The sequence below is a fragment of the Phocoena phocoena genome, chromosome 1 (genome assembly GCF_963924675.1).
Source record: "Phocoena phocoena chromosome 1, mPhoPho1.1, whole genome shotgun sequence".
NCBI lineage: Eukaryota > Metazoa > Chordata > Mammalia > Artiodactyla > Phocoenidae > Phocoena > Phocoena phocoena.
In genome coordinates, this window is record NC_089219.1 from 103863489 (window position 1) to 104151846 (window position 288358).

Here is a 288358-nt window from a genome sequence, read left to right on the forward strand (position 1 = left end):
TAAATAAATAAAAACTGGCAAAGCCAATTTATGAGGCTAGGTATCAATATACTGGTTATCTTTAGGGAGGAGTTAGTGATTGGGGAAGTGTGTGAGGTGGGCCCTTGAGATGCTGATGAATGCTTCATTCGTAGACCCAGATGATTCGTGAATGAGTTTACTTGGTGATAATTCATCAAGCTGTACACTTAGGGATTGTGTAGGGATTGTGAATTTTTCTGCATGTATCTTAGGCTTCAATAAAAAGTTAATTAAAAAAAACAGTGATAGGAATAATGAACTCAAGGGACTTCCTGGTGGTCCAGTTGTTAAGACTCTGTCTTTCCAATGCAGGGGGCATGGGTTTGATCCCTGGTCAGGGAACCAATATCCCATGTGCTGTGCGGTGTGGCCAAAAATATTTTTTAAATTAAAAAAATTTTTTAAAAGAATAATGAACTCGAGTTCATAGTGATGTTATCAATTATATTTAAATCAATTAAAAATAGTAATACAGGGCTTCCCTGGTGGCGCAGTGGTTGAGAGTCCGCTTGCCGATGCAGGGGACGCGGGTTCGTGACCCGGTCCGGGAAGATCCCACATGCCGCGGAGCGGCTGGGCCCGTGAGCCATGGCCACTGAGCCTGCGTGTCTGCCCCAATGGGAGAGGCCACAACAGTGAGAGGCCTGCGTACCGCAAAAAAAAAAAAAAAAAAAAAAAAAAAAAAAAAAAAAAAAAAATAGTAATACAGGATTGGAGCTAGCCTGAGGTGGTAGATAGTGAATTCAGTTTGGATATATTGAAACTGAAGTGATGGGGGGATGTGTAGTTGAAAATGGTCAGCAAATAGTTTTATATATGGGTCCAGGGCTCAAGGGAGAGAGCTGGGCCAGAGAGTGATATTTGGGAGTCATAAGCATATTGATAGTAATTGAAACCATGAGAGTGGATGGGATTATTCACAGACAAGCACAAAGCAACGTGATGAGAGAACGTTGGAAGATTACGAAGACTTAGAGAAAGAAAGCTCATGATGGAGGTGAAGACATCCAGAGAGAGAGAGAAGATTTAAGCAAGAGCAGTGGTAGGCAAACCAGGGGAGGAAGAAACTTTTCAGAGGAGAGAATGGCCAACAGGATCAAATGCCAGAGACAGAAAAGGGTAGATAGGGACCAAGAGGTCTCCATCGGGTGTAATAACTTGGTCAAAAATGACTTTGGTGAGAGTAGAATCAGTGGCATCCCCAGATCTGAGATGGGCTGTCTACAAGGTTTATCATCTAGGAAGATGGCAGAGTTTGGAGAAGAGAGGAAAAAATTAAATTAAGCTGGATGTCAAAGTATTCAGTGAAGGAAACATTCTATGAAGTGGTTGAGAGAGTCCTTTTATCATGAAGGTAGTTCTGCTTGAAACTGAAGAACAGACAACAGCTCTCTCCACTTGGCTGCCTAAGCTTTACCTCTTGCAGTCTGAATGGTTGTCTTTGTACTCAATTATCCCTGTGTCCTCGGGCAGTAGAGTACTCTCATCTCCTACTCTGTCTGACAACTTTCCCTGCCCCTTGTTTTGTCCAATAACTCTACATTCTGGCTATTCACAAGCTTTTTCTAAAATAAACATTTTCCTCCTCCAGCCCCAAACTTCGGATTCCTCTTGGACTTTCTGTTATATTCTAAAGCCAAATCCAGTTTCTCTCTCCTGGGGGAGATTAAGGTATTTTTTTTAAGGTATGTTTTATTGACTTATGAACATATCAACTACACAGCAGAAGTCTGAAGAGAGAGAAGCTGTCCCAGACTCATGGGAAAGTTGGGATTCTTGGTTGGTCATTGAGGTTCTGACTCCAGACGTGCACTGTGTGCCCATAACCACCGTGCTCAGAGGCTCCCGTGTTCATGGGATTTATCCTGTCACGTGAATAGAACGTGAATGGGTGGGTGCACAGAAGGAATGGGGATCAATGTTTTAGTCCTTTCCCCTAAGGCTCTGATTTTATCCTCCACTTTCTGAGCAAAAGAAGAACAATCCACAAAACCACTTCTCACTTCCTCTTTTACTTGGTTACTGCGTTCTCTTTCCATTCCTCCTTTTGGGGTTCACTCCAGTAGGTGGTACAAACTAGAATGAGAATTCAGTGAATCAGAGTGTGGGAAAAGCCTAGGACAATGTCTAACATGCCCCACGTGTTGGTTTCCTTTCCCCTGAAGTGGAAAATCTGGCCTTAGCTTCTGTCCAATCAGTTCCCATGGGCATATCTTTCTAACTTTGGGGCTCATTCCAATAAATGTTTGACTTAATTAAAGAAGCATTTATAACCTGTCTATGAAACAGAAACAGAATCATGGACATGGACAATAGACTGGTGGTTGACAAGGGGGAGGGAGGTGGGAGAGGGATGGAGTGGGAGTTTGGGGTTAGCAGATGCCAACGATTATATACAGAATAGATAAAACAACAAGGTCCTACTGTAGAGCATGGGGAACTATATTAATATCCTGTGATAAACCATAATGGAAAAGAAGATGAAAAAGAACATAGATAGGTATAACTGAGTCACTTTGCTATACAGCAGTAATTAACACATTGTAAATTTTTTTAAAAAGCAGCATTTATAAAGCACCTATTGTGTATACACGGCAACATGGGAAATATACAGAAGCAAGTATACTAGGCTGAATAATGTCCCCCAAAGATAACAGGAACCGCTAATATTACCTTATTTGGAAAAAGGGTCTTGGCAGATGTGGTTAAATTAAGGATCTTGAGAGGAGGAAATTATCTGCATTATCCGGGTGGATCCTAAATGCAATTACCTTTATCTTTATATTAATACCTGTACATGCTTACACAGGGAGGATGAGGAAGGTTAGACACATACACACAGAGGATAAGGCAATGTGAAGATGTAGCAGAGAGATGTGAAGATACTGGTCTTGAAAACTGGGTGATGCAACCGCAAGCCAAGGAACGCTGCCAACCACTGGAAGCTGGAAGAGGCAAGGAACAGATTCTTCCTGAGAGCCTGTGGAGGAAACACGGCCCTGCAAACACCTTGATTTTGGTCCAGTGCTACTTATTTCAGACTTCTGGCTCCAGAACTGTGAGAGAATAAATTTCTATTGCTTTAAGTCACCAAGTGTGTAATACTGTGTTACAGCAGCCACAGGAACTAATACATCTAATAACAGATTGGTAACAGCCGAACGATCTGGAACAGAGACAAGAATGGGGTGTGCTGATTTAAACACACACACAAATAAAACCAACAATACAGGGTGACAGGGTGAAATCTAATGTTGAAATGCATTAGTATCTTATGGTGTCGATGGCTTAGTTCCCGTGGAATCGCTGGTGGTTTTTCAATGCTTCTAACTCAGCGCTAAAAGCTTACCTCACACATGACATCACTTGTAGTGACAAGAGCCAGCACAGGGCCAAGCAGAACTTCAAGCTTAACAAAGACAAGAGCTGTGTTGGGGCTCTGGGAAGGAAACCATTCTCAGAAATATTGCTGGGACTGGAACCCTTGTCAGGAGTGAACAGAAAAGGAGTAAAACTGACTTTTTGTTTGAAGTGCCCAGCTGGATAATGTGCAGGTCCAATGGTCTAGGGTAGAGCTGGAGGTTACCCAGCAGCAGAGAGGCAAGTGGGCTCCGGTGGGGGTGACCTGGAGACTGAGGAATCCCACTGAATGCTGGCAGGTCGTAGCTCTCTAGTTAGCATCAGAGCCCTGAGGATAGTGATAATTTATTGCATCTTTAAAAGGTAAATATTATTTAATTGTAGAAAGGAAAGACTTGATTGAATTTCATTGGCACTATCAATAAGAACATGAGAAATGTTACCCTAGGTGATGAGAATTAATAAATCCTCTCAGCATCACCGACCAAGATGACCAACAGAGGTACCCATGGAGGTTTGTGGTGGACACTCTCAAAAGGTCGGGGATACGTACTTCTCCCCCCTGACGCCTCTACCTCCCCTAAAGTATGATCCATTGTTAATACCATTAGCATCCATTCATCTTGTGATCCTTTGATTTGCGGATTTAGGACAAGGACTCTGGCTATTGAATTTTCCGCTTAGATGTTGGAAAAGGCAAGGCTTCCATTCAGAACTCAGGAATGGTCCGTGGTACCTTCATAACGTACTTCAAGCAGTCCCAGATTGAGGTCCCTCTCAGCACAAGCCTTGTCTCCATGACAGCTTATTTCCTGTTGCCCTCTGCTATTGAGAGCAATGTGAGCTGTTCCAGTGACCAGTATATTATACCACCTCTGCTTGTGATTGCGTAGCCTGAATTAACCTTCCCGTGATTTAGAACCTGATGGGTCTGAATTTCATTATAGATATGACTTCCGCGCTCTTCTTCTCTGCTTCACAGGCATTCACTTGGAGGGATGCTGTAATTACTATGTAGATTGCTTTCCTATCATTTGATTGAAACTTCAGGAAGAAGGAAGGTCATTATTGTAACTTCTTCAATTTCTCATTTTAGGAAATCTGGAAGCAGAGCCAGGTATAATTCAGAATAATTCAGCCCACTGAGCCACTCTCCTTGGAAAGCATAAATAGAGCACAGAAGTTAGTTCTGAAATGGATTGTAACCACGAGTCCGAGAAATTCTCAAAAGACCCATTTCTTGGAAATAAATTTGCCAAATAGAGCAGGATCCACAGCTGCTCTTTAAGGTCTGTATTCCCCAGGGACTGTGCTCACAACCCCACCTGCTTTGTCATCCAGCCAGGGGTGGCAAGTAGAGGGAGGCCTTTCTCCATCTCATGGCTGGTGTGAGGGTGGGCACTGCGGAGGCGAGTTCATGGGTCACCCTGTGGTTCTCTTTAGAAAGACAGCTGCAGTTTGTGTCAGACCCACGAGGAGGAAGACATGCATTTCCAATGCACTGCCCATGTCCTTCTGTCCCCAAAGCCCACTCAGCGTCAGCCACTAACAGTAAGTCAAGTCTGTAGAAGGCAAGAGATTTGTCAGGCCAAATTCTCCACTGCAGCTTTTGGTCACAATACACTGAAGTGGGCATGGCACTGTGATTTCACTTCATTCTCCTCACCCAAGCAATATACCAAGGATGATATTAAGGACATTTACTGAAATATCAAGATAGAAAGAGATCAGAAGGAATCTAAATATCCAATAACAAAAACTGGTTAAATAGAGTGCATCTACGTAATGGGATACCATATAGCCAGTAAAAAAGAAAGAATCTGTTTAACATACACTGATATTAAGTTACTTCAAAATACATTAAGTGGGGTTTCCCTGGTGGCGCAGTGGTTGAGAGTCCGCCTGCCAATGCAGGGGACACGGGTTCGTGCCCCGGTCCGGGAGGATCCCACGTGCCGCGGAGCGGCTGGGTCCGTGAGCCGTGGCCGCTGAGCTGTCGCGTCCGGAGCCTGTGCTCCGCAACGGGAGAGGCCACAGCAGTGAGAGGCCCGCGTACCGCAAAAAAAAAAAAAAAAACAAAAACATTAAGTGAAAAAAGCAGGGTGCAGAAAGTATGTATAACAGGAATATTTTATGTAAATACTATACATCCGAGTACATTCATACAATTTTTTCTAGAATGTTCAAGAAAGTGTCAACACTGGTTTCTTTTGGTGAGATAAAGATTTTTACTTTTCTTTCTTTCTTTCTTTCTTTTTGCGGTACGCGGGCCTCTCACTGTTGCGGCCTCTCCCGTTGCGGAGCACAGGCTCCGGACGCGCAGGCTCAGCGGCCATGGCTCACGGGCCCAGCTGCTCCGCGGCATGTGGGATCTTCCCGGACCGGGGCACGAACCCGTGTCCCCTGCATCGGCAGGTGGACTCTCAACCACTGCGCCACCAGGGAAGCCCTCTTTATATTTTTTTAATACTAAGTGTATATTGCTCTTAACTTTGTAACATTTTCCCCAAGTTTTCTTGGCCATCCTTCAGGGGATCTTCCCAGACTCTTCCTCTTGACTCCAGGGTGATCTTCTAGGGTTGTACACAAGCACCCAGCCCAGGGGACAAGTAGGGGCTGAAATTCAGCCTGAGGCGTCCTTGCCTGGCTGTGAATCCCGGCACCAGGTTGCGTACACACAGAGGCCCATCCTTTCCTAAGTCCCAACATGCTACCATACGGGCTGGTGGCAGCTCTGCACAGCTCTTCATTTTACCTTTCGCTGCCGGCAACTCTTTATTTGTAACAGAGTTTGACTTGGTTACTGCTCCTAACCTGTCCCCCTCAACTTCAGACCCTCCTTCACATCCTAGTCTCCTACCCCCTAGTCTAGGGCTCAGTCCAACTCCAGGCCCACCCACTGCTATGCCCAGCCCTGAACTCAAGCAGCATTCAGGGCTATAAAACTAGCTACGTACACAGAACTTTCTAGGGAGAAAGTTACCTCAAGCACGGGTGTGCCCAGGCACAGTGAGAATTGGGGGTCTGGAGCTCAGGTGGGACCGTGTGTGGCAGGCAGGTGTATGCATGTGAGGACAGCAGAAGAGCTTGGGAGTGACAGAAACATGGCTGGGGCCATCTGCGGGCTTCGAGCCGCTTGGCTGGGTGGCCTCTTGACTCACCTGAAATAAAGTCAGGCGAACATATTCATGTTGCCCCAGCTTCTGCGTGTGAATGTGCCAACATTTATCACTCACAAAGAGTCAGCTCTTATCCACACCAATGGCAGTGAGCATTGGCACTTACCATCCCAAATAGCAGATGATCACAAAATTAGGGCTTTGGAGAGCTCTCCTTGGAATGTAATTGGTGATTCTTTTTAATGTAGATTTTTTTCCAGCATAGATTTGCTTGAATTACAATTAACTTGTGTTCTCTGTTTCATATCTACTGAATATAGTAGGACTGAAGGAAGATAGAGCAAAACTACCAGAGATTAAATAAATTAACCAGAGATTAAAGATTTGTTTTGGATGATCGGCGTGGAAGGGCTGAGTTCACTCTATTTAAAAACATAGTTAGGTTTCTCTCTCTGTTATAACATAGCAGCCTCTCTGCAAAACTAAGTATTCAACCCAAGGCCAAAGAAGCATTTCTTCAAAATGTTTTCTTATCTTTTCTTTTTTTTTTTTTGCCGGTACGCGGGCCTCTCACTGTTGTGGCCTCTCCCTTTGCGGAGCACAGGCTCCGGACGCGCAGGCTCTGGATGCGCAGGCTCAGTGGCCATGGCTCACGGGCCCAGCCGCTCCGTGGCGTGTGGGATCTTCCCGGACCGGGGCACGAACCCGTGTCCCCTGCATCGGCAGGCGGACTCTCAACCACTGCGCCACCAGGGAAGCCCTGTTTTCTTATCTTTAATAAAATTCTTTTGTGTGTGTGGTATTAGCAAATTTGATTTAGAAAGCATCCAAAACCTTCTCTTATTTTAGTAGTAGTCACTTGAATCTCTAATAAGTCAGCTTCAATCCACTTTCTCTGGTCTAATCTTCAGAGGGAAGCATCGCTAGCTTATGAACTTTTAGGATGTTGGCACTAGATACCACTAAGTAAGGCTTGCTGCATTGTCATAACTACAAACATAAACGGAACTTCACATTTTGCCTGTAGATTTTCAGGCTTAAGGTATCAGGAGAATGGGGTTTTCCAATACATTGATTACGTGCTGTGTGTGTGTGTACTCATCTTTTGTGATAGTTATACCTGATAGAGAATATGGGCACATTTTATCAGGTAACATATCCACAGACCAATACTGTTCCTCACATGACAGAATTAAATTCACATATTAATGAATGGGACTATCAATATGACCCGTCCTCTAAAAAGTATAAAATAGATCATTGCTTTCTACAACTATCAGAGTATTGAGAAGCAGTAAGTTTTCCTTCTTTCTCTTTCATATTTTCATGGGGTCTCTACTGCCCCACACCCAGCAGTCTATTTACTACAAGTGACCCTAGAGTTTATAACTCGGGAAGGGGTAAACAGTGTCAGTCTAGCCCATATACAGGCTCGTGACTCAAATACAAGCAGCTTGGGGCTCACCAGATGAGTTTGTCAGGAGAGAAATGTCAATTTGAGCAGATGTGTTTTCTGTTTTTATAATACAGCTTAGAGAAATGGAATGGTTGTCATAGTGTAGGAGTTTTAGCGAGAGAGTTTTAAATTCAATAGAGAAGGAACCAAGAGGCACATAAACAAGAAAGGAATGAGAAAGGCATTGCAGAATTTAGCAAGAAACTGATGCTTCCCCCTCATCCTTTACTGAAAAGATTTTTAAGAAGCAGTGATAATAGCTCCAATTGCTACCAGCAAATGCCATGCAGAGGCAACCAGAGTTGTTTCTTTGATTAGAGGAGCCTGGCTTGTAACCAGCTTACTGTTTCATGCTTGAGAGTAAGAATGGCCAAGTCATGTTTGTCTGGGTTTACAGGCAGAATTGGCCACTTACTGGCTAGGTGACCTGGGACAAGAGGTCCATTTCCTTACCTATAAAACGGGGTTAATAATAGCACCTATCTAATAAGGTGTCTAAGAGGATTATGGCTAATAATACATGTAAAGGGTTTTGCATAGCACCTAAACACATAGAAAGTGCTCAACAGAAATTTACTCGTCAATATTCGTAAGTATTTGAAGACAGTATGTTCTCTTACGTAGGCTAATCCACCCTGAATCTTTTTCAGCAAATGCTCTCTTCGTAGGATATATACAAGTAAATGTCAATCAAGCCCAGGTGAAATGATCATAAATTCCAAATTAGTGGTGGCTTACATAAATGTGGTGTCGCTGTTTTCTATTATCTGTGTTAATACTTCCCTCCATTTGTATAGCTAACTGAGAGCTGAATGTAGTCTCCATAAAATGTTAGCGCTGTAATGCCCAAGTGGAACTTATTTAAGGAACAATTATGGCTAGAAAATGGTCTGTAAAAATAGCTCCCGTCCTTGCATCACATTGCTTGTTCCCAGCGGTGCCTTCAAGCCTTTCTGACAAACAGGCCTGCCCTCCTGCAGACCCAGGAGTTTATTCTGCTTCACACGCCCCAACAAAACTGTCAGCTGAGGTCTAATTGCAGAACCTTCATTACCAGGGATGATTGATACTATAAAAAGAACCCAGCTGAATTTTTCACATCCTGCTGGGTGAGCACAAGGGCGGCTCTCCTGTTCCTGTGCCCCGCCCCCCCACCCGACCACCACCAGCAGTTATCCTTGGTACCTGTGTGGTCTGGTCTCTGCAGGAAGCTCCTAGCAGTTGACAGATGTTACCTCCCTTCTGCTCCGATCCTCCCTCCGCAGTAGGCGGGCTGATGACCATGATAGATAGAGCTGGCCTTCCTTCACAGCTGCAGACAGGATCTTCATTTCTTAACCTCCCCACTTAAGTATCTTGCTTAAGGTCACCCGGAAGTGTGAGACCAGAGGAAGATGAGACATTTCTCCTGTCCCCGTAGGCCTTTGTGACAATGTATGGGTGACTCTATCTGTAAATCAGCCTTTTCCAGTTACATTCTTTCTGTTAGTCCATCAACAAGCATGTGTAAACCTCCTACTCAGTGTTCAGTACTGAGTTAATGACAGTGAAGGGAGATATTCAGAAGCAAGAGGACACTAAGGAATTTTAAACCTAGTTGGAAGGCAGAATCAGGCAGGACTGCCCCTGCTTCTATAGCTAATAACTTTAAGAAGAGAGTGATTTATGCAAATTTTATATGAAGCTTACGAAAAACCATTTTTCCATCTGTGTGTGTGTTTGTGTGTGTGTGTCTGAGAGAGAGAGAGTGGGAGGGAGAGAGAGGACAGAGCACATCTATCTGTATATCTCGAAACAGAAAGACAGAAAAAGAAACGTCTGGAAAGATGTTCACCAAATAAGTTAGGTTGCATCTCTAAGACCTGCGTAGCAAAATGCCTGAGAGCGTAGTCTCTGAAGACACAAGGTACATTTATATCCCAATTCTGCCACTGTGTTACCTTGTCCGTGTTATATTTAGTCACTCTGAGTTTCAGTTTTCTTAAAGCGGGATAGTAATTGTTGTATCTCATAGGGTTCTCATCAGGATTAACTAGAGCATTGTGTAGTGCCTGGCACCTGGCATTTAAATATAAGTGCTCAATAAATGTAACTGTTTACAGTGATAAGCTATTGAAAGAGAAGAGGATGGCAGGGGAAGCCTTAGAAAAGGCAAGACTTGAACGGGTCTCTGGAGAACAATAAAGATTTGGCTAGCTAGAAGGGAAGGCTGGCAGTGGGGAGGCGGGTGTTTTCAGGGTTAGGGAAACATTCTGAGCAAAGGCAGAGGCAGGAAGGAGCCTTATTTGTTCTCCAAGAAAGAGAAGGCTTGTGGGAAGTGAGAAACAAGGTTGCATAAGAAGGGGACCCGAGATAGTAGAGGGCCTCGGGGATTTTGGGTGTTGTCCAATAGGGAAAATAAAGCTCTTGAATGTATTCGAGCCACAAAGAATCTCATCAGTTTAGTGTCAGAAAATCACCCTGTCATTGAGATGAAAAAGTGAAGTTAGAAGAGGAATAGAGGCAAGATGGTGTGATTTTTAATTTTCCTTACTCCCCCCAACCAAAATAGGGATGACCCCTAAGATAGCAAAACAGACAAGAAGCAAGCTACCAGACTGGAAGGCAGCAGAGGGAAGACAGTTCTAAGAGCCAGAAAGCCTAGAGATTACTATTAAGTACTCGCCTTCACAAGGAGGGGATTTCATAAAGGTGTAAGTTTGACAGACCCAGCTGAGATTGTAAGGGGGGCTTTCAGTCTCCAAACGGTGGTATAGTTGGCATGTGGCCAACACCCCTTGAGAGGAAGAGTCAAAGTGAAGAATACTTTTCTACAAGATTTCAAAAGAGAAGTGCTCTGAATGGATCATTGCCCGCCCCAACATTACTGAGAGACAGGAAAATAAAATGTCAGGCCAGCAGAGGGTTGGTGCATTAATGTTATATGAGTCTAGAAGCCTCGTGTGAGAAGGAGGGAATGGATGGCCATGGGAGCAAAGGTTAGACCAAGGTGTCCCTTCCTCCTGCCTTCCTGTCAAGTAAGTAAAACTCTTGATAAAAACAAAGAAACAAAGAAACAGTGCCAAGGACAGAAGTATGGGGACTCAGACTATGCGGACAAGATCGTCTTATGAGGAGGCAGCAATGGGAGATGGTCAAACCCAGACTCCGATCTATTGATTCTCTTCCCTGGGGGGCCATTTCTGTCCTCCTTTAAATCAGCAGGAATGACACAAATAAGAGGCGGAGTTGAGGTTTCTCTCCACTAAGGGCACATAAACAGCCAAATAGCTGACACCTAGAAGGCAAAATGAAATTGCAGAGAAAAGTACCCTGATAGCTGAGGAATGCAGCCATTAATAAAAGAAAGATAATAAACTGAATTATTCCTACTAGATGATAGGCAGATTTTAAAAATTGAAATAGGTATAATATATACAATCAAAGAGGGACAAATAGTATATTAACATGAATATAACAATTTTTTAAAAGATCAAGTAAAAATACTAGGTAGGAAAAATATAACAGTTTAATTAAGGAATTCAAAGAGACAAAAAACAGAATGGATACAAACAAATTTGAACCAGTGAACAAAAGATCAGGTTGAGGAACTATCTCACAAGGCATCAAGAAGAACTAAAGTGAGGAAAAATAAACTAGAAAAGGTAAGAATAATGAAAGCAAAAAGTAGGGATTTTAACAGGAGTTCCAGAAGGAAAGAAAAAAGTAAACAGAGGGAGATGTGGTAGACTGTAGCACTACGCGTTCCCCAATGAACCATACCTCTCACAATGTAGAGTTAGGCCCCCCTCTCACACTGATGCTGAACTTGATCATGGGCTTTACTTTGACCAATGGGATATCAATAAAGCAAGTAGAGATGTAAGTACCTATGCTGGGTGTGATCACGTGAATTACCCTGATTACTCTGACAAATGTAACATCAGTAAACTTGAAGCAAGCAGAGACTTAAGAAGCAGTTGTGTACACTGTCCTGACCATGTGAGGCAGCCTAGTCTAGCCTCCTTGAGGATGAAAGACCCCATGATGAGAGAGGCCTAGTCATCCCAGCTGTCCAGAGCAGCCTAGTTCCCTGGATTCCCTTCAGCTGAAAGCAGACACAGGAGTTCGCCCCGTGAAACCAATAGAACCTCCCAGACAACTCAGAACCTTAAGAAATCATTGTTGTTCTTTTAAGCCACTACGTTTTGGGGTAATTTATTATGCATGCAGCAATAGATAATTCATACAGGAGGCATAGATAAATAATGACCAAAAATTCCCAGGGTAAAAGATTTTAGACTGAAATAAAAAATGTTTGAGACTGAAAGGCTGATACAGTGCAAAAAGATAAGAAAAAAAATTACCTAATATTTATAGTGGAATGTAATAACTTCACATTCCAAAAGGCAATTCTAAGAGCATGTAGAAAGAGAATATATATCTTACAAAACAACATGAATTCACTTGACATTAGATATCTAAATTGTGACCCTGAAATCAAGAAGTCAATGGAGTATTCTTTCCAAGGAGAAAAAAAGGACTTCTAATATAGAATTAAACTATCCCATTTAAACATGAGGATTCAATAAAGATATTCTTAGGTAAACAAGGCTCCAGGAACTTTAACACACAAGACACACTCCTAAAAATATTCCTGGACCAAAAACTAATGAATTAAGTTAACAACTCAAAAAGTTAAATATAATAAATAAAAACAAATATATTTAAACAAATATATATAATATATAAATATATATAATGAAGAAAAAAATCTTTTATTTGAAAAGATTTATAAGGTAGACAAACTTCTGGCAAGAGTAATGAGAAAAAAAAGTGAGATGATAAAATAAATAAAACAGAATAATAAGGAAAAAATACCTAAAGACACATCAAGGATCTTAAACATAATCAGAGTGTCATGAAGATCTATATGCTAATAAATTTGACAACATAGATGAAATGGCAGTTGGGGGACGCCTCAGGCAAAATTACTGAGGCAAGAAGAAATAGAAAATTGGGGGCAGCGGCGGAATAGGCCGGGGCAAGTCGCACTCGCTGCCTTCTACCCTGAAGAGAGATGCGGGGGGAGGCGGGTGTGGAGAGCGGCTCTGCGCTCTCCCCATCGCTCCACTCGCGCCCCAGTGTAATGAGGGTCACCTCCTCCCCCCAGCCGGCCCGGGATGGGGCGCGGGGCACGGCTGATGCTGGCCCAGGATGGATCAGACCTGTGAACTACCTAGAAGAAATTGTCTGCTGGGCTTTTCCAATCCAGTGAATTTAGATGCCCCTGAAGACAAGGACAGCCCTTTCGGTAATGGTGAATCCAATTATTCTGAGCCACTTAATAGGCGTACTATGCAGTTACGTACTGCCAGTGAAAAATCCCCAAATGCTTATGGACAAGATTCTCCATCTTGTTACATTCCACTGCGGAGACTACAGGATTTGGCCTCCGTGATCAATGCAGAGTATTTAAATGGGTCTGCTGATGGATCAGAATCCTTTCAGACCCTGAAAAAAGTGATTCAAGAGCTCAGTCGCCAATTGTTTGCACTTCTCTGAGTCCTGGTGGTCCAACAGCACTTGCTATGAAACAGGAACCCTCTTGTAATAACTCCCCTGAACTCCAGGTAAAAGTAACAAAGACTATCAAGAATGGCTTTCTGCGCTTTGAGAAGTTTACTTGTCTGCATGATGCACATGTAGATTCTGAAATGGACCCAGAACAGCCAGGCACAGAGGATGAGAGTATAGAGGAGATCTTTGAGGAAACTCAGACCAATGCCACCTGCAATTATGAGCCTAAATCAGAGAATGGTGTAGACGTGGCCAGGGGAAATGAACAAGACAGCACACCAGACAGTAGACACAGTGCAGTCAAATCACCATTCAGCTCCTCAAACTGAAACACAGAAAAGTAAGCAAAGAAATGAAGTGGACGGCAGCAATGAAAAAGCAGCTCTTCTCCCAGCACCCCTTTCACTAGGAGATACAACCATAGAAGATGGTTGAGATACCATAGAGATACCATAGAAGAGCAATTAAACTCAATAAATTTATCTTTTCAGGATGATCCAGACTCCAGTACCAGTACATTAGAAAACATGCTAGAATTACTTGGAACTTCATCATCATCTACTTCACAAGAATTGCCATTTGTAAGCAGTTTTTGGTACAACTTAAATATATACATAAATGTATATACACAGGCAACTTAAAGGGAAACTATAAAAACCAATTATAACTAATTGGTTTTTGCTTGTTTATCAGTTCACAGATGAAAGCCTACTGCTAATGATAAGCTCTTTGGGGAAATTTTACTTTGATTTAAAAACTTTTCCTCTATTGTATGAGTTTGGTTCTTTTTTGATTCTTCCCAGTTAACTCTCCATTGAGGACTGGCTAAGAGTTAAACTTTTAAGGGCATTTGATTGAGTTCAGATTTAAATGTTCAAGATGGAGGTATACATTTGTTTAGCTTTTTCTTTTTTAAGTGGGCTCGGCTTTGGTTTGCCGGTATTACGGGTACAGGTGAACCAGTTAATTACCTGGAGTCCTGTTTCTGCATAAGGCATGGCTTATATTTTTAGTTGATGGGGTGACTTTTTTTTTTTTTTTTAACATCTTTATTGGGGTATAATTGCTTTACAATGGTGTGTTAGTTTCTGATTGATGGGGTGACTTTTTGCTGCAGGTTGAAATGCATTTTGGGTAAACATTCAGAGTAGCTAAGATGAGAAGGCCTTCTTGGACATCAGTCAGAATTTAAATTAGGCTAATTTTCCTGAACTACCTATTGTACAGAATCCTATGCTTCAGGTAACTGCCACCATCAGAGTAGGCTCTTGAACCTTTCCTAGTTTTAAATTTTGAAGTGTATATAAATGTGTGGTATGGGTGTATGTGTATAGAAATGGAAAAATGTAATTTGAGTTACTCAATAGTGCTACATACTACTGTTAGATTGTGGTAAATGATAAAGTTTTTTAAAAGTTTGATCTTATGCAGAATTTTTTGACTATTCCTAGTTGGCTAAATGATCAGTTAACTTTTCTTAGCCTCAGGTAAATCACCTTTAAAACCTGATTGTTTTAACTTGATTGTTACAAGATTCCTTTCAGCTTTAAATATTTGATTCTGATTTTGTTTCTGTCCAGACACATTGTCATGGTCACCTGTAATGTCACCAAAGAGGATACCATTTCCTCCCAACATACCTCTGAAATATTATGTAAAGATTTAATCAGAGAAAATTTTATGGTGTGTGTTGATAGTTTTGAGTGCATTAAACATTCATTTTACTGTAAAAAAGGAAAAGAAGAAATAGAAAATTGGAATCAAACACTATAAATTAAAATAGTCATCAAAAGCTCTCTACCTAAACACACACATACACACACACACACACACACACACACACAAGGAAATTTTACCAAACTTTCAAGGAATGAATAGTCACTATCATCAAAGATATTCCAGAAAAATTTTAAAGGTTAAAAACTCCCTAACTCATTTTATGAAGCATATAGGAACCAGGTTCCAAAACTGGATAAGAAGTACAACAAAGCATCTTCTATACCAGTAAGATCCAGCTGAAAAAATAATATAAGATACTATTCACAATAGCCAAAAAGCAATAAGGGAATCTAAGAATTAACCTAAGAACTTCACCAAGAAAAAATTTAAACTCTATTAAATAACAAGTGAATTTACATAAATGAAAAGATATGCCATGTTCATGGATGGGAAAATGCAAAATTATAAAGAAGTAATTCTCCCCCAAAACTATGTATCTAATATAATCTCAGTAGTACTTTCAAAATATTTTAAGATACTAAATGTTATATAGAATAAAGGTCTATAAGTAGTAAAGCAATTTTGAAAATAATGAATAAATGGCAAGAGGAAAGCATGAGAGGAGAGAAGTAGGAGAGGCCTCACTATATCAGATATTAAGTTTATAATATAAAGCTGTAACAACACTATCAACAGATGAATGGATAAAGATGATGTTGTATATATACATACAATGGAATATTAGCCATAAAAAAGAATGAAATAATGCCATTTGCAGCAACATGGATGGCCCTAGAGATTATCACACTAAGTGAAGTCAGACAAAGACAAATATCATATGATATCGCTTATATGTGGAATCTAAAAAAATGATACAAATGAACTTATTTACACAACAGAAGCAGACTCACAGAGTTAGAAAACAAACTTATGGTTACCAAAGAGGGAAGCAGGGGAGGGATAAATTGGGAGTTTGGGATTAACAGATACACTCTACTATATATAAAATAGATAAGAAACAAGGACCTGCTGTATGGCACAGGGAACTATATTCAATATATTGTAACAATATGGACACCTTATCTTTGATAAAGGAGGCAGGAATGTACAGTGGAGAAAGGACAGCCTCTTCAATAAATGGTGCTGGGAAAACTGGACAGGTACATGTAAAAGTATGAGATTAGATCACTCCCTAACACCATACAAAAAATAAGCTCAAAATGGATTAAAGACCTAAATGTAAGGCCAGAAACTATCAAACTCTTAGAGGAAAACATAGGAAGAACATTCTATGACATAAATCACAGCAAGATCCTTTCTGACCCACCTCCTAGAGTAATGGAAATAAAAACAAAAATAAACAAATGGGACCTAATGAAACTTCAAAGCTTTTGTACAGCAAAGGAAACCATAAACAAGACCAAAAGACAACCCTCAGAATGGGAGAAAACATTTGCAAATGAAGCAACTGACAAAGGATTCATCTCCAAAATTTACAAGCAGCTCATGCAGCTCAATAACAAAAAAACAAACAACCCCATCCAAAAATGGGCAGAAGACCTAAATAGACATTTCTCCAAAGAAGATATACAGAATGCCAACAAACACATGAAAGAATGCTCAACATCATTAATCATTAGAGAAATGCAAATCAAAACTACAATGAGATATCATCTCACACCAGTCAGAATGGCCATCATCAAAAAATCTAGAAACAATAAATGCTGGAGAGGGTGTGGAGAAAAGGGGACACTCTTGCACTGCTGGTGGGAATGTGAATTGGTTCAGCCACTATGGAGAACAGTATGGAGGTTCCTTAAAAAACTACAAATAGAATTACCGTATGACCCAGCAATCCCACTACTGGGCATATACCCTGAGAAAACCAAAATTCAAAAAGAGTCATGTACCAAAATGTTCATTGCAGCTCTATTTACAATAGCCCGGAGATGGAAAGAACCTAAGCGCCCATCATCAGATGAATGGATAAAGAAGATGTGGCACATATACACAATGGAATATTACTCAGCCTTAAAAAGAAATGAAATTGAGCTATTTGTAATGAGATGGATAGACCTAGAGTCTGTCATACAGAGTGAAGTAAGTCAGAAAGAAAAAGACAAATACCATATGCTAACACATATATATGGAATTTAAGGAAAAGAAAATGTCATGAAGAACCTAGGGGTAAGACAGGAATAAAGACGCAGACCTACTGGAGAACGGACTTGAGGATATGGGGAGGGGGAAGGGTGAGTTTTGACAGGGCGAGAGAGAGTCATGGACATATACACACTAACAAATGTAGTAAGGTAGATAGCTGGGGGGAAGCAGCCGCAAGGCTCAGGGATATTAGCTCGGTGCTTTGTGACAGCCTGGAGGGGTGGGATGGGGAGAGTGGGAGGGAGGGAGACGCAAGAGGGAAGACATATGGGAACATATGTATATGTATAGCTGATTCACTTTGTTATAAAGCAGAAACTAACACACCATTGTAAAGCAATTATACCCCAATAAAGATGTTTAAAAAAAAAAGATATATTGTAACAACCCATAATGGAAAAGGATCTGAAAAAGAATAGATATATATGTGTGTGTGTGTGTGTGTGTGTGTGTGTGTGTGTGTGTGTATATATATATATTTAGTTATATATATAACTGAATCACTTTGCTGTATACCTGAAACTACCACAACATTGTAAATCAACTATACAACAATAAAAATAATAAAAAATAAAGCTGTAACAATAAATATATTGATACCCTGAAAAACGAAACTCAGTGAAGGTAGACTGGAAACAGTGGGATCAGTTGCAATCTTGGATGATTGCAAAAGTGCAGGCAAAGAATGATGAGGCTTGGCATTATCCTGGTGGAAGAGCAGTGGGAACAGCACAGCAGGGGTGGCTATGAGGTATGTGTCATAAAAATGTCAGGAGGGATTTCTGACTGGATGGATATGGGGGTTAAGGAAAAGAGAAGATCGGGTTGTGTGACAGGAGTTGCGCTTGGCTAGATAGACCAGGGATAGACTGTGTAGATCCTTTATAGGAAGTTAATCTCAGAAAGGTTAAGTTTAGGGGCAGCAGAGAGAATGATGAACCAGAATAGAGGGAGAACAGTTAGGCTAACTGGAGAAACACCCATTAAACTGTTTCAATAGTCAGGTTGAAGGACTGAACTGAGACAGTGGGAATTGGGAGGGGAAGGGGGAATTCGAGACAGGAGATATTTAAAATGTTGAATCTGAGTGACTTGGTAGATTAGCTGAAAGTGGATGGTGAGGGAAGGGGGTGGTTCAAGGAAACTGAGTTGTCTAGCTTTGTTAGGAGGTAAGTGGCAGCAGCATTAACCAAGATAGGAAATTCGAGGCACACTGTTTTTGCTAGAAATTAATCTAATTTTGAACATGTAAGTATGGATGCTTCCAATTACACAGGTCCAGTGGGTAATTAGAAATGTAGGTTAGGGCTAAGGACATAGAATTGAGAACCACCAGAGTTTGGGAATGTAACTGAAGCCATGGATATGCCTAAGATTTCACAGAAAATCAATATAGAAGGTAAATGTCAGGTGGTCGAGTTCTCCAGGAGTCTGTGGTCTAAAGGCAGAAATTAGTTCTGCCTTTCAGAGGTGCAGGGAATGCTGGGAAAAGTGAGAGTCACATTTGGCGACTGTCAGATCACATCTGCTCTCTGTGGTGTGTTTTCCTCACTGACTGACAATCAGACACAAAAAATGTATGCAACACATCAAACAGACAAATCCACTCTGCATGGATCTGCCTAAATATTTAGACACAGCCAGGAAGTGACAGAAATTATTAAGAAATTGAAATTCCAATCACTAAAGGTGATCAGTGAAAGAGAAAACATCTCTCATTCCATCTCGACTGATGATCTCATTCATCATCGGACCAGTGGTTGATTTGTCACATCGAGAATGGGGAAAGGACAGTTCAACAAATGTGGAAGGTTCTCTATTTAACTGATTGTTTATACCTCATCCCTTAATTCTCCTTTGGTGAATTTTCTTCTTATGACGTCCCAACACGAAAGGGTAGACTGAGGAAGTGAGCAAAGGGCAGGGCATAGGTAGGGTTAAAAGGATACTAAATTTGGCATCAGAAGATTGAGCTCAAGTTCCAGCTCCGCTGGTTCCTACGTGTGAGACCCAGGCTCCCCGAACCTGTTCTTATCTACAACGTAAGAATATTAATTCCTGACATACCTACCTCACAGGGCACATGAGAGTCAAGAGCTAATGGATGCCAATTTTCGAATTGCATTCTTCTGGGTTCCAGGCTTCCTCAGTGGTCCCTCAGAAGCCACAACTCCAGGGCGGAGGGAGGGGAGGAATTATCCACATGGGCAGGGCTCTGATGTCTTCTGGTCTGGCTACACCACAGCAGCTCAACTTTTATCTGCTTTATATCATGAGGTGCCAAAGGAGATTTTGTTTGAGACTATGTATCTACTGCTAAAAACATCCTTGAAACTCACTCATACATATGAAAGGTCCACACATAAACACGAACTATTATCATTAGAGTGGAAATTCACTGCCCTGGATAAATGTTGGATGAAAAAGAACATGTATCTGAAATTAGCTTTTTGGATTATCTGTGCTCTGCAATTCTGGTATCCTCTCTTGAACTTCATTATCAGATAATTAAGAGTTCCCTGTGTGTGAATTTTTATTATAATAATTATAACTTGGCTCCTAGTACTACCCTGAATTACATCTCCTATAACAACCCTGACTTATTTATCTTGATTACATCTGTGGATGGGGTGCTGAGCAGCTGGGCGAGGACTGTTACCATCTTCCATTTTCCTGGTTTAATCACGATTCCCCTTCCTGCAGCCCAGGAACTGTTAGGAAGAGGCAGGGTCCCAACCTTTCCCCACTGCAGAGACACCATTCATGAGAGCAAACTGCCCCCCACCGCCCAGAGTTGCTGCGAGAGAACTCAATTTCCCTCCAGGTTTCGGCACATTATTGCACACCATTATACAAGGCGCTATCACAAGGGAGGGTACCAAGGTTGAGAAGCAGAGCTTAGGTTTTCTGCAGGCAGATCATTAATGACTTCCCTCTGGTGTGTCTTAATAGGATTCCCAGGAGCTCAGGCTCTGAATGGTCTGTAGTGCTGATCTGCTGAGGAAAGGGAAATGGGTTAACAAAGGAAAAATTTCAGAGCTGCTCTAGTTTTCAAAAGAGCGGCATAAATCCTGATCAGGTTAGTGACCATGGAAGCCGGAGGTAGTTAATTATTATTCATGGGTAAGAATATCAAGTTACCCATAAGTCCCTCCTTTTCAGCAATAACATCCAAGAAACGCCAGTCAGAAATAAAGGGAACATTTAATTTAAGAAAGCTCTTAAATTCTTAATTATCTTAGCCTCTGAAGACGGCAGGCCTTTCAATCAACATCTCTCGAGGCAGTAGCTTTTGTAGTCAACTTTTTCAAAAATCTGCTTCCACCTCCTCAGGGATGTGTCACACAGCAGCTTGTTCTCTTCAAGTGTTGCTTTCTCTAATGCCACCCGGACATCCAGCCAGGACACCAGGAGGAAGCATTGCAGGTTTTTTTCCATTTCTTCTCAACCAGAGAAAAGGGAGGACTGGAATAGTGTTTCCTAAAGTCATATTCAAGGCCTAGGTGGCCTCTGTCACAGTAGGAAAATGACAAAAGTTTTGGGTCTCTAAATGGGAAGCAAGGAGATCTTATGGAGGCTGAAGGGAAATTCCAGAATCCTTCACTGGCCCCAAGCTGGAGTAGGAAAGAGACACAGAGCCCTGTTGGCCCCTAGAAGAGCCATAGGATCCCAGCTCCCATCAGCTTGTTTCATAGAGGTGAGAACAATGATAACTAAAGGGTAGGGAGCAAAGAATATGGTCTACATGTCGGAATTCATTTGGGAACTTCCAGAACCTTATCAGGAACCGCTGATTTCTTCCTCAGATAACAGAAGAACACAGGAATTGCCATATGAGCCCCAAACGTGATCCACCCAGCCTAGAAGTTGCTTTATCATGAAAACTCCAGAGGTATATTAGGGGAAGACATGCTGGCCCCAAAGCCTCAAATCCCAAATGTTTTCAGTGTCCAGCATGAGCATCTCTAAGAGCAAAGTCTCCATAATTCAGAAGAGCTCTTCTGCAGTGTGGGCCGAGGAGAAGAAAAGGAAGTGGGGAAGAAAACCAGTCTTTGGGGAAAATCTATTTTGTACAAGGCTCTCTGATAGGTGTCTTTACACTGAGCACCTTTAAGGCTCCCAATAACCTTATGAATTAGGTATTACTAATCCCAATGTTTTAAATGAGGGAACTGAGAATTGGGAAGGTCAGGCACTGTGTCCAAGGTCCCATCAGTAATACAGGGTAGAATGGAGTTTCTCTCTCTCATCCATTTCATTCAGTTAACTGACTGCTAAATCCTATTGGTTCTGCTACTTAACTGAGTCTCAGGTCAGTCTCTGGTCTGACTGACCGGTCTTATTACTATGAGTCTAGTTCAGTCTGGACCATTGCAATGACCACTTAACTGGTCTCCCTACTTGTCTCAATACCCCTGTCCCCACCTCTGCCTGTCCCCCTGTCCCCACCTCTAGGCTCCCACGTCACCCTCCACTAGCCATACTTTCCCTTCTAAAATACAGAGCTGATCCTATTACTCTATGCTTAGAAATCTTCCGTGACTCTGACATCTACATGATAAAGACCAAACACCTTTGTGTGACTTACGAGGCCCTCCATGGCCCAATCCTGCAAGCTCCTCCAGTCTCTTCTCTGGCCACACCTATTCTAACCTTAGACTCCACATATGTTAAATTCTCTTGCAATTCTCCAACATGCTGTTTCATGTCATGGTACGTGTCCCTGAACTAGGATACCCTTACCACCTACCCTAGACTATCTTGGTAAAGTCCATTTTCTCCTTTAAGTGCCAATTCGGAACATCACCTCCTTTGTGAAGCCCTGATACTCACAGGCTTAGATGCTCTTCCTCCAGGGCAGTAACTTATAAACAGGTCCTTTATGGCAGTGATGACATTATATCATAATTGGCTTTTTAAGTATATGTCTGTATCCTCACAAGACTGAGCTTTTTGTGGACAGGGATTGTGTCTCTTCATCCATTTACCTCTTGTATTTAACAGTGTCTTGCCCCGAGTAGGCACTAAATAAGAACTTGTCAAATAAAATGAATTGATTGATTAATGAGGGGAATTTTTAAAAACTCAGAGTGAAAAAAATGAATAGATGAAATTTAAAAAAAACAGGTTATCTGACTCAAAGCTGCACTATAAAGGGATTTTGAATCATTACTAAAATGTTAGATTTCTTTTGTAAACACAGAAGGAACAAGAAAAATAACTATAGAATAAACTTGATATGTAAAATTTGAATTTAAAATAGACAAGGTAATATTATTATTCATTTCAATTTGCAAAGAGTATACACAGAACTGTGATAAATTATATCATGTAATATTTCATAGTTTTCAAAGGATACTTATATAGTCTGCTTCATTTGAACTTAATGGCAACCCATGGGGTAAAACAGAGGAGGTATTTACTATGACCATTTTTCATGTGAGGAAACTAAGGATCAAAGAAGAACTAAGGACACACCCAAAGTCATACAGAGGCAGAGAGAGAACAGAACCCAAGAATTCTGATTGCAAGTTTAGAATTCCTCCCTCCCTACGGGTGACCTCTGATAGCAGGCTTTGATCATTTGACTGACAGTGAAAATGTACTATGATTTTCTAGTTTCCTGTTCTGACAGACTTCTTTAATCCCTTTCAGACAATAGGCAATTGGGTCCCATGCCCCTCAAGACCCAAGGCAGGTAAATTCCTTCAGGGTCAAGATTCTACTCCCTTAATCTTCCTAGCAAACAATTGGCACTGTGACTGATTCGGTGATCTCATTGTCTCAAGCTTTAGAGTCACCTTTCTGAAGACTGTGGCCAGAGAGGGTATAGGCAGGGCAAGGACAGAGCAAGGGTGAGAACAGAGAGCAGAGATGTAGTGAAGGGATATAGAAGGAGGCAGACAGACCTAGGGTGTACAAATTCTGCCTCTACCTACTCACTTTTCCATATAGATGTCCAGTTATTCCAGCATCATCCAGTGAGGACACTTTTCTTTCCTCATTGGACTATTAATAGTGCCTTTGACTGTGTAAATGGTCTATTCTTGGGTGCTCTAGTTGGTTCTATTGATTTATTTTCCTTTCCTAATAGTACTCTGTCTTGATAGTGTAACTTTACTGTAAGTATTGAAGCCAGTGTAAGTCCTTAAATGTTGTTCTTTTTTTTTCCCCACAATTCTTTGGGCAATCTTTGTATATAGATGTGAGAGTCTGAGAATTTTTACAAAATATCTTGGTGGTATTATGATTGGAATTGCTCTGAATTGATAGATCAATATGGGGAGAATTGACACCTTAACAATATTGAGTCTTCCAATCCTTAAACATGGTACCGCTATCGATTTTTTTAGGTCCTTTAAAATTTCTCTTTTGTAGTTTCCAGTGCAGAAATCTGACACATCTTTTGTGAAATTTACTCCTAAGTATTATATGTTTTTGCTCTTATCGAAAATGGAGTTAGAGGTTTTTAATTTTTTTCATTTTTCAGTGCTACCTACTGAGAGCAAATGTGAATTTACCTTGGGCTTAATAAAGCTTAAGCCTCAGAGTTCTCCCTTGCGAAGATCCTTTGCAAGATCTTTGGAAGTACCCTAGCAGTTTCATAATCATAATTTTGTATTGGTTTTCTTAAATTGGGCCCTTTATTAAATTGTAAAAAATTCAGACCACACAAACTTAGATTCGTCCCTTGTATGATGGTAATGTCATTGACTTCTCTTAGAGCCTCAGTCCTCTTATCTGTAACGTTGGGATAATGATACTTAACTCCTAGGATTATATTTCTTTATTGTGGTAAACGACATATAACACAATTTACAATTTAAACCATTTTAAAGTGTACAGTCCAGTGGCATTTAAGTACACAATGTTGTACAACCATTACCACTATCTGTTTCCAAGAATTTTTCATTACCCCAAAAGGAAACTCTGTATCCATTAAGCAATCACTCCCCATTCTTCCCTCCTCCTAGCCTCTGGCAACCACCAATCAGTTTTCTGTCTCTGTGGGTTTGCCTGGCTTCTTTCACTTAACATAATGTTTTCAAGGTTTCTCCATGTTGTAGCACGTATCAGTATTTTGTTCCTTTTTATGGCTGAGTGATATTCCATTGCAACATACCACATTTTGTTTCACTGTCCATCTGTTTATATACATTTGGGTTGTTTCCGCCTTTTGGCTACTATGAATAGTGTTGCTATGAACATTGGTGTATAAATTTTTGTTTAAGTACCTGTTCCCAATTTTGGGGGGTATATACCCAGGAGTGGAATTGCTGGGTCATATGGTAATTCCGAGTTTAACTTGTTGAGGAAACACCAAACTGCTTTCCCTTGTAGGGTTGTTTTCAGGATCAAATTAACCAACACATTTGTACAGCTTTTAGTATAGTGCCTGGCACATAGGGCTCAATAAATCACTGCTGAAAGATAAAATTCAAATTGTTCACAAGTTATCGACAATAGAGTACATCTGCTGTAAAATATGTTATGTGTTGGAGGGAACAATTAGTCGCTGCTCTTCATCTTTTTGTGTGGAGGGGCTGCCATTAGAATAACATTCCAAGTCTTTGTTCCATCCCTTTTCTTACCCCTTCCAGGAAAAGAGGAGTGACTCTCTATCTGGCAGACCAAACAGGGCGTGCTAATGTCAGCCCATTTCACTCTTCCCTAAGGATCTACATGCTTGTAGGGAGCAGGTACTCAGTCTCCCGTACTCTGCCATAAGTTTTAAGGGGCAGGCCCCTGTAACAGACCTCTGAGGCTGTTCAATTCTAAGGCTGCCATAGCAGGGTGGTGGGTAAACTTAATCTGGGTCATAGTACCAGCAAGCACACTTGCTAACAGACCTAAGCACCTTCTCCAAACACCTTCCTCATGAGTAATAAAGATTTTATTGTTGATTACTCAATCATAAAAAAGAATGAAATAATGCCATTTGCAGCAACAGGATGAACCTAGAGATTATCACACTAAGTGAAGTAAGTCAGACAGAGAAGGACAACTACCATATGATATCAATTATATGTGGAATCTAAAATATGACACAAATGAACTTAATTACAAAGCAGAAACAGACTCACAGACATAGAAAACAAACTTATGGTTACCAAAGGGGGAAGGGGGGGGAGGAAGGATAAATTAGGAGTTTGGGATTAGCAGATACAAACTATGATCTATAAAATAGATAAACAACAAGGGCCTACTATATAGCAGAGGTAACTACATTCAATATCCTGTAATAAACCATAATGGAAAAGAATATGAAAAAGAATGTATAAGTATAGCTGAATTACTTTGCTGTGCACCAGAAACCAAGACAACATTGTGAATCAACTATACTTCAATGAAATAAAGAAAGATTTAATTTTTGATTTACATTTGCCTGACCCTCGTGTGTCTCACACAATTGGTTCTGACAGTGGAAAGGATAAGGATATTACATACTGCTCCCCCCGCCAAAAAAAACCTGAACATATCCAGAAAAATTAACAAGCCTATTTCTAATTCCCATGTTCTTCTACCTCAAATATAAGTAGGTTAAAAGACAAACTTTAAATTGAGATCAAATATAATGAGTGATTATTTGTGTTTTCTAGAGAGTTTTTTATTCTTTGATCTTGGAAAATTTGGAATTAAAATAGAAAGGCTTTGGACTATTGTGTGGTATTGTTATAGTAAACCTTGAGATAGAAAATGCTTTGCTTGCAATTCTTCATTGTGGAGAGACTTCATTTCAGAATCCCCATATTCTTAAATTAACAACCTTGAGATGATATTTGTTTTCATTTTTGCACTTAATAGGACATAACATCACATTCATTCTTTTTTCTCCTGGGGTGAGTGTAGAATTGATAAGCAGTGAATGTTTTCTTTTAAATTCAATTCAATAAACATTTATTGAGCACCTGCTATGTGCCAGACACTGTGCCAGGCATTCTGAGGGAGGCCAAGATGAGTAACCTTCAGTTTCATATGCAAGGAGCTTTTAGTCTGGTGGCAGATGAAGGAAGATACTTACATAATCAAATACATGGTAAAATTTAGCTGATCTGGCTTTAATTGGGTTTCAGCCATTTGGTTTAGATGATTAAAATCAAATATGTGTCACCAAAGGAAATTGGATTCAGAATTCTTATTTTATTACCTATTCCCATGTTGGTTATCCTCCCTTCTGTCAGGCTAAATTCCTCTCTCCCTTTGGAAAATGACGTGTTTCCTATAGCTGCAAACATATCATGAACTATTCAACAAACAGTTTATTTTATCATTATGAACCATCCTTCAAGTAGCTTAATTGTTTAGTTTTTGCTGCTGTTTCTCAAGTAGGTAGCAGGAAACATCAGGCTGATGAAGGAACAAACTAATGAATAAATAGAATCCTGAACTAAGGCTCAAAAACCATGAATTTTAATTTCATCTCAGCTGTATCCCATACAAAATTCCTTTCTCCAAAGCCACTTCCCAGCTCACACTGTCTAAGTTCACACGACACGTAGATTTAAAGGAGTAGAAAACAAAGTTATCCAGGGCGTCTATATCTAGGCAAACCTAGGTATGAACATATCCTGAAGGACAAATATAGGTACAGTCAAGGCACAAATGAGAAGCAGCTGTAGCTAAATGATTTAGGATGGGGCTTTGAAGGCAGACTGCTCGGGCTTGAATCTTGGCTCTTTCACCTATTAGCTGTGTGATCTTGGGAAGGTAAGGTGACTTGATTTTTTCATCTGTAAAATAAGGGTAATCACAGTGGCTGCTTAATAGATTTGCTGTGGGGAATAAAATGCGTTAATATTTGTATGCATGTGGACTGGGCCCTGGCACATGCTAAGGACCCAGGCACATCAGCTGAAACACAGTCATGTGTGGAGGGATGAAAACACAGTCACAGAAGGAGGGATGAAAACAGAGCCCCCAAAGGACATGAAGAGGGCAGAATGAAGTGGAATGAAGTGAAACAAAAGAATGGGCAGAATGAAGGGAAAGTTAAAAGATGGAAAATAATATGAGTCAAATGCACAGCTCAGAGTGAGGTGATGATCCCATTGCAGAGTGGAGAAAGAAAGGAATGATGCCCTCCTGCTTCCTGTTCTACGTGATCTTGTGCAACTCACCTGACTTCCCTGCACCTCACACTTTTTCTCTGCGAAACAGATGGGAGGAAGTAGAGTACAGTGGTTAAATACCAGCATCACCACTGACCAGCTGTGTGACCTTGGGCAAGCCACTTAACCTCTCTGGGCCTTAGTTTCAACTGTTCCATGGGGATACTAATAGTTCTTACCTTGTAGGTACTATGGGATCGGGAAGTGTGTATTTAACTTGAGGTCTCAGGATATGTTTGTATATAAAGGCATTTTATAAACTTTGAAGGAACCCACCCCAATAAATACTAGGAATTATTATGGCCTTCAAATTTATTTACCATTTTTCATTTTGAGAGCACTATGGCCTAAATATTTTCTTTCTCTCATTATCCAACTGATTTCTGAAACTAATTGAGAATCTCAGTCAGTTAGAGAGATTTCATAGCTTCTATCTCTCCTGTCTGTGGACTGATTTCCTAGCTAATTCTCTCCCTCTGGATAGCTGTAAAAGCAAGAAGTACTGCCAGGACAGCTCTTATCAAAATATTTTAGCACTTCTGCATCTGGTCCTGGCCATAAAATAGAAGTGAAGAAACACTTATGTAAAGCTTTCAGAGCTGTGAAGGAAAAAGAGAGCTCTTATTTTATTGGCTCTGGTTTGTATATCTCCAGGACAGGAAGGAAAAAAATAACTTAAAGATTTAAAGCAAAAAGGCATTCAGTGAAAGAAACTTAAAGATATGACATGAGCACCAGCAACTAAGATAAACAAGAGAGGAAAAAAGAGTGAATGTTGTTGAGTGAATTATCTTTCCCCTGGGCTCTGTCCAGCTTTGTGTACCAAGTAAACTAATGAGCTGGGCCTGTGGGAGAACTCAACGATCCATATGCTAACAAATCAGCTTTCCACACAATCCTTCCCACCCTTGCCCAACTGCTGCGCTGGAGGCTCACATCCATACCAGCCAGTCTCCTGGGTCCCAAACCTCTTCCTCCTATTTTCTTTTGCAGCTCAATTCTTTCTCTCCTAGCCCTTCTCATGATCAAATAGGAAATGGGTAAGACAGCATTCATTTAATATTTTTGGAGCATCTACCATGTTCCAGACACTGAGCCAGGATCCGGGGTATGAAGATGAATAAGACAAAGCCCTGCACTCAAAGAGTTCCGTGAGTGATGGGAGAGACAAGTGCAACGCCCGTTGCAAGAACTAGCCCGGGGAGGGGGGGGGGATGTCCTGGGGGCACAGTTGGGGTGTTATCACTCTCTCTGAAGGCCTTGGAAAGACAAAAGCTTTCACTTGACATTTCTCATAACAATTGTCTTAGATAGTCCTCATATCCATTATGGGGAGGTACTGTTTTTATCACTTTATACATTAGAGAACCAAGGCTCAATGTAATTAAGTAACTTGCTCAAGGTCACAAGTGACTGAATCTAAACATGACAGCAAGGCCTCTGTTCTTTCCAGTAACCTTATGTTGTTGGCATCAGACAGGATGATAATGCTGGTGAGACTCAGAGGAAAGGAGAACGGAAGGAAATCCTAGGTGAAATTGTGGGTAACACGTGGCAGAGAGGGAAGGCAATTGCACAAAACAGGGAAGAGTGAACAGGAGATTATATGAAGAAAGAGAGAGAAAAATGATGGTGTGCTGAAGCCTGCTCTTACCGACTCTCACATTCAGAAATTTTTCTAGCTGGGTTGCCATACCTTTGGTAGTTTAATCTCCCGTAGTGGGAGGATCTGTAGAACAGAAATTGCCAAGTGTTACAAATCAGCTCTTTTTTTTCCCCAGAGAAAAAAAAGCACACCATTAGGAGGAAGCCATGAGAGAAAGAGTGAATGGTCATTGGAGAATTTACATGTACATGTCTTTGGCGGGGAAACTGAAGTCTCAAGTGATACACATCCCAACTGTTCACATACCTCTGTTTCTAGTGATAAAGAAGAGAAAGCATGGAGAGTGTGTGTAAATGTTAACAGACTTTGCTTTCCCCTCTTTAACACACTGCAACAGTCAGAATTATTTGGATTGTGACGGAAACCAAATTCAAACTACCTTGAGCAAAAAAGGGACATTTATTTGATGAGGCCCTCCAACCAGGAAGTCCAGGAAGGAGATGGCCTCTGGGATCCCTGAGAGTTAGGAAGTGTGTCAGTGGCCAGCTCTAGATCTTTTTCTCCCCCACCATTTTCAGCTTTGTTCTGCATGTTCACCTAATTCTTTCCAATTACAGAGGAGGGTTCTATGCTGAGGAGGTGAGAGTAGGAGAAATCTAGAGTGGAAGAAGGAGGGAGTGGTCACAGATATTGTCAAGCTGGCATCATCCCCGCTTGGTGACCCCAGAGGATGGAGACAGTTTTTCCCATCTAGCATCCGACTCTGTTGGGAACTACTGTGATAGTCCTGGCTTAAGTCAGATACCCATGTCTGGGCCAGTCACTGTGGCCAGAGGAACGGGAGTCTGATTGGCTAGACCTAGGTAATGTGTGCATACCTGAGGCCAGAGAGAGTAAGGTTCTGTTTAGTAGACATACCTGGTTTGGGGTAGGTCATGTGGCTGCAGTTACCAGAAGAGATGGGAAAGGTTAGTTAAGTGGACCAAATAAAAATATGTCCCCTCTACCTGCTAATCTTATTTTCATAAACATTAGCATTTTGGATCTTTAGAGTACTTAAATGAGGCCCTTATGCCACTTGGGGCAAGGACACAATCATTTGACTTCAGGATTATTTCTCTATCAAAGTTGATTTCCAGCTACACTTAGAACAAAACTCAAAATCTTGTATAAAATCTGGCGACCTGCCTACATCTGCATCTCTAACCTTCTTAACCATCACCCCAGAGCCACCCCGATCTCTTCTTCATTTACGTCCCTCCAGTTACACGGGCTTTCTTCTGTTTCTAGAGAAAGTCAAGTTCATTCCCATCTCCCAGATTTCTAAGTGTTGTTCTTTCTGCCAAAAATGCTCATCCCCTATGGCTGGCCCTTTCTCAGACCTCATCTCAAATAGCACCTTTCAGAAGGCTTAACTATCATAGGTAAACTAGCTTTCCCCCCAACTCTAAACAATTTCTGCCTCTATTCTGTCTTATTTCACTTGCATCTATCACCACATCACAATTTCTTTTTCATTGATGATTTGTTTCCTTGTTAAGTGACTGTCTCTCTCTACTAGAACGTAAGCTTAATCAGAGCAAGAACCATGTCTGTCTTATTCACTGTTATGTCCCCCTGCCCTGGCACAGTTCTTCATACAGAATAGTGCTAAATAAATACCTGTGGAATGAGAAAATGAATGAAGTTGCATGTATTATGCTACTCTAACCAGCAGAATGAACTTAGGGCAAGAAAAGAGGTTCAGGCTTTGTGTGGTGTTAACTCAGTTTCCTTGATATAATCCCCTCCCATCCCCTGTCTTTTATCCTTATTTCTGCTCCACTTAAACTGCTCAACAGTAAAAGATGCTCACTTTCTGACCAAATCTAATGATGTCTCTTTGACTCATTTCATCTTGATCTTTCTGCTGCCTTTGGCACCATTGCCCAACGACTTACTTGATTTTTCTCTTTCTAATTTCAAGTTCCACAACTTGATGCTACTTTTCCTTCTACTCCTACATCTTGTGCCCTTCCTCGTCCCTCCTTTGCTGGATCCAAGTCTTCCCATTAATCCTGGACAGCCATCAAATCTCAGTCTGTTTTATTTGCATATTTATCATGTGAACACAGTTCGGTCCAAAAGAAACTTCCAGAAGCCAAAAGATTTACAGGAACCAAAGCTCAGTCATCCAAGTAAGAGCAGGAACCAGAATTCACCAGTGTTGTCGACATGAGCCTATAACAATTCTTCCAGGAACTTTAGTGTCAAAATCGTTTATATACTGACTAGAATAGATTTAGGAACATTACCAGGAGAATATCAATCTAGTCACACCGTCTGATGTCAGAAGACATGACCTTAACACAAAGAAAAAAAAATCAGAGATGAGGACAAATATTTATGCCTAAAGTTCTACATCACAGTCTTATTGATAATAAGAAAACACCTGTAAGAAAAGCCAGTATTCAAAAAAAGAGGGAAAAAATAAAGATGTCTTTAAAATCAGATTTTTCAAAACATTTAATACATGGGAAAATAATCATGTTATATTACTGAGTGAAAATGGAGGACACAAAAAATTTAAATATGCATATACACATATATTTGGTATATGTATGTATACATTTATAGCTATAGATATAGATAGAGAAAACAAAGAAGGGTAGATTTATTTATGGGTGATTTTCAATTATGTTATTATATGTTTTTATACTTTTAAAATATTTTCTAAACTGTCTACAATAAGCAAGTATGATTTTATGATGCCATTAATTTTTAAAAGAACAAATGACTACTTTTCTGTAAATACCTTTATATATTTTTTGCATATATGATATATTTCACAATGTAATTTTTAAAAACTTGACTTTGGATCATTTGTGAGAACTGTTTCTTTCCTTTTTTTAGTTGTTTTTTTTTTTGCGGTACGCGGGCCTCTCACTGTTGTGGTCTCTCCCATTGCGGAGCACAGGCTCCGGACACTCAGGCTCAGCGGCCGTGGCTCACGGGCCCAGCCGCTCCGCGGCACGTGGGATCCTCCCGGACCGGGGCACGAACCCATGTCCCCTGCATCAGCAGGGGGACTCTCAACCACTGTGCCACCAGGGAAGCCCCCTTTTTTTAAAAAAATGAAATATACATAAAGTTCTGCAGGACTATGCCCAACACACAAGTCAAGGGGTTGTCAGTCCTCATATAAACAGGGCAGAGTAGCTATAACTACACTAAGGCACATGCATCAAATGTCCAGGGTGTAAGGAGGAAGTGGCAGGAGAAAATACAGAATGAACTTTTTAAGTTTCTGTCAGTGAAGCTTGGTCTTGTTTAACTAATGAAGGAACTTGTTTGACAATAGTGGTTTCCTGAGTTTTGTAGGCAAGCTTCATGATGAGAAAACAACTGAAATTACAGATGATGGGATGGATATTTAAAAGACGAAGAGAGCTGATACGTAGAAAACGAGACGCTGATTCATAAGTTGAAATGCATAATTTAATTATTAGAGATAATCAGTAAATCTATATCCATTAATGGAATAAAATACAAATTACATAGTCAGCACAATTCAGTGCCTACAAGCTATGAGGATAATTCAAAACAATAAAGAACAGCTGCTTAGTTAATTGACCATTTCCATTTTTATTAATTGAAGAACTCTATGGAGATCATTTAAATTGAAAAGAACTGTATTTGGTGGATAATACATTTCACCATTCCAGATACTTCCTTCAGTGAAATAGTTATTTTCATTCTGTTATCAGATTATTTTTATTGTTGGGACTTTTCATGTTAAAAGCCCGAGCAGTACACAACACCTCTGGGCCTCATTTTCTCATCAGAAAAATAAGGGTGTTGTAACGCTGGTTCTGATACTTCATTCCATGGCAGTGGGACTACAGGACTTCACAAAGGCTTTACCCCGTTTCATGGAAGTGGCTGCTACGTAAAAGTGTGATTATCATCTGTATCTTTGGAGTTCCAATTTTTCTTAATCAAGCAGCCTTAGTGATCTTATTGATAAGCAAATATTGTACACTTGAACTTATGAAATAAATTTACTCGGATGTTCTAAAATTGTTTTATTTATTGGGTAGAGTTCCACATAAGATTTTGTTGGGGAACAACATGGCTTTACTGTTTTAACAACAACAAAAATTTGAAAACTTATGAGCTAGAGGAGCTCAGAGCTATGCTCAGCTTAGACTCTGAGATTATATACAAGCAGCATCCCAACCTTCTGATCTCAAAAAGTATTAGATCTAGGCCTTGCCCTAACCTGGCTCATCACCTTGAACTAATACCCTTGCAGGACCAGGGTCCATTCCCTACACTACTTTTCACTTTAGAAAAATCACTCAAACAATCTAATGGTCTCTTTGCACTTTTAAAACTGTCACACAAGGGAAGAAGTTCATGTTATATCATTAGATAAAAAAAGCAGGCTACAAAGAAATATTAATACTTCCTTCCCACTTAATATAAATATGTAGCTGAATCTAGGTAGATAAATGCTAGATAAATATAGGTAATATTATTTTTTACAGATCTTGCAATGCAACATCACTATTCAAAGCACTTTGTGTATATTAACTCATGTTTTGCCCTCACTCTGAGGTGAATCATATTACTAACTACCTTCATTTTATGGATGAGGAAACTGACATACAGCAACTAATTACATTACCTACCCAAGGTTATACAAACGCATAGAAAGAAATTTCTGAAAGTATTTGTTCTAAAAATTGTAAGACTGTGGGTAATGTTTGCACTTTTGCCTGTGTATAATTTCTAAAAAAGAATTTGTATTACTAATGTAACCAAAGGAGAGGATGTCAGAGTTCCCATGCCCATTTTTCCTGGAGAAGCTCTCATGTGGAGTCTGAGTGATGGAAGAGGAACCCCTGGGATCACAGACCCTGCTCTATTTGGGAATGGGGCAATGATCCATTAGGATCTGCAGACAGCCCTTTGTTCTGCGTAATACAGGATGGTAGCAATTTTTATTTAGTTGGCAGGAAGTGGTTACGATAAAACGTCCTTGGAGAGAAAACTTGCTCGTACAGGATGGCTCCCTTTTACTAAGAGTGAGTCTTCAGCCTGCCCTACCAGGCTGTCAGCGTCAGCCCCAGATAAGCCAGGCTTGCAGAAATTATGTCTTCATCTACTTGGCTGCACGAGAATCGGGGATCTGGCGCCAGCTTGCGCCAGAATTGTGTTGAACTGCTTATTTTTAAATTGTACTTATCTGCTTTAAGTCTCTGTGTTTAATTTCTCCAATGAGACCATGAACTCTTGGACGCCAGTGATGCTCTGGGACCTTATTTTTCCCAGAATGCATTGAGCAAAGAAGGTGTTTGATGAATGTTAGTTGAATGAAACAGAAGCATATATATATATTTACATGTGTATGTAGATTTTGGCAATTTGGAATATTTATTTTCTGTGTTAAACTAATGGGCAGCACATTGGTAAGTAAATTCATCACTTCAAGGTAATACCCTTTTAAAAAAAGACCACTTGGAAATGAGTTCTCTGACTGGGTTATGCCAGGTCACACTGTGGTGCTGTCAGCTACCTTAGAGGACCCAACTGCAAAGGTGGACCCCTCTGATGCATGGTCAATCACCAAAAAACAGAAGGGTCTTCTCCTCTTCCCGCCCTCTTCTTCCCTTCCCCTTTCTGAGTAATTCAGTCCTAAAGCCATCATACAGGGCAAAGCAATGTAGACATCAGATGGGTGGCCTACTGCTGGGTGTCAGAACTCAAGTAGGGTGAGAAGGTAGCTATTCAGGGAAAGGAGCAGCCAGCATACTGGGGAGTTGATCAAATAAATAAATAGATTAAAATTAATGAGGGCCAAGTTTCTCACTGTCATATAAGAGACTTAAAAATAAAGTAAAGGAGAAAGAGAATAAACACAGGCATCAGTGTAAGCTCATAGATTTCAGTAAATATATATAGATATGGAAATCAATTCAAATGTGTATATTCATATACATATATGTGTGTGTATATACTTATATACATACCTATTCCTTACCTAAATATTTCTCTGACTTTTTTATATTTTCAATTCCACATTTGCTTTGTCTGGGATTTATTTTTGAGTACAGTGTGAGATGGAGTGCCACATTTTTTTGACCACATAACCAGCCAATTTCATCAACACTATTTATTGAATAATTCATCTTTCCTCATTGATCTGAGACACTTCCATTTCTATATTTTATGTTGACTGTAACCATCTTAGAAAAGCAACACTGATCGTCTCATTAATGACGGAGGAATGCTGATACAGCCCTACTACTGACATCTTCTTGGGTATCAGTGGCCTATTTCCAACTGAGTGTCTAGAAGACATCCTTAAATTCAACACTTCCCAGACTAAACTGACCCTGTTTGTCCTCTTGTATTCCTGACATTACCTAACTGCCTGGCAGACTCTCAACTATCTCTGACCGTGCACTCCCCTCTCACTTTTTGTCTCTTCCTCCTTTTCCTTTCCTCAGCAACTCTCAGGTTTAGATCATCAGCACTTCTCTCCTGAGCTATTACAACAGTTTCTAAATGTTTACCGCTTCTAAGTCATCCTTTGCACTGATTTCTGAATAATGAATACAGATAATGAATAAGTAAAACACAATATTAATAATAATCTGATCCTGTCCCTATAACATGGCAACTCAAAAACCTGCAGTTTTGTGCATGTCTTAATTAAACACCACAGTGGAACAATCAAGGCCGCTGTGATCGATGTACCAGACACTCTTTCTTCTACCTGACTCGCACTCTCATTACTCATACTAAACTCTGGTCCTGGAACATGCCAAACACTTATCCCATTTTGTGTTGTTTCTTCTTCTCCCCCAGCCTGGAAAATCAAATATCTTTAAAAACAAATCTATTCTCTTTTCAGGTCCCGCTTAAACACAGCCCTCTTCCATGAAGTATTTCCCTAATCCTCCAGTTGAAATTCACTACTTCCCACTTGCCTCCAAAGCACTTTGTTTATGCTTATGTGATACTGTGCATTTCTTTATGCCTCATAGATAAGTACTATACACCTTAGTTTTCAGATACAGATTGTAACCCCTGAAGGCAGGACCACATTTTTGTTACCTCTGACCTCTGCTTATAGCTAACAGTTTTAGCCCACTTCCTTTGGCAACTTGCTAATGGCACTACCTCCCTTCCTTCCTCCCTCCCTCCCTTCCTTCCTCCGTTCCTTCCCTCCTTCCTTCAATACTGATTTAATAAGTGTTAACTGCACACAAAGCACTGTTCTAGCACTGGGGATACTGTGATTAACAAGACAAAGTTCTTGTCCTCATGGAACTTGCATTACACAAGGATTTGTATTTTATCCAACCATGACCCTATAACATAGGGGCTATTATTCTCCCCCTTTAAATTATTCCTCAAGAATGTCCACGTACTTGGCAAGTGGCAGAACTGAAATTCAAACGCAGGTCTGTGTGGTACCACTTGCCACTAGCACCATAACTTGAAATATTTGGGGAACAAAAAAGGTACCTCAAGAGGATTAAATAAGATACCTCTTTAGGCACTGACCAGAGAGGAAAACAATTATGTGTCACTGTTGAAAAAGCCATGACCCCCTTTGCCATCTCTACATGCTCAGGAAGTAAAGAGAAACTGAATTTTACACCCAAATTGGATCCTTGTTCTGAGGGCCCACATCGCTTTACTGCAGAAAATTGAACAGAAAGAAATTCCCATTTATCTAAATACATACTTGACACTTAAAATCTTCATAAGAATGCTTCAAGGTAGATAGTGTTGTCTTAATTTTTATAGGTGAGGAAATAGACCAAGGAGGGAGCATTTAAACAACAGTCCACAGTCACATAACTGTTTCTGGCGTTATATTTTAAATAGAACTTTTATAAGTAAGTATATATATAGAGCGTGTATAAATTGAATCATATTTAAAATGTACATGGAAAAGTTTGCGATTTTAAGGACTTCTTTAAAAGGAACATTATTCAATAAATGGTAACTGGATTTACTGATTTGCCAAAATAAGTTCCAGATGGATCAAAGATATACATGTAAAACACGAAATCACAGACATCCTATAAGAACACATGGATGCATATTTTTGTGCTTCTAGAATGGGCAAGACTTTAGAAAATATAACACAAAACCCAGAAGTTGTAAAGGAAAGACTGATAAATTTGATTACATAAAAATTAGAGTTTTATATAGCAAACTTCATTCCCTTAAAAAGAAGGCAAAACGTAGACCTCATCAAAGAACTACATAGGGGTTTGGAGCCCAAACCCGCTACTAATACAGGACCGCATGGCCTGGCATGTCTTCTGTACATCAATCTTGCTTGACAACCTCAAGTGATAGTAGACAGACAATAAAACAGGACTAGAGTCAGTATTCTACATCCGGAACTATTTGTTTCCTCCCAGTCGCAAGTTGTAACTAACTCACAATTTACTACTTGGGGGACGTTAATGTAGGAAAGTATATGATGTGCTGTCTGAGGCTTTGAAAATGGAAAGAATAAATGTGAAAGTGAAACATGTGGCCTGTTTGACAGTCAAGGCTGATTTGATGGATCTGAGTGACCAGATCCCTAGAGCTCCTTGTCACTCCTTCCTGAAGGTGGGTCTCGGTCATAGAAGAGGGAAGAAAAGCAAGAATGAAAAAGCAGGTGAAGTCTATTTGATTCCTGGTGGAACTGGATTTTCTGCACAAGGTACTACTTTGATATTGTTTAAAATGGAAGTATAGTTGATTTACAAAGTTGTATTAGTTTTAGGTGGTTCAGTTATGTATATGTACATATATGTATATATTCTTTTTCAGGTGGTTCAGTTATATATATGTATATGTACATATATATGTATATATTCTTTTTCAGATTCTTTTCCATTAAAGGTTATTACAAGATATCGAGTGTAGTTCCCTGTGCTATACTGTAGGTCCTTGTGGGTTATCTATTCTATATATAGTAGTGTGTATATGTTAATCCCAAACTCCCAATTTATCCCTCCGCCTGCTTCCCCTTTGGTAACCGTAAGTTTGTTTTCTGTGTCTGTGAGTCTATTTCTGTTTATAAGTTCATCTGTACCATTTTTTTAGATTCCACATAAGTGATAACATATGATATTTTTAAAAGATATCTTGTTGAAGGGAAGCTGTAACTGAATTTGTGACTTTCCTTAGGAAAATTATGGAATTTATTAATTTAGAAAACTTTAGGAACTCAGAGGTTTATAGGGGAGTTTCTGTGTGTTTGTGTCCATTTGTATCGGCAAAATGCATATCCTCTATTAAGCTGTTTCTTCAGCGTGACAAACCTGAGCTTACTGGGGATGAGCAGTAGACTTTTTTGGTATAGCTATGCTTTTATTCTTCATCATCATTGAAGTTATTTTCTAATGAGACTTTTAGAATCATGCTGACGCTTTATGATAGGAAGATAGCTGTTTAGGGAGGCCATTGACCCATCCCAGTCTAGTCACTTTTGCTTTGTGACAAAACCTCGGTGTTTGTGGTGTGTGTGTGTGTGTGTGTGTGTGTGTGTAAGAGAGTTTGAAGAGCAGCACGATCAAAGAGCACAATAACACTTTGGGGCTCAGGCAGCTTTGTGATGGTATATCCTTCGCTGGGTGTTACCCTGGGAAGCTGGCTGAGGGAATCTTCTCCTTCCCACTTCAGAAAAGATTACTGAGCTGTCACAGAACCCTGAGAATGAGACACAAGACGAGGAGGAGACCAGAGTAAGGTGGATCATCACACCTGGAACCTTGAATAAGAAGGCGAGGGAGAGAGATTCTCTCTCTCCAAGCACGCATTATCAAGGTGGGCAGAGTCTGAGCACCAGCTTCATTAGTAAGCCAGAGAGCATGTGTACAAACACTCACAGGAATTAATGGAAACTGCTAAAGAATGAAACCCAGGGAAGACTGGACTTAGGGCAAATCAGCTAGGAGAGGGGCTGAGGGCAGGAAGAGTGTGCTCTGAGTCACTGCAGTTTGGGTATAAATGTCCATGAAGCCTCACAGGTTGACAAAGTCTGCATATTGTTACATTTTAGGGTTCCTTCCAGGGTTTTATGAATCCTAATGCTGTACACGCATATAACAAGGACTAATTGTTCCTTCTAAGACCTAGAGTGAATTGGGATTTGGAAATGGCAGCTATACAGCAGGAGGCCTAAATAGGTGTGTGTCTCTGTTTGTGAGTGCCAGTGAGTAGTGAGGAAGTTGAAATTACAAACACCTGACAGTCTTCTTGAAAGACCCTGGAAAGGCATAAAGTGCTTGGCAAGTTTTTCGGAAAGGAAGAGAAAGAAAATGCAGCCTTGCTAGAGCTTAATTATTTTGCGTCCCTGGGAGAGATAAGTATTAGAAAGTAGTCTTTTAGCCCTGTCCTCTCTACCTTGAATACTGAGTTTCTGTAGAGACTGAATTTCTTCCTGGATCAAGACAGGCAGTAAATGTCAGATATGACCAGAGTCCTCGGATAAAAGATCACCCAATGGATTTAAAACCTAAGCAGGTTACCTGCTGCCATACGTACATATAAGCTCATGTTCTGGGACAGACAGGGGTAGAATCCGTGGGAGGTGGGGGTGGGTGGAGGCAAAATGATGTGGTGTGTTCCTCAAGAGTATTACTATGGCATTGGGGGAAAAAAACATTACACTGCGGCTAGGGAAAACCACTTAGACACTGCAAAAATGGCAGGTGTCAGAAGCGAAATAGTAACAGCACCAAACACAGCTATGACAATAGCTCACATCTACTGCTTACTTACTAAGTGTCAGGCATTGTGCGAAGCACTTTACAAGCATTACCTCATTTAGGAAATTGAGGAACGTTAATGGAGAGCGTTAGAAGCTTGACATTTGAGGTTATAGATATCCTAAGTCATGTGCTATTTCAGTAAGACTACCTGATGTTTGAGAAGTCTTGAGCAGGTATTTGGAAGTGTTATCAACTGTAGAGTTACACAGGCAAAATTGCCAAATCATCAGTGAGCCAGAAAAGACCAAAAAAGCTTACTTATTAAAATTGGAGACCCTATGATGGTAATGAAGAAGGTATAGATCAAGCTCTGTGTGAACAAGTAATTATTGGGGCTGCCTTGAGCAGAATATGTCAATCAAAACTCTGACTGGCAGTCTAAGAACAGGTTCCTAATTCCCTCCAGCTGCCAAGACTAAGGACAGGAAGCAAGGGGTCACCCAAACCAACTGGGACAGCCACTGAACTACCAGGAAGGTGAAGTCCTGACTAGATCTAGGGCTTCTGAGAAGACCTATAGGAGGCCTCTTGCCAGTCACAAGGCTCAGTCTTCCAAGAAATAGCGTGGGGAGCAGTGCTCAGAAAACTGCAAAACAAAAGTGCCCTTTAGGGCGTCCCTGGTGGTGCAGTGGTTGAGAATCTGCCTGCCAATGCAGGGGACACGGGTTCGAGCCCTGGTCTGGGAAGATCCCACATGTCGCGGAGCAACTAAGCCCGTGCACCACAGCAACTGAGCCTGTGTGCCTGGAGCCTGTGCTCCGCAACAAGAGAAGGCCGCGACAGTGAGAGGCCCGTGCACTGCGATGAAGAGTGGCCCCCACTCGCCGCAACTAGATAAAGCCCTCGCACAGAAACGAAGACCCAACACAGCCAAAAATAAATAAATAAATAAACAAATTAATTTAAAAAAATCATTAAAAAAAAAGTGCCCTTTAATGGGTTATTGGTGTAGGGAACGACGCTACACGCAAGAACACTGACCAGGTAGAAAACCCATCTTTAGTATTCACAAGGTAAAAGCATCACAGAGAGTCAGACCCAGCAAAGTGGCTAAGATATGAATTGGTCCTACCCCTCACAATAGCAGTCACTAGGCGTGCAGAGATTCAAGGGTATCAGAGTGGATGCAAAAGGAACAAGGGGGATTTGATGTCAAGTGGCGTGGAGCAGCGGATCACAAGCAGTTATGACCTCTCAATCACTCCACGACCTATACCCGACTCGCCTCCTTTTACGAGAATTGGGTGGATTAGGATTATGTGGTTTTAGCATAAAGGTTTGACTTTACCCTCTTTGGAACTGTGAGTGCAAGGCTTGAATTTTTCTGAAGGAAAGGAAGAGGTAGGTGTGGGTGGCAGTGTGTGCCTAAAAGAAGGTGGGACGAGGAACATCCGCATGGACTCAAACCTGCTCCGGTTTGTTCAGAGGGCTTGCTCCACACTGGGCAGCAGGCTGGAACAGGGATCCAGAAGTTATCCCCAACCCCTGCAGACTGAAGCCTACCGAGACAGACTCAGGAGGAGCGAAAGGCCTCCGCTCTTGGGGATGTTTCAACTGGTTCCCCAAGAATAAATTGAGAAATCTTAGAGAGTTTCGCTGCTGGGTGAAAAGAGAGGTTGAGGAGAATGTTACCCCGTAAGAACAAAATTTTTCTTTCTATAAATGGGACTGAGTGGTCTTCAGGGAAAACAGCATAAAAGAGAGCAGCGTGAACCTTTTCCCTTTAGAGAAAAGTTTGCCAAGATTGCATTACTTGGGATTAGTGAGATCATCTTGAAGAATTCTAAAGAAATGTCAAAGTCTTGAAGTCCTATGGCCTATATTCTTCCTCATGGCAGAAGAGGGAAGATGGGGTTTAAAAAAAAACCTATAGATTGTAGCAGACCACTGTCCAGAATACTTGCCCTAGACTGCCTACTGGAACATCAGTGATTTTCAGTGTCTATTTGAAGAGAAGCTTGTCAAAACCCTATGACTGAAGGGACCTAAAAGAGACCATGACATAATCGGTGTATAATTTCAATTGGAGAAATTCGGAAGTAGAATGACTTGCATCTAGACCTGGATGTTATTAACAAGGATGCTTTGAAAACTAACATATAATACCATAAAGCAATAAGAAAATAACAAATGTTTATGGAGTGATTCTAGGCTATTATCTCCCGAACTTTAGCCATTCCCACGCTACCACCCTCAACATTTTTTGCCATCTCTTTGTGCTCAACTTCACTTAATGTGTTTCTTTAAAGCAATATGCACTTTAAACTTACATATACTCTTTTAAAGAAGAGACTTTATAACATGACTGTAAAAAAAAAAAAAGAAAACACTTGCCGTAAATAGGAGGTAAAAATAAAAACAAGTACTTATGTAATAGAAACCAAAACAATGCAAACGAAATACCTCCAGCTAGATACTACTGCATGCCAGAGGCTCTCAGCCTGAGGCCTGCTCTCTCTTTCTAAAGGGTAAAATAAATAAATAAATAAATACACAGAGGAATAAATAAATAAATAAATAAATTCTATCTTTAAAAAAAAAGGGAGATTAGGAAGTGATAGCTGTACAAGGACCAAATGGAAACTTTTCCCTTGAAGTAATCAGCAGGACTGAGAGAGCATTGGAAAGGGAATAACTTTCTCATTGTGTGATTCAATGTCATTTAATGTCAGCGTCTGGGTACTACTGATAATCCTCTCCCGTGCCACTTAAGCCCAAATCACAGTTTGTGTAATGTGTACTTTGGGAAACACAGTTCTTGACCCTCCCAAGATGATGTAAACCTCATCCACCTTGAATGGAGTGGAAATACAGTGGGGAATCAGAGAAAGAAGGTATAAAAAAGTCTAGAAAACAGCTTAGGAAAATTATGAAGCAGAAACAAAGCAGGAGCAAAAAATGAACAAGCATAAGGCAGAATGTAAAAGAAGTTGAGGGGATAAACTTATTTGAATGTAAACAAAGACGACTAACAAAAGGAAGAAACACAGCTCTTTTAAGACTGCAAGTGGCTACCAAGTGACATCACATCCAACCAACATCCAACCAAGATAAGCATGAGCAGAAATTATCCAAATAAGCATGTGGACTAACTCTGTAGGCCATATTAACTGTCATTCATTGCCCTCTTTTCTTGAGGGGGAGTCGAGATGCTGTGGGCGAGATGGGCTACAGACCCCTCTGACTGCCCACTGGTTTTTTGTTTTTTGGCCACGCTGCATGGCTTGTGGGAACTTAGTTCCCCGACCAGGGATTGAACCTGGGCCCCAGGGGTAAAAGCACTAGCCTAGCCACTGGACCACCAGGGAATTCCCTGCCCACTGTTACATCACCACAGGGGGGAACTAGCTGGCTCAAGTAACAGGATGGACTGGCAAGTCAGGTTATTTCAGCTACTTCAAAACAAACACATTCTTCATCCCTCTTCCTCTCTTTCCCCCTCCCCCTGGGAAAAAACGGGGATTTGCCCAGCCGAATCTTACTTCTCAGATAGCTGTTTTGCATGTGGAATGTGAGTTGCTCATCACTTAATTTGTTTTTCTAGAAGGTAATAAAATATAATTTATAACTGGTAGGCTCAGTGGCCAGAGAGAGTAATAAAACTCCAAACCCAATGCATTGGTATTCAATACCCTTAGCCATTCCACTATATAATCTAGTTTACGGCACAGCAAAGATGCGTCACCTGGGGCTCCTATAGTTGACATTTATGCCTCGGAAAATAATTTCTAATGATTGGCGCAGGGTAAATAAATAGAAGACCAATAAACCTCAAGGTAAAAGATATTTTTGTATCATATCAGAAGCTACATGTATGCTAACATAAAATTGTGTTTTGTTGCTTTAAAAATTCCACCATCTGGGTTATAACAGTGATTCAACATAATAACCATAAATATGTAATAATATACTTAATATATACATAATATAAGAAGATGTAAATATATATACGTATTTTTTGAAAGCTTCAAAATGGTGTTTCTCAAATACCGTTCCAAATGTGATTTTCTGAATTTTCAAAGTTCCTTCCAATTTTGGTTCGTCCTCGCATTGACAGAATGAAGCAGAATGATAAGACTTCCTAGATTTTAATGTAAAATTAAAAAAATAATAGTTTACACCTGTGTAGTGCACTGCAGTCTATAGAGTGTTTTCCCTACTGATCTTCACCATGATCCTGTGAGGTAGGTAGACTATACAGGGGAGTTGACTGGTCCAGCAGGGTTGAGTGACTTAAGCCCACACAGCCAGTAAATGAAGCTGACGTTCAAAATGAGCATGGGTTGGGGCAGGTGCATTGCCAGGGGAGGAGAAGCTGTCTGTCTCCACAGAGACCTCACGGGTGTCCTTACTCCACTGAGTCAGCAAGTTGCAAGATCTGTCCCTAGCTTGTCAATGTCCCAGAATTTTGCTCTCAAAGTCAACTGAAGCACCTGGACCAAACCCAGAAGGGACCAAAGTCTACACCAAAAGGCTGGTCTATTTATTGTGAGAAATGTTACTACCATGTGAACCAAATAGCATGCAGGTGCTGGCACACTGCAGTACCCTCTGCCTGTGGCAAATCATGTGGGATGACAAACTGCAATCCTGGGGTTCAGTGATGGGTGTGAAGGGAGGGGAGGATGTTGAGAAACAGGCAAGGAGAAACATGTACTCACACAATGTGCCCATCCTGATTTCTAATTCCATTATTACCAGTATTTATTATCATCAACTGTCCCATTCTAGAAGGGAGGAAATTTAGACACAAAAACTTTAATTAACTTCCCCAAAGTCACACAACTAGTATGAGAGACAGGATTCAAACCCAGGTCTATCTGCTTTCAAGACTCTTGAGCCTTCTAGAAGGGAATGTGGTAGTGATGATAAGGATGGTGGTTATGGTGGCAGAGCAGACGAGAAAGGAGAGGAGGTGAGGGAAGAATGAGAAAGGAGGAGAGGGGGAGGAAAACAGGGAGATGGGGGAGAGGCAGTAGGGAGAGGAGGAAGAGCGAGCGAGTGAGCGAGAGAATCAAGAAAAAAAGGAAGAGGGCTTCCCTGGTGGCGCAGTGGTTGGGAGTCCACCTGCCGACGCAGGGGACGCGGGTTCGTGCCCTGGTCCGGGAAGATACCACATGCCGCGGAGCAGCTAGGCCTGTGAGCCATGGCCGCTGGGCCTGCGCGTCCGGAGCCTGTGCTCCGCAACGGGAGAGGCCACAACAGTGAGAGGCCCGCGTACCACAAAAAAAAAAAAAAAGGAAGAGGAAGAAAAAGAGGCAGAGGGGAGAGTGAGGGAGGGCCAGGATATAGCCTCTAATTGAAGTAAATCTCAACATTTTCAGGGACACCTTACCGTAACCCAAGTGTGAGCAATCAGCAGGACAGGATCTAGAGAGTACAGCTCTGCTCCATTTGGGGAGTAGGGCTGTTCTTCCGGGGGCAGAGGTAGGTGAGGGACTCAGGGGGAGAGCCAGGCAAGCATTGCAGCATGCAGTGCCAGGGTGTACTTCCTCCCATTTGGAGAGGAGACTGGACTAATCAGCCATTTGGGGATTTGTAGAACGACCGATTACAAGAAGCAAATTGTAGCCCATATCCCGTAGAAGTAATTTCACTGTATCACTAGACCGCTAATTTGGGATCCTGGCCTCACTGTTTATCTCCTACATTAAATATCTTAACCACTTAAACTCTCTGAGCCTCAGTTTTCCCATCTGTAAAATGGAGCTAAAACTACTTGCCCGACTTTCCTTATTGTACCTAGCATTTCAGAAGCAATTACCAAGTGCGAGCACCGTGCTCAGTGTTCTCTCGACAGGCACCACTGTTTTTAGTACTTAGAACAAGCTTGTGATTCATAAAATAAATTACGATTTACTTGTTTTATAAATGATAAAGGCTTAGCGAGGCTAAGTATCTTGACTGAGGTAGGATTACTGTAGCTTTGTTATAAAAATCTCAAAGATTTAGCCTAAAAGTTCTTTGATTCAAAGAGTAACTTAAAAAAAATTCTAGTCCATGAGACCACTGGAACCTCATGAGGAGTAAAGCATTTGTTTGATTTCACTTCTAGGTACTGCCTCTCCAGATGGTGTTCTCACACTGGAGCCGAAGCACCTGCTCTGAATTACGGCAGATAAAAGTGGGAAAAGAATTTCTCCTAGAGCAGGTTGAGGCCTACAAGCTTGCAGGGAGTAGGTCTCTCTATGAGTAAAACCCCCGTGTTAAGGGTCAGGTTGATTTCCTTTAAGTCTAGGCTCCTCGAATGGTAGCATCAGTGAATTTTTTAGTAGGACTCTTCATACAAAGTGGAAGACATTTAAATGATACCCTTCAAGTTGTAGCCCTCTCTAGAGGTGCCCTTTGATAGTGGAGAATGTCTGCCAGACAAGAAGTGGCTCAGGATTTGGCTTTAAAGAGTTCAAAAAAAACTTCTTGAAATTACTTTTTAAAGAATGACATCAATACCCTATTACAACATATAATTTGATGGCCAGTAATAGGGAACACATCCCTTCTCCTTTTGTAATTTTATAGGTTCCACATTATTTTTTAGAGGTTTAAATATATCATCTCTTCAGGACCCTGTAGATTTTAATTATCAAAGCAGCTACATCCGTTTTTATACCAAAAGCAGAGTGACCTTATTTTATAATGGAAACAAAGCCCAAAGCTTGGTCCCAGCAGCAGGCAGTTAATAGGTCATTCCATAAAGATTTATATATACTTGGTGGACAGAGAAGAATTTCAAGTAGGGTAAGCCAAACTTACAGACTCACTTATCTTTAATCACTTTAGGCAAGTTAAGATTTACTTCAAGTAGAGGCTTACAGCCTGGCTAAATGAGGTTTGTTTTTATGAAGATGCCCCAAAACACTGCCATTAAACAATTTAGAGAAGAGTAAATTCAGCAACTAATTTTAGTATACCTGCAGGGGAAACAAAAACAACAACCACATTTTCTTTCATTTTAGGATGGAGGTAGCTTCACTGTGGGTTAGAGAAACAGGCAGTATTTCATAATTGCATTTAGATTCCTGCCATAAGAAAATACTCCTCCAAAGTGAAAGCAAAAACTTGGACAGAAATAGTTGGAGGGAGGTATGTGTGTAGGAGAGGATGAGGGCACTCTTTTATTATCTTTTGGATTCAGCAATAGTAATATCATCTATCTTTCTCACTTTAATGCTGTGAAATTCTGGAGAAAAAAAAATCTGCATTTCAAATCCTCAGTCTCCGCATCCCTATTCCCACACCTGCTATCCTCTTCCCTCAACAAAAAAAATCTGTCACCAGTGCCTTTGCTATGATCCTTTCTTGTGTGGATTCTCTCTGGAATAACAGCTAAATCAGGAAAGACCTTGGCCACAGCTCACTGCATTGGTGACCACCTTGAGGCCAGCTAGGGATAGACAGTCTCAGACTCTGGCCAGTTGCCACAGATGCAATTGCTTTGAAAAGCAGGTTCTCGTCACCACTAACCTCATGCAGAAAAATGAAAATGGGAAACGCGGTGATATTCTATTCAGTTTCCTCCTGCTCATTCTAGGAAATAGAACCAAGGCAACGTAGGATTGGACTGAAACGAGGTTTTTCTTAGGAAAGAAACATTCCACATGCAGAATCAGTACAAAATGTGGTTTAGAGAGTATTCTCAAAACTATTAAAGGACCATTCTTCATCTTCCTATCAGTGAGGGTGGGGGTAAGCTGTGGTGGGAGGTGGGGTGGGTCATAAATGGTTGACACAGAGACTAAGCCACATTATTCTTGTCTGTGAAAAGAGCATTCAAATGCATATAAGCTTTACAAATTATAATGTGGTCATAACAGACAGAAGTATCCTTTAAACATGTTTTGGATGAGATATGAGGAAACGAGGTTGTTATGATGTTTTGAGATCTCTTAATTAAGACTATTAGAATTTTCTGCAAAATAGGGTATCATTCATCTGCCGTGTGAAGCCCAGAGCACCTATGCTCTGGGGGAGGGAGATCAGGAGTGGCTGGGCCTCAAAGTGAGAAAGACACTCAGTACAAGTGGAATGGGAGTGACAGCTTGCTACCAACTACAGTCCACATCATGTCCCTGACTCAGTGAATACATGTCCCTAATAACCTGCCTTATTCCTGGCTCTCTTTCTCCCTCAAAGCTCATGCTGTTGGTTAATCGTCTCTGTCATCTGCCTGAGTGGCTGTGTCCCCTCGGTGGGGGGAGGACTGCACGCCTAAATAAATAGGCAGAGAGAGGAGTTACACCAGTGGAATCCTGCCATGAAATCACAGCATTCCCTTCACCATGGGAAGGGCAAGGGCCAGCCTCCCTACAGTTCAGATGTTATGCGAACTAGCAGTAAATATCACCCAGAATCGTCAGACTGAGAGAGATGCTGCTAAGCTCAGGGACCGGAAGAGCTCAGCCTCAGGAAACTGGACACCAGAATGAAATGGGAAACCAGGATGGGGACCAGACCTGCCCACCCAGTGGGGGAGAAGGTTAGCATCTGTTTTGTTTTGTTTTTTGACCTTGCTACGTGGCGTGCAGGATCTTGGTTCTCTGACCAGGGGTCAAACCCATGCCCCCTGCAGTGGAAGTGTGGAGTCTCAACTACTGGGACCGCCAGGGAAATCCCAAGGCTAGCGTCTGACAAGGCGGTTCAGTGCAGTGGTTATGAGTCCAGGCTGTGGGGTCTGATAGTCTGGTTCCTACTAACCAACTGATCTTGGGCACATTTCTAAACCTTTACAGTTTCAACAGCAACCTTGAGTTCCTTAACTCTAACGAGGAAATAACTACGTTCCGAGAATTACAAGAGATGTACGCATTGTCTGTAGTAAGCACTCGTTAAATGCTAGATATCATTATCATCAAAGGCAAAACAGATTTGCAATGCATGTAAGTCAAACCTTTATACCATACACCTTAAACTTCTACCGTGTTGCATGTCAATTATATCTCAATAAAAATGGGGAAAAACTGAATAAATAAATAATACATTATTAAAAAAAAAAACAGACATGGATTTTTTCAAATGGTATCTGATGTGTGATTGGTGGTTCTTTTGTCCCTGACCCTGGATTCTTGAATGGGGAAAAGGGGCACATTTGGCTGGGCTTTAAGTTATGTCTTTTACTTCAGTTCTGAAAATGTTGACTTTGCGTTGGATTAATTTCTGTGCAGAGGAGCTGGTATGAAAGTAGGCCAAGCTCTCAGTTAGCCATTTTTCCTGTATGTGCTACCTGGTCTCTACAAGTTGTCTAATCAATATTAATGAGTCAGAATTCATAAATGTCTACCTGAGAGAATGGCAGAGCAGTAACCTCTGACCTTTCATCCTGTCTCCCCTGTTTTCTGGGGTTTTGATAGTGACAATTATGGTCGTAACATCCATTTTTATTAAATAAGGAAAGACAAAATCAGGAAAATGAGTCTTGGGTGCACTTGGCGGTGCTGCTTTTCTAAACGTGTATTAACTATTAATATTAACTTTGTTCTGGGCACTGTGCCAGCTGTTTTCCTAATGCTTTATCCTTTAGTCATTGCAAGAACCTACGAGGAAGTAATCTTTACAACTTTCCTGAGGATCAGAGAAGTCAAGTAGCCTGCTCCAAGTTTCACAGTTGCAGGTGGCAGAGTCCTAATCCATCAATAGCTAGATCTAACTATCTATTCGCTCCTCAGATATTTAGGAGTGCTTGCTGTATAAATTCTGGAAGATAAGCCATGAGTCCATTCTCCAGCAGTATATAGAATAAAACCATTGGAAGGCAACCTTGTGGATAAATCTACCACCCCCCTACCACCCCCCCACCCCCCACCAGTGCTTTTGACTCATTTCCCCCTACACCTGCACCAAACAATAGGGTGTCTGTAACGCTTGTACCTTCAGAGAAGCGATAACTGCCTGAACCCTGGCTCTCCGGAAGTGGAGTGGCTGCCTGCAGGCGTGTATGTTTTTCACCCAGGCTGGAATCCTGGCTCCTCCTCAGGGAGCTCCAGAAATCCTCAGCCTAAGGTCGATGGCAGTGACGACGTGGAAGCTTTCTGTTCTGGAGAAGCGTCTTAAGGTTCATTACATCACCACATCCTGCCCCAGGAGATTCTCACTTAGTGGCTCAGGGAAGGGACAAGGCCTTGCAAATTAAAAAAAAGAACCCCAAAACATAAAAACAACAACAACAAAAACACCTCCATAGGTGATTATGATCTACAGCTAGAAGTGAGAACCCCTGGAATTGGTTAATCAGATGGGAGTCATTAATCTCTCTGGTTAACAGAAAAAGGTAAAGAACGCCTGACACCAGTGATGGTGGGGGTGATGATAATAATAATAAATAAATTAGTTGAATGGATGAATAAATGAATGCTTCAGTGTAATCTTGGGATTTAAATGCTCCCAGACTATTTGGTATTTCTTTAGAAATAAACATTTCCCTGCCTTTGCTGTGCCACAGTCATGTCAAGAGGCCCAGCTCTTTTGTGGAAAGTTACAACTTGGGTCCTCTGTGTCCCTTACCCATCATTGACTTGCAGCTCTGTGCCCCTTGGTCCATCTTCCCTCCAGGTTTTATTCATATTGCTTCTCGGTGTTCTTTTTTCTATATTTATGCAGTGCTTCATTTGATTGCTTACTTTGGGGTTAGTGGTTGCTCCCCAGCTCTGCTTTTATCTGTATAAGGAATTTCTGCTTCTTCTGTTACATCAGCCTAAATGAACCTGATACCCAGAAGAGGCTGTGACTATCATTTTCCCCACTGCCTATAGGAATCCCTGGTAGAGAAGTTAAGTCAGGAGAGAAGTTCAGTTTAGATGCAGAGAACAACTTTGTAAGAAAGAGCAAGACAGCCCGTTTGAGGGGTCTTCATTTTCCCCCAGTTCATAAAAATAAGGGGACACTGTGGATATTTTGCTTAAAAACAAGAGAAAGCACTAAAGACCTTTCCAACTTTCTTGTTATTATTGATATATTAACATAATGATTAACATTGCTACTGTGAAAATGATAAAATTAGTTTTTTTTTTTCTGCTGGGTGCTAATCCCATCTTCAAATCTTGATGTAGCTGCAGAGGTAGTAGTAATTTCTGTGTAGTGTGTGTAAATCTTCAGCATCATTCACATCTACTGGTGCATCAATTCCTTCCTTCCTTCCTTCCTTGCATATATATTTCCAGGAAGCACAAAGATTTGAAGAAAAAAAACTACCACCAACACAAAAACAAAAATGAAAACCCCCTTCAACTTTAATACATATCTGGCTCAACTAGAAATATAAAGAACTATAATTTTATTGATGTTGCCCCAGTTTTTTCATGCTGTTTAAAACTAACATGTTACTATAATTTTGAAAAACATCAGAAAAGCGTAATGCATCCGTTCTTTCAACTTCTGTTATAGGGAAGAACCCTACAACATCTTGATAGTGGAATCTCTGAGTTTAGCATTTCTGCACCAAGACAGAGATGTCTATATAGCATGATGGTAACCAAATCAGGTTTTAGGTAGGGTGATACAGCAACTGGCCCTAAAGGAGAAGAGCCCTCTTCACTATTTTGCTTGCACTGCCCTTGAATACAGAGGACTGCAATTGAAGGAGCAATATTGTCTGAAGTGAACTTGAACATAATGGCTCATAATAAACAGCAGACTCCATGTATGAAATTTAGTGCAATATTAGCCCTCAAATAAGTGTTAACTTTAAAAATCAGGCACAAAAAGAGTTTTGTCTTTTCAAAACACATCCTGGCCATCACTTGAGAGGCAGTGCTAGAGCCACACATCTCACTGTGGCTCCATTCCTACCAGAAACCTTTTAGTCTGCAGACTCCCAAACAGATTTCCCTTTAAGGCTCTAAAGGGTTTCTTGGCTGTTCAAGTAGTCCTGTTTCTGTATTATAGGCTCAAACTTCACTCCACGCATTAGAATATTAAATTGAAATTGCATAGCATGTTTGGAACTTTGAACCTCATTTGCATTTTGGAATGGCTGTAAAATAAATACAAAGCTTAAAATTATAATTGGAAATCTGTAAGTTCTTTAAACTGTTTTCATGCTTGAAGCTACTGAATAAAATGTCTTTGGAAAACTAGCTCCTAATTTCCAGCATTTGTAAGTAACCTCAGTTTGGTTGTATAATTGGACACCCCTCCCAACTTCGGTCAATGCAGAGTCATTGTTCTCTGAAAGATAAACACACATTGTAAACTTGGAATTAGTTTAAGGTAATTAATAACAACCAGGAAAAGAAAGGGAGTTATGTGCCATGAAATCTATGACTCTGAAAATTCACAGGTCAACAGATTGGATTTCCTTGTTCTTAAGACCAGCTGTGCACTAAGGAAAGTCATGACTACTTTATTACTGTAGTAGTTAGGCAAATAGTTATGTCTGAAAATCCATTATGTACAGAAAAGTATGAAAATCTACAATAAAAATAATCATAAAGGACTATTATTATTATATGGAAAATGATTATTTAGAATATACACACATTTTTCTGATATTGTTAAAGGGTAATTTTCCCCCAGATGATTGAAACATTCCGTAAGCACCAATAGTTTAAAACAGAATACTTTTTGGTAGACGTCTTTTTGGCTCTGGACGCGCAGGTTCAGCGGCCACGGCTCACAGGCCCAGCCGCTCTGCGGCATGTGGGATCCTCCCGGACCAGGGCACGAACCCGCGTCCCCTGCATCGGCAGGCGGACTCCCAACCACTGCGCCACCAGGGAAACCCTGGTAAACATCTTTTAAAATTGATTTACATATTCCTTGTACATTGAATATAATTTAACTTTTTAATGAACCAGTTTGAATGTCAAAATTGAGGGGTTGAGAGTTAAGTGGTATCACCAGAAACAAGGAAACAATATCTCTACCTTTCCCTATCTCCACCCACACCCTGCTCCCCCCAACCTCCAGCAAAACCCTGCTCTTCCTCCTCATTGCTATGCATCAAGTCTTGTAGGGCACAGATACGGAGGCTATCTTTGATTCCCTCCCCTGCCATTCGATCAACAAGCTATCTGAATGTCCCTTGAAATGCCCACTCTTTTCCTTCACCAATGACCCTACTATAGTTCAGGCCATTAATATCTCTTAGCTAGAGGGAAGGAAGAGTTTTCTAAATGGTCTTCTTGTCTTTATGTGGTCTGACCACTCTGAAGTCCATTCTCCATTTTCTAGCCAGAGTGATCCTTATAAAAAAGGACATCTGATCTAATCATTACTTTGTTTAGAACCCTTTAATGGCTTCCTATTACTCTCAGAATAAAACCCAACTCCTTAACGTGGCCTTCTTAGAGGCCCTTCATGGTTCAGTCCCTATTACCTCTGTTTTTTTTTTGTTGTTGTTCTTCTTGATCTAGTCATGTCTGATAGATTGTTAAAATCTCTCACTCAGAGAATGAGTTTGTCAGTTTCTCTTTGTAATTTTTCTTTCTGTAATTGAAAGCTATGTTATTAGGTACATTTGACTTTTGGTACTGACCCTCTTTATTTTTATTAATACATTTGGTTTAAAAGAATTTTTTTTGTCTGATATTAATAATGCTTCATTGACTTTCTTTTTGACAGCGTTTTGATAATTTCTTTTTTATCCCCTTATATCCAATATTTCTGTGGTTTAGTTTTGTTTTTTGCTAGCATTACATAACTGAATATTATTTTAAACCAGTCTGATAATCTGTCTTTTAGTAACTAATTTAAATCTGTTTAGTTATTGTGCTTGCTGATATTAGAATTTAATTCTACTATTCTATTTAATTTGTGTGTTTTGTTTGACGCGTCTTTTTCTTTTCTTTTCTTCTTTCCTGCCTTCTATTGAAGGATCAGTTTTCCATATCAAATATCCTCATCCCTTGCTACTCTTTTCTCTCTGAATGTTTAGAAGCTCTAGATCAGTTTTTTATTAATATAAAATATCTTATAGACAAAGTATTCAGACACAGTTATTATTTATATTCCTCTTCCAAACATGACAAAGACTTTAGCATGTTTTAACTACCCACTGTAACCATTTCTTTCCTTTTCTTTTAAACACTAAAGTAGCTATTATTATTTTTTATTGAAATATAGTTGATTTACAATATTGTGTTAGTTTCAGGCATACAGCAAAGTGATTCAGTTATATATATATGTATTTTTTCAGATTATTTTCCATTATAGGTTGTTATAAGATATTGAACATGGTTCCCTGTGTTATATAGTAAATCCTTGTTGCTTATCTATTTTATGTATGGTAGCTTGTATCTGTTAATCCCATACTCCTTAAGTAGCTATTTTTAATTCTACCATCACATTTTGTTAATTTCTTCCCTCACTAGTATCTTTTGTATCTTATGCTTTCCCTCTGGGCTTAATTTTCTCATTGGGGGAACTACATTCTTTAATAGTTCTTCTGGTGTAGGTCTGTGGGTGGAAAACTCCCTTGCCTTTAATGATTGAAAATGTCTTTGTTTTGCCCTTTCCCTGAAATGGCAGTTTATCTGGAAATCAAATTCTTGGTTGATAGTGTTCCATTCAATACTTGGAGAAAACTCAATTGTTTTCTTGTTTCTGTGGTGGCTTTTGAGAACTCTAGTTATAGTTCCTTTGTAAATAATCAGTGGTTTCCCTTTGGTGACTTGAGATTTTATCTTTATCCGTATTACTCTGTTGTTTCACTATAGTGAGAAAAGTGTTCCTTTACTCTTATTTACCTTGCTCAGTACATATGGTGTTCTGATGTTTTGATTAGAAAATCTTCAGTCATTTCTTTCTTCTTTTTTAAAGTATAGCTTATCCACTCTTCCCTTCAGTTTTTCCTTCTGGAACTCCTATGAGACATATGTTGAAGCCACTCAATATAACCCCATGAATCTGAATTATTTTTCACATCTTGAAATCTCTTTATTTTTCTATATTATGTTCTGGGTGAATTCTTCTGAGTGAATTCTTCTATACTATGTTCTGGGCGAATTACTTTTTCTCTTCAACTTTGGCCAGCTCAAGGGTTAACCCCATGTATTGACTTTTTAAAAAATTTCAATGACCAGATTTTTATTTTCAAGATTTCTATCAGTTTTTTGCCATATTTACCTTATTTACCTGTTCTTTATTCAGCTTATCTGTTTTCTAATTTCTTTTCTTTTTAAAATGAGTGCTATGCCTTCATTTATCACTTTGAGAATGCAAAAATATTAATTAAAAAAATCTTTGTTACACAGTACGATAGAGTTAATTTTATCTGGAGTAAGTTCATATTCTGAGTGTTCATTTTCTTGGCAATCTTTCTTAGTATGAGACATCTGAATGTCTTTGGAATTTGCTGGTCAGGATCATTTTGAGTGGAAAGGTTCTATTTGTTTTTTTCTGTCTTATTTTAATTTAGTGTGCTTTTTTTTTTCCCCCTCTCACCCTCTTTGTGCTCACCCCTCCAGGCTCAGTGATTTTTTTTTTTTTTTTTTTTTTTTTTTGTGGTACGCGGGCCTCTCACTGTTGTGGCCTCTCCCGTTGCGGAGCACAGGCTCCGGACGCACAGGCTCAGTGGCCATGGTTCACGGGCCCAGCCGCTCCGCGGCATGTGGTATCTTCCCGGACCGGGGCACGAACCTGCATCCCCTGCATCGGCAGGCGGACTCTCAACCACTGCGCCACCAGGGAAGCCTATATTCAATCCTTTCAATTTTAGGTCTTCTCCCCACTCTTGTCCCTGGCCCAAGCCTGTTGGTGGCCTGAAAGAGTGGGCTCCTTCTGGTTCCCGATCCTTTACACTTGTGAAACTACTGGTGCTTCACATACTACAGGCAGCCACAGCACCTCCATGCAAAGACACGCTGAGTATTAGTCAAGACTTTACATTGCAAGCCACAGAAACTGATTCTGACTGCAAAAGAAATTTATAGGCTTGTGTAACTGAGAGGTTCAAAGGATGAACTAGCCTTAGATATGGCTGGGTTCAGAGCAGAAGCAGATTTACTATGAGCCCAGGGAAGCTGAAGCTTCTGGCTTCCTCATTGCTTGGCCCTGTCTTAGGCACTGGGAGAGAGTAATGTGTTTCCATAGTCATATGTTTTTCTGAAATTTAAAAATTTCACTTTCCCCCTTCAAGAGTATTGGGGGTTTAGGGCCAGGCAAGCGATGTATTGGAAGAGTAAAGGAGGGAAGTTTCTGGATAAGTGGCAAGAACATACAGCTGTGGATGCCTGCGCATGTTCTGCTCCCTATGTTGGAACACCACCCTTCTTCCCTGCTGGTTAATGAAAGGCTCAGCTCAGGTGGGACTTGATCTAGGAACCTTCCTTGACACATGCCCAATCTCCCTCCCCTCACTCCGGTGCCCTTTCAGTGAACACATGAGCCCCTGGGGCTTTAGTCTAACAGCACTCTTCCCTGTCAGGTAATTGTCAGTGCTCATTTACCACCAGACACAAGACTTTGAGTTCACTAAGATAGGGATTCTGACTTCTCCAAACTTCTAGCACCTAGTAGAGGCTGTATCACACAGTACCCTTCAACAAATGTGTCTTCTATAAGCAAATGAGCCTTAAATACTTTGGCTCAGAGAGACAGGTGAGGATTTTTGGCTCTCGTGACTTACCATGGAGCTAAAGTGAGAGTTTCATAACATTGAACTTAGGTTATCCCTGACCTGTAGGAAAAAAGCTTTATGGAAGAATGCAAGAGTGGAAAGAGCAGGGCCAAAGCTTGGTTATTTTTCTACACATTTAGTGGTCATGTCTTTGCGATATTTGGGAACCAGTTGAAACTAAGAAGGAACAAGTCATGTAAGTAAATCAAAAGCCTCTTTTTGCATACCAGCTGTATTTTTTTTTCTCTAGCATATGACTTCAGTTTCACTTAAAACAGAGCTAGATGGTGTGTGTGTGTGTGTGTGTGTGTGTGTGTGTGTGTGTGTAATAGGTGTTAAATTGTTTCGATAATAGAAAAGTTAACGTATGATTGAACAAATACAAATAACTTTTGCATTGTAATACATAAGTGTATCCCAGTAATGGTCCTATAAATCTGAAATATGTCCGGGTAGATTTTGTTTTGTTAGGAATTGAACAATTCCTATTTCCTAAAATATTAATTAATTTACATGGATTTATAAAAGGGAAATTACCACTTTATCTGCCACTTTGGAATCTTGCCTATACCATTGATCAAAGCACAGCTACTCCTTGAAAATGAAATATTCTCTTTGTACTGTCTAGAATGAGATACGTCCCTATTACACGTATATACGAAAAAAATATGTATATTTCATGTACTTTCTGATTTCTGTTGATTGTCCTCAGACGTGTTCATCTTGATACAACTGAGTCCACCTATTTGAAATCTGACCTTAACTTTCTCAAGTATCACTTTATTTAAAAATTATTTAATTATAAAAGTAACACAAACAGAACACATGGGGAAAAACTATATATAATACCAACATCTTAACACAACAGCTATAATCTTTTTCAAATTTCAACTTGCTTTTAAAAACCAACAAAACAATACTCTTTTTTTTTTTTTTTTTTTTTGCGGTACGCGGGCCTCTTACTGTTGTGGCCTCTCCCGTTGTGGAGCACAGGCTCCTGACTCGCAGGCTCAGTGGCCATTGCTCACGGGCCCAGCCACTCCACGACATGTGGGATCTTCCCGGACCAGGCCACAAACCCGTGTCCCCTGCATCGGCAGGCGGACTCTCAACCACTGCGCCACCAGGGAAGCCCCTAATACTAATTCTTTTAAAACTCATTTGAGAGGGCCCTAGTCTCTAGAAGAGAATACACACACACACACACTTTTTGATGCTTGTGTAGGATTATAATAACTGATAGCATCATCAAGGGCCTTAGAATTGCAGACTGCATTTGGACATCTGCAATAACCTCTAATTTAAATAATATTTTTACTCTCCTGAAGGAAAAATGAATTTTGCAAAACAGGCAAGGGCAAGAAAGAGGAAAGGACACAGAAAAGTCTTCTCCACTGGTTATGAGGTTGAGCCTGCTTAAGTCATGCTTGTCAACTAGGTTAAGGCAGGTTTCATGATCGATATTTCTGTGGTTAACAATTTGGTGTCAACCTAGATAACATTTACCTTTCAAGGCTTATGTAATTGCTATTTCATTCAGATGTCAATATTTATTTCCCCTGATCTTTCCATGGAAATTAATGACCTCAGTAGTTGGAAACCCAAGTGTTTCTCTTCCTTTGGCTTACAGAGAGGCTCAGCATTAGAAACTTATTCACAAAATTGGCACACTTTATAAAGACACATTGGGAAGGCAGGGAATTTCTTATACCTACTTTTCACAAGTGTCCAACAAAAATTTCATTTTGGACTGGGCTGCCAGCCTGACTGGGTGAGAGGTGGCACCTAACATTTTTATCTCTTTATTTGGTGAATCAATGACAATGACTTCTTTGGCATATGGTAGTGAGATATGCAGAGCTTCTGGAAATACTGCAGACCGGAATTGTACTTCGAATTGTGCCAGTGAAGATGAGGATTTTTGCTTGATTTTTAACTAAGGCTGACCTTTTGTCCCTGCCGCTGAAGGGACTGCTCTCCAACTCCCAGTCATCACTAAGGATAGGTAGAGGCACTGACATCTTAGTACCAAACAAGTGAGACTATTTGTGTATTACATAGAAATTTTTTGGACTTAATCACAACATGGTTCTTAAGATTATGGATAACAGAATCAATTCAGGGTGCTTTTAAGCCTGAATTTAAACAACATTGCTGTCTTTTTGGATTTTAGCACCTTCTCGTTCATACTTATTATCTCTTTTATGGGAGGAGTGGTGGTGAGGAGTGTGATGATGGGAGAACGTCTTCCAGAAACTGAACCACGAGAAAGCTGTTGTCCTGTAGGGTCATATGGGCTGCTGTCAGAGACACCTCAGCCAGGAAACCTAACCTGAAGGTTGCCATTTTATTCTTAACACAGAGCCTGGCACACGGTTGCTGCTCAGTAGAGATGACTTGAGCTTCGGGTGCCCAACGACGTGCACATGGGCTGTAAGGAAGAAGTTGGAGACTCAGTCGTTGAGCCCTAGGGACCAATGGTCCATAATTGAAGACACGATCTCCACAAAGCAATATTAAACGTTAACCTTGGCCGTCAGATCCCTTTAGTTCTAGCAACCCTTGGATTGCAGCGAAGCCTCCGGGACCTGAGCCTCCCCGCCCTCCCCGCCCCCAACCTCCCAAACGCCGGGTCAGTCCCACAAACTGGCAATGCCGAAGCCTGGCACCGGTGAAGTTATCAGTGAAGCGCGAACGGTCGACCTTCTCCCATCACGTGCCCAGACGCCCGCTGCAGGACGCTTCCGGGGGTCGCGCAGCCGACGGGCGGGAGGGCGGGCGCTGGAGCCCGCAGCAGCAGCGCGAGGCCGGAGCGCGGGCCGGGCCGGGTGGGGCGGGGAAGGGGCGGGGGCGGCGGCGGCGGCGGCGGCGGCGGCGAGGCTGGGAGCGTGCGCGCGCACCTCACACTCCGCCGCTCGGGGACGCCCACTCGCGAGTTGGGGCCGGAGGCAGGCCCGAGCCATCCGCCCCACCCCCGCACGCCGGCTCCCCTCAGGAGTGTGCCCAACGGGTGTCGGTAGTCGGCTGCTCCGCGCCCTCCCGGCCTAGGGAGCCACGGGACGAGGACCGGGCCGCAGCCCCGCACCGCGTGGACGCGCTGCCTCTCCCGCAGCCGTCGCCGCCACCACCAGAGCGAGCGGCTGCGAGCGACCGGAGGTTGCGCTGCGGAGGCCCCCACGGCGGCCAGGCAGTCCCCCACGGCGGCCAGGGAGGAAGGAGACGCAGCTGACCTCTGCCCGCCCAAGGCGCGACTGCTCTCGCGAGCTCGGGGCCGCCGCCGCCCCCGGGCTGAGCGAGGAATGAGCAGGCGCCTGCCCCGGGTTCTCGGACAGGGGGGCCGCGGCTTTGCTTCTTCCCACGCCGCGGGGTCTCGGAGGCTCAGTCGCCGCGGCCGGGCACGGCGGGGTCAGAAGCGGCCTCGCTCTGGGAGCCGGCGCCTGGGTTAACTTAACCCGCTGCCGAGAGGAGGAGGAGGAGCCGAGCGGGGGCGGCCGCAAGCGCCTCCCCTCCCCCCGCTCACGCCGGGGCTTCTCAGTGGCCGCGGAGGAGGAAGTTCCGCTCCCTGACAGACCCGAGCGGTAGCGACAGCGGCCGCGGCGGCCGCGGCTGGGAGGGCGCAGGTATTTTGGACGCGGATGCCCTTCGCGCCAGCCGTCGAGGGAGCAGCGTCGGAGCCCGGGGACAGCGTCGGGAGGCGCGGGCGTCCGAGCCCTCCTTCCTGCTTTTCGCCCAGCGCCGCTGCTTCGGTTTCCCGGCGAGGCGGGTGACCCTCCTCCCGGTTGACTGACTTCCGAGAAGCCCCTTGTTTTTCCACCACTGAGGTTCAGAGATTCTGCAATCGAAGCATCCGAGGAGCTCAAGTGAACCTTATACAGCTCCTTGGATCACGTCAGGCTCCCTTTTGGGGCGGGAAACCACGTTGGAGCATCTCCCGGAGGTTCAGGAATGGAAGAACCCACCTTGCATCCTCAGTGCGGTGTTGCTTGTCTGATCTACCCTTAGGAATGAAGAGGAGACTTGTAATCACCCGGTGAGGTACTGAGAGCCAGATGGCAAAGAAAGTATCACAGGACTTAAACTAATGATCGTTTGGGGGCCACACTCATTTCTGCATGTAATTGGTTGAGCGTGAAAGAGGTACCCTATTGAAACGCACAGCAGTCCTTTGAGAGGAGGAAAATTGAGTTTCCCCATTTTTGCCAGGATTCTGAAGACTGTTCAATGTATCCTACATTTGATGTAAGATGAGAACTTTATAAAATATTCTGCCCAAGAGCGTAAACGATGACTACCCCAGCGCTGCTACCCCTCTCTGGACGGAGGATACCACCTCTGAACCTGGGGCCGCCTTCCTTCCCGCATCACAGGGCTACCTTGAGACTTTCTGAGAAGTTTATCCTCCTCCTTATTCTAAGTGCCTTCATCACCCTGTGTTTTGGGGCATTCTTCTTCCTTCCAGACTCTTCAAAACACAAACGTTTTGATCTGGGTTTGGAAGATGTGTTAATTCCTCATGTAGATGCCGGCAAAGGGGCTAAAAACCCTGGAGTCTTCCTGATCCATGGACCAGATGAACATAGACACAGGTTTGTTTATTTCAGAAGTTCTGGTATTAACATTTGGCAGAGCAAGGTATGGTTTATTGCATCAAATCTGTCATTTTTTTGGCAGTAAAATGTAACTTTCCCTGAGTCGTGAGAGTTGTATTTTTACACAACTAGTTAAATAGAATCATAAACTGGAAGGACACCTTAGAGCCCCATCCAAAGTCCAGCTCCTTCCTTTTATGTAGGAGGAGTGTTTGTGCTCAGGGTTGTTGTGTCTGATGTGAACAATTGGGAATGGAGGTATGAAGACTTAACCTGAAGAAATAGTGACATATGCTGCGCCTTCATTTATTAAGAATGTGTTGCATTCAATCATTGTGCCACCCTGTGAAATAGATTCATGGAATCCTGACATCTTCTCTGGGTTTGTTCTCTCCCAAAGGGCTCTCATCTCTGGCTGGTAGTTAAAGCTTAGTAGTGAATCTTAGCTTTTTAGAAAGATAAACACAGGCACAATAGATGTGTTTTGGTGCTCTGTGTGGAATCAGTTAAGTTAAAGAGATCACTGAATCTTAAGTCACTCACTTTGTGACTCTTGTAGACAAGGTTTGGTTATGTTTTAAAATTTAATTTTGCTGTTTTTTTTTTTTCCCTAAATGTGAAAGATGGAGTGTATTGAATAACTCTTAGAATTTGCTTGATTAAAGGGTTCACATTCTTTAAAGTCAGTAAATCCGAAGTGAGCTCTTGGGAGAATATGGGCAAATGAGTATAAAATGGGAGCTCTAGTTACAGTCTCTTTAAATCATTTATGTAATTTGTAGCAAAAGAATCTGGGAAAGTAGTTTGCTTTCTTCAAACCTGAAGTATATATATTTTTTAACCTGTGAAACCTTTCTCCTTTTTTCTCTATTTCTTAAAATAATTTTTGAGCATGTAAAAAAATCATGTTTTAGTTCTGTTCTCAACTGATGCTGTAAGTTTTCATCATGCACGAGGTTTTTGAAAAAGCTTGTGTTCAAATGTTATCCTAAGTTAAATACTTTAGAAAAATGCACTGTTGTAATGAGAGCTGGTTTTTCCTTTTTCTCAGTCTAGTTAATTTGTTCTTTGCTTGCTGTTTCTTTGACTTTGGGCTGAACCTTATGGAGTAATTACTTCTAAAATTGTTTCATATCATTCGTCTGTAACCAAATTAATTTGAAATTTTTGCCATCATTTTCAACTTCTGTACTCTTTTTATTTGTTTCTTTTATTTTGGCCTTTGCTCTTTGTGACGTCAAGAAAAATCTGATATAATCTGTGAAATAACGTTGCTGAAAAATTAACACTGAAAGTACTGTTTTCCTTGAAAACCTTATTTCCCATGTTATTTATAATGATAAGTATTTTTTTTATAAAAAGATGTTAAGACTGACTTCAGAGCTCTTTGAAGTCATGAATTAACTTTATTTAACTCTTAGAAGTTGTCTGTCATATACTTAACAATTTACTTTATATTTTGTGTGGTCTAAAGGTTAAAAAATATGGCACTTTCTAGTTTAAAAACATTCACATAGAAAAATTCTTCGTTAAGTGGAATTTAAATTTCAAATTTGAATGAAAATACAGATATGTCCATTTTTTTCACATTAAAAAAATCTGCTTAAATCTCTTAAAACAAGAATTCTAAAATTTATATAGCCCTTGAATACATATGCTTCTGTTTCGCTGTACAAGACTGTTGGATACTGTTGGATCCCGGAGTTTGGAGTGAGAGATTGGTTATTGAGTTTTCTTAACAAGGGATGGTGAGTGAGCCAGATTCTGGGTTTTGGGTAGTAAGAGTCTGGATACATGTGAGAACTTACTCAAATCTATTTGGTTCCTGAGTTTTGGAAGGCAAGAATTCAGATAGAGTTCAGGTATTGAGGGATCCCTGTATTAACTTTGTGTATATTTTATGTGGTTATGTCAGTTTATTTTTTTTAAACATCTTCATTGGAGTATAATTGTTTTACAATGGTGTGTTAGTTTCTGCTGTATAAAAAAGTGAATCAGCTATACATATACGTAGAGCCCCATATCTCCTCCCTCTTGCGTCTCCCTCCCTCCCTGCCTATCCCACTCCTCTAGGTGGACATGAAGCACCAAGCTGATCTCCCTGTGCTATGTGGCTGCTTCCCACTAGCTATCTATTTTACATTTGATAGTGTATATATGTCCATGCCGATCTCTCACTTCGTCCCAGCTTACCTTTTTCCCTCCCGTGTCCTCTAGTCCATTCTCTTATGTCTGCGTCTTTATTCCTGTCCTGCTCCTAGGTTCTTCCGAACCATTTTTTTTTTTAGATGCCATATATATGTGTTAGCATACAGTATTTGTTTTTCTTTTTCTGATTCACTTCACTCTGTACGACAGTCTCTAGGTCCATCCATCTCACTACAAATAACTCAGCTTCGTTTCTTTTTATGGCTGAGTAATATTCCATTGTACGTATGTGCCACATCTTCTTTATCCATTCATCTGTTGATGGACACTTAGGTTGCTTCCATGTCCTGGCTATTGTAAATAGAGCTGCAGTGAACACTGTGGTACATGACTCTTTGAATTATGGTTTTCTCAGGGTATATGCCCAGTAGTGGGATTGCTGGGTTGTATGGTAGTTCTATTTTTAGTTTTTTAAGGAACCTCCGTACTGTTTTCCATAGTGGCTGTATCAATTTACATTCCCACCAACAGTGCAAGAGGGTTCTCTTTTCTCCACACCATCTCCAGCATTTACTGTTTGTAGATTTTTTTGATGATGGCCATTCTGACCGGTGTGAGGTGATACCTTACTGTAGTTTTGATTTGCATTTCTCTAATGATTAGTGATGTTAAACATCCTTTCATGTGTTTGTTGGCAATCTGTATATCTTCTTTGGAGAAATGTCTGTTTAGGTCTTCTGTCACTTTTGGATTGGGTTGTTTGTTTTTTTGATATTGAGCTGCATGAACTGCTTGCATATTTTGGAGATGAATCCTTTGTCAGTTGCTTCGTTTGCAAATATTTCCTCCCATTCTGAGGGTTGTCTTTTGGTCTTGTTTATGGTTTCCTTTGCTGTGCAAAAGCTTTGAAGTTTCATTAGGTCCTATTTGTTTATTTTTGTTTTTATTTCCGTTTCTCCAGGAGGTGGGTCAAAAAGGATCTTGCTGTGATTTATGTCAAAGAGTGTTCTTTCTATGTTTTCCTTTAAGGGTTTTATAGTGTATGGCCTTACATTTAGATCATTAATCCATTTTGAGTTTATTTTTATGTATGGTGTTCAGGAGTGTTCTAACTTCATTCTTTTACATGTAGCTGTCCAGTTTTCCCAGCACCACTTATTGAAGAGGCCGTCTTTTCTCCATTGTATATTCTTGCCTCCTTTATCTAAGATAAGGTGACCACAGGTGCGTGGGTTTATCTCTGGGCTTTCTATCCTGTTCCATTGATCTATATTTCTGTTTTTGTGCCAGGACCATACTGTCTTGATTACTGTAGCTTTGTAGTACAGTTTGAAGTTGGGGAGCCTGATAACACCAGCTCCGTTTTACTTTCTCAAGATTGCTTTGGCTATTCGGGGTCTTTTGTGTTTCTATACAAATTGTGAAATTTTTTTGTTCTACTTCTGTGAAAAATGCCATTGGTAGTTTGATAGGAATTGCATTGAATGTGTAGATTGCTTTGGGTAGTATAGTCATTTTCGCAATGTTGAGTCTTCCAATACAAGAACATGGTATATCTCTCCATCTGTTGGTATCATCTTTAATTTCTTTTATCAGTGTCTTATAGTTTTCTGCATACAGGTCTTTTGTCTTCTTAGGTAGGTTTATTCCTAGGTATTTTATTCTTTTTATTGCAATGGTAAATGGGAGTATTTTCCTAATTTCTCTTTCAGATTTTTCATCATTAGTGTATAGGAATGCAAGAAATTTCTGTGCATTAATTTTGTATCCTGCTACATTACCAAATTTATTGATTAGCTCTAGTAGTTTTCTGGTAGCATCTTTAGGATTCTCTGTGTATAGTATCATGTCATCTGCAAACTGTGACAGTTTTACTTCTTTTCCAAATTGGATTCCTTTTATATGTTTTTCTTCTCTGATTGCTTTGGCTAAAACTTCCAAGACTGTGTTGAATAATAGTGGTGAGCATGGGCAACCTTGTCTTGTTCCTGATCTTATTGGAAATGGTTTCAGTTTTTCACCATTGAGAATGATGTTGGCTGTGGGTTTGTCGTATATGGCCTTTATTATGTTGAGGTAAGTTCCCTCTATGCCTACTTTCTGGAGGGTTTTTATCATAAGTGGGTGTTGAATTTTGTCAGAAGATTTTTCTGCATTTATTGAGATGGTCATATGGTTTTTCTTCTTCAGTTTGTTAATATGGTTTATCACATTGATTGATTTGCATATATTGAAGAATCCTTGCATTCCTGGAATAAACCCCACTTGATCATGGTGTATGATCCTTTTAATGTGCTGTTGGATTCTGTTTGCTAGTATTTTGTTGAGGATTTTTGCATCTATGTTCATCAGTGATGTTGGCCTGTAGTTTTTTCTTTTTTTCTGACATCTTTGTCTGGTTTTGATATCAGGGTGATGGTGGCCTCGTAGAATGAGTTTGGGAGTGTTCCTCCCTCTGCTGTATTTTGGAAGAGTTTGAGAAGGATGAATGTTAGCTCTTCTCTAAATGTTTGATAAAGTTTGCCTGTGAATCCATCTGGTCCTGGGCTTTTGTTCGTTGGAAGAGTTTTAATCACAGTTTCAATTGCAGTGCTTGTGATTGGTCTGTTTATATTTTCTGTTTCTTCCTGGTTCAGTTGCAGAAGGTTGTGCTTTTCTAAGAATTTGTCCATTTCTTCCAGGTTGTCCATTTTATTCACATATAATTGCTTGCACTAATCTCTCATGATCCTTTATATTTCTGTGGTGTCAGTTGTTACTTCTCCTTTTTCATTTCTAATTCTATTGATTTGAGTCTTCTCATTTTTTTTCTTGATGATTCTGGCTAATGGTTTATCAATTTTGTTTATCTTCTCAAAGAACCAGCTTTTAGTTTTATTCATCTTTGCTGTCATTTCCTTCATTTCTTTTTCATTTATTTCTGATCTTATCTTTATGATTTCTTTCCTTCTGCTAACTTTGAGGTTTTTTTTTTTTTTTTTTGCTGTATGCGGGCCTCTCACTTTTGTGGCCTCTCCCGTTGCGGAGTACAGGCTCCAGACACGCAGGCTCAGCGGCCATGGCTCATGGGCCCAGCCACTCCGCGGCATGTGGGATCTTCCCGGACTGGGGCACGAACCCGCGTCCCCTGCATCGGCAGGCTGACTCTCAACCACTGCGCCACCAGGGAAGCCCCTTTGAGGTTTTTTTGTTTTTCTTTCTCTAATTGCTTTAGGTGTAAGGTTAGGTTATTTGAGATGTTTCTTGTTTCTTCAGGTAGGATTGTATTGCTATAAACTTCCTTCTTAGAACTGCTTTTGCTGCATCCCATAGGTTTTGGGTCGTCATGTTTTCATTGTCATTTGTTTCTAGGTATTTTTTTATTTCCTCTTAGATTTCTTTGGTGATCTCATGGTTATTTAGTAGTGTATTGTTTAACCTCCCTGTGTTTGTATTTTTTACAGATTTTTTCTTGTAATTGATATCTAGTGTCATAGGACTGTGGTTGGAAAAGATACTTGATACAATTTCAATTTTCTTAAATTTACCAAGGCTTGATTTGTGTCCCGAGGTATGATCTATCCTGGGGAATGTTCCATGAGCATTGGAGAAAAATGTGTGTTCTGTTGTTTTTGGCTGGAATGTCCTATAAATATCAACTAAGTCCATTTTGTTTATTGTATCATTTAAAGCTTGTGTTTCCTTATTTATTTTCATTTTGGCTGATCTGCCCATTGGTGAAAGTGGGGTGTTAAAGTCCCCTACTATGATTGTGTTACTGTCGATTTCCCCTTTTATGGCTGTTAGCATTTGCCTTATGTATTGAGGTGCTCCTATGTTGGGCGCATAAATATTTACAATTGTTGTATCTTCTTCTTGGATTGATCCCTTGATCATTATGTAGTGTCTTTTTTTGTCTCTTGTAATTGTTTTTATTTTAAAGTCTATTTTGTCAGATATGAGAATTGCTACGCCAGCTTTCTTTTGGTTTCCATTTGCATGGAATATCTTTTTCCATCCCCTCACATCAGTCTGCATGTGTCCCTAGGTCTGAAGTGGCTCTCTTGTAGACAGCATATATATGGGTCTTGTTTTTGTATGCATTCAGCCAGTCTGTGTATTTTGGTGGGAGCATTTAATCCATTTACATTTAAGGTAGTTATCAATATGTATGTTCCTATTACCATTTTCTTAATTGGTTTGGGTTTGTTATTGCAGGTCTTTTCCTCCTCTTGTGTTTCCTGCCTAGAGAAGTTCCTTTAGCATTTGTTGTAAAGCTGGTTTGGTAGTGCTGAATTCTCTTAGCTTTTGCTTGTCTGTAAAGGTTTTAGTTTCTCCATCAAATCTGAATGGGATCCTTGCTGGGTAGAGTAATCTTGGTTGTAGGTTTTTCCCTTTCATCCCTTTAAATATATCCTGCCACTCCCTTCTGGCTTGCGGAGTTTCTCCTGAAAGATCAGCTGTTAACCTTATGGGGATTCCCTTGTATGTTATTTGTTGCTTTTCCCTTGCTGCTTTTTAATATTTTTTCTTTGAATTTAGTTTTTGATAGTTTGATTAATATGTTTCTTGACGTGTTTCTCCTTGGATTTATCCTGTATGGGACTCTCTGCGCTTCCTGGACTTGATTGACTATTTACCTTCCCATTTTAGGGATGTTTTCAACTACAAACTCTTCAAATATTTTCTCAGTTCTTTTCTTTTTCTCTTCTTTTTCTGAGACCCTATAATTCATATGTTGGTGCCTGTAATGTTGTCCCAGAGGTCTCTGAGACTGTCCTTAGTTCTTTTCATTCTGCTCTGTGGTAGTTATTTCCACTATTTTACCTTCCAGATCACTTATCCTTTCTTCTGCCTCAGTTATTCTCGATTGATTTCTATTTTTTATTTATTTATTTGCTGTACGCGGGCCTCTCACTGTTGCGGCCTCTCCTGTTGTGGAGCACAGGCTCCGGACGCGCATGCTCAGCGGCCATGGCTCACGGGCCCAGCCGCTCCATGGCATGTGGGATCTTCCCGGACTGGGACATGAACCCGTGTCCCCTGCATTGGCAGGTGGACTCTCAACCTGTTCGCCACCAGGGAAGCCCTCGATTGATTTCTTCTAGAGAATTTTTAGTTTCATTTATTGTGCTGTTCATCATTGTTTGTGTGCTCTTTAGTTCTAGGTCCTTGTTAAACGTTTCTTGTATTTTCTCCATTCTATTTCCAAGATTTTGGATCATCCCTACTATCATTACTCTGAATTCTTTTTCAGGTAGACTGCCTGTTTCTTCTTCATTTGTTTGGTCTGTTGGGTTTTTACCTTGCTCTTTTCATCCGCTACATATTTCTGTGTCTTTTCCTTTTGCTTAACTTACTGTGTTTGGGGTGTCCTTTTTTCAGGCAACAGGTTCGTAGTTCCCGTTTTTTTTGCTGTCTGCCCCCAGTGGGTAAGGTTGGTTCAGTGGGTTGTGTAGGCTTCCTGGTGGAGGGGACTGGTGCCTGTGTTCTGGTGGATGAGGCTGGATCTTGTCTTTGTGGTGGGCAGGACCACGTCCAGTGGTGTGTTTTGGGGTGTCTGTGAACTTATTACGATTTTAGGCAGCGTCTGTGCTAATGGGTGGGATTGTGTTCCTGTCTTGCTAATCGTTTGGCATAGGGGGTCCAGCATTGTAGCTTGCTGCTCGTTGAGTAGAGCTGTGTCAGCATTGAGATAGAGATCTCTGGTAGAGCTTTCGCCATTTGATACTCTGTGGGGCTGGGAGGTCTCTGGTGGACCAGTGTCCTGAACTTGGGTCTCCCACCTCAGAGGCTCAGGCCTGACACCTGGCTGGAGCACCAAGACCCTGTCAGCCACACAGCTCAGAAGAAAGGGGAGGGAAAAAATTAAATTAAAAAAATTAATAAAATAAAGTTATTAAAATAAAAAATATTATTTAAAATAAAACAGTAATAAAGAAAAGAAGAGAGCAACCAAAGCAAAAAATAAAACCACCGTTAGCAAGCACTAAAAACTGTACTAAAAAAAAGAAAAAAAAATAAAGGAGAGAATCCTAGAACACATGGTAAAAGCAAAGCTATACAGACAAAATCACACGAAGAAGCATACACATACACATTCACGAAAAGAGATAAAGGATAAAAATATATATAAAAAAGAAAAAGAGAGCAACGAAATCAATAAACAAATCTACCAATGATAATAAGCTCTAAATACTAAAGTAAGATAAACATAAAGCCAGAAACAAATTAGTTGCCAAAAGCAAACCCGAAGTCTACAGTTGCTCCGAAAGTCCACCTTCTCAATTTGGGGTGATTCGTTGTCTATTCAGGTATTCCACAGATGCAGGGTATATCAAGTTGATTGTGGAGATTTAATCTGCTGCTCCTGAGGCTGCTGGGAGAAATTTCCATTTCTCTTCTTTGTTCGCACGGCTCCTGGGGTTCAGCTTTGGATTTGGCCCCACCTCTGCATGTAGTTCGCCTGAGGGCGTCTGTTCCCACCCAGACAGGATGGGGTTAAAGTAGCAGCTGATTAGGGGGCTCTGGCTCAGTTAGGCGTGGGGTGGGTTGGGGGAGGGGTACAGGCTGGGGTGACCTTGCAACAGCCTGAGGCGTGCCGTGTGTTCTCCCGGGGAAGTTGTCCCTGCATCACGGGACCCTGGCAGTGGCGGGCTGCACAGGCTCCCCGGAGGGGATGTGTGGATAGTGACCTGTGCCTGTACACGGGCTTCTTGGTGGCTGCAGCAGCAGCGTTAGTGTTTCATGCCTGTCTCTGGAGTCCGCGCTGATAGTTGTGGCTCGCGCCTGTCTCTGGAACTCGTTTAGGCGGTGCTCTGAATCCCCTCTCCTCGCGCATCCCAAAATGATGGTTTCTTGCTTCTTAGGCAGGTCCAGACTTTTTCCCGGACTCTGTCCAGGCTAGCTGTGGTGCAGTAGCCCCCTTCAGGCTGTGTTCACGCCGCCAACCCCAGTCCTCTCCGTGGGATCTGATCTCCGAATCCCGAGCCTCAGCTCCCAGCCCTCACCCGCCCCAGCGGGTGAGCAGACAAGCCTCTCAGTGGTGAGCCCTGGTTGGCACTGATCCTGTGTGTGGGAGTCTCTCCGCTTTGCTCTCTGTACCCCTGTTGCTGCACTCTTCTCCGTGGTTCTGAAGGCCCCCCCGCCCCACGCCCACCTCCCGTCTTTGCTAGTGAAGGGGCTTCCTAGTGTGTGGAAACTTTTTCTCCTTCACAGCTGCCTCCCAGAGGTGCAGGTCCCTATTCTTTTGCCTCTGTTTTTCCTTTTTTCTTTTGCCCTATCCAGGTACGTGGGGAGTTTCTTGCCTTTTGGGAGTTCTGAGGTCTTTTTCCAGCACTCAGTAGGTGTTCTATGGGAGTTGTTCCACATGTAGATGTATTTTTGATATATTTGTGGGGAGGAAGGTGATCTTCAAGTCTTACTTCTCCACCATCTTGAAGGTCCCCCCCCAATTTATTTTTATATCGATTGTCACTGTATCTGAAAACACAGTCTGTAGTCATAAGAACTCTTCTAATTTGATCAATGAAATACATTTCAAATTAGAGATCATTCCAATAATAAGACTGCAATGTAAAACATTAATATATAAACATTAACATATTTAAAAATAATTCGGAAAGATAGCATTTTAACAGATATAGTTGGTACTAAGATCATGCTTATTTTGGATGTGGGTCAAAGAACCATCTTTCTTAATTTGGAAAATAAAACTTGATGATTTAATTTTATATGTGTGGAGAGGAGTGCAGGTTAGAGGGATGAGGAACCTTACTTTAACGGAGAAGTAATGAAAAATAAATCATGGCCATTATTTCTTACTTACAGTATTTAACAGATACTTGTTGAATTGGCTTTTCTTAATTAGTGTAGTTAGGTGCTTAAGCTCTGGAGTCAGACTGCGTGGATTCGTACCCTAGTTTGTCACTGATTAGATGTGTGATTTTGAGCACATTTTTAAACTCTATGCATAAGTTGCTTCCTTTGGATGATAGTGGCATCACTTTATAGATTGTTACATTGAATGAGATAGTACACGTGAAGTGCTCAACATAGCTCTTAGCATTTAGTAAATGCTCAATAAATATTAGTTATTATTATCATTAATTATAGTTTTAATTGAATATTTTAATTCTGAGTCTACTTACCTTAAAATATTGTACATGTTCCTGAAAAGTTGGGTAGAGATTAATTAATATTTTAAAAGTACACCAGACCCTTATTGTCTAAAGGAATATTTTATAACCAAACTATTTAGCAACAAATGTGTATTGCATGTCTGCTGTGTATCAGGCCCGACTTTTATGGAGCTTCGCATCTTGGGGGAGGGGTGAGAGGGGATGACAGGCATTAAATAAACAAATTTATTTTTTAGGTGTGATGAGTGTTATGAAGGTGTACCCAGTGTTATCAGAGCACATAATGTGTTTTAGCCTGTGGAGTGGGGGTCGCGGGAACAGGCAGTGGGAGTAGGGAAGGCTTCTTGAGGAAACAACTGCTGAGAAGCTTACAAGTAGGAGATTGCTAGGTCAGGTAGAGTTGTGGGAAAAAAAAGTGGTCAAAGCAGAGGACACAACATGTGTGAGAGCCCTAAGTAGTACTGTTGTTGAACCCAAGTTATGTGCCTGAGGCGCAGTGAGGCCAAACAAACCAAAACGTCAGTTTGGAGTGGAGAAAGGTTTATTGCAAGGGCCAATCAAGGAGAATCGTGACTCATGCTTAAAAGACCCGAGCTCCCCAAAGATTTTGGGGGAAGAGTTTTTATAGGCAAAATTTCAGGGGAGAGCTGCAGGGTGTGTGACCTACTTCTGACTGGTTGGTGGTGAGGTAACAGCGTGGTATTCTAGGAATTTCAGTCATCAGCCTTCTGGTTCCAACTAGTCAGAGGTCCACATGCTTGTGCTCAGCCTGAAAATACCACCCTCCACCTGGATGGGAGCCCTAGTTTCTGTAGAAGAACTCAGAGATAGGTATGAGATTGTTACGCACAGGCCTGAGGAAGAACTAGGCCCCTGCCCGGTCACTGCACTTTTGTTTCTTTCTGCTGTTCCCTCATTCCCCTAATTAGTAACTGAATCTGCCCTGTGGAACTTAGGAAAGGTCTTGGAGGTGGAAAGCCTTTTTCCTACAAACAAGAAACCAGAAGCAGAAAGGGTTTTGTGCCCTGGAGGCCCCCACGGGGTCCTGCTCGGTTTCAGTATCATTGAGGATCTGAGAAATATTCAGATTCAGTATGGCTGGTGTAGAGATTAGTGGTGTGTGGTTAGGTGAAGAGACTAGATGACAGGTCAGATTTGGCCTCCTTATTGATTGGAAAGTTTGGATGAGTTGCCAGCATTGACATATCAGGAAAATTTCACACAAAAGTCTGGATTTCTGGCTTCTCTTGAAAAATGAGAGGATATAACAACATCCAAGTCTGTATTTTCAGATGGCAATGCTCAGCTGGATCCAGGCAGCTGCTACTCCCTCTAGTGGGGCATGGACTCTTCATTTTATGCCACTCAATTAAGTTGCCCGATAAGTAAATTTAATGAATCAATGTTTAACCTGGTTGTTGTTGAGTTTGGAATCCCTAGGCAGGATCCTGGAGAGTTTTTAGTCAAGTATTTTGATCTTTATGTTAAGTACTATGGGAAGGCATTGAAGAGTTTTCATTAAAGCAAGGGAATGTCATAATCATTTAATATTTTTAAAAAATTTAAATAATTACTTTGGTTGCAGTGTAAACAGTGGATTGGAGAGGAACAGGAGGAAATGTAGTGAAATCAGTTAGGAGAGCCTAGGTCACAGAGGATACTGGCTTAGACCAGAGTGATGAAAGTGGAGAAGGAGAGAAATTAGTGGAGAAAAGTAGTTGATTCAAGAGATGTTAAACTATTAAGTTTCACAGAAGTTGGTGGTTGATTGAATATGGGGGCTGAGGTAGGAGGAGGAGATAGTCCCAGTTTCTGGCTGACATGATTATGGATTACTAAGAAATATACACTGTTTTTTTAAAAAAATATTTATTTATTTACCTTATTTTTTTTGGCTGCGTTGGGTCTTAGTTGCAGCACACGGGATCTTTTTGTTGAGGCACGTGGGATCTTTTCGTTATGCCTCGCGGTCTGCTCGGGTTTCTCTCTAGTTGTGACATGTGGGTTTTCTCTCTCTAGTTGCGACGTGCAGGCTCCAGAGTGTGGGCTCTGTAGTTTGCGGCATGTGGGCTGTTTCGTTGAGGCGCGCGAGCCAACAGTTGTAGCACACAGGCTTAGTTGCCCCATGGCATGTGGGATCTTAGTTCCCGAACCAGGGCTCGAACCCATGTCCCCTGCATTGGCAGGCGGATTCTTTACCACTGGACCATCAGGAAAGTCCCAGAAATATCCGCTATATTTAACTAATGCTTTAATTTATGTAATTGTTACTACATGAATTTAAGATAAAGTATTTTCATGAGAAAACCTGTATGTTTCCTTCTGTTAAGTGGTTCATAAATAATCCAGAGTTTTCAAACAATATATATCTTCCAGATGATGACATAAAATGTATAGTTTGATGTTCATGACAGTCATGTTTATTAGCATCTGTGATTTTGAAGTAACCAAAACAGGTATTGGTTATAGTATACATGAATATTGTTATAAATATACAATGATACACATAAAGTATCATGTTCATAATTTGTGTACATAATAGACTTATCTAATAAGAATTTTATTTTTTTCTTCCTGAAACAGGCCTGATAGTAACCCTTTATTCACAATAGTTTTATACATATATATATAAAATACATGCGTACAATATATTGTCAGCGTGTTATTTACGTTTTTCTATTTCTGTGCCTACATTTAGTTTTCATTTATTACATTCATTTTATTTAAACCTTTCTAATTTGTAAAATGTAACTATTATACAAAAATACATAAAAGAATAATCCACACTATAATAGATAGTATTTATATATAAATACTCATGCAACCACCTCCCAGATTGAGAAAACAAACATTGTCAGCACCCCAAAAGCCTCCAGATCATCACTTCCCAAACCAACCCTCCTCAGTATTTCCTGGCCCCATTCGTGTGTTTGACTTTTATGGTAATTACAACCGTGTGTTTCCCTACGGTTTTACCACTAGGTAAACATCACTAAACAATATAGTTAAGATTTTCCTGTTTTAACTTTTACGTAAGTATATAAATGATGTATGTACTGTGTCTTGCCTTTTTTTGTGTGAAGGGGCTCAATATTATCTTGCTAAGATTCCATCATGTTGAAGTTTGTGGTGGTAGTTTATTTTCATCACTATGTAGCATTCTATTATATGAAAATATTACAGTTTACTTAATTCAGTCTCTTATTAATGGCCATTTGTGTTATTTTAAGTTGAGAATAATATAAACAATGTTTGTTTTATAATAAGAATTTCATTAATTTTCACTTTGAAATTGACATTTGTTTTATATATTGGCATTATATAAATGGGCTTTGTGGTTTTGTTTTGTTTTTAAAATATTTAGTTGAACTGCCAGTAAGTTTCATCCTCCAGTCAGGATTTTGCAAGTATGAATTGAATACTTGCGGGTTGGGTGTATGTCAACTTCTGATATTTTCCTCAGACGTAAAGAGCATAGGCTTTGGAGTTAGACTTAAAGTTGCATCTTGGTTCTACTAACTAGCTGTGTGACATTTTACTAGACATAATCACTCTAAACCTGTGCTGGATATATGGTAGTCACTAATGTCATGTGGCTTTTGAACTTGACACCAGATTGTAGCATGCTTTGGTGAGTTTCTCAAGTTTTTCATGTCATGATTTGTATTTTTTGCTTGATTCATGTTTGCTTTCTGTTGCAAGAGTAGAGATTTTATATCTCACTATTGTGATTTTAGCTTTCTTATCATCTTTCCTCATTTCATCTCTCTTCCATGCCTCCCCCACCCCCACCCCCACCCTCATCCTGTTCTTTACTTAGGGCTTACTGCTCCTGTTTTAGGGAGGTCACACATTTTATCCTCTAAGTCTGTGGGGCTTTCCTTTGTTCTACTTGCGTATTGATCTACTTGCATATTGAGTGAATACCCTTTTCAATTCCATAGTTGGAGTACAAATTGATTTGTATAGCTCTCAGTCTGTTTTCCTCTGTTCTAATATCTTTAAGTCGTTTCAACTGTGGCGCTAGAATAGATTTCACAATTCCGAGTACATTTGGCATCATGGACAACTGCTGAGATTCTTCTTGTTCTGCTTCATACCACTTAGAATACAGTTTTTCATTCTACTTCCCCCATCCTCCAGGAGTTGTTCTCTGACATAGCCTAGCTAATTAAATAATAAGGAAACAATTGGGAAGAGACTGTGGGGAAAGGAAAGTTGACCAGTGCTCTGACTATATAAAGGTTTCTGTCCGATTTTTTCATTGGGTCTCTGAGATAAGTTACAGTTGGGGTTGTGTAGTAGTTTGGATATTTTTTGTTTCATGAGTTAAATATGGTTATAAGTTACTGAAGAATTCTTCCAGATTCTGACATGATGGCTCTTATTTCTTTGATAGTCTGAGTTTTTATTATTTTCTGCATCTTTCATAAGTATTAATAGTAATTTGGTAGAAGCTGTGTTTTGGGTCTGCTCATCAGATGAAATTTTGTATACCCTTATTTAAAGTCTAATTTTGATCCTAAGCAAAGTGATAGTGACTTTGCTTTTATTAGTTCAGCATTATAAAATCACTGTTATAAAATCAGTATGTTTTTCATTCTTCTCAGAAATGAATAAAGTATTAGTATGGTGTGGTTAAATTGCAGAATGCCAAGGTATGTCCTGATTTTCATGTTGGTCAGGAAGTGTTGGAAATTGCAGGAGATGACATACTGTTCAGTGCCCCAGAAGTTGAATGCTAATAGGTAAACATTATTTATTGGATGAAGTTAAATGTTTTAAGGAAATAAAATTTGTTCAAACATATTGATAGTTTATTTGCTTTAAAGCTATAATAGCCTTTTCAAAATTTCTCTTGGGTTTCATAGCAAGTGTTCTAGGGCTGTGAAATGTTTATTTTTATTTATTAATATTTCTTTTGATTTTTCTTCTTATTAAAGTATCAAACATACAATCTCAGAATATTCCTTCTATATTACTAACGTAGACTTATGTAGATTATGAAGCCTCTGTAATATGTAGTCTAAGATTAGGTTTCATTTTTTATCATCATTTAGTATTATAAATCTGTGCTTGAATTACCTTGACTTGCTTTTAATCTTATTTAATAATAGTGTTCTTTGATCTACAGCAGTCTTGTTAATATTAATTTACCCATTAACAGCTGAGATTGCCCACATCCACAGATAGATTTATTCCCTTACTTTCCCTGCCTTTACGTAATCTTTTTCCCATGTACTTTTATCTTTCTCATGTATTGTCTGTGACTGCATATTTATAATCATCTGCTTACTTATCTGTTGTTCCCAGTAGAACATGGGCTCTTTGAGGACAAATGACTGTTCTTTTAATTATTTTTGTATTTCCAATGCTTGAGGTACATTTGACCCTTAATGAAAGTATATATTTTTTTATTTTAAATTGAAGTATAGTTGATTTATAGTGTTGTGTTAGTTTCTGGTATACAGCAAAGTGATTCAGTTATATATACATATGTTCTTCATCTAATTTTCTGTTGTGGTTTATTGCAGGATATCGAATATAGGTCCCTGTGTTATACAGTAGGACTGTGTTGCTTATCTATTTTACATATAGTAGTTTGTATCTGCTAATCCCAAACTCCTTATTTATCCCTCCCTCACCCCCTTTCCACTTTGATAACCATGTTTATTTTCTATGTCTGTGAATTTGTTTCCGTTTCGTAAATAAGCTCATTTGTGTTGTATTTTAGGTTCCACATATAAGTGGTATCATACGATATTTGTCTTTCTCTTTCTGACTTTATTTGGTATGATAATCTCTAGGTTCATCCATGTTGCTGCAAATGGCATTATTTCACTATTTTTATGGTTGAGTAAATACTCCATTGTGTAAATATACCACACCTTTATCCATTCATCTTTTGATGGACATTTAGGTTATTTCCATGTCTTGGCTATTGTAAATAGTGCTGCCATGAGTATGGGGGTGCATGTATCTTTTCAAATTAGAGTTTTGTCCGGTTCTGTTGCCAGGAGTGGGATTGCTGAATCATATGGCAGCTCTGTTTTTAAGCTCTATTTTTTAAGGAACCTCCATACTGTTTTTCATAGTGGCTGCACCAATTTATATTCCCACCAGCAGGGTAGGAAGGTTCCCTTTTCTCGACACCCTCTCCAGCCTTTGTTATTTGTAGACCTTTTAATGATGGCCATTCTGACCAGTATGAGGTGGTACCTCATTGTAGTTTTGATTTACATTTCTCTAATAATTAAGGATATTGAGCATTTTTTCATATGCCTGTTGCCCATTTGTATGTCTTCTTTGGAGAAATGTCTGTTTAGGTAATCTACCCATTTGTTGATTGGGTTCTTTGTTTTTTTGTTACTGAGTTGTATGAGTTGTTTGTATATTTTGGAAATTAAGCCTTTGTCAGTCGCATCATATGCAGATATTTTCTCCTAGTCCGTAGGTTGTCTTTTGTTTTGTTGGAGGTTTCCTTAGTTGTGCAAAAGCTTATAAGTTTGATTGGGTCCCATTTGTTTATTTTTGCTTTTATTTCTGTTCCTTGGGAGACTGCCTTAAGAAAACATTGGTACGATTTATGTCAGAGAATGTTTTGCCTGTGTTCTCTTGTAGGAGTTTTATGGAGTCATGTTTTATATTTGTCTTTAAGCCATTTTGAGTTTATTTTTGTGTATGGTGTGAGGGTGTGTTCTAACATTGATTGGCATGCGGCTGTCCAGCTTTCCCAACACTACTTGCTGAAGAGGCTGTCTTCTCCATTGTATATTCTTGCCTCCTTTGTTGCAAATTAATTGACCGTAGGTGTGTGGGTTTATTTCTGGGCTTTCTATTCTGTACGATTGATCCATATGTCTGTTTTTGTGCCAATACCATGTTGTTTTGTCTTTCCTTTTTGACCATGCTGCATGGCTTGTGTATTTCCCCAACCAGGGATTGAACCTGGGCCCTGGCAGTGAAAGCACCAAGTCCTAACCACTGGACCACCAGGGAATTCCCAATACCATGCTGTTTTGATTGCTGTAGCTTTGTAGTATTGTCTGAAGTTTGGGAGGGTTATGCCTCGAGCTTTGTTATTTTTCCTGCAGGATTGCTTTGGCAATTCTGGGTCTTTTATGGTTCCATATAGATTTTAGAATTATTTGTTCTAGTTCTGTGAAAAATATCATGGGTAATTTGACAGGGATCATAGTAACTCTGTAGATTGCTTTAGGTAGTATGGCCATTTTAACAGTATTAATTCTTCTAATCCAAAAGCATGGGGTATTTTTCCATTTCTTTGAATCATCTTCAGTTTCCTTTATCAATGTTTTATAGTTCTCAGCATATAAGTCTCTTATCTCCTTGGTCAGGTTTATTCCTAAGTATTTTTTTTTTTTTGATGCGATTTTAAAAGGGATTGGATTTTTAACTTTCCCTTTATGGTATTTCATTGTGAGCATAAATGCAACCGATTTCTTTATGTTAATCTTGTATCCTCCTCCCTTGCTGAATTTGTTTATCAGTTCTAGTAGATTTTTGTGGAGTCTTTAGGATTTTCTATATATAGTAGCATGTCATCTGCATATAATGTCAATTTTACCTCTTCTCTTCCAATTTGGATACCTTTATTTCTTTTTACTGTCTGATTGCTGTGGCTAGGATTTCTAATACTATGTTGAATATAAGTGGTGAACACAGGCATTCTTGTCTTATTCTGGATTTTAGCAGGAAGACTTTCAGCTTTTCACCATTGAGTATTATGTTAACTGTAGGTTTGTCATAAATAGCTTTTATTATGTTGAGATATGTTCCCTCTCTACTCACTTTGGTAAGAGCTTTTATCATGATGGGATGTTGAATTTTATTAAATGCTTTTTCTGTGTGTATTGAGATGATCATGTGATTTTTGTCTTTTCTTTTGTTGATGTGGTGTATCACATTGATTGATTTGCATATGTTGAACCATCCGTGTGAGTCTGGGATGAATCCAACTTGATTGTGGTGTATGATCTTTCTTATGTCTAGTTGGATTTGGTTTGCTAATATTTTGTGGAAAATTTTTGCATCTCTATTCATCAGAGATATTGGCCTTTAGTTTTCTTTTTTGGTATTGTCTTTGTCTGGTTTAGGTATCAGGGTGATGGTGGCTTCATAGAATGACTTTGGGAGTGTTCCCTCCTCTTCAGTCTTTTGGAAGAGTTTAAGAAGGATCAGTATAAGTTCTTCTTTGTATGTTTGGTAGAATTCCCCATTGAAGCCATCTGGAAAAGTATATATCTTGAATAAATGATGTCCATGGCAAGGTGACAAATTCCACAAGAGAAGATATAAACAAAATGCTAGGAGGTATTGAGAGATAAGATGCAAAAGTAGGACGAATGATGTCTTAAAGTGAGAAGGATACAGTCTTTAATAAAGGCTCTTTATTAAAAATAATTTTAAAAACTCAGGAATTATTCATATTTGCCCTTTCTAGAAAAAACTTTTTCATACACATGTATCTAAGGTATTTTGCATGTCCTCACATTGAATTTTTCCTTCTTTAGGAAAAAAAAATAACAGTAGAGAGTATGTGATGAGTGTTTTCTCATGTTTAACCTTTAGTCTTTACATCAGACCTGTAAGTTAGGTATTACTAATCTTATTTTTACAAATATGAACACTTTAAAATCTAGATCATGCTATAGTTGGAAAGTTGGCACCACAGAAGCTAAGGATCTACTTAAAATCTGTAGTATGTGGTAAACATTAATTTAATTGATTAACTGGGCAAATGTTATGTTTACTATTGTTTGAAGGTTATAAAAATATTTAACTTATGGTTTAGGCTGACTACACATTCTTGGCTAGGAAAATGTTTGCTACTTTCTTTTTCCATAATTATGCAAATTCTGTCAGAAAACTTTGTTTTGATTGTCATTAAATTTTTGCTGGATTTTTTTCCCTTTTAGAACATGGTTGTAATGAAGCATGGATGGAGATTTATTTACAGATTGGCTTTTAGGATTTATTATAAAGCAACATCCACTTTAAAAGGCATTGATTCCAATGATTTATCTTGGAATTTTATGTAGTCCAGGAGGAAGGCATCATTGTATATTTAAAAGGGCATTGGGCTCAGTGTTAAGAGATAGGGGCTCTAGTTTCAGTGTTGTCCTTACTTGCTGGATGCATTTCATCAAGCTATTCAACTTCCTTTGTGCCTTATTTATGAAATGAAGGAATTGAATGAACCTTTAAAGATTCCTTCCAGCTCATGCATATGAAATACCAGTAATTTTATGAAGTGGGGACTGAAGAATGTGTAGTAATTTAGTTCAAGGCATTACAGATACTTTGAAAATAAAGTGCATACTAAATAGGAATTAGTGTCATTTCTATATATAAAAATTAAGATTAAAAAATCATTTTATAAATGACTAATTCATTTATATCATATTATGATTATTTATATAATGAAATGTGTACCAATTTAAAGAGTGTAAATGACTGAAATGCTGTTTTTATACATTCTTATTTCTCATAAGTTTAAAAGTATAACTTACTGGACATATTTTATACCAGCCTGAAAGGAATAGGTATATTTACAAAAGTATTTCCAGGTGTCATTTTTGAGCTCAGTTAACAGTTACATCTCTCATATAAAACTTTAGGATAGATTCTATGGAAAAACGAGAGTGCTTGAGTAATTCAGGCCTCAGACCCTGTGAAGGCTCTTATTACCCCGATGCCAAATTTTCTTTAAGATTATAATTTCCTAACCTCAGTATTGAAAGATGCCATGTTCTTTTGTTCTCCATATCTTAATAAGAGCTTTAGAGATAAGTTATATAAATAGTTTTAAAAAAAAGGATGTGAAATAATCTGGAGACTACAAAAAACAATGTGTGTATTGTTTTTCCTTTTACATTTTTGACATTTACATATTTATAATATCAGCCTCTGTTACTTGTGTAGATCTCTTGGTCTCTCCTTAGTGATATCCCATTCACTTATTAAGAAAGTGTGTTTGAGTATGATATACCAAGCATTATACTAAGTATTGGGGTTACTGGAGAATATTACAGAGGATTAATTTTCAGTTGGACACTACTGAGAAAGTTAAACCTTAGATTCAGATCTTAACATTGTCTTAAAGCATATAGTATTATCTTTGGAGTCAGATTCTGAGGGTCTTAGAGATGTCTTTTCACCTAGGTGAGGCTCAAGTATATACATTTAGTCCTTTGGTACTTTTTGAGAGTTCAGATAAGTTGTTACCTTACCTTTCTTCCTTTCTTTTTTTCCTAATATGCATTTATGTCATTAATTTATGCATTTCTGACGTATGGACAGGGTTATCAGGAAGTGAGATGCAATGTTCTGAAGCTTTCTTTAATAAGGAGCCAGACCCTGGCATCTAAAAGATGATGTCAATCATTGTGCTAAATTGAGATTTGGTACAATTATATGTATTTGTGTATCTAAAACTATTTATGTTTAGCTCTATAGGGTTATATTGTAAGTTTATTTATAAAATTACATGTGTGTACATGACTTCTTTAATTACTTTGCAGTAAGGTGGCATCTGATATAAAGTTTATATCTTTTTGGTGTGTATAATAAATGTGAATTATTTTTTCTGTTAATTTGTGAACATTTACCTTTTCATGACCTAGATTTTTTCCCTCTACTTCAAAAGATTGGTTATATCTAGGGTACAGTGAACATTGATTGGATGGCTCCTCTTGCACTTATACTGTTGGTGTAAGTGTAAATTAATAGAATTTTTGTGATGAACAATTTAGTAATCAACTATTTTAGTAAATATCAACTACTTTAAAGTACATATTCTTTAATTTAGAAATTCTTCTAAGAACTTATTCTTGGAAAATCTTTACATCATTGCACAAAGAGATGTTTAAGAATGTCCCCCGAAGCTATAACATGATACATTGTGAATGATCAGAGAATTGGTTAAATAAAAGATAATATATCCCAGATTATAGAGAGTTCTTTTTTTCTTTAAACCCCCTATGGATCCTTCCAATTACTCCCTAAAATAACACACTATTTTAATAGTTTTATAATAGTGCACAATAGTATGTTTTGATAGCTGGTATAAGTCCTCTTTATCATTATTTTTTTTAAAGTTATAAGCATACATAAAAGTCTTAACAGCTGATATTGTCACTGTATCCACTATTTTAAATCTTAACATTTTTCTATTTTCGCTGAAGATTACCCTTCTCGAGGTAAACCTCTAGCCTGAGTTTGACATTGTCTTTCTCAGTCCATGGTTTTGTACTTCTACTACATATATATCAATATAAATTATATATACCAATAAATATAAAAATATATAATTATATAATTGTATTGTTCTGCACGTTCTTAAACATTGTATATCTCATTCAGCAAGTTTTTTTTTTAATTCGACATTTTAAAAATGATTTATGTATATTAACATATCAGGCTCTGGCTTAGTTATTTTATTCATTTACATATTCTATTGTATGATTAAACTTCAAATTATTTATATATGCCCCTGTTGATAGATTTTTTTTTTAGGTTAATTCCATATTTTTTGCTGCAAAAACATTCTTGTACATGTGTTCTTGGGCACATGTGTTTTTTCTTCAAGGTAAAAGCTTAGCAATAGAATTATTGAGTTGTAAAGTCTATGCATCATTGTCTCCATAGTCTGTTGCTAAGTTAGTCTCTAAAGGGCTACCAGTTTACACTCCCGTTTGCATCTTTGCAAACCATGGCATTGTTAAATTTTAAAAATCTTTAGCAATCTGATGCCAATTTTAGTTTTTAGTTCTCTGATTACTAGTGAGGTGGAATATTTTTTATTTATTGGTTGTTTGGATTTCCTCATCTTTGAGTTGCTTGTTCATTTTTTTGCCAATTTTTTTTGAGATTGTTTTTCTTATTCATTTGTAGGAATTATCTATACATCCTAGATGAATTCTTCATTAGTTATATGCATTACACATATCTTCTTGCAATGGTCTCTTTAGTTTTATAGAGGTTTAAGTGTGATTGAAGTTCATTATATTTTCCTCTATGGTATTTTGGTTTTTGGATTTTTACATAGGGAATGCTTTTATACCCTGAAGTTACAGTCTTAGATATTTTCAATTTTGGTGGTTTTAAAGTTTTGTTTTTCACATCTAGGGATTTAATCTACTTGGTTTTGATTTTTGTGTATGATGAGGTAGGGACTGAATTTATATTTATCCATATGGGTGTCCACTTTGTCCCTGTGCTACTTATTGAAGAGTCTTTCCTTCCTATGGGTGTGTAATGCCATTTCTACCATATAACAGTTTTTCATATTTCCATAGGTTTGTTTCTGGATTCTCTATGTTCTTTTGTATATTTGTTGAACTAGCATAACATACTGTTTTAATAATGGTAAGCATAGGGGCTTCCCTGGTGGCGCAGTGGTTAAGAATCCGCCTGCCAGTGCAGGGGACATGGCTTCGAGCCCTGGTCCGGGAAGATCCCACATGCTGTGGAGCAACTAAGCCCGTGTGCCACAACTACTGAGCCTGCGCTCTAGAGCCCGTGAGGCACCACTACTGAGGCCCGCAATCCAAAACTACTGAAGCCTGCGCGCCTAGAGCCCGTGCTCCGCAACAAGAGAAGCCATTGCAATGAGGAGCCTGCGCATTGCAGGAAAGAGTAGCCCCTGCTTGCCGCAACTAGAGAAAGCCCACGCACAACAACGAAGACCTAACACAGGCAATAAATACATAAATAAATAAGTAGAATAAATCTTAAAAAAAAATAAGTGTAGCTTTAGAAAGTCTTGATATTAGGAATTGCTTTGGACTGAATGTCTGTGTCCTCCCCAAATTCTTTTGTTGAAATCCTGGTCTCCAATATGATGGTATTAGGAGATGGGGCCTTTGGGAAGTAATTAGGTCATGAGGATTAAACCCTCATGAATGGGATTAATGCCCTTATAAAAAGACACGAGAGAGCTTGCTTTCTCTTTCTCTGCTCTTACTACCATTTGAGAAGTTGGCAGTCTGCAGCCTGGAAGAGGATTCTCACCAGAACCTGACCATGTTGGCACACTGATCTTGGACTTCCAGCCTTCAGGAACTGTGAGAAATAAATTGTTGTGGTTTATAAGCCACTCAGTCTATAGTACTTTGTTATAGCAGCACAAACTGACTAAGACAGGTAGGGGGGGTTCTACCTCATTCTCTAAAATTGTGTTTGCCTTCTTGATTCTAAGCTGTTCCACAAGTATTTAGTTTTTTAATTGAGGTAAATTTTGCAAAACATAAAATTAACCATTTTAAAGTGAACAATTTAGTGGCATTTAATACATTTCACAGTGTTGTGCAGCCACCACCTCTGTCTAGTTCCAGAACATTTTCATATCCCAAAAGGTTACTCTAAACCCATTAAGGAGTTACTCCCCATTCCTTCCTCTCCACCATTCCCTGGCAAACCACCAATCTGCTTTCTGTTTCTAAGGATTTACTTATTCTGGTAAGTATTATTACCTATGTGGTAAGTATTTCACATAAATGGAATCATGCTATGTAAGACCCTTTGTATCTAGCTTTTGCTTTTTTCACTTAGCATGATGTTTTTGAGACTCAGCCACACTGTAGCATGTATCAGTTCTTCATTCCTTATCTGTTATAGGTCTCTGCAGATATTCTGTTTCTTCTTGAGTCAGTTTTGGTAATTTGTGCCATTCTAGGATTCTATCTGGTTTATCCAGGTTATCTAATTTGTTGGTGTACAGTTGTTAATAGTATTCTCTTTTATTTATTTATTTTTATTTTTTTAAAGATTTAAGTTTTAAAAATATATTTTTGGCTGCATTGGGTCTTCGTTGCTAAGCGCGGGCTTTCTCTAGTTGTGGCAAGTGGGGGCTACTCTTAGTTGCAGTGCACGGACTTCTCCTTGTGGTGGCTTCTCTTGTTGCAGAGCAAGGGCTCTAGGCACAAGGGCTTCAGTAGTTGTGGCTCATGGGCTCTAGAGCGCAGGTTCAGTAGTTGTGGTGCACGGGCTTAGTTGCTCCGCGGCATGTGGGATCCTCCCAGACCAGGGATTGATCCTGTGTCCCCTGAACTGGCAGGCGGACTCCTAATCACTGCGCCACCTATAGTACTCTGTTTTAATCTTTTTTATTTTCATAAAGTTGGTAGTGAGGTCCCCATTTTTATTTCTGATTTTATTTGCTTCCCTTTTTTTGCTTTGTCATTTAGATAAGGTTTGTCAAATTTGTTGATCTTTTCAAAGAACCATCATCTGTCTCTTTTTAAAATTATTCTCTATTTTGTTTATCTCTATTCTGATCTTTATTGTTTTTTCCTTTTGCTAGCTTTGGGTTTAGTTTGCTCTTGTTCTTTTAGCTACTTAGATGTAAAGTTACATTATTAATTTGATACCTTCTTTTTAAACAGAGGTATTTACTGCTATGAATTTCCCTCTGAGCACTGCTTTTGTTGCATTCCATAATTCTTGGTATGTTGTGATTTTCATTCTTCTTGTATTTCCTAATTTGCCACGTGATTTCTTTTTTGACCCATTGTTTGTTTAAGAGTGTGTTGTTTAATTTCTACATATTTTGAATTTTTATTTTTTTCTGATATTGATTTCTATTTTCATTTTATTGTAATCAGTGATACTTTGTATGATTTAATCTCATTACATTTATTGATAATTAATTTGTGCCCTAATATATGGGCTATCTTAGAGAACATTCCATGTGCATTTGAGAAGAATGTGGATTCTACTGTTGTTGGGTAGAGTGTTCTATATATGCTTTTTAGGTCTAGTGGGTTTTTATATTGTTCAAGTCTTCTCTTTCCATATTACTCTTCTGTCTATTTAAAGTGGGGTTATTGAAAGTGGGGTATTGAAATCTCCAACTATTATTGTGGAATTGTCTGTTTTATTCTTACATTCCTATCAGCGCTTGCTTCATATGTTTTTGAGTTCTGTTGTTTAGTGTATATATTAAAAAAAATTTTTTTTTATTGGGGTATAGTTGCTTTACAATATTGTGTTAATTTCTGCTGTACAGCAAAGTGAATCAGCGATACATATACATATATCCCCTCTTTTTTGGATTTCCTTCCAATTTAAGTCACCACAGAGCACTGAGTAGAGTTCCCTGAGCTATACAGCAGATTCTCATTAGTTATCTGTTTTATACATAGTAGTGTATATATGTCAATCCCAATCTCCCAGTTCGCCCCACCCCCCTCCCCCCTTGGTGTCCATACATTTGTTCTCTACGTCTGTGTGTTTATTTCTGCTTTGCAAATAGGTTCATCTGTGCCATTTTTCTAGATTCCACATATATGCATTAATACATGATATTTGTTTTTCTCTTTCTTACTTCACTCCGTATGACAGTCTCTAGGTCTGTCCATGTCTCTGCAGATGGCACAATTTTGTTCCTTCTTATGGCTGAGTAATATTCTATTGTATATATGTACCACATCTTTATCCATTCCTTTGTTAATGGACGTTTTGGTTGCTACCATGTCCTGGCTATTGTAAATAGTGCTGTAATGAACATTGGGGTGCATATATCTTTTGGAATTATGGTTTTCTCTGGGTATATACCCAGGAGTGGGATTGCTGGGTCATATGATAATTCTATTTTTAGTTTTTTAAGGAACCTCCATACTGTTCTCCATAGCGGTTATATCAATTTACATTCCCACCAACAGTGCAAGAGGGTTCCCTTTTCTCCACACCCTCTCTAGCATTTACTATTTGTAGATTTTTTGATGGCCATTCTGATCAGTGTAGTTTTGATTTGTATTTCTCTAATAATTAGTGATGTTGAGAATCTCTTCATGTGCCTGTTGGTCATCTGTATGTCTTCTTTGGAGAAATGTCTATTTAAGTCTTCTGACTATTTTTTGATTGTGTTGTTTGTATTTTTGGTATTGAGCTGCATGAGCTGTTTGTATATTTTGGAGCTTAATCCCTTGTCAGTTGGTTCATTTGCAAGTATTTTCTCCCATTATGAGGGCTGTCTTTTCGTCTTGTTTATGGTTTCCTTTGCTGCGCAGAAGCTTTTAAGTTTCATTAGGTCTTATTTATTTATTTTTGTTTTTACTTTCATTACTCTAGGAGGTGGGTCAAAAAACATCTTGCTGTGGTTTATGTCAAAGAGTGCTCTACCTGTGTTTTCCTCTTAAGAGTTTTATAGTGTCCAGCTTTACATTTAGGTCTTTAATCCACTTCAAGTTTATTTTTGTGTATGGTGTTAGGGAGTGTTCTAATTTCATACTTTTACATGTAGCTGTCCAGTTTTCCTAGCACCACTTATTGAAGAGGCTGTCTTTTCTCCATTGTATATTCTTGCCTCGTTTGTCATAGATTAGGTGACCATAGGTGTGTGGGTGTATCTCTGGGCTTTTTATCCTGTTCCACTGATCTATATTTCTGGTTTTGTGCCAGTACCATACTGTCTTGATTACTGTAGCTTTGTAATATAGTCTGATGTCAAGGAGCAGGATTCTTCCAGCTCCATTTTTCTTATTCAAGATTGCTCTGGCTATTCAGGGTCTTTAGTGTTTCCATACAGATTGTAAAATTTTTCTTCTAATTCTGTGAAGAATGCCATTGGTCATTTGATAAGGATTGCACTGAATCTGTAGACTGCTTTGGGTAGTATAGTCATTTTCACAGTATTGGTTCTTCCACTCCAAGAAAATGGTATATCTCTCCACCTGTTTGTGTCATCTTTGATTTCTTTCATTGGAATCATATAGTTTTCTGAGTACAGATCTTTTACCTCCTTAGGTAGGTTTATTCCTAGGTATTTTATTCTTTTTGTTGCAGTGGTAAATGGGATTGTTTCCTTAATTTCTTTTTCTGATCTTTTTTTGTTAGTGTATAGGAATGCAAGAGATTTCTGTGCATTAATTTTGTATCCTGCAGCTTTACCAAATTCATTGATTAGCTCTAGTAGTTTTCTGGTGGCATCTTTAGGATTTTCTACATATAGTATCATGTCATCTGCAAACAGTGACAGTTTTACTTCTTCTTCTCCAATTTGTATTCCTTTTATTTCTTTTTCTTCTCTGATTGCCGTGGATAGGACTTCCAAAACTCTGTTGAATAAGAGTGGCAAGAGTGTACATCCTTGTCTTGTTCCTGATCTTAGAGGAAATGCTTTCAGTTTTTCACCATTGAGAATGATGTTTGCTGTGGGTTTGTCATATATGGCCTTTATTATGTTGAGGTATGTTCCCTCTATGCCCACTTTCTGGAGAGTTTTTATCATAAATGTGTGTTGAATTTTTGTCAAAAGCTTTTTCTGCATCTATTGAGATGATCATATGGTTTTTATTCTTCAGTTTGTTAATATGGTGTCTCACATCGACTGATTTGTGTATATTGAAGAATCCTTGCATCCTTTGGATAAATCCCACTTGATCATAGTATGTGATCCTTTTAATGTGTTGTTGGATTCTGTTTGCTAGTATTGCATTGAGGATTTTTGCGTCTGTGTTCATCAGTGATATTGCTCTGTAATTTTCCTTTTTATGTGATATCTTTGTTTGATTTTGGTATCAAGGTGATGGTGGCCTCGTAGAAGGAGCTTGAGAGTGCTCATCCTTCTAATTTTTTGCAAGAGTTTGAGGAAGTATCGTGTTACCTCTTCTCTAAATGATAGAATTCGCCTTTGAAGCCATCTGGTCCTGGACTTTGGTTTTTTGGAAGGTTTTTAATCACAGTGTCAATTTCACTACTTGTGATTGGTCTGTTTATATTTTTTTTTTTTTTTTTTTTTTCTTGTGGCTCCGGACGCGCAGGCTCAGCGTCCATGGCTCACGGGCCCAGCCGCTCCGCGGCATGTGGGATTTTCCCGGACCGGGGCACGAACCCGTGTCCCCTGCATCAGCAGGCGGACTCTCAACCACTGCGCCACCAGGGAAGCCCCTGTTTATATTTTTTATTTCTTCCTGGTTCAGTCTTGGAAGGTTGTACCTTTCTAAGAATTTGTCCATTTTTTCCAGGTTGTCCATTTTATTGGCATATAGCTTCTTGTAGTAACATCTTATGATCCTTTGTATTTCTGCAGTTTCAGTTGTAATCTCTCCTTCTTCATTTCTAATTTTATTGATTTGAGTCCTCTCCCTTTTTTATGAGTCTGGCTAAAGGTTTATCGATTTTGTTTATCTTTTCAAAGAACCAGCTTTTAGTTTCATTGATCTTTGCTATTGTTTTCTTCATTTCTATTTCATTATTTCTGCACTGATTTTTGTGATTTCTTTTCTTCTACTAACATTGGATTTTGTGTGTTTTTCTTTTTCCAGTTGCTTTAGGTGTAAGGTTAGGTTGTTTATTTGAGATTTTTCTTGTTCCTTGAGGTATGATTGTATTGCTATAAACTTCCCTCTTAGAACTGCTTTTGCTGCATCCCATAGGTTTTGGGTCATCGTGTTTTCATTGTCATTTGTTTTTTGGTACTTTTTGATTTTCTCTGATTTCTTCACTGATCTCTTGGTTATTTAGTAGCATATTGTTTAGCCTCCATGTGTTTGTGTTTTTTTACTGTTTTTTTTTTTTTTTCCTGTAATCGATTTCTAATCTCAGCATTGTGGTCAGAAAAGATGCTTGATACCATTTCAGTTTTTTTACATTTACCAAGGCTTGATTTGTGACCCAAGATGTGATCTCTCCTGGAGAATGTTTTGTGTGCACTTGAGAAGAAAGTGTATTTGACTGCTTTTGGATGGAATGTCCTATGAATATCAATTAAGTCTGTCTGGTCTAATGTGTCATTTAAAGCTTGTGTTTCCTTATTAATTTTCTGTCTGGATTATCTGTCCTTTGGTGTAAGTAGGGTGTTAAAGTCCCCCACTATTATTGTGTTACTGTCAATTTCCCCTTTTATGGTTGTTAGCCATTGCCTTAGGTATTGAGTTGCTCCTGTGTTGGGTGCATAAATATTTACAGTTGTTACATCTTCTTGGATTGATCCCTCAGTCAGTATGTAGTGTCCTTTCTTTTCTCTTATAATAGTCTTTATTTTAAAGTTTATTTTGTTTGATATGATTGTTGCTACTCCAGCTTTCTTTTACTTCCATTTGCATGGAATATGTTTTTCCACCCTGTCACTTTCAGTCTGTATGTGTCCTCATGTTTGAAGTAGGTCTCTTGTAGACAACATATATATCAGTCTTGTGTTCGTATCCATTCAGCCAGTCTATGTCTTTTGGCTGAAGCACTTCATCCATTTACATTTAAGGTAATTATTGATATGTATGTTCCTATTACCATTTTTAAAAATTGTTTTGGATTTGTTTTTTTTGTGTTTCCCCCCTAGAAAAGTTCCTTTAGCATTTGTTCTAAAGCTGGTTTGGTGGTGCTGAATACTTTTAACTTTTGCTTGTCTGTAAAGCTTTTGATTTTGCCATCAAATCTGAATGCTGTCTTTTCTGGGTGGATTAATCTTGGTTGTAGGTTTTTCCCTTTCACCACTTTAAATATATCCTGCTACTCCCTTCTGGCCTGCAGACATTTTGCTGAAAAATCAGCAGATAACCTTATGGGGATTCCCTTGTGCTTTTCCTTTGCTTCTTTTAATAGTTTTTCTTTGAATTTAATTTTTGTTAGTTTGATTAATATGTGTCTTGTCGTGTTTTTCCTTGGGTTTATCCTGTATGGGCCTCTGCATTTCTTGGACTTGGGTGGCTATTTCCTTTACCATGTTAGGGAAATTTTTGACTATAACCTCTTCAAATATTTTCTCAGACCTTACCTCTTTCTCTTCTTCTTCAGGGCCCCCTATAATTTGAATGTTGGTGCCTTTAATGTTGTCCCAGAGGTCTCTGAGACTGTCCTCGTTTCTTTTCATTCATTTTTCTTTATTCTGTTCCTCAGCAGTTATTTCAGCCATTCTATCTTCCAGCTCACTTATTCGTTCTTCTGGCTCATTTATTCTGCTATTGATTCCTTCTAGTGTATTTCTCATTTCATTTATTGTGTTGTTCATCACTGTTTGCTTGTTCTTCAGTTCTTCTATGTCCTGTAAAACATTTCTTGTATTTTCTCGATTCTTGCTTCCATTGTATTTCCAAGATTTTGTATTTACTATCATTACTCTGATTTCTTTTTCAGGTAAATTGCCCAGTCCCTCTTCATTTATTTGGCCTTGTAGGTTTTTACCTTGCTCCTTCATCTGTTTCATGTTTCTCTGTTGTCTTATTCTTGTTGATGGGTGGGGCTGTGTTCCTTTCTTGCTGATTGTTTGGCCTGAGGCGTCTAGCACTGGAGCTTGTGGGCAGTTGAGTGGAGCTGGGTCTTGGTGCTGAGATGAGGACCCCTGGGAGAGCTCACAGCAATTAATATTCCCTTGGGCCTGAAGTGTTCTGGTAGTCCAGTGGCTCGGATTTGGGGCTCCCACCACACAGGGGCTCAGGCCCGACCTCTGGCCTGGGTACGAAGACCCTGCAAGCCGCAAGAAAAAAAACAGACAAAGCCCAAGGCAAATAATAAAAACAAAACCGAGCAAACAAAAAGAAAAACAAGCACACACACACAAAAGAAAACAAACAGACAAATAAAACCCAAGATAAGTAACAAAAACAAATCCAAACAAACAAAAAACGAATCAACAAGCAAACAACAACATCAAAAGAGACAACATGGAAAGCAGAAAACAGGAAGACACCCAAACAAACAAGAGAGCCCCAAAATGAATACCAATAATAAAAATTAAAACTAACTTAAACAGAAGACAAAAAACAAAACAAGATAAAAAAAAAAACAGAATAAAAGAAAAGCTGCTGTTTCATTGCACTGTTGCTTCCGGCACATGGTTGGCAAATGCTGCGTTCAGTCAGGTTATAGGCTGGCAGAACAGAGTCTTTTGCACAGCAGGCAACCTTTCAATTACTGTTTCCTGATATTATATTCTTCTTGTGTGCCATCACTTGCTCATGTCTGTTTTGCCAATGCTTGAAAAATAGCTGATGCTTCTTAAATGTCTTGGAAAGGATGTCATAGAGACTTGAGGTGTAGGTCTGCCTCCTCAGTTCATGGCTGGCCAGTTAGCTGTGCCTTCCCTATTCTCAGTTTGTCAAGTCAGAGAGTCTGGATAAGATAGTAAATGCACAAAATAATCCATCTTTCTCTCAGTGTGTATATTTCTATACTGTTGTGTCTTCTTGATGACTGGCCTCCATAAGTATCTTAGAATTAGGTATCAAGATTTGATCCTTCTACTTTCCAGTCTCCCTTTGGTATTGCCTGTTGGTTGAACCTAATAGGAAACCAGCTGACAAAAGGGAGAGGGGTAGTTTACAAAGTCTAAGACCCAGCATCAAGAAGGAGAGCACAGAAGAGTGAATTTGGAATTAAGGATTTGGGTTTACTTACTGATGCTACCTGGCTTCCTTGTTTTTAGTGTGTGGACTTTATTTAGGTCTAGATGAACAGTCAGTGAAGCAGTCTATGAAGGGCCGCTTTATAGAATTGGAGTTGAATAGCTAGCACCTCACCTCAGGCAAAATTTTTTTTTCCTCCTCCCTCCCCAGCCTCAGGCAAAATTTAATGCCTGTTGGGATCGGCCTTTTCTCTGGAGAGCCTTGCAGTTTCCTTCAGGTGGTGGTTTTGAACTGGGTAGATGATCAAAAGGACCTCTCCCCAGGAGCAACTGAGGTAGGTTCTCTCAGCTTGTGCTAGAAGTTATGGAAGTTACAGCAGTTCTCAACTCAGGTGAATAGCCTTGCAGGAGAGCAGGCTGTATAGGTTAGACCCTTGCTAGGTCCCAGGTCTCTTCCCAGATTCCTGAAAAATACCTTCTATATGAGTGAGTAGTAGTAAATAATAATTATGGGCTGGTTGACTACCTTCTTGCATTTTATCTCGTTCTCATTTATGCCATTTTCAAAATAACTTGGAGTTTTAAACATGTAGGTGAGACTTCTCTATTTTTCAGTGGTATTGATGGGTCAGAATTTTCCATTGTACATTGGTTTAATTGCCTTAGCAAGAATTGAGAAGGAATGAGTCAAAGCTATGTGCTTAACTCATAGTCCCAGAATACCTCTTCCATTTACATTAAAAAGAATTATAGGAGAGGAATCTTGGATACAAATAGTAGAAACCAACTGTAACGCATGCAGAAAAAGGTATTTATTGGAAGGATATTGGCTTTCAGAATTGACCTAAAGTCTGGAGAACTAAGTTGAGTGTAGTCAAGCATTAAAGGAAGTCACATATGCAGAACTGTAATGAAGGTTAAGGAACAGTTAGTGTACCACTGTCACTACTGCTGGTCTCTGAACACTAGTTATGGCTTTGCTGCCTCTGCATGGAATTCCTTTCCTGAGTGATTTGTAAAATTGAGTTCTCGTTTCTTTATATCACTTACCCTGGATCTGTAGTCCCGGCCAGAGCATATGATTGCCTAAGTGTAGTCATAGACGCTTGCATTGCTGTTAGGTGATAGAAAGATAGGAAGATCTTGAATCTTCTGGCTTCTGTAGGAAGGGAAGGAATTTTGCTACCAATATACTGGTGAATTCCTGAATTTAAGTAGGGAATTACATGTAAACAGCTTAAGAAACATAAAGTAAACTGAAAAGAACCCTAAGTTTTATTACAGTGCCTTGTTTTATAGTTAGGGATGAATTTCTTATCTGTGTTGTGCTATTTAGAGATGTAGATATAAATAGTCTTTCTGGACTCCACCTTTTCAGACCTTCTGTGCAGGGGTTTAAAACAGGAGCCGGTAATTCTCCCCTTCAAGGATTCTTGGAAACATGGGGGCATTTTTTGGTTGTCACGAGGGGAAAGGTGGCACTATCGGTATTTAGTGTATGGGGGCCAAGAATGCTAACCATTCCATAGTGTCCTGGTGGTTGCACACAAAAAAGGTTTGAATTGTCTTGCCCCAAATGTCCATATTGCCTTTGAGAAACACTAGGTTATATGGATTATTTTAATGAAGGGCTAAAAATTATTAGTGGCTTCCTTTGCTGCATTGTCTTATACTGTAACTTGAGCATTATTTCTTGCTTCCTTGCTTTGCTTCTTGGTCCATTTCCTTACTTCAGGGGGCTTAATTCCTTAAAAACGTTTTTTAAATCTGGCTGTAACACTGTATAAAAAATTAACTCAAAGTGGGTCAGAGACCTAATGTAAGAGCTAAAACTATAAAACCCTTAAAAGTTAGGGGAAACGCTTCATGACATTGGATTTGGCAGTGATTACTTGGATATGACATCAACAGTACAGGTAACAAAAGGAAAAAATACGTAAGTTGGACTTTATTAAAATTAAAAATTGTTGTGCCACTGTTAGTTTGTGGACCACAGGGCTTGAGCTGAGTGTCAGGGGCTGTCTTAGTCTGCTCAGACTGCCATAACAGAATACCATAGACAGGATGACTTAAATAACAACTTTCTACAGTTTTGGAGCCTGGAAAGTCCAAAATCAAGGCCCAGCAAGATTTGGTTTCTGGTGAATACTCTCTTCCTGGCTTGCCGGTGGCTGCCTTCTTGCTGTGCCCTCAAATTGCTTTTTCTTTGTGCTTGTGGTGGCGTGGGAGGGCGGCAGAGAAAGATCTATTTCTATCTTCCTCTTTTTATAAAGCCACTACCCATCATGAGGGTCTCACCCTTATGACCTAATCTAATCCTAATCACTTCCTAAAGGCCCATCTCCAAATACTATGTTGGGGGTTAGAGTTTCAACATATGAATTTCTAGGGACACAAACATTTTGTTAGTATGAATTTTGAAGGACATGTTTAGTTTAAGAGATAGTGTCTTAGGGAGAAAACAAATAAACCTAGGTAGACCACAGAAACAAAATGTTAGTTTGAAGGGGGTCAGTTTGTCAGAGAAGGAGGGTGCGAGCCAATAAGACGAAAATTAGAGAAAGAAGAAGAAAATAAAGGTTCAAAACCAGAAAATGGGAAGACAGAGCTTAGAGAAATCCCTGGAACAAGGAGAGGTGGCTTCAGCATTTGTTGTTGAGTCTCACTGCCTTAGGTGTAGGCAGAGGGTACTTGGTAAGGATACTTAAATTGAAATAGCTGCTTTGGGCCAGGAGCTGCACTGAAGCCTGAGTGGATAATACTTTATTCCATAAGGAAATAATGAATAACTTAACAAAACCATTTTATAAAGAATATTTTAAATAAACTCTTTTTGTGTCTTGACAGATGACCTGTAGTGATGTTTTATTTTGTACTGATGATTTTTTATAATCAGTAGTCTAATGCATTAGTGTTCTCTTTGGCATCTCTGCATTTAATGGTAACTTTTTGATGATCATAAATGATTTGGGGGGAGAGGATCTTGATTATAATCAGAAAACCATTCAACTTTCATCCTTTATACTTTTTTAGTCAATCAGAGGGACTACTTAAAATACCAAATCACCTTCTAAGACCAAAAAACAGTGAAAGTCTTATAAAATATTGAAGCTGAAAGGAAGAAGGTGGGGAGGAGTTAGTATGCATGATAATTTCCTTTTCCTTTGAACTTTATACCCATTTTCAGTCCTGATTCATTGCAGAAAGGCCAGGCTTTGTTTTATATAGAACGTGCATACGGGGGTAGTGATTTTACTGTTTTTTTTTTTTTTTAATGTATTTTTAAACTCCAGCAAAACAATTTGAAGGTCTTATAAAGTTTATGATGAGTTTTTACATATATTGTTTAGTTATCTGTGTGTCTGCATTTACCTATGCTAAGATTTTTTTAAAAATTGAAGTATAGTTGATTTACAATATTGTGTCAGTTACAGGTGTACAGCAAAGTGATTCAGAAACATACACATGCATATTTCAGGTTCTTTTCCATTGTAGGTTATTACAAGATGTTGAATATAGTTCTTTGTGCTATATAGTAAATCCTTGTCTATTATCTATTTTATATATAGTAGTGTGTATCTGTTAATCCCACACTCCTAATTTATCTCCCCCCATTCACTTTGGTAATCATAAGTTTGTTTTCTATGTCTGGATGTGCTTAGATTTTAATCTCAGGCTATAGGTGATACCTGAGGGTGGAGAGAAGTGAATTGACAAAATGTGTTTTTGTTTTGTTTTTTTTGCCTCGAAAATATATTATAAAAATTGGCTTGGTTAAAAAAAATACATGAGAGAAACAACAATCAAAATGATCACATGAAGGAAACAGAAACTTGTTATACAGCATTATATTTATTTTGGGGGTTGAAATAGTATGGTCAACATAGATGATCAGCTTGGAATAATATAGGGTCTGAGATACATAAAGAGAATTAAGGTGGTTCTCCATGTGATCATTCATTCATCAAATATTTATTGAGTACTGTGTTTTACAGTAAGGATTAACATAGAGTAAGACAATGCTCTAAACTCAAAGAGCTTAAGAAGCTCACAGGAAAATGATAAATATGAAAATTTATAAGATTTATAAATAAAGGACTAAGGGAAGAGTGACCTCAGCATCATGGCTGCATCAGACATACATCATCCCTCCTCACCACTCCCAACAAAATTCTGGCATCCATTCACGTACAAAAATGCCTTTATGGGTACTGTGGTACCCAACACCATACACCAAGGGACCCAGGAAGAGTCTCACCCATCCATGCATTGGATAATAGACAGACCTTGGTCCCAGCTGTGGACCATGCAGCTGTGAACCAGCTCCAGCCTTTCTTGGCTGTGGTCTGGAACCTCTGGAGAACACTGACTTAGACAATCATCCATGGATTAGAGAGCCTTAGTGGACATCTGGATTTGCAGAGGAGAAGTTCTAACACTCTGTTAGAGCAAAAAAAAAAAAGAAAAAAAGAAAAAAGAGTTTGGATTCATTGGAGTGGGTGAAAGGAACAGCTTGACTTTACCTGAATCACGCTTCCCCCAGTATGGCACAGCTTAGGGCCAAGAGAGCCTATTTCAACCTGTGGTTTCTCCCTCTGGGGAAAGGGAGAGCAGGTGAGTGAGCAACCAGCTTCCCTAGTTGTGCAGGATGCTGCCAAAGAGGCTCATTTCTCTCAGCCTATCCAGAGTGTTAAAATTGTGAGCTCTATGACGGGGGGTGGGAAAAGAGTGGGATAGTGCAGATAGGACTCTTGGAGAACATTAAAGGGACGTGGATCCTATTAAGTGCTTCATGGACTCCATCAAGAAGCCTGCCCATGAGTTGCTGGGGAAGCCTCACCTGTGGATTCCTTCAACTGGCCCATGGGCATCCCCAGCATCCCACATGTATCATTCACATACCCTCCCACTCTGCAGCCGGCTCTCTGTGTTCCTGAAGGTAGTGGTGAGAGCAAGCTTTGGAATTCTCCAATCTGTGTGCCAGGGAGAGAACACAAACTTGAGCCGTAGTGCCACCTTTGGGAAGACAAAAGAGAGGCTGTCAGCACTCGGTCTGGTGCATTGCAGGATTGAGAGAAAGCATACAAGCTTAAGAATTCTGCCACAAGAGGGAACAAGAAGCATGGATCAAGTGTATCCATAGAAGGTCTGAGAAAGCCCCAGAATCTCTAACAGGGCTGATGGAAGATATTTCTCCCCAGAAGGCAGTTAGTAAAGTCTGGAGGAGCTAACTGATATTTCAAATGTGAAGACAGCAACACAAAATTCTAAGGAACATGAAAAACCAAGGAAACATGACACCACCGAAGGATCACAGACTTTTAGTAACTGAACTCAATGACATGGAGATCTATAGTTACCTGATGAAGAATTAAAAAATAGCTGTATTGGGGCTTCCCTGGTGGCACATTGGTTGAGAGTCCACCTGCCGATGCAGGGCACACGGGTTCGTGCCCCTGTCCGGGAGGATCCCACATGCCGTGGAGCGGCTGGGCCCATGAGCCATGGCTGCTGGGCCTGTGCGTCCGGAGCCTGTGCTCTGCAATGGGAGAGGCCGCAACAGTGAGAGGCCGCAACAGTGAGAGGCCCGCGTACCGCAAAACCAAAACAAAACAAAACAAAAAAAATAGCTGTTTTAAGGAAACTTCAGAAAATACAGACAATTCAACAAAATCAAGAACACAATACAAACAAAATGTGAAGTTTAACAAAGAGCTAGAAATCATCAAAAAGAACCAAACAGAAATTCTGGAGCTGAAGAATTTAATGAATGAAAAGAAAAAGAAAAAATGAAGTGGAGGGCATAAACAGTAGAATGAACCAAGCAGAATAAAGAATCTGTGAAAGAGAAGACAGGAACTTTCAAATTATAGTCAGAGGAAAACAAATAAGAAATAATGAAAAAGAGTTAAGAAAGTCTATGTGATCTAGGGGATGTGTTCAAAACCAATTAATGAATTTTAATATTCCAGAAGAAGTGACGGAGAAGGGGAAAGAAGGCAGAAAGCTTATTTAATGAAATAGTCATTGGGGAGAGATTTGGATATTCAAGTTTGTGAACCTCACAGGTCACCAAACAAACCAAACCTAAGGAGATCTTCTCTAAGACATATTACAATAAAACTGCCAAAAGTCAAAGACAAAGAGAAACTAGAAATCTATAACAGGAGGAAAGCTTGGAAATTCACAAGTATGTTGAAATTAACAACACATTCTTGAACAATCAGTGGGTTAAAGAAGAAATACAAAGAGAAATTTAAAAAATATCTAGAAACAAATGAAAATGCAAACACAACATACCAAAACCTATGGGATTCTGTAAAAGCAGTTCTAGGATGGAAGATCTAGCAAAAAGCAGTTCTAGCAATGTAGTTTTCTACATTAAGAAAAAAGAACGCTCTTAAATAAACAACCTAACTTTATACGTCAAGGGACTAAGAAAAAGAACAAACTAAGTTCAAAGTTAGCAGAAAGAAGGAAATATCAAAGATCAGAGCAGAAATAGAGAACAGAAGAACAATAGAAAAGATCAACAAAACTAAGAGCTGTTTTTTTTTTTTAAATAAACAAAATTGACAAATCTTTAACTAGGCTAAGAAAAAAGAGAACTCAAAATCAGAAATGAAAGTGGAGACATTGCAACCGATACTGCAGAGATACAGAGGATCATAAAGGAGTACTGTGAGCAGTTATACACCAACAAATTGGATAATCTATAAGATATGGACACATTCCTGGAAACATAAAACTTACCAAGTCCGAATCATGAAGAAAGAGAAAATTTGAACAGTTCAATAATGAGTAAGGTGATTGAATCAGTAATAAAAAACCTCCCAATAAGAAAAAGCCCAGGACCAGATGGTTTCACGTATGAACTCTAGCAAACAGTTAAGAATGAATTAAGGCCAGTCCTTCTCAAACTCTTCAAAAAGTTTAAGAGGAGACAATAATCCTAAACTCATTTAATGAGGCCAGCATTACCCTGATATCAAAGCCAGATAAGGTACAAAAAGTAAAGAAAACTATAGGCTATCTGAGGAATATAGGTGCAGAAATTCTCAAGAAAGCATTAGCAAACAGAATTCAACATCACATTAAAAGGATCATACACCATGATGAAGCAGGATTTATCCCTGGGTTGCAAGAATGCCTCAAATACACCAATCAACATGTTAATAGAATGAAGCATAAAAAAATCATATGATCATCTTTGTAGATGCAGAAAAAGCATTTGACAAAATACAACATCCTTTTATGGTAACTCAGTAAGTTGGATATAGAAGAAACGTTCCTCAACTTAAAGGCCGTATATAATAAAATAACAGCCAACATCATACTCAATGGTGAAAGGTTGAGAGCTTTTTCTCTAAAATCACAAACAAGACAGGTACGCGCACTTTCACCATTCCTATTCAACATAGTACTGACAGTTGTAGCCAGAGCAGTCAGGCAAGATAAAGAAATAAAAGACATCCAAATTGGAAAGGAAGAAGTAAAATGTCTTTGTTTGCAGATAGACTCCACCAAAAAACTGTTAAACTAATAAAGGAATTCAGTAAAGTTGCAGGGTGTAAAATCAACATATAGAAATCTGTTATGTTTTTTTTTGTTTGTTTGTCTTTTTGCGGTACGCAGGCCTCTCACTGTTGTGGCCTCTCCTGTTGTGGAGCACAGGCTCCGGGCACGCAGGCTCAGTGGCCATGGCTCACAGGCCTAGCCGCTTTGTGGCATGTGGGATCTTCCCGGACTGGGGCACGAACCATGTCCCCTGCATGGGCAGGTGGACTCTCTACCACTGTGCCATGAGGGAAGCCCCTGTTATGTTTTTATACAGCAACAACAAACTATTTGAAAAAGCAATAAAGCAGTCACATTCACAAGTAGCATCAAAGACAATAAAATGTTTAGGAATAAATTTAACCAAGGAGGTATAAAATATGTACACTGAAAGCAATAAGACTTTGATGAAGGAAGTTGGAGAAGATGCAAATAAATGGAAGATATCCCATGTTCTTGGATTGGAAGAATTAATATTGTTAAAATTTCCATACGCCCCCCAAACCATCTATAGATTCAGTGCAGCCTCTATCAAAATTCCAATGGCATTTTCCACAAAACTAGAAAAAACAATTCTGAAATTAGTATGGAACCACAAAAGATCTTGAATAAACACAGCAATCCTGAGAAAGAATAACAAAGCTAGGTGCATCACACTTCTTGCTTCAAACTATACTACCAGGCTATACTAATTAAAACAATATGGTCCTGACATAAAAATAGATACATAGACCAGTGGAACAGAATTGAGAGCCCAGCTAATATTTGACAAGGGAGCCAAGAATGTTGAGTGGGGAAAGAATAGTGTCTTCAATAAATGGTGTTGGGAAAACACTATTTCTGTTTTTTTTTTTTTTGTACACTGGCCTCTCACTGCTGTGGCCTCTCCCGTCGTGGAGCACAGGCTCCGGATGCGCAGGCTCAGTGGCCATGGCTCACGGGCCCAGCTGCTCCGCGGCATGTGGGATCTTCCTGGACTGGGGCATGAACCCGTGTCCCCTGCATCGGCAGGTGGACTCCCAACCACTGCGCCACCAGGGAAACCCCCATTTCTGTTTTTTCATTAATTTATTATTTTTTTTGTCTGGTTCTGATATCAGAGTAATGTTGCCCTTACGAGGTGAGTTGTAAGTATTCCCTCTTCAATTTTCTGAGTTTCTGTAAAACTGATACTAATTCTTCCCTAAATATTTGGTAGAATTCACCAGTGAAACCGTCTGAACTGGAATTTTCTTTGTGGAAAAGTTTTTGACTACACATTCTGTTTCTTTAATAGATATAGGCTATTTAGTTAATCTAGGTCTTCTTAAATTTACTTGAGTATTTTTTTATTTCTAACAAGGTGTATAAATTGTTGAAATTTTGGTGTAACGTTGTTAGTGATACTCATTTACTATCATTTTAATATTTGTAGGATTGTGGTTATGCTTCTTTCATTGTGTTATTGTGATTTGTGGCTTTTCTCCCCCTCCCCCTCTTATTAGTATTGTCAGAATTAATCAATTTTTTTAATCTCAAAGAACCAGCTTTTTTATTGCTTTTTCTCAATCTTCTGTTTTCTATTTTTTCACTTCTATCTTTATTATTTCCTTTATTCTGCTTATTTTAGGTTTAGTTTTCTCTTTCTCTGTTTTCTTAGGTTAGAACTTGAGGTCCTTCATGTGAGATCTTTTTTTTTTTTTTTTTTTTGTGGTACGCGGGCCTCTCACTGTTGTGGCCTCTCCCGTTGCGGAGCACAGGCTCCGGACACGCAGGCTCAGCGGCCATGGCTCACGGGCCCAGCCGCTCCGCGGCATGTGGGATCTTCCCGGACTGGGGCATGAACCCGTGTCCCCTGCATCGGCAGGTGGACTCTCAACCACTGTGCCACCAGGGACGCCCCTGCTCCCGCTTTTTAATAAACATCTTTACTGAAGTTTTCTTTACATACCATAAAATTCACCCATATAAGTGAACAGTTAAGTTGGAGCATTAGCTGCCTCCAGTAGGTTGATGATTTCCAAATCCAAGTCTTCAGACCTGGACGTCTTAACCTGTGTGCTTTGCTGACCTTTTAAACTTAGCGTGTCTAAAAACCGTACTTAATAATTCTTTCTTACTCTTTCCCTTTATTCCAAGTCACCTGTCCTCTAGGCTCTGTCTAGTTAATGGTACTCCTTTCTATTTAGTTACTATAGTGAAAACCTATCATCCTTAACTTCTTTTCCCTTTCACGTTTAATCATTTACCTAAACTTACTATTCTTGACTTTCTAAGGTCGCTGATATTTGGTCCTTCTCCATATCTATGCTAGATGGATTTTATTAGTTTTTGGTCATTTTTTGCCTGGGTGGCTGCTATGATCACCTAACTCCCTTTCGTACTGCCAACCTTGTATCTCCCTTTCTACCTCCTCTCCCAGGTCAATCCTGAGGAGGTGTTTTTCTGAAGATTTAAGTACAGGTATGCCATTTTCAATTAGAAGTACTTTAATGGTTTGCTTTTGTCCTCAGGTTGCAACACAAGCTCTGTTCACGATTGAGCTTTTGTCTTCTCTGTCTTCCTTATTATGCCCAGTCTATTCTATGCTACTGCACCCTTCTCCACCCTGCATACTATACCCTAGTGGCCATACCAACTTATTTCCTAACTGGTGTATTGTGTCGCTTCTTCCATATCTTTGTACACTATTCCTTCTCTACTTAGTATGCCCTTATTTTCTTGATCTTCCTTGCAAACTCGTTTTTTTCTTTTTTTTCCTTTTAATTTCTATTTGAAGATCATGCCTTTCGATTGCTATTTCCTATGTAGATCTGTTTTCAGGTTGTACTCATGTGCTTATTAGAATATGCCTATGCTGTTAGACACCTCTTCTATCTAACCTATGGTCCCCTGGTACCTCACCTGTAGTTATTTACTTCCTCTGCTGTGATCTTCCTGTTTGGTGCTTATTTTGTTTACATATTTATTAGATTGTGAACTCCTGTGGGCAAATAATGTGTCTTATTTTTCTTATATTCCCTGCATCTAGCTCAGTGCCACTCACATTTGGTAAATATTTGTTGATTATCATTGAGTTAGGCTGAAGTTAATTCAGTGACTGATAACTAACCTGAAATTACCATTAATTCAAACTAAAATCCCCTAAAACCCAAGTTAGATTAATCTGTAACAGCTCTTTATGTAAATAAAATCTGTTAATAGCCACATAAATGACCTGTATCTAACTAAACTTAAGATGGAGACAGTGAGTTTGTGTTGATGGTTCACCAACTGCTTTATTAAAGTGGGAACACTAAAGAAGTTGGTGTTTTGTGGGAGCTACATGACCAGAGTAATTGGATTTGGTGTAGAAGCTGAGGGTCAGTGAATTTCTCTGTGCTTCACCTTGAATTGCTTTCATCCTCTTTCAGGTAGCTGACAATTACTCATATTGAGAAACAGTTGGACTTTTCTATTAACATGTTTTCTTAAGAATGGGATTCACTCTTACAGAATTTGTGAGCCCAAGTGTGATAGAATTTGTGTTGTTTGGTTCTTAACTATAAATCAGTACACCAGAAGAATACATGATTTTGCTTAAAAGGGTAACATTCAGAAAGGTCTTTGTTATTTATATGACAGTGTTATTCTGTGCAAATGGGATATATTAATTTGCTATTGCAAATCATCGTAGACTGTATTTGTGAACAACTCCCTTATAATGGTTGATACCTCTTGGTTACTTTGAGTTTAAAGAGTTACTCATGACATTGAAGGAGTGACATTTCTCTCTGGAAGGGCTTAATTCCTTTAGGCACTTGCCACTGAGCTCTGTAGAATACTGTTATTTGAGTATTTTCTGTACTGGTTGCTCACTCTCCTATAGTTGTTTCCTAAAACCATTCTTGGCCTATACTTGTACATAAGTAGCTATTTACATAACTGTTTCAACTATTTTTGTTGTGCTTTCCTGGATCCTCTGAAATATCTTTAGGGTGTTATTAAAATTTAGGGTGTTTGAAAGATTATTTAATATCTAACATTGTTATTAAAAACAAGGACCATTGTATGGGCATTGTCTTTTATCTTTTAAAAGATAGAATTACATTGCTGATTTATTCAGCACTTTTTAAAAAGTCACTTCATAGGGGCTTTGGTGAGTTTTCATAGAATTTGGAGATTAGTAAGAGTCAATTTAGTAAAATTCCCTTATAATGGTTGAGGGTAGTTAATATATGCCAAAGTCTTTAAGGGCTCTCATGTTTCTTAAATCTAGGTCAAAGAACAGGGCCTGGAAATCTTAGCAATGAAATAATGGATGTGAATGAAAGCTGATGTAAAAAGTGTTTCTATCAATATGAGGAAAGAATGTTATCAAAAGAAGTTTAAATGCTTGGAGTCTAGAAAGATGAGACCCAATGAGTAGGAAGAGAAGGAAATTACTGAGTACCTTCTGTCTGTTAGATAGTTTCTTTCCGTTCCTTGTACTTTTATTTATAATAATTTGTAGATTCTTTGGATTTTCTATATAAAAAGCATGTTATCTGTCATAGAAGGCATTATTTTTTGGAACTTTAATTTTTTTCTTATACTTTAATCTTACTTTTGTCTCTTGTTTTACTTTGCTGGCTAGAAGTACAATCAAACAGAAGTGTGATAGTGAGGATCCTTACTTGTTTCTCTCATTTTGAAGGAAACGCTTCTAAAGTTTCACTATGAAGAATGATATTTGCTGTAGGTATTGGAAGATAGCTTTTATTAGATTGAAGTTCTCTTATTCTCCTTTGCTGTAGAGTTTTAAGAATGGGTGTTGAGGGCTTCCCTGGTGACGCAGTGGTTGAGAGTCCGCCTGCTGATGCAGGGGACACGGGTTCGTGCCCCGGTCCGGGAAGATCCCACATGCCGTGGAGCGGCTGGGCCTGTGAGCCATGGCCACTGAGCCTGTACGTCCGGATCCTGTGCTCTGCAACGGGAGAGGCCACAACAGTGCGAGGCCCACGTACCGCAAAAAAAAAAAAATAAAATAAAAATGGGTGTTGAATTTTGTCACTTTTCTGTTTTTACTTTGTACAATTTTTCTTTAATAATAGGTAGATTACGTGGATAGAATTTTCTGATGTTAAACTATTCTCACTTCTGGGATAAGTCCAATTAGTTATGATGAATTTTTTTTCCTATTTTTTAAATGTTACTGATAACTTTGCTAATATTAAAAAAAAAATCTGTGTTCATGAATGAGCTTAGCCTGTGATTGTCCTTTTTCCATGGTAATCATTCAGTTCTGTTTTGGGAATGTTAAATTAGAGGGGTTTGACAAGTGTCTTACATGATATTAGAAATTTGGATCTGGAGTACTTAGTAACGTGGAAAAGGCTGACTATAAATATTTTGATATAATAGTTGAGAAAATACAGCTGGATGATGTTGAATAGGAAGGTATATAGAGTAAGAACAGAAATGAGGATGGAATACATTTTGGGGGTTCATCGATGATGGTAAAGCCAATAATTAGAGGCTTGTTGGAAAGGCAGGTGTGAGAAACAGGGAATTCAAAGGAAGGAAAAACTTAGCTATCAGTTTTTAACTGTGGTGGGTAGAAGAGATGTCAGGTTAGAGAAAGTGGAAACAGCAAATGTAGTACTCTGAAAAAGTATGGTGGTAAAAGGAAGGAGGGGGAACACCAGTGAAGGTGGAACTGGAGGCAGTTTTGAAGGAAGTTTTTATTTAATGTTTTAAGGGTGGATGAGACTTCATGTTTGTAGGTGAAGAGTAAAACTCTAGTAAAGAAGGATGTAGTGAATATAAAAGGGAAATGTATATTCACCTAAATCTTTGCCAAACAAGATTTCAATGTAATTTTATCTGTTCTTCTGTAATCTAGGGTTGTATTTATCTTTCAGAATGTTTCCAAACATGATTTATTTAAACACTCTAATTGGAGAAGGAAATCTATTACTTGGTTAGTTTATTTCTGGCAGATCAGCCCTTAGATACTAACAAGAGTCTCAGGGAAAGAGGACATCTAGGGTGGAGAGTGGCTCAGTAAAGACTAGGTCATTCACCAGCCATAAAAATCACAAAATAATAGTGGCTTAAGCTGAAGCAAAGTAGAAGTCTGTTTCTGATCTATAGGGCAGTTTCTATTACGGAAGCTGAAAAATAGAATTTTTATTTTGCAGGAGCATATGCTTAGCTAAAAATTGATGGCTCTAAGACTAAGGAGGAAGGGAGCAAGATATTGAGGGAATGGTATCAGTGTCTACACAGTAGAGACAATCTCTTAAATAAAATTCATCTTTTGTGTGAAAGGCAGTATTTGCATAGTTTAAGAAGTCAAAATGCGCGTGTTTGTACCTAGGCTCTCTACTTACTAGCTCTGAGACCCTGAGCCAATTCCTTTTTCTCTTTGTGCTTTAGTGTTTTCCTAATAAGATGGAGAACAGTGTTAAATATAAGGTGCCTCATAAATTGGTATGAGGATTAAATAAGATAATCTAAGTAGTTGACTAAGTCTGTGCCTGGTATATCTAACCCCAAAACAATTATTAGTTTTGTCATTTGCCTCTGATTTTCAAGGATCAAGGGTGTGTGGAAGGAAAAAACAAAAACAAAACAAAATGAGACAACAACAACAACTAAAAAAAAAACCCCAAACCTAATATTACTTATGGGATATCAAAAAGTGATTTAACTATTACACATAGGATATAATTGAAAAAGTAATTTCAAATCTCATGAGAACCTGTAGATTTAAGATCAGATTTTTTTTTGGAAGCCTTGGATGGTACCCAGAGTTAGCCAGACTGCAAAGTTTGAGGGCACAGTCCTCCACAAGACCACCCTTACTTCGGATACCACCTGAAATTTCAGGGGACTCCCAAAGCCACCCTCAGGTTTGATAATTTGCTAGGACTCACAAAACTCACTGTAAGTTATCACACTCATGAAAGGATTATAGATTACAGAGAAAGGATGGAGTTTAAAATCAGCCAAGGGAAAGAAGCACATAGGATAAATTCCAGGAAGGTTCCAAATGTGGAGCTTTTGGTGTCCTCTTCTTTTAAAGTCAGGACATTACTCTCCCAGCATCAATGTGTGACAGTATGTGTTGCCACCCACCTAAGCTCTCATGAGCTTTGGGGTCCAGAGTTTTCAAGGCATGATTAATTGATTTCCCATGTAGTTGAACTCAGTCTCCATGTTGGCTCATACTTTGTGACCCAAAACCCTTACCCTAAGTGGTATTGTTGGATTTTTTTTAGCATGGCCAGCCCCCACCCTAGGACTATTGGATGTGGCCAACCCCATCCTAAAATCTGGTGTGGTCAGCACCCACCATAAACAAGGACACTTCTATGACGTTTGACAGATTACCTCCCAGAAGCTGAGGACAAGGCCAGACTTCTCTTTGGGCAAGGCCAAATTCTTTACTACATAGAAAGATATAAGGCACTGATGAAAAGCAAGAGACATTTGCAAATGGAAGTTCAACATGATTATCTGTTGAAGATATCAAAGTTAAAAAAAAAATCTTAAAAACATAAGTAAAACAAAGATCATTCAGGTGAAAATAAACATCCAGAACATTTGATCCAGCTGGTGTAATTTAAAATCTAGAAATTTGGGCACTAAAGCAAAATTTGAGGAGCTCCTTGAAAAGAGATCAAAATAAAAATTTGAGATATATAGGGGAAAAAACGAGAAAGAAAACGCATGGTGCTACTAAATGATTATTGTGGAAAGATGTTCTTAAGGAAGAAAGGAAAAGCAGGAATAAAGTGCATTTGTGGGGATTACTGCATTCACTTGTATTTTGAAACAGAGATTGGAGGATTTGATATAATTAATGGTTTATGTTTGTATAGAAAATTACATTTTTGTTAAATACTTGTACTTACCTTGGATAAGTGTAGCCAAGTGTATTAGGAGAGTATTATTTGTTTTCCTATTTTTATTGAAGAAAGTACTGATGTTAGAGGTTTTTGAGTGATTTGTGCCAGGTTGCTGGGTGAGTTTGGAGCAGAGCTGGAACTGGAATCCTTGTCTCCTAACTTTTTGCTTAAGTACTTCTACTTCAAGTACTTTTTTCCCAACTACAAAATGATTCTTCTTGGATCTATTCTCTAGGCCTAGGCACAATGTTTTCTGTTGGTAAGGAGGGGGAGGGGGATTGGAAGGCAATTGGGTGGTACCTGCCTGTATTTACTTTGGTTACCTTATCTAAGACTTTATTCAGCACCTGTCTGCTGCTGCTACCCTCATCTGCCTGAGTCTCCTGAATAGATCAGCCCAGGATTACCCTTGGATGCACACTGGGGCCAACCTTGGCTCCTCTGTGCCATACTTTTTTCATATCCAGTCTGTCTGCAGGCCCTGTGGACTTTTTCTTGCTACCCGGATGACCTTGTTTGTCCCTGACTCTCTGGCTCTGCTGTGATTCCTCCTCTTTTCTGTTTTCCTCATCAGCCCTTTTTCACAGCAAGGTATCCAATTTTCTTTTTCTCTAAACATTTAACATTTTATTTTAAATACTAGGCTGTGAATTGATTTTTTTCTCTCTTGATATACAGTTCTGTGATTTTCAGCACATGTTCACATTTGTGTAACCACTGAAATAGGATATATAACAATGCTATAATCCAGAAAAACTGTCCTGTATTATTCTCTTATAGTTAACCTCTCCCCTTATCCATAACTTGTGGCATCCACTAATATAGTCATCATCCTTCTATTTTTGTCTTTTTGAGAATGTCAAGTAAAATGTAACTTTTGAGACTGTCTCCTTTCACTGACATAATACCTTTGAAATGCATTCAAGTTGTGTTTACAAATAGTTTCTTTTTATTGCTGAGTAGTATTCCCATAGTGTGGCTATACCACAGTATAAACAGTGGTTTACTTAACCATTTACTTGTTGAAAGACATAAGGGTTGCTTCCAGTTTTTGCCTGTTATGAGTAAAGCTGCTATAAACATTTTTGTATAGGATCCCCCCCCAATTTTTGAAATTGTGGTAAAATATGCATAACATAAAATTCACCATCTTAACCGTTCTTACTTGTACAGTGCAATGGTATTAAATACATTTATATTGTTGTGCAACCGTCACCACTATCCATCTCCAGAACTCTTTTCATCTTGCTAAACTGAAACTCTGCACCCATTAAACAATAACCTCCTGTTTTTTCTTTTCCCCCAGCCTCTTGCAACCACCATTCTACTTTCTGTCTCCATGATTTTGACTACCCTAAGAATCTCATATGATTGGAATCATATAGTATTTGTCTTTTTGTAACTGGCTTGTGTATAGGTTTTTGTGTGAACATAAGCCTTAATTTCTCTGGGATAAATGTCCAGGGCAATTGCAGGATTCTGTGATAGTTACGTTTAGTTTTTAAAGAAACTGCTAAACTTTTCCAAAGTAGCTATACTGTTTTACAATCTCACCAGCAATGTTGTAAGTCCAGAGTTTGAATTCAGTTTCTAGAGAGGTAACTTTGGTGACCCCCTTAGAGTAGTCATCACTGGATGATTTGGAAAATAGTAACTACCACTCCTGTATTCATTCACGTGGATTGGGGTGGAGGTGGAGAAAAGATTCAGCGCTGGGTAGAAACCCAGTAGGTATCTACTGCAGTAGTGGTTTCCAAACCTGTATGCACACCAGAATCATCAAAGGAGCTCTTAATAATACAAATTCATGGGTCTCATACAGACCTGCTAAATTGGAATCTGTGTTTTTAACAAGGGCTCAAGAGAATTTTAAGTGGTCGTGCTCACATCAGTTGGACCATTGTGTTGTAAGATCGATGGAATTTCCAAAATTTTAGAAGTGCATGATGCATATATAACAAATAAAAAATTTCCCATCCTCTTATCTTTCCTGCTTCTCTCTCTTTCTTTGACCCTATGTTTATATTTTGTCCCCTCTTCACATCAGTTTATGAAATGCTCTTATTTATTTATTTACTTAAGCTTTTTTCTTTATTTTTAATTGAAGTGTAGTTGATTTACAATGTTGTGTTAGTTTCTGGTTTACAGCAAAGTGATTCACTTATACATATATATATATATTCTTCATATTGTTTTCCATTACGGTTTATTATAGGATATTGAATATAGTTCCCTGTGCTATACTGTAGGACCTTGTTGTTTATTATTTGGTCCCCTCTTGATACTTACTTCTATTTTTTATTTTCTCTCCCCCATCTAGTTTTTCACTGGTCTCTCTTTTCTCTCTCTCTTTTTTTTTCCTCATGTGTCTACTAATAAGTTATTGATTGCTATTTTCTGTTTTTACTTGGGCCTTAAATTGTAACTTTCTAGGTTCCCTTTTTCTCCACTGTGTGAGTGGTTGCTCTTCAGCATCTAGAACTCATTTTCTTTCTCATACTAAGATATATTTATCCTCTTCTTCAGGCAGGTAGATCCAAGTCTCTCTCACGGATCATTCTTTTTTTTTTTTTTTGTGGTACACGGACCTCTCACTGCTGTGGCCTCTCCTGTTGCGGAGCACAGGCTCCGGACGCGCAGGCCCAGTGGCCATGGCTCACGGGCCCAGCCGGTCCGCGGCATGTGGGACCCTCCCAGACTGGGGCACGAACCCGTGTCCCCTGCATCGGCAGGCAGACCCCCAACCACTGCGCCACCAGGGAAGCCTATGGATCATTCTTTTTAATGGCAGGAGCAGAAAACAACTATCAGGGTTTGGTGGAGGAAACTTTAAGTTTTATGTTTATTTTTCTCCTCTTCTTATAGGGAAGAAGAAGAACGTTTGAGAAATAAAATTCGAGCTGATCATGAGAAGGCCCTGGAAGAAGCAAAAGAAAAATTAAAAAAGTCAAGAGAGGAAATCCGAGCAGAAATACAGACAGAGAAAAATAAGGTAGTCCAAGAAATGAAGACAAAAGAGAAAAAGCCACTGCCAGCAGTTCCTATACCAAACCTTATAGGAACACATGGTGGAGAACCAGAAGATAATGACCTAAGAGAGAAAAGGGAAAAAATTAAAGAGGTAATAAGCTGAGATTTGTGATACGGGGTGTTATGGATATGGATATGTCTGTCTATCTATCTATCTATATCGGGCTGGCCAAAGGTTCCTTTGGTTTTTAAGTAAAAAAAAAAAAAGACACATTTTTCATTTTCACCAAGAACTTTATTGGACAATGTATTCACCATTTTGTTCCACTACCTTCTGCCATTTTTCAGGCAAATTCATAATTCCATCTTCCCAAAGCTTTTTATCTTTTTGAGCAAAGAACTGTTCTAGGTGCCTTTTACAGTCTTACAGGGAATTGAAAATTTTTCCATTAAGAGAATTGTGTAAAGACTTAAATACATGGAAATCGGAAGGTGCGATGTCTGGTGAATACGGCGGATGAATCAGAACTTCCCAGCCAAGCTGTAACAGTTTTTGCCTGGTCATCAAAGAGGCATGTGGTCTTGGGTTATCCTGATTGAAGACTATGCATTTTCTCTTGACTAATTCTGGATGCTTTTCGTCGAGTGCTGCTTTCAGTTGGTCAAATTGGGAGCAGTACTTGTTGGAATTAATCGTTTGGTTTTCCGGAGGGAGCTCATAATAGAGGACTCTCTTCGAATCCCACCATATACACAACATCACATTCTTTGGATGAAGACCGGCCTTTGGTGTGGTTGGTGGTGGTTCATTTTGCTTGTCCCGTGATCTCTTCCATTCCACGTTACTGTACAGTATCCACTTTTCATTGCCCATCACAATTTGTTTTCAAAACAACATTTTCATTATGTTTAAGTAGAGAATTACTATGCGGAAATATGGTCAAGAAGTTTTATTTTTGCTTAACTTATGTGGAACCCAGACATCAAAGTGATGAACATGACCAAGCTGGTGCAAATGATTTTCAATGCCTGATTTGGATATTTTGAGTGTGTTGGCTATCTCCTGTGTGGTATAACATTGATTGTTCTCAATGTCTCGATTTGATTGCCATTAACTTCAACCGGTCTACCTGACCATGGAGCATCATCCAGCGAGAAATCTCCATGAAACTTCACAAACCACTTTTGACATGTTTGATCAGTCACAGCACCTTCTCCATACACTGCACAAATCTTTTTTTGTGTTTCAGTTGCGTTTTTACTTTTCTTGAAATAATAAAGCATAATATGCCCCAAATGTTGCTTTATTTCTTCCATCTTCAATATTAAAATGGCTGCACAAAAATTCACCAGTTTTGGTTTGTTTTTTTAATGCACACTGATATGAGGTCTGTCACAATACAATCTAATAAAATTGTTTGGAATGAAGTTAAAGACAACTAAGCGCTACTAGAGCCATCTTACAGAAAAAACTGAATGAATCTTTTGGCCACCCAACCCAATATCTGTCTGTATTTGTACCATCTATGGTGTCATACTTTGATCTTGTTTGTTTTGAGGTCAAAATTGTAGTTCAGTTTGCAAGTTGGCAGTAAGAGCTAAAACTCTCTTAATATCGATTATAATTATAGAATACTTAAAATTTTTGATATAATGTTGTTTGGATAGTTACATTACTCACCCTGTGTTCAGAGATCTTTTGATGTTCAGTATTTTATAAATAATGTAGAGTATATCCATAACAATTTATCATTTAATAAGAAATTTCTTAAGTGTTTAGTTACTCGGAACTCTGCTAGATATTATGTAAATCTTCTCATAAACATGTTTCTGAAGAGTTAGCATTATGTCTGCCATCTTTCAAGGAACCCGTTGTGATACCACTTAACTATACTGCAGATTAAGAACATATCCTTCCAAAGAGTCTCAATGGATTGAAGAGTAGGGAAGGATTGATTTCAACTTTTTAAAAATTTCTTTTGGTCTCAGAAGTCTGTCAATTTGTTATTCTAGGAGTTATTTGGAGATAAAGAGAGTACCAGAGGGAGAGGAAATCTAGTGAATATTTTAGTAGAACTTTGTTAATTAGAACTCCTAATTCTGGGTGGAGTTTGTAGTTGTACTGCTTATGAAGAAAAGACTTTGTTAGAGTGTAATAGCATCAACAATATTTCAAATCTATTGTTCATCATAAAATAAGACAATAAGTTTAGTTCAAATAGATATCTATTTGGATATATTCTAGTAATGAATATGGAAGATTTGCAGGTATTTTAAGCGTGGCCTTATGAATTGGTATAAAATATGTCCTCTGATTTTACCTCACCTTTGGATTCTGTGTTTTATACTCAGGCTGCTTGAGGCACTTTCTTTGGACAGTGTTGAGGACTTTGATACATTTCTTTTCAGATGCCTGACCTTTTTTTTAGATGTCATTAGAATTTATTGAAATACTGTCTGATGTACATAATAATTCAGATAGGTAACAGTGTGTGTTGAGAGGACCCAAGACCACCCACAGGCTCAGTGATTCACTGGGAGTACTCACAGAACTTAGCAAAACTGTTGCATTCATGGTTCATGGTTTTGGTGTATTCAGCTGAAAATGTACAGATTAAAATCAATAGAAAAGGCAGATAGGACGAAGTCCAGTAGAGACCAGGTACAAACTCCTAGTTGTCCTCTCCCAGTGCAATGATACGGGCAGCACTTAATTCTTCCAGAAATGATTTGTGGCAATGTGCACAATGTATTGCCAGCCAAGGAAGTTCACCCCAGCCTTGGTGTCCAGATTGTTTATCAAGAGTTCATTATGTAGGGTTGGCTAATCTTAGTTCTTCAGCCCCTCCAGAGGTCATGCTGATACCGTGTGGTTCAAGGTCCCCACTGTAAATCACGTTTTAGCATAAACTATCTGACATGGCCCAAGACTTCAGGTAAACAAAGATACTCTTAACAGGCAGGATAATAAAGGTTTAGAGGTTATTTTCCAGGAGGCTGGTACAGGCCAGACCTTTTTTGAGGATGTGCAGGGTTTGGACAACCCAGACCTGCTAAGTGAATCCTATAGAGCATACATATTATCCAGGGTTCTTGTAAATTAACATAAAACATATTAAGAATCCCTGTGTAGGCTCCTGTTAAACATTATGGTAACTGACTTAGTAAGCAGAGAAAGTTGGAATCTAAGCCTGCAGGGGAAGAAGCTAACAAGAGGCAAGGTGATGTGAATATCTGCAGAATATCTGAAAGTATCAAGAATTAGAAACACCATTTACCTCTGAAGGCAGGGGTATAAAATAGAGCTGGAAAAGGATTATTTGAAAGTTTTTAAAGGAGCTCTTAACCCTTAGATCCCTAATTCTCTAGCCTAAGCATCCTAGTTGCTGTCCTCCCTTCCCCAAAAGAAGACCAAAAGTTTACTTTTGGATGGATGAATTAGGGAAGATCTAGATTTTGGGAATACCAAATATGGCTGAGGGGAAAGGACAGAGGTCATTCTAAAAAGTGAAGCGGCCATAAAAAGAAAAACGAAATTGAGTTATTTGTAGTGAGGTGGATGGACCTAGAATCTGACATACAAAGTGAAGTAAGTCAGAAAGAGAAAAACAAATACCGTATGCTAACACATATATATGGAATCTAACAACAACAACAACAAAAGTGGTCATGAAGAGCCTAGAGGCAAGACGGGAGTAAAGACACAGACCTACTAGAGAATGGACTTGAGGTTACAGGGAAGGGGAAGGGTAAGCTGGGACAAAGTGCGAGAGCGGCATGGACATATATACACTACCAAACGTAAAATAGGTAGCTAGTGGGAAGCAGCCGCATAGCACAGGGAGATCAGCTCGGTGCTTTATGACCACCTAGAGGGGTGGGATAGGGAGGGTGGGAGGGAGACGCAAGAGGGAAGAGATATGGGGACATATGTATATGTATAACTGATTCACTTTGTTATAAAGCAGAAACTAACACACCATTGTAAAGCAATTATACTCCAATAAAGATGTTTAAAAAAAAAAAAAGTGAAGCGAGTAGTGGGGATGGAGGGAATTAAGTGAAAAATGGATTCTGAATATTGAGACAACTTTATCCTGCTCAACTCTTTGAATTCTGGCAGCCAGGTGTATTTTCAATTAGCAGGAAAATGAAGGACTTCTGTCTGGAGAGACTTGACTGGCCCAATAGGAAAGACCTAGTCTATTTCTCAGTGAAACACCCCTGGGTTTCATCTGAGCTCCCTAAGATGAGGCTCAGTCAATAAGTCTTGCCTCTTCACTGACAGCCTTTGATTGTCTTGTAAGTGCTTCACTCATATGTGAAGAGCAAACCACGGATCACCAGACATGTAAGGAAAGTTTCTCACATGAGACAAATGGAAGAAAGGAATTTAGAGGATACAGAAGCCATACAGAGAGCAGAATACATATATCAAAAAAGAATATCTTTAGGATGCCAAAAAATTAAATTCATGAAATGAGAATAAGTTATAAAAAGGAACATTTACAGAATAAGGAAGAGTTCTTGGAAATTAAAGATATTGATACATTAAAAAATTCAGTAGAAGAGTTGGAAGATAAAATTGAGCAAATCTCTTGGAAGGACAAAAGATTAAGGAAACAAGAAAAATGATAAGATCAATCTGGAACATCTAACCAGTGATTAATTAGGAGTTTTGGAAAAAGAACAGGGAAAATAGAGGGGAAGAAGTCAAAGAAACAATTCAAAGGCTCCTACTGAAATTTTAGAAAAAGAGGCATGAAAAACAGATCCTAAAAGTTTACAGAGAAAAAAATAGTTTCACCCAAAAGATTTGGATTGTACATAATGGCACATTAGATTCCTCAACAATAATATTAGAAAGTGGAAGAGAATGGAGCTAAGGCTTAGGAAGAATTATATATTCAGCCAAATTATGAATCAAATCTGAGGGTAAAGATATTTTTAGATGTTTTCTCAGATTGCTACTGCAAAATATGCTTCAGCATAAAAATAGGAAGATAAACGATTTTGGAAACAGGATCTGTCACTAGAGAGAGAAAGGAAGGTCAGTCTCAGGACTGTGAAAAAGGGGATCAGATGATGGCTGTGCTTCAGGTTGAGAGAATGGAAGTCCAGGTTAGAGTTAGGAGGATAGAGAGCCTCAGGAAGGATTTATCAGAGAATGAAATGGAACTGATGGTTTATCTGATGTGTTTAATTATATTGAGACAAATTTTGAAACTCAAGTATAATTTGGAAGTAAATTAATAATTGTTACATTTAAAATTACATCAACAAAAATACCCACCAAACTTCAGACCAGTAGTTAACATCAGGGAAAACAAAAGTTGAACAAAATAATATAGTAATTGTAAGAAAAACATGTTGTTAACTACATTGGAAGGATGTGAGCCAGGGAATATATGTGGGGAAGTTTATGTGGAGGTGAGCTGATAGTGTATACGAAAGCTAAATTATCTTAACTATAGGGGAATGTAGTAAATAGCTAAAACTTTTTTTAAAATCAAGAAATAGCAGTAAAAAATGTACTTAGAAATATAGTGGTAAATAGAAAAACAGGTCAAAGAGTTTAAGTAATTGGCTTAGGAAAGTGGAAGGAAAGGAAAGTGGGGAAGATAGGACAGGCTATTAGATTTTTTAAAAATTCAACTTTATTGAGACATAATTTATGTACAATAAAATGTATTTATTTTAAGAGTATAGCTTGATGAGTTTTGACAGATGTATATACTTGAGTAACAACAGTGGCGATCAAGCTGTGAATAGGTCCATAATCTCAGAATGGTTTATTTGTGCCCCTCTTCAGTCTACCCCATTCCTTGGCCCCAGGCAACTGCTGGTCCGCTTTTAATCATTTATAGATTAGATTCGTCTTTTCTAGAGTTTCAGTGAAATGGAGTCATAAGGTATGTGATATTTTGTTTCTGGGCTTTGGCTCAGCATGTTTTTGAGATTCATCTATGTATATTACAATAAAGGTAATTTTTTTTTCTTCGTAGTATTCCATTGTATGGCTATACGATGATTTGTTTTATTCATTGACCTGTTGAACATTTGTTCAACCTTTGGTCCAGTTTTTGGCTATTATGAATAAAGTTGCTATGTACATTTGTGTACAAGTCTTTTTGTGGGCATATGTTTGTTTTAGTTTGACATTTCAGTCTGTGATCTGTTGTGAGTTATTTTTTTTGTTTGTTTATTGTGTGAAGTAAAGGTTGTGCTTCATTTTCTCCCCATAGGGCTTTTTACTGTTCCAGAATTATTTGTGGAAAAGATTATCCTTTCTTGATTGAATTACCTTGGCACTTTTGTTCAAAATCAATTGATAAAATCAACAGATGTTGAGTCTCTTTCTGGACTCATATCTGTTTCATTAATCTATATTCCTGTCCTTAATGAGAGTACGACACTGTGTTGATTGACTTTTATAGTTAAGTTTTGAAATCAGTTAAGTCCTCCAACTTTGTTCTTTTAAAAATAGTTTTGGCCATTCTAAGTCCTTTGACTTTATTGAATTAGCTTTTCTGTGAAAATAAAAGGTTGCTGGGATTTTGATTGGGTTTTCATTGAATCTGTAGATGATTTGGGAAAAATTGTCATCCTAACAATATTGACTTTTTCATTCCCTGAGCATATCTGTCCACTTATTTAGGTTTTCTTTAATTTACCTCAGCAGTGTTTTGTAGTTCTTGCACATGTTCTATTTCATGTTTTTTGATGTTAGTATAAATGGAATTGTTTTCGAATTTCCATTTCATGTTCATTACTAGCATATAGAAATATAGTTTATTTTAGTTTGCAGAACGTGTATCTTATTTACTGAAGTCATCTTCTAGTTTTAGTGGCTTTTTATTTTAAGATTGCTTAGGATTTCCCTTGTACATAGTCATGTCGTCTGTGAATAGAGGTACTTTTCCTTTTTGATTTTTATGCCTATTATTTCTTCTTATTATTGCCATGGCTAGGACTTTCAGTACATTGTTGAAAAGAAGTGATGAGAATAGATGTACTTGATTTGTTCTCAACTTTAGGAGTGGGGTCTTTTACCATTAAGTTTGATGTTAGCTGTAGGTTTTTTTGAAGATGCCCTTAATTAAGTTGAGGATGTTGCCTTGTAGTTTACTGAAAGTTTTTTTCATGAATTGGTGTTGAATTTTGTCAAATGTTTTCTCTACATCTAAAAAGATGCTTGTATGATTTTTTTCTTTTTATTCCGTTAACATGGTGAATTATAGTGATGTGTTTTTGAGTGTTAAATTAGACTTATATTCCTGGGTTAAACTGCACTTGGTCATTGTCTAGTATCCTCTTTATATATTGTCACTTTTTGTTAAGGAATTGTTAAGGAATTTTGAGATATGTTGGTTTTTAATTCCCTTGTAATGTCTTTGCCTAGTTTTGGTGTCTGAGTAATGCTGGCTACAAAAAACAAGTTGATAAATGTTTTAATGACTATTAGTTTGATATACCACAGGCTACTATTACATAATTCAACTAATATATAATTAAATACTCTGCTGTTGTGTAGCTTAGTACTCCCTGGCTTGTAAGAAACTCAGTTCAAACTAATTGATATAAAAATATTTTTTAGCTTAGGGGCTCTGAACTAGAGCTTCAAGTTTGGCTGAATCCAAGTCTGTAGATGTTATTGTCAATAATATGCATGTCTCTTTCTGTTTTCTTTTTTTATTTAGTTTCTACATGTTGGGAGAGAGACCCCATCAGCTCCAGGATTATATATTACATAGATCTTGAGATTGCAAAATGAGAGTCCCTCTGTCTGCCGGTGTCTATGACAATATGTATGAAAGAACTTGATTGCCTTTACTTGAGTCACATGTACTCAATCACTTTGTGTAGGTCAGGAGTTGGCAAACTACAACCTGCTGGCCAAATTCTGATTGCTGCCTATTTTTTAAAAATACAGTTTAATTGGAACCCACTCATGCTCATTTGTTTATGTATTGTCTAGGGCTGCTTTTAGTTTTTTAAAATACAGTTTAATTAGAACCCAGTCATGCCCATTTGTTTATGTATTGTCTAGGGCTGCTTTAAACTTGCTTGCAATAGCCAAGTTTAGTAGTTGCTATACATACTTACGGACTGCAGAGCCTAAAATATTTACTTTATAGGAAGAGTTTGCTGATCTTTGGTCTAAAGGTTATGGATACTCTAGCTAGGCTGTGTTAATTGGTTGTGGAATCAGAGCCGCTTTTTGACAGCTTTGTCATAATCACAGTGAGGGAAGGAGAGCTGTTTCCAAAAGGATTGGCAGTTCCTAAAAGGAAAGAATGCCAAATAGACACCTTTCTCCCCAATAAAAACAGTTTTTCTATTACAACTCATTTTTTGTTCTGTTGTATAGACTTAAGGTAAACATGATTATGTGTGTTTTCACACTGATACAGGTGTTAATAGAAAAATATACTAAAGTAGTAGATACAGGAGAATGTGTAAGGATATAGTAATAGAATCTCTAAATTATGTGAAATATAAAGATAACAGTCTGTGAAAAATATAAATTGATGGGTTATAATTTTTCCTTTCTCAGATGATGAAACATGCATGGGATAATTACAGGATATATGGATGGGGACATAATGAACTGAGACCTATTGCAAGGAAAGGACACTCCACTAATATATTTGGTAAGTTTACTTTTTTTTAAAAAATTTTAATTATTTTTTTATACAGCAGGTTCTCATTAGTTACCCATTTTATACACATCAGTGTATATATGGCAATCCCAATCTCCCAATTCATCACACCACCACCCCGCCCCCGCCACTTTCCCCACTTGGTGTCCATACGTTTGTTCTCTACATCTGTGTCTCAATGCTGCCCTGCAAACCGGTTCATCTGTACCATTTTTCTAGGTTCCATATACATGCATTAGTATACGGTATTTGTTTCTCTCTTTCTGACTTACTTCACTCTGTATGACAGTTTCTAGATCTATCCACGTCTCTACAGATGACCCAATTTCATTCCTTTTTATGCCTGAGTAATATTCCATTCTATATATATGCCACATCTTCTTTATCCATTTGTCTGTCAGTGGGCATTTAGGTTGCTTCCATGTACTAGCTGTTGTAAATAGTGCTGCAGTGAACATTGGAGTGCACGTGTCCTTTTGAATTATGGTTTTCTCTGGGTATATGCCCAGTAGTGGGACTGCTGGGTCATATGGTAATTCTGTTTTTAGTCTTTTAAGGAACCTCCATACTGTTCTCCATAGTGGCTGTATCAATTTATATTCCCACCAACAGTGCAAGAGAGCTCCTTTTTCTCCACACCCTCTCCAGCATTTGTTGTTTGTAGATTTTCTGATGATGCCCATTCTAACTGGTGTGAGGTGATACCTCATTGTAGTTTTGATTTGCATTTCTCTAATAATTAGTGATGTTGAGCGGCTTTTCATGTGCTTCTTGGCCATCTGCATGCCTTCTTTGCATAAATGTCTATTTAGGTCTTCTGCCTATCTCTGAATTGGGTTGTTTGTCTTTTCAATATTGAGCTGCATGAGCTGTTTGTATATTTTGGAGATTAATCCTTTGTCCATTGATTCGTTTGCAAATATTTTCCTCCGTTCTGAGGGTTGTCTTTTCATCTTGTTTGTAGTTTCCTTTGCTGTGCAAAAGCTTTGAAGTTTCATTAGGTCCCATTTGTTTATTTTTGTTTTTATTTCCATTACTCTAGGAGGTAGATCAAAAAAGATCTTGCTGTGATTTATGTCAAAGAGTGTTCTTCCTATGTTTTCCTCTAAGAGTTTTGTAGTGTCAGGTCTTACATTTAGGTCTCTAATCCATTTTGAGTTTATTTTTGTGTATGGTGTTAGGGAGTGTTCTAACGTCATTCTTTTGCATGTAGCTGTCCAGTTCTCCCAGCACCACTTATTGAAAAGGCTGTCTTTTCTCCATTGTATATCCTTGCCTCCTTTGTCATAGATTAGTTGACCATAGGTGCGTGGGTTTATCTCTGAGCTTTCTATCCTGTTCCATTGATCTATATTTCTGTTTTTGTTCCAGTACCATATTGTCTTGATTACTGTAGCTTTGTAGTATGGTCTGAAGTCTGGAAGCCTGTTTCCTCCAGCTCCGTTTTCTTCCCTCAAGACTGCTTTGGCTATTCGGGGTCTTTTGTGTCTCCATACAAATTTTAAGATTTTTTGTTCTAGTTCTATAAAAAAATGCCATTGGTAATTTGATAGGGATTGAATTGAATCTGTAGATTGCTTTGGGTAGTGTAGTCATTTTCACAATGTTGATTCTTCCAATCCAAGAATATGGTATATCTCTGCATCTGTTTGTTTCATCTTTAATTTCTTTCATCAGTGTCTTATAGTTTTCTGCATACAGGTCTTTTGTCTCCCTAGGTAGGTTTACTTCTAGGTATTTTATTCTTTTTGTTGTAATTGTAAATGGGAGTGTTTCCTTAATTTCTCTTTCAGATTTTTCATCATTATTGTATAGGAATGCAAGAGATTTCTGTGCATTAATTTTGTATCCTGCAACTTTACCAAATTCATTGATTAGCTCTAGTAGTTTTCTGGTGGCATCCTTAGGATTCTCTGCAAACAGTGACAGTTTTGCTTCTTCTTTTCCAATTTGTCATGTCATCTGCAAACAGTGACAATTTTACTTCTTCTTTTCCAATTGTATTCCTTTTATTTCTTTTTCTTCTCTGATTGCTGTGGCTAGGACTTCGAAAACTATGTTGAATAATAGTGGTGAGAGAGGACATCTTTGTCCTGTTCCTGATCTTAGAGGAAATGCCTTCAGTTTTTCACCATTGAGAATGATATTTGCTGTGGTTTTGTCATACATGGCCTTTATTATGTTGAGATAGGTTCCCTCTATGCTCAGTTTCTGGAGAGTTTTTATCATAAATGGGTGTTGAATTTTGTCAGAAGCTTTTTCTGCATCTATTGAGATGATCATATAGTTTTTCTGCTTCAGTTTGTTAATATGGTGTATCACATTGATTGATTTGCATACATTGGAGAATCCTTGCATTCCTGGAATAAATTTCACTTGATCATGGTGTATGATCCTTTTAACGTGTTGTTGGATTCTGTTTACTAGTGTTTTGTCGAGGATTTTGGCATCTATGTTCATCAGTGATATTGGTCTGTAATTTTTTTTTTTTTTTTTTTTTAGCATCTTTGTCTGGTTTTGGTATCAGGGTGTTGGTGGCCTCATAGAATGAGTTTGGGAGTGTTCCTCCCTCTGCTATTTTTTGGAAAAGTTTGAGGAGGATGGGTGTTCCCTCGTCTATAAATGTTTGAAAGAATTTACCTGTGAAGCCATGTGGTCCTGGACTTTTGTTTGTTGGAAGATTTTTAATCGCAGTTTGAATTTCATTACTTGTTATTGGTCTGTTCATATTTTCTATTTCTTCCTGGTTCAGTCTTGGAAGGTTATACCTTTCTAAGAATTTGTCCTTTTCTTCCAGGTTGTTCATTTTATTGGCATACAGTTGCTTGTAGTAGTCTCGTAGGATGCTTCGTATTTCTGTGGTGTCTGTTGTAACTTCTCCTTTTTCATTTCTAATTTTATTGATTAGAGTCCTCTCCCTCTTTTTCTTGATGAGTCTGGCTAACGGTTTATCAATTTTGTTTGTCTTCTCAAAGAACCAGCTTTTAGTTTTATTGATCTTTGCTCTTGTTTTCTTTGTTTCTATTTCATTTATTTCTGCTCTGATCTTTATGATTTCTTTCCTTCTGCTAACCTTGGGTTTTGTTTGTTCTTCTTTCTCTAGTTCCTTTAGGTATAAGCTTAGATTGTTTATTTGAGATTTTTCTTGTTTCTTGAGGTAGGCTTGTATTGCTATAAACTTCCCTCTTAGAACTGCTTTTGCTGCATCCCATAGGTTTTGGATCATCATGTTTTCATTGTCATTTGTCTCTAGGTATTTTTTGATTTCCTCTTTGATTTCTTCAGTGATCTGTTGGTTATTTAGTAACGTATTGTTTAACCTCCAGGTGTTTGTGTTTTTTATGTTTTTTTCCCTGTAATTGATTTCTAATCTCATAGCATTGTGGTCAGAAAAGATGCTTGATATGATTTGAATTTTATTAATTTTACTGAGCCTTGATTTGTGACCCAAGATGTGATCTATCCTGGAGAAGGTTCCATGTGCACTTGAGAAGAAAGTGTTATCTGCTATTTTTGGATGGAATGTCCTATAAATATCAATTAAATCTATCTAGTCTATTGTGTAATTTAAAGCTTGTGTTTCCTTATTAATTTTCTGTTTGGATGATGTGTCCATTGGTGTAAGTGAGGTTTTAAATTCCCCCACTATTGTGTTACTGTCGATTTCTTCTTTTATAGCTGTTAGCAGTTGCCTTAGGTATTGAGGTGCTCCTATGTTGGTTGCATATATATTTATAATTCTCATATCTTCTTCTTGGATTGATCCTTGATCATTATGTAGTGTTCTTCCTTGTCTCTTGTAACATTATTTATTTTTTTATTTTATTTTATTTTTTTTTTTTATTTTTTTTTATAAATTTATTTATTTATTTTTGGCTGCATTGGGTCTTCATTGCTGCACGCGGGCTTTCTCTAGTTGTGGTGAGCAGGGGCTGCTCTTTGTTGCGGTGTGTGGGCTTCTCATTGCGGTGGCTTCTCTTGTTGCGGAGCATGGGCTCTAGGTGCACGGGCTTCAGTAGTTGTGGCACGTGGGTTCAGTAGTTGTGGTTCACGGGCTATCGAGCACAAGCTCAGTAGCTGTGGCGCACGGGCTTAGTTGCTCCGCGGCATGTGGGATCTTCCCAGACCAGGGCTCGAACCCGTGTCCCATGCATTGACAGGCGGATTCTTAACCACTGCGCCACCAGGGAAGCCCCAACATTATTTATTTTAAAGTCTATTTTATCTGATATGAGTATTGCTACTCCAGCTTTCTTTTGAGTTCCATTTGCATGGAATATCTTTTTCCATCCCCTCACTTTTAGTCTGTATGTGTCCCTAGGTCTGAAGTGGGTCCTTTGTAGACAGTATATATAAGGGTCTTGTTTTTGTATCCATTCAGTGAGTCTGTGTCTTTTGGCTGGAGCATTTAATCCATTGACGTTTAGGGTAATTATCGATATGTATGTTCCTCTTACCATTTTCTTAATTGTTTTGGGTTTGTTATTGTAGGTCTTTCCTTCTCTTTGTGTTTCCTGCCTAGAGAAGTTCCTTTAGCATTTGTTGTATAGCTGGTTTGGTGGTGCTGAATTCAGTTAGCTTTTGCTTGTCTGTAAAGCTTTTGATTTCTCCATCAAATCTGAATGAGATCCTTGCCGGGTAGAGTCATCTTGGTTGTAGGTTCTTCCCTTTCATCACTTTAAATATGTCCTGCCACTCCCTTCTGGCTTGTAGAGTTTCTGCCGAGAAATCAGCTGTTGACCTTATTGGGGTTCCCTTGTATGTTATTTGTCCTTTTTCCCTTGCTGCTTTCAAGAATTTTCCATTATCTTTAATTTTTGTCAGTTTGATTACTATGTGTCACGGCATGTTTCTCCTTGGGTTTATCCTATATGGGACTTGCTGTACTTCCTGGACTTGGGTGGCTATTTCCTTTCCCATGTTTGGGAAGTTTTCGACTATAATCTCTTCAAATATTTTCTTGGGTCCATTCTCTCTCTCTTCTCCTTCTGGGACCCCTATAATGCAAATGTTGTTGTGTTTAGTGTTGTCCCAGAGGTCTTTTAGGCTGTCTTCATTTCTTTTCATTCTTTTTTCTTTATTCTGTCCACAGCAGTGAATTCCCCCATTCTGTCTTCCAGGTCACTTATCCGTTCTTCTGCCTCAGTTATTCTGCTATTGATTCCTTCTAGTGTATTTTTCATTTCGGTTACTATATTGTTTATCTCTGTTTGTTTGTTCTTTAATTCTTCTACGTCTTTGTTAAACATTTCTGGCATCTTCTTGATCTTTGCCTCCATTCTTTTTCCGAGGTCGTGGACTTTCTTCACTGTCATTATTCTGAATTCTTTTTCTGGAAGGTTGCGTATCTCCACTTCATTTAGTTGTTTTTCTGGGGTTTTATCTTGTTCCTTCATCTGGTACATAGCCCTCTGCCTTTTCATCTTGTCTATCTTTCTGTGAATGTGGTTTTTGTTCCACCGGCTGCAGGATTGTAGTTCTTCTTGCTTCTGCTGTCTGCCCTCTGGTGGATGAGGCTGTCTAAGAGGATTGTGCAAGTTTCCTGATGGGAGGGACTGGTGGTGGGTAGAGCTGGCTTTTGCTCTCTTGTTTACTTTTTCTAATTACTGTTTTCATTTTCTACCTTCATTTTAAAAGTAGGATCTAACTTTTTAGGTACTTTCTAAAACCTGAGTACTGTAGTCCCCTCTTACCTAAGGTTTTGTTTTCCCTCTGCAGTACTCAGTTACCTATAGTAAACTTTGGTGTGAAAATATTAAATGGAAAATTGCAGAAATAATTCATAAATTTTAAGTTGTGTGTCTTTCTGAGTAGCGTGATGAATCTTGCACCATCCTGCTCCCTCCAGGCTAGGGTGTGAACCATCCCTTTGTCCTGCTTGTTAGTTACTTAGTAGCCCTGTGGATTATGAGATCAGCCGTGGAGATGTTGCAGTTCTTCTGTTCACGTGACCCTTTTTACTTAATAATAGCCCCAAACCACAAGAGTAGTGATGCCAGCAATTTGGATTTGCTAAAGAGAAGCTGTAAGTGCTTCTTTTAAGTCAGGTGTCCCCAACCCCTGGGCTGAATACCAGTACTGGTCTGTGGCCTGTTAGGGACCAGGCCGCACAGCAGGAGTGAGCGGTGGGCAAGCGAGTGAAGCTTCATCTGCCTCTCCCCATCGCTCACATTACTGCCTGAACCATCCCCTCCTCACCCGCCGCTCCCCATGGAAGAATTGTCTTCCATGAAACTGGTCCCTGGTGCTAAAAAGGTTGGGGACCGCTGCTTTAAGTGAAAAGATGAAAGTTCTTGACTTAATAAGGAAAGGAAAAAAAAATCATTTGCTGATGGATCTAAGGTAAGCACGAATGTTTTATTTGTGAAATTGTGAGGAAGGAAATACTGTGCTAGTTTTGCTGTTATACCTTAAACTGTACAAGTTATGGCCACAGTGCAATAAGTGCTTAGTTAAGATGGAGAAGGCATTAAATTTGTACAATAAGATCTTTTAAGGAAGAGAGAAAGAGACCACATTCACATGACTTTTGTTACAGTAAATTATTATAATTGTTCTGTTTTATTATTAGTTACTGTTGTTAATCTCATACTGTGCCTCATTTATAAATTAAACTTTAACATACGTGTGTGTGTATAGGAGAAAAAACATAGTATATATAGAGTTCAGTACTATGCAGGCTTTCAAGCATCCACTGGACATCTTGGGATGAATTCCCTGTGGATGAGGGGGAACTGTTGTATTTCTGTGGAACTATAATTTGAAGCAACATGTATTTTTTGGCAAGTTTTAGTCAAGATTTAGTTATAGTTACTTTTGAAAACACAGATGTGATAGATTTTCTATTTACATACAGATGTTTTAGTCATTTATTTGAGTATTTTCAAGCTTTTCCTGCATTGTTTTACTTTAAGCAAGGTAGGTACCAATTTGTAATTTTTTATCTTCAACACAATACCAATTGTGATACTTGTACATTTTAGAGGAGGAGAAAAAGGATGGGAAATTCCAGTAGTGCTAGCTATGTATGTTAAAAAAAAAAAAAAAGTAACATGGCCAAGGTGACTCATTCAGTAAATTGAGTGAATTATATTTTACATTCATAGTTCCAAGGGAAAAATTAACAGTGTATGTGTCTGGATGGAGGTCTGGGGAAGAGGTTTTCTTTTTGGCTGCGTTGGGTCTTCTTTGCTGTGCACAGTCTTTCTCTGGTTGCGGCGAGCAGTGGCTACTCTTTGTTGCAGTGTGGGGACTTCTCTTGTTGTGGAGCACGGGCTCTAGGCGTGTGGGCTTCAGTAGTTGAAGTATGCAGGCTTAGTAGTTGTGGCACGCAGGCTCTAGGGTGTGTGGGCTTCAATAGTTGTGGTGTGTGGCCTCGATAGTTATGGCTTGTTGGCTCTAGAGCTCAGGCTCAGTAGTTGTGGTGTACAGGCTTAGTTGCTCTGTGGCATGTGGAATCTTCCCGGACCAGGGATTGAACCTGTGTCCCCTGCATTGGCAGGTGGATTCTTAACCACTGCGCCACCAGGGAAGTCCCTGGGGAAGAGCTTTGTTTAACTTGGATTTGCTCTTTCTACCTCGCTTGAGTTCAGTTCTCTTGTTAAACTTATCAGTTGAAAAGAGTAAGTAACTTACTTAACTTTTACTTAATCCAAGGATAAGTCTTGAGAATTACCAAGTTGTTCTTTATAGTCTTCACTTCTTTCCCCCATTTTAGATGCTTCTTGATGTGATGGATATCTTTTAAATAACAGTAGGTGAAAGCAAGAAAATATTAATGGGGCAGAAAGCACATATATTAGTCATATGCAGGGCAATCATCTTTAGTAATTGTAATGCAACACCACCGTAATCCAAATAACATTTTTAAAAAATGTGACTCTGGAAGAATTTTTCTAGCACTATGATTTCTCTTATAATTTGTTTGATGCGTGATTGTTTTCTGTCAAAAAAGAAAATGACTGAAAAGATCATTTCTCCTGGGTTTGAGAGATGTTGGGATGGAGGAATAATGGAAAAAAATTTTCCTTTAGGTAATCAAAGACACCAGAGGTCTCATATATGACATTTAATTTAGTGGCTGTCACTTAATGAAATAGAGTTTATTTCTTCAGCAGAGGTTATAGAGTGATCTGAAGAGTTCCTGTTGCTTTGTGGATGCCACATGAGACATTAATGGACTAAAAGTCATTATATTTAGTGATTAATTAAAATTAGATCCTCTCTGCAAGTAACCATCCCTTTATATTAAACTCAGTGGTAAACTCGGAGCCCTTTTAAAAAATTGGAATATGAACATGTATCAAACATGAGTTGGATGTTAATTTTCTGCTTGGTTTTTTAAACCTTATTTCTCAGAACATCTAATGTAGTAACACTTATCAGATAGATCGTCCTAGGCAAGGTAGTAGGTAGATAATATACATTTATTTTATTTAATCATTGCAATAACTGTGTAAGGAAAGATTGTTTGCTGAATTTAAACCCAGGTAACTTCTTAAAGTTTTATTCCTTATAGGTCAATATAAATCATTTCTTTTAGGGAGCAAAAGGAATGTTTCTTAAATGAATGTGATTCTGTTAAAATCGTAATGAGTAAGTTTTGACTTAATGTTTTTCTTTTTAAAAATAATAGCATTTATTTTTTTAGGAAAGGTGCTTTTAAGTTGTGGCACTTTTGTCAGACTTCTTCAGAAGTGACCTTTGTAGACCACTATTTAGTTAGGTTGTTAAATGATGACCAGGGCAGTGGCAGCTTCAGATTATTGCCAGGTGAGTTATTGTCAGCTGCTCATTAGGATCATTAAGCTGATTTACTGGGTAAACAAAGTTATTTGTGAGGTCATAGAAATTAAAGGAGCTCAGAGATGGAAAGGGTGACTTTACAAAATGAGCCTTTTAACTCATTAAAAGAGCAGAAGCAATATTTTGTCAGTTTTGGTCCACCATTTCTGAGGGATCATCTTGTAATGAGTAGCAATTAAGTATTTTCCAATAAAAAGTTGTACCTTTTTATTGAGTCATGAGGTCAGTTATTTGCTTTAGAGATTCTGTGATTGGATTTCTGAATAAACTGTATTTTCCTTTAGAACAATAGTCCCATACACGTTATTAGTAACAACATCTGTAGTATTTATTTAATGCATATTGTGGTGGACTGAGTCTTGTCCCCCATCAATTCACATGTTGAAGCTCTACTTTCCAATGTGACTGTATTTGGAGATAGAGCCTTTAAGAGGTAATTAAGATTGAACCAGGGGCCCTAATCAGATAGGGCTGGTACCCTTAAAAGAAGAGGAAGAAACATCCAAGTTCTCTCTCCCCCTGCACATGCACCAAGGAAAGGCCATGTGGGTATGATATAGTGAGAAGGTGGACATCTGCAAGCCAAGAGGAAGGTGCTCCTCTAAAAACTGGAAGCATGATCTTGGCCTTCAAACCTCCAGCACTGTGAGAAAATAAATTTTTGTTGTTTAAGCGTCCTAGTCGTTGGTGTTTTGTTATGGCAGCCTGAGCAGACTAATAAACGTGCTATATGCCAAGGACTGATTTAAGTGATTTATGTGCACTAGGAGACAAGTACTATTATTATTGTTCCCATTTTACAGATGAGGAAACTGAAGCACAGTTAGGGTTAACTAACTTATTCAAGGTTGCACAGCTAGTAAATAATGTAGCCAGAATTTGATTACAGGCAGCTTAGTGCTAAGGTTCATGCTTCTAATTGATATTTTGTTCTGCTTCAGTAAACTTTAAAGATAGAAGAAAATTAATACCAGCACATGGGAAAAATCCATTATGACAAAATTACAGTGAAATGGTTGAAAAGTGAAAATGCAATCTGTATTATTTTCAGTAGTCAAAATTAGTTGCTTATACTTTTAGAAAAACTTTTGAGTGGTTACATTTTTTTTCTCAGCCAAATAAGCTAAGTGGGAATGGATCCTTTATTGTTTATTTTGTCTTATATTTTTAGACATGTAGTTAGTTTATTAAAGGATTAATAAAAAAGAGTTTGACTCTGTTTCCTACTTGCTCTGTTCCTTTTCTGCATCTCATATTCTTGCTAGTGAGTATGATTTGAGATTTTTTAAAAAAAATCTGTTTTTAACCTTTTTATTTAAATAGAAGAAGTCTAAGGGAGGAGTCATAGTTCTGAGTGTCTCATTTGACCTCCCAAATCAGTATGCCTTTACAGAATCAGAATCTTAAGAGTTGGGAGGAACTTTAAAAGTCTAGTCTATTACTATAGGAACATATAGGCAGGTATTGAACTCTTACAATATTCTAGATTATAAGGAAAACAATTTAAAATGTGTCCATTTCCTGTCTCTTAGCCTTGACTATTAAAACATTCTTTTATATGGTAACTGAAATCATATTGCTCTGTCTTTTGTCTAGTTTGTCCTTGGCATCAGAGGATTCTTTATGTACAGATAACAGAAGATCCATTTCAAAATGGCTTAAACTAAAAAAGAAATTTAATCGGCTCAATGATGTTCTAGAGTAGATCTGGTACCAGCTAAGCTTTTTTCTTTATTTTCCTCTTTGTGTTTGTATCTTCAGGCTGGCTTCATAGAGGGATGGCTGCAGCAACTTGAAGCTTCATATCTTCCTACTAACACATCTATAGAAAAGAGAACACTGTAGAGAAGAGAGCACTTGGTTTTCTCAGAAACCACCTTGTTTCTTGTTTATCTGGGTCTTGTGTCCAGCCTTGACCTGAAAGCTATACCCAGAGGGTTGGGATAGATTCCTTTGGTTTTGCCTAGTTAGGGCTCAGCCCTGGAGCTTGTGAGTGAGAAGAGGAAAATGTTGATGGACATAAGTTATCACTGGTAATAACTTTTCCAGCAGTGATTAATAGTCACAATTAATTATTTTTACTTAGATATCCTGGAGAATTGAAAGATTTTTGTTAGGAATAGATTTTTTTGCATTTAAAAGAATTTTGATTTGGAACAGAATGTTACTTGATCTTACAATGCTTTTTGAAGTGCACCTTTTATTTTCAGTGTATGTGTGTATCAATTCTTCTTGATATTTATAACTTGCTAATGATTTCTAATATTTTGTTGAGGATTTTGCATTCATATTTTGGGAAGGATATTGTTTTGTATTTTTCTTGAACTATTGTCTTGTTTCAGTATCCGTGTAATTTTGGCCTAATAAAATGAGTTTGGAAGTGTTCTCTGCTCTTCATTTTTCTGGAAAAGACTGTGTACTGTTGGTTTTATATTTTTCTCAAGTTTTTGATATAATTTGCCATCTGCATCTGGAGCTTCTTTTTCTGGGAGGTTTTTTTTTTTTTTTTTTTTTTTTTTTTTGCAGTATGCAGGCCTCTCACTGTTGTGGCCTCTCCCATTGTGGAGAACAGGCTCCGGACGCGCAGGCTCAGTGGCCATGGCTCACGGGCCTAGCTGCTCCGCGGCATGTGGGATCTTCCCAGACCGGGGCACGAACCCATGCCCCCTGCATCGGCAGGCGGACTCTCAACCACTGCGCCACCAGGGAAGCCCTCTGGGAGGTTTTTAAACTACAACTTGAGTTTATTTCACATCCTCTATAAGGGGCATTCGGTTTATCTGTTTTACCTTGGGTTAGTTTTGGTAGTTGATGATTTTGAGGAATTGGTCTATTTCATCTAAGCTACTGATTTGGTGTGCATAGAGTTGTTTGGAGTATTATCTTGTTACCTTTTGAATATGTGTGGCAGCTGTAGTTATAACCCTCTTTCATTCCTAATACTGGTAATTTTTCTTTGTCCTGCTAGAAGTTTATCAAATTTATTGATATTTTCAATAAATTTTCAATAAATTTTTCTTTGTCCTGCTAGAAGTTTATCAATTTTATTGATATTTTCAAAGAAGCAACTTTTGGTTTCATTGATCTTCTGTATATTTTCTTTATGTTTTCAATTCTTTGATTTCTGCTCTTCGTTATTTCCACTCTTCTGCATGATTTGGGTTTCTTTTGTTCTTGCTTTTCTAGTTTCTTGAAATAGAAGCCTAGATTATAGGTTCATAATCCCCTTTTCCAGTGTAAGCATTTAGTGCCATAAGTTTTCTGCCAAGTGGTGCTTTAGCTGCATCTGAAAGATTTTGATGTGCTGTGTTTTCATTTTTATTCAATTCAGTATGTTTTAAAACTTCCCTTGAGTAAGTTGTTTAATTGCTAAATGCTTAGAGATTTTTCTTTTCTCTTTCTGTGACTGATTTCTAATTTAGTTCCATTATGGTCAAAGAATATACTTTGTGCGATTATAATTCTTCTAAATTATTTAAGGTTTACTTTTTGACCCAGAATATGGCCTGTCTTGGTGAATGTTCCATTGGTGCTTGAAAAGAATGTTTATATATGTAGTGACTGTTATTGGGTGTAGAATGTTCTGTTAATGTCAGTTAGATCTCATTGGTTTATGGGGTTGTTCAGGCTTCTTCTGTTCTTGCTGATTTTCTATCTAGTAGTTCTGTCAGTTACTGAGAGGGGTGTTGAAGTTCCCAACTGAAATATTGGATTTCTTTCTTACTCCTTTCAATTCTATCAGCTTTTGCTTTATATATTTTGAGGTACTCTTGTTAGGTGCTTACACATTTAGGATAATTATATCTCCTTGGTAGGACCACCAAAGCCCTAATACCCAAACCAAACAATGATATTACAATAAAAGGGAACTATCGACCAATGTTCCTCATGAACATGGACACAAAAATCTTTGACCAAATTAGATTTATCTTAGTAAATGTAATTCAGCAATATGTAAAAAGAATAATACCTCATGACCAAGTGGGGTTTATCCAAGGAATGTGTGGTTGGTTTAGGAAATTAGTCTATATAACTGAAGATATTAAGGGACGAAAAGAGGAAAATTTTATGAGCATCTCAGATGCTGAAAAATCATTTAACAGTACTCAATATCTATCCATAATAAAAACTCTCAGCAAACTTGGACTGGAAGGGAACTTTTTTAGCCTGATAAAGAGTATTAAAACACACCCACTCACCCACATACACAAGAAAATTCTAGGGAATCTACCAAACAACAATAAAAAAGTACTAGAATGAAAACAAATTTAGTAATGAGGCCATATGATACAAGTTTGATATACAAAATAAATTATATTTCTAGATACTAGCAATAAACAGTTGTAAGTACAATTTTAAAATAATACCATTTGCAGTAGCATAAAAATATGAAGTATATGTGGATGGATTTAACAAACTATGTGCAAAGTCTGTACACTGAAAACTGTGATTATTGAAAGAAATTTAAAAGGACTTAAAGGAGAGAGATGCCTGTATGAGTTGGAATACTCGGTATTGTTGAGATGTTAGTTCTCTTGAAATCCATATTTAGATTCAAAGCAATCTAAGTAAAAATGACCTTTCCACATAAATTGATAGACTGATTCTAAAATCTGTATGAAAACACAAAGTATGTACAATAATCAAAATAATTTTTAAAAAAGAACAAAGTTGAAGGATTTACACTACTTGATTCTACGATTTACTGTAAATCTTCAGTAATGAGGACAGTATGGTTTTAGCATAAAGATAGACATAGAGATCACTGGAAAAGAATAGAAATAGAATTGCACATACATTTTTAATTGATTTTCAACAAGGGTGCTTTCAGTGGGTTATAGGTAAGTCTTTCTAATAAGTGGTGTTGGGTCAGTTATATATTCATGTAGAAAAATAAAAACCTTAACTCTTCAACATTGTATAGAAAAATGAACTTGAAATGAATCATAGATCTAAACATAAAAACTTAAAGTATAAAACTTCCAGTAAAAAATATTTGAGGGCTTCCCTGGTGGTGCAGTGGTTGAGAGTCCACCTGCCGATGCAGGGGACACGGGTTCGTGCCCTGGTCCGGGAAGATCCCACATACCGCGGAGCAGCTGGGCCCGTGAGCCATGGCCACTGAGCCTGTGCGTCTGGAGCCTGTGCTCCGCGACGGGAGAGGCCGCAACAGTGAGAGGCCCGCGTAACGCAAAAAAAAAAAAAAAAAAAAAAAAAATATTTGAGAAAATCTTTGTGACCTTGAGGTGAGCAAAGAACTTTTAGAATACAAAAGGAATAAACCATTAAGGAAAAAAAATTGCTAAATTGGAGTTCATGAAAATAAAAAATTTCTGCTTTCCAGAAGACATTAAGGAAATGAAAAAGCAAGCCCCAGAATTGGAGAAAATATTTGTGATACATGTATAAGGATGTATTCAGAATATATAAATAATTCACCAATAATTCACCAAAGAAAGTAAATGAGTAGTCGATAAGCACATCAGTCACCAGGGAAATTAAAATTCAAACCACAATGCAAAATCCTGCATACCCAGTAGAATGAATAAAATTAAAAAGACCAACAATGTCAAATACTGAGAAGGATGATGGAACAACTAGACCTCTCATACATTGCTGCTGGGAGTATACAGTGGTACACTCTGGAGAGCAGTTTGTCAGTCTCTCATAAACACAAACTTACTATACCCCCCAGCAAGCCTGTTCCTAAATATTTCCAGGATGCTCATGAGTGAGATCAGATAATAGTTTTATTTTTCTTACTAAATTATATTTTTGCATCAGTGGTATGCAGAATTCGTTAAGTTGAATTTTAAGCTTTCTTTTCCTATGTTCTATCAAAATTTATGTCGAAGTTATCATCCTTAAAATTAAAGTAGAATTTATTCTATGAAACTTCTAGAGTGTGATACTTTTATAGTGTGTAGCTCTTTGAAAATGTCTCAATTTCCTGTTTCTTGGTCTGCTTATCTAGATTTTCTATTTCCGTTTTCATAAGTCAAAATAATACCTATTTTCTTAGAAAATTGTCAGCTCCACTCATTTTCAAATTTATTGGGACGATATGGCTAAATTAGGCTTTTTTAAAAACAGTTTTCTTAATTTCCTTTGTATCTGCCTTTTAATATACTCTCAATTCCTTTTTTTGTGTTTTTATATTCACATGACTATTTTTAAAAAATCAGTTGGTCCTAGATTTATTGTATAGTTCTTTTCATAGAACCATCTCTTGAATTTATTATTTTGACAGTTTTCTTTATTCCTAATTCATTTATTTCGTTAGCTTTTCTGATTCTTCTACTTCGTTGCTCAAGTTTATCATTCTTTTTCTTATTTTCTTAGTAGAACATTTTCATTTGTTCTCATTAAATAGTATACAATTTTTAAGTTATGAGTTTTTCTCAGAGAACTGGTTCAGTTGACTCCTATGTTCTTGTAATAAATCTTTATTAATGCTTTATATATTCTTTTGTGTCATATTTTAATTCTTATTTGACCCAAGTGTAGTTTTAGACCCTTTAATTTTTTCCAGTTGAAACCTCGAGTTTTCTAGATAAGCACTCACAGTGATAGCCAGTAATTTCAGTTTTGCGTTTTTCTTCGTTGTGCTGTTTAGCTCGTGGCACAAACCTCTCCTTGTGGAGCCAACTAGAATTGGTATAAATATGTGGGTCAGGGCTTTTTCCATTTCAGAGTAGTCAGCACCTTAGAGGAGCATGCACTTATAGAGCTAAATAAATAACTAGAGAACTGAGCATAACTACCTATAAAAATTGAAATAAGAACAAAAACAGGGACTCCTAAGGATTTAAAATAAGGATGATATTGTGGACAAAATACAAAAATAAAAAGAGGTACATATTTAATTCAGATGATTATGCAAGAGATAGGGATATATGGGTGACTAAATGGCTTGATAAAATTTTTATTATCTTAATTAAAAGCTGAGGAACAAGAAAAGAAAAGGGAAAGTATGTCTGTAATAACCCAGTTAATATCAACATGAAGGGAACTGAGTGGAGAGAAGACCAAGGGATTTATCAGAGTGTGGTGTAGTACTTGTTTTATTAGTGGGAAGATATACTTCTTGATAAGTTGAAGAAATTATTAGGAGCACATGAATAAGAAAATGTGGTGTAGGTTGAGGACAGTCATTATTAGAACAAATTTGTATAGCCTTAAACCATCACAAGAAAACACTATTTATTTAGGAGAAAAAGGAACGGAATTAAAAAGGAAAGAAAAGAAGGAATACTAAATGGAAAATGTGAACCTAAGTAGTGTCGAATGCTGACTCCTAAAATATCACCAAGATAACTTGTTGATAAGACAAAGCTGAGTTTAATGCTTACCATGGTAAGGGAGATCACTACCTCACCAGAGCCACAGTAAGCCTGTCACACGAGGAAGGACAAAGTTGAGATATATATTGAGATTTTAAGTCTTGTTTAACAAGGGCCTTTCAGTTGGAGAGTTATGGTTGATTATGGCTTGGTTATGATTGGGTAAGGATCATGATATAATAGTTTTGGATTGGTGAGTGGAGAATTTGGAGGCAAGAGGTTTAGAGTTTTAGAGTGTTAACCATCATTTGATACTTTCTGTTAAAGAGCTGATGGATCTTTCAAGAAGTTCCTGGAATCAACAATAACTTATTTTGCAGCTTCTCTCTCTCTGAGCAAGAGTTTTCTGGAGGAGTAAACTCATGTTGATGAAGACAGTGTAACAGTAAAGTCATGTTAATGGAGACAATAAGCTGTGTGGGTGATTTTCATTCTCAGAAGGTAGAAATAATAGTTGAATTCCTGGGGTTAGGGAGGACGCAGCTGCTCCATGTTATTTGTTCTTTTGCTACACTACTACATTTGTCTTGCTAGTATCTTATTCAGGATATTTGCAGTTATATTCATTAGTAGGATTGGCCTGTTCTGTTTTCTTGTGGTTACAGTATCTGTTTTTGGTATCAGTTAGGCTAGCTTTGTTGAATTAGTTCCTCCCTCCCTGAAACATTTTCTTTTAAGATCAAGATGATCTCTTTCTTGAAGATGGGTAGATCTTACTATTTTGATTTTCTCTACTCACATTTTATTTTATGACTTCTTTTTAAATATGTTCTACCTGCTTTTTGATTGTTAAGGACTATTATAGTTTATATTCCATCACGGTTATATAGCCTTGTTATACTTTTATTATTATTTTAAGTATATTTTTTGACCTTTCTATGAATTTGTACCAAAAGAGCATGGTTCCTGGTTGTCTTATGACTTAGCTTATCATCTTGAACTGCCATCCCCATTTCTTAAATTAATCCTCCTTATTTTTTTCCCCCAATCTATCTCAGTTAAGTAGATAGATCTCATTTTCTGACCAGGAAGAAAATTAAGGAGAATTATAATTTTAGTTTTCCTTTATCTTCCTATTAGTTATCAATGTGTCATCTTTAGGAAAATGTTTTAAACAATGTATATTATCTATTCTTATGGAAAAGTGAACCATGTTGAGTATTTTTTTCATCCTTATATTTCTACTTTGATTTACTTTTTTAAAAAACAATTTATTTATTTATTTATATTTTTGGCTGCATTGGGTCTTCGTTGCTGCGTGGGGCTTTCTCTATTTGCAGCGAGCAGGGGCTACTCTTGGTTGTGGTGTGTGGGCTTCTCATTGCTGTGGCTTCTCTTGTTGCAGAGCACAGGCTCTAGGCTCATAGGTTTCAGTAGTTGTGGCACACGGGCCCAGTAGTTGTGGCTCACGGACTCTAGAGTGCAGGCTCAGTAGTTGTGGCTCACGGGCTTAGTTGCTCCTCGGCATGTGGAATCTTCCCAGACCAGGGCTTGAACCCGTGTCCCCTGCATTGGCAGGGGGATTCTTAACCACTGTGCCACCAGGGAAGTCCTGATTTACTTTTTAACTATAAAAAATTAAAATAGACCTTGTATGAAGGGCATCTTTTTAATGACATTTTCCCCCCATATATAGGAAGTTCACAAATGGGTGCTACTATAGTAGATGCTTTGGATACCCTTTATATTATGGGACTTCATGATGAATTCCGAGATGGGCAAAAATGGATCGAAAACAACCTTGATTTCAGCGTGGTGAGTATACAATTCATAATTTATTCCATTGACTATGAAAAGACACTGTAACAATAGTTTTGAGTGTTATACTAGCAGTTTAAGGAAATCCTAAGTCCCCCTTCTTCTTTTGCGATTGTCAGTTGTTCAATTTTTGCGTAAAATAAACACCCTTTCTCACCATTTTCCTTTTCCTTTTCTTACCCTTATCATTTAAGGTAATGTGTTGCACGTGTTAAGGCAAGAGTTAGGGAGAAAAAGCACATTGAATTAGAAACATCAGGAAACCATAAATTACTTTATAAATATTAAGTGTTTTATTATTTTTTAAAGAAATAATGATTGGCACAGTTTTTTTAAACATTTTTTAAAAAATCTATTTTATTTTTTAAACTGAAGTATAGTTGATTTACAGTGTTGTGGATTTGGCACAGTTTTGAAGCGCCTTCATAGTTAGGTACGTGCTCATCCTTCCAGCATTTTGGCATAGTTGTTAAGTAGTGCTGCTTAGGTTTGAAGCCCAGCACAGTCACAATTCTAGTGATATTTGGGAAACCTACCTATAAGTAAGTGCTACTTATTCTTTCTAAACCTGTCATAAAATTGCTGTCCTATTGCAATATTGTGAGGATTATTTGAAATAATCTGGTACATATTCAGTGTTCAGTAAATGTTAGCAGTTATTTTCTTTGTTACCAGTCTTCACCTAAAAGATGTGTGGACTATTCTGTCATATTCATTTTCATCTTTCATGATATTTTTACTTGCTGTTCCTTCTGACTGTAGTGAGAAGCCACTCCTTATCTGTTTTTCTCTTTGGCAAACTCTGTATCATTCAAACTCTGTATCATTAGCCTTTCCTGATGGTAATTAGACAAAAACTGATTACTTTCTTTTATATTATTTTAGCATTTTGGACATAGCTCAGAACAGTTTTTATTATCAGGTTTAGGTTTGTCTGTGAATGACAGAAAATCTAGTATAAAATAGCTTAAGCAAGATACATGTTCATTTCTCTTTCATGCAAGTCAAGTACAAAGATAAACAGTTTAGGGCTGGTTTGGGTAGCTCCTCGATGACCAAGGACCTAGGATCCTTTGTCTTATTATTCTGTCAACTTCAGTATAAAGCTTCAACCTCATGGTACAAGATGATTCCTCAAGATAAGGTAGATAAACCTTCCAGTGGCATAAAGGAGGAAGGGGTAGAGAAAAGATATGTGACTGCTCAGAAGCTGGTTACCCCATTTTTGCTTGTGTATTATTGAGTGAATCTAACTCATGTGGCCCCACCTTACTGTAAAAGGGGATTGAGAAATGCAGGGTTTTTTCCCCTGTATAGTTATGTAGCTCTTAGAGATTATGTACTTCAAGGTCATGAAGATATATTCTTGTATTTAATTCTGAATGTTCTAAAGTTCTGCTTTTGCATTTAGGTTTTTAGTCCTTGCATAGTTGAGTTTGTGGGTAGGTTAAGATAGGCAGCTATCAATTGATCCTAGCACATTTATTTCTCTACTATTTATACATGCCACATTAGTCATGTATTATATTACTCTATTCTTTTCTACTGGCTTTTCTCTTTATCCCTACATCAATATTTTAGTAGTCTAAATATTTATTATATTCTTAACTAGTTTTATAAGAAAAGCTTAATACCTATAGCTGAATCTTGATATCTGATCTTATTCTACTAGGAAATTATCTTAGCAATTCTCAGTTCTTCTTTTAAGCTCTGGAAAAACTGTGTTGAAATTTTGATGAGGATTGCATTCAATTTATAGATTAATTTGGCGAGAATTGGCATTTGTGAATCTCAAATACTCCTGTTTGCTAATATGGCAGCTTTATTATGCCTCATAATTTGTTGGTATATCATTGTGTCAGTTGGCTCAATCAAGAACCAGAACTGTACAGTTTTTTAAATTAGAGAATTTAGTGTTTAGAATTGTTAACCAAGTAATGGGGCACTGAAAAGACAGAAAGGGAACACTGTGGTATTACAAGAGGTAGTAACTACAATAAATGGCTGCTGTGCCTGGAACTGTGAGAACAGTGGGGAGAGGTTGAGATCATTAAAATTTACTAGCTTGGGACTCTGTTTTTGATACCTTAGGAGTTGTTAAAAGGGGCTTCTCAGACCTGGGGCTCAGACCTCTGAGGAGGGGGTACCTAGTTAGAGCTTGGTATCTCTAAAGGGCACAAGGAGGCTGATTTGGGGAATGTGTCTTTGGCAGGGGAACTGTAACCTGGAACCACCTGCCACTGCCAGGGTGAAGAACCATGGCTGGTTTGACACTGTTAGAAACTAGAAGTAGACTGGAAGGAATAAGTTCCTTTTTCTTCCTTCAGCTTTGTATGACCTTTGTAGAACCTTCTATCATCAGCAGGGCTTATAAGGAAGCCAGATGCATTTGAAGAGTTCTAGTTTCAGTATACTGAAGTAGAGTGTAGAAGGATGGATTTGAAGCTGAGAAAAAATAGCTTAATAATCAGCACAGTCATTTTCCATTCTTTCACTTTTACCCTTTCTGTGTCATATGTTTTAGCTCTATATTTTACATATAGTGCGTATTTAGATTCTGTTATTTTTATCCAGTCTTGGAGTCTTTTAACTGTTAAGCTTGAAATATTTATATTTAGTATAACATATTTTTAGAGTTGAATCTTCAATCATTGTTTTGCTACCTATATCATTATTATACTTCTCATTTGCCTTTATTTTCTGTCTATCTTATTTGGATTAAAGTACTTCATGTCTCTTTTTCCCTCTACTAGTTTGACTTTATACTTTCCATTTCCATTCATTTTGGGGTTACCCTTAAAATTTTAATAGGTATACTTACCAAAGTTTAAAATTAATCATTTTCTCTATCCTTCTTCTGAAAAACATAAGGATCTTAGAATGCTTTAATTTAGCTCATCTCCCTCTTGTCTTATGTGTAATTGTTGTCTAGTTGGTCCCAACTTGTATTTGAAACTTCCAAATTAAGTAATGAATAAATAAATAAATATATTTATTAAGTGCCTTCTCTGTGACAGACACTGTTCTAAATCTGTGGATACAGGAATTAACAAAACAGAGTCTTATCTCTAGTTTATACTAGTTTCTATTCTAGTTTGAGGAGAAAAGCAGTGAATACATATTCAAGATATATTGAATATAGCACGTCAGATAGTGATAAGTGCTTACTCTTAAAGAAGAGTAAGTAGGATTGGCGTAAGTGGTGGTGAGAGGTTGCTATTTTATATCCATTGGATATTGAAGGTGACGTTTCTGAGAAGAGACCCAAGGGAAGCCATGTGGATATGAGAGATCCAAGCTTTCTCCTAATAGATATTATAGCTGAGTATAGAATTAGAGGTTGATGACTATTTTCTCTTAACCTTTTAAAGATACAGTTCTATTGTCTTCCTGTTTCTGTTATGCTATTGAAAAGTATGCTATCAGTTTAATATTTAAAAGGTAATCTGTCTTTTTTCCCCTTGTTTTAACATTTTCTTTTTTTTGCTTTGTTGTTCTGTAATTCCATTACCATTCTGTATTTAGACTATTCCTTAAAGGACTCATGTTTTATCAGTCTGAGGACTTTTGTTTTCATCAATTTAGAAAGATTCTCAGTCATTTCTCCTGTGAATAATGCCTCTCCCTCAGTCTCTCCCTTCTCTCCCTCTAGAAACTTTTCTTATCTTCTATCTCTTGTGAGGGAAGGTATGAATTTTACAAATGAGAATTATATAATATTCAGATGATGATAAGTGTTAATTGGGGAAATAGTACAGAGTAAGGAATATTAGTGATGAGGAATTACTTCACAATTTTATATTGTGTGGTCAGAAAAACTTTCTAAGTGAAATTTGCTCAGAGATCTGCAGGTAAAGTATAAAGACTGACACAGAAGTGAGTTTGACAGTTCTCAAACAGCAGGTAGACCCGCTGGGTAATAAAATGTGAGTCAGAGGGACATTGGTAGGAGATGATGTCAGAGAGGTTGTGGGGAATCAGATTATGTTGGGTCTAGTAAGTCATTTTACTGAGTGTAACCAGAAGTCATTGTAAGGTTTTGCACAGAGTAGTAACCTATGCTAACTTTAGATTTAAAAGGTTCACCACTGTAACTATATGGTGCTGAATAAGTAGAGTGCTGAGAAGAGGGTAAGGGTGGTATTATTGTTCTAGGGAGTGGAGAGAGGCCCTCTCTCCCTCTTTTCCTTCCTCTCTATATTTAGTGAATGTCTACTATGTACCCTGCAGTATGCTATATATTGGGAATATATGAAGTAGTATAAACCACTTTGCTTTTGAGGATGGGGTAGGATAACAGTTATGTTATTAAAAAATTACATTATATTGTGAAAATTCTATATTAGAGAATTATTCTTGTGTTAGCAAATGATGTCTTCTGCCTATGAATGTTGGAAAGACTTCAGGGTAATATATATTTCCTTTTAATTTTTACTTAAAAATTAATTATGAATGTTATTTTTCTGTTAGTTTTGTATATTCTGTGGATTCTTTGGTTATTTTCTTTGCCACTTCTAATTTCTTTCCATGCATTAGAATGTTCTTCAGCAATATCTTTATCCATATCTAAATACAAACCTATAGACTCTATGTGGTAGGGTTATTAATACTGCTATGCTTGTGGCAAATTTCGTTCCGTTTGTCGTTTGCCTTTTAATTTTGTTCATGATTTTTTTTCTTATAGGTAATTTTCATTATGGGGAAATTCAAGTCTTTCTATCATCATTTGTTATCAATGCTATCGATTTTATGCTTACAAAGTACCTGCTTTCTCAAGGAAATATAGATATATTGTCACATTTTTTCTACTTTTTTATTTCAGTTTTTACCTAGGAGTCAGTTTTTTCAACATTATTAATTGAAAAATCTATCATCTTGCCATTATTTTTTGGTACCTCCTTTAACATTGATTAAGTTACATATACTAGAAAAACATTTAAAATTCATGAGGAGAGATAGAAGTAAAAATGGACGTTATAGTGCAGTGATTAGAACAGAAAGGGACCAGTAGGGAGAACACTTCTAAAATTCAAGAAGTAGAGGCTTTCATGAGGGAGAATAGTCAATAGCATCAAATATCTTGATAATTTCACAATAATATGTAAGGCACATGAAAATGGCCCATTGGTTATGGCAATTAGGAAGCTGTGCTGACAGCAGTAGAGGAGTTTCAGTAACATTAACAAATGGGAGGTGAGATTGCAGTTGCATGAGAAACGAAGACATAGAAAGTGGAAAAAAACATTCTCCCCAGCGTGTTTGTGAGAAACATATGAAGGATTGAAGATATTTTGAAACCTTTACAGCTTTATGTATATGTGAATATTTTCAATATGTTTTCACAGAATTCAGAGGTGTCTGTGTTTGAAGTCAACATTCGATTTATTGGAGGCCTACTTGCAGCATATTACCTTTCAGGAGAGGAGGTGAGCAAAATCAAGTGATACGTTGTTTGGGGGGAAAGGGTTGTGAATGGAATTTAGTAAAATGAAAGATTTCATGTCGTCTTTTTACTTTTTTTATGAATTTATTTATTTTATTTATTTTTATTTTGGCTGTGTTGGGTCTTCGTTGCTGCGCACAGGCTTTCTCTAGTTGCATTGAGCAGGGGCTCCTCTTCGTTGCTGTGCGCGGGCTCCCCATTGTGGTGGCTTCGCTTGTTGTGGAGCATGGGCTCTAGGCGTGCGGGCTTCAGTAGTTGCAGCACTTGGGCTCAGTAGTTGTGACTTGCGAGCTCTAGAGCGCAGGCTCAGTAGCTGTGGCGCACAGGCTTAGTTGCTCCGTGGCATGTGGGATCTTCCCGGACAAGGGCTCGAACCCATGTCCCCTGCATTGGCAGGCGGATTCTTAACCACTGTGCCACCAGGGAAGCCCCATGTCATCTTTTTTAAATTGTCCAGTATTGGACTAATCTACAGGTTTGCTGAAATAACTAGATCTTCAGGTAGAGCTCTGTTTCTTGGGAATAATGATTTTTCCATTTTGAGAATCTCAGTGAAACAAATTCATCACAGATCCTAGCACTATATACACTATGTCTCCTCTGTAAGAGTTATCCTTCCCCAGGGTTTACCATTGCAATTAATTACATGGTTGAAACAAAAGTAGAAAATATATTAAAATAAGATTAGAATTAAGGAATGAATCAGTAAGAATGAATATGGATCCTCCTAAGTCCAAAAATTAATTAATATAACTGCCTATTTAGAAATTGAATGCAATTTATTGCTGTAAATTAAAACAAAACAAAACAACAGCTCTGAATTCTCCTTTATGGAAGTCTTGGTGTAATACACACAGACACGCTTGAGACTTACGGTGATGGGGAAGTGGGTGTAGGAAATTGCTTTTTACTACTCAGATGGGTTAAAGAGTGGGCTTGGAGAGTGCGAGAAAGAGAAAGCTAAAGGAAGAGGTTATAGTCATTTCTGTTTTGTTTTCTGAGAAACTCCTTGGCACATTGATTTAATTGATTTGTTGGCCTAAATGATTGTAAGATAGCTTTGTAAATTTAAGAAAACTCACTTTTTATTATATGTATTGTAAAGATGGATTTTTATATTGTCTTCAGTTTTTATTTTTTGTGTTTAACTTTAAAGTGGTCATTTTTAGGATTGTTTTTCCCCTTATGGCTTCTAGATTTTGGTCTTTAGAAAGCCTTCCCTATGGCTGTATCATTATAAAACAAATATTTCTACTTTTCTTCTGGATTTTTATGATTTTATATGCTTATATTTAATTATTTCATCTATCTTTGTGTGCTTTTGTGTGTAAAGAGTGAGATACCCATGTACAACTTTTTCTGTAGAAGAAATATGTTTGAAGATGATAGTATTTAATATATAATATTAGATAAATAACACTTATCTTAATATATGATTTTACTGTCAACCTTTACTATGTAATTTGATTATACCTCCAACCTATGTTTCAATTGTCAGAACACTTCAGTTCCCATTTAATAAAATAAAAGGTTTATACTCTGGCAAAGAGGTTTTCAAACTTCAGTGTGTTTCAGGGTCACATAACGTGCTTTATAAAAATGAAGATTCCAAGCCCTGCTCACAGGACTGAAATTCAGTTGGTTTGAGGTGGAAACCATTATTTATGGTTTTAATAAAGTACTCCGTGTTAAAGGTGATTTTGGAAATGCTGATTCTATACTTTGAGAAACTCTGACCTAGCTTATATGAATAAAATCATTGTAAATTAATTGATAGGATTTTTTGGTCAGGTTTATTGATGTATTATTATATAGAGTAAAATTCAGCCACTTTAGTGTATACTTCTTTGAGTTTTGAGAATGCATACAATCTAGTAAGCACCAGCACAAGTAAGATATAGAAGAATTCTATCATCCCAGAAAATTCCCTTTTACCATTTTATAGTTACCCCGCATGCTACCACCAGCCTCTGGTAATGACTGATCTGTTTTCTGTTCATACAGTAAGGAGTACTGGCTTCTTTCATGTAGCACAATGCATTTGAGATTTATTCATGTATTTAGTAATTCATTCCTTTTTGCTGCTGTATGGTATTCCATTGTGTGGCTCTAACAGTTTATCCATTCACCAATGGATTGGTTTTTAGTTTTGGAGATTCTGAATAAAGCTGCTATAAATATTTGCATTAGGATTCTGTGGGATCATAAATTTTTATTTCTCTTGGGTAACTATCTAGAAGTGGGATTGCTGGATCAAATGGTAAGTAAACTTTGGAAGAACTCCCCAGACTTTTTCAAATAGTTGCCTTCCATCATGACCAGTAATTGGTATTGAGAATTTCTTTATTATTTTTAGCTATTCTAATAGGTGTGTATTAGTATCTCATTGTGGTTTTAGTTTACTTTTCTCTAATGACAAACTATGTTGAGCACCTTTTCATGTGCTTATTTGTCATTCATATATCTTCTTTAATTGTTCACTCTTTGGTCATCAATTTTTTTTTGTTTTCTCATTATTGAATGTTGAGAGTTTTTTGTATATTCTGTATATTCTGGACATAGGACTTTTATAACCTATGGGCAAATGTTTTCTCTCTGTCTTTGGCTTTTCAGTGACTTAACAGTATCTTTTGAAGAACTGATGTTGTTACATCTTGAAGTAGTCCATTTTATCAGTTTCATCTTTTATGGTTCATGTGTTTGGTATTTTATTTACAAAGTGTTGCCTAATCCAAGGTCACAAAGATTTTCTCTTGTTTTCTTCTAAATATATTATAGTTTTACTTTTCTATACTTTTAAATCTATAATCCATTTTGAGTTAAATTCTATATGCTGTGAGGTAGAGGTTGAGATTCATTTCTTGCCATATGGATATCCAAAAATTCTAGCACCATTCGTTGAAAAGACTAGTCTTTCTCTATTTAATTGACTTTGCACCTTTGTTGAAAGCAATTGACCATATATGAAATCAACTGACCAAATGTGGGTATATTTCTAGACTCTGTTGTTGATCTGTGTATCCGTCCTTTTGCTATTACCACATTGTGTTCATAATTATGGCTTTATGGAATTGAAATCATGGTCTTTATGGTCTCGTAATCAGGTTATGTGTGAGTCCTCCAACTTTGTTCCCCTTCAAAATTGTTTTGGCTATTCTAGTTTTATTTTCTATATAAATTATAGAATCAGTTTCCTGATTTCTACAAAATATCTTACTGGGATTTTGATTAGGATTATATTAAGTCTATCAGGAAGTTTAGGGAAAATTGATATCTTCCAATCCATGAACATAGCATATCTCTTCCTTTATTTAGTTCTTTAATTTTGTTCATTGATGTTTCTACAGATCTTATACATATTTTGATGGATCTGTACCTATTTCATATTTTTTGATGCTATTAAAAGTGGTACTGTACTGGTGGCGCAGTAGTTGAGAGTCTGCCTGCCGATGCAGGGGACACGGGTTCATGCCCCAGTCCGGGAAGATCCCACATGCCATGGAGTGGCTAAGCCTGTGAGCCATGGCCGCTGAGCCTGCGCATCCGGAGCCTGTGCTCTGCAACGGGAGAGGCCACAACAGTGAGAGGCCTGCATACTGCCAAAAAAAAAAAAAAAAAAATGTGGTAAAATGTACATAACATAAAATAATAACATTCACATTGTTGTGCACTATGCAGTTGATTTTTATATTGACCTTGTGGCCTGAGATTATCATAAATTTACTAGTTAATTCTAGTCACTTTTAAATGGATTTTAATAGATTCTTTGGGAATTTCTTTGTAACTAATCATGTCGTCAGTGAACAGAGATGTTTTATTTCTCTATATAGAGAACAGTTTTATTTGTATAGTTCTTTTATTTCTTTTTCTTGCCTTATCACATTGCCCAGAACCTTCACTAAATACAGAGTTAAATGGGAGTGGTGAGAGTGGCATTCTTGCCTGGTTCTTGATATTAGGGGAAGAGCATTTAGTTTTTCACCATTAAGCATAATGTTAGACATAAGGTTTTATTTTTTGTTGTTTGTTTTTGTAGATGCCCTTTATCATCTTGAAGAAGTTCCCTGCTATTCCTATTTGCTGAGGTTTTTAAAATCATGAATGGATGTTGAATGTTGTCAAATGTTTTTATGGCATTTAATTAGATGATTTTATGGTGTTTCTTCTTTATCTGTTGATAATGTGAATTATGCTGGTTGATTTTTGACCATGAAACCAACCTTGCATTTTTGGGAAGAAACCCCACTTGGTCATGGTGTATTATCCTTTTTAAATATTACTGGGATTGATTTGATAATGTATTGTTGAGAATTTTTTTGTATCTGTGTTCGTATGGGATATTGATCTACAGTTTTAATATCTTTTTGTGTATGTGTGTTTTGTATAAGAGTAATACTGACCTTGTAAAATGAGTTTGGAAGTGTTTCTTCTTTTTTTCCATTGGAGAAGTTTGTGTATAATTGGTATTATTTCTTCCTTAAATGTTTGGTAGAATTTCCCAGTGAAGCCACATGGGGTTGGAGTTTTTTGTTTTTGCTTTTCCCACTAAGTTTTAAAATGTATGTATTCAATTTCTTTGGTAGATATAACACTGTTCAGGTTATTTATTCGTGAGTGGCTTTTGTAGTTTGTGTGGCTTTTGTTGTTTGTGTATTTCAGGGAATTTGTTTCCTCTAAATTGTGGACATAAAGTTGTTTGTATTACTTTGTTATTATCCTTTTTATATCTGTAGGGTCTTTAGTAATGTTCCCCATTTCATCTTCTCTTTTGTTGTCAGTCTGGCTACAAGTGTATTAATATTTTTATTTCAAAGAACTAGATTTTGTTTCATTGAGTTTTCTCTATTTTGTGTATTCAGTTTTATTAATTTTTTGCTTTTATCTTTACTTACTTCTTGCTTTGGGGTTAAGTTGCACCTCTCTCCCCATTTCTTTTCCTGTTTTTTTCCAGTTCCTTATGGTTGGAGCTTGTTAGCTCATTAATATGACACTTTTTCTTATTTTATTTTATTGATTTATTTTTATCTTATTTTTTACTGAAGTATAGTTGACTTAACACTATTCTGTTAGTTTCAGATGTATACATAGTAATACAGTATTTTCATAGCATATACTCCATACAGAGTTATTTTAAGATATTGACTGTATTCCCTGTGCTGTACATTACATCTTTGTAACTTATTTTTTCCCAGTAGTTTGTAAGCATTAATATCATAGATTTGCTTCTCAGTCTTTCTTTAACTGCATCCTATGAATTTTGATATGTTTTTATTTTCCTTTAATTCAAAATATTTTCTAATTTTTCTTCTTCCTTTTTTTTTTTTTTAAACATCTTTATTGGGGTATAATTGCTTTACAATTGTTAGTTTCTGCTTTATAACAAAGTGAATCAGCTATACATATACATATGCTCCCATGTGTCTTCCCTCTTGCGTCTCCCTCCCTCCCACTCTCCCCATCCCACCCCTCCAGGCTGTCCCAAAGCCCCGAGCTAATATCCCTGTGCCTTGCAGCTGCTTCCCCCTAGCTATCTACCTTACTACGTTTGTTAGTGTGTATATGTCCATGACTCTCTCTCGCCCTGTCAAAACTCACCCTTCCCCCTCCCCATATCCTCAAGTCCGTTCTCCAGTAGGTCTGCGCCTCTATTCCTGTCTTATCCCTAGGTTCTTCATGACATTTTTTCCCCTTAAATTCCATATATATGTGTTAGCATACGGTATTTGTCTTTTTCTTTCTGACTTACTTCACTCTTTATGACAGACTCTAGGTCTATCCATCTCATTACAAATATCTCAATTTCATTTCTTTTTAAGGCTGAGTAATATTCCATTGTGTATATGTGCCACATCTTCTTTATCCATTCGTCCGATGATGGGCGCTTAGGTTCTTTCCATCTCCGGGCTATTGTAAATAGAGCTGCAATGAACATTTTGGTACATGACTCTTTTTGAATTTTGGTTTTCTCAGGGTATATGCCCAGTAGTGGGATTGCTGGGTCATATGGTAGTTCTATTTGTAGTTTTTTAAGGAACCTCCATACTGTTCTCCATAGTGGCTGAACCAATTCACATTCCCACCAGCAGTGCAAGAGTGTCCCCTTTTCTCCACACCCTCTCCAGCATTTATTGTTTCTAGATTTTTTGATGATGGCCATTCTGACTGGTGTGAGATGATATCTCATTGTAGTTTTGATTTGCATTTCTCTAATGATTAATGATGTTGAGCATTCTTTCATGTGTTTGTTGGCATTCTTTATATCTTCTTTGGAGAAATGTCTGTTTAGGTCTTCTGCCCATTTTTGGATGGGGTTGTTTGTTTTTTTGTTATTGAGCTGCATGAGCTGCTTGTAAATTTTGGAGATTAATCCTTTGTCAGTTGCTTCATTTGCAAATGTTTTCTCCCATTCTGAGGGTTGTCTTTTGGTCTTGATTATGGTTTCCTTTGCTGTGCAAAAGCTTTGAAGTTTCATTAGGTCCCATTTGTTTATTTTTGTTTTTATTTCCATTACTCTAGGAGGTGGGTCAGAAAGGATCTTGCTGTGATTTATGTCATAGAGTGTTCTTCCTATGTTTTCCTCTAAGAGTTTGATAGTTTCTGGCCTTACATTTAGGTCTTTAATCCATTTTGAGCTTATTTTTGTGTATGGTGTTAGGGAGTGATCTAATCTCATACTTTTACATGTACCTGTCCAGTTTTCCCAGCACCATTTATTGAAGAGGCTGTCCTTTCTCCACTGTACATTCCTGCCTCCTTTATCAAAGATAAGGTGTCCATATGTGCATGGGTTTATCTCTGGGCTTTCTATCCTGTTCCACTGATCTATCTTTCTGTTTTTGTGCCAGTACCATACTGTCTTGATTACTGTTGCTTTGTAGTATAGTCTGAAGTCAGGGAGCCTGATTCCTCCAGCTCCTTTTTTCGTTCTCAAGATTGCTTTGGCTATTCGGGGTCTTTTGTGTTTCCATACAAATTGTGAAATTTTTTGTTCTAGTTCTGTGAAAAATGCCAGTGGTAGTTTGATAGGGATTGCATTGAATCTGTAGATTGCTTTGGGTAGTAGAGTCATTTTCACAATGTTGATTCTTCCCATCCAAGAACATGGTATATCTCTCCATCTATTTGTATCATCTTTAATTTCTTTCAGCAGTGTCTTATAATTTTCTGCATACAGGTCTTTCGTATCCTTAGGTAGGTTTATTCCTAGATATTTTATTCTTTTTGTTGCAATGGTAAATGGGAGTGTTTTCTTGATTTCACTTTCAGATTTTTCATCATTAGTATATAGGAATGCCAGAGATTTCTGTGCATTAATTTTGTATCCTGCTACTTTACCTCTTCTTCCTTTTTGATTGCTGAGTTATTTAGAAGTATGCTGTTTAATTTCCAAATATTTGAGGATTTTCCAGATAGCATTCTGTTATTGGTTTCTAGTTTAATTGTTTAATTGGCAGTGAATAATGAGCAAATTTATTGAATTTTTTGATATTTATTTTATGGGCTAGAATATGGTCTATCAAAAAGAATGTATGCTTGAAAATATGTGTATTCTGCCGTGGTTGGGTTAAAATGTCAATTAGGTCAAGCTAGATAATAGTGTTGCTTGATCTTCTGTAGTTTTACTAATTTTCTGTCTACTTGTTCTGTCAAATACTAAGTTGAGGAGTCCTGAAGCCTCCAACTATAATTATGGATTTGTCTGTTTCTCCTTTCAGTCCTATCAGTTTTTACTTTATGTATTTTGGAGATCTCTTCTTAGGTATGTACATATTTAGGATTGTTATGTCTTCTTGGTGAATTTGGTTTTTTATTGTTTTAAAATTTTTCTCTTTATCTCTGTTCATATTCTCTGTTCTTTAGTTTGTCTGATACTGTTATAGTCACTCTGACTTTCTTTCAGGTGGTATTGCATGGTATATCTTTTAATGTATGTGACCTACTTTTGAGCCTGTTGAAGGCTTTTTTCTTTTTTAATTGGGGTATAATTGCTTTACAGTGTTGTGTTAGTTTCTGCTGTACAGCAAAGTGAATCAGCTATATGTATACATATATCCCCTTTTTTGGATTTCCTTCCCATTTAGGTCACCACAGAACATTGAGTAGAGTTCCCTGTGCTATACAGCAGGTTCTCATTAGTTATCTGTTTTTTTTTTTTTTTTTTTTTTTTTTTTTTTTTAACATCTTTATTGGGGTATAATTGCTTTACAATGGTGTGTTAGTTTCTGATTTATAACAAAGTGAATCAGCTATACATATACATGTGCTCCCATGTGTCTTCCCTCCTGCATCTCCCTCCCTCCCACTCTCCCCCTCCCACCCCTCCAGGCTGTCCCAAAGCCCCGAGCTAATATCCCTGTGCCTTGCGGCTGCTTCCCCCCAGCTATCCACCCCACCACGTTTGTTAGTGTGTATATGTCCATGACTCTCTCTCGCCCTGTCAAAACTCACCCTTCCCCCTCCCCATATCCCCAAGTCCGCTCTCCAGTAGGTCTGCGCCTCCATTCCTGTCTTATCCCTAGGTTCTTCATGACATTTTTTCCCCTCAAATTCCATATATATGTGTTAGCATACGGTATCTGTCTTTGTCTTTCTGACTTACTTCACTCTGTATGACAGACTCTAGGTCTATCCATCTCATTACAAATATCTCAATTTCATTTCTTTTTAAGGCTGAGTAATATTCCATTGTGTATATGTGCCACATCTTCTTTATCCATTCGTCCGATGATGGGCGCTTAGGTTCTTTCCATCTCCGGGCTATTGTAAATAGAGCTGCAATGAACATTTTGGTACATGACTCCTTTTGAATTTTGGTTTTCTCAGGGTATATGCCCAGTAGTGGGATTGCTGGGTCATATGGTAATTCTATTTGTAGTTTTTTAAGGAACCTCCATACTGTTCTCCATAGTGGCTGAACCAATTCACATTCCCACCAGCAGTGCAAGAGTGTCCCCTTTTCTCCACACCCTCTCCAGCATTTATTGTTTCTAGATTTTTTGATGATGGCCATTCTGACTGGTGTGAGATGATATCTCATTGTAGTTTTGATTTGCATTTCTCTAATGATTAATGAGGTTGAGCATTCTTTCATGTGTTTGTTGGCATTCTGTATATCTTCTTTGGAGAAATGTCTGTTTAGGTCTTCTGCCCATTTTTGGATGGGGTTGTTTGTTTTTTTGTTATTGAGCTGCATGAGCTGCTTGTAAATTTTGGAGATTAATCCTTTGTCAGTTGCTTCATTTGCAAATGTTTTCTCCCATTCTGAGGGTTGTCTTTTGGTCTTGATTATGGTTTCCTTTGCTGTGCAAAAGCTTTGAAGTTTCATTAGGTCCCATTTGTTTATTTTTGTTTTTATTTCCATTACTCTAGGAGGTGGGTCAGAAAGGATCTTGCTGTGATTTATGTCATAGAGTGTTCTTCCTATGTTTTCCTCTAAGAGTTTGATAGTTTCTGGCCTTACATTTAGGTCTTTAATCCATTTTGAGCTTATTTTTGTGTATGGTGTTAGGGAGTGATCTAATCTCATACTTTTACATGTACCTGTCCAGTTTTCCCAGCACCATTTATTGAAGAGGCTGTCCTTTCTCCACTGTACATTCCTGCCTCCTTTATCAAAGATAAGGTGTCCATATGTGCATGGGTTTATCTCTGGGCTTTCTATCCTGTTCCACTGATCTATCTTTCTGTTTTTGTGCCAGTACCATACTGTCTTGATTACTGTTGCTTTGTAGTATAGTCTGAAGTCAGGGAGCCTGATTCCTCCAGCTCCTTTTTTCGTTCTCAAAATTGCTTTGGCTATTCGGGGTCTTTTGTGTTTCCATACAAATTGCGAAATTTTTTGTTCTAGTTCTGTGAAAAATGCCAGTGGTAGTTTAATAGGGATTGCATTGAATCTGTAGATTGCTTTGGGTAGTAGAGTCATTTTCACAATGTTGATTCTTCCCATCCAAGAACATGGTATATCTCTCCATCTATTTGTATCATCTTTAATTTCTTTCATCAGTGTCTTATAATTTTCTGCATACAGGTCTTTCGTATCCTTAGGTAGGTTTATTCCTAGATATTTTATTCGTTTTGTTGCAATGGTAAATGGGAGTGTTTTCTTGATTTCACTTTCAGATTTTTCATCATTAGTATATAGGAATGCCAGAGATTTCTGTGCATTAATTTTGTATCCTGCTACTTTACCAAATTCATTGATTAGCTCTAGTAGTTTTCTGGTAGCATCTTTAGGATTCTCTATGTATAGTATCATGTCATCTGCAAACAGTGACAGCTTTACTTCTTCTTTTCCGATGTGGATTCCTTTTATTTCCTTTTCTTCTCTGATTGCTGTGGCTAAAACTTCCAAAACTATGTTGAATAAGAGTGGTGAGAGTGGGCAACCTTGTCTTGTTCCTGATCTTAGTGGAAATGCTTTCAGTTTTTCACCATTGAGGATGATGTTTGCTGTGGGCTTGTCATATATGGCCTTTATTATGTTGAGGAAAGTTCCCTCTATGCCCACTTTCTGGAGGGTTTTTATCATAAATGGGTGTTGAATTTTGTCAAAAGCTTTCTCTGCATCTATTGAGATGATCATATGGTTTTTCTCCTTCAATTTGTTAATATGGTTTATCACATTGATAGATTTGCGTATATTGAAGAATCCTTGCATTCCTGGAATAAACCCCACTTGATCATGGTGTATGATCCTTTTAATGTGCTCTTGGATTCTGTTTGCTAGTATTTTGTTGAGGATTTTTGCATCTATGTTCATCAGTGATATTGGCCTGTAGTTTTCTTTCTTTGTGATATCCTTGTCTGGTTTTGGTATCAAGGTGATGGTGGCCTCGTAGAAGGAATTTGGGAGTGTTCCTCCCTCTGCTATATTTTGGAAGAGTTTGAGAAGGATAGGTGTTAGCTCTTCTCTAAACGTTTGATAGAATTCACCTGTGAAGCCATCTGGTCCTGGGCTTTTGTTTGTTGGAAGATTTTTAATCACACTTTCAATTTCAGTGCTTGTGATTGGTCTGTTCATATTTTCTATTTCTTCCTGATTCAGTCTTGGCAGGTTGTGCATTTCTAAGAATTTGTCCATTTCTTCCAGATTGTCCATTTTATTGGCATAGAGTTGCTTGTAGTAATCTCTCATGATTTTTTTTATTTCTGCAGTGTCAGTTGTTATTTCTCCTTTCTCATTTCTAATTCTATTGATTTGAGTCTTCTCCCTTTTTTTCTTGATGAGTCTAGCTAGTGGTTTATCTATTTTGTTTATCTTCTCAAAGAACCAGCTTTTAGTTTTATTGATCTTTGCTATCGTTTCCTTCATTTCTTTTTCATTTATTTCTGATCTGATTTTTATGATTTCTTTCCTTCTGCTAGCTTTGGGGCTTTTTTGTTCTTCTTTCTCTAATTGCTTGAGGTGCAAGGTTAGGTTGTTTATTCGAGATGTTTCCTGCTTCTTAAGGTGGGCTTGTATTGCTATAAACTTCCCCCTTAGAACTGCTTTTGCTGCATCCCATAGGTTTTGGGTCGTTGTGTCTCCATTGTCATTTGTTTCTAGGTATTTTTTTATTTCCTCTTTAATTTCTTCAGTGATCACTTCATTATTAAGTAGTGTATTGTTTAGCCTCCATGTGCTTGTATATTTTACAGATCTTTTCCTGTAATTGATATCTAGTCTCATGGCGTTGTGGTCAGAAAAGATACTTGATACAATTTCAATTTTCTTAAATTTACCAAGGCTTGATTTGTGACCCAAGATATGATCTATCCTGGAGAATGTTCCATGAGCACTTGAGAAAAATGTGTAATCTGTTGTTTTTGGATGGAGTGTCCTATAAATATCAATTAAGTCCATCTTGTTTAATGTATCATTTAAAGCTTGTGTTTCCTTATTTATTTTCATTTTGGATGATCTGTCCATGGGTGAAAGTGGGGTGTTAAAGTCCCCTACTATGAATGTGTTACTGTCTATTTCCCCTTTTATGGCTGTTAGTATTTGCCTTACGTATTGAGGTGCTCCTATGTTGGGTGCATAAATATTTACAATTGTTATATCTTCTTCTTGGATCGATCCCTTGATCATTATGTAGTGTCCTTCTTTATCCCTTTTAATAGTCCTTATTTTAAAGTCTATTTTGTCTGATATGAGAATTGCTACTCCAGCTTTCTTTTGGTTTCCATTTGCATGGAATATCTTTTTCCATCCCCTTACTTTCAGTCTGTATGTGTCTCTAGGTCTGAGGTGGGTCTCTTGTAGACAGCATATATAAGGGTCTTGTTTTTGTATCCATTCAGCCAATCTGTGTCTTTTGGTGGGAGCATTTAGTCCATTTACATTTAAGGTAATTATCGATATGTATGTTCCTATTCCCATTTTCTATATTGTTTTGGGTTCGTTATTATAGGTCGTTTCCTTCTTTTGCATTTCTTATCTAGAGGAGTTCCTTTAGCATTTGTTGTAAAGCTGGTTTGGTGGTGCTGAACTCTCTCAGCTTTTGCTTGTCTGTAAAGGTTTTAATTTCTCCATCAAATCTGAATGAGATCCTTGCTGGGTAGAGTAGTCTTGGTTGCAGGTTTTTCTCCTTCATCACTTTCAGTATGTCCTGCCACTCCCTTCTGGCTTGTAGGGTTTCTGCTGAGAGATCAGCTGTTAACCTTATGGGGATTCCCTTGTGTGTTATTTGTTGTTTTTCCCTTGCTGCTTTTAATATGCTTTCTTTGTATTTAATTTTTGATAGTTTGATTAATATGTGTCTTGGCGTATTTCTCCTTGTATTTATCCTGTATGGGACTCTCTGTGCTTCCTGGACTTGATTAACTATTTCCTTTCCCATATTAGGGAAGTTTTCAACTATAATCTCTTCAAATATTTTCTCAGTCCCTTTCTTTTTTTCTTCTTCTTCTGGAACCCCTATAATTCGAATGTTGGTGCGTTTAATGTTGTCCCAGAGCTCTCTGAGACTGTCCTCAGTTCTTTTCATTCTTTTTTCTTTATTCTGCTCTGCAGTAGTTATTTCCACTACTTTATCTTCCAGGTCACTTATCCGTTCTTCTGCCTCAGTTATTCTGCTATTGATCCTATCTAGAGTACTTTTAATTTCATTTATTGCGTTGTTCATCATTGCTTGTTTCATCTTTATGTCTTCTAGGTCCTTGTTAACTGTTTCTTGCATTTTGTCTATTCTACTTCCAAGATTTCGGATCATCCTTACTATCATTATTCTGAATTCTTTTTCAGGTAGATTGCCTATTTCCTCTTCATTTGTTAGGTCTGGTGGGTTTTTATCTTGCTCCTTCATCTGCTGTGTGTTTTTCTGTCTTCTCATTTTGCTTATCTTACTGTGTTTGGGGTCTCCTTTTTGCAGGCTGCACGCTCGTAGTTCCCGTTGTTTTTGATGTCTGTCTCCAGTGGCTAAGGTTGTTTCAGCGGGTTGTGTAGGCTTCCTGGTGGAGGGGACTAGTGCCTGTGTTGTGCTGGATGAGGCTCGGTCTTGTCTCTCTAGTGGGCAGATTCACGTCTGGTGGTGTGTTTTGGGGTGTCTGTGGCCTTGTTATGATTTTAGGCAGCCTCTCTGCTAATGGGTGGGGTTGTGTTCCTGTTTTGCTAGTTGTTTGGCATAGGTTGTCCAGCACTGTGGCTTGCTGGTCGTTGAGTGAAGCTGGGTGCTGGTGTTAAGATGGAGGTCTCTGGGAGATGTCCACCGTTTAATATTATGTGGAGCTGGGAGGTCTCTTGTTGATCAGTTTCCTGAAGTTGGCTCTCCTACCTCAGAGGCAGAGCCCTGCCTCCTGGGCTGGAGCACCAAGAGCCTTTCATCCACACGGCCAGAAAGAATGTGTTCTGACTTGTCAGGAACAAGTTGGGAAGGGGTATTTCCTCTTTGAGAATCTTGCCTACCTCAAGGGATCAACCTGTTTCTCTCCTTAGGCAAGGAGCCAAACGTTGTTGCCCTCAGAGGTGTAGCATTTCCACATTTTGCACATTCTTCAAACACCAGGTTGCATCAGACCGAAACTTTCCGGACCACCCAGTTCGTTATCTGTTTTATACATAGTAGTGTATATATGTCAATCCCAATCTCCCAGTTCACCCCACCCCATTCCCCCCTTGGTGTCCATACGTTTGTTCTCAATGTCTGTGTCTCTATTTTTGCCTTGCAAACAGGTTCATTTGTACCATTTTTCTAGATTCCATATATGCGTTAATATACGATATTTGTTTTCCTCTTTCTGACTTCACTCTGTATGACAGTCTCTCGGTCCATCCTCATCTCTACAAATGATGCAATTTCATTCTTTTTTATGGCTGAGTAATATTCCATTTAATATATGTACTACATCTTCTTTATCCATTCATCTGGCGATGGACATTTATTTAGGTTGCTTCCATGACCTGGCTGTTGTAAATAGTGCTGCAGTGAACATTGGGGTGCATGTGTCTTTTTGAATTATGGTTTTCTCAGGGTATATGCCCAGTAGTGGGATTGCTGGATCATTGTTGAAGGCATTTTGCATCTCTGTTTTACCTTGATTTTTAAAGTTATTATTTCTAATACTTCATTTGACCTTTACAGTTTTCATTTCTCTGCTAAAATTCCTCGTTGTCTTCATGTATGTTTTCCACCTTATCCACTAGGTCTTTTACAATAGTAATTATAGTCATTTAAAATTCTTTATGATTATTTCAACTTCATTAAGTCTGATTTGTCACTTGCTTTGTCTCTAGAAAGTGGATTAATTTTTCTTGCTTTCTTAAGTATTTAATAATTTTTTATTTAATGCAAAATATCATGTATGGATGAGACAGTAAAGACAGAGTTTAATAATATTTATGCCTGGAATAGCATGACTGTGCTATTAGTGTTAGGAGCTCAGTCAGTTTAGTCTGAGTTGAACCAGGTTTGGGTTTTTTATTGCTAAGGTTACCTACAAAGTACCACTGGCTTCAAATTCCTCTAACACTACCTTGTAATTAGAGTGGGCCTGTTTTGCAGGCAAGTTTTTCTTAATGCTCTTGCTCCACTGTCCACTTTAGGCATTCCCTGTATGCCTGTGCCTCAGAGAGGGTCTGCCTCTACACCCTGTTTCTCTCCCAGCCATGAACTCCTGTTACTTGCTACTCCATGCTTCCTAATATTTACCAGGTTAAACATTGTATGATGTCTTTGAGATAGAGTATTTTTTTCTTACTTTCATGCCTGACTATGTAGAGGAAATACTAAATTGTTTGTGTATAGTTGACTAATTTGCATACCAAAAAGCATATGATTCAAAATTACCTATGAACAGCTTATGAAAGAGAAGTGTCAGCCTCTGCCATTTCATTAGGCTCCTTATCTGTAGGTTGAAGCAAAATGTTGAAATTTTGGTTGCTGTTGTAATAGGAAAACACTAAAACGCTGAAAAAGTATACGTCACCAGTATTTCCATTTTTGCAGTTTTAACTCCTCAGACTTCAGGGAGAAACATTGTGAAGTGGAGGGAAGCAGAAGTACTTTGGAGCTAGAGGTTTGAGGCTCTGTTCTGCCTCTGCCTCCGTTTCATAAAAATATTTGTCAAGCTATTTACCTTCTGTAATTTAAGTTTCTTCATTTATAAAAGAACTAGAGAGTTCACCTGAGAGTTGTTGGGGGGATTAAATTATGTGAAGGTGCCTGACAATATCACCTGACTCAATAGATACTACTTTACTTTTCTTTCCTCTTCCTTTGACTTTTTTCCCGTGTGGTAAGTATACTGTTTCTAACAGCTGGGAAATCCTTCTACTTATTTAAAAATAGATAAGTTATTTTCTTAGGATAGAGTCTACTAAAAGGTAGAGAGAACGTTTTACTTTTCTGACGTTCTCATACAATCAGATTTCACTGACCATTTTACTTTCGTACTTGATCATTTTACATTGAAAGCTCTGATCCATATCTATTCCAGGAAACCAAAAATAAATCCCTGAAATCTGCTAAAAATAAATAAAACACTGACTATAAGATTATTCTAATACTGGATAGCCAATAAATTCCTATGTCTCACATAAGACAGAAAATTAACTATAATTTATAACATGGCAAAGCACCTTTCTTATATTTAGATAGAGTGTAACTAGAATAAACATTTTACATGCATTCAGTGTTCTGGTATGGGGAACCAAATGAGGGTTATATGCCATCCTAACAAAGTGTTCCTCTGTCCTGTGATTTATTAATATTATAAATGTGAATCTTTATAATATTTTCTCAGAACAAGGTTATTTATTTTAAATATTCACAAGTTTAAAAATATTGATGATTTATTATGTTTGCTTGAGCCTCAGATATATGACATTTCTTTTACAGTATTTTCTCATTTTTTAACGGCTATCAAAGTGGCATCCCTTCCTGAGTAAGATAACAGTGTAATTTATGTGGATAAATGCATCTGAAATCTGTCAGATAAAATAGAGAAATGGTTATGTAGAGTTTAATACATTTCACAGAATATAAACGCAAAATAAAAGAAACAACAACAGCAAACTTTTTCTTTACTAAAACACAATTGTGTACTTCATTGCCAGTAGGTAAGATCGTTTCTGAATAAGTTCAGGGATATTTTCTTTTTTACTTTTGGCTGCATTGGATCTTCGTTGCTCCGCATGGGCTTTTTCTAGTTGTGGCGAACGGGAGCTACTCTTTGTTGCGGTGCGCGGCCATCTCATTGCAGTGGCTTCTCTTGTTGCGGAGCACGGGCTCTAGGCATGTGGACTTCAGTAGTTGTGGTGTGTGGGCTCAGTAGTTGTGGTGCACGGGCTTAGTTGCTCCACAGCATGTGGGATCCTCCTGGACCAGGGATCGAACCCATGTCCCCTGCATTGGCAGGCAGATTCCTATCCAATGCGCCACCAGGCAAGTCCCAGGGGTATTTTCTAAGGCAAATAGAGTGTGCCTTTTTTGCCCTAAAGTTCTGAATAAAAAAGGAGAAATGTTACAGTGTTAATTTTTCCTGATATTAGCCATTATTGTCCTTATTGAACTAATTTTCATTATATTTTTGCTTCAGAAGTTACTGCAATTTCCATTGACCTCTGCATTTTCTGTAGATGTGTTCGTAATTGGATAAAACATTCCACTAAGCTTTGCTGACCTAGATACCATTTTAAATGTACTCTCCAACATTTCATCTTAAATATGTGAGTTCATCTACATATTTGTAGATGAAATTCATCTATAAATGAAATTCATACATGTTTAAATGAAAATTCATACATGTTTAAAGTCACAGTACTAATACAAATTCACAGTTGATTATGATTACTTGTTTGATCAGAAGTTAGAGTTTACCACATGATCATCCCAGTAGATGCAGAAAAAGCATTTGATAAAATTCAACATCCATTCATGATAAAAACTCTCACCAAAATGTGTATAGAGGGAACATATCTCAACATAATAAAAGCCATTTATGACAAAGCCACAGTCAACATAATTCTCAATGGCAAAAAGCTGAAAGCCTTCCTGCTAAATGCTGGAACAAGACAAGGATGCCCACTCTCACCACTTCTATTCAACATAGTATTGGAAGTCCTAGCCACAGCAGTCAGACAAGAAAAAGAAACAAAAGGTATCCAAATTGGAAGGAAGGAGGTAAAATTGTCATTATATGCAGGTGACATGATACTCTATAGAGAACCCTAAAGTATCCACACAAAAACTATTATAACTAATAAATGAATTCAGCAAGGTAACAGGATACAAGATTAATATACAGAAATCTGTTGCATTTCTTTACACTAACAGTGAAATATCAGAAAGAGAAGGTAAAAAAATCCTGTTTAAAATCATGTCAGAAGACAGTTTAGGGCTACCACAGGTGCTAGAAATTTAGGGGTAAAATCCAGGACAGGAGAGAGCCACAGGAGAAGCCCCAAATTCGCATGCATGAAACTGTGTATTTAGACCACTTTGTTTTATTTCCCTATGTTTATCAAGCTATACCATAATTTTCTGCCTGAAATAGACTATCACCCTTCCACATTCTCTGCCTGGTAAAGAACTTAAAACTTCAAAGTTTGTTTATTTTAAGCAACTCTACTGAATGAAGTTAATTTATATACAATAAAGTGTACCCACTTTAAATGTATAGTATCTAATTAAATACATTTAAATTTTAACAAATGTTTGATATGCTGTTGGAGAGAATACAAACAATACAAACTTTTTGGAAAATTATTTCGCTTGTGTCAAGTAAGCATTTAAAATTTAAAATTCTCTGACCCACTAACGCACTTCTAGGAATGTATTATCTGAAAGTAACAATGGGGATACATAAGGTATACTCAGAAGGATTTTTTTCATTGCATTAGTGTTTGTAGTATCCAATGTTTGAAAACATGTAGTAGGCCAGTGTTTGCAAAGACCTGAATATTCATCTGGGGGCATGGTTAAATAGATTGATACATCTACTACTATAGAATATTGTACAACTATGAACATAAGTTTGATATATTTCAACCAGTAAACATAGGCTTGATATATTTAGTGATGAAAGCAAGTTATAGACCAATAGCTTGTGTGTGTGTGTGTGTGTGTGTGTGTGTGTTTCCATTCATCCAGTCAGTTAGCCATTGAAGTATTTGGGGCAAATAATAATAGCAGCTTGGACTAAGATGGGTTGTAGAGATGAGAGAGGTAAATGATATCAAGGAAGATAAATTCAAAAGGATTGGGTGATATTTTGCAGGGGGAAGTGAGGCAGAAGGAGGAGTTGGTCCCGCCTCCAGTTTTCTGGGTTTTGGTACTAGACCGATGGTGGGGCAGTTACTAGATATTGAAAACTTTAAGAATACTGGATTGGGAGGGGAATCTCATCAGTTTGTTTCAGGTGTTTTGAATTTGAGGGGATTTTGCTATATTTAAGTAGAAATAAGTAGTAGACAGATGTAATGGATCTGGTACTCACTGGAGAGGTGTTGACTGGTGATATAAATTTGGGAGTCATTTGCTTTGCTGATAATTGAAAACAGGCACACATGAACTTGCTCAGGGAGACAATTTAGAAAAGGAAGAGGAGACCTAGAATCAACCCTCAAGAAGCACCACATTAAAGGTCAAGTATAAGGAGGATGAGTCAATGAAGGAGGCAGGGAGATTGTAGTATTATTAAATACAAGGGAAGTATTTTAAGGAGGAACTGGTCAATAATGTCTGAAAATGCTCTTTGCTCAAATGTGTGGCTAATCCTTAGCAAGATCCCTTTAAGTAAAATGATGGGAGCAGAAACTAGGTTGAAATAGGTGGAGTAGTGAGTGGTAGGAGAGGAAACGGATACAGTAAATTAGGCAGTTTTGTAAAAATTGGAAAGGTACTTATGATACTATGTTAGTAGCAGGAAATGAAAAAAAGCACAGTATAAAATATGTCTATGTCTGTATCTGTATTTATATCTAATATAGTGAAATAGTAAAGCAAGTACATGAACTTGAGCTGCACTGCCTGGGTTTAAATTCAGACTTACCACTGTATGACCTTGGGCAAGTTAACTTCTCTGTTTTATACCTCAGTTTCAACCCTGTAAAATGGGAGTAACAATAATACTTACCTCATTGGGTTGTTGTGGGGATTAAATGGATTAATATATATGCTTGCCATTATCATCATCATCATCATCAACCCAACATTTTTGTAGAATATTGTAAAGAGGCCTTAAAACTTTCATATGTTAACATTGAATATCTCAGGGAGATGGGGTTGGTATGGAGGAGAGAGAAGATAATTTACTTGTTTACTTTAAATCTCTGTACACTTTGTTTTGCGGTACGCGGGCCTCTCACTGTTGTGGCCTCTCCCGTTGCGGAGCACAGGCTCCGGACGCGCAGGCCTAGCGGCCATGGCTCATGGGCCCAGCCGCTCCGCGGCATGTGGGATCCTCCCGGACCGGGGCACGAACCCATGTTCCCTGCATCGGCAGGCGGACTCTCAACCACTGCGCCACCAGGGAAGCCCCACTTTGGCTTCTTAAATAAATTCATTCAACACTTGTTGAGCATGTTGAATACACTAGGCACTCTTTTAGGTACTAAGGATACAACAGTGAATACAAGAAAAAAATTCCTGTTCAACCGTGGCTTACATTCTGCTGTGAGGGTAAAAGGCAATAAACAAAGTATATATGGGAGAGAGAGTGTGTGTATACACACACTTACACACACACATATACGCTGTTAGTGTTAAGTGCTCAGGAGAAAAATAAAGCATGGAAAGGGATAAGGGGTTTTTAATTTCAAATAGGATGATCAGGGAGTGCATGTGAAGATAACATTTGTGTAAAGAGCTGCAGGTGATACGAGAGAGCCTTGAGGATTTCGTTTATAAGAGCATTTAGTTGAAAAGAACAGCAAATGAAAGTTAAAGTTAGTGAAGAGAAAGCATAACTGGCATTCTCAGAGAATAATAAAAGAGGTTAGTGGGGCTGAAGAAGGTTACTGGAGCGGGGAGAAAGGGAGTGAGGCCACAGAAGTAATAGATTTATTTGGAAAAAACATATTCTGCAGCCTTTTAAAGAGCTGTGGCTTTTACTCTGAATGAGGTGGGAAGTCATTTGAGTGTTACGAACTCTCCATTTCTATTTTACATTCTAACTCTACTAGGTTGAAAACAGATTATTACTTTAGTAAATACTCCAATTAGAAAAGAACAACTAAAAGTGTACATGGATTCTAATATCACTTCCCTCCTCAAGAATCTATAGTGCTTCTGTGTTATCTGTTGTGTTACCCTAAATTTCATTGCTTATGTTTTAAAGCTCTTCATAGTCTTGCCACATTTTACCTGTTTAATCCCATTTCCTCCAATTCTTCCAGACCTAGGTAATTCTTCTAGTCCTAATTTTTCTAAACCTAGGACCAGTTTTAGCATAGTTCCATTACTTACAATTTGTTCTGGTAAAAATAACTGGGAGATTTTACATCATGGACAATGAATACATAAAAGTTTTTTTTTCTATAAATAAATATCTTAGAAATCTTCATTTAAGTGTTGTTGAAGCTCTTAAACATGTAAATAATTGATTCACTTTCATCATCTCATTAGTCAAGAGTCCCAGTTGCAGAAAACAATCTGTTTTATCTAGTGATTTATTAGAAGGTACTGGCCAGCTAACAGAATCTTTGGGAAGGCCATGAAATCAGATATTTTTGTTATATAGCTTGGAAACATGCAGGCAGGAGAAATGCTCAAGCATACCATGTGGCTTTCATGGTATGATCCATTCCCTCTGTTGCCCACATGTTACCTTTGAAGCTAGGCACCAGTCACTGGAACTTCTGTCAGAGCTACCACAGAAGAATCAGACATTGTCACCACTGTGCTTGAGAGATCACTGCTTCAGATCATTTACTTCTTCCTTCCAAATATTGCATATTTATGTATACTCAGCAATGCCTAGGCCTTGTCTCGAGCTTTAGCTGGAGTGGATTCTGGAAAATGTTATGTATAGTTATCCATCCTCTGCAATGTATGAAGGTATGCGTGAAAGATTTGAGTGAGTGTTGAGTATCTACCACATTCATAATAAAAAAAATGAAAATAAAAAGGACAATGGAGTATCCTTTTTCAATTATCAGATTAGCAGCAATCAGAAGTTTGACAACTTTTATGTTAACAAAAATACAGGGAAACAGCTGGTCATAAATTCTGGTAGAAATATAAATTTGTGAAATGTGTAGAGAACAAATTGGCATTAACTATTAAAATTACAAATAAATGTACCCATAGATTCAGTAATTCCACTCTTGGAATTTATCATATAGAGTCACATAGTTTGGAAACATAAGTCTAGCAATAGGAGACTGACTAAATAAATTACAGTATGATCTATACAGGGGAAATTCTGCAGCCACTAAAGAGAAGGATGTGGAATGATTTGGAAAGATCTCCAAGGTACAATAAATGAAAGAAGCAAGTTGAGCCTAGAGTATATGATATTCTGTGTTTGAAAGACAAAGACAAAGACATGTGTGTATAAACTGTAATAGAATTTCTATTTCTGAGAAATGGAAAATGAGGATTTGATGTGACATGCTAGGAGCCATGTATACCATAGAACTGATTTAGCACAAAATATTTACTAGACATTTGAGGAATCGATAGCTATTTGCATTGTATCAATAGAAGGAACTGTGTGGTCAAGGAATAGGACTGGAAAAGGGACTTAGGTTTTACTTTGACACTTTTTGGATTTTATATTATTTGCCTGAATTGCATACTAACTAATTTGTTTTAAATTAGCTACTGCTGTTGTCTGCCAAACTATGTTTCTGCAAAAAAGGAGTGTAAGGCTGTGGTATATTTATCATTAAAGATTTTTTATATTCCTGAATAAATTAAGAATTCTATATAAGGAATTTTTTCTCAATGACATAAGGGTGGTGTTTTTTGGCATCGTGTAGTATAATTGGTTACTATATATGTTAACTGACATAAGAAGTTGAAAATTAGAAAATGTGTCACTAATTACTTCTGGAAGTGAAATGAGAATGCTTTCTGTTTAGAAAAAGCTTATGTTTATAAGTTAATTTACTATTTTGAATATTAGTTTTATATGTAAAAGATGTGATAATATGTGATTAACAAATACATAGCATTAATATTAGTTCTTAGATAAGAACTTAGTCCCTTTGTCCTCATGGTAAAGCATGAGGTAAAGAAGCAATACTCTTTACTGTATAATGTAATTTCTCTTTACTAACAAACAAATGTTAATACAGAGAGAACTGAGTTTTCCATTTGCTTTTCTGAGTTAATGGAATGAATATGAGAAAATTATTAAAACTTTTACCTTTTTACATTTTTTTACATTGTTACATTTTTCACTGGTATTTTTGTGTTAAAGTAAGTATTCAAGGAAATGGTAAATTGTAGATATATGAGAATATCTAATTAAAAGTTCTGCTGAGCTTTTCCTTATTTAAGGAACCTTGAAAAATATCTTAACATCATATTGCTTTTCTACTTGCACATACTCCTCTCTAATTTATACCCCCAGTAATGTTGGTATGCTTTGTTAATATACTGTCACTTTTAGAATTTTGATCTAGTCCTGGCTTTCAACTACTTACTTATTTGAAAAATCTAATAATATTTTAACAAAAATACTTGACTGCAGTGAAAAGATGGAACCTTAAATGTCCAATGAATTTGAAATTAATTTGAGAGAGGACAGATTTGGGGCATATAGAAGAACATGCCACTTTTCCTAGTAGGATATTATGACCTAATCTCAGTTTTGAGTCTCTATTAAGTCAGTAGTCTTCAAAATGAGGTACACAAATCTGTTGGTATATGCTAAGAATATTAGAAATCTTATTATATACGTCTTGGTAATAGTACATGGTTTTGAAAGTTTGAGAGCCATTGATATTTAGGCAATTTATTGGTTTTTTTGTTTGTTTGTTTGTTTTGCGGTACGTGGGCCTTTCACTGTTGTGGCCTCTCCCGTTGCGGAGCGCAGGCTCAGCGGCCATGGCTTACAGGCCCAGCCGCTCTGCGGCATGTGGGATCTTCCCGGACCGGGGCACGAACCCGTGTCCCCTGCATCGGCAGGCGGACTCCCAACCACTGCATCACCAGGGGGGCCCAATTTATTGTTTTTTGTACCAAAAAAGGCAGCAGCTGGGACCAAGGGATGAAGCATTTATAACTCATAAAATAAACTTGGAATGTGAACATAAACATTTTCTTTTCTTTTAATAAATGTGGCTGAACCTTAATGGAGAATGTTGAGGTATTAACAAGCTTATGGTAATTCAAGGGCATTTATCCAAATTGGGTTGCATCTCTTTCTTTTGTTTTAATATTTGTACTAAGCTTGTATACCATGGATGAAGATTTCATAGCCTAGTGTTTTCTCTCAGATTTTTTTCCCAGTTGAAAATAAAGATAATATCAACACCAAAACCATGTCTTTCCCTTTCAATTAATTGCAGTTTCTGGCCATTTCACGTTGGGTAGCTTTTTCCTCAGTATCCATCCACTTTACAACCATTTTCTCTGATTGCTGTATGCTCTGTGGTACCAAAAGAGATACCATTTTTTTCCCTCGTACTTTCATGTATCCAGTACATTGTGGTGTGCATCCTATAAGAGACCAGGAAATGTTATTGACGACAGTAATTTCATAATTTATGAATGTTCATGTTTTTATCTCAGATATTCAAGATTAAAGCAGTCCAATTGGCTGAGAAACTCCTTCCTGCCTTTAACACACCTACGGGGATTCCTTGGGCAATGGTGAATCTGAAAAGGTAAATTCTATTTTTATGTGGTTATTCCTGTTCTAAAGAAATTAGATTAACTGATTTTTTGACCCTTTAAAAAGGTATTAGAAATTTCTAATGATCAGCCCCCACCATACTTTCTAAGACTTAAACTGTTTTTCTCTTCATATGTACAGAAGCAAACTGTTTTTCTCTTCATATGTACAGAAGCATATTTCTTTAAAATATTGTCTGATTTTTAAAATATGTTCTTTACTTTGAAACAGTTCGCTTGCTGTAACTGTATTCCAGTTTCTACTGCTTGTTTCTCTAAGTCTAGATTTCTGTCTCTTACAAAATAGTTGGTTCTTTATGATTTGCTTATTCATTTCCATTTAGTGCTGTAATGGATTCAAAGTGCTTTCCCTCTTTTGTTTTATGTACACGGCATGTTGATCTTCTTCTAAGTCAAAATGGAACACAGTATACCTTAAAATCAGGACTTCCTATTGCTGAATGTCTTACTGATGATAAAAGAAGACATAATTCCTGACGTTGACTATAGGGTCCTTTTTATGGTATTTACACTGTTGAAGTTCAAAGTGAGGCATGATTCTGTGACAGCTTTATTTGGGAAAACTAATCTGTTTTAGTCATTTCTAATGGAGAACTTTATAAAGTTTTAATTTTCACTGAGAAATCAGTATTTAATACTGAACATGACATCTAGCTTTACTATTCTTTGATGTCATGCAATATATATAATGTAAACTCCCTGTTTGTGAGGAAAAAGCTAGCTAGAGTTCCAGACCAACCTCCACAAAAGGATGTGGTCACATACCTGTTCTCTGTCCTTAGTTTCATGATAGGTTTTCTGATGTTTCCTTCAGTAGCATTGTCAGAGTCATATCATATAACTTTCTTAGATAATAAGAATTTTAACTTAATTAGCTTACAACTTAAGTCTCAGATGAAGAAAGACTGCAGGATGTTATTATTATTATTATTTGTCTATATAGAAAACAACCGAAAAATCCAGCATTGCGGAACTTCAAACTTAGATTGAGATGAAAATAGAAGGGTTTTCAAGGACCATGTCTTGAACATAAGTTTAATTTTCATGTTGTTTCTTTGTATATATTCATACACATACGTATTTTACTTGGGTTTACCGACCACAGATGTAATTATTTACCTATTTTTTAAAGGTTTTTGTTTTTGATTGAGTTCTACATGTGTCTCACAAACAGACTTTCTTCCAATTTTGCTGTCTGAAAGCCAACTCATGTTAATAATCTAACATTATTTATCTCCTACAATATGATATGCAGCATATCGAAGCACAAACATAGATACCGGTGGAGCTTTTAACATTTTTTATGGTTTGTTTGGATACTTGCTTTTCTACTTCTTATTTTTCTCACTCAACAAAATCTCACGGAAATACTCTTCCAGGTCATGCCACAGAACTTTAAATCAATCTTTGTGATGACTACCTAGTGGAATATAGGATGTATTATAACACATAGGTTATACCATAATTTGTTTAATCATCATTCCATATCAGTGGTATTTGTTTATTTCCATTATTTTGCTACCATAAACATTGTTACAATGGCATCCTGTTATATGTGTCCTTGTGTAGTGGGGAATTTTCTCTGAAAATGATTCTTAGGAATGTGATTGCTGTATCAAAGGGCATATGTCTCTTTTATCTTTGTGGGATAGATTCCCAAGTGTGGAATTGCTGGATCAAAGCATATATGTATTTTTAAATTTAGTAGTTACTCCCCAGATGTTTTCCAAAAGGCTGTAGGTCATCATATTTCCATCAACAGTGTGTGAGTACCAAAATGTCTACAAGTATATGTTCTGTTTAATTTTCAAGAGACTGATGGCTATAAAGTGTTACTATTGTTATTTTCATTTGTATTTTCTGCTTAGTGAATTTGAGCATCTTTTCATAAATTTGTTGAACATCTAGATTTGTTTTTTGTGAATTGTCTGTTCCTAGCATTGATTGGATTGTTTGTCTTTTTCTAGTTAGTTTATAAAAGAGTCTTGTAGATTATAGAATTATTTTTTTTCCCTGTTCTACTACTTGTTTGTTATCTTTAGTTATAATAATTTTTCATTCCTAAGTTTTAGATGTTTATATATTCAAATATATCTTTTATAACTTCGGGGTTTTCAGTCTTGGTTAAAAAGATTGTCTTCACCTATATATTATAGTCTTCTAGATTTCCATAAAATGTTTTTATAATACTGCTTTTTTTAAAAAAATCATCAAATATGATGTTGGCTGTAGATTTTTTAATCAATTGCCTTTATCAGATTGAGGAAGTTTTTTTCTCTAGGTAAACTGTTAAAATAACTTAGAATAAAATTATTCAAAAACTCATTAGATACTATTCTTACTAGGCTTTTTGTGAGGTGTTTTCACAATCTTAAATGTCATTTAATTTCCTAACAACCATGTGAACTAGGTGTCATGAATTCTCACATTATGGATAAGGAAACTGAGTCTCACAGAAAGCAAATATCTTTTTTTTTTATTGTGGTAAATGTCACATAATAAAAAACATAACTATTTTAACCATATTTAACTATATAGTTCAGTGGCACTAAGTACATTCATATTGTGCAACTCTCTCTATCATCCATCTCCCGAATTTTTCACCTTCCTAAACTGAAACTCTGTCCCTCTTAAACACTAACTCCCCATTCCCCCTCCCCAATCCCCACCCCCGGCCCCTGACATCTACCAGTGTACTTTCTGACTCTATGAATTTGACTATTCTAGGTACCTCATATAAGTGGAATCAAACAGTATTTGTCTGCACCTAATGTATATTGGAATGCATTTTTAAGGTTAACTTAATATATGTCCTGCAAACATGGTACCTTCTTTTTTATTCTTCCCCTGTGCTATACAGTAGGTACTCACCAGCCATCTACTTCATACATAGTAGTGTACATACGTCGGTCCCAATCTCCCAGTCCATCCCACCCTCCCCCACTTGGTGTCCATACATTTGTTCTCTACATCTGTGTCTCTGTTTCTGCTTTGCAAATAGGTTCATTTTTCTCAATTACACATATGTGCGTTAATATATGATATTTGTTTTTCTCTTTCTGACTTACTTCACTCTGTATGACAGTCTCTAGGTCTATCCATGTCTCTGCCAATGGCACAATTTTGTTCCTTTTTAAGGCTGAGTAATACTCCATTGTATATATGTGCCACATCTTCTTTATCCATTCCTCTGTTGATGGACATTTAGGTTGCTCTCATGTCCTGGCTGTTGTAAATAGTGCTGCAGTGAATACTGGGGTGCACGTAACTTTTGGAATTATGGTTTTCTCTAGGTATATGCCCAGGAGTGGGACTCCTGGGTCAGAGAAGGCAAATATCTTGCTCAAGGTCCTACAGTTAATTAATGGCAGGACTAGGAGCCTATGTGCTACATCAGTAGTTAAGATTATTATCCTTATCTTCGACATCTATTTCAGCTCCTCTACCAAATCATGTGTTACTCTATTCTGCTTACACTTTAGTGGTAATTATAAGATATGGTTCTTGTGTCTAAAAAAACCTCATCATTATTCCATTCTTGTCATTTGACTTACCTAATATAATATTTATCTAGGTGATACAGAGTTTAAAAAGTCAGCTAGTGCTAAAAGATAGAAAACCAATAACATCAATCCTTCTATGAGAGAAAGATTTATATTTTTTACTTCCTCCTAAAAGTAGAAAAGACCTTAGAGAATGGTTTAGAGTTGTAGTAGGAATAACCTGTGAACTCTGCTACTTGAATAATTAATCTAGACTTCCAGTTCCAGCCATGGAATAGCTTATATCAGGTTAACTCTCCCACGGAAAACAATCATAAAAGGTCAGCAAGATGGTTTGAAGGGATTAGAGAGCAACTAACGAAGGGAGGACACAAGGGGCTGTGATCCTAAGAGAAGGTCATCTCCGTAGAAACACTGGCTTTACCCCCGAGGGCATATTCTAAATTATGGTGCAGGGCAATTGAAGCCAAGCCTAATGTAGCAGTCATTTAGGGCAAAGAAGACTATGGTCAGGTCTTGGAGCTGCCAGAATGGCTGAGGTATGAGGGACAGTGTCTCAAGACAGGAAGGAATTGCAGAGGAAAAGCCCCAAAATTTATGTACAAATTTTCTTCAAATTGTTGGCTGATTCTATACCTGCCCATGCAGGGGGACTCAAAAGAACTAGATAACAGCATTTGGAAGCTAATTTAACAGCTACATGGTACTGGCAAGACAGAGGTTAGTGTTTAAGCCTGCCAAGGTGGAGGGCGCTGTGAGGCTGTCTGTAAAATAAAAAGTGAAAAATCTTGTTTAGAATTTAGTATTTTGAGATGTTTAAATGCACTATGAATGAAACTTTCATTTGGGACTTTGGGACAGAAGTTTTTACATGGAAATGGGATTTTGTGTTTATACTTGACTTTGCTATAATCCATTCGCCATGCTGACACCTAGGTAATCTTTCTAAATGGTATGCTTTATTCTTTAAATATTATGTTACATTCCTTAAAATTCTCCATGATGTTCCATCATACTTAAAATTAAAAAAACTTTAAATTTCACCATAGCCTACAGAATTTCTGCACAGTCTGGATTTTACCTAGCTTTCTAACCTCATTCTGTATCATTCACTTCTCCTTCCTGAACTCCAGCCACACTAGCCAACTTTTTCCTCAGGGCCATTGCGTTTGCTATTTCCTCTGCTGGGAATTCTCTTCTTCTGTACCTGTTCATCACTAGCTCCTTCTCGTCATTCAGGTCTCAGTTTAAACTGTGTCATTTTAGAAACTCTTTGAACATTATACATAAAGTCTTCGAACTCATTTTCCATTGCTAGTACTCAGTATTCTATCACTCTATTTAATTTTCTTCATAACAATTATCACTATTAAAATGGTCTTACTTATTATGGGAACAGGAATGTTATATGTCAGGTTCACTACTATATGTCCCAGATAATAGTAGGCACTTAATATTTGTGAAATGAATGACTATCCTACATAGTTACTGTATCCATATTTCTTCCTTGATTCTCATGTCTGGCTTCAAAAAAATATGTTACTGGCATTTGCCTATCATAATTTCAAAAACAATATAAAAATAGCACCAAAAAATTAACGAACTTTCAGCAAGGTAGTGATATACCCTGATATCTATTTTAATGTTTTCTCAACACATAAATAAAGCATATCAAATTGAATTGCCAGTATACAAGTAGATATAAAGGGGAAAGTTTAACAAGTACATGGTACTGGGAAGACAGAGGTTAGTGTTTAAAGCTTCCAAGGTGAAGGGCCCTTGATAAACACTCCAGGCTTTCAGCTGAGATCCCAGAGGGCCACTTCCTAGAGGGAGAGGTAAAACTGAAATAGACTACCCTTAACAAAGCCTAAAACCAAGGTAATCAGCCTATACTCAACCTATGTTTGACAGGAAACTTAACCTTCTGAGAAAGAAGATAACATCCAAAAAGACTACAGTTTTTCATTTATATAGTTTGGCTTCCAAAAAAATTTATAAGGCAGGCTAAAAAAAAAAGCAAAAAAGTAAGAAGATATCCTAGACATATATCTGCACAAATGAAATGTACCCAAGATTATTCACTATAAAAGTTTTCATAATAGCAAAATATTAGAAATTTGCCAAAGGACCACTATAGAGGATTGATTAAATAAGTTATGTCTATTCATATAACATAGTAGTTTTCATACAGGCACTATGAGCATTTGAGGCAGGACAGTTCTTTATCAGGATACTGTCATGTTACATCTTTGGCCCCAGCACAATAACTGTAAGTTGCACCTTCAAGGTTTGAAACAACTCAAAATGCTCTCACACATTTTCATATGCCTCTGAGGTGAGACATTTCAATTGAAAGTCATTAATGTCATGGAATTCTGTGCATCTATTAAAAAAATAAAATGAGAAAGTTGTTTATGAACTGATATGGAATGCCTACTGAGGTGCATCTTAATAGCAAAATCCGACATACAGAGCAGTAAGTATACTTTGCTATGTTTTGTTTAAGAAAGGAGGAAAATAAGAATATATATTTGGATTGCTTATATATGCATAGAAATTTCTGTACTTATACATAAGCTAATGAATGATTATATTTGGAGCCTGTAAGGGGAAGAGAGATGAGAATGGGCTGAAATATATTTAATGTATACTTTTCTACATTGTTTTGATTTTTAGAACATGTGGATATTCTATTAACAATAATTTAAAAATAATAAAATTTTAGATATAAGTAATCTATTGTTTGAGATAATAATTTCTAAGAGATATATTTAAAATTTATGTATTCATTAAAAAAATGTTTCATTTTTTTTCCCAATCCTGTCTCCTTTTACCTTTTCTTTCATTCAGTGGAGTAGGGCGAAACTGGGGCTGGGCATCTGCAGGTAGCAGCATTCTTGCTGAATTTGGTACACTGCATATGGAGTTTGTCCACCTCAGCTACTTGACAGGAAACCCGATTTACTACAAAAAGGTTAGTTTTCTTGCCTTCTTTTCCTTGTTATAAAAGAATCCTTTAGGATTCTACCCCAAAGATTTGATTAAAGCTTAGGAAATGTTTGCCTTTTTTAAAATTATGTAAAGAAATGTCCCTTCTATTTAGAACATATTTAAAATATTTACTGTTATTTGAGAAGATATAACCACTAGTAAGTTTTTTAAAAATTCCATTACGATCTCTATTTAGCATTGTGCTGAAGTTTCTAGTCAGCATGGCAAGATGAGACAAACAAAATGAACAAAAAGGTAAAGAATTGAAAAGGAAGAAAGAAAACAGTAACTTTTCACAGATTAGATGATTACCTAAAATATTAAGACAATTACATATAAATTATTAGAAATAAGAGCTTAATTTATATTTTGAATAAAAGGTCAATATAAATATTAAAAATCAGTAGAATTTCTCTGTACCAGGTACAGCAGGCAAGAAAGTATCATTTATAAAAACGTATCTTATGTGGTAGGATAAAAGTATAAGTTTCCCACAAATAAATCTAACAAAAGATAAACAAAGTTCAAAACTATTAAGTGACATTAAAGATGACCTAAATAAATCGAGAGATGTATTATGTTCATGTATAGGAAAACAATATCATAAAAATTTCAGTCATCTCCAGATTGATCTATACATCAATTAAATGCCAATCAGTTCCCCACTGCCTTTTTTTTTTTTTAATGGAACTTGACTATACACTTCTAGCATTTAAATAGAAGAGAAACATTCAAAATATTCCTGAAGAAAAACATGTTGGGTGGGTTTGTATTACCCAGTTATCAACACTAACAGTATAGTGTTGGTGTATAGAGACAAGTAAGACTGATGAACAGAATAAACAGCCCTTAAACAGACCCACATACTTGTGGAAATGTTGTAACAGCGGTAGCATTGTAGATTATAACAATTCTAGGAGCATTAAAGGTTTAAATTTAAAAGACAAAATCTAATAAAGTTGAAAATACAAATACTCTATAACCCAGCAATTCCACTCTTCGGTATGTACATTTATATCATATACATAAAAACATTGTTTATATTAGCAATTTATACGATAAGATTTACTACAGCAGTGAAAATAAATTATGGTCACATTCATCAATCAAAAGAGTATAATACAACTTTCATAAAGTTTACAGAAGCAGAGCTGAACAAAATATCATTTAGGGATTCAAAAGTGATTTTAATAGAATCAGGATGATGATGAACATAAAATTCAGAGCCGTGATGATATCTAGGACAAGGGCAGTGGTATGTGAATGGGTAGCAGTAAACAGAACAGCAAAGGTTATATAGTGTTGTATTTCTTAAATTGAGGTGTGAGTAGAATCTATATATATTCCTTTCTGTGTATGAAATATTTCATCAACTGAGAAGAATTTTCAGTTAAAGATAGCAAAATGGAGCCAGATCACAGAATTTTCCCTTTCCTGATTAAATGAACAATAACAGTGAAAATAATAAAGACCAGCAAAAATTCATCAATAACCATGTAAGAAGGAAAGGCTGTAGCCTCATGTCATAAACATGTGATGGCAAAAAAAAAAAAAAAAGCTAATAGAGCAGTTCTCTAGAATAAGTGGTACATCTTGAGGTACAAAACCAAATCCTCATTAGCAGCAATGAGAACAGGATCACAGACCGATGGTGGATGCTTCTTTGGACCCCAGTAAATATGATGTGTTGAGAAGCTAGAAAAACAGAATTCAGTTAGGAATCTCACTGACAAGCTGTATTTGTGTCCATACACTTTGGTGAGGGAAGAGAACGAATGACAGATTCTCTAATATGCGTAGTGCTGCATTGCTAGTTTCAGTTGCCTGAGGAGAAGCAAAGGCTTAAAAAAGCACATTCACATTTGGACTCTACTTATCCTTTTATGTCAAAACTCATGTGAATTGCTGGTTCAGGAAAAAATAGTAATGAGTAAGTCATCAAAAAAGAACATGTATAGAATTTATACAAAAATATTACCAGAAAAAAAAAGAAGGAAAAAATGTGAAAAATAAATGATGGCCAAAAAATGCTTATCAGAAAATAGCAATTGAAGACCTGGACCAAACATCACCATGAGAGAGAAGATAATGAAGCGCTCATCTCTGTGAAACAAGAATATAAGATGTGATATCATTAATAAAGTGTAAGAAAAAATTAAGTTATCGTCAAAATGAAGGGCAAAATGGAAGCAATACAAAGAAAGCATTCAGAATACAGTAAGACTTAGAAGACAAAATTGAGACAGGCTAGTAAAAGTATGGAAATGAAAAGATAGATAAAAAGATTTAGAAAGGAAATAATAGATGTAGAAGAGAAGCAGAGAGGATTCAATGTATGCATAATTTTCAGGAGACAAAAGAACACTAATTTTTTCGTCTTTCATAACAACATCATCCTGAACTGACTAAACCTGGTTCATGGAATTATTCAGATTGAGATTGTTGTACATAGAGTTGGTCTCAAACATGAAAGAACACAGGTAATAAGCATCCCTGAGCCCACTCCTAAAACTGCATGATGACAGATTCCAGCTGAGTGAAAGATGATTGGGAACTTTGTGTTAAAAGGATTAATGTTATAATGCTCAAGTCCAGAAAATAGTGAAGTACATATAAGGTCCTGTGAAAAAGAAAATGTTTCCCCAAGTCATTTATACCAATTAAGTTATCCTTCAGATGAGAAGATAACATTCTCAAATAAGAATATAAGAAATGGTATACCTTTGTGCTTTTTTTTTTTTTTTAAGCACTTAAAAAATCCATCATCCAATCTAGAGATGAATTAAAACAAAGTCCCTGGGAAAGTCTCTAGCTTCTTAATATGTTTCATGATTTCCCCCCCCTTAACTTCAGGATATCTTTTAGGAATTGGAAGTTTAGGAATTTTAGAAATATAGGGATATCTATTATGGGATCAATATTCAAAGTTTAGCAGTTTAGTTTTACTTTATTTACTTTTTCATCTATTAGCTTCAGCGTGGTTTCACACTTTTTTATTACAAATGTCCTATTATGAAATTATTTCTGATTTTATGTTTAGTTATGCATACATTGAATATGTCTGGAATGATTGTTTATCACCGATGTTTCTGATGGCTATTTCTGGATAGTACAATGTTGGAATTTAAATTGGTTTCCGTCTGTGCTCTTTTCTTTGTATTTTTATTTGTTGACTTTTAAATAATGCTCATATTTCATCTTATAGAAATAATGAGTCATTAGAAGCCTTTCCTTACCGTCTCTCCCCCGCCGCCCCCACACACACACAAGATTGGGGGTGGGATGGCAGTGTAGGCTCTGAGTGAGGAGAAAAACAAAGCCCAGATTAATATAAAACCTTAATGATTTTATTTTCAATAATTGCATTCTTAATTTCACTTTGCTTATTAGGTCATGCACATTCGGAAACTACTTCAGAAAATGGATCGTCCAAATGGTCTTTATCCAAATTATTTAAATCCACGAACAGGTCGCTGGGGTCAGTGTAAGTATTTCTATTACAACTGAGGCTTTGTTGAAAGATTGAAACTTGTGCTTGATGTATTGATAAATATACTACATGTAGTGTTAGAAACCTCAGTCAGTATATAACCCTGTGATCTGCTAGTGCTGTTACCTTTGGCAAGTTTCTAATCTCTTGTAGCTTCAGGTTTTCTACTTGTAAAATGGAAACATGAATTTCCCCTCTCACAAGAGTATTTTATTTCGGGTACGTGTAAGTACTTTGCTAAAATATAGTGTGGCATTTGCGCAGGGTTGTACTTTTAAGCCCTTATTTGTAAACTCTATCTTCATGTAAATAAGAGCATTGCTTGATATAAGTATGTAGTAGCGGAATATGAAGCACAGTTGAGCATGTCAAATGACTAGAAAATGGGGTGATTGCTCTTGGACAGGCCATGTCTGGTCATTCATTTTAAAAGAAGGTATCAGTGTCTGTTATTCACCAGGCTCTTGAATGAGACTGGAGATAGGGAAAGAATATATAGGACTTGGTCTGAATTCAGGCAGCTCTCAGGCTAGCAGGCAGGGTAGGCAGACACACTTAGAAGTAGTTGAAATATAATGTGATAGATGTATTGATAGTAGAGGAATGTACCAATTATTAGGTGAGACTGTGGTAGAAGTGATTTCCTGTCTCAGGAGACAGTGTTTTGTTTGGGGAGGGGGTGATTTTCTTATTAGAGTTTTAGAATTGATCTTTGAAGGAATTGATTTTTTAAAAACAATAAATGTTTTCTGTTCATGAAAAAAACAAAACACAAATGGACAATATACAGGTGTTCATATTTAATCCTAAAAGTGGTGCTGATGAGGACGATACGTGGAGACAACGTAGTGTAACAGTACACTCTTTCTGTACAGACTGGTGCTACTTTACTAGAATGTACAAAAGACTGCCATCTGTAGTACCATATTTGTAGCATCTCCAGAGACTGGTCATCAGAGACCTTTGTCCCTCTGTCTTCCCACTTCACCAAGTCCCTAATCAAATCAATGAAGCTTTTAAACAGAAGACACTGTTCTTTATCTATTAAATCTATAAAGGAAGTGGACACATCCCTGTATCCAGTGTTTCAAAAAGTATTAGGGCTTCCCTGGTGGCGCAGTGGTTGAGAATCTACCTGCTAATGCAGGAGACACGGGTTCGAGCCCTGGTCTGGGAGGATCCCACAGGCCGTGGAGCAACTAGGCCCATGAGCCACAACTACCGAGCCTGTGCGTCTGGAGCCTGTGCTCCGCAACAAGAGAGGCAGCGATAGTGAGAGGCCCGCGCACCACGATGAAGAGTGGCCCCCACTTGCCACAACTAGAGAAAGCCCTTGCACAGAAACAAAGACCCAACACAGCAAAAATAAATTAATAAACTCCTACCCCCAATATCTTCTTTAAAAAAAAAGTATTAAAATTTGTATGACCTTTGAACTAGTGACTCATTTCTAAGCATTTATTCTGAAGAAATTTTCAGATATATATATAGATAGATAGATAGATATACACAAACGCACACACACACACCCAGCACATATATATGTATATATAGAGAGGTAATTTACAATTTTGGAGTTATTTATAATAGGGATAATTTGGAAACATTCTAAAGCACTCCATAGAAAGTCCAATGGAACTTTCTATGATGATGAAAATGTTCTATTTCTGTCCTGTCTAATATAGTAGTGGTTATTAGCATGTAGTTATTGAGCACTGGAAATGTTAGTATGGTTGTGGAACTGCATTTTAAATCTTATTTACTTTAAATTAATTTAAATTTAATTAGATATTTGTGACTACAGCCTACCACATTGGACAGTGCAGTTTTTAAACATCCTATGAAAGAAATTTGGTTAAATTATAATCCCTCCAGATCTGATATACAATATAGTCATTAAAAGTTATGTTATAGAATACTTGACATAGGTAAATATGAAATATCTAGAAAGATATTGAGAAAAAGAGAGAAAACAAATACCACAAGGATAGAAACCAAAGTGTTACCTGTGGTTTTTTACTGAATGTTTGTTTTTGTTTTGTTTACCTCTATTACTCTAAATTTGATAATGGACATGTATTACTTTTGAAGTAAGATTAAAAACATTTTTAAATAAGAAGATGCTATTTTCCACACCAAAATCTTAGAATACTGGAAAAAATAAATCACTGTTTGAGAATTGCCAGCCTTTGAAATGACCAGCAGTGTCTCACTGATGGCATCTTAATTATTAAAGTTATAACTCTTTCTCTTCATCATATGGTGTTGTGAAAACTAGATAGCCACATGAAAAAGAATGAAGTTGGGCCCTTACCTTTATTAGATACAAAACTTAACTCACAATGCACCCAAGACCCTAAATTTAAGGACCAAAACTATAAAACTCTTAGAAGAGGGACAAATCTTCATGACCTTGGATTTGGGAGTGACTTCTTCAAAAGCATAGGCAACAATAGAAAAAATAGATCAATTGGATTTCATTAAAATTAGAAACTTTTGTGCATCAAAGGATATTGTCATGAGATTGAAAGACAACCCACAGAACAAGAGTTTATTTGCAAATAAATGAGAGTTAATATTTGCAAATCATATATCTGATAAGGGCTTAATATCCAGAATATATAAAGACCTTCTAAAACTCAACAGCAAAAAGACCAGACACTCAATTAAAAAATGGGTAAAGGACTTGAATAGATATTTCTCCAAAGAAAATATTCAAATGGAAAATAAACACATGAAAAAAATGCTCAGCATCGTTAGTTATTAGGGGAATGCAATTAAAAGCATAATGAGATGTCGCTTCACACCTACCAGGATGACTGTAATCAAAAGGACAGATAATGAGTGTTGGTGAGGATGTGTGGATAAATTGGAACCCTCTCACACCACTAGTGGGAATGTAAAATGGTGTAGCCACTGTGAAAAACACTTTGGTGGTTTCACAATAAGTTGAACATAGAATTCCATATGATCCAGCAGTTCAACTCCTAGGTATCTACCCAAAAGATTTGAAAGCAAGGACTCAAACAGATACTTGTATGCCAGTGTTCACAGCAACATTATTTGCAATACCCAAATGTAGAAGCAACCAAAGTGTCCAAGAGATGGATAAACAAAATGTGGTATATACATTCAATGGAATATTATTTAGCTATAAAAAGGAATAAAGTTCTGATACAACATCGATGAACCTTGAAAATATTATGCTAAAATGAAAAACGCCAGTTGCAAAAGGACAAATATTGTATAATTCCAGTTACATCAGATATCTAGAGTAGTCAAATTTACAGAGACAGAAAGTGGATTGGAGGTTACCAGGGGCTTGGGTGGGAGGAGAATGGAGAGTTATTGCTTAATAGGTACAGAGTTTCTATTTGGGGTGATGAAAAAGTTTTTGAAATAATGACAATGTTTGTACCACATTATGAATGTAATTAATGCCACTGAATAGTACACTTAAAAAATGGTAAAAATAGTAATGTTCATGTTATATGTATGTATTTTACCACAATAAAAAATTGCAGTAAAATACAATTCTTTCATTCATACTTGTTTTTTCCCACAAAACAAATCCAGATGACTTCTTTAGACTATGTTCACTCTCAGCATTTATTAATTTTGAGAATGTTATAAAAAGAGCTATTCACTGGTTGTTTTGACAAGAGGTCTTTAAACTTCTAGGGGAGCTATCCTGATATCCCTTTAGCAGCTGCAGTCCTTATAAATTGTCCAATTTATTCCTTTTAGTATTTTTGTATATTGCGTATCAGTTTCTGAAAAGTGTATCAAATTCCATTATTATCTTTGAGCAGTATACATCTGTCATAACTATAAATAGTCTGCAAAACAAACAGTGAATTGAACTGAAATTTAACAATTCAGCTTTGGCTAACTGTATTATAATTAGAGTAATGATAATGTCTGTGACATGAACACAGCAATCACAGAGAATAGTTATGGTAATTACCTTCAGGAAAAGTACTTGGCAACAGATATAAAAGAATATAGTAAGCAACCTAGATTTAAAGGCACATCATTAATATCTTTTTTTTTACTCTATTTTTTCACTAGTTTTCTAAGTACAATACTTAGCCTATGCCGTTTAATGACTTAAGTGAAGAAAATATAGGAAATTTATCATTACTGATTCACTAAATTTTATACTACTGATTTAAAAACTGTGAAAGAAAAGCAAGAATGGGTATAATATTTGGAGTTAGAAGACTAATCCAGGCTTTCCTGCTTAATAATTTACATAAGTTATTTAACCTCATGCCTTTGTTTCTTCATCTGTTCTAATTGTACTTATTTTAATAAGACAGTTGTGTGGGTCATATTTATGAGATAATAAATATATTTGAAAATGCTTCATAAACTATAACACATGATACAAATATTTTTATTCTAGAATTTCTTGTAAGAACACTTCAAGAATTAACTTCTTAGAAACCTGCCATTAACTTCATGACATGCTAAGACAGATAATATGAACCATTGGTATTTACTAATACTTTATAATATGTTACCAATTTCTGAATTTCAAAAGGACCTTGGAGTGACATGGTTCATCAGATTTGACATCTAGGCAGGCATGGTTCAGTGGTTCAAATAAGAAAGTCAGACTGCTGGGTGATAAATTCTGTAGTTGACCAAGGATTGCAGGCGTCTGCTATGTATTTATTTATTAAGCATATAAACTTCCACTGGAACAAGAGTCTAGAAGAGCTGGAGAGAGCCTGTCAGGCAGGACTGAGACTACATCCTATAACCTAAGTAACCTGTAACTAAATCTGTAATCCCTAGCAATAATTAACATATCTAAAAATCATTTCCCCTAAACCATGATGCCAAAGACTTTTGCCTTTTCCATCTTTTTCTCGTTATTTCACCTACTTTAATTTTGTTATGTTTTCTTTTCCTGCTCATTTATTAATCCTTAGATCTACGACATATCCAGAAATATATGTTTGAGACCAAAGTTGAGACCAAATATATGTTTGAGATCATGCTCCTAAGTACCATTTGTGTCCTTTGATCATTTCATACATTCTCTCTGAGTAAACTCCATTATGGCTCAAATACATTTTTATAAATCCCAATTTTATAACTCCCAAAGTTATACCCCCAACTTATCTCTCTCTGGATTTCCACATGTTTGTTATATCCATTTAGCTATCCAGCTAGTCCCTCAAATTCAGCATGCCCAAGATTCACACTCCTTCCACTTTAAGCCATTTCCCCCTCTGGTATTCCCAGTTTTAGTGAAGAGCACCACTGTTCACTCATTTGCCCCAGCAAGAAATCTAGACATGATCCATGATTTCTCTTTCTCCATTCTTTCAGTAAACACCTGATAGATATCAAACCAAAAGAGTGTGGTAGAGTCAAGAAAAATTAGATTATTTTAAGATGTTAATAATAAGAGGTAGTTTCAGTTGAAGGGTAGAAGTTGATAAACCAAGAGGGGGATTCCTGGAAAGGAAGCAGAAGTGGTTAGTGTCCAGAGCTAGATGGAGTGCATAGAGTAGAGAAGGAACATTTCTTCCTCTTTAACAGGCAAAGGGAATAGATAAATTGATAGATGGGGTATAGGAAGTTGAAAGATACATTTTTGGGGTGAATGATCTGTATTTTTTATGTGAATTTGAAGGCTTGGTTGTCTGCTGAGAGTAAGGAAGAAGGTAGAGCTGTAGAGGCCTTTTGAAGAAGAGATTTCAAAAATCTGCTTTAGGAAATGGGAAAGAGCACTAATCAAGGGGTCATAGAAAAGTTGACAAGCAATGCTGAGGTTCTCATTGGCGGTGAAAATTGTGAATTTGGGGATAATAGTAGAGTAGACTGACAGGTGGGCCGATGTTTTACTGGTTGCATGCAATAGGTGAACAGTGGAGCGAGGATCCTGAATGGTTGGACAAGAGGATCACCTGTTGCTTCCTTTCCTAACCAGCCTAGACTGCATAGGATCCAAAATAGTGTGAGAATACGCGAGTACATTTAGTCTTCTGTGTTACCTGTCCTACAAATCCCAATACTTGTATCAGTGTAGCCATGTACCTTTTGCATTCATCTACAGAGTCAGCTGAGGATTGCTGATGAAAACCATCAGTAATACAGGGTAAAGTCACTATAAATTTATAATTTCCAATTCTAACTGGATCACCAGTACCCCTCACAACTCTAACTTTGATCAGTTTACTTTCTTATTCTTTACTCTCCTTAAGTCTTATGTATAAACCTCCTATCCATCCTTATCTCTCTTTTGACTGTTTCTTTATTTTCAATTTCCTGGGCAGTTTTAGTTTAGGTGTGTCTTTAGTAAAAAGTATTTATATATATTAGTAAAATAAAACTTTAAAAAATTCCTGTGTGAGAGTCTCAGTTTATTTTAAAAGATGAGTTTAATTTGATTTGTTGATGTTACTGATAGGTTTGGGCTGATTCCAAATATCCTTTTTATTTTGTTTACTTGCTTTTGTAAAAACAGTTTTATTAAGGTAAAATTGACATAAACTGTACATAATAAAGTATACAATTTGATAAGCTTTAAAGTAAGTATACACTTATGAAAACCATCACCACAATCAAAATAATTAACATATCACCCCAAAAGATTTCCTCATACCCCTTTATGATATTTTCCTCATTCCCTTACTCACTCCTTCCTCGAGCAACCACTGATCTGCTTTCTATCATTACAGATAGGTTTGTATTCTCTACAATTTTATATAAATGCAATCCTTTATATGTACTTTTAATTTTTGTCTGGCTTCTTTCACTCAGCAGTATTATTTTGAGATTCATCCATGTTGTGTATATCCGTAGTTCCGAGTACAATTCCACTTTGTGGAATACCACAGTTTGTTTATCCATTCACCTGTTGATGGACCTCTGGGTTATTTTCACTTTTGGGCTGTTACAAATAAAGTGCTTTGAACATTCACACACAAGCCTTCGAGTGGACATGTGTTCTTCTTTCTCAGGAGTAAATATCCAAGAACGGAATGTTTGTATCGTATGGTAGGTGTGTATATTTATCTTTTTAAGAAACTGCCAAGTTGTTTTCCAAAGTGGGTGTACCATTTTACATTCCCATCAATAGTGTTCTTCCACATAATCACCGATACATGAAAAAGACTACTAAATATGTGAAATACCACATCCAGGAGAAAAAGATATCCTAGAAAACTGGATATATATTTGAGGAGAGTGATTATGGTATACTCCTACTGGACTAAATTTGAAGTATGTTGGAAATACGGCTGTCACTATAATGTTTAAATTATTGGTCTTAATATAGTCATTGTAATTAAAAAGCATTATTTTTTATCCTCTGTCTTCTCTTTCTTCCACCTCCATCCTTCTCTTTTCTCTTTTGTTGCAGATCATACATCAGTTGGCGGGCTAGGAGACAGTTTTTATGAGTACTTACTAAAAGCATGGTTGATGTCAGATAAAACAGATCATGAGGCCAGAAAAATGTATGATGATGCTATTGAGGTAATTATCAGAACCTTTACCTAATTAGCATATCGAATATATGATGTATTTGATCGAAATTGATGAGCATCTGTACACATTATATACATTCCTTAGAGTTTGTTAGTATTTTAATAGTCATATATTAAGTTTTTCTTTATTGTGGCACTTTAAAGAAATTGTTGAGGAATTTAGTGTAACATATTTATGTATGAAAATTTATCTTAATTACTTGTAGCTATTTTCTACAGAGACTGAAAAAGCTAACTTCACATACTTTTCCATAAACATTCCTTTTTTGAAATGACCCATTAAACCTACATGTTGAGAGCCTTATGGGTAAATAATAAGGACAAAACACTTTTATAGTACTTTTTACATGCCAGGAACTGTTCTGACCCCTCGTCTGACCCCTTTTACATATGTGAAATCATTTAATCTTCTCTACCATTTTGTACATGAGGACCTTAAGGTGCAGAGAGGTTAAGTAACTTGCTAAAGGTCGCATAGCTTAGTTAGTGATGGAGCCTGGAACTCGAGTCTAGATCCAAAGCCTATGCTCTTAACCACTATTCTGTATTGTTTTATATTTATGTAACCCCGTATCACAGTGTAAAAGTTTAAAATTGGAACAAGTTTCATTCTTGGAAACACTTATATGTGATACCTCCAAGTGGAAACTATGAAATAGAAAAGTGATTTAATTACTTTGTAAATTATTTGCTTTCTGATCTAGTATAAACCCCTATCCCTGTAATAATTTAATTACTTTTAAAAATTGTGTATTTTGTATGTAACACCATTTCTGACTCTAGTCAATCATCCATACTCAAAGTTACAGTTGTTTTGTATTTAAGTTAAACCAAGGATCTTATTACCCATTTATATCCTTACTTTTTGAGGAACTAATCTCTATAGTTGTTTATAAAAATGCACAGGAGTTGAACTAATATGTGGCATTATAGTGCTTCGCCCATTGTAGGCATTCAATAAATGTTTCTTGAAGGAGTGTGTTGACTAAGAAATTGAACTAAATTGATGGGTAATCAGGAATCTCCACTTTAGTATGTGACTTCTAAAATTCTTTATGAAGACCTGTATTTTGAAAAGTTGTAGAATTTTATTCTGTTATTAAACTTTAAACCTAGAAAGGTTTATGATGCAAGAAAAGTCATTATCTAGGAAGAAGGTAATAATTTTAGAATTGCAATGTTGAAAACAGCCACCCTTAGTCATTCCCACTAGTCTGTGGGTTCCTTGAAGACAGACTAATTTGTTTATTATTGTCTAGTATGACCTGAAACAATAGGTATTCAGTAAGTATTTGATAAATGAATGACTGTGTTTACTATTTTTATTTTTGAGAAAGTGTGACATGTCATATACCACGTAATCATTTTTTCTTTGTAGTTTGCTGCTTGTAATATTTTGAATCTAAAACCATTTTCTCTTGTTTTGCATAATGTTTCCTAAAGGAAAAAGAACATGATATTTGTCATTGCTTTTTAAAAAATTTATTTATTTTTTCTTATTATCTATTTTATACATATTAGTGTATATATATCAATCCCAATCTCCCAATTCATCCCACTCCCACCCCCCTGCCGCTTTCCCCCCTTGGTGTCCATACGTTTGTTCTCTACATCTGTGTCTCGATTTCTGCCTTGCAAACTGGTTCATCTGTACTGTCATTGCTTTTTAAATCATATATACTTTGAAAAGCATGATACCTGTTTTGAAAGTTAATCTCATAAATTAAAATTATTTTCCATGAATCATCTGCTATATATGTGTCCTAAAAATCTTTCTATATTTGTATTCTGTTTTTATTAGTTCTTAAGTCTAAAATGAGCACCTACTAAGTGTGTTTAAATAACCAGTTGGCTAACTTTCATTTTGAGACATGTATGCAGTTTTTGCAATGTTAATTATCTTCGATGACTCTTAATTCTGTTAGGAGACAGAGTATATACAAATTGTAAAATAAATGACATGTAGTATGCACAGAAGAGATAGGAATGATTGTGAATTTTAAGATCCATTCTAGTTTGAGATAAGTCATTTTTTAAATTTGTCTTTCTGAACTAATATATTTAAATTATTCCATCCTCATCTTACCTTCCTCTGCACTTATGGCTACCCATATTCCTGGTTCCTACATCTTAGCTTTCTTTTTAAAAATTATGTAGTTATGGGTTTTATATTCTGATCAAGTTTATATTTAGTCTTTATTTAAAATAATGAAGAAAAATTATACCTTTTTAAAGGTCCCTTTGGAGCAAGAAATTAATGCCACTATTTATGAAGATTTGTTTAACAATTTTTAATAGAAGAGCAATACCATTCAAAAATTTTTACATAAGTTGAACTCTTAGACATTTGTCTTAATTTTACTGAGAGAAGGGAGCCATACAAGAAATTTCAGGTGTCTGTAAGTGAATTGTTGGTAAAAAGTTTACCCACATGTTAGATGTAGGGAGGTCCACAAAGATGAAAAACATTGTCCCTTTACTCAAAAAACTGATGTTTTCATTTGTGCTTCATAGTACTATGGTTAAAATAAAACAACAATAAACATTTATAATCCAATGGTAGTCCCTTATTATTTTGCTTATCAGCTACCCCTTCTTCCTCTAACAGGTCAAATACAATTATCAGAGGGTACCATTTATTTATAAAATGACTTATTAATTGAACAATTGTTGAATGCATACTACACTTATAGGGTTTGTGGAGCGTAAGATGATGAATAAGGCATAGTCCTTGTGTTTCTGTAGAACAAACATTATTGTGATAAAGAACATAGAATAAATTTTTCAAAAGCTGATTGTTATTGAGCTTGACAGAAAACAGCCCACAATAAAAATGTGAGTTGAGTCTTATTACTTTTTATTGTCAGAAAAGTATAGTATTTTATTATGTATAATAATTTCTACCAAAGAGAACTGAATTAATGCAATTCCTTATACTTTTACAAAGACGTACCTCTAAAGGTAGAGAATTGTTCTTTAGCCCCTCTCAGCAAAGTCTAAGAACATGGTCCAAAGTTCTTAAACTTTTTCATTTTTAAAATGAAATGTGATTTTTGGACTCTACTTCGTGTTATATTCAGGTTTAATGTAAAATATTTATCTTTCCATTCCCACTGCTTTAAGGAAAGTTGACATTTCAGAAGAAGTAAAATTGACATTGTCGCATGGCCTCTCTTAACCCTGGCACAGCATCCAAAACAAATGCCTAAGTCTGTGAAGTAAGGGACTAAGGAGTTAAGTTTGAACTTTCAACTGTTTTTCTAAGTTTTATAACATATAATGTATCTCACCTAATATGCCTTTTTAAAACACTTTGACAACATGTATAGTTACATGAGAAAGAAACCATTTTAACTGATTATCAAAATCACATTTTTCTGATTAACTTGGGTGTTTTCTTCCTATTCATTTTTTGTTGTTTGAAATAGAAAATAAACCGGTAGAGCCTCTGGGTTTTAACTTGTCATCCTGACCTCAGTTCACTGATTATTACGAATTTCATTTAGAGCAAGAAGAAAAAACCTGTAATATGGGTAGTGTTGTGCTGAAAGGTAATCTTGAGGCCAGTCTCCTCTCTCCCACCTTGTCTCATTATGCTTGTGATTTGGATATTTGTTCAAGATTATGTGTAACTTGATTGCTCACTCCCAAACTTAATTATTGTAAATTAAGTCTTCCAGTTTGGGAAAGTTACAGCTTTGTAGAATTTCATATTACCAAGGTTTTGTGTGAAAAGGATGTATTAAGTTTGAATACTAACACTATTCCTCTAAAATTTTGAATATCTACTCTTTCTTATAGGCTATAGAAAAACATCTTATTAGGAAGTCTCGGGGAGGTCTTACCTTTATTGGAGAATGGAAGAACGGGCACTTGGAAAAGAAGATGGGGCATTTGGCCTGCTTTGCTGGGGGAATGTTTGTGCTAGGAGCAGATGGTTCTAGAATGGATCAAGCTGGACATTATTTAGAGCTAGGAGCAGAAATTGCACGTACATGTCATGAGTCATATGACAGAACTGGTAAGAATATTAATAATGCTAATTACTTAGTCTAAAATAATTTCTAAGATAAAAATATGTCCAGGAATTAGAAGGGAAATAAATAGGCAGTTTTTACTTCAAAATAATTTATTCTAACACAGTAAATTTTCTTAAAAACATGAATTTTAATTCTGAAAATAATGTTCCTGCATCTTTCTAAATTATTATTCTGAATTCTGTTTTTGTTAATAAAGATTTTGAAGAAGTTGTTTTAAAGACAATAGGTAGGGCTTTTAGGAATGTATGGGCTAACGTTGTTTATTTTAATATAGAAGAATCCATTTCATCCATTTATTTCAGCTTCTGTAAAATCAGTTGCTTAAAAGAATACAGAGTTGATTTAGGTTACACGCCTTGCCAATAAAGATATTAGTTATATTGAGTATGTATATAACTGTATGTTATATGTATAATTGGTATGTAGATAACTAGTAGTTTGTCTCTTGGTCAGTTCACCAATAATTTTAAGTTGTTTGTACCTTTAAAAAGAACCTGTTGTGTTGCTTTAGGCAAGTATGTGATATTTCTGGGCTTCAGTGTCCTTACCTAAAAAAATGAGATGATTCTCAGTTTTACAGGTGACAAAAATTTGTTCCTGGGGGCAAAAAATATCTTTAAATATAAAGCATACACACACACACACACACACACACATACACACATAGTCATAGATAGATAAACAGTATATATTTGTTAATAATATTTCATGGAAGGAGAAGGCAATTAGGTTTAAATAAAAGCCTGGAGAATAGGGTTGAGAAACACTGGACTAGGTCTTCCAAGTTTTTCTCTGGCTTTAAAAATGTATTTTAAAATATTATTATTATTATTGTTATTTTATTTATTTATTTTTGGCTGCGTTGGGTCTTCGTTGCTGCGCTTGGGCTTAGTTGCTCCGCGGCATATGGGATCTTCCCGGACCAGAGCTTGAACCTGTGTCCCCTGCATTGGCAGGCGGATTCTTAACCACTGCTCCACCAGGGAAATCCCAAAAATGTATGTTTCTATATGAAATAATGGAAAATGAGTTCCCTGAAAAACTAAAAACTAGGAATTTCTGATTGTGATTTCAGAAGTTGAATTGTTGTTTTAGTTAAATAACTGAATTTATGTTTTAGTGTTAATTTATCATCAGGTACATTAAACAAATATGGTTGGCTTAAAATTTATCCTAGTTCATAAATCTGTCAAGTTATTTTTATATAATAAAGAATTGAATTTGTGGTGAAATTGACCCTTCAGCTCTCTCAGTAACCAAATCAAGGATTCCATTTCGTGACAAAATATAACTAAGTCAAAGGGACATTGAAGCAGATGTTATTTTGTGGTGGTTTAAGTTAGTATATAATACATCTAAAGTCTGTTGTCTGAGTTACAAATAGAAGTTAAAATATTTTGTCATGATGTCAGTATAGAATATCAAATATATACTTAAAGCTGAAATTAGTAAAACATTGAGGACCAGAGTGGATATTAAATGTTTGTACTAGGACCCATGATAATAAGACTTGTTATTGCAGCTTTTGACCACAAATCAAATACTAGATCTAAAATAGTAGCATTTCACGCAACAGATGTATTAAGGTATGGTATATTATGGTTATTATATTAATCATTCACTCCATTAAACATGGAGCACATATTATGTGCCAGGCGTTAATGCTGGATTCTTACAGGTTGATGTGTGAACAAGATATCTTCCCTGCCTTTGAGAAATTCATAGAATACCAGAGTTACGAAAGGATGCCCTATATTTCTGACTTTCACATTTCATACTGATATGAAACACTGATATTATGAAAAGAACATGTGAACTAGGATGCAAAAAGCCCCTGTTTCACTATTTATTATCTATGAGCTTTAGGCAAATCATTTAGCCTTCCTAAAGCCTCAGTTGCTCCATCTGCAAAAAGTTGGGGTAATAATACCTACGCTGTCTTCCTCAGAATGTTGTGAGTACAAATGAAAAATTTTTAAATGCAGTCTCTGGTTGTTGCTGTCATGCTTGTTCTGACGTCATTTTCACATTGCCAGTCGATGAACCTGTGACCCTCTTTGCCATCGTATGCCCCAAAAGATTACTATTTGGTTTGTATCCTATATTTTCACATCTTTCACTGTTTTTACTTATCTTTAATCTCACCTTAGATCCTTTAATTAAGAAGTACAATTGTAGTTTTGCTTACTTCCTACCATTACATCTTCTGCTGTATTTTCTTATAGCTAGGCTATAATTTTTGGCAACCTTGTTTAAAAATATATTCACTTCTTAGCAGTCTTTTGGGCTAAATTCATACAATAATTACTGCCTTAGGATTTCACTTCAGTTTGTTGGAATTATAGTTAACATTATTTCAAAATCTGGTATTCTTCATATATTCCACTTACTGATAAACATGGCCTGCTGCTTAATACTTAGCTGGGTTTGTAGGAAATGTTGCTGAATCTTTTCAGGAGACTGAGCAGTAACTTACTGGTAGTTAAACATTATTATGTCTACATAGGAAGCTAGTTTGATACATTGTTTTAGTTTATTCTGAGGTAAAATGCAAAATTAATGCCAAACCAGATCTTAGACTTCCAAATATAGAACCTTCTTGATCTGGGTTTCTAGATTAAAAAAAAATTGCTGAACATCATTAAAATAATGACTATTATATAACTTAATTTATTTCATATTGAAATTGGATAACACCGTTCTTAGACTATGTGCTATCGCATTTTGGGGGGAAATTTAATCTCTTTAGATACATATAACATGTCCAATGGACAAGACATCCATTGAACATGGAGTAATGGACATATTTTAAGAGTTTCTACAACTATTTTTTCCTTAAGAGAAGTTAATAGGAGGGAAGGATACAGGAAAATAGTTTAAGTTCTTCCCTTACTATTAGCCCATTCAAACTGTATTCAGATTGCCTGTCCCAGATATTCCTCATGCTTTTTAGCTTTTGTTGAATTTCTTTCGTTGACTTAAGTGTACTTATTTTTCCATCTCTACAGATTCTGCCTGTCTTGGAGGACTCATGAATATTTTTTTTCCCATGACTTTACGGACTAATCTGTACCTTCTTTAAAATTATCTTTTATTTTCTTACAACTGACTTTTAGCACATTTGATATTTTACTTCAATTGTTTTCTTTGTGCATGTCTCTTTCCTTTACCTACATTATATGATTTTTGCATCCTCTAGAGTTCTTTTTACCTAGACACTAAATTATTTATGATTTTGACTCAATTTTTACTTGTTGGATTAGTTATTTTCCTTTTAGAAATGATATATCAAATATAAGTGGGAAATTTAAGACAGGGAGTAGAAATTAAGTGCAAGGTAGAATGTTATGAAATTATTTTTTTATAGCATTGCATAGACAAAAGAGCACCTAAGAAATAATGCCCTCAGAAACATGAAAGCAATGATTTGACAAAAATAATGGATGTGGTATGTAATATATTACATATCACATACCAATGGTATGCGGTATGTATATGTTACATACCGCATACCAATGGATGTGGCTTGTATGTTTTTTACTCACCAGCTCTTCACAGAACAAATATGTTATCTTTCTGGTGTGTTTTATTTGTGAAGTTATGAATGACTGATCAGTGAAATAAAATTTTTAGTAAGAAGTCTTAAAATATTAGTTCCATGCAGCCAATTTCTACTTCAATTCAGGTGATAATATCATTATAATTACAGAAGTTATTACCTAATTTAAAGTTAGCCGTAATAGTATCATTTGAAAACTCTAAATTAACACTCATGGTCTTTGAGAAAAGAAAAACAAGAAATCCAGACAAAATGACTTATCTTACTATTTATTGGATTACCATCATCTCAGTGCTTATGATGTTTGACTTTTATTATTTTTAAAACATTTATTAAATGACAAATAATATTTGATTGTATGCCAGACCTTGTCAATAAGCTGAGTAGAAGTTTTCTTACAAAACATTGATAATTTCTTAGTTAGTCCTAACCTCAAATCCCATTGAGGAGGTGGTCAGAGCTGTATGAGCACACATAAAGTTTAGCATGTAATTTCAGAGGCTTCTTTGGCACACATTAATCTCCCTCTTCCAAAGCCTACCGTAGAGTTCATGATCCTCAGGTTAAAAACACCTGCTTAAGTTCTGCTTTAGTTCTCCAAGATTTAGCAGTAAACAAACTGTGAGTATTAACTCTTCTGGATCACACGCCTTGCTTTTAATAGAGCTATCTACCATCACTATAGTGTTTCTGGTTTTGTGTTTTTTTTCTTGGGGGTGGGGAGTGGTACGAAATGCTTTATTTTCACCTCCTTTGAATTGTGATTATTTGGAGTTTATGGCATCACCCTTGTAATGCTAAAATTTGGCTGCTGCAACACCTGTCATGCCAACAACTATGGCATGATTTTGTTTATGGTATAGTTCTTACTCTCCCTTTTCTGAGAAAATATAAAATTGTCCAGCATTTCTTGAAAGAGGCAAGAGACTTTGAAACTGTTTGCCACTGGTACAAACTAGTAAAAAGAAAGAAAGATGGCAGCTGAGAGTGATAATTGTGTGTGACTCCAGCACCCCAGTGGAGGATGGTTTTATATTGCCAGGTTTAGGGTGCTGGGTGTGATTAGAAAGAGGTTCTTAAAAAGCCTTTCACGTAGTGCTGTATTCCAGCCTGAATGGAAGTCATATCATTTAAGGAGTATTATTTAATGTTGAAATATATGTGTTATGGCCATGTTTTAAAAAAATTTTTTATTTTACTATAGTTGATATACAATATTGTGTTAGTTTCAGGTGTTTATTCAAACTGATAAGTAGGCAATTTACTGATGAAATTCTTAGTGGCTGGCGTTTTGAACCTCTTCCTAGCTGTATATACAGAAGCTATAGGCAAAGAGAGATGATTTTTAAAACTGGTTTAAGTTTTAAAAATGTATTGTTTCTTACTGTGGTATGCTTTAAAAGATTAGGGACTAACTAAATCTAATTCAAAATCTGAGCTCTAAAATGTTTTCTTATATGTATGTGTTATATTAAAAGGACTTTTAAATTGTCTTGACTTTTAAAAAAAATATTGTGCACAATACGGTTACCTGTCTCATTTGATTTTGGACCAAAACAGAATATGTAATGTGTTTATGTCTAGCTTGGCATTTGTTTCCAAAGGATTACTAGACTTTTGTCAGTTTAGTTAGATACAGCAGTATGTTGATGTACATTATTTACGAGAAATATTTCACGTTAGAATAATAGGAATATTTATAAGAAAATCAAATGCGGATCTTTTAAAATCACTGATTCTGCAAAACAGCAACAATAAAAATAAGACAAACAACAAAACAACTTTACTTCATACTGCATTCTTACAGGGGGAGGAAAAAACTCTGGCAAACAAACACAAATGGTTTATTCTGTTCATTTATTTCTTTTGTCATGTTACAGCATTAAAGCTAGGTCCCGAATCATTCAAGTTTGATGGTGCAGTAGAGGCTGTGGCAGTTCGGCAGGCTGAAAAGTATTACATCCTACGTCCAGAAGTAATTGAAACCTATTGGTACCTGTGGCGATTCACTCACGATCCAAGATATAGGGAGTGGGGCTGGGAAGCAGCACTGGTAAATAAGCCGATATTTCATTTAATGTGCAAGAGTGTTCAATTAAGCCTCCTGTAGTGCCATGTATCCTCATCCATGTTACCTCATGTTCGGTAACTATAGGGCTACTTCCATTTTTTTTTTTGCTGGAAAAACTGTTAGTTTGTTTCTTAAGCAGTAGAAGTAAACCTTAAAATCCAGTTTAGTTTTCTATTAGAACTATTTTCCTCCTAAGTCTTCACTCATTATTCTTACTGAATAACTAAAGGAGTCATTTAAATGGCAGTTTTTCACTATGATTATAAAATTTCTATACTTGCCTATTAATGCTTAACCTCTGGGGGAAAAATAAAATCATTGTGAAATTGCCCATATTCACAGCCTGGGTAGATTAACCCCCATTCACTTCAGCTTGTGTTCAGAGTAATTCCTTAGTGGCACCATAAGAAGCACTAGTGAATTGTTAAAAATTTTCTACATTGAAAGACAGAAAAACCCCAACATGCTCTCTCTCTTTCTCTCTCCATATATATATACACACACACGTGTGTGTGTGTGTGTGTGTGTGTGTGTGTGTATTTGTAATGAGGAATTTTTAATGGTTAGTAAAGTAAGCAAATTGTTTACTCATAAAATGCTAGCCTTTCAGAGAATTCCATTGTCATCAGTACCTGGGAGGAAGAGAAATCATTAGCGTTTTCATGAAAGTATAGCTTATCACTGGGAGTGAGGAGGTGTTTTATTCTCTAAGACATACTAATTATGATAAATAGTACTAATTATGATGGATATTCATATTCGAATTGTTTAGCTTAAACTTGCAATCTAGATAGAATGAGGACATTCTAGGTGAGGTAAGTAGTGTTAGTAAATTGCTCAGACAAGAATGTGCATGATGTGTTTTAGGGCAGAATATAGACCAATTTATGTAAAAAGGTTTCACAGGGGCAACTCCAGAGAGAGAAGTTTGGAGCCATTATGTAGATGGTCTTACATGCCAGATCAAGGCATGAATACTTTACTCAGTGCTTCAGGAATAACACACACATACTTAGTTTTCTCAGTTACTATATAAGTGTTTCTTATTTGGCAGGTGGGGATTAAAAGTCCTTTGCCTGTCTAAAAAGCCCCTCAGATCTTCTTTTTCTTCACCATCTCCTACCCACCAGAGCTCCCTGACTTTAAGAATCCGTTATGGGACTACTAAAGGTTTTTGAAGGGGGAAGGAACTACTGAAGACTTTTTAGTGGGGAGTAACAAAACAAAAGGATCTGATTATAATCTGCAAATTGGTGGGTTTTGGAGACCACTGCGATAATCTAGGAATAATGTGATAAAGACGAACTAAGGTGAGGACACTTACGTGTTGTCATTCAGACATAGTTGGTCCTTACGGAGTTTAACAATAAGAGAATATTAATGGAAACAAGGCAGTTGTGAATACAGAGCAGGAACAGATGAAGCATTTATTGTTGCTGCTTTTCTCTGACTACCTGTGTCCAAAATTGGAAACACAGCTGCTAGTGAAAGGATCCTGCTGCAGTTGAGAGACAGACAAAATGTTGGCATAGTGGTTTGGGAATAAGACACACACACATACACACACACACACTTCTGTTGTGGAGCAATGGCTTTTACTAACGCTTACATATATCAAGCAATATTTTATATAGGGGAAATAGGTAAAGTAATCCTGCAATGAATATGACTTGAAAGTCCACTAATATTTAATGCTTCTTATTTAGAGGAATATGGGAGATGTATCTGAATCTTGTGGGGCAGGGAGGTGAGGGATGGTGGCAGAAATGCATCTTTTCATTGAGAAACACTAAAGGATAATTTATCCTTTTCCTAAGGTTCTTTTTTTTTCCTGTGCGCCTTCTTAAAGGTTTGACAAGCTCAAACTTTAACCCATATCTGTCCATATTTGAATTACAGAGTTAAAATTTTGCTTCTATAGCCTATATGGACACACACAAACTCTGAAGAACAAGAACTGAAATAATTATACTTAAAATTCAAGTTTCAAAAGTATGACATGATGAGAAGGGGGTGCAGTGTGGAGACAAAAGAGAACTCACATCTTAAATAGAATTTTCCTTCTTGCCCACTACTGGCTCCCATGTTGGGTTTAAAGAAAGAAAAGGGAAGACAAGCTGGAATAGAATAGTGGTATCTCATGTCTTCTGTAGCTTTAACTATTCCAATTTACATCTTCAAATTTCCAAACTTGAATATGTTATGCATGAAAACGTGCCTTTAAGAAATGTCTCTAAATGGCTTAAAGATTAGTCATGCCTCCCTGATACTTTCACAGTATCCTTAAACTGCTTCAGTGTTCTACAGTGGTAAAGATGCATGATCATTGTGAAGAATATGTGTTTAAAAACATATTCATGTAAATTGATACAGGCAGTGTGGAGAACAGTAAGGAGGTACCTTAAAAAACTAAAAATAGAACTACCATATGACCCAGCAATCCCACTACTGAGCATATACCCTGAGAAAACCATAATTCAAAAGGAGACATGTACCACAATGTTCATCACAGCACTGTTTACAATAGCCAGGACATGGAAGCAACCTAAGTGTCCATTGACAGATGAATGGATAAAGAAAATGTGGCACATATATACAATGGAATATTACTCAGCCATAAAAAGAAACGAAATTGAGTTATTTGTAGTAAGGTGGATGGACCTAGAGTCTGTCACACAGAGTGAAGTAAGTCAGAAAGAGAAAAACAAATACTGTATGCTAACACATATATATGGAATCTAAAAAAAAAAAAAAGTTTCTGAAGAACCTAAGGGCCGGACAGGAATAAAGACACAGACGTAGAGAATGGACTTGAGGATACGGGGAGGGAGATGGGTAAGCTGGGACGAAGTGAGAGAGTGGCATGGACATATATACACTACCAAACATAAAATAGATAGCTAGTGGGAAGCAGCCACATAGCACAGGGAGATCAGCTCGGCACTTTGTGACCACCTAGAGGGGTGGGATAGGGAGGGTGGAGGGAGATGCAAGAGGGAGGGGATATGGGATGTAGGTATACATATAGCTGGTTCACTTTGTTATAAAGCAGAAACTAACACACCATTGTAAAGCAACTCCCATAAAGATGTAAAAAATAAAAATGTTTAAAATACTTAGATAGAGAAAAGTACCAACCCTTTGGTAAGGAGACTTTATAAACCAAGCTGTAATCAAAATGGAACTGGATAAAAATTAACAATTTGATTAAATAAACACTTTTAGTGTTAATTAGCTTTTCATTAGAAAGGAGGAAGACCAGACAAGTAAAATCTTATTTTGAAACTGTCAAATTCTCATAGAGATCTCTGTAAACTTTTGACTGTGGTTCCTTAACTTGTCCTTCCAAGTTTGAAACTCTATGGAATTGACTCTTTGGTCTCATCTCTTTTACAGGCTATTGAAAAGTATTGCCGAGTCACTGGTGGATTTTCTGGCGTGAAGGATGTATATTCCTCTACTCCTACGCATGATGATGTACAGCAGAGCTTCTTTCTTGCTGAAACATTAAAGTAAGTAGATGCCTTAAAAAATTTTTTTAATTGTAGGCGGGGTTCGCTCTGTGGTCACTACATGATGAATTACGACTATGTGATGTTACACTGTATTTTATTACAAAAATCTTTCTATGTAATTGTGTCTTCAATTTTTAGCTACATCTCATGAAGGCATTTTGTCAAATAAGAGTACCTTTATTTTGTATTTAGCTCTTTACTATGCATTAGAATCACCTAGAAGACTTCGTAAAATACAGATTACCGGGCCATGCCCAGTTTCTGATTCAGTAGGTCTAGGGTGGACCCTAAGAATTTACATTCTGACAAACTCCCAGGTGGTACGGATGATGCTGGTCCTGGGATCACACCTCAACTCCCTGTTCTAGCTAATGAAATCTGTTAGGAACAATCATAAGAATTTTGATGGTTACTAGAGGGTGTATGACCATAGCCACCCATCCTCCCAGTGAGGTTTCCTGTAAAGAAATCTGTATAAAAGGAATGATTGAAAAGAAAAAAGACAGCTGTATTATTTGGGCTTATAATCAGAATCCCAGGCAGAATTATACAAACTTTCCTGGAAGAAGGTGGAGACCTTAAATATGTCTACTTCCCAAAACCCCTGCAAAGTAAGGTCCTTAATACCTTCTTTTAAATTTCACATTTCTATTTCCAGTCATTCTCTTCTTGAATACCTCATAAACTGTCACTACATTTGTCCCAAAAAATATTACTTCTAGACATTGTTCAGGTTATTTGAGGATATATCAGTAGGCAAAAGGGAAAAAAATTCTCAGTCTCTTGGACTTTACATTCTAGTATACTTCTGGCTTACATTCTGGTGTATTATGGTTTAAATGTACATGTCTCAAACTACGTTTCTTATCCTAAATGGCAATCTTAATCCAATTTTTCTTTTATTATCCCTCATATTTTTATTTTCCTATCTTCTCAGCTTGTACGTTATGGTTATTTCTTTTTTTCTCATTCTAATATATCACTTTCTTGTTATATCATTTCTTTATTTTGCCCCCTCGTTTCCATATCTGTAGTTGACCCTAGACCAAACCCTTATTTTGCTGAGATGGTTTAGTCAGTTCCCTACCTCCAGTCAGTTCTTGTATTTGTTTATCCTGTGTGATTAGGCTTGAGACTGTACGAGACAGTTGAAAGAGCACTGGACTGGAAGATAAAACTGCAGGAGCTTTAGTTATACACTTGCTACAACCTAGCTGAAGGAACATGTCAAAATAAAACTTCCTTGCTTTCAGTTTTCATAGTTGTCAACTGTGGAATTTGACCCAAATTATGTAAGATCTCTCTCTTTTAAAATTTTTTTTACTGTTTTTTAAGCCCAGAAAAATCGTAAGAATAGTACAATGATTGTATCTTTCACCTAGAGTTACCTTTTGTTAATTTTTGCTGCATTCCCATACCCCCATGTATATGTATACATAGACACAGTTCTACTTGTTTGCTTATTTAGTTATTTGCTTTATAATTTGAGAGTTACCAGCATTCTGTTATTTACCCAGGAATTTTTAGGAAAAGGGCATAATCTTACACAGTCACAATACGGTTATCACGTTTGTGAGACTTAACATTCGTACAGTACTGCTGCTTAGTATGTAGTCCATTTTCAAATTTCTCAATTCTTCTAATAATGTACTTTATAATTTTTTTTTAGCCCCAACCCAGGGTCCAATAAAGGATCAGTTGTTGCATTTGCTTCTCATGTTTCTTAGTCTGCTTTACCCTAGAACAAAGTTTCCTTATTCTTCTTTTGTCTTTTATGACATTGACATTAAGTGTTCAGGCTAGTTGTTTTGAAGAATGTCCCTCAATTTAGATATTTGTGATTGTTTCCTTATGATCAGATTTAGGTTAAACATTTTTGGCATGAATATTATATAGATGATGTGGCCTCATTTCATCTCATAAAGAGGCACATGATAGCGGTTTAACTCATTGATGATTTTAAATTTGATCATAAGGTTAGATTTGATTATAAGGTCATGTAAAGAATCGTTTTTCTTTTTGTAATAAGTGATCTGTGGAGTGATAACTTTGAGACTGTGTGAATATCCTTTTTCCAACAGTCTTTCTCACTCAGTGTTATTAGCATCTTTCCTGAGCATCTTGCCTGAATTGAATAGTACTACAGTGGTGGTAAAATGCTGATTTTGAGGCCTCCTCTAGTCTTAGAAATTACTTGATTTTCAACATTCATATACCATTTTCTTCATGTCACTCTTCTCCTGCTCAATGGCTCATTCATCTCTAGCTTCATTTCTCACTTCTTTTCTTTATATATTCTATCCTTAAACCAAGTTAATCTATCTGTTTATATATCTACCCATCTATAATTTGTTCTTTTGAATTTCATTGTCTATTTCATATTTCTTTGGCTCTGGCAGGAATGTCTTTATTCTTTCTATCAGTTAATGCCCCTCTTTAAATAAAGTTCAGATCTTACCTCTTGCAGGTTGGCTTTCATAATTAATTCTCAAATGCCTCCTCAGTACACACCTTGAGCACTTTAGCACATGGGGTAGGGCTGCAAATACACATGTGCCGTGCTGCTTCTCCCCTTGTAGTATATGGGATATCACCAGTTGACCTTGGTACTTTTCCCTGCCAAGTTCAAGTTCAGGAAGAATCCTTCTCAACGCAGTACTCTAGGTAACCAGTTATATATATATATATACACACACACAAATACATTTGGATCAATAAAACTAGGAAAAGTCAAAGGAGGAATCATACAGGTATTTATAAAAAAACCTAGGCTAAGAAAATTATCACAGTTGAGCACTACATTCATTTCACCTCAGCTCAATTGTTGCATGTTTATTTGAAGGTCTGATAAACTGAGAAAGTGTGCATGTTGAGGATACATTTCAGTCAGTTTTTCTTGAGTTCATATATGTCAGGTATTAGATGGATAAGAAAAATCACAGGTTAGTTGGAAACATAGTCTTCTTAATGAATTTATTATTAAAAGAAAAGAGAAATACATAAAATTAAGACCAAGTTTACCACCATGGTGTGTCTGCTTTCAGTGGTATCAGAATCTCCAGGGCAGAAGTTGTTTTGCATGTGTGCACCTGTCTGTGTATCTTGCTTGTGTGCTTTTTCCCCCTTCCTATCTTAAAATTCAAACTTTGAATATAATGGCAAAATTCTGGAAAACTATAAGAATATGTCAATACTTTTATATAGTGAAAGCTATGGAAAAAGATGTACATGGATGTTTATTGAAGTTATAAAAATAAAGAGTTACTATATGTTCAATATTAGTTGAAAGGTTAAATAAATTATGGCACATCCACAACGGGTATTATGGAACATAATTAGCAATTATAGGCTCGTCACAGTATAATGTTAAGTGAGCTATTAAGTGCACATATACATATATAGATGCACATCTTAATATTATTTCAATAACATCAAAATGTATACTGTGATTTAGCTTAATTGGTGGTATTCTTTTAAATCCATTTCTGGTTTTGCTTTTGTAATCAGGTAAAGCATTTTTTTAAATAAGTTAAACTGCAGTCACATTTTCCTGTCTCAAATTCATTTGCTGTCTTTGTGCCTAGAATCAAAAGACATATTTTGAGCTGCAAAAAAATTTAGAGATACAACATACACCACTGCAATCCATTCCTCCCCTCTGCACATAGACATTCCCAATGCTAAAAAATCTCTTTACAACATACAGAATATTTTGTCATAAAGTCTTTTGTTAATCTCTAGTTTTTTGTTAATCTCTAGTTAACAGGCAGCTCACTGCCTCATAAGGCTAACCCATTACATTGTTCAGAAGCTTTCATTGTTAGAAATATCTTTCTTATATTGAGTTAAAATCTGCTTCACTGTGCGTTCCATTCAGTGATCCATACTTTACCATTTGGAAATACGGAGTCTTCTACATGGATGTTAACTAAAAATACTTGTATTTATCAGGCTAAAGGTGACAAGTTTCTGTACTATTTCTTTCTGATACCAGTCTGGTTGACTTCTCTAGAGATGATTCCATGGTTTTCTAGGCTGAACACTGCATTTAAGATGTGAATAAACCAGTGCAGAGTACCAATTGCTAACTTGGTCTTTATACCTTCATCAAAGCAAGATACTATTATATTCTGTTTTCTGGTAGCCCTGTCAATATAGCTTGAAATTTTGATATAGGTCTTTTTTTTTTTTTTTTAACATGAACTAAGATAATTATTTTCTATCTTACATTGGTATGATTAGCTTTTATGAAATTTATTACATTTTACCTTTATCCATTATTAAATCTTATTTTGTTAGATTTAACATATTCTAATTTATTGAAATTTTTTTGAACTCTTGAGTTTTTCATTTAATGTATTAGCTATTCTACCTTTGTGTCATTTACAGATTTAATAGGTATGCCTTTTCTGTATATACCCAAGTTAATCAAACATTAAAGACATCTAACCTATGTATTCTTAACCAGTTCATACTTATCTATCTTTTCCCAACTCTTTCCCTTAATAGCTGTGTGACGTTGGACAAGTTACTTAATTTCTCTACCTCAGTTTCATCATCCGTAAAAGAGGAATTACTAATAGTATCATCTCAAGGGCTTGTTATGGGGATTAATATAGCGAAGCCCTTAGAATTATACCTGGCACAAAATACAAGATAGCAGGTATAAAGTCACTATAGGACAGTAGGGCTGGGAGATGGGAAAAAAAGGTAGACGTGAAGCAATGGAGCACAAGGACAAACTAGAACTCACAAGGACCAACGATCCCACATATGTGTCTCACTGCCTCTAGCGTTGATAAACAGGTGACTTGCAGAAGTAGCTGGCACCTTCTGCCACAGGGCTATACATGCCTGGCCTGGGAACTGGAGAAACTGATGAGGAGCTCCAACAGGAACTGCAGAAATTGCAGGTCTGGCAGCTGCCCCACACCTCCGAGGTGAGCCAGGTAATCACTGACAACATGCATAACTTTAACAGCATGTGGCAACCCTGCACCGTCCCTCAGAGCATTATGGCTCCTGCTTTACTTCAGCCTCCACATCACATGCGTATGTTTTTGTAGCCAACCCTAACCCAGAATCATACAGAGAAAGTAATTCTGACAAATACAGTTCCAGCTTAGCTATGCTGACAAAGTATACAATCACCACAGGAGATAGGTCCCTCCAGATAGTGAAAAATATTATAACCTACTTTATATCATATGGTATATAGTATTTGTATATAAAAGAGATCATTTTAAAAGTATTATAAAGCTATACTAATTAAAAGGCTTTAGTAGTAGTACAAGAATAAATGGAACAGTGGAACAGGATAGTTTGGAAATAGGCCCACTTATATGTAGAAATGTTATCTTTGAAAAATGGCAGTTTGGATCATTGAGGAAAAATTAAATAATTTAATAAAGGAAGTTAGAAAAATTATCCATTAGAAAAAAAAATAAAACGGTATTCCTGTAAATAATAAAACTGATCTTATAGAACATAGCTTTAAATATTAAACATGAAATAAAATCCTGAAAAAATTTGGAAGTTTTTTTTTCTCCCAACTCTGGGGGTGAAGATGGCATGACACAAAACCCAGAAACCATAGAAGAAAAAGATTTAAATTTTTAACTACAGAAAAATGGACATCTGTAAGAAAAAAAAAAAGAACATTAAACAAAGCAAGACAGATGACACACTGGGAAAATATATTTGCAATACATTTGATAGTCAATTTTCTTAAAATGTGAAATTATTAAGGAATAAGTATTAAGTTAAAATAAGTAAAGGCACTTCACTGCAAAATACAGATGGAAAATACCATAAATACATGAAAAATAAATATTTGACCCACTCATGAAGAAATGAAATAAAACTAATAATCAAATACCATGTTTCACTATCAGATTACTTAAGATTTTAAAAGTTTGCAATCTGGTGTTAATAAGGATGTATGGATCCAGTCACTTATAAACGCTGGAAGTGAGAATGTATGTTGTTTGATGTGAGTGATTTCAGTGAAATCTGAAAAAGAACCTGTTGAAATATTAAGAGCACATTAATTTTGCTTCAGTAATCCTACTTCTAGAAGTTGTCCTACAGGTATACTTCCCCAAGTGAGAAAGATGGATAAAAAAGATTGCTCCTTACTTCCATATTGTTTATATTCTTTGCTCTTATACTGAATAATTAAGATTAAGTGCTGCATGTACCTTTTTAGGCACATCTCCTGTTACACCACTTTCCCCATGCATTTATTTGATCCATACCTACCCACTGTACATTTTCACTTATGTGTTTTTACTCTTGCTTTCCCTTCTGCATGAAATTTATCGTTCCTTTTTTTAATCCCTTACAAAATCCTATTACTTTGTCAAGGTCTAGCTCGAATATTACTATCTCTGTGAATCCTCTTCAACACTAAGACAGAATTAAGCCATTTTTAGGTATACTTAAAATACTTCCTTTGTTCTGATAGTCTACGTGAAATATTAATATCCTCACTGCTTACTTTCATGTTTGGGATAGAGTATACATACATTCAACAGATGTTTGTTGAACTGTACAGAAATAACAGCATAGCACTTGTCATGTTAAAATTAGATAAACATCTATCTCCTCTGTCTTGTGTAGGTCCTCAGAAATAAAGGCTAATGTGGTTTGTTTTTAATACAGATATTTTTTAAAGTGTAAAAACAGTATGTGGATATAGCAAAATGAATTAAGTAGTATGAAACAGAAAAAATGAAAAAAGTTTCTCTGTATTCCACAGGTAGTTTCACTTCCCAAAGATAACTACAGTTGACCCTTGAATAACAGAGGTTCAACCTTGCAGATCCACTTATATACAGATTTTTTTCAATAAATATACTGGAAAGTTTTTGGAGATTTGTGACAATTTGAAAAAATATGCAGGTGAACTGAGTGGTCTAGAAATATGGAAAAAATTAAGGAAAAAGTCAGGTACATCATGAATTCATAAAATATATGTACATACTGGTCCATTATACCATTTACTGCCATAAAATATACACAAATCTATTATTAAAAGTTAAAATTTCTCAAAACTTACACAAACACTTAGGCTATAGATGGCGACATTTGCATCCAGTGATTCGAGTATTTGCTTAAAATGCCTAGAGATGAACCAATCCCTCCCATCAGGAAACTTACACAAGCCCCTTAGATAGCCTCATCCACCAGAGGGCAGACAGCAGAAGCAAGAAGAACTACAGTCCTGCAGCCTGTGGAACAAAAACCACATTCACAGAAAGATAGACAAGATGAAAGGGAAGAGGGCTATGTACCAGATGAAGGAACAAGATAAAACCCCAGAAAAACAACAAAATGAAGTGGAGATAGGCAGCCTTCCAGAAAAAGAATTCAGAATAATGATGGTGAAGATGACCCAGGACCTTGGAAAAAGAATGGCGGCAAAGATCGAGAAAATGCAAGAAAGGTTTAAGAAAGACCTATGAGAATTAAAGAACAAACAAACAGACATGAGCAATACAATAACTGAAATGAAAACTACACTAGAAGGAATCAATAGCAGAATAACTGAGGCAGAACGGATAAGTGACCTGGAAGACAGAATGGTGGAATTCACTGCTGCAGAACAGAATAAAGAAAAAATAATGAAAAGAAATGAAGACAGCCTAAGAGAACTCTGGGACAACATTAAATGCAGCAACATTCACATTATAGGGGTCCCAGAAAGAGAAGAGAGAGAGAAAGGACCTGAGAAAATATTTGAAGAGACTATAGTTGAAAACTTCCCTAACATGGGAAAGGAAATAGCCACCCAAGTCCAAGAAGTGCAGAGAGCCCCATACAGGATAAACCCAAGGAGAAACATGCCAAGACATATAGTAATCAAACTGGCAAAAATTATTGAAAGCAGCAAGGGGAAAACGACAAATAACATACAAGTGAACTCCCATAAGGTTAACAGCTGACTTCTCAGCATAAACTCTACAAGCCAGAAGGGAGTGGCATGATATACTTAAAGTGATGAAAGGGAAGAACCTACAACCAAGATTACTCTAACTTGCAAGGATCTCATTCAGATTCGATGGAGAAATCAAAAGCTTTACAGACAAGCAAAAGCTAAGAGAATTCAGCACCACCAAACCAGCTATACAACAAATACCAAAGGAACTTCTATAAGTGGGAAACACGAGAAGAAAAGGACCTACAAAAAGAAACCCAAAACAATTAAGAAAATAAATGGTCATAGGAACATACATATCGATAATTACCTTAAACATGAATGGATTAAATGCTCCAACCAAAAGGCACAGGCTTTCTGAGTGGATACAAAAACAAGACCCATATATATGCTGTCTACAAGAGACCCACTTCAGACCTAGGGACACATACAGACTGAAAGTGAGGGGATGGAAAAAGATCTTCCATGCAAGTAGAAATCAAAAGAGAGCTGGAGTAGCAATGCTCATATCAGATAAAATGGACTCTAAAATAAAGAATGTTACAAGAGACAAGGAAGGACACTACATAATGATCAAGGGATCGATCCAAGAAGAAGATGTAACAACTATAAATATATATGCACCCCACATAGGAGAACCTCAATACATAAGGCAACTGCTAACAGCTATAAGAGAGGAGATCGACTGTAACACAATAATAGTGGGGGACTTTAACACCTCACTTACACAAATGGACAGATCATCCAAAATGAAAATAAGGAAACGGAAGCTTTAAATGACACAATAGACCAGATAGATTTAATTGATATTTATAGGACATTCCATCCAAAAACAGCAGATTACATTTTCTTCTCAACTGCGCACGGAACATTCTCCAGGATAGATCACATCTTGGGTCACAAATCAAGCCTCATTAAATTTAAGAAAATTGAAATCATATCAAGCATCTTTTCTGATCACAATGGTATGAGATTAGAAATGAATCACAGTGAAAAAAAGGTAAAAAAACACCAACACATGGAGGCTAAACAATAAGTTACTAAATAACCTAAGAGATCACTGAAGAAATCAAAGAGGAAATCAAAAAATACCTAGAGACAAATGACAGTGAAAACACAATGATCCAAAACCTATGGGATGCAGCAAAAGCAGTTCTCAGAAGGAAGTCTATAGCTATACAAGCCTACCACAAGAAACAAGAAAAATCTCAAATAAACTATCTAACCTTACACCTAAAGGAACCGGAGAAAGAAGTACAAACAAAACCCAAAGTTAGCAGAAGGAAAGAAATCATAAAGATCAGATCAGAAATGAATGAAATAGAAACAAAGAAAGCAATAGCAAAGATCAATAAAACTAAAAGTTGTGTCTTTGGGAAGATAAACAAAATTGATAAACCATTAGCCAGAGTCATCAAGAGGGAGAGGACTCAAATCAATAAAATTAGAAATGAAAAAGAAGAAGTTACAACAGACACCGCAGAAAATACAAAGCATCCTAAGAGACTACTACCAGCAACGCTATGCCAATAAATTGGAAAACCTGGAAGAAATGGACAAATTCTTAGAAAGGTATAACCTTCCAAGACTGAACCAGGAAGAAATAGAAAATATGAACAGACCAATCACAAGTAACGAAATTGAAGCTGTGATTTAAAATCTTCCAACAAACAAAAGTCCAGAACCAGATGGCTTCACAGGGGAATTCTATCAAACATTTAGAGGAGAGCTAACATCCATCCTCCTAAAACTCTTCCAAAAACTTGCAGAGGAAGGAACACTCCCAAACTCATTCTATGAGGCCACCATCACCCTGATAACCAAAACCAGACAGAGATACTACAAGAAAAGAAAATTACAGACCAATATCACTGGTGAATATAGATGCAAAAATCCTCAACAAAATACTAGCAAACAGAATCAAACCACAGATTAAAAGGATCATACACCATGATCGAGTGGGATTTATCCCAGGGATGTGAGAATTCTTCAATATACGCAAATCAATCAATGTGATACACCACATTAACAAATTGAAGAATAAAAACCATATGATCATCTCAATAGATGCAGTAAAAGCTTTTGACAAAATTCAACACCCATTTATGATAAAAACCCTCCAGAAAGTGGGTATAGAGGAAACCTACCTCAACATAATAAAGGCCATGTATGACAAACCAACAGCAAACATCATTCTCAATGGTGAAAAACGGAAAGCATTTCCTCTAAGATCAGGAAAAGGACAAAGCTGTCCACTGTCACCACTATTATTCAGCATAGTTTTGGAAGTCCTAGCCATAGCAATCAGAGAAGAAAAAGAAAGAAAAGGAATACAAATTGGAAAAGAAGTAAAACTGTCACTCTTTGCAGGTGACATGATACTATACATAGAGGATCCTAAAGATGCCACCAGAAAACTACTAGAGCTAATCAATGAATTTGGTAAAGTTGCAGGATACAAAATTAATGTACAGAAATCTCTTGCATCCCTATACACTAACGATGAAAAGTCTGAAAGAGAATTTAAGGAAACACTCCCATTTACCACTGCAACAAAAAGAATAAAATATCTAGGAATAAACCTACCTAGGGAGACAAAAGACCTGTATGCAGAAAACTATAAGACACTGATGAAGGAAATTAAAGATGATGCCAACAGATGGAGAGATATACCATGTTCTTGGATTGGAAGAATAAATATTGTGAAAATGACTATACTACCCAAAGCAATCTACGGATTCAGTGCAATCCCTATCAAATTACCAATGGCATGTTTTACGGAACTAGAACAAAAAATCTTAAAATTTGTATGGAGACACAGAAGACCCCGAATAGCCAAAGCAGTCTTGAGGGAAAAAAACGGAGCTGGAGGAATCAGGCTCCCTGATTTCAGACTATACTACAAAGCTACAGTAATCAAGACAATATGGTACTGGCACAGAAGCGGAAACATAGATCAATGGAACAAGATAGAAAGCCCAGAGATAAGCCAATGCGCCTATGGTCAACTAATCTATGACAAAGGAGGCAAGGATATACAATGGAGAAAAGACAGTCTCTTCAATAAGTGGTGCTGGGAAAACTGGACAGCTACGTGTAAAAGAATGAAATTAGAACACTCCCTAACACCAAACACAAAAATACACTCAAAATGGATTAGAGACCTAAATGTAAGACCAGACACTATAAAACTCTTAGAGGAGAACATAGGCAGAACACTCTTTGACATAAGTCACAGCAAGATCTTTTTTGATCCACCTCCTAGAGTAATGGAAATAAAAACAAAAATAAACAAATGGGACCTAATGAAACTTCAAAGCTTTTGCACAGCAAAGGAAACCATAAACAAGACGAAAAGACAACCCTCAGAATGGGAGAAAACATTTGCAAATGAATCAATGGACAAAGGATTAATCTCTAAAATATATAAACAGCTTATGCAGCTCCATATTAAAGAAACAGACAACCCAATCCAAAAATGGGCAGAAGACCTAAATAAACATTTCTCCAAAGAAGACATACAGATGGCCAAGAAGCACATGAAAAGTTGCTCAACATCACTAATTATTAGAGAAATGCAAATCAAAACTACAGTGAGGTATCACCTCACACCAGTTAGAATGGGCATCATCAGAAAATCTACAAACAACAAATGCTGGAGAGGGTGTGGAGAAAAGGGAACCCTCTTGCACTGTTGGTGGGAGTGTAAATCGATATAGCCACTATGGAGAACAGTATGGAGGTTCCTTAAAAAACTAAAAATAGAATTACGATATGATCCAGCAATCCCACTACTGGGCATATACCCAGAGAAAACCATAATTCAAAAAGACACATTCACCCCAATGTTCATTGCAGCACTATTTACAGTAGCCAGGTCATGGAAGCAACCTAAATGCCCATGGACAGACGAATGGATAAAGAAGATGTGGTACATATATACAATAGAATATTACTCAGCCATAAAAATGAATGAAATTGGGTCATTTGTTGAGACGTGGATGGATCTAGAGACTGTAAGTAAGAGTGAAGTAAGTCAGAAAGAGAAAAACATCGTATATTAACGCATGTATGTGGAACCTAGAAAAATGGTACAGGTGAACCAGTTTGCAGGGCAGAAATTGAGACACAGATGTAGAGAACAAACCTATGGACACCAAGGGGGGAAAGCCGCAGTGGGGTGGGGATGGTGGTGTGATGAATTGGGCGATTGGGATTGACACACTGATGTTTGTAAAATTGAGGACTAATAAGAACCCACTGTATAAAAAAGTAAAATAAAATCCAAAAATTAAAAAAAGATGCCTAGTGATGCTAATCATCTCCATGTGAGCAGTTCATCTCTCTAGTAAATTGTGTATCAAGAAAAAAGCGGTCTCTCCCTGTTTTTAAGTATATTTTTCATCATGTTTAGTGTAATGCTGTAAATCTTGGATAGCACCATGGGACCCCTACAAAGTGCCACTGGTGATGCTGGACATGTTCCTAAGAAGCAGAGAAAAGTCATGACATTGACATTTCAAGAAAAAGTTGAATTGCTTGATATGTACTGTAGATTGAGGTCTGTAGCTGTGTTTTCTCACGACTGCATGATAGATGAATCCAGTGTAAGGACGAGTGTGAAAAAAAAAAATTCATTAAGCCATCACTGCAGCTACACCAGCAGGCACAAAAACCTTGCACTTTTTGCAAAATACCTTTTTATCTTGTATTGAAAATGCAGCTGTTTTTTTTTTGTTTGTTTGTTTTTTTGCGGTACACAGGCCTCTTCTTGTTGTGGCCTCTCCCGCCACGGAGCACAGGCTCCGGATGCGCAGGCCCAGTGGCCACACCCCACGGGACCAGCCGCTCCGCGGCATGTGGGATCCTCCCGGACCGGGGCACGGACCCGCGTCCCCTGCATCGGCAGGCGGACTCCCAACCACTGCGCCACCAGGGAAGCCCCGAAAATGCAGCTTTTTATGTGGGTGCAGGATTGCGAGCTGATTTGAGAAAAAGCAAAGTCATTATATGACAACTTAAAGCAAAAGGAAGGTGCAGGATTTAATGCCTGTAAAGAATGGTTTGCTAATTTTAGAAAGAGCTTTGGCTTAAAAAATGTCACTATAACACAACAGGAGAAGCAGCTTCTGCTGACCAAGAGGCAGCAGAGGAGTTCCCAGACACCATTAAGAAAATCATTGAGGAGAAAGAATATCTGCCTAAACAGGTTTTAATGCAGACAAAAGTGCCCTCTTCTGGAAAAGAAAAATGCCAGAGAAGGCATTTTTTAGTAAAGAAGAGAAGTAAGCACCAGGATTTAAGGCAGGAAGGGATAGGCTAACTCTACTGTTTTGTGCAAATGCAGTTGGGTTTATCGTAAGAACTGCCCTTATCTCCAAAGCTGCTAATTAACCCTTGAGCCTTGAAGGGCAAAGACAAACACCAGCAGCACGTCTTTTGTTTGTGTTATACTGTAAGAAAGCCTGAAGGAGAACCCTTTTTCTGAATGTGTTCCATTGTTGCTTTGTCCCTGAAGTCAGGAAGTACCTTGCCAGTAAGAGACTGCCTTTTAGGAAAGGGGGGGGGGGGACGGGGACGGGGGACGGGGACGGGGGGTGGGGGGGGGGACGGGGGTGGTGGTGTGAAGAATTGGGAGATTGGGATTGACATATGTACACTAATATGTATAAAATGGATAACTAATAAGAACCTGCTGTATAAAAAAATAAATAAAATTCAAAAAAAAAAAGACTGCCTTTTAGAGTTCTTTCGTTATTGGACAATGACCCTGGCCCCCTAGAACCCCAGAGTTCACCACCAAAGGCATCAAAGTGGCCTACTTGCCTCCAAACACAACATCTCTAATTCAGCCTCTAGATCAGGGGGTCATAAGAACCTTTAAGGCTCATTTCACACAGTACTCTATGGAAAAGGCTGTCAGCGCTGTGGAAGAGAACCACAACAGAGAAAACATCATGAAAGTCTGGAAGGATTACACCACTGAATATGCCGTCATTATTAAAGAAAAAGCCATTAAATTCTTGTTGGAGGAAACTGTGTCCAGATGTTGTGCATAACTTCACAGGATTTTCAACAGAGCCAGTCAAGGAAATCATGAAAGAGATTGTGGATATGGCAAGACAGGGAGGAGGCGAAGGGTTTCAAGATACAGATCTTGGAGGAATTTAAGAGCTATTAGACACCACACCAGAGGAATTAACAAAAGATGAGCGCTTCCAAACCAGTGGCAGATGATGAGGAAGAAGACATGGAAGAAGCAGTGCAGAAAACAGATGGACCTTAGACAATTTGGCAGGAGGGTTCCGATTATTCAAGACTGCTTTTGACTTCTTTTATGACATGGACCTTCTATGATATGGGCACTGAAACTAAAGCAAACAGTGGAGGAAGGGTTGGAACCACATAGAAACATTTTTGGAGAAATGAAAAAGCAAAAAAGTCAGAATTTATGATGTGTTTCCATAAAGCTATACTGAATGCGCCTTCCTCTCCTACCTCCCCTTCCACCTCTGAGACAGCAAGACCAACCTCCTCTCTTTCACTTCCTCCTCAGCCTACTCAACATGAAGATGATGAGGATGGAGACCTTTCTGATGGTGGTCCACTTAATGATTAGATCATCATGTTGTACAGTTAATAAACTTATCTGTTGTGCATGTGTGTGAGTGTCTCCGTGTGAAAATCTAATAACTATACGGCAAGAACTGTATGGAATGAGATGTTTTTGTGTCATCATCATCGCTTAAGTATTCATCGTGTAGAACATCGTGTGCAAGACGTGTACTGCATTCCCACCAACAGTACACAAGGCTTTCCTTTTCTCCACATCTTCACCAACACTTGTTATCTCTTGTCTTTTTGATAATAGTCTTTGAAACAGGTGTGAGGTGGTATCTCATTGTGGTTTTGATTTGCATTTCCCTGATGGTTAGTAATGTTGAACATCTTTACGTGTATCAACTGTTGGCCATTTGTGTGTCTTTTTGGGAAAATGTTCAATTTCTCTGCCCATTTTTTAATTGGGTTGTTTGGTTTTTAGCTATTGAGTTGTGTTAGTTCTTTATATATTTTGGATATTAACCCCTGTCAGATATATGATTTGCAGCTATTTTCTCCCATTCTATAGGTTGCCTGTTCATTTTTTGGATTGTTTCTTTTGCTGTGCAGAAGCTTTTTAGTTTGATGTAGTTCCACTTATTTATTTTTGCCTTTGTTGCTTGTGCTTTTGGTGTCATATCCAAAAAATCATTTCCAAGAACCATGTCAAGGAGCTCTTTCTCTGTTTTCTTCTAGGAGTTTTACAGTTTCAGGTCTTAAGTAGCTTCTGATTGTATCACTTTATCATTTCTAATTGTATTTTTTAAAGCATTCCTGATTATTCTATATAAAATTTCAGTTTGTCCCCTTATTCCCTCATTTTCTCTTACTTTAATTTTCGCCATAGCACCTGTCTTCTAACATACTGTATAATTTCCTTAGGCATATAAGAATATATACCTTAGAATATGAACTCCATGAGGGCGGTGATATTTGTATATTTTAGTTATTGTTTTATCCCCAGCATCAGTGGTGGAGCCACACATAGTTGTTTCAGTATTAAATATTTGTGGAGTAAAGGGTTGAATCATTTGATTCTGAGAGAGAGCTGAAAAACAGCAATTTTATAAGATCTTACAAAAATGGGAGTGGGAAGGAGAAGAGAATAATAGAACTATTTTATTTCCTGCTTGAGGCTCAGGGCTTGAACTCAGAATTCAGTTAGTGCTAGAATATAGCTAATAATGAGTGGGTCAAGAAATTAATAAAGCAAGAAGGAAAGGCACAAGGCAAGATGTGAAAACAGGGCAGTTGATCTGTTTTCAGTAGAGAGTCAAAGGTTCAGATGCCCACATGAAGGAGAAAAGCAGAAACAGTACAAACTGGTGATAGAAGTTACAAAATTGGTAAACCTAGGGCAGTGGTTCTTAAACTTGAGCATGCATCAGAATCATCTGGAAAGCTTCTTAAAACAGATTGCTGAGCTCCATTGCCAAAGTTTCTGATTAGAAGGTCTAGAGTGGGATCTGAGAATTTTCATTTGTAACAAGTTCCCCAGTGATGCTGATGCTGCTGGTCTGGAGGATCACACTTTGAGACCACTGACACCTGTGACTCAGTAAACCACTTATGGAAGCAATTAGGGATCAAGGAATTACCTATACTGACAAGGAATAGCTAGTATACCATGAGGTCATGTGGACAAATCATGGCTATATTTATGTGGTCCAGTCTCCTCAAATGGTATACTGAAGGTATACCATATTTTTTAATCCCTCTTAGGACTTACCACAGTGTCACTGCAATCCACATATTGGACACTAGGGGACACACACACAGAGTGAATTTCACTTGCGCTGTTTAATATAAGCATTTTTTTCAGTTTGCAAGCTGTGTACTTTGAAATATCCTTGCCAGTTTTCTTTTGCTGCAGTAGAGGGAGCTACAATTCAAATTATACTTATGTAGCAGTAACACATAATAAGATTATTTTCCTTTTCCATCATTCTTTTTTTCTTAACTTTAAAAATTGACTTATATACACTATCGATACTATGTATGAAATAGATAACTAATGAGAACCTACTGTATAACACAGGGAAATCTACTCAGTGTTCTGTGGTGACCTAAATGAGAAGGAAATCCAAAAAAGAGGGGATATACGTATATGTATAGCTGATTCACTTTGCTGTACAGCAGAAACGAACACAACATTGTAAAGCAACTATATGCCAATACAAAATAAATGAATAAAAAATAAACAAAATAAAAATTGGCTTTATTAAAGTTTTCTAAGTGTACAGTTCATTGTATTTTGGCAAATATATAAGCTTGAGTAACTACAGCCACAGGTAATATGGAATATTTCCATCCTCATCTTGCAGTGAGGTCCACCCCAACCCTGAACACATAGCTGCTTTGTGTCACTATAGGTTGCCTGTTCTAGAATTTCATATAATTATGCACTTTTTTTTGTTTGGCATTCTTTTCCGCGTAATTTTTTTAGATCAGTCAGTGTTGTTGCATGTATCAGTAGTTCATTCCTTTCTCTTGGTAGTATTCTGTTGTATGGCTATGCCACATATTCTTTATTCATTCACTTTTTGGTGGTTCATTAGTCATATGCTTTTGAAAGGAATTATGTTTGTTTACCACTTGACTACACATCAGTGTCTTGCTCTTAGTTTTTTCTATCTAGGAATTTTTAAATTTCTCCCTTGAAAGTAACTAATGCCACCTATTTTGCTGTTACCAAATAATTACTATCAAATAATTTGCTATTAAATAATATTCTAAATGTTTTTAATCTTGGGGCTTCTTAAAGCAGAGACGGCAAATATAGAACTGTAGGAGCTAAAATTTGTGGCAACAGTCTTCCTCTCAAAACTCAAGTAAATATTGCTGACTGAAGTTTTTTGTTCTAAGCTTGTCCTGGTTTTCAAAAAATTCCAGTGAGACTTCTGTTTCTCCCTTTGCAAGCAATTTTATGCATGTTTTTCCTGATATTTACCTAAGTTGGCTAATTAGGTGCTTTTTCTAGGGGAATATTTTAGTATTATAAGAAAGCTAGTTAAAAAAAAAAAAAAAAGAAAGCTAGTAATATACAAATAGAGTAACAGATTTGTGGTAAATTACCAAAAATGTTAATTGTAGTACTAGAAAATGAGTGTATATGGGTTTTGCTGTAAAACTCTTTCCAAGTTTCTGTAGGTTTGAAAGTTTTATAATAAAATATTGAGGTGGGAGGAAGGAGGAAAAGAGCCAGTAAATTGTTACCCAGGAGACAGATATTATTGCTGATGTTGTTATCATATCCTATAGTAGTTCCAATTCTTCTTTTTATAGCTACTGTTATCTTCCTTTGCCTGTAAAGTTATTCTCAATATAAGCAAATGAATGTACAGTTAGCCAGCTACCAGACAGTTAAAGCTAATTCCCTAGTGAACAAGGTTTTGAAGTAGGTTCAAAGACAGTTGTGATAATGGTTTTGTCAACAAAGCATCAAGAGTAGTATGATTCAAGTTTGTCATCAAAAGTGTCTAAGTAATACATTTGTGAGAGAGGAAGAATCAATGAGATAGATTATTGGGGTAAGGATTCTTAGACAGGAAAAAATAGTTCAAGAGGGAAGACTCAAAAAAACAAAGCCACTATTCTCTTCCATTTATCTTTTTTTAAAATCTTTTATCTTATCTGTAATTGTATCCTAAAGTTAACTTTCTACCATGAGAAGACTATTTTTCCAGCTGGATGAGAAAAGAGCATTAAATCTCCTGTTCTCTGCTATTCTCTGCTCACTTAGCCCTGAAGCTTGGTTTATAGACTAAGTCAAGTCAAAAGTATTTATTAAGGAGTTGTTCTCATCTCAGAATTGTGCTATTTGAGAATTAAAGTGTATGAAACATATACTCTACTCATGAGCTTGCAGTGTAGTTAAGAAAGCTCTTACTTCTGGTCATGGGCAAACTCAATAAAAGTACAAAGTATATATACAGTGCTAAATAGAATATAAATGTTTTGGAAATTCAGAGAAAGGAACTTTGGTGTGAGCTAGAGTAGTTATGAAAAAAGATTGAAATGATGCTAAGTGATACATAAGATGTTAATAGGTGATATAAAGCAGAAAGTCACTTCATGAAAAGAGGGATCCAGCTTGAGAAAATAAATGCTACCTTTCTTTAAAAATACAGTAAGAAAATTATCCTGACTAAAGAATATTCAGTAGAAGTAATGGGAGATAGGATTCTAGAATCAAAATCAGGGAAGCAACAATATGGATGAACATTGAGGACATTATGTGAAGTGAAATAAGCCAGTCACAAAAAGACAAATACTGTTATGATTCCACTTACATGAAGTATCTATAATCAGATTCATAGAAAAAGAAAGTAAAAAAGGTGGTTATCAGGGGCTGGGGGAGGAGAAAAAGGGAAGTTGTTGTTTACAGGGTGTAGAGTTTCAGTTTTGCAAGATGAAAAAGTTTTGGAGATAATGTTTCACAGTAATGTGAGTATACATAACACCACTGAATTTTAAAACGGTTAAGATGGTAAATTTTATGTTCTGTGTTTTTACCACAATAAAAAACTAGAGAATCAATGTCATGCTACAAAGGGAATTGTAAGATAAAATGCCAAAACATCTGTACTTTAACTCTAACCCCTATAGCTTACCCTGGAATGTAGTGAAAGGAATACAAATATGACTGAGAGAGCCCCAAAGGGAGAAAAGTAACTTGTTATTTTAAATGATTGCAAGGATCCAAAGAAATTACACATCAAGATACTACAACAAATGTGATTTTGTAATCAATATTAATGTTCTTTCAGGAATGATGGAGAGAAACACAACAGAATAGATATATAATTTTAAAGAAGGGAAGAGTTGGATTGAGAAAAATAAAGATAGATGAACTTAATGTCCATTTTCACAAGATTCTAGAAAGTCATGGTATGAAGTCTTTAGAGAAGAATCAGTGATCATGAAGAGCCAGAAAGGGTTCCTAAGAACGAGTTCTTGGTGGATAAACTCTAATGATCTTTTTGGATCGGGTTAATAATAGAGGGTAAGAGATTCCATGAACATAGTTACATAGTGTTCAGCAAATCATTTGACAAAGTATTTCAAAATGGAAGAGTAGGTCTTTTGCTTCCTCCAAGCTGGAATACCAGGGATCATATTTACCATTCCTCTTGAAACAAACAGATAAACTGTGTTTGAAACAATGGTTTTCAGAACACTGGACAAGAGGCAATGAAGGACTGTAATCTCTGAGAGATGGGACACAAGCCAGGCGAACCCTGTGTTTGCCCCAGCTTGCTGTCTTGATAGAGTTTCCAGTCCACTGCACAGGAAGGGGACCTGAGGCAGAGTGCAACAGATTCCTTGAGGAGATGGAGCTGTGATTCCAAGGAAACTAAGATAGCTAGTGTTCACAGGAGAGTACTAGAGAGGAGAGAGCTGCACAGGGATCCCAGGAAAACCCCCTGGAGTGTTCAGCAGAATGAAGGAACTACCTGAATTGAGGGAAGGACTCATCTGTGAGGGATTAAAGGGAACAGTTTATGGTAATCACATAGGACCAGGAATAGTGTCTGGTTTCAGTAGCCTGACGGGAAAAACTCCTAATTTATTGTGCACCAAGTAGAGTACTCAGGAAAGTCCTGCCTCAGTAGAGGTGGATAATCTACAAAAATATCTAGCAACCAACAAGGTAAAATTCATAATGTCTGGCATCCACTCAAAGATATCGTGTATGCAAAGAAGCAGGAGAACATGACCTATCATGAAAATAATCAATTGAAACTAACTTTGAACTCACAGATGTTAGAATTAGCAGACAACATTAAAACAGTTATTATAACTATATTCTATACATTCAAAATGTTAAGTAGAGACATGGAAGATATAAAAACCCAAATAAAACTTCTAGAAATGAAAACTGCAGTGTCTGAATTGGAAAATAAATATACCAAATAGGATTAATAGCAGATTAGACATTGCAGAAGAAAAGATTACTGAACTAGAAGATATAGCAATAGAAATCCAAATGAAACAACAAAAAAAGAATCTTATAAAAATGAAAAGAGCATCAGTGAACTGTGTAACAACTGCATGTAGCTTAAAATATATGAAATTGAAGTCTCTGAAGGAGAGGACAGAAATATGGATGAAAAAAAAATTGGCCACACTCTTTCCAAGCTTGATGTAAACACCATACTCACAGATCCAAGAAGCTGAATAAACTTCAAGGACAAGAAACGTGAAGAATACTTCCCCCAAGGCACATTGTACTCAAATTGCTCAAAGATAGTGATAAAGAAAAAAATCTTAAAAGCAACCAGAGGGAAAACACAAGTTAGCCAAAAAGGAGCAAATATAAGAATGACATCAGAGTTCTCATTGGAAACAAGACTAATATCCCTCTGAACATAACTATAAAATAGCTAAACAAGTTTTTTTCAATCAAGTATTTTTCAAAGTTTTTTCAAAACTTTGTTTCAAAAAAAACAAAGTTTTTTTTCAAATCTGATTAGTATTAACTAATAAGTTATGTATTAACTAATAAGTTAATACATCATGACCCAAATGGGTTTATTCCATGTATGGAGGCTTGATTTAACATTGGAAAAATCAATCAGTGAACTGTTAAAGAAAAACCATATGATCACCTCAATAGAAAAATCATTTGACAAAATCCAACATCCATTCCTGGTAAAACTCTTAGCAAACAAAAAACAGAAAGGAACTTTCTTAACCTGAAAAAGGGCATATATGAAGAACATATATCTAGCATCACACTGAAAAACTAAAATCCTCCTAAGTTCCTCTAAGGTCAGAAACAAGACACGGATGTCTGTTCGCTTCACTTCTATTTAGCCTTGTATTGGAGGTTCTCCAGTGCAGCCATACAAGAAAAAGAAATAAAAGACATCCAGATTAGAAAGAAAGAAGTAAGCTACCTTTTTTTTTTTTTTGTAGAGGATAATTGTTCTTTATGAAAATCCTATGGAGTTTCTCAAAAATTAGTTACTAGAACTAATAAGTGAATTTAGCAGGGTTACAGATAGAAGATTAATGTATTAGAGTCAATTGTATATACTAGGGGTGAACAATCAGAAATTGAAACTGAAAAAATTGCCACTTATAAATATTGAAATATTTAGGGATAAATCTTGCCAAAACACATAAAAGACCTGTACACTGAAAACTAAAAATCATTGCTGAGAGAAATTAAAGACCTAAATAAATGGAGAGACTCACTTTATTTATGGTTCTGAGAATTCAGTATTGTTAATTCTCCCTCAATTGTTCTATAGTTACGCAATCCCGGTCAAAATCCCTGGAGGCTTTTTTGGGTAGAAATTAATAAGCTCTTTCTGAATTTCATATGAGAATGCTAAGAACCTGGAATGACCAAAACAAGTTTGAAAAAGAACAAAGTTGAAAGCCTAATACTACGTGATTTCAAGACTCATTATAAAGCTATCATAATCAAAACACTGTGGTATTGGTGTAATAGATAATAATAATTGATAGCCAAATATATGAAAAAATGGGGGGGAATTGATTTTTGACAAAGGTACAAAGAGATGCAATGCAATGCAATGAGAAAAGATAGGCTTTTCAACAAAAGGTGCTAGAATAATTGGATTTCTGTATGCATATACAAAAATCAACTCAAAATGGATTATAGACCTAAATTTAAAATCTAAAAATATACAACTTTTAATAGAAAACATAGGAGAAAATCTTTGTGACCTTTGGCTAGGCAAAAATTTCTTAGATATTATACCAAGCATAATCCATAAAAGAACAAATTGATCAATTGGTCTAAAATTTAAAAACATAAGCTCTTTGGAGCAAACGTATGGACACCAAGGGGGGAAAGCGGTGGGGGGTGGTGGTGGTGTGATGAGTTGGGAGATTGGGATCGACATGTATACACTGATGTGTATAAAATTGATGACTAATAAGAAAATAAATAAACATTAAAAAATATAAAAACATAAGCTCTTTGAGAAACATTTGAAAGGAAATGAAGTAAAATGATGAAAAGTCAAGTCACAGACTGGAATCTTTGCAAAGTATATATCTGATAAAGGACTTGTTTCTAGGTTATATAATACTCAAAACTCAAGAATAAGATAATATACAACCAGTTTAAAACCAGGCAAAAGAGTTAACAGACACGTCACTTATATCTTCAAAGAAGAGGGAAGGACGACAAATAAGCTCAAGAAAAAGTGCTCAACATCATTAGCATAAATTAAAGCTACAATGCAATACCACTACACACCTATTAGAATGTCAGAATTTACCCACACCTGAAGATGTCTCTTTAATTTCTGGAGTTTGGACTTTTTGTGTGGAGATACAATGCTTGGAGCATCTTATAATTCTGAGGAGAAAGTCAAGAAAATCATGGAGATTCTGATTACTGGGGAAAAAATTAGAAACAAAATCTCCTGCCTTTACAAATGTAGCAGAGAAAGAAAACATTTTTATTGTTGAATAAGCATTAAACCAGACTACAGTTTCCATCACAGGCAGATTGCAAAGACAGAAAGAAATCTTACCTTTCTATATAACCAGGCAGATATATCAGTTACATACATGTTCTGAATATAAATGATAATTTATTCTTCTGTAAAAGTACAGTTGACCCTTTTTGTTTTCTTTTCTTTCTTTCTTTCTTTCTTTCTTTATTTTTGGCTGTGTTGGGTCTTTGTTGCTGCATGCGGGCTTTCTCTAGTTGCGGCAAACAGGGGCTACTCTTCACTGCAGTGCGTGGGCTACTTATTGTGGTGGCTTGTTGCGGAGCATGGGCTCTAGGCGCATGAGCTTCGGTAGTTATGGCTCACGGGCTCTAGAGAACAGGCTCAGTAGTTGTGGCACACGGGCTTAGTTGTTCTGCAGCATGTGGGATCTTCCCAGACCAGGGTTCGAACCTGTGTCCCCTGCATTGGCAGGTGGATTCTTAACCACTGTGCCACTAGGGAAGCCCTACAGTTGACTCTTGAGCAACACAGGTTTGAACTGCATGAGTTCACTTATACGTGGATATTTATCAATAGTAAATATTGGGCTGGCCAAAAAGTTCCTTCGGTTTTTAAGTAAATAAAAGACAGTTTTCATTTTCACCAAGAACTTTATTGAACAACGTATTCACTGTTTTGTTCCACTACCTTGTGCCGTTTTTCAGGCAGCTTCATAATTCCATCTTTCCAAAACTTTTTATCTTTTTTTGAGCAAAGAACTATTCCAGGTGCCTTTTACAGTCTTACAGGGAATTGAAAATTTTTTCATTAAGAGAATTTGTAAAGACCAAAATAAATGGACATTGGAAGGTGCAATGTCTGGTGAATATGACAGATGAATCAGAACTTCCCAGCCAAGCTGTAACAGTTTTTGCCTGGTCATCAAAGAAATATGCAGTCTTGGGTTATCATGATGGAAGATTATGCATTTTCTGTTGAATAATTCCAGATGCTTTTCATCAAGTGCTGCTTTCAGTTGGTCAAATTGGGAGCAGTACTTGTTGGAATTAATCGTTTGGTTTTCCCGAAGGAGCTCATAATAGAGCTCCCTTCCAATCCCACCATATACACAACATCACCTTCTTTGGATGAAGGCTGGCCTTTGGTGTGGTTGGTGGTGGTTCATTTCGCTTGTCCCACGATCTCTTCCATTCCACATTATTGTACACTATCCACTTTTCATCGCTCATCACAATTTGTTTTAAAAACGGAACATTTTCTTGATGTTTAAGTAGAGAATCAAATGTGGAAATGTGGTCAAGAAGTTTTTTTTCGCTTAACTTATGTGGAACCCAGACGTCAAAGTGATTAACATAACGAAGCTGGTGTAAATGATTTTCAACACTTGATTTGGCTATTTTGAGTATGTTGGCTATCTTCTGCGTGGTATAACGTTGATTGTTATATCTCAATTAATGTCTCGATTTGATCGCTATCAACTTCAACTGGTCTACCCAACCATGGAGCATCATCCAGCAAGAAATCTCCAACATGAAACTTCACAAACCGTTTTTGACATGTTTAATCAGTCACAGCACCTTCTCCATACACTGCACAAATCTTTTTCTGCATTTCAGTTGCGTTTTTACCTTTCTTGAAATGATAAAGCATATGCCGAAAATGTTGCTTTTTTCTTCAATCTTCAATATAAAAACGGCTACACAATATTCACCAATTTTGATGTTTTTTTTTAAATGCATGCTGATATGACAGCTGTCACAATACAATCTAACAAAATTGTTTTGAATGAAGTTAGACAACTAAGCGCTCCTAGAGCCATATTATGGAAAAATCTGAACAACCTTTTTGGCCAATCCAGTACTACAGTAGTACGCAGTCCGAGGTTGGTTGAATCCATGGATGTGGAGGAACTAGGAATACAGAGGACTGAGGGATACTGTACTCGAATTAACCCCCACTTAGTTTAGGGATCAGGGGTACTTTCTTGACAACACCATTTGCTATACATAGTACCTTCTAAATTCTCATGGTGATTGGGGTGGCCATCTGTGTTAATTGCCTTTATCCAGTGGAAAAGTAATACTTCTGTATTTATGACAAAGGGGTAATCAGAGCTTGGAGAAAGGTACCTAAGCTAACCTCCCACAGTGAAAGAGAGATTGGGGTGCTATCTTCCTTGATGTTTGTATTTCAAAGTCATGGCTCCCAGGCCTTTTAGGAAAAACATTCCTGGATTGTAAAGCCGGCAAGAGGTTTACGAAGCTTTTAAAAAGATTTTACATACATATCAAAGGGACTCAAGGCAGTGACCTAAGAACAGGGAAAAAGGGATAAGGTCTTTTGGCACCAGGAAAAATTTAATATTTTTTCATTAATCTTTAAAAACCCAGAGATCTGACAATGTTTTACCGCTGAATTAACCAACCTTTGTTACCATCTACCTCTGGGCTTTTTGTTATGTGAGATAACCCCAACTGTTTATGTATTGATAGTAGAGGTATCCCCTATCCTATAGGAAAGTCATCCTAAATTATTTGACCCCTAAAGGCAGAGGAAGATGAATTTTCCCCAGCCCCCTTATGTTTCACGACAAAACCTAAACCATTGAAGCATACCAGAAATGTTCTGCCTCCTTCCGTTTATCTTTTAAAAAATGCATTTGAATCCACAATACACCCACATTTGTTTCAATATTTTTTCTTCCCCACCCTTTCCCACCAAAAAACAACTTTTAAGATTTGAGAAAAGATGTGGGGAAAGGCAGAGAGGGGCAGATCTTTTGGAGAGGTTAATAATTGTATATTTTAATGTATCATCTTTTAGAACATAATTTCCACTGAGTGTTTTTAATTTGATTTCTAACCAGTCTATTCTAAGACGTCATTTAAACATTAGGAGTATAAATGAAATGGAAGGTTTAAGTAAATTATTTTTCAAGCAATCTGAGGTTTTATTATGAGTTACTTGTAGTAGTCCCTAATGCAAGCCTTTAGCATTGTAACATCTATCCGTAGTACCCTGGACACTGCCACTGCTAGTTGTGAAAAAGAATAGACAAGTCGGCAAGTCTCATTTGGTAAACATAAAGGATTAAATAAAGAACATATTAGCTTGGTAGTTGGTTCTTTTAGCCTTACCATTTCTCCATGGATACTTAAATGTTTCTCCTCAGATTTTGTTGGGTGTTCTTTCTGTAAAACTTTCCTATTTGGTGGTTACCGCCAACGCTTATGTTGAGATGACTTCTGGCACCATCACCTCCTCTGAATGTCTTGTCTTTGTAGATAAGAGAAAGATAAAAGAGATGTATGTGAGCAGCATTTAAAAATAGCTCTAAAAAGTCAGCAAGACATCCAGTAAAACTGAAGTACTAAATAGCACCTTTTTATATACTTACAGGCCTTTGTCAATGCCATTTGTCATCTATTATCTCTAACTTTGAACTATCGTTTTAAAAAATCCTTATTAGGGCTTCCCTAGTGGCGCAGTGGTTGAGAGTCCGCCTGCCGATGCAGGGGACGCGGGTTCATACCCCGGTCCGGGAAGATCCCACATGCTGCAGAACAGCTGGGCCTGTGAGCCATGGCCGCTGAGGCTGCGCGTCCGGAGCCTGTGCTCCGCAGCGGGAGAGGCCACAGCAGTGAGAGGCCCGTGTACCGCAAAAACAAAACAAAACAAAACACTAAAAAAAAAAATCCTTATTAGAGGAAAAAACATCTAGTAGTCTGATAGCTAATTTAGATTAGACTTTCCTCAACTTTTGCAGCAAAGATCACACTTCTCCAATTGTTCTATTTTTAAAATCCAAGTTTAAAATCTTAAATTTAAGTCAGTAGTAGTGTACCATGTCCTTGACATGAATTGTTTAGCTATATTACTGTACTTTTAAACATTTGTTATAAATTTTAAATATATCTGTATATCTGTAGTCTAGCCTCTGCTCCCTAGGGATTATTTGACTTTCCAAGAAGTAGTTAGTCTTATTCCAAACCCCTACTTAAGGTCCAGAGGTGTCCTAAGGAGAATAGACATGGAAGTTGTATTAGTTTCCTAGGGCTGCCGTAACAAATTACCACAAACTTGGTGGCATTACAGAAATTCTATTCTATCACAGCTCTGGAGGCCAGAAGTCTGAAATCATTTTCTTCTGAAGGTGTTCCTTGGGTGATGGGAGCTTAACTTCAGTCTTCGCCTCTGCCTTCACATGACTTTCGTCCCTATATGTCTCTGGGTCCAAATCTCTCTCTCCTTTCTCTTGTAAAGGTAGAAGTCGTTGGATTTAGGGCCCATCCTAAACCCAGGATGATTTCCTCTTGAGATCCTTGACTAATTATATCGCCAAAGACCCTATTTCCAAATAAAGACACATTCTGAGGCTCCAGATGGACATGAATTGGGGGGCGTGGGGACTGTTCAACCCACTACAGTAGTATTAAGATTATTTTTTAAATGATTGTTTAAAAATAATAATACCACTTTCTGTTATCTAAAACTTCCACAATCACTATCTTACTGATTTTTATAACTTGTGTGTTTATGTGAGGTACTTCTATAGCATCCCCAATGGAAAGGAATCATTTTGCAGGAAACCATTTTCTCTCTATTCCTTCACTTACTCCTGTCCCAGGTAGTGAGAAGATTAGAATGAGCCTGATACATTTGCCCACATTTAACCAAGAGACATGGAACTGCACAGAACATAGCTCTCCTGGACATATTTGTGCCCAGAACACAAAGAGCTTGTGCTTCTGATCTCCATTCAGTAAGCTGACCCAGCACAGTCTCTTGCTATGTCCATCCAAGTCTTTTTTCAGTTCTACCTTCTCTGCCTGTAACCTGGTGAATAAATCAGTCAAGCAGATCTCAAGGTCTAGGATCAAAGTGAGATTGGAAGCACTGTCAGTCTCCATTCTAGCTTTATCAGTTATAAAGTTGATAAGCAACCCTCCTTTACCCCAGTGCTGTGTTTTTACTCTGTCATCCAGAACTATAACAGTAAGCAGAAAAGATACTAATGTGCCTATTTTTGAAGTAAGTTTAGCTAGAATATTGTAAAGGGATTCTTCACCAAAGCCTAGTAAGGCCCAGCCATTGCCAAGATCAAGAGTTAGCACCCAGATTTCCTGACTCTGTATAGCTGTTTCTTTAAGCTTACTTTGATGACCCCCTAATAGAATTCAGATTAGAATTTGCCCAATTATAGTATATAATATTCTTACCTATAGTGGTAAGAATCATTTTTTAAACTATCATTTTTAATTTCTAAGTTACCACTGTGGCCTGCAGTGTTTATGGAAAGGTGTAAACATGTGCCTTCATATAAACAATGCTATTACCTATTGGACTTCTGTGGTGGCGCAGTGGTTAAGAATTTGCCTGCCAATGAGGGGGACATGGGTTCGGGCCCTGGCCCGGGGAGATCCCATATGCCACAGAGCAACTGAGCCTGCGCTCTAGAGCCCGCAAGCCACAACTACTGGAGCCCGCATGCCCTAGAGCCCATGCACTGCAACTACTGAGCACACGTGCTGCAACTACTGAAGCCCACACAGCTAGAGCCCGTGCTCCACAAAAAGAGAAGCCACTGCAGTGAGAAGCCCACACACTGCAACAAAGAGAAAGCCCGTGCACAGCAACAAAGACCCAATGCAGCCAAAAAACCCCCGTAAAAACAACGCTATTACCTATTAAGAGAGACTAATTATTAAACCTCCTGTAAATCCATAATGTTTCTGAAACCTTTATTTAAATTTGCAGTACCTGCTCTAAGAACTGCAAAAACTAATGTATTAGGAGTATGTGAAAGTCCTTGCTGTGTCCAAATAATGTGCTTTACTTGTTCCTTCAGTGTTGATTAATAAATATAGATTAATTAATTTCTAATTATACTATGAGGTCTCCAAGCTGCCAAAACATATGATTAATATTATATCTGATTTTTAAAAGAAGGTCTCTAAAAAATTCTGAATTGGTTTGTTTTATGCCATTTTACAGTTTGTTGTTTTATGTGTTTCAGGCAGGTATATGGGATTTGCTTTTTAGCTGCCTTATTTCAGAGGTCTAGTTGTTCATCTTACTGGATTTTCTTATGCACTCTCCTGGAATATTTTGTGTTTCTAATCATTTGAATGGATGAGGTTCATTTTCTGGTGTGTTTTTCATCAAACCTGCTCAAAATAGGTCATGGGTGTCCTCTGCCATTATAACTGAGATCACTTGATCTTCTTGTTGAATTCTAATTGAAACTCATTTTCCCCTTTTATTTTCAGATACTTGTATCTTCTGTTCTCCAGTGATGACCTTTTACCTTTAGACCACTGGGTATTTAATACAGAGGCTCACCCTCTGCCTGTGTTACATTTAGCCAACACCACACTTTCAAGAAACCCTGCTGTTCGATGAAAGCAGCTCCAGAAAGACCATTCTCACCTGTGTTTTGTTTACATGGACCACTACAGAAATTAGTCTGGAGAGGGGCCTTTTGAAAACCTGGACCTCTTAAGTCAACATGGCAGGGTGAAACGTGACTATTCCCTGCAAGACTTTTCAACTTGTAGATGTTTCAACTTTGAAATGATTCCATTTTATACCTGACCAAAACATATTCTGGTGTGTGTAGGACAGAGACCTGATGTGCTTTGATTCTTAACAAGATGGTCACGTGAGAAATTATGCCTGTTACTGCTTATTGCTTTTAGAGTCCTGGAATCTGGAGGCTAGATTTCCTGAGAATAAGCCAAGAATGTGGAGCACCTTGCAGGAGTTGGAGATGGCCTTTGGAACCAATTATATATTTGTTTCCTCCCAGAGTGGAGCAGCTCTCAAGTCAAAATATTTACACATTGGTTATCCCTTTTTTCTCCATTTTTAATAACGGAATGAATTAAAATAAATAAGAACAAAAGAATGGTGTAACTGCATCAGCAGCAAGAAGACTCAAAAAGGAAACAGAATACCTATCCCTGTCCGAATTTTCAAGTTTCGTATTAGATGACCAGACTGGCAACCATTTCAAATCTCAGTCTATGTATTCCATTGAAATTCCTTGGTTAAATTTGTTTTCTCTGGAGGCATGATCTCACAAAGAATACTCTTCAAGTCTTTGTCTCCATATAGAATCATTGAAACTGCTATTTATCATAACCACTACTTACGAGCCTGGGTTTGGGATTTTGTGCATGTTGTTCAGTCTAGTGTTGGTAGCATGACAAAAAGTGGGGGAAATGCTGCAGTTTGTTGCCTTGAAACCTGTCCTAAGAGAAAGCCTTGGTTTCGTTGGTAGGAGATTATTTTTTCCAAAGCAGCAAATCTACCAAGTAAATTTTATCTACTTTAACCTCATTATAAACTTAGTAGAATCCCTCGATTTACAACTCTCTTTATGTGGCTTGGCAAAATTCACTGTACTGTCATGCAGCTCTGAATTTACCTTGATGAGGCAAATTACTTTTACAATTTACTAAATCAAAAACAAAATATAGTGAAACTTCCTTAACTATTTTTGGGACAGGGGATCCTTTATTATCCCATTAGCTGAGGGAGCTTTTCACAAATATTTTATGTAAAAAATAAATTCAACTTTTTTTTCTCCAAGGGTATTTACAGAAATTCAAAGAATTAATCAGAATAGCTTCAAAATAATTTTTAGTGATTAAATGTGGTATAATTAATTATATTACGCTAAACATGGGATATATCTAAGGGGCTTTCTCTTACCATCAATAGATTTTGCAATGATATTTCTTTTTAAAGAAATTATGATTTCTGTATATTGCGAGGGGAATAACTTACATTTTATCAAGAACTGTAAGATAAATATCTGACTTAATAAATTTTCTGTCCCTTGAATTTATGTCGCAGTGCAAGACACTTTTTCTTCCTTACCTTTAATACAGACAGCTTCCATTGACAGTAATAGTTGGGAGTAGTAGTATTAGTCTAGTATTTACTCTGAATTTGAAGATTTCATGAAACAGTGTGCAGGAAGCCCACCTTAGAGTTCTGAAGGCTTATTTTCTTATTTTGTTTACTCTTTTATTAGCATGTGGTAGATTTAAATTGGAAAAAGATTTAATAAATTAATATAATTAAATATGTTTTAAGGGTGATCATCTTATATCACACATAGTCAAGCAGTCCTCACAGTTCAGCAAATGATCCATAAATGATAACCACCTCAAGATTTTCAGTATACATAGAAAGTAAGGATGTAGAGCCAGTTGCATTATTTAAATCTTTAGGAGAGTTAAATTTTAGTACATATTTTGAGACTATAATACCTTTTACTAGTTGAAAAATTAAAATTTTTAAATAAAAGTGTAGATGACTAACTTTAGAAGAGAAAGGGGAAAGTATTTGGTTCTCAAAACATGTTAGCTTTCCTCCTGAAAATAGCAGAAGCCCACTTGTGGGTCACTAAAAAGAATGAAAAACTTGACTTGGCAAAAGACCCAGAACAGCTGTAGAGATGGCAGTGAACCCTCCCTTGCTTTGTTTAGAAGAATGCTGAGTAAAGGGGCCTTCTTGGTTCCCCAAGAACTTCTCAAGGAACGAAAAGACAGAAGCCCCACCCCAATTGCTCTGTTTGTGTTTCTCGGATGACTGGAGCTCGGGAGAAGGCAGAGAAGTGTACAGGCATGGCCAGTTCTGGTACAAGCAAAAAGCTTGAGGGGGACAAAGGAAGAGTCTTCTTCATCATCTCCTCACCTTCCTGTGAGAAGACTAGCGCTTATGAGTGTGCTTCCTTTTTTTGTTGTTTTTTCTTCTCTGAATACCAAAGGCAATTAAATTTAAGTCAGCTACATATGACTTGCCAGTGTCATGTTTTATTTTTGTTATAGATTAAAAAAATTATTTGCTCCAAGAGCCATCCTTATTCCATAGTATCCCATATTCTGCTAGTTTCCAAGAACATACTTTACTTTGTTCTGTCCTTTACAGTCCTTTGCATTTTGTAGACCTTATTACTCAGGTTAAATACTCATTACATTTATAAGACCTTCTGCAGAGAGCCCAGAAATGCTCCTTTCCAGGTGCCTCCTCAAAAGCAGACACATTACTCCGTGCCTTTGGCACAGATGTGCAGAGTAGATAGATCATTTGGTATATAAGGAAAAAGAATAGAGATGCTGAACACCCTCTCTACCTTCTATATTTATTTTTCTTTTAGAATTTTAAGATCATACTTTTTGGTTCAAACCAGTATAAAGTTGTTAAAACCAAGAGAATGTTGTCCCAATCAAAAAGAAGTCTTGGTGCAGGAAAGTAAGTACCCAGTCACAGGGTTCTTACTTTCTCGTGGGTTGCACAGATGTGCTCTTTTATGTCTCTCTGACACCAACTTATTCTTGTCTTTGAGCAGATGTTTATATGTAAAAGCAAAACCCGGATATTGAAGGAATATATTCCTTCTGTGGAATATTGACCCTGATTCTCTATGATGTCCTCTAGGACAACCCAGGGCTTCACTTGGTAGATTTTAACCAAGCAGTTTAAAATCTGATCATTAACTTCTCATCTCCATTCTCCATTGCCAAAGTCTTTGTCAAAACTACAGATTTGTTGCTAAAAGGTTGTGCTCGCCATTCTCATCATGGAGTTTCTCCTTAGGCCTGGATTTCTTTGAATGAATGAGTGAGTGAATGAGAGGGTGAGTGAATAAACACAGGGTACCTAATATGTGCCAAGCGTTGTGCTAGCTACTTTCAAGTATTAGAACTTTTTGTGATTCCAGTGGCATTTTCTGTATAAGAGTTGTTCATATTTTAAGTGTTTTCCAGTATGATTCATGTTACAAAATCCTTAATTTTGTATTTCATTTAAATTAAATAAGGAAAGAAATGGTTTATAATATATTTTAAACAATGTATTACTATATAATACTAACAGCTATAATTGTAGTTAATAACTAAAGCCTCTTGGAAAATGTCAAAGAAATACTTGATTTCTGATGCAACTTTAACTAAAATATCTACTTTAGAAATAAAAACATTCTTATTTTGCTATTATCACTTTAATTACATAATTAAAAGTTAATGTTTTATAGAAATGCTGATTCTTTTATATTCAAAAATTTTGTCACGTAATTCATGGGTAAAATTTGCAGTTGTGAATTGTTCATGCTCTGCTATGGTTCCTAGTAATGGTCCCATGCTGTTAAATATAAAGAAAAATATACTGAAATATTTCTGAGTTGCTAATAACAGTTCCTAGTAATGGTATCTTGAGTTCTTATTTTTCTTTAGGTTTCCTTACCCTCAAATTGGCTAGTTCATATCTTATCCACTCTTTACGTAGATACATACATAAACACAGTTGTACACAGAGATTTTTAATACTGTCTCTGTCTGCTAATTAACAAACACGGTTGTTAACGTGTTTTTGGCTACACAGATTCTAAGCAGAATATTTGAGGAACCAAACATGATCTGGAGATATTTTAATGCACTTACTCGGTTCAGGAACATTGGTGAAGATGATTTTTTGTTCCTTCAGATCACACTCTTTGTGATCTATAACGGATCAGCAAGCTTCCTCCAGAGGGCTAGATGATAAATATTTTAGGCTTTGTGAGCCATGCACTCTCTATCTTTACTACTCAGTTCTGCTGTTGAACTGTGAAAACAAGTATAGACAATATATAAAGGAAGGGGTGTGGCTGTGTTCCAATAAAACTTTATTTACAAAAACATGGAGGGCTAGATTTGGCCCCTGGATCATAGTTGTTAACCCTTGATCCCAATTTAAATTTGTATAAGACCCTATAATCTTTGACCTGCATCTTTTATCTGTGTTTTGAGTACATAATTCATTTTTAGAGCAAAAAAAAGATGTGTGTATGTATGATTGTATGTATTTGTGTAACCTAAAGCTATATATTTTGTTGTCTTGAAAACAGCTATACTCTACTGGAGTCTGTTCAGGTTTCAATATGGTACAACTATCTTGAAAGAGGCACTTTTTTGTTCATGGGGTATGCTGTCAGTCCTTATCCTTGCCTTGTCATTTAATGCCACAATTTCAGAGTCTCTGTGTGAAAGGAAGGGTCTCTGTGGTGTCAAAATAGTATATTTGCTCCAAGTTCTGCCTGCCCATTGACCTTTGGACCAACGACTCTGGATTGCTGGAGCTGCAAAAATTCCTCCACTTGAATACTCGTAGAGTCCTATGACAAGAATATGATAGAATTTCTGACCTTTGTGCTAAAGAAACCAATCTCTTGGAAAAATTTTAAGCAACAGGAGAAATGGGTTATGTGCCTCAGTTGCCATTTGGCAACCACTATTTTTTAGAGTGCAGAAAGGTACTGCCCTTATTACCTCTACAACAGCCTAAATCTGAGGAGTGCAGAGAAAAGATGTATCCAAAAGAAGAGTTCCCCTTCCTCCTCTTGCACTTGCCTCAAATTCTTTTCAAGTCAATAGCATTATTTCAGAATGTCAGTGTGCATCATGTTTAAATTAAAGCATCCTCAACCTTAGCCTTTTAACTGTTTAACAACTAATCCATTTTAAACTTTGAGCACAGCAGAACTCATGAAATCACACAACACCATATTGCTAGTATGTATGTATGTACATTGCAATGCACCAGTCATCCTGAGAACAGCTTCTTCACGAAGAAGTTTATCAAATATTTCACTGTATTTGGAAATTCTAGAGGAGGGGAAGCCTGTACTCAGAGTGATAGGGGAGCACATGTTATAAATGAGCTACCTTTCTAGGTCCAGCATACTATACAGATGGCTTCGGCTCGGTGTGAACGTTAAGTGTGAGTACACAAACACACCCACATACATACATGTTAATGTGCAGAGGATTTTAAACAATTTGGATGCTACAGAATTCTGCAAATTGCATACCAGAAAACTCCATGGAGATAAGCTCAGCTCTTCTTGGGAAAAGTTATTTTTTAGAAAATTTAGAAATTAGTTTTTGTTTGGATTAACTGAATAAAGCATCCCCAATTTTAATACTGGATTTGGAAGTTGAAATGCCGTTCCTCAGTCTTACTGGTCTCAAATTCAGTGGTATAATTTTTCCCTAAACTAATAAGAGGGGCAAGTATAACCTCCTAAATCGGTACCCACTGGCCGCTCCTGAACTGATTTCCAGTTATGTCCTCCATATGTAATTTTTATAAATTAAAGGTAATATTGTATATTAAAGATTAAATAAAGATGTTCTTTAAGTGAAAAGTCTGTTTAGCTTTCATTTGTACCCAGACAATACAGTTCAATCTTCCTATTTTCAGAACAACTTTGGCATTTACAGTAACTGGTAATCTTCAGTCTCCCACGTTCGGAGAGTATTTCTTTTGGTTCAGCTAATCTTCACATTTCCTTGATGTTATAGAAGGATGAAGAGATTACTTAAAGGGTAATTTTCATGCCATCTAATTTTAAGAAAACAAACTATAGGCCTGTGCGACAATCTTATAGTATGACTGTGCCTGTTATCTCCAAGACCTAGTCTAATCCAACCTCTGAGACCATCAAGCTTAAAAATTGCCTTGGGACTTCCCTGGTAGCACAGTGGATAGGACTCCGTACTCCCAATGCAGGGGACCCAGTTTCGATCCCTGGTCAGGGAACTAGATCCCACGTGCATGCCGCAATTAAGAGTTCACATAGAGAGATGGGAACATATGTGTATGTATAACTGATTCACTTTGTTATAAAGCAGAAACTAACACGCCACTGTAAAGCAATTATGCTCCAATAAAGATGTAAAAAAAAAAAAAAGTTCACATGCTGCAACTAAGGAGCCTGAGTGCCGCAAATAAGACCCGGCGCAATCAAATAAATAATAGGTAAATAAATATTTTTTAAAAATTGCCTTAATCACTGGATCTCATTCTGTCACATTAAAATCTGACCTGACCCTAAGAATTCTTAAGTGATTCTTGAGCAAAAATAGGCCTAAGGGGCTTTAGGAATAGGATCAGCTAAACTATAGATAGTGGCTTAATCTATTGATACTGTAAAGCACAGTATATTTAAAACTCTGTACCCATGGAGCGTCAAATGAGGTCGTAGTAAAGCCCAAAATAACAACCAATTTACATCATTGAGGTCTACTTCCTGGCACAGTAGATTTTAACTTGATCAAAATTTTAAACTAGGAAATTTAAATTATAGATGTATCAAAATTAATTATGGACTTATCTTTTCAGAAGCAACTAAAACAGGACCAGATAAAAGAGTAAGATCTCTGAGTGACTATAATGTGATAAAATCTGGGCCTCTGTCTGCCAGTTATTTGAAATTTTCGTCATTATTTATTGGGTTACAGAACACTGTCAACATGCAAATAGCAATCATGTTAAGAGTATGGGTTCATAGAAACAGTAGATTGGTGATTGCCAGGGGCTGGTGAGTGGGGAAGATGGGGAGATGTTGGTCAAAGGGTACAAACTTCCATTTGTAAGATAAACAAGTTCTAGGGATGCAATGTGCAGCATGATGGCTATAGTTAACACTATCGTATACTAGAAAGTTGCTAAGAAAGTAGGTATTAAATGTTCTCACCATACACACTCCAAAAAATGTATGTGAGGTGATGAATGTGTTAACTAAGCTTATTGTAATCACTGTACAATACATACATATATCAGATCATATACACCTTCAATTTACATCATGTTATGACAATTGTATCTCAGTCAGGCTGTAAAAAAAAAAAAAAAAAAGATTGTGGGTTCAGATGGTGAGAGACTGTACCTTGTTAGTAGACCTAACAAATTTCTTCAATTTCTTTTTGTGATAAAATATAACTTAAAATTTGCTATTTTAACCATATTTGTGTACAACCCAGGGGCATTAATAATTACATTAACAATGTTGTGCAACCATCACCACTATTTCCAAAACTTTTTCATCACTGCAAACAATCTCTGTAACCATTAAGCAATAATTCTCCATTCTCTCCTTCCCTCAAGAAAATTTCAATTTCTTAACCCGAAGAAAATCTTAATTTTTTGTCTGTAAAAGGAAGATAATACCGATTTTTTAGGAGAACTAAATAAGAAAAAAATCCATGTACCTGGACTGAAATAAGCTCACAAACAGCAAAGAGTTGCTGTTTTAAAATTATTTTCATTAGCAGCAGATTGGAGTAAAAATTCCAAAAGAAATAGAAAAGAATTAATAAAGAGGGGAAAGGCAATAAAGAACCAAGAAAACTATAGTTCTACCTCCTGTTTTATACGTAAGGAAATTGAAACAAAAGGGCATAAAGTGAAGGCATTAGATGATCTCTAAAGTGGTTTTGCAATTTCATCATTCATGATTTCATGAAGTGTCTCATGCAGTTTTGTTATTTAAAAAATTTTTTTAAATTATTTTTTAGAAGATGTTGGGGGTAGGAGTTTATTAATTTATTTATTTTTGCTGTGTTGGGTCTTCGTTTCTGTGCGAGAGCTTTCTCTAGTTGTGGCAAGCGGGGGCAACTCTTCATCGTGGTGCGCGGGCCTCTCACTATCGCGGCCTTCTCTTGTTGCAGAGCACAGGCTCCAGATGCGCAGGCTCAGTAGTTGCGGCTCACGGGCCTAGTTGCTCCGCGGCATGTGGGATCCTCCCAGACCAGGGCACGAACCCATGTCCCCTGCATTAGCAGGCAGATTCTCAACCACTGCGCCACAAGGGAAGCCCCAGTTTTGTTATTGTTATTAGTGACATACAAATATATTAATATATATGAACTAATCAGTTTAAAAACTGTACAGTAGAAGTTACTTTTTGTTAAAACACATACACAACACCAACAAATAAATACACTGAAAGTTAACAGCAATTATCTTTCTTTGGCAAGGATATAAGAGAATTACTTTTTGCCATTTCCTTTTTAAAATTAACTTTATTGAGGTATGATTTACATAAAATAAAACTTTCCCATTGTAAGTGGGAATATCGGTGATGTTTAGTAAGCTTATAGAGCTACACAACCCTCCCACAATCCACAAAGATCCTGCATGCCCATTGGCAGATGGTTTCTGTTCCTGTCCCAGCCCTTGGCAACCACTAATCTGCCTTTTGTCTTACAGATTTGCCTTTTCTGGACATTTCATACAAATGGCATCCTATGTATACCGTCTTTTGCATCTGGCTTCTTTAACCTAACATAGGGTTTTCAAGCTGTATCTGTGCCGTAGCAAGTATCAAGAGTATGTTCCTTTTTATTGCTGAAAATATTTCATTTCTATGGATATAACATTTTGTTTATCCATTCATCAATTAATAGACATTTTGGTTTCCACTTTTTGGCTATTGTGAGCAATGCTGTCATGAACCTTTCATACAAGTCTTTGTGTTGACATATGTTTTCATTTATCTTGTGTATGTACCTACCTAGGGGTTGGAAATGCTGGATAATATGGCAAAGTCATGTGTAACTTTTAAAGAAATTTCCATACTGTCTTTCAAAACGACTGATTTTACATACGCACCAGCAATGTACAAGGGTGAGAGTACCAGCTTCTCCACATCCCCACCAACATTTGTTACTGTCTTTTCTATAGCCATCCTAGTGGGTGTGAAGTTGTATCCGAATACGGCTTTCATCTGCATTTCCCTAATGACTGATGATGTTGAGTCTATGCTATTAGCTGTGCATATGTCTTTGGTAAAATGTCTATTCAAATATTTTGCCCATTTAAAAAAAAAGTGGACTGTCTTACTGAGTTGTAAGAGTTCTTTATATATTCTGTATTTATTTTCTCTAAGATTGTGGGTTTGTCGTCTTACAATTTTTTTTTTTTTTTTTTTTTTTGCGGTACGCGGGCCTCTCACTGTTGTGGCCTCTCCCATTGCGGAGCACAGGCTCCGGACGCGCAGGCTCAGCGGCCACGGCTCACGGGCCCAGCCGCTCCGCGGCATGTGGGATCTTCCCGGACCGGGGCACGAACCCGTGTCCTCTGCATCGGCAGGCGGACTCTCAACCACTGCGCCACCAGGGAAGCCCTTACAATATTTTTTAATGCTCTGTTTTGAATGCAAAATACTCTGATTTTGATAAAGTAATTTAACAATATTTTCTTTTATGGATTTTCCTTTCTTTGCCTAATCCAGAGTCACAAAGACTTTAGACCTATGTTTTCTTCTAGAAGTTTTATAGTTTTAGCTCTTACATTTAGGTGTATGATTCATTTTGAATTAATTTCCCATGTATGATAAATGTCTAAAGTCATTTTTGCATGTAGGTATCTAATTATCCCAGTACTATTGATATTTATTGAAAAGGCTGTCCTTTCCCTATCAAATTGCTTTGGCACATTTGCAAAATATCAATTGATCATAAATGTAAGGTTTTATTTCTGGATTCTTAATTTTGTTCCTTGATCTATGTCTTTCCTTATGCCAATACCATATTATGTTGATTACTGTTGCTTTAGAGCAGTGGTTCTCAATAAAGGGATATTTTTGCCCTGCATCCCCCAATGTCTGAAGACATGTTTGATTGTCGTGACCTGGGGAGGGGGGTAGGAGGGATGGTGCTATTGGCATCTAGTGGGTGGAGGTCATGGACAAGAGACAGTATTTATTAGCTACTTTTTTTTCCCCGGAAAATAGGTCACTCTCCTGTTTCTTTGCATATCTTATATTTTTTTAAATTGAAAACTGGACATTTTAGGTAATATTGTAGCAACTCTGGATTCTGATCTGATCTCCTCTACCCAGGGAGGTGGTGATTGTTGCTACTGCCATTTCTCTGTTTTTTTGTTTAGTGATTTCCCTGGTCCAATTCTATAGATATCACCTTTCCTGGGGTGTATGACCACTGATATCTCTGCTCAGTGTTGTATGTTTTAAATCTTATTTATATTTTTAAATACGTCTTCCTAGGAGTAAGCCCTGCGTCAGCATAGCTTAGTGATCAGCCAGTGATTTGTCAGAAGTTGTGCTCAAATATCTTTAGCCAGTAAGGGCTTCCACCGTTTGCCAGTGGATCTGTGTGTAGGTTGTGGAACACATTCACACTGTGTGCATCTTACAAGTTCATGTAGCTTTTACTTTACATTGGGCCCTCACTAGTGATAACTGCCTGGGTCCAAGGCCTCACATTCAGCCAGGAATGTATACAGATAGCTAGGGCTCTCTCTAGTCTCCCCTGAATATATATTCTGCCTTGCTCTTGCTTGCAGCCTTCCAAACCACCAGGGACATGTGGCAAGGTGCACCATGTTTGTGTCATTCCGTGGACCTATCTCCCTGTTAAATTTCTGGCCAGTCTGCCAACTGTTGCTGGTCCCAACCAGAACCAAAACCTCAGGCTAGCTGCATTGATCTTTCCAGTTCTTTTGCCACTGAGATTGCTATTTCTAACAATGCCCAGGAGAATGGAATTTTTCTGCCCTCGCTCCACTCCAGCTTGTCCTGCCTGGGAGAACTGCCATGCTGATGGAGCTGGAAGGACATGGGAGCAGCCCTAGGCTGAAATACTGCGGACACACTGTTCTTACCCAAAGGTCAGTAATTTTTCTTGAATAAATGCTTCTTGATTTGTTGTATGCCTTTGCTCAATTTCTAGAAAGTTTGTCTATGTTATTCCTTTGGGGAAAGAGATTTGCTCCTCACTCTGCCATTTGCCATTCCAGGAATAAGTAGAAGATGGATGGATGGATATTTTTATTGACATTCTTTGTAAATTCCTCTAGAAATTTTAGCTTTAAAGCCTTGCTCTTCCCACCTAAAAGGCCTTTATCCACTTCTATCAAAATTCTACTTATTTTTTTGTGTTCTCACACAATGAAACTTTTACAGAACCTTCCCTGACTTCCCTAACTTCCTTAACTTCGAGGGATTTCTTCCACATTTGTACATCCATTGTTCTTATTCTTAACTTTCTTACGATTTATCACATACTACCTTACATTTATGTGTGAACATGCCTTTACGTCCCCTACTAGCTTGTCCAACGTTTAAGGACGTAGTATGGTAGTCATCTTTTAACCCACTTAACAACTTATATATCTGTCAAATAAGCACCCATTTCTCAGACCTCAGTACTCTCCACCAGATCAGGCTACCCCATTTAAGGGTCCATTTCTCTTGATTTGGAGTTTTCTTGCAGCAAAAACTTTATCAAAGCCTATACACTAAGAAAAGTCTAAACATTAGAAAAGGGATATGTCATGTATTGTGTCCTTTTTATGCAAATGTGGGAAATACACAGTGCAGCTGGTGCACAGAATATCAGAAAGGCCTAGTGGGAGGAACAGGGATCTTCGATTAGTCAGGAGTCCAAAACTGTAGTCTATTGTCTTCCTCTGAATGATTGTAGGGCCTTAGTCAAGTTATTCAACTTTTCTGGACCTCCATGTATTTTCTATAAAATGAGGAACCTGGACTAGAAAATTTGCATGTGATTCATGAGATAATTAATATGGTTATTATATAGCACACACATTTATTGAACTTTTACCTGCTGTTTCCAGAAGCTCTAGTAAGCTTCAAGTATACAGAAATCAAAATAAAATCTCCATCCCCAAACAGGGATTGGCCTGCTTAATATTGTGACAAATGCTCTAAGAGAGGAATGCACTCCATATCATAGGGGCCGAGTAGGAGGAGCGTCTCATCAAGCGTAGGGTAGGTTTGGGAGGGGAGAAGATAATCCAGAAAGATTCTTCAAGAACCAGACATTCGAATTGAATTTCACAAGGAAGTAGAGTTTGAAGGTAAGGGGGAAAGGAGCTATTTGATAAGGCAGAGATACCCGAAGAAGGAAGGGATATGAGATCCAAAGCACAGGTAGGAAGACTAGCCTTGAACTTGAGAAAGTACACCCATTTCACTGAGACCCATAAAACAGTCCTCTCATGCAGTCCTTTTCAGGCCCTGAGATCGCATTGTCCATGAGCCAGGGTGGGCCAACAGGGGCACCCACCAAGATCCCAGGAGTGGCTGTTCCTTCTGAAAGTCTAGTTTCAGTCATCCACCAATATCAAGGAGCCCATGAAATACACAAAATGAATGTTATTTAGGGAGAGGTTAAGGGAGTCCCCTGGAAATATCTTTCAAAAATACTCATCAAAACTTTGGAGGGCTTCCCTGGTGGCACAGTGGTTGAGAGTCCGCCTGCCGATGCAGGGGACACGGGTTCGTGCCCCCGTCCGGGAAGATCCCACATGCCGCGGAGCGGCTGGGCCCATGAGCCATGGCCGCTGAGCCTGCGTGTCCGGAGCCTGTGCTCCGCAACGAGAGAGGCCACAACGGTGAGAGGCCCGCGTACCGCAAGAAAAAGACAAACAAACAAAACAAAACAAACAAACTTTGGATGACTCCAAAACAAATTAGCATGGGCACAGTATTTTGAAACAGTTCAGCAGTAAGTAGCCAGAAATGTATGCCACCACAGGGTGATAATCTCAAAAAAAATATTTTTTTTTAATCTTCAGCTGTTTGAAGCCTGGGAGGCTTGAGATGCAGTGAAACCTCTTGCTTAAGTTTTTCAAAACACCCTGACGTTGATTAACGGACAGATGCCACAGCTCTTGGCTGCTCGGAAAAGCCTGTTACTCAGAAATTGCTGGGACCCACAGCAGCCTCAGCACAGGGTTCCGCCCACCCCTCGGCTCATGCCCCACTGAAACCAAGTCAGTGATGAAACGTTTGCCAAACAGAAGACAAATATTGCCTAAAAAAAGACTTCCATTTCTTTCCTAATATGACCTCCCTTCCTTTAAAGGCTTTGAACTAATAGGTAAGACTTATTAGAAGATGAAACACATCTCATACCAGAAGATAGACCTAGAAAAATTCTAATTCGAACCCTACGAATGATTTTAGCTCACATAGACAATCGATATGTTGTGAAATAGTGTATTTAATGACACTTTATAAGTCAAATTCTAATGCTCGCAGTTATTTATACAACTCTGCTTAAGTCCTTTTGGAATTATTTTTTCTTTAAACATTTATTGAACATCTATGTGTCAAGAATCGTGCAAGGCACTGAAGATACAGAGCCAACTCTGACACTTAACTCGTGGATCTGCTGGGCTAGAAGAAGATAGATTGGCAAGCCAAAAATTATGTTTTGCAGTAAAGGTGTGTACCGAATGCTCCCGGAGTTTAGAAAAGAGAAACTGCTGGTGGTGGGGAGGCAGGAGGATGTGACAGCAACACGATTACCGATAACCAGCCCTGATCAAGTCTTGCCCGTCTGTGAAGCAGGGGAAGTGAGTTTCCTAAGCAAAGACTAGGTTTGAGGGCTGGGTTTGTACCTTTTGGAGCAGGCAGAGCTACTTGGTGGTGAAGAAAGAGTGCCGAGGAACCAAACCATCCTCACTCGAGCTTTCAGAGAGGAAGCATTTGACTGAACTTTGGGGAATGAGAAGTTTGTTGGACGTGGTAGGAGTCCAGTTGCAACACACAAGGGAAAGTCATTCTAGGAAAAGGAATCAATATGATCATATTTAAGATGCTGAGGGAAGAAGGGATTACACTTTAGAGCAACCAGTCCTTCCAGGCAGGGCTGCATGACATGTTTGCATGAGCTGGGGGGAGTAGAAGGGGAGGGGACCCAAGACGTGACAGGGGCCCAGTCACCTGAGACCTTGTGTCTGCTGTAGAGAGTTTGGCTTTTACGCTGAGTGAGATAGAAGCCCCTGGAAGACTGAGCGAGGTGCAACGTGATCAGCTCTGTGCCTGTAAAGGGTCCTCTGGCTTCTGTGTGGAGAACAGATTGTTGGGGGACAGTTTAGAGGCTACCGAAATAATCTAGGTGAGGAATGGTGGTGACTCAGACCAGTGGCGAGGATGAGGATCGGGTCTATAATTTGAAGGTAAAGCTGACGTGATCTGTTCGTGGGTGGGGGTGAATGTGAAAGAGAGAGGGGTCAAGGTTGACTGCCAAGTTTCTGACCTGAGCACCCGGCAGGATGGAGTTACCACTTACAGAATGAGAATGATTAATATTTAGGAAGGGTGAAATTAGAAATTTGTTCTTGAACATGTGAATTTTGCAATTCCTATTAGGGCAAAGCTTCAGAAAGCTCGAGGCACAGGCTTGGAGACTGGGTGGGAACCAGGGACTCAGGAAGCCAGGATACAGAAACCCCTGGGCAGGAGGCCACTGTCAGACACAACCTCCATCGTGGGACTATCACAGACCTGTTCTTAGTGGCCCCTTGCTTTGTAGCCTCATGTGAGGTTGGAAGTTTGTGTTTGGTGAACAGTGGAGAAGGGTCCAATTGCCTACTCCGGCTGGCGGGGGCAAGGAGCTTTCTGCCCATCGAGAATCACATAGTAAGGGATTCCCTAAAATTTGGAAGTTCTACATGCTGGCAAGAAACAACAACAGAAAAGACAGATATTCTATAAAGTCAAAAACTAGGGATTCAAATCCCAGGTCTGGTGCATATTCACTTGGTGACCACGAGCCACAAATCCAACATGTCTAAGTCTCAATCTTCTCATCTGAAAAATGGGATAATACATACCTCTCACAGGGTGGTTGGGAGGCTTAAATAGCTTGTCCCACATTGCCCCACTAGGCCAGACCAGCTGAGGCTCAGACCAGCCTTGCTTCCTGAACAGCTGTCCTGCTGGATGGGAGCCCAGGCCAAGGAGTCAGGACTTCACTCACAGACCGACCACCTGGCTCGAGCCTTGCCCAACAACTCCCAGTCTACCACTGCTTTTATAGGTAGAGGGTGGTTGCCGTACATCCTGTGATGACTATAAATCCCTCTGTAATTCAGGCTCTCCTCATTCAGATGAACAATAATGCCCTTGTATCCCAAGCCCCTCTAAAATGTCAGGCACCCTGCTAATCGCACTGCAAACATCACCTTATATAATCCTCCTAACGGCATGAGGTAGGTACTATGATCACTCCCACTTTCAGATGAGGAAACAGAGCCTCAGAGAGGCTAAGTAGCTTCCCCACGGTCATTTGAAATGAGCATATACTCCTAACCGCTAGCCATACCACCTCTGACATGGGCTGATGGAGTCCACCTGCGGGCCCAGCGTTGGCCACTTTAGCTTAAGCATGAAGCCAACCTTCCCTGAGAGCCCGCTGGAAAAGGTAGAGGGATCCTGCGGTTCCCTTCAGAGCTGGGTGGGCCGCTTCTTCCCCATCCTGGCCCAGGGGTGTTGCCAGGCCTGGGTGAGTCTGGCTGGAGCATGGGCTGCCCACGGGGATCTGCACCTAACATATCTCAGAAGCCTGGACAGCGTCCGCCCTCAGGGTCTCATTGGGGTGCCCGTGTGGCCCTGAGGTTCCTCCCTGCTCGGGCTGTGGCTTACAGGAGCTGTGCTGCCCGGGGTGCAGTCCCTGAAGAGCTCGGGAATGAGGAGAGCATTAGGCACTGCTGGAAGCTTCCAGGCTTGTCAAAGATACTCTCTTGAAGAGGGCACCCGTGTGTGACGCAGTGTGTGCCATTGCCTTCGGGCATTCGGGGCCCAGCACACTTCAGACCAAATACTGGGAAACACAGCCCTGTTTGTGGAGGACAGAAGGAAGCAACTCACACCTGGCTCCAGTGGAGATGGCACGTTACATTTGACCCCTTTCATGAAACAAGAAGCACAAAATGAAACATTCTGAGGGTTGGGTGTTTTTCCACTTGGCAAACGTCTATGATTTATAGGGCAGATGTTACTCGTCGCTCACTCCAGTCCTTTCCTTCTTCCTCCACCCACACTCCCTGTCAGCCCAGCTCAGGCTGAGGGCCTAGATAAGCTGTGCACAGTTAGCTCACAAGGCCTTGCGCCCTTGGTGGAGGAACCAAGGGAGACCGCTTGGAGAGGAGAACCCCCGACTTCACCCAGAGCCTGCCCCTATGCTCCTAGGCCAGCAAAGTTTCTTCAAACGTAAGAACAGGGCTTCCCTGGTGGCCCAGTGGATGCAGGGGACGCGGGTTCGTGCCCCGGTCCGGGAGGATGCCACGTGCCGCGGAGCGGCTGCGCCCGTGAGCCATGGCAGCTGGGCCTGCGCGTCCGGAGCCTGCGCTCCGCAGCGGGAGAGGCCACAGCAGTGAGAGGCCCGCGTACCGCCAAAAAAAAAAAAAAAAGTAAGAACCGAGAGGCAGGGTCCTCCTTGGCCTCTCCAGGACCCAGGAGATGCCAGAAGGGACCTCAGTTGACATGCTTCCTGGTTTCCCAGCAATATCAGGAGAGCAGAGGATGCAAAGGGCAAAACCACCCTGCACACGTTAGCCGCAGACTGAGCTTCCCATAGCTTTCTCCTTCTTGGGCTTGAGAACCACCAGCCTCCTCCTAAAATAAGCTAGAATTTTTTTTTTAATCTAGCTTTAATGGGTCCTAGATACTGTCCTTGAAGATAATTTGCAAATTAGGAAACCAAAAAAAGAAAGAAAATGGGAGAGGGAGGAGGGCTCTTTCAAAAATTCATTCATGCAACTTTTGTTTATTTACAAAGCACATTCAGTAATCATTAGTGCCAAGTTACTGGAGTGTTTACAAAGATTCGTTATATTTAGTCCCTACCCTTAAGGACCTATCACTATATTGTCATTTCAACTTTGTTCTCAGGTTGCTTTGAATCAGGAAAATTGCCCTGGAAAGGGCTTCATTCCAGCTAGGCTTTTTGTCAGTAAAATTTAAATCTGGGTTTTTAGGCAAAAGTGACTCAGGTAACAATTAGGCTAAAGACTGTTTTAATTAGAGTTAGCTGAGTCAATATGGGTTTGATTCAACTGAGCAAGCATTGAGTGAGCATCTGTTATATGGCAGGTACTAGGCTAGGCACCAGGGGTGTGGAGGTGAATAAGATACAGTCCCTGTTCTCAGGAAGGTCACAGTCTAAATATATCCGAACTACAAGGTGAATTACATGCCATAAAAAGGCATGACATGCTGTGGGCAGAGAGAGTAAAACCACGTGGCTGGAAATTCTGAAGAAGTTGGCCTTAGACAGTTAAAACAGCCCTCCTCAATTCTGCACACTCTTCTATCTGTCCTATCCTCTTTTTCTCTTCCCAGCCAAGTCCATTCATTTAATCATTCATCCAGGGATTCACCAAATATTTATGTCCCAGGCACCATTCTAGACCAGGGATTTAGCAATGAGTAACACAGATAAAGGCCTAACAATTTGTGTACACTCCAGTAGGGAAGGGATGGGTAACAGATACTAACAAGTGAATAAATAAATATATCATAATGTCAGTGATGATGAGTGTTGTAAATTAAAACAGGGTGGAGGAGACAAATAGTACAAATGGGAAAGGCATGTGTATTCCATCTCAAATACAGTGTTAGAGAAGGCTTTTCTGAGGTGGGGACTTTTGAGCAAAGACCTGAATGAAGTGGCAGACAAGCCTGGGAGCGCTGGGGAAGGAGTACACCAGGCGGAGGGAACGGCAGAGGTAGAAACATGTTTGAGTGCCAGGTGGCAGGAGAATAGCAAGGGAATGAGGATGGAGAGGCAAGCAGGGACCAGGTCTGGAAGGGCCAACACCAGGAGTTTGGATCATGTTCTAAGGGTGATGGGAAGCCACTGGAGGATTTGGATAGGCACTCAGATGATCTGATTTGTGTTTTTAAGAGATGCTTATGACTGTGGGGTTGAGAATAAACTGTAAAATGTCAAAAGGGGAAGCCAGGAGGACTTGTGAAGTCTTTTCAATTTGAGAAACAAAAATAGAGTTGACCTTTCTGATATAGGGAAATAGCAAGAGGAGTAATGCCGGGGTGGGGGACTTCCGGGGCTTAAGTTTGGTCGTGGCAAGTGTAAAATGCTGTTAGATAGCTGAGTGGAGATACAGAGCAGGCAGTTGGGATTCTTGTATCTGAACTTCAGGGAGCAGGATAAATAAAAAGAGATCCATGTCTAGACATACTGTAGTGAAATGACAAAACATCCAAGATGGGGAGAAGACCTCGAAAGTAGCCAGAAAGAGAAGACAGATCACTTGAAAAGGCCAGTTAGAATGACGCTAGCTTCTCAACAGAACAATAGAAGCCAGAACTTGGACCATGAAGGGTTGAGTGAAAATAGCTGTCAACTTGGATTTGTGTACTACTCGAAAAGTATTGTTCAAGAATAAGGGCAGGGCTTCCCTGGTGGTGCAGTGGTTGAGAGTCCGCCTGCCGATGCAGGGGACACGGGTTCGTGCCCCGGTCCAGGAAGATCCCACATACCGCGGAGCGGCTAGGCCCGTGAGCCATGGCCGCTGAGCCTGCATGCCCGGAGCCTGTGCCCCGCAACGGGAGAGGCCACAGCAGTGAGAGGCCCGCGTACCGCAAAAAAAAAAAAAAAAAAAGAATAAGGGCAAATTATATATAGGAAACAAAATTGAGAGCGTTTACCACCAGGAGAACTATTCTAAAGAGTAAAATTCAAGGAAGAAAGTGATGTCAACAGGATGGTATGATGTACCAGGCAAAATGGGAAGCAAATAAGTGACAACTATATCAATAAACTCAAAAATGTCTTTGCTGAGTTAAAAAATATTCTAAACAGCACGGTGTGAGTTCAGAGAGGGAGGAAGAGAGGTGAATTCTAGGAGAGGAAGGAAGATGTAGTTCAACCTTAAGACTTTAGGTTAAATATGTATGGTAAACTTTGAAGGTAACCACTGAAAGACCAGAAATAGCACACAAACATTCCAAATGTGTAAAGAGAGAGAAAAAAAGAAACAAAGGAAATAACTTGATGAATTTTTTTATTTTTTTAAATTTATTTATTTAGTTTTTTAATACGTCGGGTCTTCGTTGCTGTGTGCGGGATTTCCCTAGTTGCGGCAAGCAGGGGCTACTCTTCACTGCGGTGGCTACTCTTCATTGCGGTGGCTACTCTTGCTACAGAGCACGGGCTCTAGAACACAGGCTCAGCAGTTGTGGCACATGGGCCCAGCTGCTCCGCGGCATGTGGGATCCTCCAGGACCAGGGCTCGAACCCGTGTCCCCTGCATTGGCAGGCGGATTCCTAACCACTGCGTCACCAGGGAAGCCCGATGAATTTTTTTAAAAGGCAAAAATGGAGAAAACCAGAAATTGTCAGGTTAAAATAAAACCGTGATAGGCTATTAATGCCAGGCAAGACTAAATGATTAAGGACATGGAAAAGTTAAGTGCCCCCATTGAGGGGCTGAACATAAGAGAGTGACTCATCAGACTTGTGCTTTAGAAAGATAAGACTGCCTGGACCATGGAGTGTGGACTAAGGGACGAGACAGGAAGCAGGAATGACCATCAGGAAGCTTCGCCATCATCTAGGCTGGGAATGATGAGGGCCCGAGCTGAGGCTCTGGCAGCGACAGCAGGGATAGGCAGGGTGGTGGGGGGAGATGAAAAAGACATGTCAGTTATCCTAAGATAAAGCCCCAAATGGCCATGCCCTTAAAGTCAGAATGACAGCCTCGGGCCTCTGATCTCAAACAGGGACACATAAGCCCTTGTGCCGAAACCAGACCTGAATTCTGGGCTCAACGGCAAGGCCTCCGGAACTGTGAGAAGCTGACCCTTTTTCACTTACAAGTGACATCGTTAGTGCTCTAAGCAGCCTGGGCCTTCCAATCCTGCTGTTGAGGGAGGAGGTTGTCAAATTGTCACATTGAAACCCTGTCTCTGGAATGGTCATTTGAGACTCTGCTCTCTCAGAAACTAGAAAAACACTGGAGGAGAGAGAAACACACACGCACACACAGTATCTTAAAACTACCAGCTCTAATGTTATCGCAGTAAGATTTCCTCCCTCTTGAACAAAGCTTGGATGACATCAAAAACCCTGCTTTCACAAGTCCTTCACACTTCACCATGTGAGGAGGTATTATTTTATTAGGCTGGACGCGTTATTATTTCCCACATTTCCTCTTACTGGTGAGGAGACACCAACCTAGAAATTGATGTGGCTTGCCCAGGATCACTCAATGGTAAGTGGCAAAGCTGAGAATGGAAACCAGCTTGTCTGGTGTGGAACCAACTCTTTCTGCCGTCAGGTGTGAGAGCTTGTTTTGGTGGGAAGAGGGAGCAGTGGAAGGGAAACTGGCCAACTGCAGCCGATATTTCCAGCCAGCCCCACCCACTAGTCTTTCTTCTTTGGTTTGTGTGTTTTTCCAACAAAGAAGGAACATTTTTAGATAAATATAAAACCTGGCATTTAGGTTTTAACAGATTTCTCAGTTCAAGAGGCAGAAGGCAATTCCTGCAGGGCGGGGGTGGGGGTGGGGCACAACATCCAACTAATAGTTCCTGAGAGAGGAAATAGAGGAGAAAAATCATCAAAGAAATAACGATAATTTCTTCAAACTAAAAAACATGAACTTATGCATTGAAAGGATTCTGAGTGCCCATCACAAAAGATGAAAATAGACTACATATATGAAACTGTGACATTTCTGAACACTGTGAACAAAGAAAAATCTGAAGAGCTTCTAAAGAGGGTCAGTTGGATAAAAGTCAGATAAAAACGATCAGAAACAGAATAGGTTTAGATTTCTCAATAGTAACCCTGGAAGCAAGAACATATAGAACATTACTTTCAATATTCTGTGAGAAAATTATTTCCAACCCAGAATTTTATATTTGGTTAAACTATCAAGCAAGAGGCTTAAAATAAAGACATTTCAGACAAGCAAGGTCTTAAAAATTTACCACCTAATAGAAGATGCTTAAGAATAGCAAGCTAAAATTGGTAATTGGCCGAAGCCAAAACTCCCCATTATTGAATGAACTCCTGAGACACATGACTAAGCCAGAAATTTTATTTTCAGAGTTTACTTAGTAATATAATTTTATTATTAAACGTTTTAGAGGTCAAGTTTTAAAGTTTTGCATTATAATGCAGGAACGATATTTTGTCAGCATATCAAGATGCTAGATTACTCCTATGATCATTATATATGTCATACAAACAGATGCTCACTTTCAACTGAGGTTTTTTAGAAGAGCAACTATTTTTATTGTCTCCTCGCCAGCACAAGGTACCCCTGATGGTAATGATGCTTCCAACATACTAAGCTTTTCTTTTCTCTGTTGTAACTAAGGTACTGCTTATTTCAAGTCCTACTTGAAAATCTGGTTGCTGATGAAGGTGTCATTTGATTGAAGCAGTCCTGCAAACTGAAGTTTTGTACTGTCGGGATATTTTCATAAGGAAACTTCAGATTTTTGTTCTCACTTAAATTTGTATTTCTTTAAACCTGGGATAATCAACTATGGAAATGAAGTAACATAACTGGGTTTCAGAATCTTGTATAAATTTTCATCTGGGGAATTCCCTGGCAGTCCAGTGGTTACGAGTCGATGTTCTTACTGCCAGAGCCCAGGGTTTGATCCCTGGTCAGGGAACTAAGATCCCACAAGCTGCGTGACATGGCCAAAAAATAAAAAATAATAATAAAATAAAGGTAAACAAAGATGATGGAGTTTTGAAGTTGTTAAAAATATTTTTCATCTGTATCTAAGATTTTATTGCATGCACACCAATTTCAGCATCTTTCTAGAGAAGGATGAAAAGAGGATTTCAACAGATATAATTTAAGAAAAGGCTGCCCTCTCAAGGTCCATTATTTTGGTTATTTTCCGGCAGATTCCAGCAAATGAATTATTTCTTTGCAACTAACCTTTGGGTGTTAGCAAATCCCACCAACTTAGTATTATTACCTGACACACAATATTAAGCCATTTTAAAAAGTCAAGTCATTTTTAATATGTAATAGCTGCAGTTCCAACTTGTTTGACCATCTCGTATCAGTAAATGGCAGATCAATTTCAAAGTCACGTAGTTTCTCTTTTACAGAAGAAGAATGATGAAAATGGCCCACTATCTTTTTGCTTCAGCCTGGAACTCTGTTCAAATATACTGTTATAACTCTTAATACACAACTTAAGGATGTACACGACATTTTTTGCTTGTAATTTCTTCACTTTGGTTTTTTCTATTGTCAGTCTAAAGATTGGTTTTCTATTCTGTGAATAAGTCTTCTATCAGTTTCACCATTCTCTTGGTGAGACTGCCCTTTCCTACCCCCACTCCCTGGTTTTACTCCTTGGCAAGCATTCATCATTAATCCATTGTGGTGACAATCTCTAAAAAACAAATTCTTCTGCTCGGTTCTGCTTATCTAAATGACTGAAGTACAGGTTACAGAAGTAGCACACTGAGTAACATCATGAAAATTTATACTTCCAGTAATGGTGGGGTGGTTTGTTGCAGATCAACTCTCCCACCAAGGAAAAGTATAAAAGCTAGACAAAATACAAAAATGCATCTCTTTGAAGGCATCAGAGAGCTAGATACAAGGTACCTTGGACTTGAGTGGCCATATTCCTGAGAGAAGAAAGATGCATTGAGATGAAGCCTGTATTCTGCAGTGCTTTTCTTTGGAGACATTTGCGCATTTGCCAATTTAGGAGCAGCACAGAACTGAGAAGCTAGGGAGCTGAACAGAGCTTTCCGTAGTCTAAAAAAGCTGAGGAAAAGAAGGTGTGAGTCCTGGGATTACCAAGAACAGGCCCTGATAAACACCCCAGATTTCCCATTAGGACCCCCAAGAACCTGACTCTGGGAGCCAGGGTAAACCAGAAATAGATGGTACTCACAGAAGACTGAAACCCAACCTTGAAGCAGTACAACCCCACACTGGATTAATAAAACCTGTCCTTCCTCTAACTCTGTCAGAAACCAAAATTAACTCCCCTCCAGAGGAATATAACATCATCCAGAGCCTCAAATCTGCTCTACAGTTTTTTACACATAACAGTCACCATTCAATACCAGGAAAGATAGAAAATAGAACCACGTAACTAAAATCCAAGAGAAAAAAAAACTTACAATATAAACAGTCTCACAGATGATCCAGGTATTGGAGTTTATCAGACATGATTTTTAAAATAATTGATTAATATTTTTAAGAAAAGATGCCAATATGGAGAATTTTACCAGAGAACTGGAACCTATAAAAACAGTCAAATGGATGGTGCTCTGTGGTGACCTAAATTGGAAGGAAATCCAAAAAAGAGGGGATATATATTTACGTATAGCTGATTCACTTTGCTGTACAGCAGAAACTGACACAGCAGTGTAAAGTAACTATATTCCAATAAAAGAATAAAGAGTCAAATGGAAGTTACAGGAGTAAAAAATAAAATAATTGAAACTAAGCATTACACAGATTAACTGCAGATTAAATACAGCAGAAGAGAGAAGTCATGACTAGAAAGACAGGTTAATAGAAAAGATCCATAGTGAAGTGCAAAGAGTGAGGGAAAAAAGATGGCAAACATAAAGAAGAGTGTGAGATATATGTGAAATAGTGAAAGTTCTAATATAAATGCAACTAGAGTCTCAGAGGAGAGAAGAAAGAGAATGGGACAGAAGCAATATTTTAAGAGCCACTAGCCAAGAATTTTCTAAAATTCAGACAACAGATTTAAAAGGTCTATGAAATCCAAGTAGCATAGATACAAAGAATAGATACATCAGAATGAAAATTCCAAGAATCAAAGACAAAAGCAGTCAGAGGAAAAAAAAAATACATCTTCAAAGGAGCAACAAAAATACCAATAGCCGACTTTTCAACAAAAGCCATGGAAGACAGGAGATACTGGCATGATATTGGTAAAGCGTTGAAGAGAAAATAACTGGAAACCTAGAGTATCCTTCACAAATGAATATGAGATAAAGACATTTTCTGGGGGACAAAGCCTGGGAGAATTTGCCGCTGTACTAAAACAAATGTTTCTTTAGGAAAAAGAAAAATTATCCCATATGGAAGCCTGGGAATGCAGGAGGAATGCAGAGTAATGGTCAGGGTACATAAATGGGTAAATCTGAATGAATATTGAGTGTATTAAACAGCAGTCATTTCTTGTTGGGTTGAAAATACATGTATATTTAAACTACAAAAAGCAAGAGGAGGTAGAGGGAATTAAAATGTTTAAGTCCTTATCTTATGAAAAGGAAAAAACCACCAGTTTCCTTTTACTACTACTACTCACACCAATACTGCTGGTCACCAAACGTGTGGATTTTTTTTCACACCAACCAATTCTCCAATGCCAGCTGGGTGTCCTACAACTTGATTCTGTTCTCATTCTATCCTCATGGAGTTAGCATCAGACTCCACAGGTTAAGGGCTCAGCCCCGCAAGACTGTCCCCACTGCATATGCCAATCACAACTGTGGGTCCCCAGGTTACCCACATGTCTGTCTGACCTGGCCACAGATGAAGAGTTCCCAAGACCCTGTCCTCAGGTTCAATAATTTGCTATAAGAGCTCACAGAACTCAGGAGAACACTTATGTTTACCTGTCTATTACATAATAAAGGATATGACAAAGGATACAGATGAATAGTCAGATGAAGAGATACATGAAGAGGTCCAGAAGGGCCCTGAGAGCAGGAGCTTCTGTCTCTGTGGAGTTGGGGTATGTCACCCTCCCAGCACATAAATGTCTTCACCAACCTGGAAGCTCTCTGAACCATGTCGATTTCTATGGATGCTTCATCATGTAGGCATAATTGATTATAAACTCAATCTCCAGCCCCTCTTTTCTCCCTGGAGGAGGGGATTGGGGCTGAAATTTCCAAGCTTCTAATCATTGGTTGGTCTTTCTGGTGACCAGCCTCCATCCTGAAGCTATCCAGGAGCCCACCAAGAGTCACCTCATTAGAACAAAAGATGCTCCTATCACCCAGGAAATTCCAAGGGGTTTAGGAAATCTCTGTCAGGAACCAAAATCAAAGACCAAATATTAGGACAAAAGATGTTCCTAGCACCTTTATCACTTAGGAAATTATAAAGAGTTTTAGGAGCACTGACCAGGAGCTGGGGATGAAGACCAAAATTTATCTCTCTTATTATATCACAATATTATACCATATGTGGGAATTAGTAAAGTACTAATTTATGGTAGACTTTAATAAGTCAAAGACACCTGTTGTAAATTCAAAGGGTAATCATGAAAAGAAAAATAAAAGCTAATGGAGTGGAAGGAAGAAATAATTAATAAAAAATCTTTATTAACTTAATAGAAGACAGGAGAGGAAAAGCCACATAGATCAGGTGAGACAAAACACAAATGATGAGATGATATTTAAATCCAAATGCCTCAACAATTACATTAAATATAAATGAATTAAATGCTGCAGTTAAAAGCAAATATTGTCAGCAAGGAGTAAAAAACAAAAAACTAAGTTATATGATGCTGTCAAGGGATTCAGTTGAAATATAAGGATAAGAAGTGTTAAAAACAATAAAATGGATTAAGGTACACCATGGAAATACTAATCAAAAGTAAGCATATATCAGAAATATTACTGATAATATTGCCTTTTCTGCATAGCAGATATTAGGAGTAAGTTTTCTAATATCATAGTTGTTTTTTTTTTTTGACCTGGAATTCATAGCTTGAACAAATCTCAAAAATACATCATCTTTAATTACTGAAAATTAATGGCATTCTATTCAGTTCTTTTATCGAGTATATTGTTTACGTTTTTAACCTCCTAGGACTCAAAACTATGAAAAACTATCTTAAAGCACTCTTGTGATGTCTATTACTTTGAAATCTGATCAGTGAGAAGAAAATATGTTTTGTTTACCTCATTTTTTTTCCTGAAAATTTTCTTTTTTATACATTATTTATATACTGTATTTAGACAGATGATGGTTTATCATAGATGATGTTGTACATGGTTTTGGAGTTTTTCTCTTTCTTATGGAATGTTGAGGGGACAAATTACATCCTCACAAGCTGTGACAAATTTTACTGAAATATCTTTGGCCTAAATGGAATTAAGTGACACAAAGCTAAAAATAGTTCTTGAAATTTGTTAGTTTTGTGAATGCTAGTATATCAAACCATTCTATAATCATTTGAGTCATGCTATAATGTAAACTCTATTATTCTTTTCTATAGTATTTAGCTTTTTATTAGCATTTCTGGTTCAGAAATTTCTCCCTATAGTTATTTTTCTAACCCACTCTTACACTTCATATCAATTGACAATCTGTTTCCTATATCTTTAACTATTTGATGGCCATGCCGCACACAGCTTGCAGGATCTTAGTTCCCCCACCATTGAACCTGGGCCCTCGGCAGTGAAAACGCAGAGTCCTAACCACTGGACCGCCAGGGAATTCCCTATTTGAATTTTTTAAATAATTGTTATTGTACGCAAAATTATTCATTAATTATGGTAGTATTTCAATTTTGCAATAATATTTATATTCAACTAATGTGTAGAATTAACACACAAGGAGGTTCTCTCTCCAAAATATATCAAAAATGATTACTTATATTTGAAGGTGAATATTCTAATATTAACAGTAATTTGGGTGGCATGACTTATCATATTGCTGACATTTTTGCACTAATTATATATGGTAGTTACTCTCAAGGTCGCATGATTATTGATTATTACAAACTCATGAATGCAAGAGATTATGCTGAAGTATGCATTTGGCTCTTTGGCCTTTTTTTTTTTTAACATCATTATTGGAGTATAATTGCTTTACAGTGGTGTGTTAGTTTCTGCTTTATAACAAAGTGAATCAGCTATACATATACATATATCCCCATATCTCCTCCCTCTTGCATCTCCCTCCCACCCACCCTATCCCACCCCTCTAGATGGTCCCAAAGCACCGAGCTGATCTCCCTGTGCTATGCGGCTGCTTCCCACTAGCTATCTATTTTACGTTTGGTAGTGTATATAAGTCCATGCCACTCTCTCGCTTTGTCCCAGCTTACCCTTCCCCCTCCCCGTGTCCTCAAGTCCATTCTCTACGTCTGTGTCTCTATGCCTGTCTTTGGCCTTTTTAAGGCTGAGGCTTCACAGCAAGGCCAAAATTGAACTAGTAGGCACCGTATGCATACTATGCCCCATTTCTTAGGCAGTCCTCTACCAAAACAAAGGTGTAAACCAAGAAAGAAGAAAACCTGAGATTCAGGAAACAGGAGTTCCAACTTGAGAAAGGGAGGAAGAAAGTCTCCAAATTATGGTGAAAGGAGATTTTAGGACAATAGTTGTGCAACAGGTATAGCTAGCAGCCAGTCCCAGACAGGTCAGGAGGATCCAGAGGCAGAGCTCCGGGAAGTGGAAATTGACAGAAACCCTGATGGGTTTGGCTGTTCAAGGGACTTTTAGATGGACAGATGAGAGCTGGGCTTGCATTTAGTAATAAGTATATGGAAAACTGTATCAGACACAAACTCTGTGAGCCTCTTCTGGCTATTCCCGCCACTGGGCCAATTAGCCAGTTCCCAGAGTTCGTCTCCTTCCATCACTTCCAGTGATGAAACACTACACCACAGGGTGTGGGATCTGGTATCCCAAGTGGGCAGCCCACTAAGGAACTGCATAATGCAATCTGGAAGTACAAGGGAATAAATTCACAGGGGGTGAATTTTACCAAATGAGAAACCAGAGAGAAGAAGGAGCCAGACAGATAAATTCTCTCTTCTTCTTTTCCATAGAGTCACTGGGCATGGCTCATCTGGAGAAATGGCAGGTGCAAGTGAACATACCTGCTGAGCAACCTGCTCTGTCTCTTAGTGGCTCTTCTGTTGCCAAGCCTGACAGCATACCACTTTGCAGTGCTTCCCATCTTTCCTTGCCTCCCTTCGTTTCCCCTTATCCTCACCCACCTGGATTTGCATCTCCCAAAGGAGGTTTATGCACCTTAATCCCTAGTGCAGACTCTGCTTTTTGGAGGACCTAGCCTAAGATTAAAACTGAACAAATGACTCAACAAGAAACTTCAACAAAAACTAAAAGTAGTACAAGGAAGGAAAAATAATACTCGTATAGCACATGGCTCAGTCATAGCATTATGAACACTAAATATCCAACAAAATTTGAGATATAGCTGCACCGGAAGGATGGTGGGGGAAGAGATACCAGTATGTGTAGTAGTGGTGGTTAAAGAGACCTAAATTCTCATCTTCTGATGAGAAACAATTAGCCTGAAAAATCTGAAAACCTGAAAAAAAAAAAAACTAAAAGAAACAACTAATAGCATTGAAAAATGATAACCCTCTTGGTAAAGGGAAATGGGGAATTGAAGACAATTCGTTTTTATCATGCTGAATTATTTGACTCTTCAACCATTTACCTTTATAACTTCAATTTTAAAAGATACATTTAAAAATACGTCCCAAATGCAGGAGTGTGGTTTTGTTGTTGTTCCCTATAAAATCAAATTAGGGTAAATATGTGTTTAACTTTTAAAGAAGCTTCCAGTTTTCTGGAGTAATGGTACAATTTTTTATTCCCTCTAGCACATGAGACTTTTCCCCATGATGCCTCCTCAAAGGTATGGCCATCTCGTCAGAACTTCATGGCAAACGGCGGTAGGTACGGAGAGTCTGGGGGGCCCTGCGTCCATCTGCAGTGATGCTTATGAGCCCCAGCCTGGTGCTGTGTGGCCCTCACCCCGAGGCCACCCTTGGCATCAAACACCAGGCTTCCACCTGCCCTTGTGCCTTGCGGGTATCAAGCTGCTTGCCAACTCTGGCAGCCAAGCCAATTCAGAAGCTAAACAAAGGCAGGGGACAGAGGAACTTGGAAGCAGTCTGTATAAGGAGAGCTTATGTGCCTGCTAAGAAGCCTTACAGTTTCTCAGGATGGTGTTGTTCAGGCTGATGTCCAGGACAGTGTTTTCCAGTACAAATTCCACGTGCGAGGGGGAGAATTGTGTTAGACTGGGAGACGCCAACTGTGGAACAGGAGGATGAGCGCTTGTGATGCACCCACTAGGTGCCAGGTGCCCTGCTGGGTATTTTTATGTGCACTGTCTCTGAGCCCCACTTAACTCTGCCGGGTAAGGTTTGTTCCACCTTGCAGAGGAGGACCTGAGATTCAGAGAGGTTAAGTAACTGGCCAAAAGGCACACAGCACTAAGTGGGGCATCAGGATCCATCTACCTTCAGAGTCCCATGTTTCTCCACCAACATTCCTCTGGCCCCTTACCAGAAAGAGACCTCAAGTGGGCAGCTGCGGGAGGTTGAGAACGGCCAGTTGGTGTGGAGGTTCCCAAGGAAAAGTGTCCCAGAATCTGTTTGCTCTCAGATCACTGCCACAAGACTGGGCTATAGGATAACTTGCCCCACAGTAACACCTGGAAAGCTTCAGCGGGTGGCTTTCCCCATCATCGTCATCGTCATCGTCGTCGTCATTACGGTTGTTGTGCTGCCCAGCTTGACAACTGATGAAACCCTTGCACATCCCTTCTTTGATTCGAACTTACGGCACCCTGGGCAGGAGGAGTCATTATTCTGCCCATTTTTCAGATGAACAAAATGAAACTCAGAAGTCCTTTCTCCTGGAACCCTCCTTTCTAGGGAGCTACCTTTGGGCCACAGAGCTCTCAGGGCAGCCCCTCTGAGGGATGCGGTGGGAAGGCAGGGAACAGGCTCCCCATCCTGGGCAGTAAGGGGCTCTGCCAAATATTTGTGGCTGAGTCCTCACCCAGGTGAGGGAGGAAGAAGGCAAGCCGAGTGGATTACTGAGCATTTGAACTCAGCCTCAGAACAGCAAATATTGATTCAAGAAGCTGCCCAAAGGAGCTGACATTTTTATAGTCAACAAATAAAGCCGAGCCTCTCCCAGCCCCCCTTCGTCAAAGGCCCTTTCTCCCCACAGCTGTCAGGGCACGTTTCTGTCATCAGCGCCTGGGAAGAGGAGGAAGAACCAGTGGGAGATGTTCACAGGGCCCTGGCTGATGTCACTGCTTCGCCTTTAGAGAGAACGGGGAACCCCAGGCCCCAGGGCTGAGACCTCAGGGAACCAGCCAGCCAGCTGGCCCCACAGGTGCCAGAGTCCCTTTGGGTAGAGAGAACCTGGCACTAGAGCCCCCAGAGACGAAAGACACGCCTCCCACGCACAGCTTCCTCCTGTGGTGGCTTGGGGCCCTCATTCACAAGGAAGGACCTGAGGCCCAGAGAGATAACTGGGTCTCCAAGGTAAACAGCGAGGTCTGCCCAGGTCTTCCGCTTCAAGGGAGCAGGGAGGGTCAGCTCTCACCAGGCTGGAAATGAGAGGTGATCAGCCCTCTTTGCTCTGCCTATGGGACCCAGAGCCTGGCATTCACGTGCCTGCCCTCCTGCTTCGCTCAGGAAGGTCCCTCTACCTGCATCCCTCCCTTCCCGAACCCTTATGGACCACCCATCATTCAGGGCCTTGCTCACCTGTCACCGCTTCAGGACGTCCTCCCAGCTCCCTCCCCCTTCCCCTCACCTCCAGGCGGCAGAAGTCACTGCTCTTTCCTCAGTGCTCCTGAAGCACAGGCTTGCTTCCTGTCTTATCCCGCTTAGGCTGTTTCACCCTGGGCGGTTCCTTCCCTCGGAACGGTCTCTTAGTCCTTCCAGGCCAAGAGGAGCAGGGGCTGTGCTTGATCCATTCCCGTTGCCCCAGAAGAGCCCAGAAAAGGGCCGGGCATTTGAAAGATGCTCCATCAGTGCCTGTGGAATTGAATCATATCAATCTAATACTCAGGAACCACTAAGAAACCCTAGGAGCAAATTTAGCTGCATCTGGACTCAGGAAGGAAGCAGACAAGCCCCAGGTAGGCCCACCGTAGCTGGGAGGCTTAAGCCCTTTGTTCCTTTACTTGTCACCTTGCCACTCAGCCTCCTTTCATCCATCCATCCATCACCTGGGTTGAGCGTCTGCTCTGGGTCAGGCCCCGGTTGGGTGCTGGGAAGGCGTGGGGAGGAGGGGTGATGGTACACAGCTCTGCGCTCATCTGGAGCTTCTGGGCACGCTAGGGTACATGGCCCAGGGAATACAGGAGGCCTTTCCTCTCCCACGCTGGTCTGTGGGCCAGTCTGTGAGCCGTGGCTCTAGACACTGTGGCTTTTGGACTTCATGGAGTCAAGGGCAGCCCTTCTCAGAACCAGCCCAGGCAGAACTGTAGAGTAGGCCGTGGTCCTCACTACTGCTACTCTCCAAAGGCTCTCCACCTTCTAGGCACGTGGTAGGATTAGATTTCCAGGTCTCCTGCGGTTGGGTTGAGGCAGGGAGCTAGTTCAGGGCAGAAGTGGCACAGACCCCTTCCGAGATGCATATCTCATCACCTGCATGAGACCCTCAAGGACTCTCTTTTCTCCTGAGTAGGCCCAGAGGCCATCCAGGGACCAGTAGTGGGGCAGCCCTGCTACGCTCCACACCTGATGTGTCCAAGGCAACTGCCCCATGTGTCACCATTTCTCCAGACAGCAGGAAGGGGACAGAGGGCGTGCAGCTGGTCTTTAGGGAAGTGACTTAGAGTTGTTTTTGTTGACATCTCGCAGCCTAAGCTGTCACGTGGTCACGCATCCCACAGTGGCTCCTGGGAAATGTAGTTTCTAGTGCAGCAGTCTCGTGCCCTGCTGAAATGCAGCGAGGTTTATTATTCAAATGGAAGAGGAGGCATGGATGCTTGGGGCAGTTAGTGGTCTTTGACTCACTGTCCCACTCTAAATAGCGCCTGGCTCTCCTCCACAGGCCCTGGCTGCCCACAGCCCACCCCCGAGCTGGCTGGACATGGGGACCTTCCTCATCCTTCCGGCTCTGAATGACCTGGCACAAAACACGTCTCTTCCAGGCCTTCCTTTTCCTCATTTGTAAAAGAAGGGCTTTCAACCAGTGATCACTGAGGTTCCTCCCAGCACTGACATTTGATGACTTGCGGTTTGGGGCAAGTTGTTTAACCTCTCCAGATTTCCATTTCCTCATCTAGAAAATAGAGATAAAAATAGTTCTTACCTCGGAGGGTTGCCGTGAAATCATCTAGGGTTATGCCTGACATATAAGAAAGAATCCATAAGCGTCTGCTATAATCAAAATAATCTGAGTTCCGCTTGTCAGCTCCTTAGAAAGAATCTGATGAACTTGCCCGTGCTGAGGCCTAATACAGGGTCAGTGAGTATTTGGCACAAGTGCTGCCATTATTCTCTCTCTGTAACAGACATCACCAATCAACCAAGATATTCTCTGGATGAGCCAGGGTGCAGCCTCACAGTCCACAGCGCCGCCCTTGCACAGCCCCCATTCGATCCAAGGCTCCGTCCCCTCCTTTGGGAAGCCTTCCTGCTTCAACCCCACGCGTGTTCCCAAAGCAGCCTACACATACCCTGCCGTGGTTATTTTTAGGCTGAGTTGTGATTTTTCCTTTTGCTTGTCGGTGCCCCGACTAGACTGTGAGTTCCATGAGGCAGGGACTGCAATTGGTCTCCCAAAGGTCTAGCCTGATGCCTGGAACATTGTATATGTTAAAAAAATGAATCCTCGATCCTGTGGCTGGCGAGTGGGGGAGAATTTTGGGGGACGGGCAGTGGGCTGTAGGACTGCCTCACTGACGACCATATCCCCTGCCTCTGGAAGCCCCTGCAGGAGCTGTGGGTCAGGTCTCCCCAGCCAGATCTCCCCTGCAGGGCTGGCCGGACACTTCTGAGTGAGCTGGGCTAGCCAGCACACATGGGGCTGGGAGGAGGCCAACAAACAAGCAGGCCTCCAAGACCGCTCCGAGGAAGCTGCCCTCCCCAGGGTGCACAGGTGTCTGCTTGCACCTCAGGCTCCAGGCTCCAGGGCACTTCCAACTTAACGACTAATGGACCTGCGGGAGCTCAGACACCTGCTTTCTGCTTTCACAGACCACTGCCCAGCATCACCTTGGTGACAGAACGGAGAATGGGCGGGGGAGGTCGGGGGCAGGAGAGGGCCAGGGAGAGGGCCAGCCATCTGCCCGGTTAGCCCGGAAGGGTGCTGACTGCAGGGCTCAGGCAGGCCGGGATGGGACAGCAGCCACAGCTGCTGTGCTGGGGGGAGCCCGCCTTGCTGCATGGAGAGCTCATAGACAGGCAGAGGTATGGTGGCTCAGCATCCACCGGTTCCCAGTCCTGGCACAGAACCACGCGGCGCCATCTGACTTCAGGACGTGGGTCCCAGGGGAAACAGTATGTGATCTGAGGGACTGGGAAGGCCTGTGTGTAACCACGTATCTACCCTCTGACCTGTGACAGGCCCTGAAATGCAAGAATCAGGAGGAAGCCAGGGTGCCTTATGAAGAATACCTCTTGGCCACCCAATCTATCATTGCAGCCATTTTATAGATAAGGAACCTGAGGCTTGGGAAGGCTGACTTCCAGAGGTCACATAATTTGGAAGCAAGGTCACATACCTCCGGGCATAGGGCTTGTCTCTCCGTCCGCAGGCCTCTGCAGTGAGGACCCGTTCCTCAGGCAGTCCTTGATGCCATTGTCCTGCAGCAAAGGATAACTAACGATTATTAAATATTTAACATTTTCTTTCCTTGATCTCAGGTGATCCAAACAGCACCTGGGCCAGGGGCTGGGGATCAAGATAGGAGCAAACCACGGACCCTGACCTCCAGAACTCTGGAGCGGGCGGTGGACTCAGAACTGCCGTGTAGTGGTGCCTGTGGAGTGTTCAGTGATGAGCTGGTGGCTTCTCCACTGGCAGCCTTGGGCAAATAAGAATAATCACACACACATACATATGCCTGGTATACGGGAAGAAATGTGTTAAACTCCATTTGTGGGCTCTCCCTTCACCCCCACCCCTGCCATGCCTGCCACCAGCCCTCTCAGGGCTCAGCCAGTGCCGTCCATTGCTTCTGGGAGGGTTAGGATTGTTCCAAAAGGAACCGTACACGGCCCCTGGAAGAGAGGTGCCAGCCATACCCCTAGGCTTGGCTCAGGGCTTCTGACCCTGCATGGCAACCCCTCAACTTCAATGACCCAAGATACCTCGGCAAAGTACTCATCTTCCTGAGCCCCTATTTTCTCATTTTGTGAAATGGGGTCAGGATCCCACTTTGCCTGGAACGTCCTGTGTCCTCACCTGTACTTATTCCTCAGAACAGATTGCTAGAAGTGGGAGTCCTGGATCAAAGGGCACCAGCACTTTTAAGGCTGGTGCTGCATGTTGCCAAATGGTTATCCAGAGAGATTGTGTCAGTTGAGAATTCTGCCAGCAGTAGGCGAAAGCACTTCTTTCCCTGCATCCTCTTCAACATGGAGAGTTAGCTTTTCCAGAGTGTTTCCAGTTTGATGGGTAAAACAGGCATCCACCCTGTGATTAAGCATGCTGTGATGGTTTAAGTTCAGGTTCTAGGGGCAGACTGATGGGCGTAGTCCCGGCCCTGCCCCTAGGGCCATATGGCCCTGTTCACACTAGGCCACACTCCTCGGCCTCGGTTTCTTCATCTGTAGGATGGGGTTACATTGTGGAATTGTTGTGAGAATTAACTACCTTAATGTAAGCTATGTGGAGCACGGTAGGTACTTAATAAACGTATCATCTCTACTTCTTTGGCTAGCGGTAAAGTTGAACTTTCATATTTCTTATCTTTCTTCTCTGACAGATAATGTGTTTGTTGTTTGTCCACTCTTCTATTGCAGTACAGGACTTTTTCTTACTGATCTTTTAATAAGTCTTTATCTGTTAATTACACGAACACTAGGTCCTCTAAATTTTAATTCCAGATGCCCATCACCTACAAGCTTTTAAAACTTAAATCCATCTCTATGGGTGAGGCCAGGTTGTTAGCATTCCCGAGGCCATTCTCCTAGGTAGCCAGGGCTGGGATATGGTGGTCTAGTTTTGTATCATCGTCTGCTTGCTAATTTAGTTTTATAAGCAGCTTGAGGTTCAGAAGTTTAAATGTTATGTGTGCAGCCACGTTCATCTTTCTTTTCCTTTATGATTTCTTCAGTATCTTTCATGTTGAAGGGGTTCCTCCTGTTTCTCCTGGTTTGCCTTTCCCATTCAGATGGTCACGTGTTTCTTCTGTTTCTGCGGTGGCTGCGCTTCTCACTTCCTGTGTGATCTTGGCAGGGTGCTGGACCCTCCTGGGCTTCTGTTTCCCCAAAATGAGGGGGGTTGGGCTAAATCAGACTTTGCCAAAGGCATCTGAGATGCTCTGTGGGAAAAAGGTTTCCTGGCCAAGTAAGTTTGGAAAATGCACATTATGTCAAAAGTTCTGAGAAACAGCACAGAAAAGCAGGGTGACCCAGCAGTTTCTCTCCTGGGTATATGCCCAAGAAAACTGAAAACATGTCCACACGGAACCTGTACACAAATGTTCGTAGTGGCATTGTTCATAATGGTTAAGCAGTGAATATAATCCGATGTCCAGGAACTGACAAATGAATAACCAAACTGGCCACACAATGGAATATTATTCAGTCATAAAAAGGAACGAAGTGCTGATTCATGCTCAGCATAAACAAACCTTGCAAACATGCCAAATGAAAGAAGCCAGTCCTGAAAGACCGTGTAGTATAATTCCAGTTATACGAAATGCCCAGGTTAGGCAGATCTATAGAGACAGAAAGTAGATTAGTGGCTGCCCTGGGCAGAGGGACTTGGGGGGAAATGGGGAATGACTGCTGATGGGCACAGGGTTTTTCTGGCGGGTGAGAAGAATGTTCTAAAGTTAGATTGTATCTATGGGGTACAACTCTGTGAATACACTAAAAACCAGTGAACTGTACAGTTTAAAGGAATAAGTTTTATGGCATGGGGATTATGTTGCATAAAGCTGTTAAAAGAGAAAAGAAAAGAAAGGAAAGGAAAGAGAAAGAAAGGAAGAGAAGAGAAAAGAAAAGGAAGGTTAGGACTTTGGAAGAGCTGGGTGCTTCCCAACTTTGTGTCCACCTATTTATTCCCAGGACCTGGAGCAAGATTTTTTTTAAGCCTTTTCAACCCTTAGTTTCCTCCTCTGAAGAGCACAGCTCAGAGCACGACTCTGCAGTGTGCAGATGGAAAAGATACTTCCACATCTGCTCCTTGCAGCGTCTCCAGGAAGAGGCGGAAGCCAGAGAAACGAAATCGGAGGCCCCGCGAGGCTGGCTTGCCTAGGTTCATATAGCCACTAAGTGGTGTGGTGTCGGGATTTGAATTTGTTTCTCTCAGGCTGGGCACTTGGAATGACGCTGGCCCAGCTGGGCTCATGGGTTGCAGAGAGATCTGCAGCAATAATGCAGAGTGTGCCCTGAGAGTCGAAAGGGGCTCTACAGATGGGGTGCGTGCTAGCCAGTGAGGATGGGAGAGGTGTGTCGGGGAGAGCCACACCTGTACCCACTTCCTCTGAGGCTGGAACAGCCTTGTCCCAACCTGCAGGCCCTGAGCTTTGTGTTTCTTCTTGTTGAAATGGGAGGCTAGGCCTTACCTCATGGCAGCTGGTGGGAGCTCCCAGTAATGGCAGCCCCCCCTTTGAGTGTTTACCAGGTGGCCTGCGCTCTGCTGGCCTCGGGGCCTCACTGGGCTAAGGCTCGGGAGAGCCTGTGAGTTCAGTGTGGTCACCCTCTTTCACAGAGGAGCAAACCAGCCATCGTGCCACTGTTACATAGTCCTTGAAGAGATTATTAAAGGCCATATCGTATCTGTCTTAGGCATGTACCTCCTTTCACTGTTTCTCTAGTATTTGACATTTGTTCCTATTTTATTTTAAAATGCAAACAACGCTGTGATGGACGAACTTACATATACATTTTTGTGCACCTCTCTGCTTATTTCCTTGAGGTCGATGCCTGGAAGAGGAATTACCAGGTGAAAGGGTATGAACTCATTTACTGCTCTTCGTGTGTTGCCAGGCGGCTTTCCAGAAAAGAAAGGCTGAGACATCCACATTCCCACGAGCAGCATTGGCCACGCCAGTGGAGGTAGATTAGTAACCAGCTTGGGCGTCTGTTCTCTCTCGTCCGTTGGGATGATCCCCTGAAAACTGACCTGATCTCACACTTGTTAAAACTTATCTTAACTAGTAACTGGAAATACTCAATTCCATGAATCTATTCTATGGGTTTATGGAAATCCCCAGGGCACCTTCCCAGGGAAGCCTAATTGGTAAAGTAGATAATACATCAAGAGGGAGTTGACTTATTATCTCCCCCTCCTGCTGACGGTCTCCCATCAGAAACTTTGTGCTGAGATCTCAGGTGCCATCTGCTGCTTGAAAATGCCAGTCCTTGTGAGAAGTACGGGCCTTTGAGTCTGTCGTCTTCCAGCCAGTCAATCATGACAATTCCTAACGTGTATTGAGTATTTACTCAGTAAGCTGTGTGTATTAAGTAATTAATCCTGATAGCAATCCTATGAGATAGACCTTATTATTATGCCCGTGTTAACAGGGGGATGAGGAAATGAAGGCTCAGAAAGGTCGAGTAACGTGTCTGAGGTCACACAGTGAGTAAACAGGTGGTAGATTAGGGATTTGATTCCAGACAGTCTGACTCTACAGACCATACCCTCGCCCAGCACAATGTACCACTGCAGTACTGTCTGGTGATGGGCAACAGGTACTCTTGGTCAACCAGTCTTGAATTGGCAGGAGGGTACAGAGACCTGAGACCCCATGGCTGGGGCCAGCTTCTGGTCAGCCCCTGTGAGAACAGCACTGACAGGGAGCTTCAGCAACACCTGAGACGACCTAGTGAGGTGTTGGTGTCCATCAGAGGAGGCAAAGTACGAAAAACAGATGGAAAATGGTTTTTATCCATTTTCCTTTGCGTTCAGTGGAAGGGGATGTTTCCTTGTACCTCTTCCTTGGCTACCAAGAGTGACCAGTACTAAGGATCGATGTAGCCACCAAGATTCTCCAGGGTCCTGCCTAGCCGTGCCCACTGCATTCTGCCCCCGTCCCAGCAGGGCTGAGGAGTGTGGTGTGTGTGGGCACGTGTGTGCCAGTGTGTGTCACTCGTGCTCACCTCCGGTTTGCTGAAGCAGCGTTGAGCCCTGGGCCTGGCCTGGGGAGGAAGCGCTGTGCTGGCCTGGCGTGGCACTGGGCATGGCATGTGCTCAGGGAGGTGACAAAGCCGGGAGGGGCCTGATGGGTGCCTGGAGAGTGAAGAGATGGCTCAGTAAAGGCCTCAGCCCACCTCTTCCACGAGCTCCCACTGCACTGTCAGCTCTGTGAGAGCTGGGGCCCTGCTGCTTGTCGGCCGCCACGTCCCCCGTGGTAAATAGTTGACAGATGTTGGGTGGAGGCAGGTGCGCTATGAACAGAGGCTTCAATTTTTTGGTGTTAGGAAAATAGACATAAAGCCCAGGAAGGGAAAGTCGGATGTGGAAGAAAAGAGCCGTGAAGGGAAGTGACGTGAGATGCTGTGTGTCGGATCTGGGATGACGAAGGGTAACCTGGAGCCTGCTTGCCAGGAAGAGGTAAGCGGACGTGCCGGCTGAAGGAGGGGGGGTGTGAGCGCCGCAGGAGGGCTGTGCGAGGGTGTGGGCTGTGGTAAGAGAAGAGGCTGGAAGCAGGGATGGGGGCCGTCTGGGAATCGCCCGTTGCGGGGTGCATCTCAGTTGCCGGGAGGGCTTGTTAAAACACAGGCTGCCCGGCTGCACCCCCAGGGTCTCTGATTCAGTAGATCTGGGTTTGGGTCGACAGTCTGCGTGTCTAGCCGTTCCTACGGACAGCTGCAGAGCACTGAGCTCCACCTTCCTGCTGCCTTGGGTCACCCTGGCCCTGCATCGCAGGCTGAGCCTGGAGCTCCGGAGCATCACCGCCAGGGAGCTTCCCCCGTCAGCACACGGGGCTGCCTCGAGTGATGGGGACGGATGAGGCAGGAGGCCGCCCTGTGGTTTCCTGCCCACACGCAGTCACATCTGTTTTCCTCCAGAAGCGAGGTCCTTGCGTGAGCACACGGTGGAAACGAGACGTCAAGAGCAGCACGAAGTAGGGCCCCAGCGAGCCGTCGTCCCACCACGCTGCCTCACCCGAAACAAGGTGGGCTTTTCTCGCCTGTCCCCATGTCACCTGCAGATGGCTGCGGATGCCCGCGGCGGGCTGGGGTGGGAGGAAGGCCAGGAGGGGAGGCTTCAGAACTAGAGACTCCTTCCAGAAGGAGACTCCTGAGAGATGCTGGACAAAGCGTACACATTCACATGCTCCGGGATGAGAAAACCAAGTCAAATGCCCGTCCCTGAAAGGGAACCCACTGGCCACTGAGATGCCAGTCTGCACCCCCTGAGCTGAGGGGACGGGGAGCAGGTCCTCAGAGTGAAGACTTAGGGAATCAGAGGTGAGGCTAGAAGAAGCAGTGCACGTGTAGAACGGGTTCAAGACCCACCTCCGCAGCTTAGGAGTGAGTGGCATCAACCAAGTTACTGAACTCTGAAACTCTGAAACCCGCATCTGTACAGCCAGTGTACTGACAGCCTTCAATTCAGTAGGTTGGGGTGGAGATAACAGGGGATGAAATGTATGTGGAGAACTCCTGGTGCCCTGCTGGGTCTTGTTCGGGGCCAGCCAAGTCCCCGCAGGGGAGGCTGTGCCTGGCCCAGGCCTCCTCCTGGGCGGCAGGTCTCGGGAGGGGCCGAGGCCGGGGGAGCCAGGCTGCAAACACGGCAGCAGAGCAGCAGGGCGGCAGCTGCTGCCTTTCATCTGTCAGGCTTCCCTTCAGGAGAGGGCACGCCTCACAGACTCTAACCACTCAGGCTTCCTGTGCTCCTGCGTGGGTTTCTCGAGAGCCCAGCCCTGCAGGCCCCGCCTGCCCTGATCCAGCCGCGGCCTGGGATGCTGGGGGGAAGGAGAGTCAGGGATTCCTTTCGGCCAGAGTTTGTCAAACTTGAGTGTGCCTCTGAATCACCTGGGGGCTTTTTAGCGGACTATGGGGCCCACTCCCAGAGGTTCTGACTCAGTGGGTCTGGAGTGGGGCGTGAGAGTCTGCATTTCTAACCAGTTCCGGGGTGATTCACACTTCGAGGACCACTGTGTCCGGCTTATCTCTGCCAGGCCTTCTCCCGATTCCACCCAGCACGGTGCCGGGGCCTGGCACCGTTCGCACCCGATGTCACCGGCGAGGGGCTCACAGGAACCTGTGCTGGCTGGTGACTGCTGTGTGGCTCGGTGTGCAGGCCCCCAATACCTACCGTCATAGCAGAGGCTGATTTCTGCTCCTGGTCTGGCCCACAGGCCTCTGCCCTTCTGCCGTCCCTCCCCAAACCAGCTCTACGTCCTTAGCCCTTGGCTCCAGAAGGGTACCCAAACCTAGACTGAGTTCGGGGGCTCCTTGCCCCTTGGAGAGAAGGAACTCTTTCGTTCCTCTTCCCTTTGCCTTTTCCCTAGGACACAGCTCCGTCAGCCTTTCAGGCCTCTCCCTGGGCCCCTCCCCACGTTCACCCCAGGATGGCCTCGGTCCTCTCAGGGCCGCCCTCTCGCGTCTCTGAAGCCCCAGCCCTTCCCCCACATCCCCTTCACCACGCACGTACCTCACTGGCCGTAGGCTTGATCTTGCTTGGCTCTGTGGTTGGCCAGGGCCCCCGGTCCGGAGCTTTCCTTCGGCCCCACGAAGGGGGCAGTAAGGGAAGGGCCGAAGGCTCAGGATTGTGTTGGTCCTGGTGGGAAATGCTTGCCTCCTGTGGGTCCACCTGCAAAGTACGTATGAAGCAATTACTTAACAAAGGGAAAGGCAATTAAGGAGCTCGATAAATATATTTTGAATAAGGGAACACAAATCTACTCTCCATGCTGCATACATAAAAACGCCTCTGAAGGAAAAGCACTTTGATTCTGGGAGCCCCGCAGGTGTGCGTGCGAAGCCCTTGAGTGCTGACCCAGAATGGGAAACCGGAGTCCCTAGGCAGGAAATTTCTCTGGCACAGTGATTTCCAGTGAGTCCCGTGGCAACTGGTGTGCCAGGCTAAAAACTTCTACACACCCCAAAAAGGGACCTGGGGATGATACGCTTGGGAAGCACTGAGTGACAAAGTGTCAGCTGGTCCCTGTACTAGGGAGACTTCTCCGAGCCTGGATCAGGGAGGGGCTTGCTCAGGCCTTGAGGACAATATCCCAAGCATATTGGCTCCGAGGTCCATCTGCTGGAGACCTGTCTGGGAACCTGGGGGAACAGAAATATGAGGACCGGAATGAAGGCAGTTTTTATTTCCCAACAGAGCTCCATAGGCACCAGCATTTGTGCCCAATGAAGGACAGGGTTTCCCTTCCTTCCAGGCTCCCACCAGGAAGGCCAGAGGGAGGCACTACCCTCACCCCTGACTCCCAAAGAGGTAAGTGCTGAGGACCATGAATAACCCGATGACCTGGGGTCAGAGGTCTCCTCATATATGCATGCACACACCTGAGCTCTGGTTGTTGGCTGGCTGGCTGGCAAAATGAATGGATGGATGGTTTTCAGTCTCTGCATGTTTGACAGCCCCAGTGCTGAAACGTATTTCCTTGGCAGTCCCCAAACCAAAAGCCCATTGACCCAACCTGCTTTGGCCAGCTCAGCCCTGAGCCCTATAGGGAGCGTGGACAGGGAGGGTGATACTATTCCTCCAGAGGCTAAGATCTTGGTATCCTTGGCCTGGTTTAACTCTGTTCAGGCTGCTATAACAAAAATATCACAGGCTGTGTGGCTTAACCAGCAGACATCTATTTCTCACGGTTCTGGAGGCAGGGAAGTCCAAGAGGAAGGTGCTGGCTGACTCTGCCTGGTGGAGCCCACTTCCTGGTTCCTAGTCAGCTCTTTTCTCGCTGTGGCCTCACGTGGTGCGAGCGGTGAGGGAGCTCTCCAGAGTTTCTTTCACAGGAGCCCTAATTCCGTTCCTGAGCGCTATACCCTCAGGACCCAATCACCTCCCAACACCATCTCCTTGGGGGTTAGGTTTTAACATATGAATTTGGGGGCACACAAACATTTAGTCTCTAGCACTCTACCAGCTCCATCCAGGGCCACCGTTCAGTCTGGTCCTACAGGCCTTCCAGAAGCACACAGATGATTATAAAGATGGACAGACAGGGGATCAGCATTGCCCTTTATGGGGATCGCTCAAGCCTTGATTTGCCATTTACCCCTGTGTGACCTCGGCGGCCACTTAAGCCCTCCAGCCCTCGTTGCCTCACCTCCCTGCCACCCTCAGGCGGCTGCTAGTGAGACGGAACGTGGTCATGTGTGGACACTTGCAAGGTCCGTGGAGAGTGCCACACGCCGTGCAGATGTCAGGGGCTGTGACTGTGGTCATGGCAGCTGGTGAATCACAGCCACAGGAATCTGTCATCTTCAGGCTGGAAGTGAGGCCTCCTGGACTCCCTTGTGCTCCGGTCGCCCTTGGCTCAGAGCCCTCCTGCGGCCACTGTCCTTTCCTTGGGCTGACCCTACTTCCACCCCAGGCCCCTACCAGACTTACTCACCTTGGCCTGGGGGAAACAGCACCTTTTCTGCCTGGAATCCCGGGCCATCCCTTGGCTTCTGGACATAGCAGCCCATTTTCAGCCGCTGCCACTCCACTCACCCCATCCCCTTCCCAGCTCCTCTCAACCAGTGACCTTCCTCACAGCAGCCCCCTCCTTCCTTCGCCTCTGAGGTGGCACTGACCCTGGGAACAGAAAGACCTCGGTTCTGCCACGCTTGCATTGGACAATGACTCAACCGCTCTGTGACCCATTTTCCCTGCCTGTAAACAAGGACCCTGGCGCCCTGCAGGTTGCAGTGAAGATAAAGCAATGACATGTGTGATGTGCTGGCTTCGTGCCCAAAACATGGCATTTGCTCAAGAAATGTGAGGTTTCCTCTCCTCTCCAAGTGCACCGCAGGCTCTGCTCTCAGAGTCTCTGAAGTGAGGCTCCGCGAGCCCCCACCAGAGGCGCACAGAGATAAAGCCTGCAGGGCCTCTGCCACTCAAGCTCATTCAAGGAAGCTGAGTCTGAGCTGAGGAGGAGAGGAGTCTGAGCTGGTCATCGGCCTTTTTCTGCCGTCTTTTCTTGCCTCTGAAGACAGAGGCGGCTGACAGTGTCCAGGCTTAGGGCTGCTGGCCCACACCCCACCCGGAGCCCTCGGAGTCAGGTAGAGGGGGAGAGAGTCTGGAATCCACACAACGAACAGCGGGCCTTGACTGGCCCCTCCTTACACATCATCTTGGGACAGGTGAACCCCAGAGACAGGGTTGTCCCAGCCCAAACCCACAGTGAAATTGACTGGGCCCTGCCCCTCCAGCACGGGGGATGTCCACTGCTGCAGACAGCTTCAGATTCCTTGGACGTGGTTCAGTGGGAATCAGCTCCATTTAATCTCCATGCACCGTGCACCGAGCACCTCCTCAGTACCTCCTAGGGATGCAGGGATGAGTAGAGCACAATTCCTGCCCTCCGGGGGCTGCCAGCACAGGTAATGAGGAAGATGCTGAGAAGCAGCACCTACGCCAGCGGTGCGCCACCTGCAGACATCTATAAGGAGACTGATGCCTGGGCCCACCCAGAACACGGAACGCAGGCACACGCATGCACGCACTGGACATCACCTCTGCCCTGTCCACAGTGCCTGGCCTGTGGCTCCTCCAACCCTGTACCAGTTCTTCTGGGCGTACTCCTGCCTCTAGGTTTCTGTTGTCTGGGACACTCTTTTATGATGTCAGATTTACTGAGGTATATAATTTATACAAGTAGGATCCACAGGTTTTAAGCATACAGTTCGGTGAGTTTGGAGAAATGTATACAACTGCATAGCCTCCTGCCACAGCCAAGATACAGGACATTTCCCCACCGCACGAAGTTCCCTCAGTTATCCAACAGCTGGCTCCCTGCCTCCTCGGATCCTGTTTAAATCGCCATCAGCATTTATTCCCTCTGTCCTGCTTAAAACTTCTCCCCAGCACCAGACATCTTATGTACGTATATACTTACGTATGCATCTTATGTACTCTCCATCCCGTACGTGACTTTTCTGTTTGGTTTGCTGTTGTATTCCCGGTGCTCAGGAATTAGAGCTCAGAATCCCCAGTCCAGAGGGAGAGAGATAACAGAGATGGGGGGGCGGGTTGTGGGAAGAGTGGGGGTGCCTCCCTCAGCTGGGGGGACAGACCTGGAGGGCGGCAGGTGGAAAAAGGAGGAAAGGATATTGTCATCTGAGCATCAGAGGTCGTATGGTGGGAATGATGAGAAGTGGCTGGAGAGGTGAGCAGAGGGCATCAGTTCTGCTGGATAGGGAGTTTCTCACGCATTTGACCCCCTACCTTATTCCCCAAAGCAGCCTCCTCCAGAGGAGGATCGATAAGGGAGACTTTTAAACAGGGTCTGATCCACACGTTAACGGGGACTGTCCAGGTGCATCTCAAGGGCAAGGCTGGAAGAGCGACAGCCCCACAGGCTGGCCCCTAGGAGCTGGGAGGGAGGTGATGGTGGCTGAGATTGGGCCTGGGCGGTGGGTGGGAGAGGAGAGAATTCAGTGAGGACAGCCGTTGGCGGCAGCGGTGTGGGGGTGGTCAGTTGTGCCGGGGGCCGGGAGGCAGACTTGGAGCTTGGACTTGACGCCCCTGTCAGTACGGTCCCGATGGAGTCAGGCCTGGGACTGGAGCAGTGCGGAGTGTTCTTAGGAGATGGGGTTTCAGTGCCCACAATATTCCTACAGCTTGAGAGGGACATCAGTGGGCTGTTCTTCTGCCTGGAACCCCCCGGGCTAGGGGTCATGCCTGGCTCAGTTTCTCCCCCAGGGCCGCTCCTCCTCGGTTCCTAGCCTGCAAGTGCCAACCTCTCAGCTCTGGCCACACTCTGCCTTTTCATTCTTCATGCTGCTGGTGCTTCAGATCGCCGCCAGCCAGGGTGGCTTTCTCACTGCAGGACACCAGTGGGTGATTTCTGAGCCCCTCTGGAAGCTTCCTTCTGGCTCACCCTTCCAGAGGCCGGGCATGTCCTGATACTTCCATGAGGCTGTGTGATGTCTGGGACTTTGTCTTGGTGTCCATCTTAGACATTCAGCCCCTCAGAGGGCTTGAGCTAGGACTTTAGATTTGCTTCGCCAGGGAGGTGTGAAGGAGTAGTCAAAAGATGTTGTTTTGTTGTTGTTGCTTTCCATGTCAGCAAATTTTAGCTGAGGCTTCACTCCGTGCTTAGCTCTGTGACAGGAGCTGGGGATGTGGAGATGGATAAGACACACTCATTGCCCCGAGCACAGCAAGGGAAGATGACATATGAGCCAATAAACCACAACAAAGAGAGGTACATAGATGTAGAGCACACTGTGGGGCATCTCAAGAGGCTGTGGTTGAATATGGGAGGGAGTGTTCAGGGAAAGCCTCCTAGAGGAGGTGACGTTTGAGCTGGGTTTTGAAGGATAAATAGGAGTTCACTCGTGGTGCATACTAGGGAAGGCTGGCAGGTATTCCAGCAGAAAGAAAAGTTTCTGCAGGGCCTGGAGGACTGAAGTTCCATGATGGGTATAGAGCTAGGATCATTGATAAAGTCCTTGCTGGGTTGCTGGGGTGACCAAGCGTGACTGCGGGAGGAAGACGTTCATCTTGGAGAGCAGTGTGGGCAATCCTTCACTGACTGCTTTCAGCCTCAAATTATGTCTGATTGGCATTTGCTTGCATTCTGCCCCTGCCAATCTTTCCCCGTGGTCTTCTCTTGTCTTTCCTCTAACTCACTCCCCTGTCTCCCTCTGGGTTTGCCCCTTCTGTGATAGTCTGGGACTGGGTGTGAGGCACTGCGGGACCCTCCCAGCCACACAGCAGGGTCTAGAGCTGCTCCAGCAGCTCGTGGAGAGGCGAGAAGCAGGGCAGGGACGCCTGCAGGCAGCTGATGCCCAGGAAACTAGTGGAGATCTGTCTGTGGGTGACAGGACCCCAGCTTTGAAGGGCAGTCTCCCCACCTGCTCACTGATCGCCACGTGAGGCTCACAGCAGGGCTCTACCTCGGAGGGCACCTGGGATCCCAGTAGGAGGGCTGCTCAGAACCAGGCATAGGAACCAGGGCAGAGAAGATGAAGCCAAGCCCATGGGGTAGGGCAGAGGCAGTTAGGGATGCCTGCTCTGGGCAGCAGCATGGGGGCTCAGAGGGCTACATGGGAGCCCGGAGCTGCCAGGTGGGGCTGAGCCCGTTGCTAGAAGACCTTCCTCTGATGTAGACACCTTTGTCAGGCTGGAGCCAATAGGTAGGAAGGAAAACCAGCTCCATTACCTTGGGAAGGGAGGTGCTTCACATTTTTGACTGTTTTCCTTCACAGAGTCTTGAAGGCTTGGCAGGTGTGAGAAGCTAATGTTTCACATTGATCCCTAGTATTTATCTGGGGCTTTCCATGTGCCAGGAACTGTGCTATGTGTTTTGAAAACCCTGCCTCATTTAATCTTCATATTCGCTCCGCTCCGCTCCGCGTGGGAGGTGCTGTTATCATCCCTACTTAGAGACGAGAAACCACAGCTCAGGGCGGTTAGACGTGGCCAGGGCCGAGAAGCTAAGTGCTGGTGAGACTGGCAGCTGTGCCCCGGACCACCAGACGGTGCCTCCTTACCCCGCCCCCCCGGCACAGAGCCATGCCCGCACTGTGTGCCTGCCCCGCCCCACTCTGCTCCCCGCTCTCCCCGAAGCGTCTGCTTTGGGGGATGGGCTGGATGGGTCCCTGCTGTGGGTGGGAGAGCAGGGCTGCTCTGAGCTCGGCAAGCCCTCCTGTGCCGCCTCTCCCTTCCCCCAGCTCAGCGGAGGCCCAGCCTGGGCGTCTGTGCATTGGGCTGGCCCTCCTGGGGCTGAGAAGCCACCCGAGGCTGAGTCACGGAGACTTCCTTGGGATTAACGCTCCTCTGAGGTCCACGGTACCTGGTTGTGGCAGAGGCAGTTGGCCCTTCCAGCCAAGCACTAATCCTAGTAAAATACTTGGTATTTCCAGTCATTCCGGCTGGAATTAAACTTAAATCAAGCCCCAGAAAGCACAGCCAGGAGAATGTGAGTTGAGTTGCCAAAGAAACCAGGCATCCGGCCTGCTCAGACACTGGGCTCCCGTCTCAGGGCAGGCGGGCCATTCATGCCCCGAGAGCAGGAGGGGCAGAGACCACAGCAGCACACATGGCACTGCCCGCCCAGGCACCTCCCTCCCTCGGCCCGCCTGTCTGGCGTGTCCTCGTGTCCCTGAAAGTTACCACGTGGTCAGACGACAGCCTCTCAGCCAGGCTGCCTGAGGCAGCAGGGCTCGGAAGCTGGGTCTGACCTGACTCGGCAGCGATCACGGTCCCTCTGCCCAGTGTCACACGATCAGCGATGGCAGCAGAGGGGCAGCCCAGGTTGCCCGTGAGGAGCGGCTGCCTGAGCCTGACTCCACTGCCCACTGAGTGACCACTAACGCGTGACCCTCTGGGCCTGAGTTCTCCTGTTTGGAAAAACGAGACAGTGGGTCCCTCAGCGGGTGACTGTGAGTGTTCAGTGGGTTAGTACAGATGAAGAGCTTGGAACTGTGCCTGGCATATTGGAGCGCTGTGTGCTTCCGTTATCCTCTGGGCCTCGGTTTCCTCACCTGCAAGACGCAGCTGAGGGAGGGGCTTGACCCCCACGGGCCCTCACGTTCTGTCGCGTTCTCTGGCTGTGACCAAGGCCCCACCCCCAGAAGAGCACTTACCCTCCAGGGGAGGAATTGGCTGGACAGACAGCATTATATGCCCCACAAGCCACACCCTGTCCAGTGGCTGTGCCTGCATGGAGTGTATGTACGTGTGCATATTTGTGTGTATGTGTGTTTATTTGTGGACATGTGCATGTGTGTGTTTGTGGGTATGTGTGTACACATATACACAGGTATATTGTGTAGGTGCGTATATGTATGTGTGTGTTTGTGTGGATACGTATGTGTGTCTCTGTATATGTGTACAGGTGTCTGTGTGTATATGTGTGTACATGTGTGCATGCAGGTATATGGGTATGTATGTATTTGTGTACAGGTATGTAAGTGTTTTGCGTATTGGATACATGAGCATGTGATGTGGGCGTGTGATATATACATGTGGGCATGTCTGTGCACACGTGTATACGTGTATCCAGGTGGGGAGCACAGAGAGCAAGCCCATTTGGTTCTCTGTTGAAGCTCAGGTGGGACTGTGGCCCCCACCTCATCTCACGCCTCCTCTCAAACCTGTCTGAGTGTGCAGTGGAGGTGACACGAACCCAAGAAGGATGGATGGAGGGGTGGGGTAGGAAGTGAAGGTGGGGTGGAGGGCAAGAGTGTCTTAATCAAAGAAATCCAGCAGGATTTAGAGTGGAGGAGCTGAAGAGTGAAAGTGAGGCCAGTTACTCTGGTTGGCGTTATGGTCTAAGCTCTGTGGCTCTCATGTTGTAGACCAGGAAGGTAAAGCTCAGAGAGGTCGAGGAACCTGCCTGAGGTCGTCAGTGGTCGAGCCAGGACTGGGCTACTTCACCACCCTGGGCTGACCGGTAGGAAAAGGCCGACAGACAGGCACCATCACTGGACCCTCCCTCTGCACGGCTCCAGGCCAGGGTGGCAGTCAGTGTCCTCAAAGTGCTAGACGACAATGTCCCCAGCTTGGTGTAGGGGAGGGATTGCTGAGGAGAAGACACCAGGGCATTTCTATTTTAGTTCTGTTTACAGGGTGTATCTTTGGTCAGGTCAAGTCAACTTTCTGGGCCTCAGTTTGCGCATCTGTCATATGGGGCCGCTACCCCACCCTGGCCTCATAGGAAGAAGCCGTATAGTTGCTGGGGTTGAAAGTACAGCCTTTGGCGCCCTCGGAGTGAATCCCAGACCTGACCCTTAGCAGCTGTGTGACTTTGGGCCAGTCAACCTCTCAGCCTCAGTTTTCTTACACGTACAATGGGGATAACAGTGGTCGCTACATCATGGGGCCGCTGTGAGTGTTAACTCAAAGAACGCCTGTAAAGCACTTAGAACAACACCTGGCACAAAGAAAGAGGCAGTAAAAGTTAATTACTTTTTTGTTTTTAAAGTTAATTACTTTTGCCATTGCGATTATTTCTTAAGGTTGTTAGGAGAACAAAAGAGGCTTGCTCAGAGGAGATTGCTGAGCTGTGGAGAGACCTGCTGGAAAGGAGGTAGAAAATATTGACATACAATATGAAATAACATGGTAGTTTGCACTCATTCGCACCCTCCTTCCCTTTGGGAGAAATGTTCATTCTCACCCCACTGACTTTGGACTTGACCATGTAATACAATTCAGCCCACGGAATGTGAATAAATATGGTGATGTATTCCAGGTCTCAGCAGAAGTTTAGCGAGAGTTTCCATCATCGCACTTGCTTGAGAAGTGTGTCAGAAGAATGCACTGACCAGCTGGGGAAGCTCCTACAGCCTGGGCCCTGGGATGAGGAGTTGTGGGGCGGAGCCAGTGGAGCCAGAGCCGACAGCCTCCCACAGGTGATGTGAGTGCGAAGGAGATGTGCGTGGTTGTGAGCCTCTGAGACACTGGGTTTGCTTGTTACCGCAGCCAAAATGACACAGTATTGAGAAGAAGAGTGGTTGGAATATTACTCAGCCATAGAAAGGAATGAAATCTTGCCATCGGCAACAACACGGATGGACCTAGAGGGTATTATTCCAAGTGAAATGAGACAGAGAAAGACAAATACTGTATGATTTCACTCACATGTGGAATCTAAACAAAACAGATGAACAAACATAACCAAACAGAAACAAGAGTCATAGACACAGAGAACAAACAGGTGCTTGCCAGAAGGGTGGGGTGTGGGGAGGAGGAGAGAAATAGGTGATGGAGATTAAGAGGTACAGACCTGCAGTTACAAAATAAATGAGTCACAGGGCTGAAATGTACAGTGTGGGGAATATACTCAATTATTATGTAATATCTTTGTATGGTGACATCTTGTAACTAGACTTACCGTGGTGATCATTTTGAAATGTATATAAATATCAAATCACTATGTTGTACACCAGGAACTAACATAGTGTTGTAGGTCAATGACACTTCAAAAACAAACAAACAAACCCATAGAAAATGAGATCAGGTTTGTGGTTACCAGAGACAGGTAGGGGGCTTGGGGGACGGGAATAAGATGAAGGTGGTCAAAGGTACATACTTCTAGTTATAAGATAAATAAGTACTAGGGATGTAACGCACAACATGACAAGGATCATTAACACTGCTGTATGTTTTAAATAAAAGCTGCTGTCGAGTAAATCCTAAGAGTTCTCATCACAAAGAAAACACTTTTTTTTTTCTGTTTCTTTAATGTTGTATCTGTATAAGAGGGATGATCACCAAACCTACTGTGGTAATCGTTTCATGGTGTATGTAAGTCAAATCATTCTGTTGTGCACCTTAAACTCATACAGTGCTGTACGTCAATTATATCTCAATAAAACTGGCGGAAAAAGGAGGAGGTGGGAGGGGAGGGGGAAGGGAGAGGCGCTCTAAGGAGGTGTCCCACTGCCTCGAGAGCGGAGAGGTGCCAGGTCTTGGAGGCTGAAGTCAAGGAGGGGGTTGGAGTAGACAAAACACATGCACACGCAGGTGTGCACGGGCATACACACACGTGAAACACAAGGCAACCCTCCACATCGTCTGCCCTTTATTTCCATAAGACTCTGTACTAGTCAGCAGGTCCCTGGAGCCGGCTAGCTTTCCCACAGGGTCTTCTCGCCCCCCACCCTCCCCCGGGGGCTCCTCCGTTGCTCCTGCCCTTGGTTCCTGGATCGTTCTCATCAGAAAGCCCAAGAACCCTTTGCATTGGCTGCTGTTTTGTTTGCCTTCGTTCATGCCATCCTGTTGTGGATGAGAAGGGAGCAGGCCAACACCAGCTGCTGCCGCAGACCTAGGGAAACATTTCCCGGCCTCCGGTTGGATGTGGTTCCCTTCCCGTGGGTCTTCCTTCCAGAGCCAGGTCTGTAAACTTGGGGAGCAAATGGTGTGTTGCCACACTCTGTCCGGTCCACAAGTGGTCTTTCTCAGAGAGGACCAGAGAGGGAAGGGGCTGAGGTCTCCGCCGTGCTGCCTGCCCTCCGGCCACAGCAGTCCTCCCGAGAGGCACAGAGGGGCTGGCAGACACCACCATCTTGCTTTTTGGAAGAGGGGCTGCTCATACATTCTGACCTCACTGGTACGGGAAAATTTTCCATTTGGAGTGCTTTCCATCCAGGAGGCAAAGCAAACATCTGGTCACATAGTTCCCTTTCTCCGTGCCAGCCTTTCCACTCAGGGATTCCAGACATTTGTTCCATCATTTCTTTATTTTCCTCCATACCATCTAGCTGAGCGTTCTATCTCCCCTCCCATCCAGGGAGCCATTCATAGCCCCTCTCCCCTTGTGTCTGCTCCTGGCCCTGACGGGAATTTTCCTGTGGCTTTCTGTGGTCTCCAATCCTGCAATTTGCCACCCAGTGCTTGCAGGCTCTCCCTGCACTTAGGACTTTCCGAGCAAATCTTGGTCTGGTGTGGTCGATCTGGGTAATCATCACAGGAGGCCTTAAAGAAGCCGCCTCTGTAGGCTGGTGGCCGCCCAGCCCATGGCAGCTCATGGCAGCTTTGTCCTGCGTTTGGTGCTTTTGGGATGCAAGGACCAGGCGCGTGCTTGGGCAACCTCCTGCACTGCTGGCAGAGCAGCGAGCAGGGATGAAGCTCGGGCTGCCTCAGCAGGGCTTCAGCACAGTGGCCTGTGGTCCCTCCGATGCTGCATCATCTCTTCTCTGCTCCTGTGTCTTCATCATCCTTGCAACTCGGCTTGTCTCGGCTGCTGCCTCCATGGCTCCTACCCGCCATCTTTCTTTCCTCTCCTCCCCATCTCATATGCTTCTGATTGCTCACGCCGTCTAGTGCTTTGTGGCATCTGCTTACTGCCATCCCTCGTGGGGTCTCTCAGCTCTGCTGCCCCCTACTGGCTGGAGCCACCTCGGTGTGACTGCTGTCAAACTTCCTGAGAGGTCCCCAGCCCACCTTGCACCACAACCCTGGCTTCTCAGCTCCTCAGAGACACCCAACTCTGTGTCCTCTGCGAATCTACAAGCTCCGTGCGACAGGAGCTGGCCATTTGGGCCCCCACGGTGCCTGAATGATGCTCAGCATGTGTAGGCACTCAGTGGACATTTCTGGGTGGCTAAGTGAGCAATCCAGTCACACAATCGATGTGACCGGAGGGAGAAATCGTAGGTACCCGTGAGGAGCAGGGGAGGAGGCAGGCATGGCTGGACTGAAGGCGGTGGGGCGGGAGAGAGGCTGAAGGGGGTTCAGGTCAAACTCTGAGGCCTTGGATGCCAGGCTTCAAGTCTGGGCCTGACTCTGTCACCTGCAGCTGGGGCAGGAGCGTCTTGCTGAGGAAGGAACATGAATGATTCAGGAGGAGGCCTTTGGCAGCCACCAGAGGATGGATTGAAGCATGAGAAACCTGGAAGCTGGGAGACAGGTTGGGACGCTTTGGAAATACTCCGGGCCTGGCTAAGGGCTGGGCAGGGCCCGTGAGGATGGACGGTGCAGAGGCCTGGTGGAGTGGGGAAGGAGTCAAGCCCGGGAAGATGGGGGCTCAGGGTCCCAGGGTCTCTGCACGGGTCCCACACCCTGACCTCTAGGAGGGCAGAGGAGTGGCAGCGTCTGGATAGGGGCAGATGATCAGACCGGGAGCAAGGACGGTGGCCGTGCCAGTGTGGCCTGGGGGCCCAACAGCCCGGCTCACTCCCCCCTCTGTCTCTTACTAGCCTGCCGATCTCTGCACCTCAGTTTCCTGATCTGTTCCATGGGAATAACAGCGTCCTAGTTGGGATGATTCCCTCAGATAATGCAGGCAGAGGGCACAGCACAACGCCCTATAGGAGTACTTAGTCCTCCGGAAAATAGTAACAACTCCTTTGTAGCTAACGTTATTGTAAGAGAATAATATGTTAGTTACACAAACCGGGACCTGGAAGGACTCACGCTTAAAGATTTAGGCACAAGTGCTCAGCTGCAGAACGGGGTTCCCAAGAGAGCGTGAACACCTGTGTCTGGGGTCTCAGGGAGGTCGCTGAAGCCTGCCCCTCGGGCCAGCGTGGCTGAAAGACTGGGGTGCAGAAGCCTGCTGGTGGTGAACTGGACTCAGCGGTGGGGGTGGTGATGCCTTCCGATTCAACGTCTCCCTGCTCCTTGGCTACGCCTCCGAGAAAGCATGCGATGGAGGCGGCAGGTGAAGCCATTGCCCAGAGCATGGAATTGGGGCTGGCTTGAAGATGCTTGCCACCTGGTGTCCCTGTCCGCAGGCGGAGCAGTGACACAGCCGCGCCCAGTGACCGAAGCGGCAGGTTCTGTCGGCAGGAGATGTTTCTAAGGCTCGCTTTTGAGTGGAACGGCTCCCACACTTCTGCAGAGCATCTCCGCTCCGCCCTGGTTTCCGCAACACCGGGCTCACCTCGCAGTGGGTCCCGAATCAGCGTCACGTTGCATCTGTATGACACCGGGGCTTGGGGAGGGAGGGGACGGCTGTGACTCAGGTGAGTCAAGAGCAGGCATGGGCCTGCTGCTCCTGAGCGGGGTGCTGGGCCGTTCGTGAACTCCTCTGAACTTCCTTTTGTGCATCTAAACAAGATGAAGATGCTGCTTGTCAAGTCTGAAAGTTCGGTCAAGGTGAGCTGGTGATGAAAATTCATGAAAAACCTGTCACATCGATGACCGCATTGCACCCTCACGGTGAAGCTGCAGTAGGTATGAGGCAGCCATCACTACCTGTATTTTCAGAGGAAACAGAGTTTCAGAGGGTTATGGATGGCACATAAGCCCAGGTCTTTCCACCTCAAAGCTGGAGCACAGTGCCCCAGGCCAGGGGGCCCCAAAGAGGCCCTCTGGCTGCTTAAGGTTCTGACGGTGTGAGGTAGGTGAGAGGTGGTGTCCCCCCAGACAGTGGCCTGAGGAGCGTCTATAAAGCTGGGCCTAGGAGGGCGGAGGCCATGCCCCCTGCCCGCAGCTTCTAAGGGAGGCCGCCGCACTCGCGTCCCTCAGGAGCAAAGGAGCAAAGCAGCTCACCCTGGGTGAATAGTGGAAACTTCTCACGGGGGGAGTCTGCTTCCCTCCAGGCCACAGCATTAAGCTCCAAGAAAGGAGGTGGAAAGGGGATGTGCCCAGAGCTGCCCGCCCAGGAGGTGTCTGGAGGACACCCCGCCCTTGAAAATTCTAGAAAGGCATTGCTCTTCAATAGTGGCCAGCTCCGGAGCTGGATGGCCTAGATTCGAATCCTTTCTCCCGGTTTACCAGCCCTGTAGCCTTGACACATCATTCAATCTCTCACATCAGTTTTTCCATGTGGAACAAAAGATCCTCCCTCTAGGAAACAGCCCTCGGTACAGCTGCGGGCGCATTAAACAAATGGGTGAGCTACTGTTAGGAATATCGTTACCATCAACTCCGGCAGCCTCTCCTCCTCTTCAGCTGCTACTTCTCCACAGCTTAGAGCCAGACCCAGCCAGGAACAAACAGGCACAAGGGTGAGTATGGAGAAGGGGCAAATCCAACAAAAGAGTCAGGCCAGCTTCGCTCCAAAGCTCTGTAATCCGCCCTCTCCCCGACCCTGCAGAGCCTCTCCTTTCATCAGTGTGACCCGTGGAAAGCTGGCCAGATGAAGGGACAAGCCGGGTCAAGCCCTCACCCTCTGACTGACATTGCCAAGTGCCATCTTGGAAATGATGGCCATTAAGAAGCTGGCCCCGCTCTCCTGGACGTGCACCACAGGGCAGGGGCATGGGGGGTGGCACAAACCCACGGCTGCTCTGCCATCCCCTCAGAGCCGTGTCTCCTCTACACAATGCCAGAGAAGCAGGGACTCTGTCAGCACAGTGGCCAAAGGCACAGGTCAGGACCAAAGCGTGGGTGCCCGTAGGAGCTGTCCACTCTTCCTCTCACCATCCTGGCGTCAGGAAGACTTGGCTAATGGCCTTGGTGCTGGAAACTACGTCCTCATCTTGGGCTTTCTCCATTACCACCAACTCCGCTCTGCTTGGATGGCTGCCCTGGGGAATTGGTTTAGTGCAAAACAAATAGAAATGCATTTTGTATTGGATCATTGGCAACAAGGATGGATTCTAACTGCCCTCTGGCCTGTTAAACTGGAACCAAGACCAAGCGTCATTCTACGGAAACATGAAGGTCAGCTCACCCAGACACACAGACTCTACGTTAGAAGGTATGGGACTGAGGAATAACCCCCTAGCTGTGTGGATGGGACAAGCTCAGAGACACTTGCCCAAGGTTACACAGCAAGGTGAGGGCGATGACCGGAAGCCAGGTCTCTGAACCCTCCCCGCCCAGGTCCCCAGCTGGGTTGTGTGGCATAGCCACAATTCTTGGATGTCTGCCAGGGCTTTAGGCTTAATGAGGTAGAAGCTGGCTTACCCTGAATTCTAATGATTAGAAATGCCCTTTCGGGGATTCTCAGATACCATGATAATCACTATTCATAATAAGGACAACAGAGCTTTGGAAGATTTTAATGTAACTTTCTAATGCTTGAACAGTCAATTATTTTTAGCTGAGTTTGGGGGTGGCCAGACACTCTGTATAAAGTAAATATTCTCGAATATTAATGTATATAAAATCAGCCAAACAACTGATTCGTACCATCTCTCAGTGAGCCCAGATATTTGACCACACAGAATATCCTATTTCTCCAAGAGCTGGATACCAGTTCTTGGAATACTACTTAAAAAACCAGAAGTCTGAGACCTAAGAGTACTCAGCGTGGCTGTACAGGTGGGATGTCAGCACAGGAGACAGGCTTCCTGCTGACAGACAGGTGGTCTGTTTGGGGGTCATGGGGTAGACCATGGACCAGGCAATGGAGAACTGGGCTTCCAGGCAAAGGGCTTGGTCAGTTGAGAGAGAAGGGAGGAGGGTGTGAGTGTGCCTGGGATGAGGGTGTGTTAGGGTTGCCTTGTTTACCAATGATGATTCTGAATGGAGCGGCTAAGGGTGGCATTTCTTCAGGACATTACAATTACCATTCATTCCTGCAACGCGTCCCTTGATAAGTACAGCTCTACAAGTGAGATTTCAGTCAGACTCTATCAATCACCCATGTCCACCCTTCCCAAGCATTTGAGAGCAGCATCTCACTTCATTTATTCTTCCTGATGCCCCAATGAGGTTGATATGATTGTTCCCGTTTCTCAGAAGAGGAAACTGAGGCACAGAGAGATTAGAGCATGCCAAAGGCCAGAGAGCATGCAAGTGGCAGAGCCAGACTATGAGTTCAGGCTTACCTGACACACTAACCTTCCTCTTAGACCAGGTTTCTTTAGATGTGGTCCATGGTCATCTGAATCAGAACTACTAGGGGTGCTTGTCAAGATCAAAGTCCCCTGAGTCCCACCTCAGAGCTATAGAATAGGAGCCTCTGGGGTTGGGATATGGGAATGTGCCTTTTTAACCAGTACCCCAGGGGGTTCCAATGGTCTCAAAGTTTGAAGAACAATGTCCTAAATAAAGGAGCAAAGTTAATGCCCGCAGATAGGATGCCCTCTCTAGGCATTTCAGGTCAAGATGCCAGGGATGGGCTTCCTCCCGGAAGCTCAGCTGATTCCAATCTGAGAGACACACCTCTTCTCCAGGTGACTGACAGCAGGTCTGATCCCACCCTGTGTACGTGATGACGAACAAGACAGGCCAGGCCGCGGCAGCATCTCGCCCTGGGCTTCAGCCACTGTGTACAGATCAGGGCCAACGTGGTTACAAAACCCCGGTACGGTCTGCAAGCACCAGGCCTGTGATTATTTCAGGCTCTTCCATACAGAAACAAGCCCTTTGAGAGATAGGTTAAGACAGCTGCCAGGCCCTCATAGCATGATCCCTCTAGCTCTGGGGGTGGCACCAGCTTGACGGGAAACGATCTTTGGCCTGGGGTGGAGCTGCCCCAAAACAGGACAATGAGAAAGAGGGGGAGGAAGCCCTGGGCAAGGAGCCCACACTGGTGACAGCTGTGTCACACTGCTGTCCCTGAAGCTGGTGGCCCCATCCAGCTGCACGACCTCAGGCTCTTGGCCCCCCTCTGCTGTCCCTTGAGCACCTGTGCCTGTGATCCCATCCCTGTGACCTCAGCTGAGAGCACCTGGGCCAGGGAGGCCACCAGAGGGAAGGCGCCCACATGGTGACTGCTGATGCCAACCTGCCCCTCAGATTCTCCCTCTGGGAGTTTGAATTTTAAATAACAGAGGAGTTGGGAATTTTCTAGGAGACTCTAGAAAAGAGAGTAGCCAAGTCTCATGAGTTAACAGAAATCATGAATATACTTCTGAAGGGCAATGAGGAACATGGGTCTCTAGAGCCACCCTGATGTGTTAGTTCCCACACTAGCACATCCAGGTGTGGGTCTCGGGTGCCGTGAGGTCAGCTCTCCCCTGCCGGGGGTCTCTGCGTGATGCCTGTCTCCTCAGGACCCCAGCAACTCTCCATCTGAAGTTTAGAGAGCTTATTCGGTTGCACCCTCAGGGGGCGCACTTTCCAGCTCCATTTCCTGTTGCAGTGGCGGCTGGTGGACTTGGGCTCCAGAAAGAGGAAAGGAACAGTATTGACACCAAGGCACTAAGGTGCGACAAGCACTTTCCCACATCGCGTGGGTTATTTTCTGTAACCCTCACAGTCTCTCTGAGAGACAGGGAGGGTGTCCCTATTTACGGATGAACAACGTGAGGCCCAGCAGAATGAACAACACAGTCTCTTAGACCCTTGGACCCATGCTGTCTGCACACTCAGCCCCGCTCATGACATGCCGACCAGCATGCACGGCCCTGTTCCTCTGCTGCAGTCTCTACACTTAAAACCAAAGCCAAAACCAAACAAACATAGGTGTCTTTCCTGAAGGCCCTTGAGGCCACCTGACAGATGGCCCCTGCGTCATTTCTGAGGGCAGGCGGGCTTCCCCGCAGGAGAGCGCTCTGCCCCAGGCCCCTTGCTGCTCAAGCAGAGAACCCGGCTCCTGTCTCTGCCAAGGGCAGCACGTCTGGCTGGAGGGGACCCTGGACATCCCTCCTCCTTTGTCAGGAGAGGAACCTGAGTCTCAGGGAGGGGAAGTCTCTTGGACTGTCTCCGACATTTTTGGAAAAATTCCCATTTGCCACACAAACGCATGGTACATCCATTAGCTCATTTAATCCTTGCAACTTCAAGAGGCTAGAGGTCCTCTTATTATCACCCTCTTGTTATCTTGAGATAAGGAAGCAAGGTCAAATAGCTCTCCCAGAGAGACAGGCAGAGCTTGAACCCAGCAAGTCTGATCCGGGAGCCCATCCTTCCGACCATCAGAAGAGTCCTGCCCCTCGGCCTGCCACACTTGTCCTGCCGCAGAGAAGTCGGCTTAAGTGATCCCCGTGATACATGTGGTGCTGTCCTTTGAGCCCCGCATGTTCCTTTACACTTGAGAAGCTTCAATTGTTGAGACTAAAGCATCTGATGCTTGGTCACTATGTAGTCAAAGAGGGAAGGCGTGTTTTATTTGGAAAGAGGCTAATATAGGAAATGCCTATGTGGAAGGTTTGGAAGTGAAGGTGACAGAAAATCAGGATTGATTATCCTTAAATTGTCAGATTTGACACTCTTTGGTCAACATGACAGTCCTACTTTTTGTATCTGACAGTATTTGAGTTGGAAAAAAGTTATTTAATTATATCAGATGCTCTGGTTGCTAAGTATCAGAAAAAATGGTTAAATTGGCTAAAACACAGGGAGTCCTGGGCTTCTGGAAGAGAAGAGCTCGGCGGCAGTGTGGTCTTCTGGCTTGTCTGTCCTTGAGTCCTTGGCTCTGCTCTTGCTGGAGTGTAGACTTCATTCATCACACATCGGCTTCTCTCATGGCAGCAAAGTAACCTCAATCATCCCAGGACTCACATCTACACATCATCCTGTCCAGAAAGAGACGCACATCTGTGGCTTCCCTTCCTCCAGCCGCTGAACATGAGCTTGAGATAACTTCCCATCCCTGACTGGTCAAGGGCAAGGGGTGGAATTACACTGATGGGCTTAGGCCCATCATTAGGACACTGGGGTGTCCACATCAGTTCTACCCAAGCAACATGGCAGCTCCCCAATTGGGGAAGGAGAACTGGATGCTGGGCACCAGCCTAGAACGTCCACTCCATACATTTTCCCATTACCTCTTCACTTTGAAGCAAGGAACATCAATGACTTTATGCCATCCCCAGTGTTAGATTCTAGCCTTTCCCCATCATTGGCTAAACTTCATTTGCTATAATTCCCAATATCTACCAATTAAAAAGCAATTATTATTACTTATTCCCCATTTCATAGACTAAAAAAACAAGGGCACCTGGCAATCATGTTTTATAAATCTTGACAGATAAGTAAAATTATACTCTTCTACTGAAAATCACAAAGCTTTAAACTTCCACTCTTCCTTGCAAATGAGATGACAAATATTACTGGTGTGGTCTTTCAACCAGATACTCTCCATTCCCCTGACATGAGCTGGGCTTGGCCCAGGGGTCCTGGACAATACCAGCAGGGCCCCCCTGGCCATCCGCAGGCCCATGAGGCAGCCAGGGGCAGGGAAGCCCAAAGCCCAGCTGCAGCCATCCTCCCCAAACGAAGAAAATGGCCCTTTGCCCCCTCTGGGTTCCTTCAGGCTCTATAATTTTCTAGTGTAGAATCTGCCTTACACTGTCGTATGATTTAGGCAAGGAAACTAGTGATGATAAATTTGATCTCATAATCCAGTGGGACCCCCTCCTCTGAACCCCACAGGAAAAGGGTAGCACAGTGGTTCTCATACTTTTTGGTCTCAAGAGTCCTTCACAGGACCCTGCAGGACCCACCTGAAGACACGGAGGAACTTTTGTCTATGTGAGTTACGTCTGTCGGTATTGACTGTATTAGAAACTCAAACTGAGAAAGTTTTAAAACACAGAACATTCCAATAGCCTGAATGATGTCATCCCATGTCATGCAGCCTCTGGAAGCGTCACAGGGTACTTGTGAGAGGATGAGAGTTCAAGAGGCAAATGATGACTTAGTATCATCATCCATATAATTTTGATGGCAGACTCACTGGAATAGAACACAGGTTTTGAGAAAGTGGGTTTTTGAATCAGCCTGCCTGGGTTCAGACTCTGGCTTCACCATTTAACCTTTCTATACCTCAATTTCTGTGTGAGTTAATTTTTCCATGCCTGTTTCTTCGGCTCGAAAATGGGGCTAATAATATGACCTACCTCACGGGGCTGCTGGGAGATTCAATGATATAAATACCTATAAAGCACTTAGAACAGGCCAGGATAGTAAACATTATTAATAAATATTAGCTACTACTGGCCAAAAATATTAGCTTTTATTACTCACTCACTATTGTTGGTGTGCCCATCCCTTGTTAAGATTTCCCTGGACCTTGCCCATAACTAGATAAATGATCCCTCCATCAAGCTCTTCTGAGTAGCCATGACTGAGTGTGTCATCTCTTTCCTCTGGGACCCAGACTGAAGCAGGGACAGAATACGTGTGTGTGTGTATTCATACACACACTAGTGTGGAAGGATAAACACCAAAGTATTTACAGAATTGTTGCTGTGGGATCAGGGGTGAGTAATGACTTCCTTCTTCCTTTCGCTTCCCTGCACTTTCTGATTTTTATACAATGCAACTTGTGTTATTTATGTTAAAAAATTGTGTCTGAAATGAAGATTCACAGGTTTATGAAATCCAGTTGTTTCTATGTAGGAGGATGGGGCTTGGGGGAGCCTGGAAGCCCTCGGATCCAGATCCTTCAGGGGCAGACCTGGGCCCTGATCCACTTTGATGGAAAGAAACTAAAGACACTGGCCATTACCCCCTAGATCAGATGTTGTGAGGATTA

The 288358-nt window shown here is 39.4% G+C and overlaps 1 protein-coding gene and 1 pseudogene across 1 annotated transcript; both read left to right on the forward strand.

Moving 5' to 3' along the window:
* Positions 1 to 13152: 13152 nt before the first annotated feature.
* LOC136139832 (histone-lysine N-methyltransferase, H3 lysine-36 specific pseudogene) lies at positions 13153 to 14156 on the forward strand (annotated as a pseudogene).
* A 46564-nt stretch (positions 14157 to 60720) lies between these two features.
* On the forward strand, positions 60721 to 227449 carry MAN1A2 (mannosidase alpha class 1A member 2). The gene is made up of 13 exons (XM_065878155.1): positions 60721 to 61022; positions 110873 to 111128; positions 119535 to 119631; positions 137425 to 137543; positions 142892 to 142972; positions 167151 to 167245; positions 173630 to 173753; positions 177161 to 177254; positions 184642 to 184757; positions 188570 to 188789; positions 194248 to 194420; positions 197835 to 197950; positions 227203 to 227449. The coding sequence occupies exons 1-13, from the start codon at positions 60721 to 60723 to the stop codon at positions 227333 to 227335; spliced, it is 1926 nt and encodes a 641-aa protein (XP_065734227.1). The 3' UTR covers positions 227336 to 227449.
* The last annotated feature ends 60909 nt before the right edge of the window (positions 227450 to 288358 follow it).

Excerpts from the sequence above, each read along its gene's own strand:
- MAN1A2 (XM_065878155.1), top strand. The coding sequence starts at position 60,721 with ATGACTACCCCAGCGCTGCTACCCCTCTCTGGACGGAGGATACCACCT. Across the intron at positions 119,632-137,424 it reads ACACTCCACTAATATATTTG|GAAGTTCACAAATGGGTGCT; the intron begins GTAAGTTTACTT and ends CCCCATATATAG. Across the intron at positions 188,790-194,247 it reads TGAGTCATATGACAGAACTG|CATTAAAGCTAGGTCCCGAA; the intron begins GTAAGAATATTA and ends GTCATGTTACAG.